General features: G+C 52.8%; 14 protein-coding genes and 1 pseudogene across 42 annotated transcripts; 7 read left to right on the top strand and 8 right to left on the bottom strand.

Annotated features, from left to right (window-relative positions):
* The first annotated feature begins 8,129 nt into the window (after positions 1–8,129).
* PLD2 (phospholipase D2) lies at positions 8,130–24,791 on the top strand. Its single transcript, XM_010364225.2, has 25 exons — positions 8,130–8,223; positions 8,758–8,867; positions 8,969–9,099; positions 9,260–9,402; positions 10,085–10,190; positions 10,282–10,347; positions 10,479–10,537; positions 10,677–10,769; positions 10,863–11,015; positions 11,796–11,945; positions 15,897–15,980; positions 16,124–16,202; positions 16,961–17,071; positions 17,248–17,418; positions 18,401–18,527; positions 18,718–18,836; positions 18,928–19,041; positions 19,501–19,605; positions 19,808–19,896; positions 20,005–20,118; positions 20,271–20,320; positions 20,597–20,731; positions 20,943–21,096; positions 23,023–23,137; positions 23,997–24,791. The coding sequence occupies exons 2-25, from the start codon at positions 8,759–8,761 to the stop codon at positions 24,219–24,221; spliced, it is 2,802 nt and encodes a 933-aa protein (XP_010362527.1). The 5' UTR covers positions 8,130–8,223; position 8,758; the 3' UTR covers positions 24,222–24,791.
* A 7,975-nt stretch (positions 24,792–32,766) lies between these two features.
* MINK1 (misshapen like kinase 1) lies at positions 32,767–101,753 on the top strand. Of its 8 annotated transcripts, none has more exons than XM_030923364.1 (33): positions 32,767–33,067; positions 81,753–81,818; positions 84,826–84,882; positions 84,974–85,099; positions 87,904–88,014; positions 88,456–88,546; positions 89,027–89,157; positions 89,456–89,510; positions 89,663–89,741; positions 89,994–90,169; positions 90,657–90,726; positions 91,127–91,337; positions 93,367–93,483; positions 93,948–94,034; positions 94,243–94,461; positions 94,677–94,850; positions 95,218–95,418; positions 95,832–95,917; positions 96,085–96,195; positions 96,338–96,450; positions 96,685–96,773; positions 97,128–97,291; positions 97,682–97,787; positions 97,867–98,004; positions 98,217–98,325; positions 98,758–98,925; positions 99,028–99,171; positions 99,384–99,518; positions 99,714–99,814; positions 99,896–100,045; positions 100,132–100,291; positions 100,380–100,519; positions 100,893–101,753. In XM_030923364.1, exons 1-33 carry the CDS (start codon positions 33,011–33,013, stop codon positions 100,974–100,976), a joined length of 4,026 nt encoding a protein of 1,341 aa, XP_030779224.1. In that variant the 5' UTR covers positions 32,767–33,010; the 3' UTR covers positions 100,977–101,753. The 8 variants fall into 8 exon arrangements, with proteins under 8 accessions (XP_030779224.1, XP_030779223.1, XP_030779222.1 ...); XM_030923363.1 differs by having other exon boundaries at positions 95,158–95,418; positions 97,685–97,787; XM_030923362.1 differs by having other exon boundaries at positions 95,158–95,418.
* LOC104663097 lies at positions 34,249–61,541 on the bottom strand (annotated as a pseudogene).
* On the bottom strand, positions 101,459–106,777 carry CHRNE (cholinergic receptor nicotinic epsilon subunit). Its single transcript, XM_010364224.2, has 12 exons — positions 106,697–106,777; positions 106,300–106,442; positions 106,129–106,173; positions 105,896–106,005; positions 105,609–105,764; positions 105,226–105,326; positions 104,717–104,917; positions 104,505–104,619; positions 103,138–103,252; positions 102,868–103,054; positions 102,675–102,781; positions 101,459–102,564 (listed from the first exon to the last, which is right to left on the bottom strand). Exons 1-12 carry the CDS (start codon positions 106,740–106,742, stop codon positions 102,409–102,411), a joined length of 1,482 nt encoding a protein of 493 aa, XP_010362526.1. The 5' UTR covers positions 106,743–106,777; the 3' UTR covers positions 101,459–102,408.
* On the top strand, positions 103,087–106,606 carry C19H17orf107 (chromosome 19 C17orf107 homolog). 4 transcript variants are annotated; one of them, XM_030923370.1, is made up of 4 exons: positions 103,087–103,502; positions 103,609–103,818; positions 103,910–104,179; positions 105,286–106,606. In XM_030923370.1, the coding sequence occupies exons 1-4, from the start codon at positions 103,359–103,361 to the stop codon at positions 105,292–105,294; spliced, it is 633 nt and encodes a 210-aa protein (XP_030779230.1). In that variant the 5' UTR covers positions 103,087–103,358; the 3' UTR covers positions 105,295–106,606. The 4 variants fall into 4 exon arrangements, 3 of the variants coding, with proteins under 3 accessions (XP_030779230.1, XP_010362524.1, XP_010362523.1); XM_010364222.2 differs by having other exon boundaries at positions 104,260–106,606; XR_004055014.1 differs by having other exon boundaries at positions 103,609–104,634.
* Positions 106,778–139,401: 32,624 nt separating the features above from the next.
* Positions 139,402–142,293, top strand: GP1BA (glycoprotein Ib platelet subunit alpha). The gene is made up of 2 exons (XM_010364214.2): positions 139,402–139,499; positions 139,719–142,293. Exons 1-2 carry the CDS (start codon positions 139,419–139,421, stop codon positions 141,825–141,827), a joined length of 2,190 nt encoding a protein of 729 aa, XP_010362516.2. The 5' UTR covers positions 139,402–139,418; the 3' UTR covers positions 141,828–142,293.
* A 2,292-nt stretch (positions 142,294–144,585) lies between these two features.
* SLC25A11 (solute carrier family 25 member 11) lies at positions 144,586–147,363 on the bottom strand. The gene is made up of 8 exons (XM_010364207.2): positions 147,105–147,363; positions 146,348–146,500; positions 146,057–146,263; positions 145,790–145,880; positions 145,617–145,707; positions 145,432–145,531; positions 145,301–145,352; positions 144,586–145,173 (listed from the first exon to the last, which is right to left on the bottom strand). The coding sequence occupies exons 1-8, from the start codon at positions 147,197–147,199 to the stop codon at positions 145,018–145,020; spliced, it is 945 nt and encodes a 314-aa protein (XP_010362509.1). The 5' UTR covers positions 147,200–147,363; the 3' UTR covers positions 144,586–145,017.
* Positions 147,364–147,379: 16 nt separating this feature from the next.
* Positions 147,380–152,484, top strand: RNF167 (ring finger protein 167). Of its 8 annotated transcripts, none has more exons than XM_010364212.2 (11): positions 147,380–147,520; positions 147,781–148,020; positions 148,217–148,287; positions 148,371–148,451; positions 149,605–149,730; positions 149,840–149,927; positions 150,113–150,203; positions 150,440–150,545; positions 150,687–150,780; positions 151,816–151,896; positions 151,973–152,484. In XM_010364212.2, exons 4-11 carry the CDS (start codon positions 148,392–148,394, stop codon positions 152,275–152,277), a joined length of 951 nt encoding a protein of 316 aa, XP_010362514.2. In that variant the 5' UTR covers positions 147,380–147,520; positions 147,781–148,020; positions 148,217–148,287; positions 148,371–148,391; the 3' UTR covers positions 152,278–152,484. The 8 variants fall into 8 exon arrangements, with proteins under 8 accessions (XP_010362514.2, XP_010362512.2, XP_010362515.2 ...); XM_010364210.2 differs by having other exon boundaries at positions 147,385–147,520; positions 148,167–148,287; XM_010364213.2 differs by having other exon boundaries at positions 147,514–147,654.
* Positions 152,485–152,907: 423 nt separating this feature from the next.
* Positions 152,908–156,332, bottom strand: PFN1 (profilin 1). The gene is made up of 3 exons (XM_010364205.2): positions 155,503–156,332; positions 153,911–154,103; positions 152,908–153,271 (listed from the first exon to the last, which is right to left on the bottom strand). The coding sequence occupies exons 1-3, from the start codon at positions 155,632–155,634 to the stop codon at positions 153,174–153,176; spliced, it is 423 nt and encodes a 140-aa protein (XP_010362507.1). The 5' UTR covers positions 155,635–156,332; the 3' UTR covers positions 152,908–153,173.
* A 1,967-nt stretch (positions 156,333–158,299) lies between these two features.
* ENO3 (enolase 3) lies at positions 158,300–164,282 on the top strand. 3 transcript variants are annotated; one of them, XM_030922702.1, is made up of 12 exons: positions 158,300–158,443; positions 159,090–159,176; positions 159,769–159,864; positions 160,025–160,083; positions 160,242–160,311; positions 160,682–160,815; positions 162,362–162,584; positions 162,694–162,891; positions 163,098–163,299; positions 163,727–163,835; positions 163,985–164,043; positions 164,131–164,282. In XM_030922702.1, the coding sequence occupies exons 2-12, from the start codon at positions 159,092–159,094 to the stop codon at positions 164,198–164,200; spliced, it is 1,305 nt and encodes a 434-aa protein (XP_030778562.1). In that variant the 5' UTR covers positions 158,300–158,443; positions 159,090–159,091; the 3' UTR covers positions 164,201–164,282. The 3 variants fall into 3 exon arrangements, with proteins under 3 accessions (XP_030778562.1, XP_030778563.1, XP_030778564.1); XM_030922703.1 differs by having other exon boundaries at positions 158,311–158,438; XM_030922704.1 differs by having other exon boundaries at positions 158,323–158,443; positions 158,987–159,176.
* Positions 164,283–166,375: 2,093 nt separating this feature from the next.
* On the bottom strand, positions 166,376–174,977 carry SPAG7 (sperm associated antigen 7). The gene is made up of 7 exons (XM_030922701.1): positions 174,704–174,977; positions 167,934–168,001; positions 167,607–167,695; positions 167,382–167,466; positions 167,170–167,259; positions 166,908–167,064; positions 166,376–166,791 (listed from the first exon to the last, which is right to left on the bottom strand). The coding sequence occupies exons 1-7, from the start codon at positions 174,786–174,788 to the stop codon at positions 166,682–166,684; spliced, it is 684 nt and encodes a 227-aa protein (XP_030778561.1). The 5' UTR covers positions 174,789–174,977; the 3' UTR covers positions 166,376–166,681.
* A 3-nt stretch (positions 174,978–174,980) lies between these two features.
* On the bottom strand, positions 174,981–196,502 carry CAMTA2 (calmodulin binding transcription activator 2). Of its 8 annotated transcripts, none has more exons than XM_010368004.2 (22): positions 196,396–196,502; positions 195,003–195,097; positions 194,697–194,800; positions 191,024–191,091; positions 190,805–190,940; positions 190,137–190,223; positions 189,734–189,887; positions 189,282–189,416; positions 187,746–188,683; positions 186,552–186,678; positions 185,104–185,238; positions 181,697–181,812; positions 180,884–181,068; positions 180,463–180,541; positions 180,067–180,289; positions 179,533–179,837; positions 177,634–177,830; positions 177,202–177,385; positions 176,928–176,999; positions 176,454–176,641; positions 175,890–175,964; positions 174,981–175,803 (listed from the first exon to the last, which is right to left on the bottom strand). In XM_010368004.2, the coding sequence occupies exons 2-22, from the start codon at positions 195,031–195,033 to the stop codon at positions 175,740–175,742; spliced, it is 3,603 nt and encodes a 1,200-aa protein (XP_010366306.1). In that variant the 5' UTR covers positions 195,034–195,097; positions 196,396–196,502; the 3' UTR covers positions 174,981–175,739. The 8 variants fall into 8 exon arrangements, with proteins under 8 accessions (XP_010366306.1, XP_010366312.1, XP_030778556.1 ...); XM_010368010.2 differs by having other exon boundaries at positions 190,137–190,208; XM_030922696.1 differs by having other exon boundaries at positions 195,003–195,092; positions 196,396–196,449.
* INCA1 (inhibitor of CDK, cyclin A1 interacting protein 1) lies at positions 196,492–204,715 on the bottom strand. The gene is made up of 7 exons (XM_030922700.1): positions 204,407–204,715; positions 200,649–200,730; positions 198,952–199,065; positions 198,690–198,729; positions 198,239–198,435; positions 197,590–197,755; positions 196,492–197,360 (listed from the first exon to the last, which is right to left on the bottom strand). Exons 2-7 carry the CDS (start codon positions 200,690–200,692, stop codon positions 197,211–197,213), a joined length of 711 nt encoding a protein of 236 aa, XP_030778560.1. The 5' UTR covers positions 200,693–200,730; positions 204,407–204,715; the 3' UTR covers positions 196,492–197,210.
* A 148-nt stretch (positions 204,716–204,863) lies between these two features.
* Positions 204,864–231,621, top strand: KIF1C (kinesin family member 1C). The gene is made up of 23 exons (XM_030922699.1): positions 204,864–205,067; positions 206,761–206,881; positions 207,133–207,265; positions 207,683–207,759; positions 208,132–208,311; positions 208,969–209,034; positions 209,370–209,548; positions 209,638–209,749; positions 210,513–210,590; positions 210,748–210,813; positions 210,897–210,972; positions 211,473–211,551; positions 211,763–211,908; positions 213,346–213,515; positions 213,695–213,774; positions 213,899–213,974; positions 220,567–220,646; positions 221,485–221,579; positions 226,871–226,954; positions 227,397–227,583; positions 227,712–227,784; positions 228,987–229,604; positions 230,387–231,621. The coding sequence occupies exons 3-23, from the start codon at positions 207,160–207,162 to the stop codon at positions 231,068–231,070; spliced, it is 3,312 nt and encodes a 1,103-aa protein (XP_030778559.1). The 5' UTR covers positions 204,864–205,067; positions 206,761–206,881; positions 207,133–207,159; the 3' UTR covers positions 231,071–231,621.
* A 9,678-nt stretch (positions 231,622–241,299) lies between these two features.
* On the bottom strand, positions 241,300–244,119 carry SLC52A1 (solute carrier family 52 member 1). Of its 3 annotated transcripts, XM_010363586.2 has the most exons (5): positions 243,567–244,119; positions 243,184–243,419; positions 242,189–243,065; positions 241,973–242,096; positions 241,400–241,882 (listed from the first exon to the last, which is right to left on the bottom strand). In XM_010363586.2, the coding sequence occupies exons 2-5, from the start codon at positions 243,311–243,313 to the stop codon at positions 241,670–241,672; spliced, it is 1,344 nt and encodes a 447-aa protein (XP_010361888.1). In that variant the 5' UTR covers positions 243,314–243,419; positions 243,567–244,119; the 3' UTR covers positions 241,400–241,669. The 3 variants fall into 3 exon arrangements, with proteins under 3 accessions (XP_030778554.1, XP_010361888.1, XP_030778555.1); XM_030922694.1 differs by lacking the exon at positions 243,567–244,119 and having other exon boundaries at positions 241,300–241,882; positions 243,184–243,453; XM_030922695.1 differs by lacking the exon at positions 243,567–244,119 and having other exon boundaries at positions 242,189–242,573; positions 243,184–243,313.
* Between the last annotated feature and the right edge of the window lie 7,242 nt (positions 244,120–251,361).

The following is a 251,361-nucleotide window of genomic DNA, read 5'->3' as shown; positions in this document are numbered from 1 at the left end:
GTGATCTTCAACCCCAACTACCAACTAGGCCAACGTTCCTCTTCCTTGCAGTGATCCCAGCATCTGACTCTGAACCCAGCTTTCTCCTTTTATCCACAGCTCTCGCTTTGGCCATGGAGCGGGATGGCTCCAGTGGAGGAGTGATCCGCCTGGCAGCCATTGCAGAGTCAGGGGTAGAGCGGCAAGTACTTTTGGGAGACCAGATACCCAAATTCGCCATTGCCACTTTACCGCCCCCCTGAATCCTGGGATTCTAGTATGCAATAAGAGATACCCCGTACTGATGCAAAATTTAATAAAGTTTGTCACAGAGAATCTTTATACTTTGGGGTTCTTTTTTTTTGACTTCAAGCTTGAATTTGGCCCATTCCTATTTGTATAAACCATTGCACTGAACTCAGAGCGAGTTGGAGAGGAAATGAAAGGAGTTTATGAATGCTTGATTCCCCAATAAGCTTTTACATGGGTGGTTTTCAAACCTCTTCTCCAAACCACCTTCCCCCAAACTTTATTTCTCCCACCATATCCAGGTCCTTGAACCACTGGATTGTGGTTGGTGTTGGGGGTACCAGCAACACCCGTTCCCTGTTCAACCCCAAGGTGGAACTCGGAATTCTGACTAAAACTGGAGTCACCTTCCTCAGCCTGCTTCCTGCCAGTCACCATGGGTGACTACTGCTCCTAAGTCCACAAAGAGCAGCTTCCTCCAGCCCAGCCTCATGGTCCCCTCTCTCCACACTGAACCTCTATCACCTCACCTTGTGATCAGCGGGAGCACTGTGACTTCCTTGGCTTTTGGGAGAAAGGTGGGCCTTGTTTGCAAATGGAATTCAGGATGACTGTTGAGTGGGAGAACACAGCCACCAGGAGTGCTTTTGGCCAGCTCTGGAAGCCACCATTCCCATGGTGGGGGGTGTGATCAGCCCCTTGGATGAGAGGCTAAAAATGAACTCTGGCCCCTCCGAAGCTGGTCCCATTCAAGCCAGGGACATAAAGGAGCCTGATAGCTGGGACTACGGGTATGTGCCACCTCACCTCAGGCCTAATTTTATTATGTATTTTTTAGAGACAGAGTCTCACTCTGTCACCCAGGCAGCAGTGTCACTGTCATAGCTCACTGTAACCTCAAACTCCTGGGCTTAAGTGATTCTCCTGCCTCAGCCTACCAATGTGCTGGGATTACAGGCGTGAGCCACTGTGTCTAGCCTTTTTTTTTTTTTTTTTTTTGAGACGGAGTTTTGCTCTGTTGCCCAGGCTGGAGTGCAGTGGCCTGGTCTCAGTTCACTACAACCTCCGCCACCTGGTTTCCAGCGATTCTCCTGTCTCGGCCTCCCAAGTAGGTGGGATTACAGGCGCGTGCCACCGTACCCAGCTAGTTTTTGTATTTTTAGTAGAGATGGGATTTCACCATATTGCCCAGGCTGGTCTGGAACTTCTGACCTTGTGATCTACCTGCCTCGGCCTCCCAAAGTGCTGGGATTACAGGCGTGAGCCACCACAGCTGGCCTTTTATTTTTTTTTTTTTTTTGAGACAGGGTTTCATTCTTATTGCCCAGACTGGAATGCAATGGCGTGATCTCAGCTCACCACAACCTGCACATCCCGGGTTCAAGTGATTCTCCTGTCTCAGCCTCCTAAGTAGCTGGGATTACAGGCATGCACCACCATGCCCAGCTAATTTTGTATTTTTAGTAGAGACAGAGTTTCTCCACGTTGGTCAGGCTGGTCTCAAACTCCCAACCTCAGGTGATCCACCCTCCTCAGCCTTGCAATTTTTTTTTTTTAAGACGGAGTCTGGGCCGGGCGCAGTGGCTTAAGCCTGTAATCCCAGCGCTTTGGGAGGCCGAGACGGGCGGATCACGAGGTCAGGAGATCGAGACCACCTGCTAACCCGGTGAAACCCCGTCTCTACTAAAAAATCAAAACCAGCCGGGCGAGGTGGCGTGCGCCTGTAGTCCCAGCTACTGGGGAGGCTGAGGCAGGAGAATGGCGTAAACCCGGGAGGCGGAGCTTGCAGTGAGCCAAGATCGGCCACTATACTCCAGCCTGGGCGACAGAGCGAGACTCCATCTCAAAAAAAAAATTAAAAAAAGACGGAGTCTGACTCTGTCCCCCAGGCTGGATCAATGGTGCGATCTCACTCTCCTGCAACCTCTACCTCCTGGGTTCAAGCGATTCTCCTGCCTCAGCCTCCTGAGTAGCTGGGATTACAGGCGTCCACCACCACGCCTGGCTAATTTTTTTGTATTTTTAATAGAGACCGGGTTTCACCATGTTGGCCAGGCTGGTCTCGATCTCCTGCCTGGGCCTCCCAAAGTGTTGGGATTATGGGTGTGAGCCACCGCACCCGGCCTAAAATTCATTTTTTAGAGCAGTTTTAGGTTCACAGCAAAATGGAGTAGAAAATACAGATATTTCCCATGTGCTCCTCTCCCCACGTGGGCAGCCTCCCTCACTGTCAACATTCTGCACCAGAGATGGCCATTTGTTGGAACTAGTAAACCTACGCTGACACATGACTCCCCAATTTCCACGTGGCTGCTACTCATTCAGCTCTCAGCTCAAATGTCACCTCATCAGAAAGGCCTTTCCCGACCACCTGAAACTGAAGAACCACCACCCCCAGTCCCACTCTCACATGACCCTGTTTCATTTTCTTCACAGCAGCACACATCACTGTCTTGGGTTCTTAGTTGTTTACCTGTGTATGATTGTCTCCCTCCCTCTACTAGAAAGTCAGCTCAGTGAGAAGAGAGAATTCTTTCTTCCTGGTTTATTGATATCTCCTCCATGCCTGGCAGGGGTAGATACTCGGCATTTACCGAATGAATATGCTTTCTCATCCCATCTGCCATCCTGCCCAGCCCCCAGCCACCCCAGACTGTCTTCAGCACACTCAACTCTGAAGCTTGATGTCAGCCAATTCTTACTTTCCCACTTGTCACACCTGGGCTCTGCATGAGATGAGCTGCCTCATATTCATCATTCCTGTGTCTCACTCCCACCATAGGTAACACTTCCCATCTCAGCCCCATAACCCAGCCCTGCAGCCTTGGCCCCATCTACTTCCCCTGCACACACGCACAGCACTTAGCAACTACGAACATATTTAATGAGAAGGTTAGAAAGGACTTGGGGAGGTGGACATTAGGATCGCTGAGAAGTCTGGGGAAGGAAGCTTGCTAAGCCTTCGTGGAGGTTCAGCTCCTTGTCCCCTTCAAATGGTGGAGTCATTGGCCGATGCTATGTCATGCAGCTGGTGCGGAATGAGAGTCGGGCTTTCCTGCTGAAGTAGACCCCAGGCCCTGGCGAGGGTACCCCTCCCTCAGCCATGATGGGGCTAGCTGGACTAGGATCTGGAGGGGCAGCAGGACTCAGGCCTAAAAGATTGGAAGGGAAGAGGAAGTTTTAGGTCAGGTTCACCTCCTCCCTCACCCCCAACCCAGGGTTGAGGAGGGAAGAAGGGAAGACACCTGGGGCCTGGGGGCCGGTGGAGCATTGGTGACGGCAGCAGGGGAAGAGAGGGACTGTTGCAGAGCAAGCAGAGCTGGCTCACACGCATGTGACCTGTGCAGTTGCATAGGATCCCCAGACTCAAAAGGGCTACCGTGCTTGGCATAGGGTTCTGCTATCACCATCTTGAAATTCTTCTTTTTTTTTTTTTTTTTTTTGAGACAGAGTCTCACTCTGTTGCCCAGGCTGGAGTGCAATGGCACTATCTCGGCTCACTGCAACCTCCGCCTCCCGGGTTCAAGCAATTCTCCTGCCTCAGCCTCCCGAGTAGCTGGACTACAGGCGCCCGCCACCATGCCCGGCTAATTTTTTGTATTTTTAGTAGCAATGGGGTTTCACTGTGTTAGCAAGGATGGTCTCCATCTCCTGACCTCGTGATCCACCAACCTCGGGCTCCCAAAGTGCTGGGATTACAGGCATGAGCCACCGCGCCCAGCCGAAATTCTTAAATTGTTAACGAGGGGCCCCTCTTAGTCATTTCGAACTGGACCCCACAAACTATTTAGCCAGTCCTGTGAGGACTTTGGTGACCCACCTCCCACCCAGGGAGACAAATGTGCCTTTTCCTTTTGCTGGTTTGAGCATTTCTTTCTCCCTGCGATGCAGTTGTCTGTCTGACTGCCCGACAGCCCCGCTTTACCCTCAGTCTACCCCATACCTGCTCCTCTTTCAGTCCCCCGCTGTCTCCGGCACCCGCACCATGGGAAACACCATGCCCCCTTCAGACCCATCTCAACAGTGGAGGCGACTGGAGCTGGGAATGGCGAGGAGGGCCCCCGGGAGAGGGGTGTGGTTTCCAAGCCCCCCCACCATGGGCAAAACTACTACTTAGCTTCAGACCGCCTGGTGATTATAGGCGCCAGGGATGGAATGGGGAGAGGAGGGAGGAAGAAAGGGGTGGGGGTATACTCCCATTCAGACACCTATTTTTATGCCCCATTAATTTGGGGGTCCTTTCTAATCCCCATGGAGAAGCAGGAGGTGGTTGGGAGAGGTGGCATGGCAGGGACAGATGCAGAGGTGCTGTGACAGACAGATACAGTAAAATTTCACTATAGCAATGCCCGACAACTTGGCACCAGGCTGGACACTGCTGGGGATTCGTTTGTATTTTAGAATGAGAATTGGAGTGCCCAAGATGTAGACTTTTAAAGAATACTCTATTTTTTTAGACTAAGAAACTTTATTATACAGGGAAATGTTAGATTCTCATTAAATGATCTGATAGTTCCTGTCCCCTGTTACGAAGATGGTTGTAATTGATTAATTATGCTGTCAGGTAAATGCTAGGAACTTTTACATGTTATCTCATTTCACTTAATCATGTCAAAGATCTTTTTTTTTTTTTTGAGACAGAGTCTCACTCTGTCGCCTAGGCTGGAGTTCAGTGGCGCGATCTCGGTTCACTGCAACTCCGCCTCCCGGGTTGAAGCAATTCTCCTACCTCAGCCTCCGGAATAGCTGGGACTACAGGTGTGCACCCCCATGCCTGGCTAATTTTTTTGTATTTTTAGTAGAGACGGGGTTTCACCACGTTAGCCAGGCTGGTCTCAAACTCCTGACCTCAGGCAATCCGCCTGCCTCGTCCTCCCAAAGTGCTGGGATTACAGGCGTGAGCCACCACACCTAGCCTCAAAGATCTTTTGCGGTAAGTCCCTTGCTGGTAAGTCTATCCTGGTTTTACAGATGAGAAAAAGGAGGCAAGGTAATTTGCCCAAGGTCACACACGCAGTTAGTAGCAGAGTAGGAACCATGCCCACCTCACAACCCTCACCTTGAGTCAGTCTATCCCCCAAAATCTACTTTCTTTTTTTTTCTTTTTGAGATGGAGTCTTGCTCTGTTGTCCAGGCTGGATTACAGTGGTGCAGTCTTGTCTCACTGCAACCTCTGCCTCCAGGGCTCAAGCGATTCTCTTGCCTCAGCCTCCCAATTAGCTGGGATTACAGGCACCCGCCACCATCCCCAGTCATATTTGTATTTTTAGTAGAGATGGGCTTTCACCATGTTGTCTAGACTAGTTTCAGACTCCTGACCTCAAGTGATCCGCCTGGCTCAGCCTCCCAAAGTGCTGGGATTACAGGCATCAGCCACCACACCCAGCCAGAATCTACTCTTTTAACCAGTACACTGAGCTTCTGAAGCATGTCCCCAAGCATCGATGCCCTCAGCCAGTTTAGGGTGGCCAGAGCCGAGGCTCTGGCCCTCTAGTCAGAGACCCTCTAGTCAAGAGCATCCTAGCCAAGGACTCTAAGTGCTCGTAAGTAAAGCTGTACAAGGGCTGTTTCATCATTCCGTGAAGGTACCACAATGTGGGAAACGTTAGGTTGCTGATGACACATACTGCCTGAGTTACACAGTCTTTCTTTTTTTTGAGACGGAGTCTCACTCTGTCACCAGGCTGGAGTGTAGTGGCACTATCCCAGCTCACTGAAACCACCGACTCCCTGGTTCAAGCAATTCTCCTGTCTCAGCCTCCCGAGTAGCACGCGTCACCATGCTCAGCTAATTTTTTGTATTTTTAGTAGAGATGGGGTTTCACCACGTTGGCCAAGATGGTCTCGATCTCCTGACCTTGTGATCCACCCACCTCGGCCTCCCAAAGTATCGGGATTACAGGCATGAGCCACCACGCCGGGCCTTGTTTTTCTTTCAATGAACTTTATTGAAGCAAAAATGTACATACAATTTAATGCACACATCTTAACGTACAGTTCCATGAGTATTAACAAGTGTATGCTCCCATGCAATCACCACTCCTATCAAAATATAGGGCATTCTCATCATCCTGAAATGTTCCCTCCCTTTACAGGCAATCTTTTCCTTACACCCTGCCACAGGCAACTACTGATCTGATTTCCATCACTATAGATTGTTTTTCCCTGTTTTAGAAGTTTTTGACCAGGCACGGTGGCTCACGCCTGTAATCCCAGCACTTTGGGAGGCCAAGGAGGGTGGATCATCTGAGGTCAGGAGTTCCAGACCAGCCTGGCCAACATTGTGAAACCCCATCTCTACTAAAAATACAAAAATTTAGCTAGGCGTGGTGGTCGGTGGCTGTAATTCCAGCTACTCAGGAGGCTGAGGCAGGAGAATTGCTTGAACCCGGGAGGCGGAGGTTGCAGTGAGCCAAGATCCCGCCATTGCACTCCAGACTGGGCAACAAGAGCGAAACTCCGTCTCAAAAAAAAAAGAAAAGAAAAGAAAAAATTAGCAAAAGTCCGGGGATGGTGGCTCACGCCTGTAATCACAGCACTTTAGGAAGCCAAGGAGGGCGGATCACTTGAGGTCTGGAGTTTGAGACCAGCCTGGCCAACATGGTGAAACCCGTCTCTACTAAAAATACAAAAATTAGCCAGAAAGCCCTTGAACCCGGAAGGGGGAGGTTGCAGTGAGCCGAGATCACGCCACTGCTCTACAGCATGGGCAACAAGAGCGAGACTCCATCTCAAAAAATAAATAAATAAATAAATATTAGCAAAAGACTGAATAGGCACTTTATAAAAGAATGCATACAAATGGCCAATCAGCGCGTGAAACATGGTCAATACATTATCTCCAGAGAAATGTAAATCAAATTGCAATGGTGTGCCTATGACATCCATTCAACGGCCAACGCTAAAGATTTAGAATATCAAATGTTGGCCATGCCATAGAATAACTGGAACCACCATACACTGATTTTGGAAATCTAGAATGGAACAACCATTTCAAAAAAAATCGTGTGATAGTTTCTTATAAGTTAAACATACACTTACATGATCGAACAACTCCACTCCCTAGTTACCCAAGATAAAGGAAAACTATCCACACAAAGACAGGAATGTTTACAGGAGCTAAAACAATGGGCAAAACTGGAAACACACATGTCTATCAAAAGAAGAGAAAAATAAATCTGCTTTTTAAAAAAGATTGAAATATCTTGTATTTTAATACCCGAAAAAATTTTATTTCCCCCTAGACTGTCAATTCCAGCTCAGCAGGCTCTGTAACCATCTTATTTACTACCATTCGCTCAGTGTCTAGCAAGGAGTAAGCGCGCAATAAATGTTTGGTGAATGAATGAAAGAATGCCCGCTTTCATACACTAATGGGTTTATAGCCACCACCCCTCGGGCCTTTTACGCCCTCATTCCTTCCAGGTACAAACGCTACCTGGGCTAGGCCGAATGTGGCTCGCAGCGGGTCTGGGAGCGGGGCACCCACCTGCAGCTCCCGCAGCGGAGGCGCGTGCCCCTGGGGGCCGAGGCAGCGCCCGCGGCTGGAGGGGCCCGGGGCGGACGCCGAGCAGAAGAATGCGCGAAGCGCGGGGTGCCCCGGCGGGCGGCGGGCGGAAGCCGGGCACGCTAGGACCGACGGCGCGGGACGCCCCGAAGCCTTGCAGCACTTGCCGGTCTACCGAGAGGCTCACGCCCCGCGCCCTGCAGGGCACAGGGCAGCCCCCCGGACTCCCGGTGGTGCGCGGGCCGGCGGGGCAGCGGGGCAGCGGGGCAGCGGGGCAGGCCGAGGGCGGCCGGGCGGGCCGAGGGCGGCGGGGGCGGGACAGGACAGACGAGAATCCCGCGGAGGTGAGGCCGGGCGCCGTCCCGCCCCCGAAGGCAGGCCCTGAGCCCCAGCCCCGCCCCGGCCTGCTGGGGCGTGGGCTCCGGCTCCGGCTCCGCTCTGCTCGCTTGGCTCGGGAACCCGCGTGGGCGCTGGCTCCGTCTGCCAGGGTGAGGGGGCCGGGAAGGGGCGCGCGGGGGTCCCCGGTCCCGGAAATCGGGCGGGGACGGAAAGGGCTCGGGCTGCAGAGCCTCCAGACTCAGTCGCACGCTCAGATTTCGGGGTTTCTCCCCCCGGCGGGGATCGCGTAACTTCCTCATTCCTGCCTGGACCCCTGTCCCCGGCCCGCCTGGCCTGGCGTAAGCCCCGTAGCCCCGCGCTCTCCCGACCACCCGGGGCCGCTTCCCCGCGCAGCTGCTGTGCCGCCCCAGGTCGGAGCCTTCCGGGCCTGGCTGGGTGTTCCCCGGGTCTCTGGTTACGGGACGGGGCGGGGGTCGGGGAGCGGGACTGGGACTGGGATTGTGGATGAAGGACTAAGGTAGGGGATGGGGGCTCGAAGGGGTCGGTGGGGCGTTGCAAACTGGTCGGGCGTCATCAGCGGGCGGTCAGGAGTCCGTGGGGGAAGAGGAGGACCTGTGGGAGTTAGGATGGTGGGCGGGTCCTGCAGGGCAACTCGCCTCCCTGAGGATTCCCTATATTCCTAGGATGATGGCGACCCCTGAGAGCCTCTTCCCCACTGGGGGCGAGCTGGACTCCAGCCAGCTCCAGATGGAGTCCGATGAGGTGGACACTCTGAGGGAGGGAGAGGACCCAGGTACACAGAGAATATGAATGGCCCTCAGGGAGGAGAGGCGTGGGGAGCCAGGGGGCTGGGGCCTGTGGGGGTCTACACTCCTCGACTTTCTTTCCTCCTAGCCGACCGGATGCACCCGTTTCTGGCCATCTATGAGCTTCAGCCTCTGAAAGTGCACCCCTTGGTGTTCGCAACTGGGGTCCCTGTCACAGCCCGGGTGGTGGGCACCGAAAGATACACCAGCGGATCCAAGGTGGCCAGACTGGCCCCAGGGAGGGGGAAAGGGAGAGCGGCCCGGAATGGATCCAAAGTGGCTGTGCTGGCCCCAGGGAAGAGGGAAAGGGAGGGCTGGCCAGAGTGGGGAGGCGGGGACTCAACACAGGGGTCATCCATTCAGTTCCTCACAACCCTAGGTGGGAACCTGCACTCTGTATTCTGTCCGCTTGACTCACGGCGACTTTACCTGGACAACCAAGAAGAAGTTTCGTCATTTTCAGGAGCTGCATCGGGACCTCCTGAGACACAAAGTCTTGATGAGTCTGCTCCCTCTGGCTCGGTGAGGGGGATCAGACTGATTTCTGTAGAGGGCAGGTTCCCCCCACCCTCCTTTCTGCCTGTCTCACCCCCAGGCCACAATCTTTCCTCCCTGCAACTCTGGCCACTGGGCTCCTCCCCTGACCCCAGTTACCAGGAAACTTTCCCTGCTCAGCTTTCCCTGTCCATGGTTCTGTGCCAGCATCTCAGCTGGGCGGGATGCCCAAAATGCTCTTGGCAGCCTCACCCTTTTCTACTCTCCATTCCCAGGGTAGGGGGCCTTCCTTTTGCCAGACTCTAGGACTTTTGCTTGGTTTTTGTTTTTGTTTTGGACAAGGTCTCCCTCTGTCACCCAGGCTAGAGTGCACTGGTATGATCTTGGCTCACGTCAACCTCCTGGGCTCAAGCAATCCTCCCACCTCAGCCTCCCGAGTAGCTGGGACCACAGCCACCATACCTAACTAATTTTTGTGTATTTTGTAGAGATGGGGTGCTGTTGTGTTGCCCAGGCTGGTCTTAAATTCCTGAGCTCAAGTGATCCGCCTGCTGCAGCCTCCCCAAGTGCTGGGATTCCAGGCATGAGCCACCACACCTGGCCATCTCCAGGCCTCCTCTTTTCCTCCAAGCCCCATCTCCAGTGTTTTCAGGAACCAGAGCACCCAGCCTCCCAGCTCTTACCTGAACCTCATCCATCCTTTCCACAGTTTTGCCGTTGCCTATTCTCCAGCCCAAGATGCAGCCAACAGAGAGATGCCCTCTCTACCCCGGGCAGGTCCTGAGGGCTCCACCAGACATGCAGCCAGCAAACAGGTGGGACCAGATGCCAGGTCCTCTGGGAAGGGATTGGATGTGCAAATGGCTCTGGTCCCATCTGTCTCTCTCTCTCTCATCTCCACTTTAGAAATACCTGGAGAATTACCTCAACCGCCTCTTGACCATGTCTTTCTATCGCAACTACCATGCTTTGGTAAGGTCCAGGAACTGATTTTAGATGTGGAGCAGGATCATCAGACCCTCAGGGGAAGGAGGGCCAGGGGCCCCAGGGTCTGAGGAGCTGAAAGCCAGGTGTCTTCTCTGGCCTTTTGTTTTCCTTTGCAGACAGAATTCCTGGAAGTCAGTCAGCTGTCCTTTATCCCAGACCTGGGCTGCAAAGGACTGTGAGTGTCTGGCCCCCTTCACCCAGGCATCCGTAGACATCACTCTTAATTTCTCCCTGCCTGAGAATGGGGCAAGCAGTGCAAGGTGGGCTGGGGGTCTGGAGTCCTCATCCAGCCTGTCTTCCTGATTGTCCCACAGGGAGGGGACGATCCGGAAGCGCTCAGGTGGCCACCGCGTTCCTGGTCTCACCTGCTGTGGCCGAGACCAAGTTTGTTATCGCTGGTCCAAGAGGTAAGGGCTATGGCCGAGCAGCTGGGCAGTGGGTGGGGGTGAGGAATAAAATTGCGAGGGCAGAGAGGAACACAGGGAGCCTTTCTGCTCTAGGTGGCTGGTGGTGAAGGACTCCTTCCTGCTGTACATGTGCCTCGAGACGGGTGCCATCTCATTTGTTCAGCTCTTTGACCCTGGCTTTGAGGTGCAGGTGGGGAAAAGGAGCACGGAGGCACGGTACGGCGTGCGGATCGACACCTCCCACAGGTGAGGCCTCCCTGGGGTGGGAGACACCAGCTGAGTGGTGAGCCAGCCTACAGCCCTGCTGGGAGTTGAGTAAGAGAGACCACAGTAGAGAGGAAAGCTTTCCCACCTCCCTGGATCCGGACATAGTTTTGAACCAGGGAACTGGTCTAGCCAGATGCTTGGGACTGCTCTTAGAGACTGGGCCCAGAGAAAGGGGATTAGTAGAAGCCCAGGAAAGGAACTGCTGACATAAAGGAAATTCCATTTGTTCGTTTGTTCATTCAACAAACCTGAGTGCCTGGTATAATACTGGTTGCTGATAAAATACTAGGCTCCAACTGTTAGTAAGGTGGATACGGCCAGGCACGGTTTCTCATGCCTGTAATCCCAGCACTTCGGGAGGCCGAGGTGGGCGGATCACCTGAGGTCAGGAGTTCGAGACCAGCCTGGCCAACATGGTAAAACCCTGTCTCTACTAAAAATGCAAAAATTAGCCAGGTGTGGTGGTGCTGGCCTGTAATCTCAGCTATTTGGGAGGCTGAGGCAGGAGAATCGCTTGAAGCCAGGGTGCAGAGGTTGCAGTAAGCAGAGATCGCACCACTGCATTCCAACCTGGGGGACAAGAGCTAAACTCTGTGTCAAAAATAAATAAACAAATAAGGCAGATACATACACACCCTGTCTCTGTGGAGTTGTGATTAGGGACCAAGGGAGGAAGTGAGAAAGAAAGGGGAGGTCTCTGGGCAAGATCATATGTATGGAGGGCGAGGATTTATGGTCCATCTCATCGTTCCCATCCAGGTCCTTGATTCTCAAGTGCAGCAGCTACCGGCAGGCACGGTGGTGGGCCCAAGAGATCACTGAGCTGGCGCGGGGCCCAGGCCGAGACTTCCTACAGCTGCACCAGCATGACAGCTATGCCCCACCCCGGCCTGGGACCATGGCCCGGTGGTGAGACACTGACATCCCTTCTGTGGCCTTCTTGACCCCCTGTGTAGTCTCTGAGTCCTTCACCTTCTCTTTGATCTCCTCTGAATCCTTCTGACCTCAGCGATCCACCCTGTGACTTCCTTAATCTTCTTGACCTTTGATATCTTCAACCACATTGATCTCTCTGATTTCGCTCTGACCTTTCTGACCCTCAGACTTGGTCATCTCTTCTGACCCTTGACGTCTGTAACCTCCTATAACTTTTTAAAGCCCCCTCTACCATACTGACCCTCTCTGTTCTCTATGATCTTTTCAAATCTGATTTAGTCCTTCATTTAATAAACATTTTCCTTTTTTTTTTTTTTTTTTTTTGAGAGTTTTGCTCTATTGATCTCAGCTCACTGCAACCTCTGCCTCCGAGGTTCAAGTGATTCTCCTGCCTCAGCCTCCCAAGTAGCTGGGACTACAGGCACCCACCACCACACCCAGCTAATCTTTGTATTTTTAGTACAGATGGGGTTTTACCATGTTGGCCAGGCTGGTCTCAAACTCCTGACCTCAGGTGATCCGCCCGCCTCGGCCTCCCAAAGTGCTGGGATTATAGGCATGAGCCACCACGCCCGGCCTTAATAAACATTTTCTAAGCACCTAGCAGTGCTGGCAGTATGACACAGGCCTCTCTGGGTTAGGGAAGTAGGTGATCAAATCATAAAACAATGTGAACTTGCCATACTGGTGACAGGTAGAAGGTAACAAGCACAGACAGGGGGTACCTGACCCAGCAGGGATATCAGGAAGGTTTCCAGGAGGTGGTGAGCCTGAAGTAGTTTTGCTTTAAATCACAGACTGACGCAATATTAATTTTGTTATGGTTTTTGTTTGAGACAGTGTCTTGCTCTGTTACCCAGGCTGGAGTACAGTAGTGTGATCGTGGCTCACTGCAGCCTCGACCTCCCAGGCTCAAATAATCCTCCTGCCTCAGCCTCCCAAGTAGCTGAGACTACAGGCACATGCCACCACAACAGGCTAATTTTTTAAATTTTTTGTAAAATAATTTTTTTTTTAATTAGCCAGGTGTGGTCTTGAACTCCTGGGTTCAAGGGATCCTCTTGCCTCGGCCTCCCCAAAGCACTGGAATTGCAGGCATGAGGGACAGTGCCTCGCCTATATAAACTTTTTTTTTTTTTTTAAAGATAGAGTTTCGCTCCTGCTGCCCAGGCTAGAGTGCAGTGGCACAATCTCGGCTCACTGCAACCTCTACCTCCCAGGTGCAAGCGATTCTCCTGCCTCAGCCTCCCAAGTAGCTGGGATCACAGGTGCGTGCCACCACACCCAGCTAATTTTTTTTTGTTTATTTGTTTGTTTTTTGAGACGAAGTCTCTCTTTGTCGCCAGGCTGGAGTGCAGTGGCACGATCCTGGCTCACTGCAACCTCTGACTCCCTGGTTCAAGTGATTCTCCTGCCTCAGCCTCCCGAGTAGCTAGGATTACAGGCATACACCACCACATCCAGCTAATTTTTGTATTTTTAGGAGAGCCAGGGTTTCACCATGTTGGCTAGGCTGGTCTCAATATCCTGACCTCGTGATCCACCTGCCTCGGCCTCCCAAAGTGCTGGGATAACAGGCGTGAACCACAGCGCCCGGCCTAATTTTTGTATTTCTAGTAGAGACGGGGTTTCACTATGTTGGCCAGGCTGGTCTAAAACTCCTGACCTTGTGATCCACCTGCCTCGGCCTCCCAAAGTGCTGGGATTACAGGCGTGAGCCGCCGCGCCCAGCTATAAACTTCTAAAACAGCCAAAACCAATCCACAGTGATGGAAATCAGATCAGCAGTTGCCTGTGGCAGGGTGTGGGGAAAAGATTGTCTGGGCGATCAAACGGGGCACACGAGGGAACATTCCAGGAAGATGAAAATGTCCTGTATTTTGATAGGACTGGTGATTGCATGGGAACAGCGTACACTTGCTGATCCTCCTGGAACTCTACGAGATAGATAAAATGCAGAACAGTCCAGGCAGAGAAGACAGAAATAGCTCCGGGCATTTGGGAACCGCCAGGACATATTGTTACTGAGTGAGGTGGAGCAGTCAGAGGAGAGGCTGGGAGTCAGTGGCAGCTGATTTCACAGGGTCCCGTGTGCTAATATCACAGGCACAGGGCAGTCATGGACAGAGGTTGTTTTTGTTTGGTTGGTTGGTTTTTGTTTTTTTTGTTGTTGTTGTTGTTGAGACAGAGTCTCGCTCTGTCGCCCAGGCTGGAGTGCGGTGGCCGGATCTCAGCTCCCTGCAAGCTCCGCCTCCCGGGCTTACGCCATTCTCCTGCCTCAGCCTCCCGAGTAGCTGGGACTACAGGCGCCCGCCACCTTGCCCGGCTGGTTTTTTGTATTTTTTTAGTAGAGACGGGGTTTCACTGTGTTAGCCAGGATGGTCTCCATCTCCTGACCTCGTGATCCACCCGTCTCGGCCTCCCAAAGTGCTGGGATTACAGGCTTAAGCCACCGCGCCCGGCCTTTTTTTTTTTTCTTGAGATGGAGTCTGGCTCTGTCACCCAGGCTGGAGTGCAGTGGCACGATACCGGCTTACTGCAGTCTCCGCCCCCCTGGTTCAAGGGATTCTCCTGCCTCCAGCCTCCTGAATAGCTGGGATTACAGGCATGCACCACCATGCTCAGTTAATTTTCGTATTTTTAGTACAGATGGGATTTCACCATGTTGGCCAGGCTGGTCACGAACTCCTGACCTCAAGTGATCCACCCGCTTCGGCCTCCCAAAGTGCTGGGATTACAGGCATGAGCCACCTCGCCTGGCCTTCCTACATATTTTCACATGTGCAGGCACGTGTTACTTTTGTTTCAACATACATGAGATCGTGCACTCTCTTCTGTGACTTATTTTTTCACTTAATACATGTGTGAGAGATTAGACTCTTGGATTATTTCCCATTTTTCATTCTTACACACAATGCGATGAACACGATCTTTGCCTAAGCATTGTGTAGGATGTATTCCTAGATGTAAAATTACTGTGCATATTTAATGATGTTAAAGGCTATGTGCATTTAATATTTTGATACTGCTGGCCAGTCGCTGTGGCTCTTGCCTATAATCCCAGCACTTTGGGAGGCCGAGGCGAGTAGATCACTGGGGTCAGGAGTTCAAGACGAGCCTGGCCAACATCGCAAAAACTGTCTCTACTAAAAATACAAAAATTAGCCAGGCATGGTGGCGGGCGCCTGTAATTTCAGTTACTTGGGAGGCTGAGACAGGAAAATTACTTGAACCCAAGAGGTGGAGGTTGCAGTGGGCCAAGATCGTGCCATTGGACTCCAGCCTGGGTGACAGAACGGGACACCATCTCAAAAAAGCTATATATATATATATATATTTTTTTTTTTGGTACTGCCAAATTGTCTCCTAAACGTTATATTCCCATAGTCTATGAGAATACCCACTTCCCCAGCATACTGAATATTCCCCGGCATATTGAATAACATTCTGATATGCTAACATGCTGATATTGAATGTTACCAATGATTTTAATTATTACCCATCTAATGGATTTTTTCAATGTAATTTCATTTTAACTTCTTCGTTTACTAGTGAAACTGAACATCATTTGCCACAACTGGCCATTTTAATTTCTCTGTGAACTGTCAGTTCTTACGATTTGCTCATTTTTCAGTTGGCTCATGTGACTTTTTCTTGTCAACTTATTGGTGTTCTTTATGTATGATGTATTAATCCTCCCATTCTTTAGTTGATTAGGTCATTGTGTCTTTTTGTAATTTTTATTTGTATTTAGTGTATATGGGCAAACACTATTTTGATGTGTCTGATACCACTTGTGCTCTCTGATCATTCCTGATCTTGACCTTGCTGTCACCTCTGACCCATGACTGTCCTCCGGTCTTCACTCTCCAGAGCTTTCTGGCTTCTGACTCCACTGACCTCCTTGGCTTGGCCTCCCCCCAGGTTTGTGAATGGGGCAGGTTACTTTGCTGCTGTGGCAGATGCCATCCTTCGAGCTCAAGAGGAGATTTTCATCACAGACTGGTGGTGAGTGGAAAGAGGCCCCAACAAGACTGGGCAGGATAGAGCCTGGGGCAGGTCAGCATATTCCTCGGAGGAAGGAGGAGAAGGGGGGTGCGGCTGGTGGTCTGGGCCTTTGGTTGCCCCTAATCCACTGCCCTGAATCCCAGGTTGAGTCCTGAGGTTTACCTGAAGCGTCCGGCCCATTCAGATGACTGGAGACTGGACATTATGCTCAAGAGGAAGGCGGTGAGGACAGCCGTCAGGCTGCAGGGGGAGGGGGTTGCCTGTGGGTGGAGGTTGATTAGCAGGGCTGGGAGAAGGTAGGGAGTCTGAGGCTTCAGGGGAGGGAAATGTGCCCATCCTGGCCCAGCGCCTGTCAGACATCAGCTCCGCCCTCTCCCTCTGCCCTAAGGAGAACTGACACCTTCCTCTTCATGCTCCCTCCACCTGGCAGAGACTTCTCTCCCAGTAAACATAATACTTTATTGTGTTATCTGGGGGTGTACATGTCTATCTCTTTCACTGGACTAGTTAATATCATTGTTCCCCTACAAGGCACAGTACCTGCCATGGAGGGGGCATGTGTGGTGTTGATGGACAGGAAGAAGGATGCATGGATGTTGCAGGGTGGGTGGGCGGGTGGATGGATAGAGGACAGAAAGGGTGATGGATGGAAGGATGTGAGTTGGAAAGGTGGAGGGCTAGGAGGGTAGGCGGGTAGATGGATGAATGATAGACGGTAGATAAAGGAATGAGTAAATGCTTGGGAAGATGGATAGATGGATGATGAAGGGTAGGTGGATAGATATGTGGATGGGTGAGTGGGAGAGCACACAGATGACATTTAGTCTAAGTCTGCTGCAAGCAGCAAAGCAGGGCATATGTGGCAGAGCCTCTAGGATCTCCAGACAGGCTGGAGGGACACACGTAGGAAGGGTTTGGGAGTGTGGAAAGGGGCAACTCTGGGAGAGGCACTGGGGTCTAATTCCCCAACTCACCACCAGGAGGAGGGTGTCCGCGTGTCCATTCTGCTGTTTAAGGAAGTGGAATTGGCCTTGGGCATCAACAGTGGCTATAGCAAGAGGGCACTGATGCTGCTGCACCCCAATATAAAGGTGACTCTGGGCCTCAGAGACCCTCCCACATGACAGCCCTCCTCCCCACACTGTCCCTGCCCCCAGTGCTCCCGCTTCCTGACGGTCTCATCTTTCCATCTTTCCTCTCTCCCTCCCAGTACCTCCTGTTTTCCTTCACCTAAACCCAGCTCATGAACCCTCCATGCCTGCTCCAGGTGATGCGTCACCCAGACCAAGTGACACTGTGGGCTCACCATGAGAAGCTCCTGGTGGTGGACCAAGTGGTAGCATTCCTGGGGGGACTGGACCTTGCCTATGGCCGCTGGGATGACCTGCACTACCGACTGACTGACCTTGGAGACTCCTCTGAATCAGCTGTCTCCCAGGTAATCCCCCCGAGGCCTTCCTGAGCACCCCCAAACTCAGATAAGCTCAATCCACACCTTTTCCCAGCTCCAGCCTTACCTCCTCAGTCATTCCAGGCCCTGCCCACCTCAGGGTTCCTCAAACTTTCTGGGACCCCAAGAACCCACTTTGAAAGTGCTGTAACTGGGCCGGGCATGGTGGCTCAAGCCTGTAATCCCAGCACTCTGGGAGGCCGAGATGGGCGGATCACGAGGTCAGGAGATCGAGACCATCCTGGCTAACATAGTGAAACCCCGTCTCTACTAAAAAAAATACAAAAAACTAGCCGGGTGAGGTGGCGGGCGCCTGTAGTCCCAGCTACTCGGGAGGCTGAGGCAGGAGAATGGTGTAAACCCGGGAGGCGGAGCTTGCAGTGAGCTGAGATCCGGCCACTGCACTCCAGCCCGGGCGACAGAGCGAGACTCTGTAAAAAAAAAAAAGTGCTGTAACCGGCCAGGTGCCGTGGCTCATGCCTGTAATCCCAGCACTTTGGGAGGCCGAGGCAGGCAGATCACCTGAGGTCTGGAGTTCGAGACCAGCCTGACCAACATGGTGAAACCCCATGTCTACTAAAAATACAAAAAACTAGCCAGGCATGGTGGCGGGTGCCTGTCATCTGAGCTACTCGGGAGGCTGAGGTAGGAGAATCGCTTGAACCTAGGAGGCGGAGATTGTAGTGAGCCAGCATCATGCCACTACACTCCAGCCTGGGTGACAAGAGCGAGACTCCGTCTGAAAAAAACAAAAGGGCTGTAACCCAGTCCTTTCCCCATTTCACTGACCATCACCCCATTCCTCTAAAAGTGTCAAAGGCGGCTGGAGGGGAGGGCTGGGGAATCAGATGCTCTGTTTCATTCTTCCTCTCCGTCTCTCTCACTCTTTCAGTGCTCCTCTCTTTGGCCCTGGTTCTGTACAGCCCCATGACTTCCCCTTGCCCCTGGCTTGGGTGTGTTCCCCCTACAGCCTCCCACCCCGTGCCCAGACTCGCCGGCCACCCCAGACCTCTCTCACAACCAATTCTTCTGGCTGGGCAAGGACTACAGCAATCTTATCACCAAGGACTGGGTGCAGCTCGACCGGCCTTTCGAAGGTGAAGCCTCCCACCCGCCAAACCCCCAGAGAGCTGAGAGCAGGGTCAGAAGCGGGGACTGGTACTGAGGATGGGATGAGAGGGGTCAAGGGTGGTACAGCCCTCCCTCTGGCAGGCTCCTCCTCCCTGCCCCAAGTGTCCCCAGGAGTCCAGGCCTGACATCTTCCCTGACTCTTCCGGGACCTCGCAGATTTCATTGACAGGGAGACGACCCCTCGGATGCCATGGCGGGATGTTGGGGTGGTCGTCCATGGCCTACCTGCCCGGGACCTCGCCCGGCACTTCATCCAGCGCTGGAACTTCACCAAGGTGCTCGTTCCCTCTGGTGGGGGCTGGAGGTAGGGAGGGAGCCAGGGACAGCTTGGCACCTCCTGCTGACTCTGCCATCCCTCCACTTCAGACCACCAAGGCCAAGTACAAGATTCCCACGTACCCCTACCTGCTTCCCAAGTCTACCAGCACTGCCAACCAGCTCCCCTTCACGCTCCCAGGGGGGCAGTGCACCACTGTGCAGGTGAGGCCCCCCACTTCAGCCAGCCCCCACCTTTGTCTCCTTCAGCCCAACACCCCAACCCACTCTCCCTGGTATGAGAGCCCCCTACACTGTCCTCTCCTGGGGTTAAGAAGCACATCACGGCCGGGCGCAGTGGCTCACACCTGTAATCCCAGCACTTTGGGAGGCTGAGGCAGGCGGATCACGAGGTCAGGAGATCGAGACCATCCTGGCTAACATGGTGAAACCCCATCTTTACTAAAAATACAAAAAATTAGCTGGGCCTGGTAGTGTGTGCCTGTAGTCCCAGCTACTAGAGAGGCTGAGGCAGGAGAATCGCTTGAACCCAGGAGGCGGATGTTGTAGTGAGCTGAGATCACACCACTGCACTCCAGTCTGGGCAAGGGAGCGAGACTCTGAAAAAAAAAAAACATAAAATAAAAAAATGAAAAGAAGCACATCGCATTCACCATTCCCTAGGTCTTGCGGTCAGTGGACCGCTGGTCAGCAGGGACTCTGGAGAACTCCATCCTCAATGCCTACCTCCACACCATCAAGGAGAGCCGGCACTTCCTCTACATTGAGGTCTGACTGGGAGGAGGTGGGGGAGAGCATGGAAGGGATGTTGCAGGAGAGACACCTGGGGAATGAGTGGAGTCAGTCATCGAGGGTTGGTGGAGCTAGGCCCGGAGCAGAAGCAGACGCCTGGAGCCTGGGACCAGGGCTGGAGGCCAAGGACAGCGCCAGGGGCCAGGCTGCTGATGTCTGTCTCTGGTTCTTGCCCCAGAATCAGTTCTTCATTAGCTGCTCAGATGGGCGGACGGTTCTGAACAAGGTGGGCGATGAGATTGTGGACAGAATCCTGAAGGCCCACAAGTAAGGTGGACTGTCAGGAAGGTGGGGACTGTGGGTGTGGTTTGAGCCCAGTTGAAGGGGGTGGGGTTTGAGGGACCAGTCGCACCTCTGACTCCACCCTCTCCCCAGACAGGGGCAGTGTTTCCGAGTCTACGTGCTTTTGCCCTTACTCCCTGGCTTCGAGGGCGACATCTCCACGGGTGGTGGCAACTCCATTCAGGCTATTCTGCATTTTACTTACAGGTGACCCCCCAGAGCTCTCAATGGCCCCACCCGTGTCCCCCTCCTGATTCTGTCCCGATCCCTTCTTCCGGGGCCTTAAAGGAGGGCCACCTCTCCCGACCTCCCCTCCCCTCTGCCAGCCTCCACTTCTCTCCCTCTGTCTTTTCTCTCAGGACCCTGTGTCGTGGGGAGTATTCAATCCTGCATCGCCTCAAAGCAGCCAGTGAGTGCTGGGGGCTGGGGGCTCAAGCCCTGGACCCCTGGGAGAGGGAGATTGGGGCGCTGGAGGCCTGGGGGTAGGGGAAGGAGGCTGTCATTCCTGTGAGCCTCTGAGGCTACGCAGACCATAGCTGGCCTTTCACTGCAGGGAGAAGCAGAGAGACAAGACTCTTTGTAGGAAGAGCTTCTGGAGTGAGAGGAGGTGGGACAGGGCCCTGTCTGCACACAGAGCCACCTCTCCCCTCACTTCCCCTCCTGTCACCCCGTCTCTTGTGTGCAGTGGGGACAGCATGGCGGGACTATATTTCCATCTGTGGGCTTCGTACACATGGAGAGCTGGGCGGGCACCCCGTCACGGAGCTCATCTACATCCACAGCAAGATGCTCATCGCAGATGACCGGACGGTCATCATCGGTCAGTGCCGGATCTGGGCCCCTGGCAGGGAGAGGGTGTGGCGACAGGCAAAGAGATGAGAGGCCGGGATGACAGAGACTGCAGCTCAGGCTCATGTAGGGGTGGAGGGTCCAAGAAGGAGTGTTGCAGGCCAGTGCTTTGGTAGAGGGGATGGGGTAGTGGGGGGAGTGCCCTGGCCCCAAGCAGACAGCGTGCCCCATATCCACCCCAGGTTCTGCAAACATCAATGACCGGAGCTTGCTGGGGAAGCGGGACAGTGAGCTGGCCGTGCTGATCGAGGACACAGAGACGGAACCATCCCTCATGAATGGGGTGGAGTATCAGGCAGGCAGCTTTGCCTTGAGTCTGAGGAAGCACTGCTTCAGGTAGAGCTGGGGCGGGGTGCCACAGGGTGGGAGCGAGACGGGGGCGTCTGCCTTTTGAGCAGGACAAGAGGTAGCACCGCATAGGTATTCCCGGAGCCAGAGGTAGAGGTAGTGCTAGATTCTCAATAGGCAAGGCTGGGCGCGGCAGCTCACGCCTCTAATCCCAGCACTTCCCAGCACTTTGGCGAGGCCAAGGCAGGTGGATTGCCTGAGGTCAGGAGTTCAAGACCAGCCTGGCCAACATAATGAAACCTGTCTCTACTAAAAATACAAAAAATCAGCTGGGCGTGGTGGCGGACGCCTGTGATCCCAGCTACTTGGGAGGCTGAGGCAGGAGAATTGCTTGAACCCAGGAGGCAGAGGATGCAGTGAGCCAAGATCACACCACTGCACTCCAGCCTGGGTGACAGAGCGAGACTCTGCCTCCAGAAAAAACAAACAAACAAAAAAATCAATAGACAGACTGATCAGTTTAGAGTATCAGTGAAGCAGGAACACCAAAAAAAAAAATGAGAAAAAATCTTTTTTTTTTTTTTTTTTTGAGACGGAGTTTCGCTCTTGTTGCCCAGGCTGGAGTGCAATGGCGAGATCTCAGCTCACCACAACCTCTGCCTCCCAGGTTCAAGCGATTCTCCTGCCTCAGCCTCCTGAGTAGCTGGGATTACAGGCATGTGCCTTCACGCCTGGCTAATTTTGTATTTTTAGTAGAGACGAGGTTTCGCCATGTTGGTCAGGCTGGTCTTGAACTCCTCGACCTCAGGTGATCTGCCCACTTCAGCCTCCCAAAGTGCTAGAATTACAGGTGTGAGCCACTGCACCTGGCCATGAAAAAAATCTTTTTGTTGTTGTTGTGGTTGTTGTTGTCATTAAGACGTAGTTTCACTCTTGTCACCCAGGCTGAAGTGCAATGGCTCGATCTTGGCTCACCGCAACCTCTGCCTCCTGGGTTCAAGTGATTCTCCTGCCTCAGCCTCCCGAATAGCTGGGATTACAGCTGTGAACCACCGCATCCCACCAAAAAAAAAAAAAAAAATCTTTTAAAAGTAATTTTTGGCCGGGCGCAGTGGCTCACGCCTGTAATCCCAGCACTTTGGGAGGCTGAGGCAGGTGGATCACTGAATTCAGGAGATCGAGACCATCCTGGCTAACACAGTGAAACCCCGTCTCTGCTAAAAATACAAAAAATTAGATGGGCATGGTGGTGGGTGCCTGTAGTCCCAGCTACTCGGGAGGCTGAGGCAGGAGAATGGCGTGAACCCGGGAGACGGAGTTTACAATGAGTGGAGATGGCGCCACTGCACTCCAGCCTGGGAGACAAAGCTAGACTTCGTCTCAAAAAAAAAAAAAAGTAATTATTTTCACAGGTTCTGAGGACTGGGGAAAGAACAGAAAAATAAGAAAATTTTAAATAAAAATAATTTTTAAAACACCAATGTAGTCATCAAAGTCAAGACAAATCAGAACTCTGTTGGCTTCTTTTATACTTATTTTACTATTTTATATTGCATTTGTTTTGTTTTGTTTTTGTTTGTTTGTTATTTGTTTTGAGATCAGATCTTGCTCTGTCATCCAGCTGGAGTTTAGTGGCGTGACCACAGCTCACTGCAGCCTCGACTTCTCTGGCTCAAGTGATCCTCCCACTTCAGCCTCCCAAGTAGCTGGGACTACAGGCACATGCCACCACGCCTGGCTAATTTTTGTATTTTTTTGTAGAGATGGGGTTTTGCCATATTGCCCAGGCTGGTCTTGAATTCCTGAGCTCAAGCAATCCATCGGCTTCGTCCTCCCAAAGTGCTGGGAATACAGGCATGAGCCGCTGCACCCAGCCTATTTTGAATTACCTGAGTAGGGACGATGTAACTTTTCTGGCATTCAGGTTCTCTAAGGATCTTAATCTGGCTCTGCTGGGACCCCTTTCTCCCATAGTGTCATTCTTGGAGCAAATACCCGGCCAGACTTGGACCTCCGAGACCCCGTCTGTGATGACTTCTTCCAGCTGTGGCAAGACACAGCTGAGAGCAACGCTAATATCTATGAGCAGGTGGGAACTTGGGAGAGGAGGGGGACAGTGGCCTGGGGAAATGTGTGCATTATCCTGCTCAGGGTAGGCTGGAGAGAAGCCCCACCACACAGTCATTCTCGGAAGGGGGATGAGGGCCTGGGGGCATTTGCTATCAAGAGATTTAGTGGCCCAGGCTGGGTGCAGTGGCTTATGCCTGTAATCCCAGCACTCTGGGAGGTCGAGGCGGGCGGATCACCTGAGGTCAGGAGTTCGAGATCAACCTGACCAACATGGCGAAACTCCATCTCTACTAAAAGTACAAAAATTGGCCGGGCGCAGTGGCTCACGCCTGTAATCCCAGCACTTTGGGAGGCCAAGGCGGGCGGATCACCTGAGGTCAGGAGTTCGAGATCGGCCTGACCAACATGGAGAAACCCCTTCTCTACTAAAAATACAAAAAAATTAGCTGGGTGTGACTGGGAGCCTGAGGCAGGAGAATCTCTTGAACTCAGGAGGCGGACGTTGCAGTGAGCCGAGATCATGCCATTGCACTCCAGCCTGGGCAATAAGAGCGAAACTCTGTCTGAAAAAAAAAAAAAGTACAAAAGTTAGCCGGGCATGAAGGTGGGTGCCTGTCATCCCAGCTATTCAGGAGGCTGAGGCAGGAGCATCACTTGCACCCAGGAGGTGGAGCTTGTAGTGAGCTGAGATCGCACCATTGCATTCCAGCCTGGGCGACAAGAGTGAAACTCCGTCTCAAAAAAAAAAAAAGAGAGAGAGGCCCAGGGTCAGTGGGGGTATGGAGAGATGGTATGGGGGAAGGGGTCGAGCCTAGTCGGACTTAGATTGTTGGGAGAGTCTCCCCAAGCCTTATTGGCATCCGTGCCCCCGCCCACAGATCTTCCGCTGCCTACCGACCAATGCCACGCGTTCCCTGCGGACACTCCGGGAGTATGTGGCCGTGGAGCCCTTGGCCACAGTCAGTCCTCCCTTGGCTCGGTCTGAGCTCACCCAGGTCCAGGGCCACCTGGTCCACTTCCCCCTCAAGTTCCTAGAGGATGAGTCTTTACTGCCCCCGCTGGGTAGCAAGGAGGGCATGGTCCCCCTAGAAGTGTGGACATAGTTGAGGCCCCTGTCGGGGAGAGGTCACCAGCTGCTGTGCCCCACCAGGTCTGGCTCCCTGCCCCTTAAGCCCAGGGACTGAGGGCAGTGCCCTGTGAGATCTGGGAAGGCAGGCATCCCTGAACGGGATTAGAGGTGTCACAGAGGACCCTTACATGAGAAATAGCCGAAGAGGACACTCGCAACCTTGGGCTGGGGAGGCAGGAGAGAGTCCCAGAGAAGCTCACACCCCTGCTGCCCAGTGCAAACCACTTCTCCATGCTGCAGAGGAGAAGCACAGCTCCTGCCAGGGTGAGCAGGGTCAAGCCTCTTATTCCAGGAGAAGGGGGCTCTGCCCCAGGCCCTAGTACTCATTGTTCCCTTCCTCCTCCTGCCCTTGAACCCTCTCCCTGTCCCAGGACCTCTCCCAGCCCATTGCTGCCAAGGTGGAGGGAAGGATAAAGCCACTTCTGGCTTCAGCCCCCACCAGGGGAAGGATGGAGTGCATATTAAGTCCCTCCACCAGCCTGCTGACACTAACTTTGTATCTGTTCAATAAGCATTTCATAAATAAAAGTGTAGAAAAGGTTAATGCGTCTTCCTTGGAGGAACTAAGCGCTCGGTCCAGCCTCCCGTCCCTGCCCACATGGGGCACCAGTCCCCTTCATCTTATCTCCACCCTCCACCTTTCTTCTTTCTCTCTACCTCTGTTCTACCTATCCATGGCTTCGGGAGTTCGGTCACCTGGCTCCTTAGAGGAGAAGGTGTTGACACAGTGATGCCTGGGTAAAAGGATGGGCAGGGCCCAGCCAGGGCACGTGGAGAACTGTGGAGCTGCTGTCACAACCACAGGTGAGGGAGATGCTCCGAGAAGGACCTGGAGAGGCTGCTTCTTGTTCAAGAAATACAGAAACAAAATTATCCTGGCATGGTGGCGGGTGCCTGTAGTCCCAGCTACTCGGGAGGCTGAGGCAGGAGAATGGCGTGAACCTGGGAGGCGGAGGTTGCAGTGAGCTGAGATCACGCCACTGCACTCCAGCCTGGGCGACAGAGCAAGACTCCGTCTCAAAAAATAAAAATAAAAACTTAGTCCCTTACACTAATTGCATTTCAAGTGCTTAGTAGCCATTTGCTGCTAGTAACTAACATATTGGACAGTGCAAGTATATACCATTTCCATCACTGTACAGGATTCTACTGGACAGCCCTGCCCCAGAGGGAAGAGGCAGAAAATATGGCAAGGTCTATGGAAGCATATTGCACATACCAAACTGGGAATGGTTACCTTCCAGGAGAGGTATATAGACAGAATGTCACTGGTAACAATGGTAACTTTTTTTTTTTGACGGGGAGGGACAGACAGAGTCTTGTTCTGTCCCTCAGGCTGGAGTGTAATGGCACAATCATAGCTCATTGCAGTGTTGAACTCCTGGACTCGAGATCCTCCTGCCTCAGCCTCCTGAATAGATGCACTACAAGCATGTGCCACCACACCTGCTAATGTTTTTATTTTTTGTAGAGATGGGGTCTTGCTATGTTGCCCAGATTGGTCTTAAGCTCCTGGCTTAAGTGATTTTCCCACCTCAGCCTCCTGAAGTGCTGAGATTACAGGCATAAGCTGTAGCACCTGGCCTCTTTTATTTCTTTTCTTTTTTTTTTTTTTTTTTTTTTTTTTTTTGCTCTGTTGCCCAGGCTGGAGTACAGAGGTGCAATCTCAGCTCACTGCAACCTCCGCCTCCCAGGTTCAAGCAATTCTCCTGTCTCAGCTTCCTGAGTAGCTGGGACTACAGGCATCCACCACCACATCTGGCTATTTTTTTTGTATTTTTAGTAGAATGGAGTTTCACCATGTTGGCCAGGCTGGTCTTGAACTCCTGACCTCAGGTAATCATTACCACCCGCCTCGGCCTCCCAAAGTGCTGGGATTACAGGCGCAAGCCACAGCACCTGGCCCCTTTTATTTCTTAAACTGAGTGTATATAAAAGCTGGGCATGGTGGCTAAAGCCTGTAATCCCAGCTATTTAGGAGGCTGAGGCAGGAGGGCCAAGAGTTCAAGCTCAGCCTGGGCAACATAGCAAGACCCCCATCTCTAAAAATTTCTTAATTAAAAAAATATAAACACACGTATATATTCATAACTTTTTGTATGTCTGAAATATTTTATTTTTGTTTCTTTTTATTTTTTAGAGACAGGGTCTTGCTTTGTGGCCCAGGCTGGACCGCAGTGGTACGATCACAGCTCACTGCAGCTTCAACTTCCTGGGCTCAAGCAATCCACTTCAGCCTCTAGAGTAGCTGGGACTACAGGTGCGTGCCATGGTGCCCGGCTTATTTATTTTTTCATTTTTGAGATAGTCTCTCACTCTGTTGCTGAGGCTGGAGTGCAGTGCAGTGGTGTAATCATGGCTCACTGCAGCCTGGACCTCCTGGGCTCAATTGATCTTTCCACCTCAGCCTCCTGAGTAGCTGGGATTACAGGCAGGTGCCACCGTGCCTGGCTAATTTTTGTATTTTTTTGTAGAGACGGGGTTTCACCATGTTGGCCAAGCTGGTCTCAAACTCCTGACCTCATGATCCACCCACCTCGGCCTCTCAAAGTGCTAGGATTAGAGGCGTAAGCCACCATGCCTGGTCCAAAATATTTTCAATATTAAAAAATGTAGGTTGGGCACGGTGGCTCATGCCTGTAATCCCAGCACTTTGGGAGGCCAAGGTGGGTGGATCACAAGATCAGGAGATCGAGACCATCCTGGCTAACACGGTGAAACCCTGTCTCTACTGAAAATACAAAAAGAGCCGGGCGTAGTGGCACGCACCTGTAGTCCCAGCTACTCTGGAGGCTGAGGCAGGAGAATCACTTGAACCCGGGAGGTGAAGGTTGCAGTGAGCTGAGATCGCACCACTGCACTCCAGCCTGGGTGACAGAGCGAGACTGCGTCTCAAAAAAAAAAAAAAAAAGAAAAGAAAAAAGCGTAGCACAAGTCCTGGCCCTCGCCCTTTGTTCCTACAGCCTCACGCTCCAGTCTCAGAACTGACCGCAGATGCAGGAGGAAACCGAGCGGAGTGAAGTATGGAGATTAGGAAGCCTTCCTGGAAGAGAGATTTTCTGGGGAGGCATGAAGAGGGGATGGTATTGCTCTGCCTCAACCTCTCCTTCGAGTTCAGCCCTCAGTCCTCACAAGAAGCTACTTCTGTGCCAGAATTCCCCCCTCCTACATATAGGGGTCTCCTAGTACTAATTGGCATCTTGTTAATTAGCCTCATTGTCAGCACTAACTGCCTCTTTCCCCAGGGGGACCATTACCTCATTCACTGTGGAGTGAGATAGAGGCAGCAGTTGCCCCAGGCTGGGCCAGGGGTGCCGAGGGATTCTGCTTTAAAGTCTCTGCCTTCCCCTCCTTAGTCCTGGAGGCTTTTGTTTGTTTGTTTTGGTATTTTTTTTTGAGATGGAGTCTTTTTTTTTTTTTTTTTTTTTTCCCTTTTTGTGGAGAACGGGGTCTCGCTGTATTACCCAGGCAGGTCTCGAACTCCTGGGCTCAAGCTATCCTCCCGCCTCTGCCTCCCTGAGAGCTGGGATTACAGGCGTGAGGCACCACGCCCGGCCTCAGTCTTGCTCTGTCACCCAGGTTGGACTGCAGTGGCACCATCTTGGCTCACTGCAACCTCCCCCTCTCTGGTTCAAGCAATTCTCCTGCCTCAGCCTCCTGAGTAGCTGGGATTACAGGTGCCCCCCACTGTGCCTGGCTAATTTTTGTATTTTTAGTAGACACAGGGTTTCACCATGTTGGCCAGGCTGGTCTGGAACTCCTGACCTTGTGATCCACCCGCCTTGGCCTCCCAAAGTGCTGGGATTGCAGGCATGAGACACTGTGCCCGGGCTAGTCCTGGAGTTTTTTAAATGGAGACCAACCGTAGTGAGGGGGGTGGGCGGTGGAAGCAGAGGGCTTAGAATCAGAAGAGTTGGCTCTAAACCCAGAATGGAAAGAGTAGCCTCTATGACTGAGGCATTAGTAAATTTAGAGGACCTAGTATATGCTAAGTGCTTTACATGTATTATTTTATCCTAACCTCCCTATTATTATCATCTCCATTTTACAGATGACAGAGTTGAGCCTCAGAGAGGTTAGTGATTTGCCTAAAGCACTACCTACACTTTCTATGCTTTTTCTTGCTATCCATGGTCTTGACCTTGAACTGCTGCAGTGCCCGCCCAGACAACAGATGCCTTCATTACTTTTATTTTATTTTATTTTATTTTATTTTATTTTATTTATTTTTTTTTGAGGCGGAGTCTTGCTCTGTCGCCCAGGCTGGAGTGCAGTGGCCGGATCTCAGCTCACTGCAAGCTCCGCCTCCCGGGTTCCCGCCATTCTCCTGCCTCAGCCTCCCAAGTAGCTGGGACTACAGGCGCCCGCCTCGTCACCCGGCTAGTTTTTTGTATTTTTAGTAGAGACGGGGTTTCACTGTGTTCGCCAGGATGGTCTCGATCTCCTGACCTTGTGATCCGCCCGTCTCGGCCTCCCAAAGTGCTGGGATTACAGGCTTGAGCCACCGCGCCCGGCTTATTTTATTTTATTTTTTTTGAGACAGCGTCTCGCTCTGTCGCCCAGGCTGGAGTGCAGTGGCCAGATCTCAGCTCACTGCAAGCTCCGCCTCCCAGGTTCAAGCGATTCTCCTGCCTCAGCCTCCCAAGTAGCTGGGATTACAGGTGCACACCACCACGCCCGGATAATTTTTGTATTTTTCGTAGAGATGGGGTTTCACGATATTGGTCAGGGTGGTCTCAAACTTCTGACCTCAGGTGATCCGCCCGCCTCAGCCTCCCAAAGTGCTGGGATTACAGGCGTGAGCCACGGCGCCTGGCCACTTTCATTGCTTAAGTGTTAGTGATTTTCTTTCTTTTGTTTTTTTTTTTTTTTTAAGCGTTACTGATTTTCTAGTGGGTGCCAGGCCATGTGCTGAACAAGACTAATATTATTCCTGCCTTTAAGGAGATTCAAAAGACATTTACAATTCAAATCATTAAATGTTACCATGAACTAAAGCCAGGCAGCTGAAACAGAAGAACCAAACTTAGTCTTGGTGAGTCAAGGAAGGCTTCATGGAGGAGGTGATTTAGACATGTAGGACAAAGCAAAACACGGTGAGAGTGGGCATGGTCAAGAGGCTAGGGAATATTCCAAGGAGAAAAAAGAGTACATGCAAAGGTTGGGTTCTGGGAAGTAGAGTGTTTCAGTATGGCTGGAAAATGTGAGGTGTAATAGTTGAGTACTGAAAAATAAGGCAGGCACCAAGCAGGGTGGCTCATGCCTATAATCCCAGCAACTCAGGAGCCTGAGGCAGGATTATCACTTGAGCCCAGGAGTTGGAGGCTGCCATAAGCCATGATCATGCCACTGCACTCTAGCCTGGGTGACAGAGCAGGACCCCAACTCCTAAAGAAACAAACCGTTAAAAAAGAAAAGGCAAGAAAAGCCAGCAGAATCTTGAAGGGTCTTTGATGCCACACTTTATCTGCTTTTTTTTTTTTTTTTTTTTGAGACAGAGTCTCACGCTGTTGCCCAGGCTGGAGTACAGTGGTGCAATCTCAGCTCACTGCAACCTCCGCCTGCTGGGTTCAAGCAATCCTTTTGCCTCAGCCTCCCAAGTAGCTGGGATTACAGGCACATACCACCACATCTGGCTAATTTTTTGTATTTTTAGTAGAGATGGCATTTCACCATGTTGGCCAGGCTGGTCTCGAAATCCCGACGTCAGGTGATCCACCTGCTTCAGCCTCCCAAAGTGTGGGGATTACAGGTGTGAGCCACCACGCCCAGCCAATCTTATTTTTTGTTTTGTTTTGTTTTGTTCTGAGACGAAGTTTCACTCTTGTTGCCCAGGCTGGAGTACAATGGCATGATCTCGGCTCACCACAACCTCTCCTCCCAAGTTCAAGTGATTCTCCTGGCCCAGCTTCCCAAGTAGCTAGGATTACAGGCATGCGCCACCACACCCGGCCAGTTTTGTATTTTTAGTAGAGACAGGGTTTCTCCATGTTTGTCAGGATGGTCTCGATCTCTTGACCTTGTGATCCACCCACCTTGGCCTCCCAAAGTGCTGGGATTACAGGCATGAGCCACCGTGTTTGGCCTTTTTTTTTTTTTTTTTTTTTTTTTTTTGAGACAGAATCTCATTCTGTTGCCCAGGCTGGAGTGCAGTCACCCGCCTTGGCCTCCCCAAGTGCTGGGACTGCAGGCATGAGCCACCACACTCAGCCAATTTTTTTTTTTTTTTTTTTTTGAGACAGAGTCTTGCTCTGTCACCCAGGCTAGAGTGCAGTGGCATGTTCTTGGTTCACTGCAACCTCTGCCTCCTGGGTTCAAGCGATTCTCCTACTTCGGCATCCCAAGTAGCTGGGATTACAGGCGCCTGCCACCACACCTGGCTAATTTTTGTATTTTTAGTAGAGACGTGGTTTCACCATGTTGTCTGGGCTGGTCTCAAACTCCTGACCTCAGGTGATCCACCCGTCTCGGCCTCCCAAAAAGTGCTGGGATTACAGGTGTGAGCCACCGTGCCCGGCCAATTTTTTGTATTTTTAATAGAGATGGAGTTTCACCATGTTTGCCAGGCTTGGCCGGTTGTGGTGGTTCATGCCTGTAATCCCTGCACTTTGGGAGGCCCAGGCAGGTGGATCACCTGAGGTCAGGAGTTCGAGACCACCTGGCCAACACGATGAAACCCCCGTCTCAACTGAAAATACAAAAAATTAGCTGGGCATGGTGGCGTGCACCTGTAATCCCAGCTACTCAGGAGGCTGAGATAGGAGAATTGCTTGAACCTGGGAGGCGGAGGTTGCAGTGAGCCAAGATCGTGCCACTGCACTCCAGCCTGGGCAACAAGAGCAAAACTCTGTCTCCACCAAGATGACATTTTCCACCCTGTGTCCTGTTCCCCAATAAAAACAAATTCACAATAAAACAAAACAAAAACCGTCTCAAAAAACAAAAATCCACCATGTTGCCCAGGCTGGCCTCCAACTCCTGGCCTCAAGGGATCCTATAATCTCAGCAATTTGGGAGGCCGAGGCGGGCAGATCACTTGAGGCCAGGAGTTTGAAACCAGATTGGGCAACATGGCAAAGCCCCATCTCTACAAAACATACAAAAATTAGCCAGGCGTAGTGGCATATGCTGCCTGTAGTCCCGGCTACTTGGGAGGCTGAGGCTGGAGGATCGCTTGAACCCAGGAGCTTGAGGTTGCAGTAAGCAGAGATCACGCCATTGTACTCCAGCCTGGGCGACAGAGCAAGACTTTGTCTTTAAAAAAAAAAAATAGAATTGACTTGAAGGAGTCAGGCAGGAAGGCCAAATAGGAGATGAATGGGGATAGTGGCTTGAATAAGGGCAGTGGCAAGGAGAATGGGCTAGGGTTTAGGGAAGGGGGCCGACTGGCCATGCATCCAAATGATAAGAAGAAGGGTCCAGAAAGGAATGTGTTCAGCTATTTTCCAAGGACTTCTAATTTAAACTCTCTTAAATGATTTATATTAAGGCTGGTGGTGGAGTCTTTCAGAAACAGTGTTGGTGCTAGAAGAGCTCCTGAGGATCATACAGCCTACCCCCTCAATTTCACAGTGAAAGGAAACCTCAGAGAAGCAAAGCAACTTGCTCAAGGTCACACAGCATGTCAGTGGTAGAACATGACTCTTGGTTCTTAGATAGCATTACCCAGCCTCCACTGAGGCTAATGGCTGTAGGCGCTGTGCCAACATGACTAGATCTAAGGTGACCCAAGCAATATGTGAAGGGATTGAACGCAGATTCCCTCTCTTCCCCTTCGCCACCCCTTCCTCCACGCGCGACTCCAGTGATCAGTCAATGAATAATTGTCGAAACAGTTCCTTTGTGCAGAACACTTTGTTAAAAGAGGTGCAGAGATACACGTCTGCGATAGGATTCCTTATCCTGAGATCTGAGAGCTCCTCGATGCTTCCCCAACCTGCTAGGTGAGGGTGGAAAGGGCATTCCTGAGGCAGCCGGTGCCCCTCCTCTGCCCCCCAACTCCCACGTGGTTTCTCCAGCCAAGTTCTCACGGAGTGGCCCCTCCTTCAGCGGCTCCACTGTTGCCATAGCAATTGGGTGGGTGGACAGCCCGTCCTATCTAGAGGCCACCCAGCCCTCGCGTGGGGAGTTACCATAACAACCCCCTAGTAATAGAGGGGGGTTGGGTACCGCCCCCTTCCCCCGCAAATGGAGAGGTGGGTGGCTTGATTGGCAGCTGCGCACACGAAAGGAGGGAAAGGGAAGGAAAGGCGTCAAAGGAGATCTGAGAAGGAAATAAGGGAGAGAAAGGGCAAAAAAATAGGGAGAGAAAAGGAAACGCGTGTGCGCACGCGCGCCAGCTGGTGGGCGCGCTCCGCGGCCGCCTCGGCCGCCGCCCACTTCTTTCACGCCAGGCTCGCGCGGTCGCTCCGTCCTCGCGCGCGCCTTTCGCCTGCTCGCCTGCGCCTGCGCGCAGGTGTCGGCGCCTAGGGGGAGGGGGCCCCGGCGCGCTCGCGTCACGCTCCCGCTTCCACCCTCCCAGTGCGCGGCCGCTCGGCGCCTGCGCAGGAGAGGCGGGAGGCTCGGGTGGCTGGCTCCGGGGAGATAGCGCCTGTCAGTCCGTGGGTCGGTCCTCGCGCCGGCCCTCCCCCTCCCCGGTCTCCGGGGGAGGCGCGGTGGAGTCCGCCCCCGGGGTCCTCCGATGGGGGAGAAGCGGCGACGGCGGCAGTGGAGTAACCGAGCCGGAGCGTGAGCGGCCCCAGTGCCCCGTTCCCCGCGGAGGCCATGGGCGACCCAGCCCCCGCCCGCAGCCTGGACGACATCGACCTGTCCGCCCTGCGGGTGAGCGCGCCGTCCCCCAGCCTCGCCCTGATTCCTGTCCCCGCCGCAGGGGAGGGAGCGGGGTGGCTGCACGCCTCACGTGCTCCCGGGCGCCCCCTCCATCAGCCTGGGTCCTCTTGGCGACCTGTGCCCCTTTCCCGGGCTCCCGCCGCGGCTGGGCCCCCGCCCTCTGCTCCCTTCTCTCTACACTGGCTGCAGATGCTGGGAGCCAGTTCGGTCCCCACCCTGTGGTGCCCCGCCCCCACACTTCCCTGCCACCCTACCTTTACTCTGGGGTTCGGGACCCACTGGTTCCCCTAAACTTGGCCTCACCCATCACCTGGAGAATCTTTATTGTGGCTCCTCACCTCCTCTCGGCCCTCTTTCCACCTTTGCCCTAACTTCTATCTTCTTCCCCTGCTCTTCCTTGGCTCCTCGAATTTTGACTTTGCAACTGTCTCGACAGCCTCTCTCTCATCCCTCTTTCTCTGCCTTGCCCACCCTTGAATTGCATCCTTTCCCTGGTCAGAATTTCAGCCACCGCACCCCTCCTACCGTCACCCTCAATCCCATGTTCGGTTTTCCCTATCCCTTCTCTCCCGTTTCAAGTGCAGCAGTTCAGAACCAGGCATTTCCGGTCTCAGGGTCCCTGAATATTACATGACCAACTCTGCAGCAGCGTGGGGCTGGGAGCCCTCGGGGAGGAGGGGAGGCATTTCTTCTCTTTGGAAACTGTAGCACGGGCTGGGAAGAGGATGTTTACACACACACACACGCACACACGACACATGCTACATGTGGTCAGGCAGAAGGTTTGGAAAGGCAGTGGGTATTTATGTTAGCTGAAGGCTGGAAGCAATGGAGACCTCTCAAGGTAGGGGCTCATAAGGAAAGGGGTTGAGAGGAAGCAAATGCTGCAGGAATTTCTTGGAAATACCCGTTCATTGTCCCTTGTGGGGCACTTACACACTCTGGTGGAGGAGCTTTCTATAGCATTTATGTTTTTCTTCAGCAGGGAGCTTTGGCTTAAGGGGCAACTTAGTGATTTCAAGGTGAACGCTCCAGACTATCAGCCAGGTGGTGTTTTGATCCTGTGCCCTTCCAGCGCTCTCACCAGGCCGAGGTGTGGGGAGAGCAGGACTTCCCATCTCTAGGTTCGCTTCTCTGGAGGCCCCCGCTCAGACTGTCTTCTGGCTTTTGAGTCAGCCGGGGAACATGGCCAGTAGTGGGAAAAGGCGGTCAGCCACGCAGGTGCCCCGGATATGGCTGGAGGGGAGAGGGGAATTGAAGAGAGCAGAGTCATGTTGTTAATTGGGTTTCTCTAGGTGACACAGTTTTTTTCTTGCCATTTTCAGGTCATAATTTGTGTGGTGCAATGTTGGGCTATGAGACCTGACTTGCTGGAGATAAGGTGATACATCTCTGGGGAGAGGGGCTGAACGTTGAATTTCTCTGTGTGCGCAGGCGCGTGTGTGTGTTGATGGGGAGAGGGTCTGAAGGCTTTAGGAGGGAGATTCTTAAGGTCAGGTAAGCCAGGGTTTAAACTGGGGTGCCCGAGTCAGTTGGGATATAAGGTGGAAATCCCGATTCTAAGTAAAAGTCTCTTAATGTGCTCCATTCTGGGATGAACTTCCACCTATCCTTCCTACCTTGGTTATTGATTAACTGGCCACAGGTTCCTGTGGCTGGGGTGACTGAAATACAATAAAAAATGGGTGGGTCAGGCCGGGCGAGGTGCTCACACCTGTAATCCCAGCACTTTGGGAGGCCGAGGCAGGGGCATCATCTGAGGTCAGGAGTTCGAGACCAGTCTGGCCAACACTGTGAAACCCGGTCTCTACTAAAAATACAAAAATTAGCCGTGCGTGGTGGCACACTCCTGTGATCCCAGCTACTCAGGAGGCTGAGGCAGGAGAATCGCTTGAACCGGGGAGGGGGAGGTTGCAGTGAGCCAAGATTGCGCGCCACTGCACTCCAGCCTGGGTGACAAAGCAAGACCTTATCTTTAAAAAAAAAAAAAAAAAAGGGTGGATCCAAACCACGACCTTTGCTTTGAACCTTGTGGGACTCTGCTTGGGTTTCTCTTGTAGCCTCTTAGCTGGTAGTTTGGCTTGGACCCTCAACCTGGGATTTCCAGCAATTCCACAAACACCCTCTGACCTTAGATGTGGTATTTCGCTTCTGGACTTCTCGGCTTGAAGCAATGTTAGCCTTCCTCAGTTGCCTCCAGCCTTATTCTCCTCTCCCTCCCCTCAGGAGACCTGGTGACCTGCTACCAGTGCTTCTGTCTGGCCTGCCTTACGCTGTTTAAGAAAGCATTCTGCTTCCCCCTTTCCACCCCAGAATGCGAGGGCTTGAGGAGGAGCTGTACCTCCTTTGAAATGGGACTAGCGAGGGCCTACCTTCTCCTTGCTGCTGACCTTTTCTCATTGCCTGTCCCCCTGACTCCACCTCAGAGAGCTGTGGCACTGTCAAGCAGCTAGCGTGGTCATCTCTTGCGCTATTCCTGTCTGTTTTCCAGTGAGAAATGGTGTCTCCCTTTACTACACCATCTTGTGTTGGGGGCTGGGGAGAGGGATGGGAGAGGAACATATTCAGTATTTATTCGCTGGCCTTAAAGAGCCCAAGGTGTATTTCTCCTCTTGTTTCAAGATAAGGCTTGGTTTTCAGCTGGTGATGAGAGTAATCGCCTGATATTAGGGAAGATTGAATTGCGTTAATCTCTTAGCCATGTGTGGGGAGGCCAGATGGACCTGCTACTTTGTAGCCACAGCCACACTTGACCTCTTTGAGGCTCCTTTTCTCCACCCGCCTGGCTGCATTGTGTGGTGAGGAAAAGCATGGGGTTTGGAGTTACAGTCCTGAGTTCAAGTCCTAGCTTCCTCGCTTACTATGTAACCCTGGCCCTGCTCCCCTTACTGCAGATTCTGCCAAGAGCCTTACCCTCTGTAAGCTCCGTTCAGTCCTGTATCGTGGACATGGTGATAGTACTGAATGCAGAGTTGCTTAGGATTAAATGCACATGAAGTACTCAGTACAGTTCCCAGCACATAGTGATCATACGTGATAGCCCTTTTTGTAGTTATTTTTATCAAATGGCAATCAGAGAAGCCTTCCAGGACAACTTTATCTAAAATAGCACTCCCTCCTCTGCTTTATTTTTGTATAAAATTTTATATAGCATTCCCTTAGTCTGCTTTATCCTTCCTCATAGTATTTATCACCAGCTGACATATGTATTTCTGTCAGCTCCACTAAAATGTCAGTTCAGTGGCCGGGTGTGGTGGCTCACGACTGTAATCCCAGCACTTTGGGAGGCCAAGGCAGATGGATCACCTGAGGTCAGAAGTTCGAGACCAGGGCCGGGCGCGGCAGCTCACGCCTGTAATTCCAGCACTTTGGGAGGCCAAGGTGAGTGGATCACGAGGTCAGGAGATCGAGACCATCCTGGCCAACACGGTGAAACCCCGTCTGTACTAAAAATACAAAAAATTAGCCGGGCGTGGTGGCGGGTGCCTGTAGTCCCAGCTGCTCAGGAGGCTGAGGCAGGAGAATGGTGTGAACCCGGGAGGTGGAGCTTGCAGTGAATAGAGATGGCACCACTGCACTCCAGCCTGGGTGACAGAGCGAGACTCTGTCTCAAAAAAAAAAAAAAAAGAAGTTCTAGACCAACCTGGCCAACATGGTAAAACCCCATCTCTACTAAAAAAAAAAAAAAAAAAATATTAGCCAGGTGTGGTGGTGCACGCCTGTAATCCCAGCTCCCGGTTACTCAGGAGCCTGAGGCAGGAGAATCACTTGAACCTGGGAGGTGGAGGTTGCAGTAAGCTGAGACTGCACCACTGCACTCCAACATGGGCAACAAAGCCAGACTCTGTCTCAAAAAAAAAAAAAAACAGTTCAGTGAAAGCTAAGATTTTGACTATTTTGTTCATTTTTGTATCCCCAGTGGCTGTAACAGTGTTTTGCACATAATAGGGGCTCAAATGTTTATTGAAGAAGTGCCTGTTATAACAAGTGAAAGCGCAGCACAGTGCTTGCTTAGAGAAAGTATTCAATAAACCTCAGGCTTCTTAGGCTTCCTTTTGCCCCTCTTTTATTTATGCACAATTAAGAATATATTTTTTCTGGGATGTTTTTAGAATCAGACCTTGTCTGGGGTAAACAGTTCTGGAAGCCTCCAGCTGAGCGATGCCCTTGAAGTAAAGTTAGGATCATCCAACAGAAAATGTGGGCCTCTGTGTCTAAGCTTGGTTATATTCCAGGAGAACCTTCTGACTTGGAACTCTTGGCTTCTCACAAAGGATAAATATCAGCGGAAGTAGATGGGACAAGGAGGGGGCAGACCCCGGCCTGACCTCTTTCCTTTTGCATTGCTCCTTTTGGTTGACCCACTTCATAAATCAAACAGCTTCTTTTTACCGTCCAGCTCGAAGTTTTCGACTGCAGTGTCCTTGAAACTGTGGAGCTATGCTTAGCATGGCTGGATTGAAATCATAGCATGGAACATATTCAAGAAGGACTTGTTGCTCGGTGGTAGCTGCTGACAGAGATGTTCTTTTTCAGATGATTCTGTGGTGTTGTGTCTGTTCTTTGGAGAAGTGTCTTCGCCTTCCTCCTCTCTTCGTGCGGCTGTGGAGCCAGCACCACTCGGAAAGCTGGCAGTTCTGGGCATGTATTTCTAGGCTGCTGAGCAACGTGGGACTGCCACTGTGTTCTGATGTGCTAGCTGTCCAAATGTTGATGACTGATGCCTTAGGCAGGAGAGGAGGAAGAGTGACCTCCTGCTGCAGAAGTAAGGACATTCAATAGTGACTTTTTTCCCCTAGAAAATTGCAAAAGGAGGATGGGGCTGTTTGGAGAACTCGAGGCATTTAGAGTGAAGTGAAATGCCGCTTTGGCAAAATGACAGAAGGAAGATTCCTGAGAACTTGGACGAAACTAGGTGACCAGTCATTCCCCAAACAGAGACAGAGACATCACCACCCTTTATGCTATGGGACAGGACAGACTGCCACAGTCCTTAGGGATATACATAGCGGGAGGTTTTGACGGGTAAGATAACGGTAAGGTCAGCAAGGGAGCCAGCTGGCCCAGCCCCTCACTCTTGCCTCAGGTGCTCAATTAAAACTGTGCCGTACAGAATCCTGACTTCAAATCTGGCCTCCATTCCTTTCCGCATTGAACTGTGTGCCTCAGACAGGGTCACACACACGACTTGCACATGTAAACCACCTTTGTTTGTCATGTAGGGGACACGATGGCAGGAAGTGTGCAACCGCTCTTGCCAAGCTTGTGTTTTGGCGTAGGTCTGTAGAGAAGGCATGCAGTAACCTCTCAACCCAGAAACACAGAGCAATTCTGGACTGAAGAGCATCTCCAGAACCTGTGAGGGTCTGCCTGTCAAATCTGTCTCCAGACAAAGTTGAATCAGAGAAAGTTATCAATAATCTCCTTTACTGCACCAGTCGCCAAGCATTGGCAATCTACTGTGTTGAGAAGCAGGTTCCAAATTCTATGGGAAGGATGTAATATAGTACTCAGTCCTCTACTAAGCTATTTAACCAGATCTCTGGGGACATCCACCCAAGCAATGCCTTTCCAAGCCTACACTCTTTTTTTTTGTTTTTTTTTTGAGGTGGAGTCTCGCTCTGTCGCCCGGACTGGAGTGCAGTGGCCGGATCTCAGCTCACTGCAAGCTCCGCTTCCCGGGTTCCCGCCATTCTCCTGCCTCAGCCTCCGGAGGAGCTGGGACTACAGGCACCCGCCACCTCGCCCAGCTAGTTTTTGTATTTTCTTTTTTTAGTAGAGACGGGGTTTCACTGTGTTAGCCAGGATGGTCTCGATCTCCTGACCTCGTGATCCACCCGTCTTGGCCTCCCAAAGTGCTGGGATTACAGGCGTGAGCCACCGCGCCCGGCCAATTTTTTTTTTGAGATGAAGTCTCTCACTGTCGCCCAGGCTGGAGTGCAGTGTCCGGATCTCCGCTCACTACAAGCTCCGCCTCCCAGGTTCAGGCCGTTCTCCCGTCTCAGCCTCCCGAGTAGCTGGGATCACAGGCACCCGCCACCACGCCTGGCTAATTTTTTGTATTTTTAGTAGAGACGGGGTTTCACCGTGTTAGCCAGGATGGTCTCAATCTCCTGACCTCGTGATCCACCCACCTCGGCCTCCCAAAGTGTTGGGATTACAGGCGTGAGCCTCCGTGCCCGGCCTAGACTCTTTTTTGTGACTGTTACTGTTTTCCTCAATATCCTACAACCTTCAAGATTGAGACGTTTTTGTTAAACCTTATTCCATGAATTACACTCATTTTCTGTGGTCAGTGGGAAGTCATCGTGAAACCTGGTCTTCAGCCCCACTCCCCTCAACACCTACTTTTTACTACTGTGTGTCACAATGTTCTCTTTCCTGGATTGAAGACAGAACAAAAGTGATCAGGTTAATAAGTCAACTCTTAAAGCATTTCTTGAGTGCACACAGAGTATAGTAAGATACAAAAACATGACTTGGTAGAAGAGTTGGATCCTGTCCACAGCTCACGGCCATTCTCTTCTCTCTCCAGTTCTTTTGCCATTCTCCTCCCAACCAGCCAGTCCTTGACTTGAGTCTGGGCCTCTCATAGTTATAGGAAGCTCTTCTAGGGGGTAATGGAAAAAGGGTTTTGAGGCGCTTTGTTCTTACTAAGGGCGGGAATAGTAGAGGGAGGAGAGAAAAGAGGGATGGAATTGTAGTGACCCAAGAGAGCCCCTGGAGATTTTGTCCAGTGGCTAGACAGCCTGAGGTTGTACGTGCTATGTGTGGGTAGGATTTCATGTTCTGTTTGAGGAAAGATCTAGAACTAGGCACAGAGGACACAGTGGTGAACAAGACCGATATGGTTCTCCTACAGTCTAGTAGTAGGGAGAGACATTAATCAAGTAATTATTAATGTGTGTGTGTGTGTGTGTGTGTGTGTGTGTGTGTGTGTGTGTGATTGCAAGCCATGGTAAGGCCTGTAGCAGAAAACTTTAACATGCCATGGGCACATATAACAAGAATGATTTTGATTATATATTCTCAGGATCTCCTGAGGGCTGTGTCGTGGAAAAAAAATTGCTTTTACAAGACGAAACTTTTATAAGACAAAAATATCTAGTTGATTGAGAGAGACGTAAATCACATCAGAAAGCTAAACTGGCATTGCTGCAGAAAGATTAGATAGAGTTGAACCAGCAGGTAGAGTTTGGTGATGGCAAGAATTGGGAGACTCTGGAATGGGGCCATTCTTATGGTGAAGCATTTGGTCAACAATCGAGGGCAAGAAGCCTGAGGAGGGGGTGGAAACTCCAGGCTTCGTTCCAAAAGGATTTCTTCTGAATCTTCCTGTGGGAGGGGAAGAAATGGTTTATTTGTTTGTCTCAAAAGTTAAGAGCATGTATATGGAAAGAGCTTATGACTCATATAATCCTCATTTTTACTTACTGGGGGAGGGACTCTGGGTCCTGGATCTGTGGACTTAGATGTGGCTCCTCAAAGTAGGGTGTATGAGAGAGGAGGGTATATCCCTAGATGTTATTAGCCTAAGGGGTGCCTGGGGTGTGGAAGGTAGGTAAGTCTCACAGAAATAAGAACAAGTAGGCCCAGCCCTCAGCTTAGCTCCTGTGGTCTGTGGGAAGTGGGATTCTTTCTAACATTAGATAGATAGTGTATATAAATAGACAAGACTCTCGATTTACATTGTATACAAGTAAAGGATGAGTGGGGTGTGGAGGGGGAGTGTTACTGGTTTTACATGTTTGAAAGGAAACAGGGTTGGGGAAGCCACGAGTTTTGGGCTTCCTGGAGGAGCCAGACTCTGGGACCAGCTTGAATGTCAGGAGGATGGCAGTGGAGAAGACGGTGGGATGGGCTGTGAGGATCCTGAGTTTGGTGGCACAGCCTGTGGGAGGAGCCTGGGTGACTAGAGAGAGATGAATGGAGGAAATGGGGATGAGCTGCCTAAGAAAAATGGTGATGGTTGGCGAGTGAGGCGGCAAGAAGACCTTTGACAGAGGAGATAGCTGAGACCTCAGGTTCATCCACAGCAGGAGAATTCCAGGGCCACAGGGGACAGGCAATGTGGGGAGTATCTGTGGTTACAACTGGGAGCCCCACCACTTGGAGCCCATGACTCCGTATGTACACAGAGCACCAAATGCTTTTTGCTTCTGTCTTGGGCACCTCCACCATTGGCACTTCCGCCAGTGGTTTCTTCCATTGCCTTTGGGATGAGCAGGCCTCCTAAAAGCAGGCCTGATATTTGCTGGTCTTCTGACAAAGAATGGGAAATTCCTCACACCCTCTTGTTCCAGGAGCCACCTGGGGATTTGAAGGGCTTGGGTTGCCGCGTTGCTCCTAGAGTCACAGGCTTAGAGGAGTTTTCCATGAACAGCGGTCCTGGCGGGGACAGGCTGAGGATCAGTAGGGCTGAATGAAGACAAGCCCACCTCCTTCAAAAGCCACCTCAACTTATGATTTTTCCCAGAAAGCCTCCCCGAATTTTGCCCGCCTTTACTAATCACGTCATCCACTTTCTCACAGACCTTACGATTTAGCATTGGCTTATATATTGCCTTATATTGAATAATGTGTTATGGTCTTGTTTTTCCTACCACTTCCTTATGTGTAGAGACTGTGATCCATATCTCCTCTTGATCCATATAAAGATGCTGAGCACACAGTAGGGGTTCAGAAATTACTTGGTAAGAGACATGGATCTAAGTATGTCTGTGACTGCTCCTTTCCTACTAGATTCAATCCACAAGCAGTACAGGGTGCCCAGTATGTGCTGGGCACCGTGGGATTCAAAGCAATACAGGTGCTGACTCAGTGGTTCTCAGCCAGGGCACCGCTGGCCTCCAGGGAGTGTTTGGAAATGTTGAGGAGGGAGGATTAACTGTCTTGGGAGCGCCGGGTGTGGTGGCTCACATCTGTAATCCCAGCACTTTGGGAGGCCGAGGCGGGCAGATCATGAGGTCAGGAGATTGAGACCCTCCTGGCTAACATGGTGAAACCCCGTCTCTACTAAAAATTAAAAAAAAACTAGCCAGGCATGGTGGCGGGCGCCTGTAGTCCCAGCTACTCGGGAGGCTGAGGCAGGAGAATGGTGTGAACCCAGGAGGTGGAGCTTGCAGTGAGCCGAGATTGGGCCACTGCACTCCAGCCTGGGCGACAGAGCCAGACTCTGTCTTTAAAAAGAAAAAAAAAAAAAAAAAAGTCTTGGGAGCACTAATGGCATTTGATGTCTTGGGAGCACTAACGGCATTTAGCACATGGGGATTGGGGATATTAACCATCTGGCAGAGTCTGGGACAGTGCATCGAAGAACTGTTTTTCCACCCAGATTGCCACTGGTACCTCTCATGAACTTGTTATGGACACGGGAGAGACCCAGGGAAGGACTGGATAGGTTTCTTCCATGAAGTAGAAAGTTCCTAAGTCCCCTGTGTACTTCTTTCCAGGTAGAGAGAGGAATGCGGGCTCTAAATTACCCCTGTGCATGGCACATATCTAGCAGCTTTTGTCTGCCAGCATACCTCTGGAGGTAAAATGGGTAGGCTCCCAGCCAGACTGTAAGGAAGATTTTCATGTTCTCTTTTCACCACCCACCCACTCTTTCTTTCAAGGCACATTTTTAAGAAAGTGGCTGAAGCTTGCAATAGTTAGTCTTTAATTCTAAGTGACTGAGGAAAGAGTCTTCAAGAAAACAGTTGGACAGAGTGCCCCAAAGCCTAAGCAGTGTGAGGCAAAGACAGGCAGGTGCATGCAGCATCTGAGAGAGGGGCCAGCACATCGTCTCTTCTCTGGGATCTTTTCATCCTATACTTGTCTTTTTGAAGACAGAGGTGTGGTGAATGAATGTCATTACTCACATCTCAGGGAGTGACCAGAGAGAGTAGAAGACACCTTGCCCTTGGGCCGAGCGCGGTGGCTCACGCCTGTAATCCCAGCACTTTGGGAGGCCGAGGTGGGCAGATCACGAGGTCAGGAGATCGAGACCATCCTGGCTAACATGGTGAAACCCCGTCTGTACGAAAAATACAAAAAATTAGCCGGGCGAGGTGGCGGGCGCCTGTAGTCCCAGCTACTCGGGAGGCTGAGGCAGGAGAATTGCTTGAACCTGGGAGGCGGAGCTTGCAGTGAGCTGAGATCATGCCACTGCACTCCAGCCTGGGTAACAGTGCGAGCCTTCGTCTCAAAAAAAAAAAAAAAAGAAGAAGAAGACCCCTTGCCGTAGTGTATCCTTTCAGGGTGGGCGAGTGGCTAGGAAGCAGCACAGCTGAGCAGGAGGAGCTGGAGCTGTGCCGCAGAGCTGCCTTCCACAACTCGCTGCTTCCCACCCCCAGTCAGGAGAGCAGAACTTGACAGGCTCCTGGCCTTGGGTAGCCAAGGTTTGTAGGAGCTGGAGAGAGTCCGCCTAACCTTAACAAGGTCATTCCTCACAGTGGAAACTACCTGAACCCCACGTGTTGAAGCACGGTAGGGGGACAGGCAGGATGTGAATCAGAAGTTGGTTGGGGCCGGGCACGGTGGCTCACGCCTGTAATCCCAGCACTTTGGGAGGCCGAGGCAGGCAGATCACTTGAGGTCAGGAGTTCAACACCAGCCTGGCCAACATAGTGAAACCCCGTCTCTACTAAAAATACAAAAAATTAGCTAGGCATGGTGGCAGGCACCTGGAATCCCAACTATTGGGGAGGCTGAGCCGGAGAATCCCTTGAACCCGGGAAGTGGAGGTTGCAGTGAGCCAAGATTGCATCACTGCACTCCAGCCTGGGCGACAGAACGAGACCCCGTCACACACACACACAAAAAAAGAAGTTGGTTGGTTCTAGTAGGTCCCTTTTCTGTCTGTCTTCTGTTTGGAATGAAGGTTGCTCTGATAGAAGTTATTTATATTACAATGTGGATTCATTTCAGAAGGGGGTGTTTGGGGTTGAAATAAGAACGGTAAGGAACACTTACTGTGCAGTAGCTTCTTTCCTTCTGTAATCTCATTGTCCCTCACAATAACCCTTTGAGGTGGAGGATTTATCCTCGTTTGCAAGATGAAGAAACCAAAGCTTACAGAAATTAACCTGGAAGTTAAGTAACTTGCCTGAGGTTGGACAGCCAGGAAGCAGCAGAGCCCACATTCAGACTCAAGTCTGTCTCCAAAACCTGGGCTGCCATGCTGTTGGAGGGAGGTCTGCTCCCACGTGGTGGGGTATATTTGGGGGTGGGCACTGAGGGGAGGACAGGAGGGCAGTGTATAGCTGGCACTCTAGACTACATGCAACTAGTATTGTCTTCTGCCTGTTTTTGGTTTGTTTTCGCTTTTTTTGAGCTGAAATCTTGCTCTTTTGCCTAAGCTGGAGTGCAGTGGCGCGATCTAGGCTCACTGCAACCTCCACCTCCCAGGTTCAAGCGATCCTTATGTCTCAGTCTCCCAGGTAGCTGGGATTACAGGTGCACACCACCACACCTGGCTAATTTTTGTATTTTTAGTAGAGACGGGATTTCACCATGTTGATCAGGCTGGTCTCGAACTCCTGACCTCAGGTGATCCACCCACCTCGGCCTTCCAAAGTGCTGGGATTACGAGTGTGAGCCACCGTGCCCGGCCGCCTGTTTTAATTGTAAATGTGTGATATTCCTGTGACCTGTGGTAAATAGGCTTTGTGGGCTTACTGAGGACTATAACATTATTCATAATGTTTCTCAGTAAAGTTTTTGGAGACTTTTGGAATATGGCCAGTTTCGTGGGCTGGAGACAGCCAGTATGAAAGATAGTTACCGCCCTCCAGGAGCGCGTGGCCTCTAGATCTGTGTCTTAATGGAGGACACCTTTTATTCGTATACCTGGGTCTTTCTGAGGTGGGGAGAGTAAGTGACCTGAGCCTGAGCTGAACTGCTGGTGGGTTGGCACTGGGGAGCACATGTTGGGAATACAGAGCTACATGGGGCTCGTACCCAGAACCGATAGAGATTTCTAAATGTAGAGCTGCTGGGCAGATCACTGTGATGACAAGAAGGACATGCAGAAGAATTCAGAATATTTGGTCTGGAGGAAAGACAGTCGAATCATTCAAAAGAAAGCCTCTTCAGAGGGAGGAGAGGAAGGCTGTCTCATTTCCCCCCACCCTTTAAAAATGTGTTTTGTTTTGTTTTGTTTAATGTGATTAAGTATATATAAGACTTATCATTATAACCATTTTTAAGTGTACAGTTCTGTGGCATTAAGTACATTCACACTGTTGTGCAACTGTAACCACCATCCATCTCCAGAACTACTCCATCCTCCCCAGATGAAACTCTGTACCCGGTAAACACTGACTCTGTGACCCGCCACCTTCCAGCCCCTGGCAGCCGCCATTCCGCACCTCATCGTCTTTTGCATGTGCAGAGTTGAGCAGAGGGTCTGACCGACCAGATGCTTAATATTTGTTGAGTCAGCCTAGGTGCATGTCTCAGAAGTCCATGTATCATCAGCCAACCCGGAACACAACCCCTCTCCCAGCCTCCCAGTTCTCATGCAAGATGACAGACTTCTGAAAGGGATTTTAAATGAAATGGCTGCCTGGAATCACAAGAGGATTGGGCAGTAGCAAGAAAAGTTAAGGGTTTCTGTTCCGTATTCAGTTCCTTTCGCCATCCCCCAGCTATGACGTGCGTTCTGGTTTCTGCTATGCTCATGTTCGTCATCGTGCTTGTTTTCAGCCTCTTACTTCATCTCATCCTGGGGGTCTGATGGTTAGGTGCTAGAGGAAGTTGGAAATAAGGTCGTTTAGGGGATGAAGATGATAGAATATAACAGCATTTCTGTATTAGTATGTGAGGGGTACATGTGTTAAAGGGGGGTCAACCCTCCTGGACTTCCAGGCCTGGGCATTTGAGAACCAGGTCAGGCTCTGTATTCCTCTGGTGTTTATACCCCTGGACAGACCCAAAGCGTGACCTGGAATTGCATTTTTTTTTCTTTTTTTTTTGAGACAGAGTCTCTCGCTCTGTCACCCAGGCTGGAGTGCAGTGACACGATCTTGGCTCACTGCAGCCTCTATCCCCGGGTTCAAGCTATTCTCCTGCCTCAGCCTCCCAAGCACAATAGCTGGGACTACAGGCGCGCGCCACCACGCCCAGCTAATTTTTGTATGTTTAGTAGAAATGGGGGTTTTACCCTGGTGGTCAGGCTGGTCTCAAACTCCCGACCTCGAGTGATCCGCCTGCCTCAGCCTTCCAAAGTGCTGGGATTGCAGGCGTGAGCCACCGCGCATGGCTGAGTTGGATATTTTAGAACAGAGATGAATGCAGTGGCCTCCCTGGCCTCCTCACTTTCCCTCATTCTTGCTATTTACAGTTTCTCACTGACCTTCATGGGGAAGGAGGAAAAAGGGAGGGAGAGACATACTTATTCTTCAGGTGACCCAGGAAGAGAAGAGGGTAGGAGAGCCCCCTGTCTTAGAGGTCACAATACAGGCCTCTAGCTGGTAGGCTGGGGTGGTATGTTAGGGTACACTATTGTGGGCTGTGCCCTTACATTACCAGGGAGAAGCCTGCAGTGCAAAAGACCTCTGCCTTTCCTCACAATAGTGTCAGATTGCAAGGATCAAGGGAAGACTCAAGGACTTATGAGGTCTTTTTTTCTCTGCCTCCATGTACAACCTTAGAGGAGGCTACACGTATTTGATGACACCTGCCAGGAAATGCCCAATACTGAATGGCCTTTCTCACCACAATTCCTCTTGCTGCAGTCTGAAGCCTACTTTTTTCTTAGACTAAGCCAGGTCTGAATGGCAGTCAGTTGTTTTCCTTGGACTGAGTCTCAGTCTACCCCACCCTAATGTTCAAAGTTTGAATGAAGGAATGTTCCAGTTGATGACTCCTAGAGACACTAACATCCTTAGGTGTTATCTTGCAGTCTGCCTGGATGTTGTTCCCATCACCATCGCCAATAAAAGTAATAAGTGATTGAAGTGTTTGTGTTGATAGCAGAGCATCTATGGGCCATCTTATCATTACTGATTTTGAGACAGGGTCATGCTCTGTTGCCCAGACTGGAATGCAGTGGCATGGTCATAACTCGCTGCAGCCCTGAACTCCTGGCCTCCAGTGATCCTCCCACCTCTGCCCCCCAAGGTACTAGGATGACAAGTGTGAGCCACCATGCTCGGCCCCATCTTACATTTCAAAAGGTGCCAGCAGTCAGTCAAGGTCTCGGAGCTAGTGAGAGCTGACTTCCCATGCTCATGTCTCATGACTCTGCCGCATTGCCCAGTCCTCACAGAAACAAAGATCTCATGTGAGATTGGTCAGTGTGGGGTCCAAAGTGTAGTCTTTGCAGATTAGGTGTGTTTCACAAGTTAACAATGAACATACCTGCTACTGCCCAGATCTCCTGTCCTGGCCTCATAACCTCCTCAGGTGGCCCAAATTGCCCATCTCTAAAGAACTGTCAGTGGAAGGCCTGCTAACACAATGGGCTGTTTGCCTTTGCCTTTGAGGCAGTATGATCCATGGAGGGTACATGGCACGAGGAGCTGGGCAACCTGGTTCTAGTTTCGGTTCCATTTCATTCATTCATTCATGCATTCATTCATTCATTTAGATGGAGTCTCGCTCAGGCTGGAGTGCAGTGGCGCAGTCTCAGCTCACTGCATCCTCTGCCTCCCGGGTTCAAGTGATTCTCCTGCCTCAGCCTCTAGCGTAGCTGAGATTACAGGCTCCCACCACCATGCCTGACTAGGTGAGCTGAAGCTGGTTTGAATCCACATCTGTCTCCAAGCCTACACAGTTGCAGGGAGTGTTTCCCGAGGGCTGTAGGATGATAGGATCCCTAATATCCCTTCAGGGCCAGGAGTCCTTCTTTCTTCCTAAAAATTTTTGAGTGCCTACTATGAGACAGAGCCAGCCCCCTGTCATAGAGGTCAAAATATGCTTTATTTGTTCTCACACGGACTTAAACATATGAATATATCAAATGTGTAAATTGCAGTGTTCTCTATATAAGGAAAAGTGCATGTATGAGGTGGTGACTGTGTGTTAAGCTGGGAGGAGCTGATAGAAACGGGGGGTGCCAGTGACCAGGGCGGGTGGTGTCTCACAGCTGGTCTGGGAAACACCAGTTCCTACTGTGTGGAGAGATCTCAGGTTGAGCGCAGTGTCAGAGTGTGGGCATGGAAGGACACAAAAAAATAAAGGGAAGTTTCAGAAAAAGCTCTGGGCCCAGTACAGTGGCTCATGCCTGTATTCCCAGCACTTTGGGAGGCAGAGGTGGGTACAGTGCTTGAGCTCAGGAGCTTGAGACCAACCTGGGCAACGTATAGACCTCGTCTCTGTTGAAAAGGAGAGAGAGGGAGGAGAGAGAAGGGAAGGAGCGAGGGAGGACAGGAGGGAGTCTGAAGGACTGTTTGATTTGAAATATGACCTTCAGGATACGTACACTCCAAAGATGGTTTCCTGAGTGTGTTAGTGCTGAGGAGGAAAAGCAGTCAGAACCAAGTGGGGATTGACTTGTGAAGACAGGGAACTGTTCCTTAGGGACAGAGAGGGACCTGAAATGGGGGGCCTTCCCCATCATCCCTCCCTGTGACTGCACAGGCCTTGGAGACAGGCTTGATTCAAACCCCAGTTCTGTCACTTACTATGTGTTCTTTGGTGAGTAACTCATACCCCTATGCCTCAGTTTTTGGGTTTTTTTTTTTTTTTTTTTGAGACGGAGTCTCGCTCTGTCACCCAGGCTGGAGTGCAGTGGTGCGATCTCAGCTCACTGCAAGCTTCGCCTCTCGGGTTCACGCCATTCTCCTGCCTCAGCCTCCCGAGTAGCTGGGACTATAGGCACCTGCTACCACGCCCAGCTAATTTTTTGTATTTTTAGTAGAGACAGGGTTTCACTGTGTTAGCCAGCATGGTCTCGATCTCCTGACCTCGTGATCCGCCCGCCTCGGCCTCTCAAAGTGCTGGGATCACATGTGTGAGCCACTGCGCCCGGCCTCATTTTTGTATTTTTTAGTAGAGACGGGGTTTTGCCATGTTGGCTAGGCTTGTCTTGAACTCCTGACCTCAGGTGATCCATCCGCCTCATCCTCCCGAAGTGCTGGGATTACAGGCCTGAGCCACTGTGTACCGGGCCCCTGGTGCCTCAGTTTTGTCCTTTATAAAATGAAGGTAACAAGACTCACCTAATAGGGATGTTGAGAGTATTAAATAAAAGGGATGTAAAGTACTTAGTCTGGTAAATGCCCATTAGACAGGTGGTAGCTGCCCAACTTTTCTTACTGTACAAAGTTCCCACAAAGCATGTCTCCTGAGGTTCTTTAACGTTCCTCTCCCCCGACTTAGTATTTTGTTTAAAAAAAGAGAAAACCGGCCGGGCGCGGTGGCTCACTCCTGTAATCCCAGCACTTTGGGAGGCCAAGGTGGACAGATCACGAGGTCAGGAGATCGAGACCATCCTGGCTAACATGGTGAAACCCCGTCTCTACTAAAAATACAAAAAATTAGCCAGGCGAGGTGGCGGCCGCCTGTAGTCCCAGATACTCGGGAGGCTGAGACAGGAGAATGGCGTGGACCCGGGAGGTGGAACTTGGAGTGAGCCGAGATCGCGCCACTGCACTCCAGCCTGGGCAATGAGCAAGACTCCATCTCAAAAAAAAAAAAAAAAAGAAAGAGAAAACCACCCAGTCTATTGATTTTAATGTAAATGGCTGCGAGTGAGTCAGTGAGCCCCAGGTGTAGACCTGGAATTCTGTGGGCTTGGCTCCCCTTTCCCAGACCTAGAGCCTCCTGCCATATCCTGAAAGTCTTCCAGCGTCACTGCAAGAAAGAGTGTAACTTCAGTCTGAACACGAAAGTCCTGTTTGTCCTGACTCAGGAATTCCGGCAATCACTGGGCAGTCACTCTGGCCCTGCGTGCTGTTTTCTGTAAAAGCTCTGGACCCACCCAGAGAAAGCATTCAGCCTGAGGGGAAAACCTGTGCCTCACCCTTGGGGATACACAGCTTTGTTGGGATGTGGGAGACAAGACGTTCGCACAAAAATGTATAAAAAGCTTTATTGAAAGGCACAGATTCAGGGCTGGGCGGCTCAGGATGCTGGGCTCCTTACTCTGCCTTGCCTGGAGATTGAGATTCCTGCCTTGAGCCTTTGTGTACTCCCCATCCCTGTTCCTCCCTTGGTTAACTCTTGCTTGTCCCTGTGGTCTCAGCTTTTTTTTTTTTTTTTTTTTTTTTTAGTTGGAGTTTTGCTCTTGTTGCCCAGGCCAGAGTGCAGTGGTGCCATCTTGGCTCATTGCAACCTCTATCTCCTGGTTTAAGCAATTCTCCTGCCTCAGCCTTCTGAGTAGCTAGGATGACAAGTGCCCGCCACCATGCCCGGCTAATTTTTTGCATTTTTAGTAGAGACGGGGTTTCTCCATGTTGGTCTGGCTAGTCTCGAACTCTCGGCCTCAGGTGATCTGCCCATCTCGGCCTCCCAGTGTTGGGATTACAGGTGTGAGCCACTGCACCGGGCTGGTCTCAGCTTAAATATCACTTCCTTAGCAGGCATTTCCTGGCTCCCTTCCCCATCACGACCTCCGTTTAGTCTTTCTTTTCTTCTTCTTCATCTTTTTTTTGAGATACTGTCTCCCTCTGTCATCCGGGCTGGAGCGCAGTGACGCAAGCATGGCTCGCTGCAGCCTCCTTGAGTCGTTCTGATAGCACTCTCTACTTTCGCATCAGTCTTTCACAGGTGTTATGTAATTATGTCTCTAATGTCTGCTTCGTTGACTAGACTGTAAGCTTCATGAAGGAAGAAGGGACCATTTCTGTTTTGTTCAGTGCCACATTCTAGTATCTAGCAAGGTCTGTTTATAGCTGACACTCAGTGTTTGTTGAATGAATACATGAGCTGGTTCACCAGACCATAGAGTTGGCATGAAAAGTGTCTGGGAAGGTTTCTTAGGATAAACAGGAGAGACAGGCCTGGTGAAAAGTTGAGTGAACATGTTTGCTCCATCCTGCTGGTCAGGAAGTTCCCCTTCTGTCTCACCTGCGTCTCTTCAGCTGTAATTTATCCTGGGTTGGTCCTTGGTGGGGCCAGAGAATATCTGGTCTCCACCCTTTGGAGAGTAACCCTGTTCTTTCTCAGAGTGTGATTCAGACAGTCCTTCCTCCCCTTCCTGCTGGCCCCACCCTCTACCTGTTCTTCCTCCAGCTGACTCAGCTTCGCACCCTCTCCCACTCCTTCCAGGGTCTCTTTTCCTGTCCCCTTGCCCTTCAGAGCTTTCAGTCCTAAGTTTTCCCTCGTGGCCTCTCATTGGTCTTCTGGAATTCGGAATCATATGGGTGCAGGTCACAAGTTTTCTTGGTCATGAAGCTTCCCTAGTCTCTTCCCTTGGATTTGTGGACACCTGACTCCCACAGGAGGAGGCTGGCAATAAGGTATAATGATCTGTTTGTGCTGCAATTGAAAACCAGCAGCAAGAAGCCTTATTATTATCCAACCCCTGATGACTGGTGTTGTCCTCCTCCGTTAGCTTGGCATCTGCCAGCCTGAACGGACCTGGCATCTCCTTTCTGCCCCCTCCCACTGCCATGCTGTGCCCTTCCTTGCTCTCTCTGGTGTCCGCTCCCCAGGGACTGCCCCTCCTCCCTGCCCGTCAGCCTCAGGCCACAGACCTGTTTTTCCTCCCTTCTCCCTCACCTGCCCTCCTCTCAGTTCTGCTCTTTCTCTCATTTATTCTCTCCTGAACTGCCGCACTTCACCCTAAATCCCAGCAACGCCAACAGTTTCAGTAAATCACTTTTTGCCACAGTTTTGCCTTGCTCAGTGGGAGCCAGTTTCTTCCTAATGACTCTATGCAAATTTGTAGCACTTTGTGGATTTTAAAATGTTTTTATGTCGGTGAATTCTTATGAAATGGGCCTGGGTAGGTAAGGAAAAGAGCCTCCAAGAGGTTAAGCGATTTTTATACAGAAGAGTCAGAACCAGTGCCCAGGCCTTCTGATTCTTAGTACAGTAAACACTAAGCATTCCCTATCATTCCATTTCACCACGCTCCTGTCTTGCTGTTGGCCTCAGCTAAGAAAGCCTACCCCTGAGTTACCCTCTTCCATCTTAGAGCCTTCCTGCTCACTGTCTGCCCGCCTGCGATGGAGACTTCTTTGGCCCTGCTCATCCAGCCCAGCCTCTGCCCATTTCCTTCTCCTTTCCACTGTGCTGACTCTTCTCTCCTCCAGGAAGCCTTCCCTTCATCTCTCCTGGCCCTGTTGTCTCCCGACCTCTTTGGGCCATTATTAGTGTTCCCGTTTGGTTTTTGCCAACCATATAGCAATTCCCTGCCTTGAGAAAGACCACTCTCGGGCCAGGCGCACTGGCTCACACCTGGAATCCCAGCACTTTAGGAGGCCAAGGTGGGTGGATCACCTGAGGTCAGGAGTTCAAGACCAGCCTGACCAACAAGGTGAAACCCTGTCTCTACTAAAAATACAAAAATTAGCTGGGCATGGTGGCTTGTGCCTGTAATCCCAGCTACTTGGGAGGCTGAGGCAGGAGAATCACTTGAACCTGGCAGGCGGAGGCTGCGGTGAGCCGAGATCGTGTCGTTGCACTCCAGCCTGGGCAACACAGTGAGACTCTGCCTCAAAGAAAAAGAACTAAGAAAGTCCACTCTGGGGCCGGGCACGGTGGCTCAAGCCTGTAATCCCAGCACTTTGGGAGGCCGAGACGGGCGGATCACGAGGTCAGGAGATCGAGACCATCCTGGCTAACATGGTGAAACCCCGTCTCTACTAAAAATACAAAATCTAGCCGGGCGAGGTGGCGGACGCCTGTAGTCCCAGCTACTCGGGAGGCTGAGGCAGGAGAATGGCGTGAACCCGGGAAGCGGAGCTTGCAGTGAGCCGAGATTGCGCCACTGCACTCCAGTCTGGGCGACAGAGCGAGACTCCGCCTCAAAAAAAAAAAAAAAAAAAGAAAGTCCACTCTGGTAAAACATTGACCGAGCATATAAATTATAAGGTGCTGATTCATGTGACAAAAAGAAGATTCACTTTTAGTAGCTGCTCTAATGCATTCCACTTAAGTGAATATTCAAGGATTATTTTGGAAGGATGGAAATAATCCAAAACTAGTGTTAGAAACTGCTGCATTAAGGAAGGAGGGAGATTTTTCTAGATAACACCAGCTTTCTTTTATTTCTGTATTCATTCATTCCACAGGCAGGTATTGAGGGCAGCCCTGACCTCCAAGAACTTAGTCTAGCAGAGGAGACAGATAAGAAAATCAATCATGAAAATGTAATTGGTGTCATGAAAGGGTCAGTACAGGGTATTGTGGGAGGAGAGGATCATCAGGGGCACTTCCTGGAGGTGACATTGTCTCAGTGGAGGTTGGGACCATGGGCACGAGGCATCCAGGTAAAGAGGAGGAGAGTGATGAACTCGCAAGAGTGAACAGCATGTGGAGACCCAGGAGTGAGAAGGAACGGAGCGAAAGCCACTAGTTAGTGCAGTGCTCCTGCCCCTCTGCCTCATCCCCATGCCAGCAAGAACCAAAAGGCACACCATGAGAATTGGCAAGGCTCCCGGTAAACCATAGCTGGGATATTCAGCTGTACAGCAGTCATATGTGAGCCTGAGGAAGAACCTGTTTGGCCCACAGAGGGAAATGGAATCTACCCAGTGGGGGCAGTGTGATTGGTGGGTGCAGTGTGGTTGGTGGGGGGAGTATGGTTGGTGGGGGGAGTGTGGTTGGTGGGGGGAGTGTGGTTGAGAGGGAGTATGGTTGGTCCAGGAGTGTGGTTGAGGGGGAGTGTGGTTGGTGGGGGAGTGTGGTTGGTGAGGGAGTGTGGTTGGGGGAGGAGTATGGTTGGTGGGGGGAGTGTGGTTGGTGGGGGGAGTGTGGTTGGTGGGGGGGAGTGTGGTTGGTGGGGGAGTGTGATTGGTGGGTGTAGTGTGGTCGGTGGGGGGAGTGTGGTCGGTGGGGGGAGTGTGGTTGGGAGGGAGTATGGTTGGTCCAGGAGTGTGGTTGAGGGGGAGTGTGGTTGGGAGTGTGGTTGGGGGAGTGTGGTTGGTGAGGGCAGTGTGGTTGGGGGAGGAGCGTGGTTGGTGAGGGAGTATGGTTGGTGGGGGGAGTGTGGTTGGTGGGGGAGTGTAGTTGATCGGGGAGTGTGGTTGAGGGGGAGTGTGATTGGTGGGGGGGAGTGTGGTTGGGGGAGGAGTGTGGTTGGTCCAGGAGTGCGGTTGAGGGGGAGTGTGGTTGAGGGGGAGCGTGGTTAGTGGGGAGGAGTGTGGTTGGTGGGGGAGTGTGGTTGGTGGGAGAGTGTGGTTGGGGGAGTGTGGTTGGTGGGGGAGTGTGGTTGGTGGGGGAGTGTGGTTGGAGGGGGAGTGTGGTTGGTGGGGGAGTGTGGTTGGTGGGGAGAGTGTGGTTGGTGGGGGAGTGTGGTTGGTAGGGGGAGTGTGGTTGGTGGGGGGAGTGATTGGTGGGTGTAGTGTGGTCGGTGGGGGGAGTGTGGTCGGTGGGGGAGTGTGGTTGGTGGGGGAGTGTAGTTGATCAGGGAGTGTGGTTGAGGGGGAGTGATTGGTGCGGGGGAGTGTGGTTGGGGGAGGAGTGTGATTGAGGAGGAGTGTGGTTGAGGGGGAGTGTGGTTGAGGGGGAGTGTGGTTGAGGGGGAGTGTGGTTGAGGGGGAGCATGGTTGTGGAGGAGTGTGGTTGGTGGGGGGAGTGTGGTTGGGGGAGGAATGTGGTTGGTGGGGAGAGTGTGGTTGAGGGGGATTGTGGTTGGTGGGGGGAGTGTGGTTGGTGGGGGGAGTGGTTGAGGGGGAGCGTGGTTGAGGGGGAGCGTGGTTGGTGGAAGAGTGTGGTTGGTGGGGGGAGTGTGGTTGGTAGGGGGAGTGTGGTTGGGGGAGGAGTGTGGTTGGTGGGGAGAGTGTGGTTGGTTTGGGGAGTGTGGTTGGTAGGGGGAGTGTGGTTGGTTGGGGAGTGTGGTTGGTGGGGGGAGTGTGGTTGAGAGGGAGTATGGTTGGTCCAGGAGTGTGGTTGAGGGGGAGTGTGGTTGGTGGGGGAGTGTGGTTGGTGAGGGCAGTGTGGTTGGGGGAGGAGCGTGGTTGGTGAGGGCAGTGTGGTTGGGGGAGGAGCGTGGTTGGTGAGGGAGTATGGTTGGTGGGGGGAGTGTGGTTGGTGGGGGGAGTGTGGTTGGTGGAGGGAGTGTGGTTGGTGGGGGGAGTGTGGTTGGTGGGGGAGTGTGGTTGGTGGGGGGAGTGTGTTTGGTGGAGGGAGTGTGGTTAGTGGGGGGGGAGTGTGTTTGGTGGAGGGAGTGTGGTTGGTGGGGGGGGAGTGTGGTTGGTCGGGGGAGTGTGTTTGGTGGAGGGAGTGTGTTTGGTGGGAGGACTGTGGTTGGTGGGGGGAGTGTGGTTGGTGGGGGGAGTATGTTTGGTTCAGGAGTGTGGCTGGTCCAGGAGTGTGGTTGGGGGAAGTGTGATTGGTGGGGGGAGTGTGGTTGGGAGGGGAGTGTGATTGGTTGGGGGAGTGTGGTTGGTGGGGGAGTGTGGTTGGTGGGGGCAGTGTGGTTGCTGTGTGCCATCGGAAGGCCATGCAAACTTGAGCTCTTGCTTCACCTTGACAAACATTTCACTTGTTAGAGCCCTGGCTTTCTCATCTGTTCTCTGTGGTAGTCATTCCTGCCCAGCTTCCCTGCGGGATTTTTTTTTTTTTTTTTTGAGACGGGGTCTCGCTCTGTCGCCCAGGCTGGAGTGCAGTGGCCGGATCTCAGCTCACTGCAAGCTCCGCTTCCCGGGTTTACGCCATTCTCCTGCCTCAGCCTCCTGAGTAGCTGGGACTACAGGCGCCCGCCACCTCGCCCGGCTAGTTTTTTGTATTTTTTAGTAGAGACGGGGTTTCACTGTATTAGCCAGGATGGTCTTGATCTCCTGACCTCGTGATCCGCCCTTGTCAGCCTCCCAAAGTGCTGGGATTACAGGCTCGAGCCATCGCGCCCGGCCCCCCTGCGGGTTTAAGTGCAGATGCAGTCATGGCTGTGAAAGTGCCCTGTGAACTGTAAAGTCTGGGCAGTTGGGTGGTGGCAGGAGGGGCAGCAACTGTGAGAGGATGAACTTGATTCTACTGATGTTGGACAGAAACTGACTCTTGGGAAGGAGACAGAATCAAACAGCTCTGACATTTGAAAAGCCATGGCCTTGCTTACCTACAGTGAGACTTGGGAAGAAGTGCTGGGGAGGTAAAGGCGAGATACCACCTCCGCTGCCCGGAAGACTTTGCAAGATACTCCAACTGGGGACAGGGGATGGCTAGAATGACCTCCAGCCATCTTCACACCCGAGGCTGGGGCTGCTCTCCCAGGCCTGCAGTTCTGTATTTTCCCTTAGAAGGTTCTGGAGGCAGACGGAACCTCAGAAGCAAGCTGTTTATTTTTTAGGTTTTTCAGTTTATTTTTAAATTTTTGACTGTGATGGTGTTTATTTTTTCCTTTTCCCTTTCCCCACTTCCCCAGCTCAGCATCAGAAAGGGACCATCTGTCCGTTGCCTTGCTGTGGCCATTTTAGAACCAGCGCAAGGCTGCTTGAATCTGGTCCCTTCTTCTCCCTCCCTCCCTCCCCCACCACCTGGCTTTCTCTACTCCACACTGCCTGCTTTCATCCAGCTCCCTCCAGGTGTCAGCTGCCACCTCCTGTAGGCCTCCATCTGTGAAGACCTCCAGGCTGGGTCCAGCCACCAGCCCAGGGCCCCTGTCTGAGGCAACCAGATCTGTGGGGAACCTAGACGTGGAGGCAGCAAAATCAGCCTGTGAGAGGAGGAGGAGGGGAATTAGTTCCAGTGTCCTTGCTCCAGGCAGGGCCCCTCTGCTCTGACTGGTTTCTGATGAGAATGGTATCTGTATTCACGTATGTGTCATGTCCTGACTTGTTGCTGCCTCTGCATGTACCTGCAAGTCAGTGCGTATGTGCATGCGTGTGTCTCACACGTCCCTCTGGCATAGAGATCCATGAGTGATTTATAAACTGCCCTTCCTCCCGTCACATAAATATTTTTCCTGGTTTCTTTGCCTTCCTTCTACTTATAGAACTGGCCTGATTTCCTCCCCTCCTGTGCTTCATTCCCATAAAAACACTTCACAACACGGGTAGCCATCAATAAACAGAGGACAAGTACTTCACATTGTGGAATCAGAATGAAAAGATGCGGTTGAGTTCCACAGCGTGAGAGGCACAGTTAGCAGTGGAGAGTCTGTTTCAGAGAGTAAGGAAAGCTGAGAAAAGGAGTTTTTCTTTGAAGGCTTCATTAAAAAGTCCAGGCTGGGCAGCAGTGGCTCCCTCCTATAGTTCCAGCACTTTGGGAGTCCCAGGCGGGCAGATCGCTTGAGGTCAGCAATTTGAGACCAGCCTGGCCAACATGGTGAAACCCCATCTCTACTAAAAATACAAAAAATTAGCTGGGCATGGTGGCGAGCACCTATAGTCCCAGCTCTTACTATACTTAGGAAGCTGAGGTAGGAGAATCACTTGAACCTAGAAGGGGAGGTGGCAGTGAGCTGAGATTGTGCCACCACACTCCTGTCTTAAAAAAAAAAAAAAAGTCCAGGCACAGTGGCTCACACCTGTAATCCCAGCACTTTGGGAGGCCAAGGCGGGTGGATCACCTGAGGTCAGGAGTTCAAGACCAGCCTGGCCAAGACGGTGAAACCCCGTCTTGGCCAGGCACGGTGGCTCACGCCTGTAATCCCAGCACTTTGGGAGGCCAAGGCAGGTGGATCATGAGGTCAGGAGATCAAGACCATCCTGGATAACACAGTGAACACAGTGAAACCCAGTCTCTACTGAAAATACAAAAAATCAGCCGGGCATGGTGGCAGGCGCCTGTAGTCCCAGCTACTCAGGCGGCTGAGGCAGAATAATGGCGTGAACCTGGGAGGCCGAGGTTGCTGTGAGCCAAGATTGCACCACTGCACTCCAGCCTGGGCGACAGAGCAAGACTCCGTCTCAAAAAAAAAAAAAAAAAAAAAAGAAACTCCGTCTCTACTAAAAATACAAAAAAATCAGCCAGACATGGTAGCAGTCACCTGTAATCCCAGCTACTCAGGAGGTTGAGGCAGGAGGATCACTTGAACCTGGTAGACAGAGGTTGCAGTGAGCCAAGATCACACCGTTGCACTCCAGCCTGGGCAACAAAAGCGAGACTCTGTCTCCAAAAAAAAAAAGTCCAGTTGATGATGGTATGTCATGGACAGTAGGAAATTGATGAGGGTACCAGTCTATCTTCTCTCTTCCTTTCATTTGCTCAGTGACGAGATGCTGGTGACCCCTGCTCCTCCTCTTGCCATAGGAACATTTAATCTATCTCATGGTTTGGCTTTGGGCCTGCCGTTCATCCCAGGCACCTGGGTGCTTGGGGATGGTGCTACCTACCTGCTTCCTAGCTGGCTCTGGGGTAAATGGAGACTTCTTCAGGCCTGCGAGGGCCACCTCCCATTGAGAAAGGCAGGCATCTGGCTCTCTACTTACCCTTTGGGTCCTTGGGGGGCTGTGTCCGGTATCTCTGCTTAGGTAGGAAGGAGGAGGTGATCTTATCAGACTTTTCCAGCCACTTCCCTATCTCCAGCTCGCACAGCCACTCCATTTTCTCTCTTTCGTACACACAATCTCTCTTTTTTTTTTCCTCCCCCGACATCTGAGAACTTTATCACACACAGCCTCCGCACTGGGCCTGTTAGCCTGGGCTGGAGAGGATGGTCCTGTCCCAGGAGGCTCAGCAATGGGAACCTCCGTGAGGTGACACTCTACCTGAAGGTTACGAGAGAATTGGGAGACAAGGGCTGCTCCGCAGGGTCATGGACAGGCCAAAGCTTTATAAATGTCCAGTGAAGAGAGAATGACTAATTCATTCTAATTCATCCTTATACATAGAGCACTCAAGGGAGACAGGTGGGGCATCCAGGGGCCTGAGTCCTCACTGGTCGGAGACCTGGATGGGTGATGAATAGGCTCAGGTGTCCACAGCATAGGGCAGGAGGGGGCAAGGCCTAGCCAACAGACGACGAGCTCTAGGACACCGTACACTTAGAAGACCAACTCCTGAGGGCCAGCTGCCCGGCACAGGCATGTCAGGCTGTTTGTTCCGGAACGAGGAGGGGTGCTCTTTACATCGTCTTCTGTGACTGGTGGGTTTTGAGAGGGGCTGCTTTGTGGAGAGGATGAGCACCTTGGCAAAGATGAGGATCAGTGTCATGCCCACACATAGTTAGGGCTGCTGGGTAGTGCCCCACTTGCTAGTGTCTCCCACGACGATGATGGCAAAGCCAGCTGCCAGGCCACTCAGGCCAGCGCTCAGCTGGAGGAAACTGCTGTAGAGGCTGATGTCATCATTCAGGGAGCTGGCAGTGGGGACAGCCGCCACTAGGCCATAGATGGTGATGATACCAGTCATGACCACTGGGATGATGGACTTCATGATCAGCTCTGGCCACATGTCAGACATGGCCACGATGCTGGTGCCATTGTTGGCCATGCCATAGGCAGCACCCAGGCTACTGGAGACCATGGTGGCCATAGCACCCAAGATGGTGAAAACCCACAAAGCATACTCGGCGCTGTTGTTGGAGGTGTCTGTGAGTGGGGAGGGGGACAAGGATGGGCATGGCAGAGGGTGAGTGTAAAGATAGTAGACTGGTGGCAGCAAAGATGCTTTTCTTTTTTCTTTCTTTTTTTTTTGAGAGAAAGTCTCACTCTGTAGCCCAAGCTGGAGTGTAATGGTACGGTCTCTGCTCACTTCAACCTCTGCCTCCGAGGCTCAAGCCATTCTCATGTCTCAGCCTCCCGAGTAGCTGGAACTACAGGTACACACCACCATGCCCAGCTAATTTTTTGTATTTTTAGTAGAGATAGGGTTTCACCATGTTGCCCAGGGTGGTCTCGAACTCCTGAGCTCAGGCAAATCCGCCAGCCTTGGCCTCCCAAAGTGCTGGGATTACAGGCGTGAGCCACCACGCCCGGCCAAGATGCTCTTTCTCTTACACACATACCCTCCTATTTCTTTTCTTATGCACACACACACACACACACAGCCTTTAGCTACTCCTATCTAATTGAAGGATGCCTAAGACACCACCCTTCTGTCAGAATACTTGCCCCTCCTTCCATATCTCCACCAGTACTGTATCCTTGTGGAACTTAAATTGTTGGGGAAACCCCATCTGCCCCTTGTCTCTCAGGCCCTTATCCCCTCCCCTGCGGTGGCTTCAGAATATCTCCTACAGATGGGGTTTAGGGTTAGTAATCTGGTGGTACTGGGGCTAAGGGATAGGTTGTAAAGCTTCATTTGCATAGCAGTCACTTGATTTGTTTTCCGAGAGCCCAACCGGGGGGCTCTGTCGGCCTTCTTTGCCGGAGGCCGACAGACCTCTTCCCCACACCTTAGGTGACCAAAATAAACTTGCAGTTTTGCTCCTACACTTGCCTACTCGCTGGTTCTTTTGTACCCGCTCTGGTGGTCTTAGAAAAACAAATCATCACTATGTTAACACTTAGATTGTTGGTGTTTTGGGGTGTCTTTAAGGGAGCTAATGAATTTATGGGAGGCTAAATACCCCCTCCCCCACTGGGTATAGCCACTGCCTTTGCCCCCTCTTCCTCTGTGTGGGCCTTCTGGATTACAGGAAGAGCTCAGGAAAACAGGCCTATTGTTCTCCTCTGGGAGGGAGGGAGGGCCTCCCGGGCCAGCTCAGGCTCACTGACCTCTGAACTGGTACCCGATAAACAGAGGCTCCAAGACCCTGGCAGCCTTGCTCTTCCAAGGCGAGGGAGTTATTTGGCTTGAGACTTTATTCTGTTCTGCCAGCTCTTGTTGATTCCCTCTTTTTTTTTTAATTTAAATTTAATTTTTTTTTTTTCTTTTGAGATAAGATCTTGCTCTGTCACCCAGGCTGGAGTGCAATGGCGCAGTCTCGGCTCACTGCAACCTCTGTCTTCCAGTCTCAAGTGATTCTCATGCCTCACCCTCCTGAATCGCTGGGATTACAGGCGTACACTACCATGCCTGGTTAGTTTTTGTATTTGTAATAGAGACAGGGTTTCACCATGTTGGCCAGACTTGGTTCCCTCTTTAGACCACAAGTTCCCATTCTCTTTCCCTAGTGTCCTCTGACATTCTCTTCTCTCCCTTCCCCCTTCTGTTTTTCTCTGTCACAGGTTTCTCTGAGTCTTTCTGGCTCCTGTGTAGTCAGTCCTGGTATGGTTAGTAACAGGAGGAAGCCTGCCTTTTTGGAAGTACAAGGAGCTAGGAAAGGAGGGGTCTCTCCCAGACTAGAGAAGTCTTCTCCTCCCCCAGCCTCACAGCTAGCTGACTCTGTCTTGTCCTCGCAACACCCAGGATTCCCCCCCGGCCCGTCCCAACACCAGGCACCAGGGCAGCCCCACCTCCTGCCCTGTTTCCTGTCGGGGTAGGATGGCACCTTGCCTGGGTCTGGGAACAGCACTGGCTCCAGCAGCAAGACCTGCCGGGGCATATCTGAGTGAAGAATCATTGCTGGGCTCGAAGCACAAGAGAGACCAATCCTTCCTTGTCTCCACTGGGCTGTTTAGTGCTTCTTTCCCAAGGACTTCCATCCCTTCCCCAGGCTTTATGGTTCCAGTTCTTCTACCATTCTGGAAGCTCCCTAGAATCTCCTGGAATGTTTAATGGACCTTTCCAGCACTGAAATTCAAGAATTATAAGACTCATCGGTCAGCAGAAAAGTGAGGATACCTTTTCCTAACCTACCTGCTTCCCCTGCAGTTTCCTCACAATCTTACTCTTTATATTTTAGCATATGTGACTCCTCAGGATGTTAATTCTCTTCTCTCCATGTTGGTGTCTGATCACCCAGAAGGTAGAGCCGGGGGCGCTTATAAATCAGGAGCATTATTTGACAGGCACTTAATAAAGACCTTGGCTATGTAATCCCAGCATTGTGGGAGGCTGAGGCGGGTGGATCACGTGAGGTCAGGAGTTCGAGACCAGCCTGGCCAACATGGCGAAATCCTGTCTCTACTAAAAATACAAAAATTAGCCAGGTATGGTTGCGCACGCCTGTAATCCCAGCTACTCAGGAGGCTGAGGCAGGAGAATCGCTTGAACCTGGGAGGCGGAGGTTGCCGTGAGCCGAGAGTTTGCCATTGCACTCTAGCCTGGGTGACAAGAGCGAAACTCCATCTCCAAAAAATAAATAAATAAAATAAAGATGCTGGCTAATATTGATAATAACAGTTTGCATTTGCTAAAGTACTTAAATAAACCTTTACTCCTCAGAGGGTTTCATCTATGTGCAAAGCCAACACCGCAGGAATTACTTTCCCCATTTGGAGCGGGTACAAAGGGAAGGGGCATGTCATTAGAGGAGCTATTGTTAGTGGAATGAGGACTGGCAGCCAGAGTTCTCATCCGCCAGCTCCAGGCCACTTCCAAGAAATGTGACCCCAAGCCTCCGGTGCTTGCCTCCTTTTGCTCATTCTGTCATCCACCCCTTTCATCCTGGATTCTACTATGACTCCAGGCCTCTCCTGCATTTCTGGATTTCCACATGCTGATTGTGAGGGACTGATGGGGTTTCTCCTTCTCTCCTTTTCCTTGCCCCACAGCCTTGGCTTACGCTTCCTAGGCTCTGAGCTTCAGTTCGTGTCCCAGCCTCCCAACCGGACAGCATTCTGGAAACAGTTTATGCATAAACGCTTGCATTTTCTCTTGGGAAATAATCAAACCTTTTGTTTCTAATCTAATCTCTGTCCTACTACTACACTGAAAGGACTTTTTAGTTTTGAGGAAAGGAGAGGAAAATGTCCGTTGATACTGGGCCCCAGGCTGCACCGTGAGAGCAGGAGTGGGTTCACTTTTGCCCCTAGTTTTTTCTCCAGGTAGGAGCTGTGGGAGGAGTCCAGGGAGCCCCTTGAGGGTCAGCAGAGCAAAGAAGCAACGGCTTAAGGCTGGTGTGTGCCTGGTTCTCCCCTGGTCAGTTCTAGGGAGCAGAGTCCGTGGTGCAGGTAGAAGGACCACGGCACTGTATCCCATAACTGTTCAGCACCAGTGCATGCCATGTGCTAGGGAGATGCTGAAGCGTTAGGCAGCACCTTCGGAAAGCTTTTGAAGCTGGGGAAACTAATACATTTGAAATAGTTAAAGGGGGATTTAAGGCAGGAGCAGAGTCTGAGGGGACAGCTCGTGCCCTCCCCTTGCCTGCCTCAGGCCACCAGCTGTGCGCCTCTTCTCTCCCTCCAGCCCTTGTTCCTCAGCTTCTTCTGAAAAGCTTTCCTTGAGCCAACCCAGCTCTGCCTTGCTCCGTCTGGCGTTTTATCATTAAATCAGCGAGGATTTGGTGACCTCGTATATACTCAGAAACATACCTGGAGCTTTGAGGGGAAAGGAGCAAACAACAGGCAGCTCCCTAGTGAGGCGAGTGCAGCATCAGGAGGATGTGCTGCTCGGGGCCAGCCTGGTATGTGACCACTGCCTTGCATTGTATGCGGAGCTATGAGAGAGGAGACATCTACCAAGAGTTTCAGCCTTAACATCACTGTTGGCTCTTCACATCTGAACAAAGCAATATGTATAATTATACATTGTAAACAACGAACGCAGGGCACAGTGCCAGGCGACATCTGTTTCCACACACACAAGAGGCTCTGTCTGTTATCCCAGAGCCCCACCCTTCAATAATGGAGTCCAACACTTTTATGGTATCTTCCAGAGCCTCTCCATCAACCAAAGATTTTTATTTATTTATTTTGAGTTGGAGTCTCACTCTGTTGCCCAAGCTGGAGTGCAGTGGCACGATCTCAGCTCACTGTAACCTCTGCCTCCTGGGTTCAAGTGATTCTCCTGCCCCAGCCTCCCTAGTAGCTGGAACTACAGGCACGCGCCACCACACCCGGATAATTTCTGTATTTTTAGTAGAGACAGTTTCACCACGTGGGCCAGGCTGGTCTCGAACTCCTGACCTCAGGATATCCACTCGCCTCAGCCTCCCAAAGTCCTGGGATTACAGGCATGAGCCACCGTGCCTGGCCCAACCAAAGATTTTACACAATTTTAGTATACGTAAAACGTGAGGAGATAAGACAACGCTTAGTAATAGAAGCGCTAGTGAATGAGACAAAGCAGCCGCAGACTGTTACCCCACATGCTCACGATGCAACAACAGTCGTTTTGTGTGTGTGATAGATTCAGAGCTGCACAGATAAAATACTGCTGCTTTCATTCAGGCACCCGTCTCAGTGCGAGGCTGCCTCACTCTCATTCTATGTGTACCCAAGTACCACGTAGAAATGGCTCCTGCCCTTAATGAGCTTCTGTTCTACTTGTGGAGATGAGGCTCAGCCCTGTGAAAGGTTTAATAGAGATGTTGTGGTCTGGCTTGTTGGGTTGGAAGGAATCTGCTCCAGCTAAATCAAATAAAGGGGTAGATGCAGCAGAGACTCAAGAACCGGCTACATGCATTCAAACCCTGGCTCTGCCACTGAAATAACTGTTTGACCTTAGCAAGTTATTTACCTTCCCTGAGCCTGTTTCCTCCTCTGTAAAGTGACAGTAATAATAATATCTACCTCATGGAGTTAGGTGAGGATTAAATTAGTTGGTGTGTGGGCCGGGCATGGTGGCTCCAACCTGTAATCCCAGCACTTTGGGAATCCAAGGCAGGCGGATCACCTGAGGTCAGGAGTTCAAGAACAGCCAGGCCAACATGGCAGAACTCCGTCTCTACTAAAAATACAAAAATTAGCCTGGCATGGTAGCTGGCACCTGTAATCCTAGCTACTGGGAGGCTGAGGCAGGAGAATTGCTTGAATCCAGGAGGTAGAGGTTGCAGTGAGCCAAGATCACACCATTGCACTCCAGCCTGGGCGACCATGAGACTCCGTTTCAAAAAAAAAAATTGGTTGGTACGTGTAAAACACTTAGAACAGTGCCAGACTGTCCATATTTTTTACTGAAAGTCAAGACCCTTCTTCAAAGGGTGTGGTGACTCACACCTGTAATTCTAGCACTTTGGGTGTCCAAGGCAGCCGGATTGCTTGAGCCCAGGAATTCAATACCAGCCTGGGCAACATATTGAGACCCCTGTCTCTACAAAAAAGTTTTTAAAAAGTAGCTGGGCATGATGGTGAGTGCTTGTGGTTCCAGCTACTCAGGAAGCTGAGGTGGGAGAACTGCCTGAACCTAAGAGGTTGAGGCTGCAGTGAGCTATGATTGGACCACTGCACTCCAGCCTGGGCAACATTGCAAGACCCTGCCTCACAAAACAAAAACCAAAAAAAATCCTTCTCACTTCACATGCCAAGGGAAAAAAAAGAGAAAAGAAAAAGAATCTTGTTGGAACCTAGGCACCTGAATGGCAGCATAGACAGTTCCTTGGAATTGGAACCATAGGGTGGTTCTGGGTTAATGGTAACACCAGGGGATAGCTAGAGTCAGTTGGTCACTGTCCCGCTTCTGTCTCCCCCTGCAGCTCCCATGCCCTCTCCTTCCATGTCTACTCTCTGTGCTCTCTGTGTACAGTCTGGCCGCTCTGCCCACTCGTGGCCTCTGCTTTCCTTTACCTGAGATAATAATGGGCTCTCCAGCCTTGACTCTCCATGCACTGTCTGGCATCTCCCCTTTTATTTGAAGTGGCTGAAGAGGAAGTTTGCCTTAGGTTACCTTTTTTCCTTCAGTTTTGGACTGGCTCCCTGGGGTCAGGAACTCATTTCTTAAACTTTTGCTGGGGCTAGAAAGGGGAAGAAATGGTTGAAAACACGGTCCTTTGGGCAACAGGAGGTATGAACCAGGCAAAGCACACTGCAGGCCTTGAGGTCAAATTTTCAGGTCAAATCTCGGCTCCACCACTTCCTAGCTGTGTGTAATCCTGGGCAAGTCATTAAATTGTTGTAAACTTTTTCACCTGTGAAATGAGTCTAACAATAGTACCCACTTCAAAGTTTGTCATGTGAGATTATAATTCTAAAGCGCCCCGCAGTACCAGGAACAAATAAAATGCTCAAAAATTGCTAACTGTCTCATTATTATTGTTTTATTATTTTTGAGGCGGAGTCTCACTGTGTCACCCAGGGTGGAGTGCAGTGGCGCAATCTCGGCTCACTGCAACCTCCACCTCTCGGGTTCAAGAGATTCTCCTACCTCAGCCTCCCAAGTAGTGGGGATTACACGTGTGTGCCACCACACCAGCTAATTTTTCTATTTTTAGTAGAGATAGGGTTTCAGGCTGCTCTCGAACTCCTGACCTCAAAAGATCCTCGGCCTAGCTGTGTCATTATTAAAGGGCTATGGAGGCCGGGCGTGGTGGCTCACTCCTATAATCCCAGAACTTTGGGAGGCTGAGGTGGGCAGATCACCTGAGGTCGGGTGTTCGAGATCAGCCTGACCAAAATGGAGAAACCCCGTCTCTACTAAAAATACAAAATTAGCCGGGCGTGGTGGCACATGCCTGTAATCCTAGCTACTCGGGAGGCTGGGGCCGGAGAATCGCTTGAACCTGGGAGGCGGAAGTTGCGGTGAGCCGAGATCTCACCCTTGCACTCCAGCCTGGGCGACTAAGAACGAAACTCCGTCTTAAAAAAAATAATAATTAGGCCGGGCACGGTGGCTCAAGCCTGTAATCCCAGCACTTTGGGAGGCCGAGACAGGCGGATCACGAGGTCAGGAGATCGAGACCATCCTGGCTAATACGGTGAAACCCCGTCTCTACTAAAAAATGCAAAAAACTAGCCAGTCGAGGTGGCGGGCACCTATGGTCCCAGCTACTCGGGAGGCTGAGGCAGGAGAATGCGTAAATCCGGGAGGCGGAGCTTGCAGTTAGCTGAGATCCGGGCACTGCACTCCAGCCTGGGCAACAGAGTGAGACTCCTTCTCAAAAAAATAATAATAATAATAATAATTAAATTAATTAATTAAATAAAGGACTATGGGGGCCAGGTCTGGTGGCTCATGCCTATAATCCCTGTACTTTGGGAAGCCAAGGCGGGTGGATCACCTGAGGTCAGGAGTTCAAGACCAGCCTGGCCAACATGGTGAAACCCCCATCTCTACTAAAAATACAAAAGTTAGTCGGGCATGGTGGTAGGTGCCTGTAATCCTGGCTACTTGGGAGGCTGAGGCAGGAGAATCGCTTGAACCCGGGAGGTGGAGGTTGCAGTGAGCTGAGATCGTGCCATTGGACTCCAGCCTGGGCGACAAGAGTGAGACTCCGTCTCAAAAAAAAAAAAGAAGTCTATGGGGAGAGTGGACAACGAGGGTGATCTCTGAGATGGCCGATATGGGCAAGCTCCTGAAGTAGTAAAGATCAAGGCCGGAAGGATGGGGCAGATTGCAGCACTCATTGTTCAGAGGAGGGTACTGGAAAGGCGGGTAGACCACCACAGCTTGAATACATCTTCTTCAAAAGAACCTTTTCCTGGCTCCCCAGGCTCAGTCAGGTGTGCTCTCTTGGCACGCTGCACTTCACAGCACATAAGACAGACCAGAGCTCTTTCCGTGACCAAAACCTTCCTTCCTCCTTTTCGGTCCAAGAGACACACTTGGCAGCAGCAGGAGGAGTGTCACTCCATACTTTTTTATTTTTATCTTTACTTTTTTATCTTTTCTGTTTTACATGAGATGTGTATTTAAATAACCAGACGCTGGACTAGAGGGGGAAAGTTTCAAGGATTTTTTTTTCTCCCCTTTTTCTCAGAAGGACAAATTTCACTATGTGGAACAGCTATGTAGAAAAAAATGATGAAATTGTGATCTATGGAAAAAACATTAAAATAGGCTAGGCATGGTGGCTGACACCTGTAATCTCAGCACTTTGGAAGACGGAGGCAGGAGGATCGCTTGAGCCCAGAAGTTCAAGACCAGCCTGATCAACACAGGGAGACCCGTCTCTACCAAAAAAAATAGCCAGTAACCAGGCAGAGTGGTGTTTGCGCTTATAGTCCCAGTTACCTGGTAGGCTGGGGCAGGAGGATCGCTTGAGTCCAGGAGTTCGAGGCTACAGTGAGCTATGGTTGTGTCACTGCACTCCAGCCTATGGGACAGAGCGAGACCCTGTCTCAAAAAAGAAACAATACATTGGTTTGTGGCATCTGAGATGCAACGAAAGAAAGAAAGAAAACGAAGACACGCCACAGCTGTAATTACACAATTAATTGTAGAGGTTGTTAACATGTGCCTCTCTCCTCAGAACGTAAACACCAGTAAGGTAGGGACTGCTTCAGTTACTCACTATTCTATTCCCCAGCTTAGCCCAGTTTCTGGCACACAATAGGAAGGAATAAATAGTCATTGGGTTGACAGCCTCATGGAGTGTGGACCTGAGCATTTGGAATGATAGAGTTAGAAAGTTTTCAGGCCAGGCGCGGTGGCTCACACCTGTAATCCCAGCACTTTGGGAGGCCGAGACGGGCAGATCACAAGGTCAGGAGATCAAGACCATCCTGGCCAACATGGTGTAACACTGTCTCTACTAAAAATACAAAAAATTAGCTGGGCGTGGTGGGGTGTGCCTGTAGTCCCAGTTACTTGGGAGGCTGAGGCAGGAGAATCGCTTGAACCAGGAAGTCGGAGGTTGCAGTGAGCTGAGATCACACCACTGAACTCCAGACTGGTGACACAGTGAGACTCCGTCTCAAAACAAAACAAAACAAAACAAAACAAAACAAAAAGCTATCTTACTGAAAGGGAACTTAGAGAAGTTAAGTGACTGGTCCTTAAACACACAACCTATTAGCAGCAGAGCCAAGAATAAGAAACCAAATTGTGAGCAACATAGTGAGACCCTGATTCTACACACACAAAAAAGTAGCCAGGCATGATGGCTCATGCCTGTAGTCCCAGCTGCTTGGGAGGCTGAAGTAGGATTGCTTCAGCACAGCAGTCTGAGACTGCAGTGAGCCATGATTCTGGCACTGCACTCCAGCCTGGGTGACAGAGCAACACTGCATCTCAATTAAAATACAAAAAACTAGATCAGGTGCGGTGGCTCATGCCTATAATCCCAGCATTTTGGGAGGCCAAGGTGGGCAGATCACCTAAGGTCAGGAGTTCAAGACCAGCCTGGTCAACATGGTGAAACCCCGTCTCTACTAAAAATACAAAAATTAGCTGGGCATGGTGGCACGCACCTGTAATCCCAGCTACTCGGGAGGCTGAGGCAAGAGAATAGTTTGAACTGGGAGACAGAGGTTGCAGTGAGCTGAGATCGCACCATTGCACTCCAGCCTGGGTGACAAGAGCAAGACTCTCTCAAAAAAAAAAAAAAATTGCCTAACTTTTAATCATATGAATTATATTTTATTGTCTACTGTGTTTGTCTTGGAATTTATTTATTTTTTTTTTTTGAGATGAAGTTTTGCTGGAGTGCAGTGGCAGGATCTCGGCTCACGGCAAGCTCCACCTCCCGGGTTCACGCCATTCTCCTGCCTCAGCCTCCCAAGTAGCTGGGACTACAGGTGCCTGTCACCACGCCTGTCTAATTTTTTGTATTTCTTTTTTAGTAGAGACGGGGTTTCGCCGTGTTAGCCAGGGTGGTCTCAGTCTTCTGACCTCATGATCCACCCGCCTCGGCCTCCCAAAGTGCTGGGATTACAGCGGTGAGCCATCACGCCCAGCCTGTCTTGGAATTTTTAAATATGTTATTAGATGAGAAGCACTTTATAGATTCCTTTCCATATTAGTAGGGTAGCTTGCTTTTTTTTTTTTTTTTTTTTTTTTTTGGGTTTAGACAGAGTCTCACTGTGTCGCCCAGGCTTAAGTGCAGTGATACAATCTTGGTTCACTGCAACCTCCACCTCCCCAGTTTAAGCAGTTCTCCTGCCTCAGCCTCCCAAGTAGCTGGAGTTACAGGCATGCACCACCACACCTAATTTTTGTATTTTTAGTAGAGATGGGGTTTCACCATGTTGGTGAGGCTGGTTTTGAACTCTTGACCTCAGGTGATCTGCCCACCTCCCAAAGTGCTGGGATTACAGGTGTGAGCCACTACACCAAGCTGATATTAGTAGGGTAGCTTTCTTAGAATAGAATCTGTCATTAATAATAACTTACTGTCCAGGCACGGTGGTGCACGTATGTAATCCCAGCCCTTTGGGAAGCCGAGGCAGGTGGATCATTTGAGCCCTGGAGTTTGAGACCAACCTGGTCCACATAATGAGACTGCATATCTACAAAAAAATTTAAAAATTAGCTGAGTATTGTGGTCCGTACCTGTGATCACAACTGCTCAGGAGGCTGCGGTGGGAGGATCATTTGAGCCCAGGAGGTCAAGGCTGCAGTGAATTGTGATCATGCCACTGCACTCTAGCCTAGGCAGCAGAGTGAGACTCTGTTTCAAGATGATGATAATAATAATAAACTCGGCGCGGTGGCTCACGCCTGTAATCCCAGCACTTTGGGCGGCTAGAGGCGGGCGGATCACGAGGTCAGGAGATCGAGACCATCCTGGCCAACGTAGTGAAACCCCATCTCTACTAAAAATACAGAAAATTAGCCAGGCGTGGTGGCGGGCGCCTGTAGTCCCAGCTGCTTGGGAGGCTGAGGCGGAAGAATGGCATGAACCTGAGAGGCGGAGCTTGCAGTGAACCCAGATCGCGCCACTGCACTCCAGCCTGGGCAACAGAGCGAACTCTGTCTCAAAATAGATAGATAGATAGATAGATAGATAGATAGATAGATAGATAGATAGATAATAAACTAAACACTACAGTAGGTGCTCTTAGGATTTTTTTTTTTTTTTTTTTTTTTGCCAGGGTCTTGCTCTGTCATCCAGGCTGGAGTGCAGTGGCATGACCACAACTCACCGGAGGTTCAACCTCCTCCTCGCCTCAAGTGATCCTCCTATCTCAGTCTCCTGAGTGGCTCATACCTGTAATCTCGGGGTTACAGGTATGAGCCACCATGTCCTGCATCTTAGGATTTTTTAAAATGCGTTAAAAAAATAGATACACGGTCAGGTACAATGGCTCACGCTTGTAATCCCAACACTTTGAGAGGCTGAGGCAGGAGGATCACTTCAGCCCAGGAGTTTGAGACCAGCCTGGGCAACACAGTGAGACCCAGCTCTAAAAAAGAATAATAATTAAATTTCTTTTTTTTTTTTTTTTTTTTTTTTTTTTTGAGACGGAGTCTCACTCTGCCGCCCAGCCTGGAGTGCAGTGGCCGGATCTCGGCTCACTGCAAGCTCCGCCTCCCGGTTTACGCCATTCTCCTGCCTCAGTCTCCCGAGTAGCTGGGACTACAGGCGCCTGCCACCTCGCCCGGCTAGTTTTTTTTTTTGTATTTTTAAAAATTGGGCCAGGTGCAGTGGCTCACGCCTATGATCCCAGCACTTTGGGGGGCTAAGGTGGGTGGATCACCTGAGGTTAGGAGTTTGAGGCCAGCCTGGCTAACATGGCAAAACCCCATCTCTACTAAAATTACAAAAATTAGCCAGGTATGGTGGTCACAGCTAGTTGCGAGGCTGGTAATCACAGCTACTCTTGAGGCTGAGGCAGGAGAATCGCTTTAATCTGGAAGGCGGAGGTGGCGGTGAGCCGAGATGGCACCATTGCACTCCAGCCTGGGTGACAGAGTGAGACTCTGTCTCCAAAAAAGAAAAAAAAGTAATTGATACATAATTATACATATTGATGGAATATGTGATCTTTTGATACATGCATACTATGTATAATGATTAAGTCAACATAATTTGGATATCCGTTACCTCAAACACTTATTTGATTTTGTTGAGAACATTCCATATCTTCTAGCTCTTTGTTTTAATTTTTTATTTTTATTTTATCTTTAGACAGAGTCTCGCTCTGTTGCTCAGGCTGGAGTGCAATGGCATGATCTCGGCTCACTGCAACCTCCATCTTCCAGGTTCAGGTGATTCTTCTGCCTCAGCCTCCCGAGTAGCTGGAGCTACAGGCATGCGCCACCATGCCCAGCTAATTTTTGTATTTTTAGTAGAGATAGGGTTTCACCCAACTGGCCAGGCTGGTCTCCAACTCCTGACCTCAGGTGATCCACCCTTGACCTCCCAAAGTGCTGGGATTACAGGCGTGAGCCACCGCACCCGACCCTCTTCTAGCTCTTTTTAAATTTACAATAAAGTATTCATAACTGTGGTTACCCTACTGTGCTGTCAGACACTAGAACCTTCTAGTGTTTCTTCTATCCACCTGTATTTCTGAATCCATTAACCAGCCTGTCTTCATCCCCCTGCCCTTCTCAGCTTCTGGCAACCCCAGTTTGACTCTCCACCTCCTTGAGACCAGCTCTTTCTAGTCCCCACATATGAGAGAGTGCATGTAATGTTTGTGTTTCTATGCCTGGTGTATTTCACTTAACAGAATATCCTCTAGGCTGATCCATGTTGCTGCAGGTGAACCGATTTCATTACTTTTTATGGCCGAATAACATTCCATCTATATTCCATATAACATTCCACATAGATATGCAATATTTTATGTATGCATTTATTTAATTTAACTCTATATCTTGGCTGTTATGACTAGTGCTATAATAAATATAGGAGTATAGATGTCTCCCCATGTGCTGATTTCTTGTTTTTTTTTTTTCTTTTTTTGTGAGACAGGGTCTCACCCTGTTGCCCAGGTTGGAGTGCAGTGGCATGATCATGACTGACTGCATGCAGCCTCAAACTCCTGGGCTCAAGCAGTCCTCCCACCTCAGCCTCCTAAGTAGCTGGTAGCACAGGTGCACACTGCCACACCTGGCTATTTATTTATTTATTTATTTTTGAGATGGAGTCGCGCTCTGTCGCCCAGGCTGGAGTGCAGTGGCGCGATCTCTGCTCCCTGCAACTCCTGGGGTTCACGCCATTCTCCTGCCTCAGCCTTCCGAGTAGCTGGGACTACAGGAGCCCGCCACCACACCTGGCTAATTTTTTTGTATTTTTATTAGAGACGGGGTTTCACCATGTTAACCAGGATGGTCCCAATCTCCTGACCACGTGATCTGCCTGCCTTGGCCTCCCGAAGTGTTGGGATTACAAGTGTGAGCCACTGGGCCCAGCCTAATGTTTTAATTTTTTAATTATTATTTAATTATTTTTGAGACAGAGTTTCACTCCTATCGCCCAGGCTGGAGTGCAATGGCACGATCTCGGCTCACTGTAACTTCCACCTCCAGGGTCAAGCAATTCTGCCTCAGCCTCCCAAGTAACTGGGACTACAGGTGCATACCACCACGTCCAGCTAATTTTTTGTACCTTTTGTAGAGACAGGGTCTCGCCGTGTTGCTCAGGGTGGCCTCTAACTCCTAGACTCAGTGATCCTCCTGCCTCTTTCTCCCACAGTGCTCACATTACAGGTGTGGGCCACTGTACCTGACAATTTTTTCTCTTTTGGATGTATACCCAGCAGTGACATTGCCTGATCTTGTGATAGTTCTATTTTCAGTTTTTTGAGGAACCTGCATGCTGTTGTCCATAGAGGCTGTACTAATTTAGATTCCCACCAACAGTGTAAGAGTTCCCCTTTCTCTATATCCTTGGCAGCATCTCTTTTTTTTTTTTTTTTTTGTCTTTTAAACATTATTTTATTTGTATTTATTCATTTTTATTTTATATTTGTGTATGTATGTATTTATTTATTTTATTTTTTATTTATTTATTTTTTTTGAGACAGAGTCTCGCTCTGTCTCCCAGGCTGGAGTGCAGTGGCTCACTGCAAGCTCCCCCTCCAGGGTTCACACCATTCTCCTGCCTCAGCCTCCTGAGTAGCTGGGACTACAGGCGCCCGCCACCACGCCTGGCTAATTTTTTGTATTTTTAGTAGAGATGGGGTTTCACCATGTTAGCCAGGATGGTCTCGATCTCCTGACCTCATGATCCGCCTGCCTCGGCCTCCCAAAGTGTTGGGATTGCAGGCGTGAGCCACCGGGCCCCGCCAATTTTTTTTTTTTTTTGAGACTATTTTATTTTTTGTAGAGGAGTGGTTTCACTATGTTGCCCAGGCATGTCTTGAACTCCTGGGCTCAAGTAATCCTCCCACCCCAGCCTCCCAAAGTGTTGAGATTACAGTTACAGGTGTGAGCCACTATGCCCAGCCTTTTTGTCTTTTGATAATAACCCTTTAACTGGGGTGAGATGCTATCTCTTTGGGTTTTGATTTGCATTTCTCCTATTATTAGTGATACTGAAGGATTATTTTAATAACAGGTTTATTGAAATATAATTTACATACCATAAAGTTTACCCTTTAAAAATATTTTAGGCCGGGGTGGTGGCTCATGCTTGTAATGCCAGCACTTTGGGAGGCCAAGGCAGGCGGATCACTTGAACTCAGGAGTTCAAGACCAGTTTGGGCAATATAGTGAAACCCCATCTCTACAAAAAATATAAAAATTAGCCAGGTGTGGTGGTGTGCACCTGTAGTCCCAGCTACTTGGGAGTTTGAGGCAGGAGGATTGCTTGAGCTCAGGAGGCAGAGGTTGCAGTGAGCTGAGATCACACTACTACACTCCAACCTCAGCAACAAAGTGAGACCCTGTCTCAAAAAACAAACTAACAAAAATTAAAATATTTTAAAGTGGTTTTTGTTATACTCACAGACTTATGCAACCATCTTCACTATCTAATTTCAGAACCTTTTCATTTTCCCCAAATGAAACCCAGTATGCATTAGCAGTCATTACCCATTTTCCCCTTCCTCCCAGCCCCTGGCAACCACTAATCTACTTTTCATCTCTTTGGATTTACCTATTCTGAACATTACACATAAATGTGGCCTTTTGTGACTAGCTTCTTTCATTAAGCATAATGTTTTCAAGGTTCATCCATGTTGCAACATCTAGCAGTAGTTTATTCCCTTTTTTTTTTTTTTTTTTTTTTTTTTTTTTTTTTTTTTTTGAGACGGAGTCTCGCTCTGTCGCCCAGGCTGGAGTGCAGTGGCCGGATCTCAGCTCACTGCAAGCTCCGCCTCCCGGGTTTACGCCATTCTCCTGCCTCAGCCTCCCAAGTAGCTGGGACTACAGGCACCCGCCAACTCGCCCGGCTAGTTTTTTGTATTTTTTAGTAGAGACGGGGTTTCGCCGTGTTAGCCAGGATGGTCTCGATCTCCTGACCTCGCGATCCACCCGTCTCGGCCTCCCAAAGTGCTGGGATTACAGGCTTGAGCCACCGCGCCCGGCCTTTTTTTTTTTTTTTTTAAGAGGCAAGGTCTCACTCACTCTGTCACCCAGGCTGGGGTGCTGTGGTGCTATCATAGGTCACTACTGCCTTCAGCTCCTGGGCCCGAGGGATCCTTCCACCATGCCTCACTAATTTTTAAAATTTTTTTTATAGAGATGGGGTCTTATTATCTTGCCAAGGTTGGTCTCAAACCTGCCAAGCAGGCTCAAGCCATTTGACCTCAAGTGATCCTCCCACTTCAGCCTCCCAAAGCACTGGGATTATAGGCGTGAGCCACCACACCTGGTCTTCATTTCTTTTTATTGCCAATATCATTCTATTATATAGATATATCACATGTATCTATTCGTCAGTTGATGGATATTTGGGTTGTTTCTACTTTTTGGTTATTAATAATCCTGCTGTGGGCATCCATCTACATATTTTTGTGTGGATATATGTTTTCACTTTTCTTGAGTATCTACCTAGAAGTGAAATGGCTGGGTGATACGATAACTCATTGTTTAACATTTGAGGAACTGTCAAACTGTTTTCCAAAGTGGCTGTACCATTCTACATTCCCAGCAGCAGCGTATGACAGTGTCAGCTTCCCCAAATGCCCTCCTCAACGCCTTTGACTGTCCATCCTTTTCTAGATGGGGTAGGGAGGCAATCTCACTGTTGCTCAGACTGGAGTACAGTGGCATGGTCATAGCTCACTGCAGCCTCGAATTCTGGACTTACAGGATCCTCCTGCCTCAGCCTCCCGGGGAAATACAATTCAAAACCACAATGAGATACCACTTCATACCTACTAGGATGGCTCCAATCAAAAGAATGGACAGGCTGGGTGCGGTGGCTCACTCCTGTAATCCCAGCACTTTGGGAGGCCGAGGTGGGCGGATCACTTGAGGTCAGGAGTTCAAGACTGGCCTGGACAACATGGTGAAATCCTGTCTCTACTAAAATACAAAAAAATTAGCCAAGTGTGGTGGCGGGCACCTGTAATTCCAGCTATTCAGGAGACTGAGGCAAGAGAATCACTTGAACCCAGGAGGTGGAGATTGCAGTGAGCTGAGATCGCACCACTGCACTCTAGCCTGGGCAACAGAATGAGACTAAGTCTAAAAAAAAAAAAAAAAAAAAAAAAAGGATGGACAGAGTCAGGCATGGTGCCTCACCCCTGTAATCCCAGCAGTTTGGGAGTCCAAGGCAGGTGGATCTGTTTAGCTGAGGATCCGAGACCAGCCTGGGCGACATGGTGAAACCCTGTCTCCATAAAAAATACAAAAATTGGGCGCAGTGGCTCACGCCTGTAATCCCAGCACTTCACGAGGCCGAGGCGGGTGGATCACGAGGTCAGGACTTTGAGACCAGTTTGACCAACATGGTGAAACCCCGTCTCTACTAAAAATACAAAAATTAGCCAGGAGTGGTGGTGCGTGTCTGTAATCACAGCTACTCAGAAGGCTGAAGCAGGAGAATCGCTTGCATCCGGGGAGGTGGAGGTTGCAGTGAGCCAAGATCATGCCTCTGCACTCCAGCCTGGGTGACAGAGAGAGAATCTGTCTCAAAATCAAAAGAAAAATCAACTCCTCAAACATCCACCCTTTTTGGCTTCTTCCCTCCATAATCATGAACAATCTTCCCTATTTTGAAAACTCTATTGTCTGACTTTGCTGCCAGCTCTGTCATCTGATTTTCCCCCTTCCTCTCAAGGTTAGACTTCTCCAGAAAGGGTGCTGCCCTCATTTCCTCAGCACACCCGTCTCCTCCAGCCCCCGCTGTCTGCCCTCTGCTCACACAACGGCAGTTCCCAGTGGTTTCCTAGCTGCTGAGGTCAGTGGGATTTTTTTCAGTGCCCTCTGGCTGCTCTGCCACATTGGAGGCCATCACTCTCCCCTTATCCCCCCTGCAGCCTCCATGACCATCTCCTCTTCTGGTGTCTCTTCTGCTGCTCTCATGTGTTGCCTGTGGCCATCCACACTCTCCCTGGACATCTTGTTTGTATCTCCAACTCTCACACTCACAAATGTCTGTAAATTGTATTTACAGATCCTTGTTTCTAACTGCCCAATAGAATGTACCTGTGTATCCTTTAACATCCCCAATTCAACATTCAAACCCAGACTGCTCTCCCACTGTGTCCAGAATGGTGGGTTCTTGGTCTCACTGACTTTAAGAATGAAGCCGTGGACCCTCGCAGTTGAGTGTTACAGTTTTTAAAGATAGTGTGTTTGGAGTTTGTTCCTTTAGATGTTCAGATGTGTCCGGAGTTTCTTCCTTCTGGTGGGTTCGTGGTCTTGCTGGCTTCAGGAGTGAAGCTGCAGACCTTTGCAGTGAGTGTTACAGCTCATAAAGGCAATGCGGACCCAAAGAGTGAGCCGCAGCAAGACTTATTGCGAGGAGCAAAAAAACAAAGCTTCCACAGTGTGGAAGGGGACCTGAGCAGGTTGCCACTGCTGGCTTCGTCAGCCTGCTTTTATTCTCTTATCTGACCCCATCCACATCCTGCTGATTGGTCCATTTTACAGTGAGCTGATTGATCCGTTTTACAGAGAGCTGATTGGTCCATTTTGACAGAGTGCTGATTGGCGCGTTTATAATCACTGAGCTAGACAGAGTGCTGATTGGCACATTTACAATCCTTTAGCTAAACACAAAAGTTTTCCAAGTCCCCACTAGATTAGCTAGACACAGAGCACTGATTGGTGTGTTTACAAACCTTGAGCTAGACACAGGGTGCTGATTGGTGCGTTTATAATCCCTGAGCTAGACACAGAGTGCTGATTGGTGCATACACAAACCTCGAGCTAGACACAGTGTGCTGATTGGTGCATACACAATCCTCCAGCTAGACATAAAAGTTCTCCAAGTCCCCACCCAAGTCAGGAGCCCAGCTGGCTTTGCCTAGTGGTAGCCCAGCCGCAGGTGGAGCTGCCCATCAGTCCCGCGCTGCCACCCACACTCCTCAGCCCTTGGGCAGCCAATGGTACTGGGCACCGCATCGGTGGAGGCCCAGGCTGTGTGGGAGCCCGCGGTGTTGTGGGGGTGGGACTCGGGCATGGCGGGCTGCAGTGCTGGGGGACCTGGCACACCCTCCTCAGCTGCTCGTCCAGGTGCTAAGCCCCTCGCTGCCCAGGGCCGGCGTTGCCGGCCGGCTGCTCCAAGTGCAGGGCCCACCCAGCCCATGCCCACCCGGAACTCGCGCTGGCTCAGGAGCGCTGTGTGCAGCCTCAGTTCCCACCCACGACTCTCCCTCCGCACCTCCCTGCAAGCAGAGGGAGCCTGCTCGGGCGTCAGTCAGCCCAGAGAGGGGCTCCCACAGTGTAGTGGCGAGCTGAAGGGCTCCTCAAGTGCTGCCAGAGTGGACGCCGAAGCCGAGGAGATGCTGAGAGCGAGGTAGGGCTGCTAGCACGTTGTCACCACTCTCCCATAGCAACATCCCCAATTCAACATTCAGACCCAGACTGCTCTCCCACAGCACAGCATGGTCTTTGCTGCTCTTTTTCGTTTTCTTTTCTTTTTTTCGATAAGGAGTCTCACTCTTTCACCCAGGCTAGAGTGCAACAGCGCGATCTCAGCTCACTGCAACCTCCGCCTCCTGAATTCAAGTAATTCTCCTACCTCAGCCTCCCGAGTAGCTGGGTTTACAGGTGCCCACCACCATACCCAGCTGATTTTTGTATTTTTTAGTAGAGATGAGGTTTCACAATGTTGGCCAGGCTGGTCTCGAACTCCTGACCTCAGGTAATCCACCCTCCTCAGCTTCCCAAAGTGCAGGGATTGCAGGCATGAGCCACCACGCCCAACCTTAAAGTGGACTTTTTACACAGTCCAACCCCCTCTTAGCTTGTGGGAGGGGAACAAGGCGTCAAACAGTTAAATACTTGCACAGAGACACATGACTAATGCCAGAGTTGAAAACCCTTCTCCCATGCTCTTTCTGCCACACCAAGCAGCATCTCAGCAACTTTCGTGCTTTCAGCTGCTGTTGTGATACATAATTGTAGACTGCCACATCTTCATATTTGAGTACTTGGCTAATCTATACAATTACAAGGTTTTATATTTCTCATATATCGGTGAGCTCCCTTTTGTGTCTAATTTGGGAGTTATTACATAGTTTGTGCTCAAGAAATATGTAATCGATGAATGAAATGAGATACGATTACGTTACAGGTTTTCTCTGCTTAGAGCTTCGCCCAGTGCAGGGCAAATGGAGGCGCTCACTCAGAAGATACTTAGTGGTTGAATAATAACGGGGCATCGTTAAATATCAGGCTGAGGTGTTGGGACTCTCTAAGTATTGGGGAGCCCCACTACCAGTTCTGGGCAGAAGAGTAAAATCAGGAAAGCGCCATTTTGGAAGAGTTGAATCAGTGGCAGCAGAAGGAAGACATGGGGAGGCAAGAGCTCCAGGAGGGAGGACATGAGGGATTGGTCTGAGGTGGCAGACAAGCCAGGCACATTTTGAAGGGAGAAGGGACAGGGTGGCTATGATACAGGAAAGGGAGGAGGAAGAGGATTAGGCAGAGACTAGACCGTGGTGGGAAAGGGGTGCTGCTATTGAAACATGGAGCATCTGGGTGGGGAGAGGGTAAGAGATCACAACGAGAGTGCCACGTGCGGGACCCCATCTTGCTTCTCTGAATCACCCTTTCCAGTAAGAGTTTTCAGGAAACCAACTTGAAACCCATTAAATGTCGATATCTGAACCCAGGGTGTCTGACCTCAAATATTCCTTCATCCCTCAGTGCCGCCCAAACATAGGGGAAGGAGACAGATTGGGAGTCAAGGTTACAAAATTAAAATGTACTTATAGTAATTTGAGTTGATGGTGACAGATCATTACAGCTCTAACAGGCCCACGGTATTTTCCCTTTTAGATTAGGAGTGTTCAGAAAATTATGACCATAGGTCCTTTTTCCTGTCTCCCTCCATCTCAGAAAGCACTACAGTTTGATTCAAGGACTTTGCAGCAGTCAGTTTAGAGGCCTCAGAATGGATGAGTTCTTCTGTTGGGCAGCTCTGTGGGGAACTCTGTGGTCTTTGAGCTTCTAATCTAGAACTGAAGACGGATGAGATGACTTTTTTCAGGTTATTTCCAGCTCTCAGGGTCAGAAAGACCTCTCGTTAGCCCTCCGCACTGCAGTGACAGCACCTCTCTTTCTTGTGGATCCTACTGTGTTTTACACCTATTAAGTATTTTTTTAGCTGTGCATGCTGGGTTATGCCTATAATATTAATGTTTTGGGAGGCTGAGGTGGGAGGACTGCTTGAGCCCAGGAGACTGAGGCTGCAGTGAGCTATGATTGTACCACTGCATCCAGCCTGGGTGACAGAGTTAGAACCAGTCTCAAAAGAAAAAAAAAAAAGAGCCATCATTCTGCAGGAGGTGCAGGAGTATGGACAGTACTGGCCTATATGTCTCTTCAGCTTGCAGCTCCACCTCCCAACTTCTTTCTCTCAAAAAAAAAAAAAAAAGTTCTGCCAGGAGGGTGTGGGTGGCCTCCGACAGCAGCTGTGTTACTGAGGCCAGGCCTGCCTGCTCTTGGCCCAGGGGCAGAATGAGCCTCTTTAGAGGCTTTGTTCGAGCCCTTCGGGCCCTCTCCTCCTGGTACTGCTTGGCTCAGAAAAGTAGGAACGGAAAGTTCTCCCCTCTCAGAGGCCCTTTCTCACCATCACCTCACTCCCTTCCTCCAGGTCCCTCTGCTCCCAATTGCCCTCAAACCCTGGCCTGGAAGCCCTCAGTGTCAGGGGGACTGGGAAGAGGGAAGGACAAAAGGATGGTGGCCCTCAAATTCCTGCTCCCTGCTAGCTTTCCTCATCCCTGCTTTTAAGAAGTAAGATGATAATAATGGTCATTAACTTTTATTGGGCACACGCTCTGGTGCCAGGAACCATCTGAAGCATTCGATGGGCATTTCTCCACTAAAATGTGAGTACCAACCCCAGAGGCAGGTTCTCGGGCACCCTCATTTTGCAGATGAGGATACAGACGCAGTTTCTCAGTGAATTTGAAATTGGGAACATGTCTTTGAAAAGCTCTCTGGGCTCTGACGTCCACGTTCTCTCGCTTCTTTTTTTTTTTCCCAGAGATGGAGTCTTGCTCTGTCACCCAGGCTGGAGGGCAGTGGCACAGTCTCAGCTCACTGCAACCTCCGCCTCCCGGGTTCACGTCATTCTCCTGCCTTAGCCTCCCGAGTAGCTGGGACTACAGGCACCCGCCACCACGCCCAGCTAATTTTTTGTATTTTTAGTAGAGACGGGGTTTCACCGTGTTAGCCAGGATGGTCTCGATCTCCTGACCTTGTGATGTGCCCGCCTCGGCCTCCCAAAGTGCTGGGATTACAGGCGTGAGCCACTGCGCCCGGCCACTCACTTCTTCTAACTTTTCCCGTAGAACGTTCACTCTGAACCAATCCAGGAAAAGGGCAGCCAGCCACCAGGGTTCCCGCTGCGTGCCCTCCTGATATACTGGTGTTCGCTCTCATATCTTGACTGGATACCACTTTCCTCTTCTCTAGCTCTGTAATCCTTTTCTAAAGTCCTGACGCAGTATTCTTCTGTCTCCCTCCTGTCCCCTGCCCCTAGGACCCTGCTGGGATCTTTGAGCTTGTGGAGGTGGTCGGCAATGGAACCTACGGACAGGTGTACAAGGTGAGACGAATGGTGCGGAAGTGTGACCTCCACATCTGCAGGGCACTCTTGGGAGGAGTGGAAGGAAGTAGGTTCCTGGTCTGCAGGTCTGAGGGGGGCTACAGGAGATGCCAGAGGCCCTGGAAAGGTAGAGAGGGGGAGAGGAAAGAGCACCCAGGAGGAGGCACTGTTGATGCCTCTCTCTGCCTGAGTGCAGAGCCAGTCCCGGACGTGGTGGGAACAGGCCGGCAGCCAGGAAGGGTGGCTTGCAGCAGTGAGAGCAGGCAAAAGGGCATACGGCCTTGTGTGTCAGAACTCTCCTGGGATTCAGAGAGAGCTAAGGCCAGAGGTGTGGGTTTGGCCTCTCCCCGGACCACAAAGAGACCCAGGACTTTGAGGTAGTGGCACCTAATGGGTGGCCTTCTGCGGAGGGGAAGTGGTCTCTGTTCCCACAGCTGGCATGCTGGAGCCAGAGCTGGAACCAGAACTCAGGCTTTCTGCTTTTGAGCTGCCTCTGTGCCTGACAGAAGTGGCATGTTCTCAGCCACCAATGGTAGCTTTTAGGTTGGCCAGCCCAGCCCTCCCGTGTGGCCTGACCACTGCTCACATTCGCATGGGGGGAGCTGCTGCAGTGGGGAGTGAGGTGGCCTGACCACTGCTCACATTCGCATGGGGGGAGCTGCTGCAGTGGGGAGTGAGGTGGCCTGACCACTGCTCACATTTGCATGAGTGGAGCCGCTGCAGCGGGGAGTGAGGTGGCCTGACCACTGCTCACATTCGCATGGGGGGAGCCGCTCCAGCGGGGAGTGAGGTGGCCTGACCACTGCTCACATTCACATGGGGGGAGCCGCTCCAGTGGGGAGTGAGGTGGCCTGACCACTGCTCACATTCACATGGGGGGAGCCGCTGCAGCGGGGAGTGAGGTGGCCTGACCACTGCTCACATTCGCATGGGGGGAGCCGCTCCAGCGGGGAGTGAGGTGGCCTGACCACTGCTCACATTCACATGGGGGGAGCCGCTCCAGTGGGGAGTGAGGTGGCCTGACCACTGCTCACATTTGCATGAGTGGAGCCGCTGCAGCGGGGAGTGAGGTGGCCTGACCACTGCTCACATTCACATGGGGGGAGCCGCTCCAGTGGGGAGTGATGGGTGGCCCTCTGACCACTGCTCCACATTCGCATGGGGGGAGCCCACTCCAGTGGGGAGTGATGGTTGGCAGGACCACTGCTCACATTTGACACTGGGGGGAGACGTTGCAGGTGGGGAGGTGAGTGAGGTGGCCTGACCACTGCTCACATTCGCATGCGGGGAGCCGCTCCAGTGGGGAGTGAGGTGGCCTGACCACTGCTCACATTTGCATGGGTGGAGCCGTTGCGGTGGGGAGTGAGGTGGCCTGACCACTGCTCACATTTGCATGGGTGGAGCCGTTGCGGTGGGGAGTGAGGTGGCCTGACCACTGCTCACATTTGCATGGGGGGAGCCGTTGCGGTGGGGAGTGAGGTGGCCTGACCACTGCTCACAATTGCATGGGTGGAGCCGTTGCGGTGGGGAGTGAGGTGGCCTGACCACTGCTCACATTTGCATGGGTGGAGCCGTTGCGGTGGGGAGTGAGGATGCTCAGGGTGAATGCTGCCTCTTACTGGAGCCCCCTGGGACCCGTGGCTTTTTCATCTCCAGACAGAGTGCTGGATACTGTCACAAGTCTCTTCTGCATCTCTAGCCCCGTGTTTCCTGTGTCGCTGAGACCACCTGCCTTTCTCTTACGCTCCTTCTCTTGCAAACTTTGGGGAAACAGGCACCCCACCCGCAATCTCTTGCCTTGTTGTTGCCATGGGAATAGTGGTGCCATGTGCTTCTGCATCTCTGGGCTTGGGGTCTTGAATGGCTAAGGATAGAAATAACCCATGGGCTGGCAAAGCCCACCCATCCCCACGAGGGGCCACCTTCCTCCACTCTGCTCCTCCCCAGGAAGCCTTTGGGCTTTCCTCTCCAAGCCTTAGATGCTCCCACTAGGAATTTCAGAAGGATGTTGGGGGAGGAGGTCAATGACTGGGACACACTCAAGAAGGGGAAGTTTTTTCCCGCTCGGACTGGTGACGGTGGCGGGAGCATTAGCCAAGCAGTCGGCTAGCCCCTCTGTGTTTCTCTAAGTTCCCTAAAATCTCAGCTCTGTCTCTGCTCTTTCCCTATCGACAAGAATAAAAAGCTGTGTGGGTGAAGTTGATTCTGGGAGAGGCCTCCTGTCCAGAGTTGGTGAGTCAGGAAAGCACCCCAGCATTTTGTCTTGCTTAGGAGAAGAGGGTGAGGCAAAGCCCCTCCCTCCTCAGCCTCCTCCTCCTCCTGCCTCCATCCTCCATCAGGATGAAGAAGTATCTTTCCCGCCCTGCTCTAACTTTCAGACTGTAAAGTCCAAGCCAGAGAGGCTGGAACAGAACATAAGTGTTTCTTACTCATCTGTCTTGAGTTTTTCTGGGAGGAGACCCTTCGCCTTTATTGAGCCCGTAACTTGGAAGTCCACTGTAGGTGGTTTTTCTGTTGACCATGATGGCTCAGGAGTGCTCTGCCTCTGTCCACTCCCATGAGCAGCACGTTCACTGAGGTGTGTAGCCACAAGGAGGGGTACTTTATTTTATTTATTTATTTATTTTTTGAGACAGAGTCTCGCTTTGTCCCCCAGGCTGGAGTGCAGTGGCCTGGTCTTGGCTTGCCTCCCAGGTTTAAGCAATTCTCCTGCCTCAGCCTCCTGAGTAGCTGGGATTACAGGCGCCCGCCACCACACCCAGATAATTTTTGTATTTTTAGTAGAGACGGGGTTTCTCCATGTTGGCCAGGCTGGTCTCGAACTCCTGGTCTCAAGTGATCCACCTGCTTCGGCCTCCCAAAGTGTTGGGTTTACAGGCATGAGCCACAGTGCCCAGCCAAGGGCCATTTTGTAAGACAGAAAACAGTCAACAGCTGTGTCTCCCAGAGTCAAGCCCTCAGAACGTTCCGCTCTCTGAGCATAGACTCAGATCCCTCTGTCCTGCAGGGTCGGCATGTCAAGACTGGGCAGCTGGCTGCCATCAAGGTCATGGATGTCACCGAGGTAGGGAGTGGAGCTGGGCAGTGGGAGGGTTGGACCACCGAGAAGGGAGTGTGGGGGGAGTCTCAGGGCTCAGCTCCTCCCATTTGCCTAGGACGAGGAGGAAGAGATCAAACAGGAGATCAACATGCTGAAAAAATACTCTCACCACCGCAATATTGCCACCTACTATGGAGCCTTCATCAAGAAGAGCCCCCCAGGAAACGATGACCAGCTCTGGGTGAGAAACGCCCCCCTGCCTGCCCTCCCCGCACCCCCTGTCTCTGGGCCGTTCACTAGGACTCGGTATCAGTGCCCAGCATCTCTCCTCGCCAGCTACCCTCCCTCCGGTCTACCCAGCCTCCCCTGTCCCTGGGCCCAGAGGAGCCTCCTGCCTCATGGATGGCCCCGCACTCCAGCCCCCATGAATTGCAGCCTCTCATTCTTTGAGTGTTTTGTGGGGAGGGGTCCTGGCGTTTGCCCCAACCCTTCCTCTAACCAGTATCTCACACTCTGTGATCGGCTCTTAATAAGCAAATATAATCCTGGCAAAGGCTAGAGAGACCATGGGGAGGCCGTCCATCAGTTTTCCTGCCTTTGAGCACAGCTCCTGGGAAAGCAACAGAACCAAAATATTTGTGGGAGATAACAGAGCCCAGATTCCTCCCAGCACCCCACACACTACAGTGCACCCAGCCCTTCTGGGTCACCATTCAAACCAGAGCCTGCTGCGGAGCTTGGGGCCTCCCCCAAATTCCTCCTGCCTGGCCCAGAACATTCCTAAGAGTCATTCCCCTCCCTAGCCTGGGCACTGGTGCTGACATGTTCCCCCAGCCTCACCCTTTGTGGTACTGAGCCCAGTCCCTGAGGATGGAGCAGCAGGGAGTATGGCAATGGCTGTCGGGAATTTTGGCGCTGATGCCAGGTCTCCCCTCCCAGCAGCCATTCAGATGACAAGCACTTACTAAGCACTTCTGTATACTCTGTATAGACGAGCATGAGCCATGGTCCTGGCCTCCAAGGCCCTTTGGCTTTTTGGGAACACACACACTCATGCACACAAAGAAAGGGAGAAAGGTGACAGGGAGGTGTACCTGCCAGGTGTGTGTGGTGATCGTGTCTGGCTAGAGGCATTAGTGGCGGGGCGCCCCCTTCTGGACCTGTTGGGCACAGGTCCTCCCCTCCTCTCACTGTGCTCTGCTCTCCCAAGGAGTAGGCACATGCAAATTACTTTTATTGCATATGCAAATTACTTGTATTGCATATGCAAATGTGCGTCCATCCAACCTTTTCCTGCATTGGATCTGGCTTTTAGTGAAAACTTGGACAAGCATGCTGATTCCCAGGAAGCCTGGTTGGACCCATCTTCTCTGCCTCCGGGGCTCAGCTGCTCTCCCTGGGAGGTGCAGACCCAGAGCCCTCCTCATCTCCTGGCCTTGTTACTCTTTTTTCTGGAGGAGTTTCTCCCACGGTCTTCCCAGGTTCCCTGCTGCAGCTGTCTAGATAGACCCTACGTACTCTTTCTGTCTCTAGCAGACCTGGAGAATCACTGATTCTTAGTCCCTTTTCTGCTTCTAAGTCAGGGACTGGCAAACTTTTTCTGTGAAGGGCCAGACAGTAAATATTTTAGGCTTTGCAGGTCATATTTGCTGTCCCAGCTGCTCAATTCTGTTGTTGTACCACGAAAGCAGCAATAGACAGTACATAAACGAATGAGCGTGGCTATACCCCAACACCTTCACTGAGGTCACTCACATTTGAATGTTTTTTCACTTTCACATGTCATAAAATATGATTCTTTTTTTTGTATTTTCCCGCAACCATTTAACAATGTAAAAACTAGGCCAGGCGTGGTGGCTCAAGCCTGTAATCCCAGCACTTTGGGAGGCTGAGGTGGGTGGATCATGCGAGGTCAGGAGTTCAAGACCAGCCTGGTCAACACAGTGAAACCATCTCTACTAAAAATACAAAAATTAACCGGGGTGTGGTGGCAGGCGCCTGTGGTCCCAGCTACTTGGGAGGCTGAGGCAGGAGAATCACTTGAACCTGGGAGGCGGAGGCTGCAGTGAGCCGACATTGCGCCACTGCACTCCACTCTGGGCGACAGAGTAAGACTCTGTCTCAAAAAAAAAAAAGGTAAAAACCATTCTTGACTTGCTGACCATACAGAAGCAGGCCTTGGTCCAGCCCCTGATCCAAAGCAGTAGTTCTTTTTTTTTTTTTTTTGAGACACAGTCTCGCTCTGTCGCCCAGGCTGGAGTGCAGTGGCGCAGTCTCGGCTCACTGCAACCTCTGCCTCCCAGGTTTAAGCGATTCTCCTGCCTCAGCCTCCCGAGTAGCTGGGATTACAGGCACCCACCACCATGCGTGGCTAATTTTTTGTATTTTTAGTAGAGATGGGGTTTCACCGTGTTAGCCAGGCTGGTCTTGAACTCCTGATCTCATGATCCACCTGCCTCAGCCTCCCAAAGTGCTGGGACAGGCGTGAGCCACCACACCCGGCTGTAAAGCAGTAGTTCTTAACCACTTTAGGGTTTGGAATCCCATTGAGAATCTGATGAAACTACTAGACCCTTCCTCAAGGAAAACGCATATACCTACATCATTTTGTCTAAAGTTTCAGGGATTCATTGGACTCCTACTCTGATCCCAGCCCCACCTGCCAGTTCTGTATTCTCTCTCTCTCTCTCTCTCTCTCTCTCTCTCTCTCTCTCTCTCTTTTTCTTTTTTTGAGACGGAGTCTTGCTCACCATGTTGGCCAGGCTGGTCTTGAACTCCTGACCTCAGGTGATCTGCCTGCCTCAGCCTCCCAAAGTGCTGGGATGACAGGCGTGAGCCACCACCCCCAGCCTTTTTCCCTCTCTCTCGACTTCAGGAAGTCCTGTGGCCTTTGTGAGGCTTCTGTGGCCCTTGCTTTCCAGCTCATACCAGTTCTAGCCCCAAGGTCTCTGGTCCTTCTCCAGGAGTCTAGCAGGGGATTGGGGCGGGGGTTGGGGGGCTTGTCTGACTGATACTTTTCCTTTCCGGACCTTCCTGGGATCCTAGCTGGTGATGGAGTTCTGTGGTGCTGGTTCAGTGACTGACCTGGTAAAGAACACGAAAGGAAACGCCCTGAAGGAGGACTGTATCGCCTACATCTGCAGGGAGATCCTCAGGGTGAGCTCCAGGCCCCTCCCCTTGTCCTCTCCTCCTCTGCTACCCTGGCTGGAGCTTCTCCATGAGCAAAGATCCTCCCTGCACTGGGAAGAGACATAACTGCCCCCTTTCGGGAGCAGCAGGCCTGATGCGGGTGGGATGTGGAAGCAGGGTCCCAGCCTTGGGAAGTCTCAGGCTGCTGAAGGAGACAGGCTCCTCTGTTTCCAAGCTCTGCCACTTCTCCACCTGTAACTCTGCAACTTTGGGAATTCACCTGGAGCCACCACTCTGAGGAAGCTCTCCAGGACAGCTCAGCTTGCTTGGGCTCCTGGTGGAGAGGGTCTGCTCCTTCATCCCAGCCCTGTCCAGACTGATTGCTCCTTGTCCCCTCAACTCACTCCCCACTTACTCTTTCCCACCCCATCCAACACCATGGCTAATTTCCCTGCTCTCCCGTCCCAGGGTCTGGCCCATCTCCATGCCCACAAGGTCATCCATCGAGACATCAAAGGGCAGAATGTGCTGCTGACAGAGAATGCTGAGGTCAAGCTAGGTGCGCCGGCTCCTTCTGAGGCTGACGGGGCCCTTTCACCCCCAGAACAAAGAATGAGGCACCCCTTTTTCCCTCCGGTGGCTCAGGCCCAACTTCCTCCCTGTTGGGGAGGCTCACTCCCTCCCCGTTCCCCTCTCCCCCTGGAATGCCCTGCCTCCTGCTGAAAATCCCTCAGGAAGCTCTACACCTGTCACCTGTTATGGGCCAGGTGCTCTGCAGGTTGCTCTGGAGAGCTGGGATCTGATGACCCTCCTGCCTGGGATGCTGTCCGTGATCCTTTCACCGGGGTTTTTCTCTAAGATGCAGGAAGGTGGAATCGGGTGCTTCAGGATGTTGGTGGGGTAAAGGAGGGTGCTGGGGTGTCTGGGTAGGGCCAGGACCTCAGCTGCCTCAGGCAGGTCCTGTGTGTGCATGCAGGGATGTGAGGCAAGGGAGCAGGGGTGACTCTCCACGCTGACCCCTCCCTCTGTGTCTTCACAGTGGATTTTGGGGTGAGTGCTCAGCTGGACCGCACCGTGGGCAGACGGAACACTTTCATTGGGACTCCCTACTGGATGGCTCCAGAGGTCATCGCCTGTGATGAGAACCCTGATGCCACATATGATTACAGGGTATGGAGTGGAAAGTTGGGAGCACGGGGGCTGCCAAGGGCAGGAAGCAGTATGGGGACCATGGGACCTGAGCAGGCTGGGGAACAAAGGAAGGTTGGATGATGTTAGCAGTGAGGGGCTGGGGAACATCTTATGGCAAGGCAAGTGTAGGTGGGAAGATGGGAGGGGTTGGAGAGCACTGCTGCAGGAAGGAGTGTGGCCCAGGAAGGCTCCTGAAGAGACCAGGATGGTGGGTGAAGAGAGGTTGCAAGGCAGAGTTGTCGGGAATATTCACTTGTTCCTTCTCTCCCGTCTGTAGAGTGACATTTGGTCTCTAGGAATCACAGCCATCGAGATGGCGGAGGGAGCCCCCCGTAAGTTCTGAGTCTGCCAGGGGTGGGAGCGGAGGGAAAGCAAGGGTCCAGAGAGGGCTGCAGGGAGGAGCTGGGTCCTGGGACCCTGCTGAGGAAGGGTCCTGTAGCTCCAGTGCAGTGAAAGGGACTGAGGGCGTCTCTTCTGTGTCCAGCTCTGTGTGACATGCACCCCATGCGAGCCCTCTTCCTCATTCCTCGGAACCCTCCGCCCAGACTCAAGTCCAAGAAGTGGTAGGTCTCTGAGAGTGTGGGCTCTGGGAAGGAAGGTCCCTGGACAAGGCCGTCCCCACCTTCATGCTGTCTGTGCTCAGGCTTGGATCTCACCAGAGAAGAGATTTTGGGGGGCAGAGGGTGGTGACTGGTGTTGGGATATGAAGACAGGAGGGATGTCAAGGTGGCTTGTGGATGAGTGATCCACCCTCTTCCTCCTGCACCCATCCCTTCTGAGGGGACCCTCCTAGTGTGAGCCACCACTGTTTCCAGGTCTAAGAAGTTCATTGACTTCATTGACACATGTCTCATCAAGACTTACCTGAGCCGCCCACCCACGGAGCAGCTGCTGAAGTTTCCCTTCATCCGGGACCAGCCCACGGAGCGGCAGGTCCGCATCCAGCTTAAGGACCACATTGACCGATCCCGGAAGAAGCGGGGTGAGAAAGGTCAGTCGGCAGGCTGGAGGGGGCAGGTACTAGGGGACACTCCAGCCTGGCTCCTCTCTGCCAGCCCTGCTCGCTCCTGGCTCCCCTTCCTGCTCCCCTCCTTGGCCCCAGCTCTCCCTGTCCAAGGAGATCCTTCTCAAACTTGCAACCCCCAAGGGGTTTTCCCTCCTTTCCCTCCCAATCTGAGTCAGCCCTCCAGAGGAGGACTGGCCTTTCACATCCTTATGAAAACTCCATGCTAAGCACATACGTGTGCGAGCCCAGGCACGGGCTCTGCCACACCTCAGCTGCCCAGGGACCCAGTCCTGGTCCCTGTCCGGGCCCACACCTGAGACCCACTGTCCTCCCATTGCTCCCAGGAAGTGGGTGGGGCCCCTCATGCTTGCCCACCCAGACAGACCTTCTGGTTATCCCCACCCGAGGTTTCCCTAGCCCACGGCGGGGTCTGGGGCACTGGGTGAGTTAAAAGCAGTGGTCTCCCCTGCAGAGGAGACAGAATATGAGTACAGCGGCAGCGAAGAGGAAGACGACAGCCATGGAGAGGAAGGAGAGCCAAGGTAGGCCTGGCAGGCGGAGCGGGGGTTGGGCAGGTCATCACTGAGTGGGGGGACTACAGTGGTGCTTGGCTTTGGGGACTCTCGGCCTGGGGGTGGTGGGCACAGAAAGGTAGAGACTCCTAGAAACCAAATTCCCGAGTGCTAAGAAGTGGAACAAATGAGTAAGCAAGAGCTGGGGAGAGAGCAATTCAGGGTGAAGCTGGGGTGCAGCAGTAATAGGAAAGGAGGACAGGGCTGAAGACCGGGCAGAAGGGGACAGTGAGTCTCCTGGCCACCTGGAAGTGGCCAGAGGCAGAGGCTTTGATCCAGTTAAAGCACCCACTCAGGCGGGCCCATGGGGTTGAGAGTGGGAACCAACAGGGTTCTGACCCCAACGCTTCTTTGTGCCACCCCTGCCCAGCTCCATCATGAACGTGCCTGGAGAGTCGACTCTACGCCGGGAATTTCTCCGCCTCCAGCAGGAAAATAAGAGCAACTCAGAGGCTTTAAAACAGCAGCAGCAGCTGCAGCAGCAGCAGCAGCGAGACCCCGAGGCACACATCAAACACCTGCTGCACCAGCGGCAGAGGCGCATAGAGGAGCAGAAGGAGGAGCGGCGCCGCGTGGAGGAGGTGGGCTGTCTCCCAAGGGCCCAGGCCTGGCGCGGCCTCCTGCTGACCTGCCCCAGGGTCCATTAGGGCCTCAGGGAGAACAGGTTTTAAAATGCCTTAAATGGGGCTGGGCGCGGTGGCTCACGCCTGTAATCCCAGCACTTTGGGAGGCCAAGGTGGGCGGATCATGAGGTCAGGAGATGGAGACCATCCTGGCTAACACGGTGAAACCCCGTCTCTACTAAAAATACAAAAAATTAGCCGGGCGAGGTGGCAGGCGCCTGTAGTCCCAGCTACTGGGGAGCCTGAGGCAGGAGAATGGCGTGAACCCGGGAGGCGGAGCTTGCAGTGAGCCAAGATCGTGCCACTGCATTCCAGCCTGGGAGATAGAGCGAGACTCCGCCTCAGAATAAAAATAAAATAAAATGCCTTAAATCAATGGCATTTCTGTTGAAACAGTTACATGATTTCAAATTTCATGATTAGCTGCACTTAACAAAAAATGTGTCTAAATAATAGGCAATAGACCAGACGCGGTGGCTCACGTCTGTTATCCCATCACTTTTGGAGGCTGAGGTGGGTGGATCACCTGAGGTCAGGAGTTTCTGAGACCAGTCTGGCCAACATGGTGAAACCCCATCTCTACTAGTAATACAAAAATCAGCCGGGTGTGGTGGCGTGTGCCTCTAATCCCAGCTACTTGGGAGGCTGAGACAGGAGATTCACTTGAACCCGGGAGGTGGAGGTGAGCAGAGATCAAACTACTGCACTCCAGCCTGGGTGACAGAGTGAGACTCCGTCTCCAATACTACTACTACTAATAATAATCCGCAGCATCCACACTGTCCACCTGCTACCCCCAAAGCAAGCCCTCTCATTGTTAAACAAAAAATAATTCGCAAGAAAACCTGCTACAGAAGAGCCTTGTGCAGTTTTGAAAATATACGCCGGGCGCAATGGCTCACGCCTATAATCCCAGCACTTTGGGAGGCCGAGGCAGATGGATCATGAGATCAGGAGTTCAAGACCAGCCTGTCTAATATGGTGAAACCCCATCTCTACTAAAAATACAAAAAATTAGCCGGGTGTGGGTGGCGCAGACACCTGTAGTCCCAGCTACTCGGGAGGCTGAGGCAGGAGAATCACTTGAACCCTGGAGGTGGAGGTTGTAGTGAGCCGAGATCGCACCACTGCTCTCCAGCCTGGGCAACAGAGCAAGACGCCGTCTCAAAAAATAATAAATAAATAAATAAATAAATAAATAAATAAATAAATAAATAAAATATAGCGTTCAGATAGCATAGTAACAAAGTCCTATCTAACACGTTACTGGGGAAGGCGTGCCAGCAACTTCATTGCAGGAATAGGCACAAGTTCCCTCAAGTGTGAGGGCCCCTTAGGGCTTGTGCTTTTGGTGGTGGTGGTGGTGGTGGTGGTGGTGGTGGTGGTGGTGGTGGTGGTGGTGGTGGTGGTGGTGGTGGTGGTGGTGGTGGTGGTGGTGGTGGTGGTGGTGGTGGTGGTGGTGGTGGTGGTGGTGGTGGTGGTGGCGGCGGCGGCAGACTTTGTGATCGGAAATACCGTGAAAGTCAAGTACCACCTGGGCATCGGGACTTGCCAAGGAATGGGCCAGGTCCCTCGTTTCTGTGCTTTCTGTGCACGGGCACCTGGCGCCCTCTTGTGGCCAAAGTCTCTCGCCACGACCCGCTCTGTATGGACTTCAGGCAAAGGTGGGTTTTAGGCTAGGAGTGCTGGGGAGGCTTGTTTTGAGTTCGGGTTTTGTTTGTTGTTTGGTGGGGTGTGGGTAGTGGAAGGTGTTGTCTAGCTAAGCACACCCCACAGGCAGCGGTCAGTCTCACAGCCTCTCCCATCACAGCTACTGGCTGTTTCCCCGAGCCCAGCCCTGCGGGCCCTTGGGTGGGGATGGGTATAGTTACAGAAACAAACGGAAGCCTCCGCGGTGAGCAAGGAGAGCTCCCCTCCCTGTCCATGGAGGGACAGTGCTGCCGCGGTGTCCGGTATGGTCCTTAAGACCACCTGGCTCTCCCCATAGCAACAGCGGCGGGAGCGGGAGCAGCGGAAGCTGCAGGAGAAGGAGCAGCAGCGGCGGCTGGAGGACATGCAGGCTCTGCGGCGGGAGGAGGAGCGGCGGCAGGCGGAACGCGAGCAGGTAGAGCGCCGCACCCACATCCCTGCCCTCCCGCCCTCCCGCTCCTGCTGCCTGCCGCCCCTGCTCCCCGTGCCCTTCCCCCTTCTCTCCCCCCCACCCAGATTCCTCCTATCTTTTCTAGCTTCACTCTTTCTCTCTGTTTTCTCCCACCCTTCAACCCCAACCCTGGCCCCCTCCCTCCTCCTTCCCTGCCTCATTCCCATCTCTTTACCCCCTCCCTGACTCTCCCTGGCCCCTTCCTCATCCCCCCTCATTCCCTGTGCCCTCTTCTTCCCCATCTGTGCTGCATGGCCCCCCTGGGGCTCATGCCATCCCCTCCCCTACCTCTCTCTTACTCTTCCCCTGCACCCTCTCATCCTCCTCCTGCGGGTCCCTTCCTCCTTCTCCAACTCGCTGCTGCTGCCCTCCTCTGCCTCTTCCTCCTTCCCTGCCCTCTGCCCCCCACCCTACACCCCGCCCCCCAGGAATATATTCGTCACAGGCTAGAGGAGGAGCAGCGACAGCTCGAGATCCTTCAGCAACAGCTGCTCCAGGAACAGGCCCTGCTGCTGGTAACGGGCCCCTCAGCGTCCTCCGGGAAGATGCTTTTCAGAGCCTCTTTGCTGGAACGGGATGGGAACACTTCAAGGGAAGGGATTCACCCAAGACATCAAGGGAATACATCTCCTCTCTAGGCAGTTGGAGAAAAGAGAGCGCATGCCTGCTCTAACTCCCAGGGCCACACTCTGCTGAGCCCTCTCTCCCTACCCTTGGGCCCAGGAATACAAGCGGAAGCAGCTGGAGGAGCAGCGGCAGTCAGAGCGTCTCCAGAGGCAGCTGCAGCAGGAGCATGCCTACCTCAAGTCCCTGCAGCAGCAGCAACAGCAGCAGCAGCTTCAGAAACAGCAGCAGCAGCAGCTCCTGCCCGGGGACAGGAAGCCCCTATACCATTATGGTCGGGGCATGAATCCCGCTGACAAACCAGCCTGGGCCCGAGAGGTACTCACTGTCTCCTTTGCCTCCTGAGACTGCAGTCCCACTGCCTGAGGCCTGGAGAGCCACAAGAAGTGGCTGTTCACAGTAGCAGGCACCGAGCAGGGGAAAGGAACACACAGCACACAGCACAGGACAGGAGTGGTCAGGGCAGGTGGGACCCTCAGTTTTGAGAACAGGGAGGCAAGAGCTGGCCTGCTTGACATCCCTTCACATCACAGGTAGAAGAGAGAACAAGGATGAACAAGCAGCAGAACTCTCCCTTGGCCAAGAGCAAGCCAAGCAGCACGGGGCCTGAGCCCTCCGTCGCCCAGGCCTCCCCCGGACCTGCAGGACCCCTTTCCCAGACTCCTCCTATGCAGAGGCCGGTGGAGCCCCAGGAGGGACCGCACAAGGTGAGTCTCTCCCCACTCCTGTCTTAATGCAGACACGGAGCTTTGCTCAGAGCGAAGGTGCACACACACACACACACCTGCTCAGCCCTGAGCCAGGATTACAGAGCACAGGCTATGTGGACAGAGACACTCACCTGCTTCTTGCTGCCTGTGTCTGTCCTGACCTGGCTGTCCTCAGGCTCAAGGAACCCCTTGTCCTTCCATGGAGGAAGGGGCAACTAGAGTCCCTTCCCACCTCAGACCCCGATTTGCAGGTGGGGACCTGCCATGGAGCAGGCAGCCCACCCTCCCTGGTCTCTCCCTGCAGAGCCTGGTGGCACACCGGGTCCCACTGAAGCCATATGCAGCACCTGTACCCCGATCCCAGTCCCTGCAGGACCAGCCCACCCGAAACCTGGCTGCCTTCCCAGCCTCCCATGACCCCGACCCTGCCATCCCTGCACCCACTGCCACGCCCAGTGCCCGAGGAGCTGTCATCCGCCAGAATTCAGACCCCACCTCTGAAGGACCTGGCCCCAGCCCGAATCCCCCAGCCTGGGTCCGCCCAGATAACGAGGCCCCACCCAAGGTAAGGACAGCCTGCGGGCCCAGGGAAAAGCAAGGAACTAGTCATAAGGAGAAGGAGGGCAGTGAAGGGGCCGCATGGGGAAGAGTGCAGGGCGGAAAGCCAGAGAAAGCTGGGGCGCTGTCCAGCAGGGCTCAGCCGTCCAGCTGAGGAGGCAATGTGGAGGTGTGGCATTGATCCCCCTGGGGAGCGTGGGAACGGAGAAACGCCCAGGGTGTTTTGGGGGCGCTAAGGGGCAGACTTTGCCAGTTAGAACCGCAGCTCCAGCCATCTCCCAGCTTCATAACCTTGGACGTATTCACTAACTTCCCTGAACCTCAGTTTTCTCATCCATCAAAGTGAGGAGCTCACCTCTCAGAGGTGAGGCTTAAACATCTCTGAAGTGCCTGTCGCAGTGCATGGACTTCTCTCCACAGGTGCCTCAGAGGACCTCATCTATCGCCACTGCCCTTAACACCAGTGGGGCCGGAGGATCCCGACCAGCCCAGGCAGTCCGTGCCAGGTAATGCCTGGGTAGGGCAATGCCTGGGTGAGGTCTGAGGGCAGCCTAGGGAGTAGGGGGGCACGGGGACTTTACCAGCCTACCCACCTAGGGGTGGGCAAGCCCCAGCCCCATCACCTCAGCGCCCCCCCCCCCGCCCCCTCGGCACCCCTGTGCTCCCTTCACAGACCTCGCAGCAACTCCGCCTGGCAAATCTATCTGCAAAGGCGGGCAGAGCGGGGCACCCCAAAGCCTCCAGGGCCCCCTGCTCAGCCCCCTGGCCCGCCCAACGCCTCTAGGTAATGGAGTCGTCCCCCGACTCACTCCCACCTCTCACTTCCGCCACCTGCTTCCCTGGTGATGGCTCCCTCTGCAGTGCAGCTCAGCACCCCAGAGAGGGGAGCACCCTGCCTCCCTGACCCTGACTCTGCCCCCCAACAGTAACCCCGACCTCAGGAGGAGCGACCCTGGCTGGGAACGCTCGGACAGTGTCCTCCCAGCCTCTCACGGGCACCTCCCCCAGGCTGGCTCACTGGAGCGGAACCGCGTGGGAGGTACGTGAGCCAGGGCTGGGCAGCCTGCTCTGGGCCTGGAGTCTTATCAGGATGGACCCTGCCTTTGGTGGCTTTGGACTGGGACACCCACAGGGACAGGGAGGACCTGCGTGGGTATGGAACTTGGGGCTGAGTTCTGGGGCTCAGGGGCAAGGGGTCAGCCCAGGTGTGGGCTTGAGGCCATCCCTTGTCCAGGCATCAGTGACCTTTCTTCTTCCACCCGGCCGTGTCCAGCCTCCTCCAAACTGGACAGCTCCCCAGTGCTGTCTCCTGGGAATAAAGCCAAGCCCGATGACCACCGCTCACGGCCAGGCCGGCCCGCAGTGAGTCGCCTGGTGGCCGCCACCGCCTGCCTCATCTTGGTTTGGGGCTTAGCCCCAGGGAGCTGGGTGTCAGGGGTGGGGTCTCCGCGGATCTACTGGGAAGGGCTGTGGGGATGGAGGGACTGGTGCTTCTCATGCTACTAACCTTTTCTAACCTCTCTCCTAACCTCTCTCCTGGCTCTTTCTTCCCCTGCGGCCCCTCCCAGAGCTATAAGCGAGCAATTGGTGAGGTTAGTGAGATGGGCCTGCTTGTGGGGGCCCCTCCTGTCACCCTGCTGGGGTGTCCCAGCACCCTTTGTCTGCCTCCACCCAGGCCCACCTTCTCCCTGCCCCTCACGTGGCTCCTCCCTGCAGGACTTCGTGTTGCTGAAAGAGCGGACCCTGGACGAGGCCCCTCGGCCTCCCAAGAAGGCCATGGACTACTCATCGTCCAGCGAGGAGGTGGAGAGCAGTGAGGATGACGAGGAGGAAGGCGAAGGCGGGCCATCAGAGGGGAGCAGAGACACCCCTGGGGGCCGGTACGGCATCGGGAGTGGGGCCCTCCCACTCCAAGGCACAGGGAGGGAGGGGAAGTGGCAGTGGGGGAGAGGTAGGGCTTTGGGGCAAGTCTGAGGGAGAACAGCAGCCTTCTCTAGGGCGTGGGGTGAGGGCGCAGGCTCCTGTCTCTCTCCCGCTGCCCTGTGTGTTGTGGGGTGGCCTCTTCAAGTGCCTGTCTGCTCCTGTGCCAGCCTGCCCTGTGTGCCATGCAGGGAAGCACCTCACGGTGGAACAGGGACTACCCCGTGAGGGTGGAGCAGGTTGTGTTTTGAATAGAGACAAAAGCCTGGGCTCTGGCTGCCATCTGCTGCCTTTGGCACTTCTGTGCCCACGGGCAGGACCTGGAGAGGCCCCACCTTCCTCTCTCACAGCAGCGATGGGGATACAGACAGCGTCAGCACCATGGTGGTCCACGACGTCGAGGAGATCACCGGGACCCAGCCCCCATACGGGGGTGGCACCATGGTGGTCCAGCGTGTGAGTGAGCCTCCGCTGCCTCCCCTGTACCTGTGTTGCCCTCCTCAGCCCCGTGCCGACCCTGCCCTCTGTCCTGTAGACCCCTGAAGAGGAGCGGAACCTGCTGCACGCTGACAGCAATGGGTATACAAACCTGCCTGACGTGGTCCAGCCCAGCCACTCACCCACCGAGAACAGCAAAGGCCAAAGCCCGCCCTCGAAAGATGGGAGCAGTGATGTAAGTGGGCCGGGGGCAGGTCCGCTGGGAAAGAATAGCTGTGGCGGTGGGCAGGAGGTCTGGGTGCTGGGTCACGGCGGAGGATGGGGCGGAGCACTGGGAGCTGGACAATGGGGGTGCCAGTTGGGGAGCTGGAGCCTGGGGACAGCAGCAGGGGCAGGGCCGCAGCTGGACTTGCACTTCTTTGCCTGACTGCTGCCCCCCCACCACAGTACCAGTCTCGTGGGCTGGTAAAGGCCCCTGGCAAGAGCTCGTTCACGATGTTTGTGGATCTAGGGATCTACCAGCCTGGAGGCAGTGGGGACACCATCCCCATCACAGGTGAGGACGGGAGGACAGACCTGCCATGAGGCTGGGGTCCAGGGGCAGCCTGGAGGGGAGCATAGTGGTCTTGAGACGCAGCCTCACAAAGCATAGCCACAGGATCTCTCTCTTGGGCCCTAGCACCTGCCTGGGCAGAGACAAGGAAGGGCTTCTGCGACCCCTCCACAGGAGAGGAAATGCTCAGAGTAGCCAGGGGACCTGGGCAAAGACTCAAAGCTAGCAAGTGACAGAAATGGGACTTGAGCCAGGCCTTCTGACTCAAAAGGGGGGTCCAGCACTCTATCCCCCTCTCCCATGCACCCCTTCTCCTCCCGTCTTTCTCCTTTCTGTGTATTATGAGGCGCCAAGACCTGATATAGGGGATGGAGGTAGACAGAGATGGGGTGAGAAGCTGCAGCCCCTCCTCCCGCCTCCTCCTCCTTCTGGCAGCCCTAGTGGGTGGAGAGGGCACTCGGCTCGACCAGCTGCAGTACGACGTGAGGAAGGGCTCTGTGGTCAACGTGAATCCCACCAACACCCGGGCCCACAGTGAGACCCCTGAGATCCGGAAGTACAAGAAGCGATTCAACTCTGAGATCCTGTGTGCAGCCCTTTGGGGTAAGCCAGGGCAGGGATAGCTGAGGGGGCTCTGGCGTGGCTTCCGTGCTCCTGGCGAGGGCCTGGCTGAGCCTCTGACCTGCCCAAGGGCTCCTGTTGCAGGGGTCAACCTGCTGGTGGGCACGGAGAACGGGCTGATGTTGCTGGACCGAAGTGGGCAGGGCAAGGTGTACGGACTCATTGGGCGGCGACGCTTCCAGCAGATGGACGTGCTGGAGGGGCTCAACCTGCTCATCACCATCTCAGGTACAGGTGTGGCGAGTGGGGAAGGGAGGAGGGGCTCAGCTCCCTGGCGCTGTCACTGTCTTCTGCCGGGGAGGAGGGCAGCCTTGGTCCAGGCACTGGAAGGTGGAGCCGCACTTTCTCACCCCTTGTGGCATGCCGACAGAGGAGGCCGGGGCGGTGGTAGCCGGGCCACAGGTGAGAACAGGGGGTGTGTCTGTCTGTCCGTCCCTCAGGGAAAAGGAACAAACTGCGGGTGTATTACCTGTCTTGGCTCCGGAACAAGATTCTGCACAACGACCCAGAAGTGGAGAAGAAGCAGGGCTGGACCACCGTCGGGGACATGGAGGGCTGCGGGCACTACCGTGTCGGTGAGGATGTCCCAGCTGAGTGGCCAGCACATACTTGTTCATGAAGAGAGAGAAATGGGCCTGGGTCTAATGGCTGAGAAAGCTTGGGAGCCAGGGACTTGGGGCCTGGGTAGGGCGGTGTAGTGACAGACCACGGGGAGACGCCCGTGGCCCAAGAAGGGAAGCCTCAGCATCCCTCTTCTCTCCGGCCCCCAGTGAAATACGAGCGGATTAAGTTCCTGGTCATCGCCCTCAAGAGCTCCGTGGAGGTGTATGCCTGGGCCCCCAAACCCTACCACAAATTCATGGCCTTCAAGGTAACCCCAGCCTCGGCCCCTAGCACCATCTGGAGTCCCAGCGCCTCTCCCCGTGCCCCTGAGCCCTCCTCTCCTCCGCAGTCCTTTGCCGACCTCCCTCACCGCCCTCTGCTGGTCGACCTGACAGTAGAGGAGGGGCAGCGGCTCAAGGTCATCTATGGCTCCAGTGCTGGCTTCCATGCTGTGGATGTCGACTCGGGGAACAGCTATGACATCTACATCCCTGTGCACGTGAGCTTGGCGGGGCTGCTGGAGGAGTGGGTTCGCCCAGTCTGGGCACCAGACACGGAGACTCCAGCCCACCTCCTTCTCCCCAGATCCAGAGCCAGATCACGCCCCATGCCATCATTTTCCTCCCCAACACTGACGGCATGGAGATGCTGCTGTGCTACGAGGACGAGGGTGTCTACGTCAACACGTACGGGCGGATCATTAAAGATGTGGTGCTGCAGTGGGGAGAGATGCCCACCTCTGTGGGTGAGTGAGCTGCCGCCCTCCCGGCCACATGCCCCTGAGGTGGCCCCGGGGTGCAGCCTGCTCAGCCCCTCACCTGTTTTCCCCACAGCCTACATCTGCTCCAACCAGATAATGGGCTGGGGTGAGAAAGCCATTGAGATCCGCTCTGTGGAGACGGGCCACCTGGACGGGGTCTTCATGCACAAACGAGCCCAGAGGCTCAAGTTCCTGTGTGAGCGGAACGACAAGGTGGGAGTCTCCTTCCCTCTGAAAGCCCTGCCGTCCCGGCTGCCATGACCCCAGGCCCCGGGCAGAGGTCTGGGGAGAGGATGGTCGTGGTGTCTCCCTGAAAGCGGGCCCCTCTGGGAGTTCGGAAGGCAGTCAGCCACTACCACTGCCCTGCGCTCCCTTCAGTTCTGAGGACTTGCCAGGTGGCGCCCAGGGGGCTGGCAGTGCACCCTTTCCCCTAACATGCTGGCCTTTCCTCCGGGTGAGGGGCACTGTGAGTCTCCTGCAGTCTCTTTTTCCCCCCCTTCTTCCCTTCCCCCCGCTTCTTCCCCTCTCCCAGTTAATTGAGACCCCCGACCCAGCCCTTGGTGATGTCTTCTCTTGCCCCACCCAGGTGTTTTTTGCCTCAGTCCGCTCTGGGGGCAGCAGCCAAGTTTACTTCATGACTCTGAACCGTAACTGCATCATGAACTGGTGACGGGGCCCTGGGCTGGGGCTGTCCCACACTGGACCCAGCTCTCCCCCTGCAGCCAGGCTTCCTGGGCCGCCCCTCTTTCCCCTCCCTGGGCTTTTGCTTTTACTGGTTTGATTCACTGGAGCCTGCTGGGAACGTGACCTCTGACCCCTGATGCTTTCGTGATCACGTGACCATCCTCTTCCCCAACATGTCCTCTTCCCAAAACTGTGCCTGTCCCCAGCTTCCGGGGAGGGACACAGCTTCCCCTTCCCAGGAATTGAGTGGGTGTAGCCCCTCCCCCCTTTTCTCCATTTAAGAGGAGAGTGCTTGGGGCTTGAACCCCTTACCCCACTGCTGCTGACTGGGCAGGGCCCTGGACCCCTTTATTTGCACGTCAGGGGAGCCGGCTCCCCCCTTGAATGTACCAGACCCTGGGGGGGGTCACTGGGCCCTAGATTTTTGGGGGGTCACCAGCCACTCCAGGGGCAGGGACCATTTCTTCATTTTCTGAAAGCACTTTAATGATTCCCCTTCCCCCAAACTCCAGGGAATGGAGGGGGGACCCCGCCAGCCAAAACATTCCCCCCTTTCCCAACCCCCATCTCCTCCTCTTCTAGCCCATGCCCTTCCCCGGTGGAGGGAGGGAGCAGGGAGCCCTCACTCTCCATGCCCCTTGCTTGCATCTGTATATAGTGTGAGCAGCAAGTAACCCTCCTCCTCCCTCCCCCCACCCCTCCTCAATGTAGTGGCCTTGGATATCCTGTTTGTTAATAAAGACAATTCAACCAGCTCCCACCATGCAGGCCCCATGTTGCTTTCTCTCAGTCCTGTATACTAGGCAGAGAGAGCCTCCAGGGTGCAGAAGAAAGGGGCAGGGTGGGCTGGGATCTGCAATGAGTGAGCCTCATGGGGGTGGGATGGGCAGCGCTGGGCCAAGAAAACCTAGAAGAAATGACTGCAGGAGGACCTCAGCCCTAAACCTGTGGGCCAGAGGGCCACCGGCACTGAAGGGGTTTGGTTCCCACCAGCTCCAGCTAGAGCCAGGCCAGGGAAGAAGAGGGTTTCCTGGCTCCAGCCTCCCTATGTGCAAGTCCTGCAAAGGGGTCTCCTGTTTGGCTATGAGATGAACAAAGGTAGCTGGCAGCCTCCAGAGTCCCGTGGGGCTGGGCCTGAGAAAGGCTGGGAGGTCAGCAAGGCTGAATGAAGGGCAGTCCTTGCTTTCTGGAACACTGGCACCTGAGAGCCTGTGTGAATCGTTTCCTCCTGCTGACCCCTGGACTGGGGCTAGGCCTACACACACCAAGGGGTGGACACACACCATTCTTCTTGTAAAGTTCACAAAATACAGATTGATCAGCAGTGGGAAGGGATCCTAATGCCGTGGTGGCGGCAGCCTACTTTTTCAAAATCAGTTTCCTACTGGAGATGGGTGGGAAGTTGAAGTCGGTGCGCGCTAAGGCTGGATACACGGCGGGTACGGGAGATCAGGCACTCGGTTGAAGTAGGCCCCGAGGAAGATGAGGCTGGAGCCCACGCTGAAGAGCACCAGAGCGGCCCAGAAGCAGACGTTGTCAAGGGCATTCCCCATGCGCACCCAGTCGGACACCTCCTGAGGGAAGGGTTGGCACAGTCAGTAAAGAGGCAGCTGCTGGAGCCAGCTGCATGGGAGACAGTGGGGGGCCTCTGCCGCGCCCCACCCGCCTCTGGCTCCCGTCCCACCTCGCCGGTGGCCTCCTGATCTCTCGTGCTCTCGGCCACGAAGTTCACGGCATCCACACAGCAGCGGACCTCGGGGGCGGCGGCGCCCAGGCTCTGGCAGAAGGCAGCTGGCGCGGGAAAACACCGGGGTGGGCCGTTAGGAGCCTCCCCCGTGGCAGGCACCCCCTGCAGCCCGCCGGGCCACTGTGCTCACCCGTCCAGGTCCCGTGCCGGTGCCTCTGCCCCTCAAACACGAGCTCGCTCCGCGGCTTTTTTAGTATCAGCTCCTCCGCGCGGAGCAATAAGCCCACCGACGACGCCCGCCTTGGAGGCGAGGCCGCTCGGGGAGCCTCAGGGGGAGGCGGGGAGCCCAGCAGGCGCGGCAGCAACTCCAGGAGAACCTGGGTGGAGGCGGGGCTTAGGGGGCGGGGTTAGTAGTAAGCTCCACCCCCACCCGGGCCCGCACCGCCCCCTCCGCGCTTACGTGGCGCAGCCGCGGGGACACGGCGTGGGTGGTGGGCGTCCGCAGGGACACGTTGAGCACGATGACGCAATTCATGACAATGAGCGTGGCGACCACCATGACGAAAATAAGGAACCTGAGGAGCCCGGAATGCGTGACATCACCGCTCCCCCTCCCAGCTACGGAAGGCACCTCGCGCTCTCTGACCTCACAAACACGGCTTCTCCTGGCACGGGTTGGTTATGCCCTCCAGCTGCGCCCCCTGCGCGACGACAGACGCGTCCCCCAGCTCTTCTCCCGTCCTACCACTTGTGGCAGCCATGAAGGGAACCCCCAGCTCCCTGGACACCCTGATGTGGATCTACCACTTCCACAGCTCCACCGAGGTGAGGCTACGCCCGCCGAGGGCGGCACCTCGAGACCTTCTGGGTAGGTCTCCTGCGCGCCCTGTGACCCTTGCCCTGCTACTCTACTGCTCTGCTCCTTCTCCAGGTGGCCCTCCAGCCCCCGCTTCTGTCTTCCCTGGAACTCTCCGTGGCCGCAGCCCATGAATATCTGGAGCAGAGGTTCAGAGAGCTGAAGTCCCTGGAGCCACCTGAGTTGAAGATGCAGGAGATGCTGCCTGCCCCGAAGCCCACCCTGGGGCTGGTGTTAAAAGAAGCCGCAGCCAGCCTCGTGAGCTTCGGCGCCACCTTGTTAGAGGTGGGGTACTGGGGGGCTCAGGATACGCGACGATCGGGCAGCGGGAACAGGGACCTCTGCCTCCCCGCTAACCCCTGTGCTCCCAATGCAGATCTCAGCCCTGTGGCTGCAGCAGGAGGCGCGGCGACTAGACCGCAGCGCGGGCCCAGCCCCAGACGGCGGGGATCCGGGTGCAGCTCTGAGCCGGGTAGCCCAGGCCGCGGGGCAGGGGACTCGGCAAGCTGGGGCTGCGGTGCGCGCCGGCGCCCGGCTTCTAGTCCAGGGAGCGTGGCTATGCCTGTGTGGACGGGGTCTGCAGGGGTCTGCCTCATTCCTGCGACAGTGGCAACAGCAGCTAGGCCTCGGAATCCCCGGAGAACCGGTGAGCTCGGGATGCGGGGTGAGTTGGGGGCCAGAGGCGGCGGGGCTAGGGAGGCACTGAGCCGGACCGTCCCTCAACAGAGCTACTCAGGAGACCTCCAGGTGACGTCCAGCAGCAGTGAGGAGGACGGCGGACCAGGGACTCCATCCCCATCCCAAACCCACCCGGCGTCCGAATAAAGCCCAGGGCGGGGCGAGACAGCCAGAACTTCTCCCGGGGTCTCTGGGTTTTGGCCACGCCCCCACCTGACAACCCCCCCCGGCCCCGCCCTTCGCACTGGCCACGCCCCCGCGGGGGTCACCGCCCAGACATGCTCCGCCCTCACCTGCCCAGGAGCGGCACGCTCAGAGACGTCTCTGGGATTTTCTGGGCAATGAGGAACAAGAAGACGGTCTGGGCGAGCAGGACGTTGATGGAGACCGTGCATTTCTGGCCGCCGGCTGGAGGGAGAGCCAGTGAGAGTGGGCCCCGCCACCCGGGAGCGAGCCCGGGTTTGGGTCTGGGGGGTTTGGGTGTGGGTTCCGGGCCACTGCTTACCCTGCGCCGGCAGGAAGTAGGCGAGAAGCACCAGGCCCGAGATGAGCACACAGGGCACGATGATGTTAATGACGTAGAAGAGCGGCTTCCGGCGGATGATGAGCGAGTAGATGACGTCAGTCTCCCCTGGGCCGTCGGTGGCACCACTGTTGTGGTGGCGGATCACCCCCGGGCAGAAATCGATGGCCCACTCGCCGTTCTCTGCGGGAGGCGGGCAGGGTCAGCTGGCTGACAGCGGGCTGAAGAGGAGACTGCGGCTGTCTGCACCAGGGTCATGGGCCGTCAGGATAGGGGCAATTCGGGCAGAAAAGGGCATTCTTGTTGAGGGTATGGAAAGCCAGAAGGCAGGACTAGAGTAACAATCGAGAATGATTTCAGGACGGGGGTAAGCTAAACCCGCTTGCAGAAGTCATCCTCTAGTGGCGTTGGTCTGGGGCAAGCCCACCCTGGAAGTCCCCTCTCTGGACCTCGTCTAGAAGCGGGTTTTTCTGGGCAGGCGGGGGCTTCACCAGTATAGGCCTCAGTGTCGATGTCGATCTTGTTGATGGTCTCGCCGTTGTCGTCCACAGCAAAGGTGAACTCCACTTCTTCGGCACTGTACGTCTGAGAGCTGCGAAGCCAGGGCCGGGAGCCCACCCCACAAGCTCTGACCCGGGCCCCAGCCTCAGACCCAGCCCTGGAAGCTGGGATCTAGCCGGGCCGGGAGGCCCCACCCCTTCACCCAGGCCCAGGCGCTAGCCTCTGTTCCCGCCTCTACCTCGGCCCGCTCCAGGCCTACAACTTGCTCCGCCTCCAGCGTGAAGCCCAGCCCCGAGGGCGGTGCTTCCATTTGGCCCCGCCCCCACACAGGCCCCTCCCATAACCCTCCGGGCCTCGGAGTAACTCTCCCCACCGGAAAATAAGCGAACAGTTCTGCCAGTCGAAGGGGAAGTAGGTGACCTCCACGGCGCAGACGCTGCGGTAGATGGCCGGAGGCAACCACGTCACGGAGCCGTCCTCGTAGATCAGCACGTTGGCGTCGTAGGCCACGCCGAACTGGCCATCAATACTGTGGGCTCGGGGAAACCGAGCTTTTTGCACAGATCTGCACCCTCTCGGAGTATCCCCCCTTTCCCAACCAAGTCCAGCCCGCACCCCAGGCCGGCTTCCCTCCAGCCTGGCGTCCGGCCCGGTTCTCACTTGTTTTCCAGCACAATCTCTGGCAGCCACACGAGTTCTGAAGGGACTCGCAGAATTTCTATGCCCCCAAAGTCGTCCTTGCTGTAGTTGAGTCGGTAATCCTGCCAATCCTAAGGGGTGGGGGACGGAAGGACGCGTACCCTGCATCTCCCACCTGGCGTTGCCTGGGAGGGGTTTGGGGGAAAAGGAGTCCCTTGGACAAGACCTAACACTGTTCCCCAGATTTGACTCACGATTCCAATCCAGACGCTAGTGGTGAGAGTCTCCTCTTTTTCATTCTGCACATGGGAGATGGGGATGATTGAAGTGAGATTTCAGGGCCAGAAGTGAGCTTTAGGACCAAGCTCAGCGGCTGGGGCCAGAAGTGGGATTTTTGGCTTGTGATGAGGGTGGGGATATCTTACCAGTGAGATGAGATTCGTCAGGGTGACCTTGAGGCTGATGGTGACAGTATCCTCAGGCTCCCGCACTGGCCGGCTTCCTGAGTCATAGTTGTCGAAGAGATGGTGATAAAGACGCAGTTCCTCATTCTTCCCCACACTGCTGCCTGCGATGGGGTCAAGCAGGAAGGGTCACCGGCAATAATGAAGAGGCTGAATTTCCTCTCTCCTTCCCCTGGGTCCTCACAGGCCTCTGAGGCTGTGTATTATCCGTATCTGTCTCCTAAACCAATTATACTGTGCCTGGAAACCAAATACTGTGTCTCAGTCTTCATCTTGGTCTCTGTCTTTGCCTTCCCAGTCCCTTTATGTCAGTATCTGTGTGTGACCAATTGCTTCCCACCCCAGCCCCTGTCCATACCGAGGAGCCCCAAGAGGAGCAGGACCCCAAGAGGAGCCCCTGCCATCCTGCTGCCTGGTTCTCAGGATTATTCTGAGCTCTGGAAGGCTTGGAGGGGGCAGGCCAGGGTGCATGTGTGAGGGGGAGGAGGGTGTTAGTTCCGGGCTGTTAGGGGACTGTCACCTAATCCTCTACTCACTCCTGCTGCAGCTGGGGACATTTTGGCTGCTTCCAGAGGCAGCTGCCCCATCCTGTGTTTCCTGCCCCTGCCCCGCCCCAGTCCAGCGTCCTTTGCCTGGTCTTTGGCCAGCTCCCCAGCCACAGATGTGAGCCTCTCCTGAGAGGCACCTGCAACCACAATCCTAGTAGCAGAGGCGGGGGAGACACTGCTTTCAACAGGCACTGATGTCCTTTGAGTAAGCTGCCCTGTGGAGGTGACCCTGCCCGCTGAACACATCTGGGGATGTGACACACCCCTTGCCTCCCATTCTCCCCCATGTGGAACACACACTATCACTACCCAAGCCCACAATGCCTTTCCTGCCAGCAGAGTGGCAAAAAATGGCCTCCATAAAGACTGATGAAGAGACAGGTGGTCACAGGGGATTGGCCCTGCGGTAACAGGGATTCCACCCAGCAAATGAGATCATGTAAAGGGCCCACCTCCTTCCACAACCTGATCTCCAGGTTTGCCCATCCCCAGCCCCACTGGATGTGAGCACCAACCAGAGACTTCTGTTTCTCCTTGTCTATCCCTGCTGCCACCTTGTGGTCAAAGATGATAGTACCGTCTTCCCCATCCTACTCTCCTAAACACACACACACACACACACACACACACACACACCTGATGACACCTTAATTGATCCTTTCTATTTTTTTTTTTTTTTTTTTGAGGCCGAGTCTCGCTCTGTCGAGATTCACTCTTGTTGCCCAGGCTGGAGTGCAGTGGCGCAATCTCGGCTCACTGCAACCTCTGCCTCCCGGGTTCAAGAGATTCTCCTGCCTCAGCCTCCCAAGTAGCTGGGACTACAGGCACATGCCACCACACCCAGCTAATTTTTGTATTTTTTAGTAGAGATGGGGTTTCACCATGTTGGCCAGGATGGTCTCGATCTCCTGACCTCGTGATCCGCCTGCCTCGGCCTCCCAAAGTGCTGGGATTATAGGTGTGAGCCACCGCGCCCAGCCTCGATGTTCCTTTTTTTTTTTTTTTTTGCAGGGGGTGGGGGGAAAGGATCTCACTCTGTCACCCAGACTGGAGTACAGTGCCACCATCATAGTTGACTGTAGCCTCTGAAACTCCTGGGCTGAAGCGATCCTCCTGCCCCAGCTTCCCAAAGGGTTAGGATTACAGGCATGAGCCACCACGCCCGGCCTCAGTGTTTCTTAATGCCTTCTTGAACCATTTTAATCACCTGGAGGGGGCCTTATTTTAAACGCAGATTCCTAAGCTCCATTCCCAGAGAATTCTGATTTCGGGACTAGGGTGCCGGGAATCTGTATTTTTAGGAAACTGTCCAGGTGTTCCTTGTGAGGTAGGAGGGGCTGGCCTAAGCATATTTTCTGCTTACACCTCACTTCCTCACAGCAGTCCAGCAAAGCAATGATCACTGTCCTGAATGAAAGGGGATGCTGTTTATTTTATCCTGCACAAAACACTTTCAGGGCCATCACTTTTGATCTCCTTCCCCCACCTATGCGGTAGGTCATAATCACCTCCATGTTACAAGCGAGGACACACCAACGAACAGAGTGTCCATGGGGCTCCTTGTCCATTTCCCACACATGTGTAAAGCCTCTGTGTCCACTCCCACGATTTCCATTTCAGACTCCCTTTCTGGGTCTCTTTAACCCAGCTCATCTCCTTGCATGTGGCTGGTACGTGGACTAACTCTCGAGTCTGTGCTGCTGCTTATTCCATAGCCTCCAGGTCAAGGCTTGGAACAATAATTGTGATAAATGCAAGTATTTATTCAAACATTAATGGACACCTACAAAGTTCCCCCTTACAGGGCTGGGTGCTGTGGTTATTGAGATGGATAAAACAAGCCTCAAGGAATTATCATCTAATGACAGAGACCTGTCAACAGCCAGTGACACCACACTATGAGAAGCATAAAAAAAAAGCAGGTGCTATGGAAGCCGTAGCTAGGGTAAACCAGATCTGTCAGAAAAGCAAGGTTTCCGCCAGGCACAGAGGCTCATGCCTGTAATCCTAACTATTTGGGAGGCCAAGGCTGGAGGATCATTGAGCCCAGGAGTTCGAGACCAGCCTGGGCAACACAGTGAGACCCCCCCATCTCTACAAAAATAAATTAACAACAAAAAAATTAGCCAGGCATCAAGGTACATGCCTGTAGTCCCAGCTACTTAGGAGGCTGAGGTGGGAGGATTGCTTGACCCTAAGAGATCTAGGACGCAGTGAGCTATGATCACACCACTGCACTCCAGCCTGGGTGACAAGCAAGGCCCTACCTCAAAAAAATGAAGTTTCCGGCCAGGTGCGGTGTCTCACGCCTGTAATCCCAGCACTTTGGGAGACCAAGGCAGGTGGACCACCTGAAGTCAAGAGTTCGAGACCAGTCTGGCCAACATGGTGAAACCCCATCTCTACTAAAAACACAAAAATTAGCTGGGTGTGGTGGCCGGCGCCTGTAATCCCAGCTACTTGGGAGGCCAAGGCAGGAGAATCACTTGAACCCAGAAGGCGGAGGTTGCAGTGAGCTGAGATCGTGCCACTGCACTCCAGCCTGCGTGACAGAGCAAGACTCCATCTCAAAAAACAAAAAAATGAAGTTTCTCCTTGGTTTCCGGTAGTCTCACACATGGACTGGAACCCACTGGACCAGTGTCAGAGACCAAGGCAGCTCTAGGGCCTGTTCCCCGATCTCTCTGTCTCCACTGCTCTGTCCGCTCTCTGCTCCTCTCACTTCGTCAACACTGCCCATTCCCCCTACTCTGCCCATGTCCCCTTCCTACAGTGTAGTTTCTGCTTTCTCTTCGCCTGTGCATCATTTCACCATGGTCTTGGCCCCAGACCAACTTCTTGGCTTCCCTCTGCAGAGGCAGTTTTGTTCCTGTTGCTACTGCCTGATGCTATGAGACCTTGCAGTGCAGACACGGAAGGAGGGTCATGGGGTTGGCCTAAGACTCTCGTTTAGGATGGATGGTGGATGTGGCAGGCCCTATGACACCATAAGTCCGGTGCCTTTCACCCTCTCCCAACCCAGCCCACTTCTCCTGTATGTTTAGCTCCCAACACGGCCTGTCATGGTACCATTCTCACTGCTAGAGCTGAAATATATACAAATATATTAAATATAGATAAATCAATAGAGTTAATATAAATTCACTTTATCCTCCCCAGCAGGATTCAAACTTGAAATCTTGCTTCCAAAAGTTATTATGAGGAAAAAAATCTAATAATCTGATCAAAAAGAAGGCAGAAGATTTGAATAGACACTTCTCAAAATAAGACATACAAATGCCAAACAGGTATAAGAAAAGGTGCTCAGCATCATTGGTGATCAGAGAAATGCAAATCAAAACTACAATGAGATAGATATCATCGCATCCAAGTTAAAATGGCTTACATCCAAAAGACAGGCAATAAATTATGGCGACAGTGTGGAGAAAAGGGAAGCCTCGTACACTGTTGGGAATGTAAATTAGTACAAGCACTATGGAGAACGGGTTGGAGGTTCCTCAAAAAACTAAAAATTGAGCTCCATATGATCCAGCAATCCTACTGCTGAGTATATGCCTCCCAAAAAGGGAAATCAGGCCGGGTATGATGGCTCATGCCTATAATCCCAGCACTTTGGGAGGCCGAGGCGGGTGGATCACCTGAGGTCAGGAGTTCAAGACTGGCCTGGCCAACATGGCAAAATCCCATCTCTATTAAAAATACAAAATTAGCTGGGCGTGGTGGCAAGCGCCTGTAATCCCAGCTACTTGGGAGGCTGAAGCAGGAGAATTGCTTGAACCTGGGAGGCGGAGGTTGCAGTGAGCCAAGATCTCTCCATTGCACTCCAGCCTGGGCAGCAAGAATGAAACTCCATCTCAAAAAAAAAAAAAAAAAGGGGCATCAGGATATCGAAGAGATATCTGCACTCCTCTGTTTGTTGCAGCACTAGAACTAGCTGAGAATGAGCAGCACTACAATGGCTAAGATTTAGAAGAACCTAAGTGTTCATCAACAGATGAGTGGATAGGCCAGGTGCAGCGGCTCAGGCCTATAATACCAGCACTTTGGGAGGCCGAGGTAGGAGGATTACTTGAGCCTGAGAGTTCAAGACCAGCCTGGGCAATATAGTGAGACCCTATCTGTAAATAAATAAATAAAAATTAAAAAAACAGATGAATGGGGAGCCAAGATCATGCCACTGCACCCTAGCCTGGGAAACAAGAGTGAAAAACTCTGTTTAAAAAAAAGAAAGAAAGAAAAAAACGCAGATGAATGGATAAAGAAAATGTGGTACATATACACAATGGAGCATTATTCAGCCATAACAAAGGATGAGATCCTGTCATTTGCAACAACATGAATGGAACTGGAGATCGTTATGTTAGGTGAAATAAGCCAGGCACAGAAAGACAATCATCGCATGCTCTCACTTATTTGTGGGAGCTAAAAATCAAAACAATTGACCTCATGGACATACAGAGTAGAAGGATGGTTACCAGAGGCTGGCAAGGGTAGTGGGCGGGTAGGCGGATGGTGGGGATGGTTAATGGGTACAAAAAAAATAGAATAAGACCTACTATTTGATAGCACAACAGAGTGACTACTGTCAATAATAACTTCATTGTATATGTTAGAATCACTTAGAGTGTAATTGCATTGTTTGTAACTCAAAGGATAAATGATTGAGGGAATTTTTTAAAAAGTGATTATGGCAAGGATCCTTCAAAAAAACACTCTTGGCCAGGCACGGTGGCCCACACCTGTAATCCCAGAACTTTGGGAGGCTGAGACAGGCAGATCATGAGGTCAAGAGATCAAGACCATCCTGGCCAACATGGTGAAACCCCATCTCTACTAAAACTACAAAAATTAGTTGGGCATGGTGGCATGTGCCTGTAATCCCAGCTACTTAGGAGGCCGAGGCAGGAGAATCGCTTGAACCTGGGAGGTGGTGGTTGCAGTGAGCCAAGTTGCACCACTGCACTCCAGCCTGGCGACAGAGCAAGACTCCATCTCAAAACAAAACAAAACAAAACAAACAAAATACACTCTCAGCCCAGAGTCCAGTGTCCCCTGCTCTAAGTAGTTTCACTCAGGTATGATTTCCATCCATTCTCCAAATGATGGGCTAAATCCTCAAGCACCACGACTACATCATGTATAAACAATACATCACACACACACCCCCACCCCACAACACAGAAAATGCAACAGTGAGCCAGGCGCGGTGGTTCAGGCCTGTAATCCCAGCACTTTGGGCAGCCGAGGCAGGTGGATCACTTGAGATCAGGAGTTCGAGACCAGCCTGACCAACATAGTGAAACCCCATCTCTACTAAAAATAGACAATTTAGCTGGGCACAGTGGCTCACACCTGTAATCGCAGCACTCTGGGAGGCAGAGGCGGGTGGATCACGAGGTCAGTAGTTCAAGACCAGCCTGATCAACATGGTGAAACCCCGTCTCTACTAAAGATACAAAAGATTAGCCGGGCGTGGTGGTGCACACCTGTAATCCCAGCTATTCGGGAGGCCGAGGCAGGAGAATCACTTGAACCCGGGAAGTGGAGGTTGCAGTGAGCCAAGATTGCGCCACTTTACTCCAGCAGTCTGGGTGACACAGTGAGACTCGTTCTCAAAAAAAAAAAAAAAAAAAGAAAGAAAAGAAAAGAAAGAAAGAAAAGAAAAAAGAAAAAGAAAATTTAGCTGGGAGCGGTGGTGTGTGCCTGCAGTCCCAGCTATTTGGGAGGCTGAGGCAGGAGAATCGCTTGAACCCAGGAGGCGGAGGTTGCAGTGAGCTGAGATAGTGACACTGCATTCCAGCCTGGGCCACAGAGCAAGACTCCGTCTCAAAATAATAATTTAAAAAAATAAGCTGGAGCAGTGGCTCACGCCTGTAATCCCAGCACTTTGGGAGGCTGAGGTGGGCGGATCACGAGGTCAGACGATCAAGACCATCCTGGTCAACATGGTGAAACCCCATTTCTACTAAAAATACAAAAATTAGCTGGGCGTGGTGGCGCATGCCTGTAATCCCAGCTACTTGGGAGGCTAAGATAGGAGAATTGCCTTGAACCAGGCAGTCAGAGGTTGCGGTGAGCTGAGGTCATGCCATTGCACTCCAGCCTGGTGACAGAGCGAGGCTCTGTCTCAAAATAATAATAACAATAATAATAACAACAATAAAATGCAATAGTGAACAAAACTACATTTGAGCCAACAACCTGCACAGGAGAGGTGCTCGTGGGTGGGGGTTACAATGAGTAGAAATCCTCATCCCTGGATGGCTAAGCCCATAGATGGATGCATGGCCATGGGCCCCACGCATAGACCGCATACACCCGAGAGCGCCAGGGGCTGGAGCTGCAACTTGTGAGTGACCGGTGCATCCCAGGGGCTTGCACCTGCTGTCTTGCTCCTCATGCTAGAGGAGTTTCTGGAAGGGGCTCTTGCCACTTCCCAAGTCACAGCAGTGAGTTCCTGCCAGTTCCAGTTCCAACGCTCAGCCACCGTCTTTGTCTAGGTTTGGTCTGCGCACAATGAGGACTGCCTAAGGGGGTGAGACTTTCTGCCGAGTTAGTGGAGTCAGGCACAGGCCTGCTAGCCAGGGCTGATGGTTCGTACTGTCATAATAAAACTTCCCCAGAACCTGAGTGGGCTGCCTGACAATTCCCCGTACACACACACACACAGACACACACACACAGACACAGAGACACACACACAGACATACACAGACACACACACAGACACCCCGGGATGCTTTGACTTCCACGTTAGACCCAAAGAACTCAGCTCAACAGGAAGTCACTCCCGTCGCCTGCCGGCTTCTGGCCAGCCTCGAGGAACAGCTGCAGCTGCCGCTGCCCCCAGCGACCAGGCGGCGGCCTCTCAGGCTTCATGGCCCTCACAGCGCAAATATCCCCAGGCTGGCCAGAGGAGGGCCCCCTCTCCATTCCACACAAAGACCTGCTCTTGATCTGTGAACAGAAGTAGGTTCAGCTGAACCTGAACAAGGAGGTGTAGTAGACCTGGATTTCCTTTTTCTTTTTTTTTCTTTTTTTTTTGAGACGGAGTCTCCCTCTCTCACCAGTCTGGAGTGCAGTGGGGTGATCTCGGCTCACTGCAATCTCCCGGGTTCAAGCGATTCCCCTGCCTCAGCCTCCTGAGTAGCTGGGACTACAGGCAGCACCACCACAACCAGCTAATTTTTGTATATTTAGTAGAGACGGGGTTTCACCATGTTGGCCAGGCCGGTCTCGAACTCCTGACCTCAGGTGACCCACCCGCCTCAGCCTCCCAAAGTGCTGAAATTACAAGTGCGAGCCTGTATGAAGGAAATACATGAAGTCATGTGTGCTTTATCTTCCAGCACCCTCCCTTCTTCTGAGAACTATCCGTCTCCAATCCTGTGGGCCCAGAGGATCTGCCTGGAGCAGAGAGAACCCACCCCTGGCCAGAGTGGACTGATCTCAGCAGGACACCTGACCCAAGCCAGGCCAAAGAAAGTCCCTTCCCTGGGAATGTTCTCAAACAGGAACTCAGGAAGGCAGTCTGTCTCTGCTGCCACAAGCTATGAAACCTGGACTCATGGGCCGCCACATTCATTCCTCGTCTTTTACGTAGAATGAGAGAGAATGCAGCTGAGACGCAGACAAGCAGAGACAAGAATGGGCCTCGGCATTCCCACCCCGTCCCAGGAATACCTGAGGCCCAGCAGAGCGGCTACAGGCTGGCTTCTCACACTTCCTTTGATTGAATGAGGTACCTCAGCCTCTTTCCAATAAATCCCCCTTTTCTTGGCTTAATATATGAGGATTTTCAGAGAGGGCAGGGTGGCTCATGCCTGTAATCCCAGCACTCTGGGAGGCTAAGGCGGGCGCTTGAGCCCAAGGGTTCAAGACCAGCCTGGGCAACATGGTGAAACCCCACCTCTGCTTAAAAAAAAAAAAAAAATTAGTCCGGTTGGTGGCATGCACCTGTAGTCCCAGCTACTCGGGAGGCTGAAGTGAAAAGATGGGAGGATCAATTGAACCTGGGAGGCAGAGGTTGCAGTGAGTGGTGATCCCACCACTGCACTCCAGCCTGGGTGATAGAGCGAGACTCTGTCTCAAAAAAAAAAAAAAAAAAAAAGAATTTTCAGGTCAGGTGTGGTGACTCCCACCTGTAATCCCAGTACTTTAGGAGGCTGAGCTAGGCGAATCACCTGAGGTAAGGAGTTCAAGACCAGCCTCACCAACATGGTGAAACCCCCGTCTCTTCTAAAAATACAGAATTAGGCCAGGCGCGGTGGCTCACAGCCTGTAATGCCAGCACTCTGGGAGGCCAAGGCAGGCGGATCACGAGGTCAGGAGATCGAAACCATCCTGGCGAACATGGTGAAACCCCGTCTCTACTAAAAATACAAAAAAATTAGCCGGGCATGGTGGCGGGCACCTGTAGTCCCAGCTACTCAGGAGGCTGAGGCAGGAGAGTGGCGTGAACCCGGGAAGCAGACCTTGCAGTGAGTGGAAATGGCACCACTGCACTCCAGCCTGGGTGACAGAGCGAGACTCCTTCTCAAGATAAATAAATAAATAAATAAATAATTAGCTGGGTATTGTGGCATGTGCCTGTAATCCCAGCTACTCAGGAGGCTGAGGCAGGAGAATCACTTGAACCCAGGAGGCGGAGGTTGCAGTGAGCCGAGATTGCACCATTGCACTCCAGGCTGGGCAACAGAGTGAGACTCCATCTCAAAAAAAAAAAAAAAAAAAAAAATTAGCAGGGCATGGTGGCACGCATCTGTAATCACAGCTACTCAGGAGGCCGAGGCAGGAGAATTGCTTGAACCCAGGAGGCGAAGGTTGCAGTGAGCTGAGATCGTGCTACTGCACTCCAGCTGGGCAATAAGGCAAGATTCTGACAAAGAAAGAAGAAAGAAAGAAAGAGAGAGAGAGAGAGAGAGAGAGAGAGAGAGAGAGGGAAGAAGAGGGAGGAGGGGAGAGAGAGGAGAGGGAAGAGTAGAGGAGAGGGAGGGAGAGAGAGGGAGGGAGGGCAGGGAGAGAGAGAGAGAGAGAGGGAGGGGAGAGAATGGAGGGAGAGGGAGGGAGGGGGAGGGAGGGAGAGGGAGAGAGAGGGAGTGGAGAGGGGGGAGAGGGAGAGGGGAGGGAGAGGGAGGGAGAGGGGAGGGAGAGGGAGAGAGGGAGGGAGAGGGAGGGAGGAGGAAGGGAGGGAGGGAGAGAGGGAGGAAGGAGGAGGAGAGAGGGAGGAAGGGAGGGAGAGGGAGGAAGGGAGGGAGAGGAGGAAGGGAGGGAGAGGGGGAGGAAGGAGGGAGGAAGGGAGGGAGAGAGGGAGGGAGAGAGGGGCAGGGAGAGAGGGGAGGAAGGGAAGGAAAGGGAGGGAGAGAGGGAGGAAGGGAGGGAGAAAGGGAGGAAGGGAGGGAGAGAGGGAGGGGGAGGGAGGGAGGGGGAGGGAGGGAGGGAGGGGGAGGGGGGCGGGAGGGAGGGAGGGGGGGAGGGAGGGAGGGGGAGGGGGGGAGGGAGGGAGGGGGAGGGGGGGAGGGAGGGAGGAGGGGGAGGGGGGAGGGAGGGAGGGGGAGGGAGGGAGGAGGGAGGGGGAGGGAGGGAGGGGGAGGGAGGGAGGGAGGGAGGGGGAGGGAGGGAGGAGGGAGGGAGAGGGAGGGCGGGAGGGAGAGAGGGAGGGAGGGAGGGAGGGAGAGGGAGGGAGGGAGGAAGGAGAAAAAAAAGGAAAAAAAAAATGAAGCCAAGAAAGTCGTAGAGCAAAACAAGAATCAATGAACTAATTAGTATTTCAGAGGAAAGGTCTTTCTTCCTTTCGCTAGAACCCAAATCAGAGACCACAAAGAAAAAGAAAAAATACATCAACTTCTGTAGGGCAAAAACTATAAAGCGAAAGGCAAGCGAATAACAAACTGGGAGAAAATGTCTGCAACCAGCTACTTATCTGCTGTATTTATGAAGCCCTCAGAGAAAGCCATAAAGAGCTGACAAAACCTGGGCTGCCGGCAAATGTAAAAGCACCACAGGGAAATGGTGAGGAACTCCAGGAGAGAGGAAGTCCTGGATTTGGAGAACAGCACACCAGAGCAGAAGGGGGGCTGGTGCCTGGGAAAGAGAGGAACAAAAATGGTAAAAATTCCAAAGTGATTTCAAAGACGGATAAAAATGTGGAGGGTGGGGGAGGGGGAGATGGAGAGATAGAGGAGAGGGAGGCCACCAGGGTGGCCCCAGGCCCAGGGCTAAGCGCTCACCCTCCCCAGGAGGCAATCTCTTTACCAGCTTGGGTAAAGAAGAGAAAACAAAAGTCCTTGCGACTTACCAGTACAGGAAGAAGAGTCCATACTGGTCATCTTGTTAGAAAAGATCTCGGCCAGGCGCAGTGGCTCACGCCTGTAATGCCAGCACTTTGGGAGGCCAAGGCGGGCGAGTCACCTGAGGTAAGGAATTCAAGACCAGCCTAGCCAACATGGAGAAACTCTGTCTCTACTAAAAATACAAAATTAACTGGCTATGGTGGCAGGTGCCTGTAATCCCAGCTACTCAGGAGGCTGAGGCAGGAGAATTGCTTGAACCTGGGAGGTGGAGCGTGCAGTGATCTGAGATCGCGCCACTGCACTCCAGCCCAGGTGACAGTGAGCCTCTACTGAAATAAAAAAATAAATTAATTAAAAATAAAAAAAAGAAAAGTAAAGATCTCGAATCCGCTTCTCACTTCAGCACAGAGGCAGAAGACGAGAATCAATCGATAAGGAGAGTCTCCATATCAGCAAAGGATGGACACTGCATTCACGGGCAGTTTTCACCACATCGTGGGCTTTGCCTTCAGGAAGTGAGAAGGTGGTGGTAGAGATGATGCCGCTGCAGAAGCCAGATGAGGGTCCAGCTGATCTTGAAAGTTCAGGAGGAAAGGATTCAAAATCAGAGAAAAACTGCTAAGAACTCCTGGTTCCTAAACAGTTTGATGAGGTGGGAATCCCAAACAGAAAGGAGGCAAGAAGTAATGATAGCTGGGCACGGTAGCTCACGCCTGTAATCCCAGCACTTTGGGAGGCCAAGGTGGGCGGATCACCTGAGGTCTGGAGTTCGAGACCAGCCTGGCCAACATGGTGAAACCCCATCTCTACTAAAAATACAAAAATTAACTGGGTGTGATGGCACATTGCTGTAATCCCAGCTACTCAGAAGGCTGAAGCAGGAGAATATCTTGAACCCGAAGACAGAGGTTGCAGTGAGCCGAGATCGTACCACTACACTCCATCCTGGTGACAGTGCAAGACTCCGTCTCAAAAAAAAAAAAGGAAGTATACCTGTTACCCAGATTGGAGCACAGTGGTGCAGTCTTGGCTTATTGAGCCTGCTGGGCTCAATTATCCTCCTGCCTCAGCCTCCTGAATAGCTGGAATTACAGGCACACACCACCACACTTGGCTAATTTTTTAACATTTTCATCAAGACAGGGTCTCCCTATGCTATGTTGTCCAGGCTGATCCCAAACTCCTGAGGTCAAATGATCCTCCTGCCTTGGCCTCCTGGGTAGCATCAACTGCAGCCTCACTTGACCATGGCTGGCCTGACTTTTAATGCTCTTACTACCAATACTTATTTATACTATTAATACTAAAAGTAAATAGAAGTCCATTTTTATTTAATTTTTATTTATTTTTTTTTTTGAGACAGATTCTCACTCTGTTGTCCAGGCTGGAGTGCAGTGACGTGATCTCAGCTCACTGAACCTCCGCCTCCCAGGTTCAAGCAATTCCCCTGCTTCAGCCTCCCAAGTAGCTGGGACTACAGGTGTGCGCTACCACGCCCTGCTAATTTTTTGTATTTTAGTAGAGACGGAGTTTCACCATGTTGGCCAGAATGGTCTTGATCTTCTTACCTCATGATCCACCGGCCTCGGCCTCCCAAAGTGCTGGGATTACAGGCATGAATAACTGCACCCAGCCAGAAGTCTATTTTTATTTTTATTTATTATTATTATTTTTATTTTTACTTTTTTGAGACAGAGTCTCTGTCACGCAGGCTGGAGTGCAGTGGCACGATCTTGGCTCACTGCAAGCTCCACCTCCCAGGTTCACACCATTCTCCTGCCTCAGACTCCCGAGTAGCTGGAACCACAGGAGCCTGCCACCATGCCCAACTAATTTTTTGCATTTTTAGTAGAGACGGGGTTTCACCGTGTTAGCCAGGATGGTTTCGATCTCCCGACCTCGTGATCTGCCCGCCTCAGCTTCCCAAAGTGCTGGAATTACAGGCGTGAGCCACCGCGCCAGGCTTATTATTTTTGAGACAGAGTTTTGCTCTTATTGCCCAGGCTGGAGTGCAATGGTGCAATCTCGGCTCACTGCAACCTCTGCCTCCTGGGTTCAAGCGATTCTCCTGCCTCAGCCTCCCAAGTAGCTGGGATTACAGGCATATGCCACCATGCCCGGCTAATTTTGTACTTTTAGTAGAGACAGGGTTTCTCCATGTTGGTCAGGCTGATCTCAAACTCCTGACCTCAGCTGATCCGCCCGCCTCAGCCTCCTAAAGTGCTGGGATTACAAGCATGAGCCACCACACCAAGTCTATTTTTAAAAAGAAAGTGGTATCTGAGTTAGGTGGCTCTCATCTGTAATCCCAGCATTTTGGGAGGCCAAGGCTGAAGGATAGCTTGAGCTCAGGAGTTCTAGACCAGCCTGGAACATAGTGAGAACCGCCCCCCCATCTCTACCAAAAAAAAAAAAAAAAAACAACTTAATTTTAATGTTCATACATTGTTTTAGGCTGGGCTCAGTGGCCTGTAATCCCAACACTTTGGGAGGCTGAGGCAGGCGTATCACTTGAGGTCAGGAGTTCAAGACCAGCCTGGCCAACATGGTGAAACCCCGTCTCTACTAAAAAAATACAAAAATCAGCTGGGCATGGTGGCAGGTGTCTGTAATCGCAGCTGCTCAGGAGGCTGAGGCAGGAGAATCGCTTGAACCTGGGAGGCGGAAGTTGCCATGAGCCGAGATCATGCCACTGAACTTTAGCCTGGGCGACAAAACAAGACTCTCTCTCAAAAAAAACAAAACAAAAAAAAAGACATCAGAGGAAGCTTATAAAAGTGAGACATGAGACAGAGAGAGAAGCCCAAGGAGTTCCGTATTTAATGTTTTCAATCCTCTCCCAATCCACGGAAAAGCTCCTCTTAGAACATGGGCTGTGCTTCCGCGTGCCTGCTGTTCCAAAGTCTGCCATCCAGAGGACAGACACATTAAAACAAAGTAGCAGAACAGCTTTGGCAAGGTGCCCTAGGAATTTATAACACAGTAGCTAATCCAGTCTAGAAAGCTCAAAATACACTTTCTCTCCTGGAACTGACCCAGAGCTAGAGCCACCAATTGATCAAATGCCTACTAACAGTGCTCATGTTTAAAGTCCAACATCCCCCAGGTGACAGATTAATTAGTGACTTTCTCATGCAAACTTTGGATAGAAACATTCTACTTCGGCCGGGCGCGGTGGCTCAAGCCTGTAATCCCAGCACTTTGGGAGGCCGAGACGGGCGGATCACGAGGTCAGGAGATCAAGACCATCCTGGCTAACATGGGGAAACCCCGTCTCTACTAAAAATACAAAAAACTAGCCGGGCGAGGTGGCAGGCGCCTGTAGTCCCAGCTACTCGGGAGGCTGAGGCAGGAGAATGGCGTAAACCCAGGAGGCGGAGCTTGCAGTGAGCTGAGATCCGGCCACTGCACTCCAGCCCGGGCGACAGAGCAAGACTCCGTCTCAAAAAAAAAAAAAAAAGAAAGAAACATTCTACTTCAACTGTCCAGGCACCTTATCGGACTCAGGATCAGTTCCACGGAACCCCACTTTTGATTCTAACTTTTGTTTTAGGTGGACTCTTGGTTACAAAGAAAAAGGAATACACTTAAATCACTTATTTATTTATGTGTGTGTGTGTGTATATATATATATATACACTATATATATATATATATATATTTTTTTTTTTTTTGAAACGAGGTCTCACAGAGTTGCCAAGGCTACAGTGCCACCATTACAGCTCACCGCAGCCTTGACATCCCAGGCTGAAGCAATCCTCCCATCTCAGCCTCCTGAATAGCTGGGACTACAGGTCCACACCATCACACCCAGTTAATTTTTAAATTTTTTTGTAGAGCCAGGGTCTTACTGTGTTGCCCAGGCTGGTCTTAAACTCCTGGACCCAAGCAATCCTTCTACCTCAGCCTCCCAAAGTGCTCAAATTACAGGCATGAGCCATCGCTTCTGGTTTTTAAATCACTTTTTATTTTTTGTATTTATTTATTTTTCTTTTTTTGAGATGGGATCTCGCTCTGTCACCCAGACTGGAGTGCAGTTGTGCAATCTCGGCTCACTGCAATCTCTGCCTCCTGGGTTCAAGCAATTCTCCTGCTTCAGCCTCCAGAGTAGGTGGGACTACAGCGCCTGCCACCACGCCTGGCTAATTTTTACATTTTTAGTAGAGACAGGGTTTCACCATGTTGGCCAGGTTGGTCTCGAACTCCTGACCTCAGGTGATCCACCCACCTGGGCCTCCCAAAGTCCTAGGATAACAGGCATAAGCCACCACGCCAGGCCTAATTTTTGTATTTTTATTTATTTCTTTAGACAGAGTCTCACTCCGTCACCCAGCCTGGAGTGCAAGTGGCGAGATCTCTGCTCACTGCAACCCTCGCCTCCCAGGTTCAAGGGATTCTTATGCCTCAGCCTCCTGAGTAGCTGGGATTACAGGCACACACCACCACACTAGGCTAATTTTAAAAAATAGTTTTCAATACAGAAGGGATTTCACCGTGTTGCCCAGACTTGTCTTGAACTCCTGGCCTCAAGTGATCCACCCACCTCAGCTTCCCAAAGTGCTGGGATTACGGGCGTGAGCCACTGCGCCTGGCCTATTTTTTTTCTTTTTTTAAATTTTATTTGTTGCTGCTTCTCGAAGAACAGAACTAACCCATAGACAATGTGCCCAGAGTCAGCTAAATCACTTTTTTTTTTTTAAGGAAAATTTTTCAGTCATCATGACAGTAATATTCTGGCAAGAATTATCAGTGGATAGCCAGGTGCAGTGGCTCACACCTGTAATCCCAGCACTTTGGGAGGCCGAGGTGGGCGGATCACAAGGTCAGGGGTTCGAGACCAGCCTGGCCAACATGGTGAAACCCCATCTCTACTAAAAATACAAAAATTAGCTGGGTGTGGTGGCGCATGCCTGTAATTCCAGCTACTCGAGAGGCTGTGGCAAGAGAACTGCTTGAACCGAGAACCAGGAAGCAGAGGTTGTGGTGAGCTGAGATCACGCCATTGTACTCCAGCCTGGGCAACAAGAGTGAAACTCTGTCTTTAAAAAAAAAAAAAAAAAAAAAATTATCAGTGGATACTGCAGGATATAGGCCAGAGTTTGAGAAGGAACAAGATATTTACATAGTAGCAAAGTATCTCTCCACAAAAGTGCTCCTTGGTTACAAAGTAAAAAACAGAATCTCCACAGTGGAGAAACATGGTGGATGCCACCTTAACCAAGGGGTCAAAGTTAACATCCCCATTAAGGGTGAAGTTGATATAATGTGTTTCCTGATACAATGTACCAAGAAAGATCGCTGGTGTAATATTCCTGCCAGAAAAACATAACCCAAATACAATCTTGTGGAAACATCTGACAAATTGAGGGAAGCTCTGCATAACTACTGGACTATAATTTTCAAAAAATGTCAAACTTATGAAAAATAAAGACAGGTTAAGGAACTAAAGCAAATTAAAGTGATATGGTCCTGGATTGGATTCTGGACAGGAAAAAAAAAAGCCAAAAAAAAAAAAAAAAAAAAAACTACCAAAACTATCAAGGACATTTTAGGACAATTGGCGAAATGGGATTATGGACTGTGGATTGGATATTAGTATTAGTATTGTATCAATATGACATTTCCTAAAATTAATAACTGCCCTGTAGTATATAAGGAAATGTCTTTGTTTTAGGAAACACACACTGAAATATTTAGTGGTAAAGAAACATAATGTCTTCAGCTTGTTCTCAAATGGTTCCAGAAAAAAACACTTAAGAGGGAGAAAGACAGGATGATCAAGCAAATGACACAAAATGTTAACACATGGTGAATCTGGGAAAAGGGCATGTAGTTCTTTGTACTATTCTGGTATTTTTTCTGTAAGTTTTAAATTATATAAAAATAAAATCTTAGCAAAAATGCTAATGTCTGGGACTCACCCCACCCCCCCCCCCCCGTTTCTTATTTTAATTTATTAATTCAATATTTTTATTTTATTATTTATTTATTTATTTTGAGATCATGTCTTGCTCTGTCACCCAGGCTGGACTGCAGTGGTGCAATCTCAGCTCACTGCAACCTCCACCTCAGGGTTCAAGTGATCCTCGCACCTCAGCCTCCCAGCAGCTGGGATTACAGGCATGCACCACCCCACCTGGCTAATTTTTGCATTTTTAGTAGAGATGGGTTTTTGCCATGTTGGCCAGTCTGGTCTTGAACTCCGGGCCTGAAGTGATCTGCCTGCCTCGGCCTGCCAAAGTGCTGGGATTATAGGCGTAAGCCACTGTACCTGGCTTGTCACACTCAATTTGTGATTTAACTGTCTGGGGGCAAGGGGTGGGCATGGGCTTGTCCTAAAGAAATTCTTGCACATACGCCCTAACATAATGTAGAAGACTTTTCATAACACTATTTTTTTTTTTTACCTTTTTATTTTTTTAATTAGCTGGGTGTGGTGGTGGGCACCTGTAGTCCCAGATACTTAGAAGGCTGAGTTGGGAGGATTGCTTGATCCCAGGAGTTGGAGGTTGCAGTGAGCTATGATCGCACCACTATACTCCAGCCTGAGTGACAGAAGGAGACCCTGTCTCAAAAAATAAATAAATAAGTAAACAAATACATAAAATGCAGTATAAGTAGTAATCTATAATTTAAATTCTCGGTGATATTTCATGGAAGATGAAGGGGTAGGGATAGAAAACGAAACACATTCTAAGAACCTCATCTTGTTTTGGGGGCAATCAATAGTTATTAATTCTAGATTTTGATAGAAAGTTACATTTAAATGTTATGTTAAAAATCAATGAATGGTAGTGGGCGTGGTGCTCACGCTTGTAATCCTAGCACTTTAAGAGGCCGAGGAGGGTGGATCACCTGAGGTCAGGAGTTCAAGAACAGCTTGGCCAACATGGTGAAACCCCATCTCTACTAAAAATACAAAAATTACCTAGGCGTGTTGGCACATGCCTGTAGTCCCAGCTACTCGGGAGGCTGAGGCAGGAGAATTGCTTGAACCTGGAAGGAGGAGGTTGCAGTGAGCTGAGATTGCACCACTGCACACCAGCCTGGGCAAAGAGCGAGACTCCATCTCAAAAACAGATAAACAAACAAATAAATAAAATAATTCTGCTACATGCTGTTTGCAAGAGACAACAAAAACAAATTGGTAAAAAGCTAGAAAATGTCGGGCATGGTGGCTCGTGCCTGTAATCCCAGCACTTTGGGAGGCCCAGGCAGGTGGATCACCTGAGGTCAGGAATTCATGATCATCCTGGCCACCACGGTGAAACCCCATCTCTACTAAAAATACCAAAAAATTAGCTGGGCACCTGTAATCCCAGCTACTCGGAGGCTGAAGCAGGAGAATCACTTGAACCCGGGAGGCAGAGGTTGCGGTGACCCGAGATCGCGCCACTGCACTCCAGCCTGGGCAATAAGAGTGAAACTCCGTCTCAAAAAAAAAAAAAAAAAAAAAAAAAAAAAAAAAAAAAAAAGCTGGAAAATAAGAAAATAAGTTATGGCATAAAAATACTAATACAGGCCGGGCGCGGTGGCTCAAGCCTGTAATCCCAGCACTTTGGGAGGCCGAGACGGGCGGATCACGAGGTCAGGAGATCGAGACCATCCTGGCTAACACGGTGAAACCCCGTCTCTACTAAAAAAATACAAAAATCTAGCCGGGCGAGGTGGCGGGCGCCTGTAGTCCCAGCTACTGCAGAGGCTGAGGCAGGAGAATGGCGTAAACGCGGGAGGCGGAGCTTGCAGTGAGCTGAGATCCGGCCACTGCACTCCAGCCTGGGCAACAGAGCGAGACTCCGTCTCAAAAAAAAAAAAAAATACTAATACAGGCTGGGCGCAGTGGCTCAAGCCTGTAATCCCAGCACTTTGGGAGTCTGAGGCGGGCGGATCATGAGGTCAGGAGATGGAGACCATTCTGGCTAACACTGTGAAACCCCGTCTCTACTAAAAAATACAAAAAACTAGCCGGGCGAGGTGGCGGGCGCCTGTAGTCCCAGCTACTTGGGAGGCTGAGGCAGGAGAATGGCGTGAACCCGGGAGGCGGAGCTTGCAGTGAGCTGAGATCCGGCCACCGCACTCCAGCCTGGGCGACAGAGCGAGACTCCGTCTCCAAAAAAAAAAAAAAAAAAAAAAAAAGATTTCAAAACAGAAAGCGTTAAAAGGCACTAAGGGGGATATTTCATCTTTATAAAAGGTGTAATATACCAAGAAGGTATAATAGTTGTAGTGGGCTGAAGGATGGCTCCCCTCAAAAAATATATCCATATCCCAATCCCTGACATCTGGGAATGTGATCTTATTCGGAAATAGGATCTTTGAGATGTTAATGAGGTAAGGGCCTGAGATAAGGAGATCATTCTAGATGATCCAAGAGGACCCTAAAACCAATGACGTGTGTCCTTATAAGAGACAGGAGAGGAGAAGACACAGACACGCAGACCCGAAAGTGATACGAACACAGTAGCAGAGATTAGAATGATAAAGCTCCAAGCGGGGAAAGCGTTGGAATGCTGGCAGCTGCCAGACACTGGGAGAGGCAGGGGCGCACTGTCTGCTAGAGCCTCCGGGGGAAGTGTGGCCGTGGGGCTTCTGGCCTCCAGAACTGTGAGAGGATACCTTTTTATTTCTGCAAGCCGCTGGATTTGTGGTAATATGTTACAGCAGCCAGCAAGTCAACTAGCTAATAGTCATAGGCATCTGTCTATCTAAAAACATAGCTTTAAAATAAAGTAAAATTGGCCAAGCGCGGTGGCTCAAGCCTGTAATCCCAGCACTTTGGGAGGCCGAGGAGGGCGGATCACGAGGTCAGGAGATCGAGACCATCCTGGCTAACATGGTGAAACCCCGTCTCTACTAAAAAATACAAAAAACTAGCCGGGCGCGGTGGCAGGCACCTGTAGTCCCAGCTACTCGGGAGGCTGAGGCAGGAGAATGGTGTAAACCCGGGAGGCGGAGCTTGCAGTGAGCTGAGATCTGGCCACTGCACTCCAGCCCGGGCGACAGAGCGAGACTCCGTCTCAAAATAAATAAATAAATAAATAAATAAATAAAAATAAAAAATAAAATAAAATAAAATAAAGTAAAATTGTATAGAAATAAAGAATAAAGTGAACAATCCACAATTGGGGTGCTTGATTTTAACATACCTCGCTCAGAAATGGACAGATCAAGTACACAAAAAAATAAGAAAAACTGGCCGGGCGCGGTGGCTCAAGCCTGTAATCCCAGCACTTTGGGAGGCCGAGACGGGCGGATCACGAGGTCAGGAGATCGAGACCATCCTGGCTAACACGGTGAAACCCCGTCTCTACTAAAAATACAAAAAAACTAGCCGGGCGAAGTGGCGGGCGCCTGTAGTCCCAGCTACTCGGGAGGCTGAGGCAGGAGAATGGCGTAAACTCGGGAGGCGGAGCTTGCAGTGAGCTGAGATCTGGCCACTGCACTCCAGTCCGGGCGACAGAGCGAGACTCCGCCTCAAAAAAAAAAAAAAAAGTATGACCTAACTTATATTACTTATATGAAATTAACTTCAAATAAAACAGTACAGGTAGGTTGAGAGTTTAAAAAATGGAAAGAAACTGGGCTCAGTGGCTCATGCCTGTAATCCCAGCACTTTGGGAGGCCGAGGCGGGCAGATCACCTGAGGTCGGGAGTTGGAGACCAGCCTGACCAACATGGAGAAACCCTGTCTCTACTAAAAATACAAAATTAGCTGGGCGTGGTGTCACATGCCTGTAATCCCATGTACTAGGGAGGCTGAGGCACGAGAATTGCTTGAACCTGGTAGGCGGAGGTTGCAGTGAGCCAAGATCGCGCCACTACACTCCAGCCTGGTAACAGAGCAAGACTCTACCTCAAAAAAAAAAAAAAAGAAAACAGTGTCTGGCGGCTGGGTGCAGTGGCTCATGCCTATAATCCTAGCACTCTGGGAGGCTGAGGCCAGCGGATTGCCTGAGCTTAGGAGTTCAAAACTAGTCTGGGCAACACCGTGAAACCCTGTCTCTACTAAAAAACACACACACACACACTAAAATAGTCAGATGTGGTGGCATGGGCATGTAGTCCCAGCTACTTGGGAGGCTCAGAGAGAAGAATCGCTTGAACCCAGGAGTCGAAGGTTGCAGTGAGCTGAAATCGCACCACTGCACTCCAGCCTGGACAACAAGTGAGGCTCCATCTTAAAACCAAAAAAAAAAAAAAAAAGGTCTAACTCTGTTGCCCAGGCTGGAGTACAGTGTTGAGATCACAGCTCATTGCACCCTCGATCTCACAGGCTCAGGTGATCCTCCCACTTCTGTGTCCTGAGTAGCTGGGACCACAGGCAGGCCACCATGCCCACGCCCGGCTAATTTTTTATATTTTTTTGTAGAGACCAAGTTTTGCCATGTAGCCCAGGCTGGTCTCAAGCTCTTGGGCTCAAGCAATCCGTCAGCCTCGGCCTCCTAACTTTTTTTTTTTTGAGACAGGGAGATAGGGTCTGGCTCTGTCATCCAGACTGGAGTGCAGTGACACAATCACGTTTCACTGCAGCCCTGACCTCCTGGGCTAAAGGGATCCTCCTGCCTCAGTAACTGAGACTACAAGAGTACACCACCAAGTCCTGCTAATCTTTTTGTTTTTGTTTTTGGTAGAGATGAGATCTCACTGTGTTACCCAAGCCGGTCTCAAACTCCTAAACTTAAGCAATCCTCCAGCTTTGCTCTCCCAAAGTGCCGGGGTTACAGGCATGAGCCACCATCCCCAGGCTCTTTTATTTTATTTTATTTTATTTTATTTTATTTTATTTTATTTTATTTTATTTTAATTTATATTTTGAGACGGAGTCTCTCTCTGTCGCCCAGGCTGGAGTGCAGTGGTGCGATCTCGGTTCACTGCAAGCTCCGTCTCCCGGGTTCATGCCAATCTCCTGCCTCAGCCTCCCGAGTAGCTGGGACTACAGGTGCCCACTACCACGTCTGTCTAATTTCTTGTATTTTTAGTAGAGACGGGGTTTCACCGTGTTAACCAGGATGGTCTCAATCTCCTGACCTCGTGATCCACCCACCTCCGCCTCCCAAAGTGCTCGGATTACAGGCATGAGCCACTGCACCCGGCCCCGACCTCACAATTTTCTTTATCCAGTCAACTGTTGATGAACACATACCTTTTCTGACAATAGCTTCATCCTAAGGCTAGACCCCATCATAATCACGAGAATAATGCCAACAGCTGGCCAGGCGCGGTGGCTCATGCCTGTAATCCCAGCACTTTGGGAGGCTGAGGCGGTGGATCACGAGGTCAGGAGATCGAGACCATCCTGGCTAACACGGTGAAACCCTGTCTCTACTAAAATACAAAATAACCTAGCCGGGTGTGGTGGCGGCGCCTGTAGTCCCAGCTACTCGGGAGGCTGAGGCAGGAGAATGGCGTAAACCCGGGAGGCAGAGCTTGCAGTGAGCCGAGATAGCGCCACTGCACTCCAGCCTGGGCGACAGAGCTCGACTCCGTCTCAAAAAAAAAAAAAAAAAAAAATGTCAACAGCTGACAGCTCACCTGGAGTTACATATTTCCTCATCCACATTCAGAGAAGGTTTGTATAACTTAACCATCAAACAACAGTCTTGGGTTTCATTATGAAAGCACCAACTTACGTCCTATTTCTATCCCTGGGCCAATCACCCTGACCATGAACACCCTAATCAGCTTATGTCAGGGTACTGGCCGGTCCATAAACTCTGTTAAAGAGGAAGGAGTCTATTGAGTGGCTTAGATCCACTCTCGCAGCTGAGAGAGAGTCAATGTCATCAAAAATTCTAGGGATGAGATAGGAGTAGTTTCTCAAAAGAAAGAAAGGAGCAAAAGTTGAATGGATTTTAGATAGACCTCCAACTAATGTCTTCTACACAAATTCTTTAGAAATGAACTACACTGGCGGGGCGCATGGGCTCAGGCCTGTAATCCCAGCATTTTGGGAGGCTGAGGCAGGTGGATCACTTGAGTCCAGGAGTTCAAGACTAGCCTGTGCAACATGGCAAATTCCATCTCTCCAAAAAAAAAAAAAAAAAAAACTAAACTAAAAATTAGCCGGACGTGGTGGCACACGCCTGCTGTCCCAGCTACTAGGCAGGCCAAGGTGGGAGGATCGCTTGAGCCTGGGAGGTGGAGGTTGCAGCAAGCCACAATCACGCCACTCCACTGCACTCCCGTCTGGGTAACAGAGTGAGACCCTATCTCAAAAAAAAAAAAAGAAAAGAAAAGAAGGAAGGAAGGAAGGAAGGAAGGAAGGAAGGAAGGAAGGAAGGAAGGAAGGAAGGAAGGGAAAGAAAGGAAAGAAAAACGAAAGAAAGGAAAAGAAGGAAAGAAAGGAAAGAAAGAAAGGAAGGAATTACACTAGAGAACTGGAGAACTGGATTAGGGGCCAGGCGTGGTGACTCCCACCTGTAATCCCAGCACTTTGGGAGGCCAAGGTGGGTGGATCACCTTAGGTCAGGAGTTCAAGACCAGCCTGGCCAACATGGTGAAACCCCATCTCTACGAAAATACAAAAATTAGCGAGGTGTGGTGGCGTGTGCCTGTAATCCCAGCTACTCGGGAGGCTAAGGCAGGAGAATCACTTGAACCCAGGAGGCGGAGGTTGCAGTGAGCAGGAGGTTTCAGTGAGCCGAGATTGTGCCACTGCACTCCAGCCTGACACAGTGAGACTCTGTCTCAACAACAACAACAACAAAAACAAGAACTGGATTAGGTTTCTTCGAATGCATGTAACAGAAATCTACTCTAGCTAACTTAATCCAACAGAAATTTCTTGGAAAGAGATACAGGAGCTCACTGGATGCAAGAGAACATTGACAACACAGGACAGCTCAGGAATCAGGTAACTTTGGGGACCTTAGTAGCAGGAACGTCTCTACAGCTTTTCCTGCACACTGCTGAAATGAATGAAGACCAGTTCTGCATCCTCTTCCCTTATCACCTCATTCACCATGTGGAATCCTAGGAGGAGTACAGTTGTCCACGATTAGATCACACCCCTGGGCTAGGCTCAGATAATAAGGTAACCGTCCAATGGGTTCACCTTGCCCACTGCCTAGACAGAGCCGATTTATCAAGATAGGGGAACTACAATAGAGAAAGAGTAATTCACGCACAGCCGACTGTGTGGGAGACCAGAGTTTTACTGTTACTCAAATCAGTCTCCCTGAGCATTCGGGGATGAGAGTTTTTAAGAACAACTTGGTGGGTGGGGGAAAGCCAGTGAGCCGGGAGTGCTGACTGATCAGGTCAGAGATGAAAATATGGGAAGCTGAAGCTGTTCTCTTGTGCTGAGTCAGTTCCCGGGTGGGGGCCACAAGATCAGATGAGCCAGTTGATTGATCTGGGTGGGGCCAGCTGATCCATCAAGGGCAGGGTCTGCAAAATACCTCAAGCACTGGTCTTACGGGCAGTCCAGGGAGGGTCAGAATCCTGTGGCCTCCAGCTAGCTAGCTAGCTTGCTTTTTCTTTCTTTCTTTCCTTCTTTCTTTCTTTCTTTCCTTCCTTCCGTCCGTCCGTCCGTCCTCCCTCCCTCGCTCCCTCCCTCCCTCCCTCTCTCTCTCTCTTTCTTTCTTTCCTCTCTCTTTCTCTCTTTCCTTTCCTTCCTTTTCTTTCTCTCTCTCTCTCTCTCTATTAAGACAGAGTCTTGCTCTGTCAGCCAGGCTGGAGTGCAGTTGGCGCCGTCTCGGCTCACTGCAACCTCCGCCTCTGGGGTTCAAGCAATTCTCCCATCTCAGCCTCCCGAGTAGCTGGAATTGCAGGTGCCCACCACCACGCCCAGCTAATTTTTATATTTTTAGTAAAGACAGGGTTTCACCATGTTGGTCATGCTGGTCTCAAACTCCTGACCTCAGGTGATCCGCCCACCTCAGCCTCCCAAAGTGCTGGGATTACAGGCGTGAGCCACTGGCGCCCAGCCTCCTAAACCACAATTGCTAATCTCGTGGTACTTTGTTAGTCCTACAAAGGCAGTCTAGTCCCCAGGCAAGAAGTAGGTCTGTTTTGGGAAAGGGCTGTTACCGTCTTTGTTTTAAACTATAAACTATAGGCTGGGTGTGATGGCTCACGCCTGTTAACTATGAACAATAAACTCAGTTCCTCTCAAAGTTAGCTCAGCCTATGCCCAGGAAGGAAGAAGCACAGCTTAAAGTTTAGAAGCAACATGGAGCTGGTTAGATCTCTTTCACTGTCTCAGTCATCATTTTGCAAAGGTGGCTTCAACAACAGGAAGAATATTAGGGAAGGAATTATTTTATTTTATTTTATTTTAATTTATTTTATTTTATTTTATTTTATTTTATTTATTTTTGAGACAGGGTCTCACTGTGTCACCCAGGCCAGAGTGCAGTGGTGCAATCATGGCTTACTGCAGCCTCGACCTCCTGGGCTCAAGCAATCCTCCTACCTCAGCCTTTCGAGTGGCTGGGAGGTGGAGACAGGAGGACTGCTTGAGCCCAGGAGTTCGAGTCCAGCTTGGGTAACATAGTGAGACTCTGTCTCTACAAAAAATTTTTTAAAATAGCTGGGCATAGTGGCACATGCCTGAGGTCCCAGCTACTTAGGAGACTGAGGTGGGAAGATCGCTTGAGCCTGGGAGGTTGAGGCTGCAGTGAGCCATGATGGCACCACTACACTCTACCCTGGGTGACAAAGTGAGACCCTGTCTCAAATCAAACCAAACCAAGCAAACAAAAAACACAGAAAGCTATCTCCAAAATGGCACCACATCCAGATGGGTTTATAGGTGAACTCCACCAATCTATATAGAACAGAAAATCCCTATCTATAACTGTTCCAGAGAATATAGTTTTCCAATTTACAAGGCTGGCATAATTCTGATCATAAAACCAAACAACCAAACAAACAAAAACAGACAAAGATCCCCAAAAGAGATCTATAAGCCACTCCTATTTTCTAACTTAGATGCAGAAGTCCTAAATAAAATGTGAGCAGGCCAGACACGGTGGCTCACGCCTGTAATCCCAGCACTTTGGCAGGCCGAGTGGATCACGAGGTCAAGAGATCCAGACTAGCCAGGTGCAGTGGCTCACCCCTATAATCCTAGCACTTTGGGAGGCTGAAGCAGGCTGATCACCTGAGGTCGGAAGATCAAGACCAGCCTGACCAACAATGGAGAAACCCTGTCTCCATTAAAAATACAAAATTAGTCAGGTGTGGTGGTGCATGCCTTTAATCCCAGCTACTTGGGAGACTGAGGCAGGAGAATCGCATGAACCCAGGGGTGGAGGTTGCAGTGAGCCGAGATCACGCCATTGAACTCCAGCCTGGGCAACAAGAGCGAAAAAAGAGATTGAGACCATCCTGGCCAACATGGTGAAGCACCCTCTCTACTAAAAATACAAAACATTAGCCAGGTGTGGTGGTGTGCCTGTAATCCCAGCTACCCGGGAGGCTGAGGCAGGAGAATTGCTTGAACCTGGGAGGCAGAGGCTGTAGTGAGCCGAGATCGTGCCACTACACTCCAGCCTGGCAACAGAGTAAGACTGTCTCAAAAAAAAAAAAAAAAAAAAAAAAGTGAGCAAATCAACTCAGAATTATATTGACCAAGTAAGGTTAATTCCATGGACTCAAAGATGCAAAATTTGAAAATGTGTTAATACAATTCAGGGCGTGACACAATGGCTCACACCTGTAATCTCAACACTTTGGGAGGCTGAGGCAGGCAGATCCCTTGAACTCAAAGTTCACAACCAGCCATAGCAAAACCCATCTCTACAAAAAATACAAAAACTACAGACATGGTGGCATGTGCCTGTAGTCCCAGCTTCTTGGGAGGCTGAGGTAGGAGGACTGCTTGAATCCAGGAGGCAGAGGTTGCAGTGAGCTGAGGTCGTGCCACTGCACTACAGCCTGGGCAACAGAGCCAGAAGACTAAATAAATAAATAAATAAATAAATAAATAAATAAATAATCAGGACATTGATATCTGAAGAAAGTAAAACATAGGAGCACTTTAGTAGGTGCCAAAGCATGTGAGTCTATGTTTGTAAAATCCTTCAACTTCAGAATCTTTGGAGAAGTGGAGCATGCTTCAGCTTTCCTAGCTGGAAATGCCAGACACCTGCTTTCCCAGACTCTCTTGCAGCTGGGTCACAGACACATGCCCAATCAGACTCACCCAGACTTTGTTTCGTTTTGTTTTTTCGAGATGGAGTCTCACTCTGTCACCCAGGCTGGAGTGCAATGGCGCGATCTTGGCTCACTGCAACCTCCACCTCCCGGGTTCACGTGATTCTCCTGCCTCAGCCCCCTGAGTAGCTGGGATTATGGGCGTGCACCACCACGCCCGGCTAATTTTTATTTTTAGTAGAGACGGGGTTTCACTATGTTGGCCAGGCTGGTCTCGAACTCTGACCTCAGGTGATCCACCTCCCTCGGCCTCCCAGAGTGCTGGGATTACAGGTGTGAGCCCCCATGCCTGGCCCAGACTTGGAATTGGGAGCTAGTATCACAAAGGAATAGGGATGGTGTAGGATTTTGTCTGCAGCAGGTGCTGTTGTGATAACACTGTTTCTGGCTCAGTAGCTCGAGTTCTACACGATTCCATAACCTGGTCTTGCAGCAGGAGCAGAATTTTGCTCACCAGACTGGTTCTGCAGCCTGGTTCTGGGCACTGTTCCTGGCTGCATAGCTCCATGTCTGCTTCTCCAGGCCTCCCTGGGAAGTCTTTGAAGTGGCCAGGGTTTTTTTGTTGTTGTTGTTTTGTTTTGTTTTGTTTCTTTTTTTGTTTTTTCACCCATGACACTGTCCCAGGAGGTCCTGAGAAAATGTGCCCCACAGGCCGGGCACAGTGGCTCATGCCTGTAATCCCAGCACTTTGGGAGACCAAGACGGGCGGATCATGAGGTCAGGAGATGGAGACCATCCTGGCTAACACGGTGAAACCCCGTCTCTACTAAAATACAAAAAAAACTAGCCGGGCGTGGTGGCGGGCGCCTGTAGTCCCAGCTACTCGGGAGGCTGAGGCAGGAGAATGGCGTGAACCCGGGGGGCGGGGCTTGCAGTGAGCTGAGATCCGGCCACTGCACTCCAGCCTGGGTAACAGAGAGAGACTCCATCTCAAAAAAGAAAAAAGAAAAAAAAAAGGAAATGTGCCCCACCAATGTATTTTTAATGAATTCCTTTGCAGCCTAAATTAGGCAGACCATTTTCCGTTGCTTACAACTAAACATTCTGATACAGTAAAATGCCCTCAAAAATCAACAGCAGACTGGGCGCAGTGGCTCAGACCTGTCATCCCAGAACTTTGGGAGGCCGAGGTGGGCAGATCACTTGAGAGCAGGAGTTCAAGACCAGACTGGCCAACATGGTGAAACCCCATCTCTACTAAAAATACAAAAATTAGCCCAGCATGGTGGTGTGCACCTATAATCCCAGCTATCTGGGAGGCTGAGGCAGGAGAATTGCTTGAACAGGTTGCAGTAAGCTGAGATCATGCCACTGCACTCCAGCCTGGGTGAGTGTCAAAAAAAAAAAAAAAAAAAAAACCAACAGCCTTGGGGCTTAGGGTCCTTATTTAATTTCCTGGCTTCTCTCTAGACAATCTTCTACCTCACTTTCTATACTACCTTGTTTTCTCCACATTTTGCAATACCTTTGCAGCTGGCAAATTATATAAATAGCAAATCTATGGATTAACTGCATCTGGCTTAAAGGTCTGTCCCTTGTCCAGTCACCAGCTGGAAGCAGATAGGGGCAGGCTCAGGCAGCTGTCTGGAGCTCCTACTGGGGAACAGTGCAGGGCACATTCTCATCACAGAAGGGGCAATGGGCCAACAGGCGGGGCATGGTGTCTGACTTTCTGTAATAGACATTTAACCTCGTCTTGAGAAGTCAGAAAAGGCTTTCCAGAGGAAGGAGTTCTGAGCTGGAACTTGCCAAATAAGTAAAAGTTAGGCAGAAGGGGATAAGTTTGAAGAAAAAGTTCAGGCACAGGAGAGAATGAACAAGAGTAAGGGTAGAGTGGTAACTGATGGGGCTGGACACGCAGGCAAAGGTGAAGGTGAGATCTTGCAGGATCCCACAGGCCACGTTGGGAGCTTTCGACTTCCTCCTGAGATGTATAAGGAGGCATTGGTGACTTTATTTATTTATTTAGAGACAGAATTTCGCTCTTTCACCCAGGCTGGAGTGAGGTGGCGTGATCTCAGCTCACTGCAACCTATGCCCCCAGGGTTTAAGCGATTCTCCTGCCTCTGCCTCCCTAGTAGGTGGGACTACAGGCACCCGCCACCACGCCTGGCTAATTTTTTGTATTTTTAGTGGAGACGGGTTTTTGCCATGTTGGCCAGGCTGGTCTCAAACTCCTGACCTCAGGTGATCCACCTGCCCTAGCCTCCCAAACTGCTAGGATTACAGGTGTGAGCCCATTGGTGAATTTCTTTCTTCCCTTTTTTTTTTTTTTTTTTTTTGAGATGGAGCCTTACTCTGTCACCCAGGCTGGAGTGCAGTGGCCGGATCTCAGCTCACTGCAAGCTCCGCCCCCCGGGTTTACGCCATTCTCCGGCCTCAGCCTCCCGAGTAGCTGGGACTACAGGCGCCCACCACCTTGCCCGGCTCGTTTTTTGTATTTTTTAGTAGAGACGGGGTTTCACCGTGTTAGCCAGGATGGTCTCGATCTCCTGACCTTGTGATCCACCCTCCCGGGTTCACGCCATTCTCCTGCCTCAGCCTCTGGAGTAACTGGGACTACAGGCGCCCGCCACCTCGCCTGGCTATTTTTTTGTATTTTTTGTAGAGACAGGGTTTCACCATGTTAGCCAGGATGGTTTCCATCTCCTGACCTCATGATCTGCCCGCCTCAGACTCCCAAAGTGCTGGGATTACAGGCGTGAGCCACGGCGCCCGGCCTCATTGGTGAATTTCAAGCAATGGAAGGATATGAGCAAATGTGAAGATCTGAAAGACCACTCCAGTGGAGAATAAAGAGAAGAAAGGGAATTGGGAAGTGGGGAGACCAGCAAGGAGGCTGTTGCAGGGAAGCAGTAGCGAGAAGATGGTGCCCTGGGCGGAGCATGGTGGCTCACGTCTGTACTTCCAGCACTTTGGGAGGCCGAGGTGGGAGGATTGCTTGAGCCCAGGAGTTTGAGACCAGCCTAGGCAACAAAGGGAGACCCTGTCTCTAGAAAAAAAAATTAGACAGGTGTGGTGGTGCGCGCCTGTAGTCCCAACTTCTTGGGAGGCTGAAGCGGAAGGATCCCTCGGGTCTAGGAGTTTGTTGTTGAGTGAGCCATGATTGCGCCACTCCATTCCAGCCTGGGAGACAGAGCAAGGGAGACCAGCCTGGACAACATGGTGAAACCCTGTCTCTACTAAAGATACGAAAAATTAGCCAGGCATGGTGGTACGCACCTGTAATTCCAGCTACTCAGGAGGCTGAGGCAGAAGAATCGCTTGAACCAGGGAGGCAGAGGTTGCAGTGAGCCGAGATGGCACCATTGCACTCCAGCCTGGGTGACAGGGCAAGACTCCATCTCAAAAAAGGGAAAAAAAAAAAAAAGAGAGAACATGAAGAAGAAGAAGAATAAGAAGAAGGAGGAGGAGGAGGAGGAGGAGGAGGAGGAGGAGGAGGAGGAGGAGAAGAGAAAGAAAGAAGAAGAACAAGAAAGAAGAAAGGAGGAAAAGGAGGAAGAAGAAGAGGAGGAGGAGGAGGAAGAAACAATAACAACCTTGGACTAGGAATGCTGGGAGGATGGTGTGGATGGAGAGTAGATTTGAGAGAGACGGGAGATAAAATCAGCAGGACTTGGTGATGGGGATGAAAGACAGGAGACATTAGAGATGGCTACTAGGGATTGTGTCTGTGTTGATTGATTGGTTAGGTAAATGAGTGAATGATGGTGCCATTCACCAGGTTAAGCAACACAGGAGGAGAAGCCATCTGGAGAGAAATGATGACTTCAGCTTTGAACATACTGTTTTGGTGTCTGTGGGACATCCAAGTAGAGATGTCCAGAAGGCAACTGTACATATGTGCTTGTGTCTCAGGAGAAGGGTCTGGACTAGAGACATAGATTTGAGAATCATTAGGTTGTAGGTGGTGGTTGAAGGCAAGGGAATGGATGAGGATAATCTCAGGTGGTTGCATAGCATAAGGAAAGAAGAGAAGGCCGGGCACGGTGGCTCCTGCCTCTAATCCCACCACTTCGGGAGGCCAATGTGGGTGGATCACTGGAGGTCAGGAGTTCGAGACCAGGCTGACCAATATGGTGAAACCCCATCTTTACTAAAAATACAAAAATTATCTGGGCATTGTGGTGCGTGACTGTAATCCCGGGTACTTGGGAGGCTGAGGCAGGAGAATTGCTTGAACCCGAGAGGCGGAGGTTGCAGTGAGCCGAGATCATGCCACTGCACTCCAGCCTGGGAAACAGAGCAAGACTCTGTCTCAAAAAAAAGGGAAAGAAGAGAGCCTAAGCACAGACTCTGGGGGCAGGTTAATTGTTCAGGAAAGGCACAGGAAGGGGAATCTGTGAAGGAGACTGAGAAGGCCCAACCAAACAGGTAAGAAGAAAACTAAGAAAATTACAGGGTCATGTGTCACAGAGGCCAAAAGGAGAATCCCAAGGGGTGAGTGGCCATGGGTATGTGGGCTGCTGAAATAAAGTAAGATCACCGTGGAGAAGTGTCCCATGGACGTAGAGAAGGGAGGGCATTAAAGACCTTGGTAAGAACCGAGTCAATGGAGTAGCGGGGGAAAGAAATCAGCATAGACTGGGATGAGAAGGCAGAGAGAAAGGTGGGAGAGAATTAAAAGTAGGCAACTGAGGTCGAGGCGGGCGGATCACGAGGTCAGGAGATGAAGACCATCCTGGCTAACATGGTGAAACCCCATCTCTACTAAAAAAAATACAAAAAATTAGCCGGGCATGGTGGCGGGCGCCGGTAGTCCCAGCTACTCGGGAGGCTGAGGCAGGAGAATGGCGTGAACCCGGGAGGTGGAGGTTGCAGTGAGCCGAGATGGTGCCACTGCACTTCAGCCTGGGCGACAGAGTGAGACTCCGTCTCAAAAAAAAAAAAAAAAGTAGGCCGGGCGCGGTGGCTCAAGCCTGTAATCCCAGCACTTTGGGAGGCCGAGGCGGGCGGATCACGAGGTCAGGAGATTGAGACCATCCTGGCTAACACGGTGAAACCCCGTCTCTACTAAAAAAATACAAAAAACTAGCCGGGCGAGGTGGCGGGCGCCTGTAGTCCCAGCTACTCGGGAGGCTGAGGCAGGAGAATGGCGTAAACCCGGGAGGCGGAGTTTGCAGTGAGCTGAGATCTGGCCACTGCACTCCAGCCTGGGTGACAGAGCGAGACTCCTTCTCAAAAAAAAAAAAAAAAGGCCGGGCGCGGTGGCTCAAGCCTGTAATCCCAGCACTTTGGGAGGCCGAGACGGGCGGATCATGAGGTCAGGAGATCGAGACCATCCTGGCTAATACGGTGAAACCCCGTCTCTACTAAAAAATACAAAAAACTAGCCGAGCGACGAGGCGGGCGCCTGTAGTCCCAGCTACTCGGGAGGCTGAGACAGGAGAATGGCGTGAACCCGGGAGGCGGAGCTTGCAGTGAGCTGAGAGCCGGCCACTGCACTCCAGCCTGAGCGGCAGAGCAAGACTCCGTCTCAAAAAAAAAAAAAAAAAAAAGTAGGCAATTCTCAGAATGCAGCTGTGAAGAGGAAGAGAAGGTGGCATCTGGAGAGGCTTTTTTGGTTTTAAGATGGAGTTTCGCCCTTGTCACCCAGGCTGGAGTACAATGGCACGATCTCGGCTCACTGCAACCTCCTTCCACTTCCCGGGTTCAAGTGATTCTCCTGCCTCAGCCTCCCGAGGAGCTGGAATTACAGGCATGCGCCACCATGCCTGGCTAATGTATTTTTAGTAGAGACAGGGTTTCCCCATGTTGGTCAGGCTGGTCTCGAACTCCCAACCTCAGGTGATCCACCCACCTCAGCCTCCCAAAGCTATGGGATTACAGGCGTGAGCCACTGTGCCCAGCCCTGGAGAGGTTTTTAAAAGATGGCGGAAGGCTGTTTGGAGGAGTCCACCCCCATCTCCCTTGTGTAAAAGGAAAGCGGAAGAGAGAACCACAAAGAAGGCTTGGGGGAAAGCTGTGGAGTGAGGCGATAAGGGCTTGTGTCCAAGGGATTCCTGGTCACTGGAATCCCTATCAGGCCTGCATTTCCTCCTCACCCCCATCCCCTTCCTTGCCACTGGCTTAGTCCTCCATGGGGCTAGAAGAGAGAAGGACTGAGTCGAGTGGCACCTTAGAAGACGTTGTGTGCCTTCGGAGGTCTTTCCGCCTGCCTGTAAGCCGGGGTTGGTGCTGGAGCAGGAGAGGGGTCGGAGGGAGGGGAAAGAGGGACTGGAGCTAAGCTCTGCAGGCAAGGGTGGGAGAGGGGAGTAGGGAGGACAGGAGGTGTGAACGCTGTTTCTGGAAGCGAAGCTGCAGGGGGAAGGGGGCTGGGACCTGGGGGAATGCTGCCAGGGGCTGCAGGGGGGTCCACTCAAGGCCCCCTTGCCCACAGGTCCTCATGCCTCTCCTCCTCTTGCTGCTCCTGCTGCCAAGCCCCTTACATCCCCACCCCATCTGTGAGGTCTCCAAAGTGGCCAGCCACCTAGAAGTGAACTGTGACAAGAGGAATCTGATAGCGCTGCCTCCAGACCTGCCAAAAGACACGACAATCCTCCACTTGGGTGAGAACCTCCTGTACACCTTCTCCCTGGCATCCCTGCTGCCTTTCACTCGCCTCACTCAGCTGTACCTAGATAAGTGCGAGCTCACCAAGCTCCAGGTCGATGGGACACTGCCAGTGCTGGGGACCCTGGATCTATCCCACAATAAGCTGCAAAGCCTGCCCTTGCTAGGGCAGACACTGCCTGCTCTCACCATCCTGGACGTCTCCTTCAACCAGCTGACTTCGCTGCCTCTTGGTGCCCTGCATGGTCTTGGCAAACTCCAAGAGCTCTACCTGAAAGGCAATGAGCTGAAGACCCTGCCCCCAGGGCTCCTGACGCCCACACCCAGACTGGAGAAGCTCAGTCTGGCTAACAACCACTTGACCGAGCTCCCCGCCGGGCTCCTGGATGGGCTGGGGAATCTCGACACCCTCCTCCTCCAAGAGAACTCGCTGTATACGATACCAAAGGGCTTTTTTGGGTTCCACCTCCTGCCTTTTGCTTTTCTCCATGGGAACCCCTGGTTATGCAACTGTGAGATCCTCTATTTTCGTCGCTGGCTGCAGGACAATGCCGAAAATGTCTACGTGTGGAAGGAAGGTGTGGACGTCAAGGCCATGACCTCTAACGTGGCCAGTGTGCAGTGTGACAATTCAAACAAGATTCCTGTCTACAAATACCCGGGAAAGGGATGCCCCACCCTTGGTGATGAAGATGACCCAGGCCTATATGATTACTACACAGACGAGGACACTGAGGGTGGTGAGGTGCGTGCCACAAGGACTGTGGTCAAGTTCTCCACCAAAGCCCATACAACTCCCTGGGGTCTATTCCACTCATGGTCTACTGCTTCTGTAGACAGCCAAATGCCCTCCTCCTTGCATCCAACACAAGAATCCACTAAGGAGCAGACCACCTTCCCAACCAGATGGACCCCAGATTTCACACTTCACACGGGATCCGCCACATTCTCCAAAACTCCAAAATCCACTACTGAACTGACCGCAAGCCCGACCACCTCAGAGCCCACCCCAAGCCCAACTACCCCGGAGCCCGCCCCAGAGCCCGCCCCAAGCCCGACCACCCCAGAGCCCACTCCAACTCAGACCACCCCAGAGCTGGCCTCAAGCCGGACCATCCCAGAGCCGGAGCCCACCCCAAGCCCAACCACCCCAGAGCCCACCCCAAGCCCAACCACCCCGGAGCCCACCCCAAGCCCGACCACCCCGGAGCCCACCCCAAGTCAGACCACCCCGGAGCCCACCCCAAGCCCGACCACCCCGGAGCCCACCCCAAGCCCGACCACCCCGGAGCCCACTCCAAGTCAGACCACCCCAGAGCTGGCCTCAAGTCGGACAATCCCAGAGTCCACCACAAGCCTGACCATTCCGGAGTCTGCCACAAGCCTGATCACTCCAAAAAGCGTCATATTTTTGACTACCACAAAACCCGTATCACTCTTAGAATCCACCAAAAAAACCATCCCTGAATTTGATCAGCAACCAAAGCTCCGTGGGGTGCTCCAAGGGCATTTCGAGAGCTACAGAAATGACCCTTTCCTCCACCCCGACTTTTGCTGCCTCCTCCCCCTGGGCTTCTATGTCTTGGGTCTCCTCTGGCTGCTCTTTGCCTCTGTGGTCCTCATCCTGCTGCTGACCTGGGTCAGGCATGTGAAACCACAGGCCCTGGACTCTGGCCAAGGTGCTCCTCTGGCCACAGCCACACAAACCACACATCTGGAGCTGCAGAGGGGACGGCAAGTGACGGTGCCCCGGGCCTGGCTTCTCTTCCTTCAAGGCTCACTCCCCACTTTCCGCTCCAGCCTCTTCCTGTGGGTACGGCCTAATGGCCGTGTGGGGCCTCTAGTGGCAGGAAGGAGGCCCTCAGCTCTGAGTCAGGGTCGTGGTCAGGACCTGCTGGGCACAGTGAGCATTGGGTACTCTGGCCACAGCCTCTGAGGGTGGGAGGCTTGTGGACCTTGAGAGAGGAGCCTATTGGCTCTTCTATCGAATCTAGTTGGGGGTTGGGGGGATGAGGAACACAGAGTCATGGGGGAGGGGTCTTAATTCCTTTTTCTGTATCAGAAGCCCTCTCTTCACACCACAGGCACACAACTTCAGTCCCAGCAAAGCAGAAGGGGTAATGACATGGAGTTGGGTGGGTCACAGGACAAAGCTCCCGATGCTGCATGGGGCGCTGCCAGACCTCGCCGTGAATCATTTTGGCAGAATACAGCATGGTTCCCACGTGCATCTATGCACAGAAGAAAATCTGGAAAATGATTTATCAGGACGTGAGCACTCATTGTGTCTGGATGTTACAAATATGGGTGGTTTTATTTTCTTTTCCCCTGTTTAGCATTTTCTAGTTTTCCACTATTATTGTACATTATCTGTATAATAAAAAATAATTTTAGGTTTGGGAGTGATGGCTCATGCCTGTAATCCCAGCACTTTGGGAGGCCAAGGTGGGTGGTTTGCCAGAGGTCAGGAGTTCGAGACCAGCCTGGCAAACATGGTGAAACCCTGTCTCTACTAAAAATACAAAAATTAGCCGGGCATGGTGGTGCACACCTTTAATCCCAGCTACTCGGGAGGCTGGGGCAGGAGAATCACTTGAACCTGGGAGGTGGAAGTTGCAGAGAGCCAAGATTGTGCCACTTAACTCTAGCCTGGGTAACAGAGTAAGGCTCCATCTAAAAAAAAAAAAAAAAAAAAAAAAATGCCTTCTGGCCAGGTGCAGGGGCTCACACCTGTAATTCCACACTCTGGAAGGCTGAGGCGGGTGGGTTGCTTGGGCCCAGGAGTTTGACACCAGGCTTGGCAACATGGCAAAATCTGATCTCCACAAAAAATACAAAATGTCAGCCAGGTGTGGTGGTGTGTGCCTGTGGTCCCAGGTACCTGGGTGGCTGAGGAGGGAGGATCACCTAAGCCTGGGAGATGGAGGCTGCAGTGAGCCCTGACTGTGCCACTGTACTCCAGCCTGGGTGACAGAGTGAGAGCCTGTTTCAAAACAACTCGGTTTCTTTTGGTGAAGAGTGCCTGGGGCACCTGTCATGAGAATTCACAAGGCTCCAACTGCCCCTACACTGGTCACAACTTATCCAATAGACCTTCAGTTATAGCCTGCACTTCCCCTGCCTGGGGTGCCTCCTTCTCTCCTCCAGGGCTGGCCACCCACCAGGCCACCTTAGGCATCAGATCCAGCTCAAAAATTGTCGTCTTCCTGGAGTTTAACGACAACTGCTGACACCCACCTGGCAGCAGCCTGTAGTACTAGGGGCAAAGGTGGGTGCCTGCTTTGCACCTGCAGTCTCAGAAGTGCAGCTCTCACTGCCCAGGTCAGCAGGACAGCAAGGGGTGGGCCTTGCAGCATGCACCATTTGGTGAGTGTGACTGAAGAGTCTTGGGTTTCCTGCTCTCAGGCTGGGACACAGGCAAACGGAACCCCATTTTTCTCATCAATCCTGCCATTCCCTAAACACACTGGTGTGGCTTCCTCTCCTGCCTTGTCTCCAGCCCAATCCAGGGCTTGGGACCCACAGAATGGGACCATGGAGACCCCCATCCCCCTCCAGATGGTCCCGGAAAATCTCCCAAACCTGAAAGTCTGACTGCATCTCTCCCCAGGTGGAGGACCAACTCCTGAGCTTGGCAGTCAGGGAGTGCCGTGCACTGTCCCCATCTGACAGTCCAGCTTCATCTCAAGGCAGATCACAGCCTGTGCTCCAACTACCACAAGCCTATAGATCACCTGCTCCCCGACAGTGTTTTACTCTAGGCCTTTGCCCTCAGTCCAGCCAGGTGTGCTGTCCTTGCCCCCTCCCCAGCCAGTATAACCACTCAGTGTGCAAGTCACTTCTCCCAGGTGAGGTCAGGTGCTTTCCAGGTTACCCTGCAACACTATTGCTACACTCAGTTTCCCAACTGCTCCTGTATAATCTTGCCTTCCGGACTAGAAACTCCTTAAGGACAAGGTCTAGGCTTCAAGTGTCTCACAATAGCCACTAAGGCCCAGGACAGAGTGTACACGGAGGAAGCAGCAGGGGTGCCACGATGCTGAGCTCCACCTCTTCTGCTGATGAGGCTCTGCCAAAGGGACAGCTCCCACCTGCTGCCTGCCTGTCCCCTAGCCTGGCCAGCACTCCTCAGTTTGACCTTCCCAAGCTCTTTTATGCCCCCAAGAGGTTTTAAGGCTCCTTGAGGGCTGGCCTGGGAACCACACATCTTCTAAAGAAACGGATAAGGTTCTCACTCTCCCCAGCCAAGGACCCAGATCAGGTCTCTGGCCAGCATCCCCCTTTCCTCAAGCTTCCAGTGCCCACCCACTTAAGCCCTGGCCCTGCACGCGCACTACCTCCAGCCACAATGGTCTGACTTCCTCTCTGAGTCTCTTTATTTCCTCCCTCTTTAGGCTGCAGAAACAGTCATCAGACTGAGGGGCTTTTCCTGGGGATTATGTGAAATGATCTGTGCGTCTGTGGCATTCTTGGGCAAGTGGCTGGAGGAAACACGCCGGGCCTGGGATTTGAGTTTTTCTAGCCCTGTCAGCTGCTGTGGCATGACAGATTTACAGCATTTGCATAAAACCAGTGGCTGCTTTTTCTTTAACCATTTTTCTTAAAAACTCCAGTTCCTATTCTCCAGGGGCACCAGCTTCTTTGTCCAGTCTCCTCCCCTCTCCTAACCACCCCCCAGACTCTCCAGATTTGGGGCTGGTGTCATCAATCCGATTTATTAAGTCCTCAGTGAGGGGGAGGAAGGGCCACATCTCCCTCTGGAGGTCCTTTGACCATCTTGATGGCTTCTGCTCCTCCCTGTCCCCTCAGTTCTGCCTTGGTTTCCCCACTGAGAAAGGGGATCTTCTGCTGTCCTGTGTGCCCTGAAACTAAAACCCAGGGGGAGGCCAGAAATCCTCAGGAAGTTTTCCAGCTCCCTGCAAGAATAGCCAGGGACAGAGAAATCACAGGATCAGGACGAGCAGGGCAAGCTGGAGCACGGGGTAGAACAGACCAAGTCCTTTACCGCAGAGGAAGAAACCACACTGTGGAAGGGAAATAAATAGAGGGGTCCAGGGCAGCAGAGTCCAGGCCCCCAGGGCACAGTGGCCATAGATGCAGCAGGCAAGTGGGAGCCTCTGGCCGCTTCAGCCACTGAGGAAGAGACGCTTGTAGGCCTTGTTCATCTGCTCCAAGAAGATGAAGGTGAGGACGGTGTGGGGGCCCAGGCGGGCATAGTACGGTGTGAAGCCTTTCCACAGGCTGAAGAAGCCCTCGTAGCGGACAACCTTGAACAGGACATCCTAGACACAGACAAGCAGGGCGCTGGGGCTAGGACTCTAGGGCCCCATCCCCCTTACCCAGCTGCCTTCACACCTTTCACAGGGGAGATCCGACACCCCACCCAGGCTCCCAGAATGGCTTCCTCACCAGTCCGTTCTTGTATTCCGGCTTCCCATCAATCATCCGCATGTTCTGGATTCTGAAGGGGAGGAGGCAGGGGCATGAGAGACCAAAAGGACACCTTCCCACCCACCTCCAGGACCAGACTGCACACTCACCGGGTCTTAGCAATATCCACAGGCATGGAGGCAGCAGTGGTGACAAGACCGCTTATCATGCTGGCGCAGAAGTGGCACAAGATGTTGTCAGAGAAGTAGCCTGGGGGAGGTGAGGCGGGGGTGGCAGTCAGCTCAGAGGTGGCTCAGGCCAGGCTGGGAGCTAAGGGCCCAGCTCTGGGTCTCACCTGAGTCCAGCAAGAACTGCTTGGATTGGGAGTAGGAGGCCAGCTGGGCAGCATTGACGACGACGGCCCGAGCCATGGTAGGGATGCAGCCCTGGAGGGAGGGGAGCGGGCAGGAGTCAGAAACCCCTAAAACCGGACTTCACAGCCCCCAAGTCTCCAGCCCCTCCACTCACCCGCCACAGTGTGAGGACTCCCTCTTCCCGGGTAATCCGAATCAGGGCATTAAACACATTTTTGTAGCCACGGCGCTGGTCAGGTGGAAGCCTGATGGGAAGGCAGGAAGAGGTCAAGATCAGAATAGCCCACAGGGGCCCACAGATGCAAAGAAAGGAAGGCCAGAACAGATAAAGGCTCTGCTCTAGATCTGGGATAGAAAAGTGGTCCTTTCATTCTAGATTCCAGGGAATGGGGCTGGGGTTAGGCTCAGACTTGGAACTCACCGGCCATCCGCAGTCATGCGGATAAGAGCCACTTCGGCTGGTGTTCCCACAAAGGCACCAGTGGCACCTGCGGTCATGCCAATCACAGCCTTCAGCAGAAAGCCAGGGGGAGTACCATCAGCCCCAGTCAGGCGCTCAAACAGCACGGTATAGATGCCAAGGCGGGTAGTGGTGTAGGTGGCCTGGCGCAGCAGGCCAGCTGACAGCCTGAGGAGCAGAGGGGTCAGCATATCAGGCCAAGGTCTGGAGCTACCAACCCACAGCCTACCCTCCATCCTGAGGCCCCAATACCCGGTGTAAATGCCCCTCAGGCCTTCTGCCTTCAGGATACTGGTGAGGGCATGGAAGCTGGTTTTGTACTCTCGAGTCTTGGCCCCTTCCCCGCTCAGCTGCATCCGGTTCTTCACAAGGTCCAGGGGCTGGACAAAAACCGTAGCTCCCATCCTGGGGGAAGACAGAGGTGGAGTGAAGGGCCAGGCATTCCAGATCTACCAGTGCCCACTGGAGCCTGGCAGCAAGAGGTTACAAAGGTCAGGGCCTGCCATGCGATTCAAGAATCAGGATGCTGGTGAGCACGTGTGTAACAGTCTATATGTACACCGAGTGCAACGGGTCTGAAAAGTCTAGTTGTCCAGTGGGGGCCATGCAATGAAAGTGCTCCAAGTAGCTTCATGACAGTCAAGCAGTGACCTGGGGCTGCACGCAGTCCGACACAGGGAGGGGACGAAGGGGCGTCCAAGATTTAGGACTCCAGGTAGTCCTCTAGGAGCCATTTAATGGCCTGGAACCCCCTGTAGCCCGGCCAAGCTTAGCAATGCGCTGGGAAACTCAGGTGGCCCGGCGGGGGTTGTGCAACGACCCCGCATACAGTCCAGAACGAGCCTTGCAATGGGGCCCTAGCAGCCCACTGGGGAACTCGCAATACGCTGGAGATCACGCTGACCCCGTGCCGGCACAGTTCATTGCAACAGACCCAGAGATGAACCGGGCCCGGTTCCTTGCACCCGTCCCTTCCTCCTCTTTTCCCATCCCTGGGGCCTGAGCTTACCCGGCCAGGCCCCCAAACAGGAACTTGACGGACTTAGGGGAGGTACGGGGCTTCCCGTCCATCCCGCCGGCCCCGGCACTCGCCGTCGCCGCCATCGCCACTCAATGGCCCTCGGCTCCGGGTCCCGTGCGCACGCGGCCCCGCTCGCGCCCAAGGTGACACCGCGCGCGCAACAGGGCGAGGGCGCGCGCACGCCCCTCCGGCTCTCGGGTCCGGCACCCGCTGGAAGCCAGCGCGGGCGCAGGCGCGCAGCGCAAAGGCGGCCGGGAGTAAGGCGGAGCTGAAGGAGGAGCTTGAGGGAAGCGTGCGAGAAGGGGTGTAACTGATTTAGGAAACCAGAGGAAAGGCGCAGTTTTCACCGAATTGGAATCGCGGGAAAATAGAGAAAAGTTTGTCTCAAGGTCTCGCGAGATCGAGTGAGTACGGCTCACCAGAGTAGGAGAGCTCTCGCGATAGACACACCAAGCGTTCAGCAGCGAGGGGACGGGGGAGGTGGTGAGCACTCTCGCGAGATTTGAAGGAGCGGTGGCGGCGGCCAGCGGGAGGAGAGGTTTGTAAACTAGGCGGCTCCAGGTTTCCGGGCACCTTTATTAGGTCGTCTTCTGGGCCACCAGTGCTCCTTCCATTTCCACAGGCACTCTCTCCATCGCTGACCCTTTTTTAACCGGCCTTTTAGGACCGGAAGTTCTTCATCTCAAGCATCAAATGCTGAAAGCGGCCTGACTTTCTCTACCGGAAGCCCTTTTCCAGAGGCTGGGAACACGGCCCACCTGGCAGGAAGTCCCTCCTCCTTGAGCTCCGCCACCCTTCCCGAAGTTTTTCTGTCATCTGTGTTAGGCTCCGTCCCCTTTCCCCGTTTTATTCCCGTACCAGAAAAGGATACATTTAGTGCCTCTCACCCAGCTCAACTAAACGGGTTGGATATCTCATTCTTTGAGTCGGGGTTCCTTCCCCGGCGCCCCCATGTAGCTGGGAAGTGGGACCTGGGGGTGGTTGGACCCCTGGGATCCTAAAGGAGGGGCAGGGAGGGCGCAGAACTCCGCTTCTGCTCCTTGCTACCAGGACGAGCGGCCTCCTCAGCCTCTTTCCTCCCGCTGCCATGCACCCTGCAGCCTTCCCGCTTCCTGTGGTTGTGGCCGCTGTGCTGTGGGGAGCGACCCCCATCCGGGGGCTCATTCGAGCGGTGAGTCCGAGGGACGGAGGGGGAAAGGGCGCTGAAAGGAAGGGTTACAGGCTGAAGGGGAACATTGCCTTTTTTGTCCGCAGACCTCGGACCACAATGCCAGCATGGACTTTGCAGACCTCCCAGCTCTGTTTGGGGCTACCTTGAGCCAAGAGGGACTCCAGGTGATTTTCCTTCTTTCTTTTCTTTCTTCCTCTCCTTCCCCCCAGTTTCCTTCCTTTTCTGTCTTTTTTCTTTTTTTAATATTTAGCAAGATCTTCCATCCTGGGCTGGGGTTGGGGAGGTTTGTCCTGGGTGAAACTGGAGGTAGGAAAATCAGGTTAGGAACTGAGCACGTCTAGTGTAGAATCCAGAATCCAGAGGGAGAAGACAAAGTGTCCACCCCTGGAACTCTGAGGTTATCAGAGAGACTGAAAGTGGACAGAGACAGAAGGCAGGATCAACGGTGCTTATCAAGAGGGTCTCAGGAGCTAGTTATTGCTTGTATGACCTTGGGCAAGTTCATTTCTCTTTGAGCCTTAGTTTGTTTTACTGTAAAATGGGATATTAGAAGTTTTCCTGGGGTTATTGTGAAGATTAAATTAGATACGCAATTTTTGTAGTACTTCATCCCAAAGACTGCCACATAGCAAGAACTCAGTTGGGCCGTAGTAGCAGTCGAGTTGTTTGTGAGATGGGTAATTAGAAAATTGAAGAGGCCGGGCGCGGTGATTCATATCTGTAATCCCAGTTCAAGACCAGCCTGGCCAACATGGTGAAACCCTATCTCTACTAAAATTACAAAAATTAGCTGGGCATGATGGTGCATGACTGTAGTCCCAACTACTTGGGAGACTGAGGCAGGAGAATCACCTGAACCCGGGAGGTGGAGGTTGCAGTGAGTCAAGATCGCACCACTGCACTCCAGCCTGGGTGACAGAACGAGACTCCATCTCAAAAAAAAAAAGAAAAAGAAAATTGAAGGAAGGGGAGTGTGTTCTCTATGAGTATGTGTTGGAGAGGGGACTGTGAAACAGAACTTGAGAGTCAGAACATTAGAAGACAGAATAATTGCATTAGCTTGCAGTTTAGGGTACAGATTAGCCCATCTGGGACAGCGAGAGGGATGATGGGAGAGTTTGGTGAAGGGATGTTTTATGTCATTGCCTTTTCAAGAGGCTAAGAGAAAGTTGTGAGGTTGGGATGCTCAGACCCCAGGAAGGAGAAGGAAGTGAGGATAGAGGATGTGCAGCATGTGGGCTGGTGTGTTTGGTGGCCCTTGTAGAGAGTGAAACCTAGGGAGGAGAAATCTCACTGTTGTTTGCTTCTATCCTTCAGGGGTTCCTTGTGGAGGCTCACCCAGACAATGCCTGCAGCCCCATTGCCCCACCACCCCCAGCCCCGGTCAATGGGTCAGTCTTTATTGCGCTGCTTCGAAGATTCGACTGCAACTTTGACCTCAAGGTTGCTGAATGTGGAGTGGGAGCTGGGCAGCTGAGGGTAAAAAAAGGCACCAGGAATGAAGACAAGTCAGGCCTATGATGGCTCCTTGTCCTCTGCCTTGTCTCCCTAGGTCCTAAATGCCCAGAAGGCTGGATATGGTGCCGCTGTAGTACATAATGTGAATTCCAATGAACTTCTGAACATGGTGTGGAACAGTGGTAAGGCTGGGGGAATCTATACAGCTGGGCTTTCAGTAGGATCCAGAGATGGTGGGAAGGCTGAAGGCTTCAGGAAAGAAGCCAATCCTTTAGGTGGGTTGGGGCGAAAGTGCCAGATGCCAGGGTTCCCAAAGGATTTGAGTAGAAGATTGTGAGTTTCCAGAGTAACACCTTGATCCCTGCAGAGGAAATCCAGCAGCAGATCTGGATCCCATCTGTATTTATTGGGGAGAGAAGCTCTGAGTACCTGCGTGCCCTCTTTGTCTACGAAAAGGGGTAGGACATATGCCTCCTTCCCATTCTTCCTTTAGCAAGCAGTTCCATGCCAACCTGGAGCCCAGGTCTCCTCATTACCTGAACCATTCAGCCTCCTGTCCTTCCTTCCCTGCCTCTTTCTTCCCATTCCCGTCCCCATCTATGGGCTTTGTCCAGAGCCAGTTGCTTTGTCCCTCATTTTTTCTCCCTTTGCCTTTCTCGCCCTGCTGAGACTGATCGTCCTTTCCCCTCCCCAGGGCTCGGGTGCTTCTGGTTCCAGATAATACCTTCCCCTTGGGCTATTACCTCATCCCTTTCACAGGGATTGTGGGACTGCTGGTTTTGGCCATGGGAGCAGTAATGGTGAGTAGCTGAGGGAACATGATGGGAAGCACTGAGGCCTGTAAGGCCAGACTGGATCTGGAGTTGGGAGATGGGAGTGGCTTGTCTTAGATTGTCTAGTTTTATTCCTAAGCCTTGTCCATCCACCCCCTCTTCCACCAGATAGTTCGTTGTATCCAGCACCGGAAACGGCTCCAGCGGAATCGACTTACCAAAGAGCAACTGAAACAGATTCCTACACATGACTATCAGAAGGGTGAGGGGGTTAGGGGAGGAGAGGGCTTTTCCCACGGTTTACCTGGTTCTGAAGGACTTTGAGTCCAGAAGATAGGGTATACAAAGATGGCAGTGGCTGGGCACAGTGGCTCATGTAATCCCAAGTGCCTGTAATCCCAGCACTTTGGAAGGCCGAGGTGGGTAGGTCACTTGAGCCCAGGAGTTTGAGACCAGCCTGGGCAACATGATGAAACAAAAAAATCCCACCACTTTGGGAGGCTGAGGCAAGTGGATCCCTTGACCCCAGGAGTTCCAGGTCAGCCTGGGCAACGTGGTGAGACCCCATCTCTATAAAAAATAACAAAAATTAGCTGGGCATGGTGTTGTGCGCTTGTAGTCCCAGCTACCTGGGAGACTGAGAAAGGAGAATCACTTGAACCAGGAAGGCGGAGGTTGTAGCGTGCTGAGATTGCACCACTGTGCTCCAGCCTGGGAGACAGAGGGAGTCCCTTTCTCAAAAAAATAAAAGTAATAAAAATAAAGATGGCAGTAAGAAGTTTTCAGCTTGAGATGCTGTCTTGTCTTGTTTTTACCCATAAATACAGTGAAGATGGGCGAGATGCAAAGATGATTTAAGTGAAATAATTGTGGGAAACAATAGAGGGACAGACTTTGCTTATGGGGGATGTGGAGAGGGCAGAAAAATGGGAGGAATGGGGAGGATTCAGTTAGAGAAGGAAGAAACCGGTACTGTGGGGCTGGGGCTTTAGGCCCTGGGGCCTCCAGTGCCCGTATAAGGCTATGGCAGAAGCCCTGCCCATTTCCGTCCCTTCCACTCCCTATCTCCACCCTCACACCTCCCCAAAAACCACTTCCCTTCTTACCTCTGCTTCTCTTTGCTTGTCCCTTTTAGCCCTAAATTCTTCCATGTTCTGCCCTGACCTTATCCTGCCTTCCTGTCTTAGCTCTTCCACTGGCTTTGTAGGTGAGGGAAAATTTTCGCAAGGCTTTAAAAGCCTTAGCCCTGGGTCATGGTGGCTCAGTGAAGGACTAGATTATTTTCTTTCTGTCCCAGGAGACCAGTATGATGTCTGTGCCATCTGCCTGGATGAATATGAGGATGGGGACGAGCTGCGGGTACTCCCCTGTGCTCATGGTGAGGCCCTCACTGCCTGCCCATGCTCCTCTGCCACTGGCAGCCACCAGGTGCTTCACCTTGTTCCTCTCTGCAGCCTACCACAGCCGCTGTGTGGACCCCTGGCTCACTCAGACCCGGAAGACCTGCCCCATTTGCAAGCAGCCCGTTCATCGTGGTCCTGGGGACGAAGAGCAAGAGGAAGCAGCCCAGGGGCAAGAGGAGGGTGATGAAGAAGGGGAGCCAAGGGACCACCCTGCCTCAGAAAGGACCCCACTTTTGGGTTCTAGCCCCACTCTTCCCACCTCATTTGGTTCCCTAGCCCCAGCTCCCCTTGTTTTTCCTGGGCCTTCAACAGATCCCCCACCCTCTCCTCCCTCTTCCCCTGTTATCCTGGTCTAATAACCCTCTACACGTACACTTCTGGTGACATATTTGCACAGACCGTCGTCTTCCCTCCAGTCTTCTAAGTTGAGGGATAGGGGACATTCCATCATAAGCTGCTCCCTTACCCACACCTATCCTTTTGAGGGGCATTGGGGTGGGGCTGGGGCAAGCAAAGGGACTGGGTCTTCACTTCTTGGGCTAATAAAATTGTTTTTTGTGGACGAAGGAAGGGTGAGATCATTTTCAGGTGAACTTGACCCTTTGGGGGAATCACCCCTTTAGCCATAAGGAGCAAGAGAATGCTGAGACACTAACCTATAGTCGTGGGGACAGCCCCAGCAGGCATTTGCTATGACTCAGGGGGAGCCCCACCCACAAGGATGACTCAACTAGCCCTGCCTTGCCTGCAGGCCTGCACCCATTCTCTGGTCCAGATGGCTCTATTCCATTATCCACCAATTTAACCAGCACACTGAGGACTTAGGCCTGGAAATGCCACTGTGGAGGGGCAGGGCCACCTGGCCAGAAGCTCAAATTCCTACACCTTGTAGTGCCTCAACCTTCCTGCTCCCAAGCCATGATAAAGGAGGCAAGTCACAGTGCCTGTCCCCCATTCTGACACCCAAGCTCAAATCACACAGCACCTTGTTAGAATCTTTTTTATTCAGAAAAAAAAAAAAAAAAAAAAAAAACAAAACCCAAAAAACAAAAAAGTTTTCCAACCACACACAGGAGGGGTATGGGTAGGGGGAGGTGTCTGTCCATCCAGCCCTGGTCCCCAGCCCATGTGGTTTTGGCAGCAATAAGGGGTATGGGGTAATGGCCCAAAAAATAAAATGGTATATGTGTGTATGGGGGAGGAAAGGGGTGCAAAGCTGTGGGGAGCGGTGAAGGGGAAGGGACAGACGAGGTCAGTACTGGGAACGCCGAAGGTGGGAAGCCATTTCATAACATTTCTTGTTGATCAAACCACCATGGACACCTTCTTTGCCCATCAGCAGGACTAGCGCTGGAGGAGGAGGAAAGAGAAAGGAGGCTAGGACCCAGGTGTCACAATTCCACCCCCTGCCAGCTGTTCAGCAGCTGTCCAGCCCTGGGGGCTGTAACCCAACCTCATCTCTCCCAACCCCCCCCAACACACACACACAGGCAGGCTGTCAGTCACCCTGAAACAATAAAGCTTTTCAAAAGAGGAAAATCAAGCTTAAATGCTGGAGAGGGAGAGACTAAAAAATAAAAACTTAGGGGTCAAAGGCTCATAGACCGTTGACTCGTGTTCAGGCTAGAAAGGGCTGTGGATGAGCATGCCACCTCCAGGTTCTAACAAAAAACTCAAACGATTAACTAAATGATGATTCAGGACCCCAACAATCTACCTATACTCCTAGAAAACAGCTGCTAATCTGAGCTCAAGGCAGGAAGTAACTTAAGAGGTAATGCAGTTCAACAACTTCAAATTACAAGATGAGGAACTGAGACAAATGGAGGGACTATCCCATGTTCCATCCAGCATCCAGCAACCAAGGGGCAGAATACTGGTCTGACTCCCTTCATGCTGGGGAATCACACAAAAAAGCACCCTCAAGATTACCAGAGGGCGGTACATGAGATCTTGGCGCTAGAGGAAGGGTAAGACTCAGGAACTCACTCTTGTCAGTCTTGGTGACAGTGACATTGAAGGTGGGGGCCCCACCGGTGCTCTTGGTACGAAGATCCATGCTAAACTCCCCATCCTGCAGCAGTGAGTCCCGGATCACCGAACATTTCTGGCCCCCAAGTGTCAGCCCATTGACGTAAAAACTTGACCGGTCTTTGCCAACCAGGACACCCACCTCAGCTGGCTGGAAGAGGAACCAAGCGCCCATCAAGTTAGTCAGTGCACCAAGATTCCCACCTTGTTCTCCAATGACCCACCCCGCGAAGTTACATACTCAGTACCCATCAATGAACTGTGAGAAACTCTGAGGACTGTGGAACGTCAGTGCAGAAAACCATCATGATTCTCAAACCTAGAACATGGGACCAGGGAGGAAGGGATGACATACTTCTCTAGAGATTTAGATCTCAGTGTTAACGGGGAAAGTAAACCCAGGAAATAAAGGGAATCAGTGAGAAAAGTGAGGAGCCTTTGGATGCTCAGAACTCTCCTTCAGGAAAAGCAGAAGCGGAGAGGGGAAGGGAGGGGGGCGGGCGAGGCAAGAGAAGCAACTTTGCCCTTATTTGGTCAAAGGTTCTGCAGGAGCTCTTAGGGCCCGGACGCCTGGGTCTCCAAGTAACCTAGTTTAGCTCCAGGTATGTCTGCCCTGACATGAGGAAGCAGACCCCTGGGGGCTTTCCGGGAAAGTTGGAAAACTTTTGAAGGTGGACGGGGGCTAGACCCGGCAGCCCAGCTCTCGGGTCTAGGTACCCCGGGAACCTTTTCCCCCCTCCCCCTTTCACCCCAAGCCCCCACATCCGGTCCCCTCCCGCCCGGAAACCCCCTTCCCCCCTTTCGAACTTCCGCTCCCCCTCCCCACTTCCGGGCAGTGTGGACAGGGAGATGGTGGTGGGAGCAGCGGTAGTCAACCCATATTCTTTCGCTTATGCTGTCTCAGAACTTCTCACAAAGTTCCCCTGCTCCAGGCCCCGCCGGATGGCGGGAAGGGAGGGCGAGGGGACTTCCGGGATTGGCCTCGCAGGAATGTTGAGTCCAACGTGCTGAGCTGGGGGGGCGTGTGGTGGCCTCGCCCTCTCTAACGGAGTTGGGAGGGGCCGGGAGTCCACAGAGGGTGGGCAAGGGACCAATACCACGCGCCTGGGGCTCCCTCCCGCACCAGGGGAAACAATGGTAGAGGGGCGCGAGCTGGCGGCCGGACGGGGAGCTGGGGGTTTGAGGGTCCCCGGGTCCCCTCTCAATCCCAATCCCCAATTAAAATTGAGGCGCGTCCCCGCCCCGCCCTGGGAGAGGCGGAAGTGGACCGCCGCACCGGGCGCCGCGCCCCTCCCCGCCCTGTGCCCCGGATGTAACGCCCCGTCGCGGAAAGCGGGGTAGCGGGCGGGATGGGCGCCGCCGCCTGGGGCATAGGACTTAGGGGCAACCGAGGGACCCGCTCACGTGCAGCCGCCATTCGCGCCGCTTCCTAGGGCAAGCACCCAGTCAAGGCCTCTCGCTGCGCGCTCTAGACTGCGCCCGCCCCCACCCAATTCCCTCCCTCAGGGTCCAAGCCCGACCAGTGCCCGGGACCACAGGCCTCGCAGTACCGTGATGTTGACGAAGGTTTTCCCGGGGACGGCGGCCCAGACGGATGGCGAGTCCTTGTAACCCACGATGGCCGCGTCCTGACAGGTCCCGTCCGCCATGAGGTTGTCGATGTAGGCGTTCCACCCGGCCATGGCGCTGCTACTGGGGCTGCTCTCGGCGCTGCTGCTGGGGCCGCGGGCTGGGCTCGAGCTGCCTCGGCTGGCGGGCGGGGGGAGGCGGAGAGCTCGAGACACGCGCTGCCGTCCGGACCGCGGCTCTGCTCGCTGTGCAGCAGCCCTCGCACCGCCACTTCCTGCTCCTCCCCCCCGCCCCGCTAGATTTTTATTTGCAAAGGACGGTAGGGGCGGGGCCTACTCCCCATTCCCTCCCTCCCCCACTCGCCAGCCCAGACACCGAACTTTGCAAATGCAATTTTAAAAATCCCTCCCCCTATTGCAAAATTTGCAGAGTTCGATGGAAAGCAATGTAGAAAGATGGGGGGTGGCGGGAGAGAGGTGAAGGGTAGGGTTTGCTCCAATTTGCATTGAATATAAACCAGACTTTGGTATCGGGGCAGGGAGTGAGCCAGAAGGAAGGAATGGAAGAGAAAGGAGGAAGAATTAGCAAGCTGCAAATTTAGCAAATTAAGGAGAGTTCGGGGAGTCCAGGGTTAAATGGGATGACTCCTCCTTCCCCCACCTCCGCCGAAGGGAAGGACCGGCGGGCGGCGGCGCGTGTGCCCGCGCCTGCGCCTGCGCCAAGGCCGGGAGGGAGAGCGCATGGGGCGGTCGGGGCCGGAGCCGGCTACACGGGAGCGCGCCCGGCCCGACCCATGTGGACCCTCCGGGAAAGGAAGGCGGTCTGGGGACGTGTCTCCCGCCTGGCGGAAAGGGCGGGGGCTAAGCCGTGCACGCTGCCGCCTCACCACCCTTGATTTTACTTATTCAATAGGAAAGCAAAGGGGAGTTTGGCCAAATACCCTAGTCGCTCTCATAGCTGAAGGCACCCACCGGGGCCACTTCTGTCCCCAGCGTCTTCCCGGGTAGTGCAGGTTAGGTTCACCAGGGCCCATTCTCAGTCCAGAGGATTGTCCCTTCTCTGGATCGGCTCTAGCCCAGGGCCTTATCCCATATCCCAGCCATGCCCGCCCCGGGCAGGCAATGTCTGGATCACCGGCCGTGCCCCTTGGCCTGAGTCTGCAGAGGTCACTGAGCGCGGACACCCGCGGGGCTTAACAGGCGGGGCTATTTTTCGAAGCGGAAGAATACTCAAGTTGCAAGAGTGACAACTTTTTCAAGAAGGGGAAAGTCCCACTTCGGGCCCTTTGGGTTTCTTCTCAGTCAGATGTGCGCTCGCCGCCACCTGGGGAGGGCGGGGCGGCCACGGTGAAGCCGTCTTCTCCGACCCGCCGCCGAGGGCTGGGCCGCTTCCGGAGCCTGGGTTAGGGGCGCGAGGTCACGGAGCGCGGCCCGGGCGGAAAGGGGCTTGGTTTTCTCTCGCCTCCTCCCGAGCGCGGCGCGCATCCCTGGCGTCCACGCCGAACCCCACAGTCCCCGACGCCCCTCGAGCCCGTGTTCCTCGACAGCCGCGCGGCTGAGTCACTGGCGGGCTCGGGCGGGGCCGCACCCGGGCACGTGGCGGCGCTCCCCCCCCCGCCCCGCCATCTCCTGACCTCTGACCCGCCGCACCCCCACCCCAGGGTGGAAAAATCCCGGGAGGAGCGGCCTGAGATGAGAGGGCGGGGCGAGATGGGAGACGGGACGGGTGGTGGGGCAGGTGGCCTGAGGTGGGGGCTGGGAGGCCGCGCTGGCCGGCGGGGCGGGGAGCAGGGGTGGGGAGAAGGCGGCGGGGGTGAGTCACCGGGCGCGGGCTGCCCCGGCGCCGGCGGGAAGGGCCTCCGAGTCGAGCCCCGTGACTCCAGCCGTTCGGCTGGCATGGCCGCAGAGGAGCTCGGGGCAGACCCCGCACTGGCCCTAGAGCCGGCAAAGTGGAGATCTCTACCAAAAGCAGAGACCCACCTCCCCGCAGTGCTACGGCAGGGCGCCGGAGGAGCCCCAGGCGTGCAGAAGCTCACAAAGGGCCACCCGTCCTCGGTCCATTCATTTTCGTTCACTGTTGATTCAACCCCATTCATTGATGGGCTGGGGCCGTGCGCTGAGCGCCCACAGTCGGTGGGGAGAAGGGCTCTGACCAACAGTCCCCACGCTGGGCGACAAGTGCTGTCCCAGCGTTATCAATCGGGCGCCGCTCCAGCCTAGAGGGCTGGTCTAAATTCGTCTCCTGGCCCCTAACTCATCCCCACGCTGGCTGGCCTGGAGAGGGTAGGATGGGGCTGCGCCGATAATGGCCGTTATGAGGACCCTAAGAGGTGAGAACCTCTCGCCTTCTGAGGTGGGGGGTTCAATTTTAGACGTCAGAGCTTGCCCAACAGTCCCTTCCCTTCCCCCACTGAGGGCAGAGGCCCGCCCAGCGATCTGAGCATGTGTGGACGTCAATCCTGCAGCCCCTCTTCCAGGCCCCCTCCCCAGCCTTGCAGGGCTCAGGTTACCCCTGGCCTTTCCTAAAGGTCACACATTCCTCTTGACGTTTGCAAAAGGGGAATGTAATCCTGGGGTGGGGGAGACCCCTCATCTGAAGCCCCTCCCCTGCTCCTCCCAAAGGGTGGAATTAAAACAGGGACTGTTCCTCGGGGACAGAAAGAAAGTGGGGGGATAGTAGTTGACCTTTGGTAAGGGGGCAGGTGCCCAGGGCCAGAGGCTTCTGCTTTAGGCTGTAGTGGGCACTTGGCTGCCAGCCCAGTGTGAAGGGGGGAGGATGGAGAGAGAGAGAGGCGGGGCTGGCTGGGGACCCAGTGGCTCAGGGATAAATGCGCAGCCTGAGAGGGGGTGAGCTGACACTGTCCCAGCTGCCACCTAGACTCGGAGTTCCATCCAAACCTCCAACGAAGACATCCCAGGTCAGGTAAATCTTCCAGCCCGGGGGGTGGACGTAGTAAAGGGTGCGCATGGTGTTGACTTGGAGGAAGAGGGGAACGTTTCTGCTTTTTTTCCTCCTGGGACTGGAGGTGCTTGAAAAAGCTGGGGGAAGGGGCGGCTGGAGCAAGCAGATGGGACCAACTCCAGGAGCGCCTAAGGATCTAGGGAAGGGAGGCTGTGAGGAGGGGCAGCAGGGATGGATAGAGAAGGGCAGCTAGAGTTGGAACCAGTTGGAACCCTGGTAGGGAATTGGGGGCCCAAGAGGATTTCTGAGCAGGAAAATGAGAACCAGAAAGGATTGGAAGGCCACCAGCCATGGAGAACAGACTGCTTGACCAGAGGGTGGAAGGAGAAGGCCTAAGTGCAGCCTTGGGGAGGTGGGGGCTTGGGGAGTGATGGCATCCTAGGAGCCATAGATGAGAGGCCCCTGGATTCTTAGGATGGGAGGGTGGAATAAGAGCTGTTCTGAGTGGGGGAGGGGGCTGCGCCTGCCTCTTTGGTCTGTGACCTTTTTGTAGGGTATTTTTAGCTCCAGCACCTGCCTTCTTGGAGTGGGGAAGACTCTTAAAGGGCAAGGGATTTCTGGTTCCTTAAGAGATCAACTGTCTACACTTACACCTCCTGTCCTGCAGCCATGGCCATGCAGAAAATCTTTGCCCGGGAAATCCTGGACTCCAGGGGCAACCCCACAGTGGAGGTGGACCTGCACACAGCCAAGGGTAACAGGAGGCCCATTGGATAGGCTCGCCTCAGAAGACCCCAACCCTTTGGCCGTCGCCCCCCAATTCTGTGCCATATCCTCTCCTTTCTCTCGGGTTCCCTTTCCCAGACTTCTTCCCAAGCCCTCTTCCAACATAGAACCAGAGCTGGAAGCTGGGAGAAGGGGAGAAGCAGGAGTCTCTCTCTGCACTGCCTCCTGTCCCTGAGCTCAGAGAGGATACCTCAGCCCTTTGAGGGGTAGAGGGGACTCCCTGTGAGCTTTTTTTTTTTTTTTTTTTGAGACAGAGTCTCGCTCTGTCACCCAGGCTGGAATGCAGTGATGCAATCTCGGCTCACTGCAACCTCCGCCTCCCGGGTTCAAGCGATTCTCATGCCTCAGCCTCCCAAGTAGCTGGGATTACAGGCCTGTGCCATCACTCCCAGCTAATTTTTGTATTTTTAGTAGAGACGGTTTCACCATGTTGGTCAGGCTGGTCTTGAACTCTTGACCTCAAGTGATCCACCTGCCTAGGCCTCCCAAAGTGCTGGGATTACAGGCATGAGCCACTTGGCCTAGCCATCCCTGTGATCTTCCAATTTCTCCTGCCCCAGGCCGATTCCGAGCAGCTGTGCCCAGTGGGGCTTCCACGGGTATCTATGAAGCTCTGGAACTAAGAGATGGCGACAAAGGCCGCTACCTGGGGAAAGGTGAGGAGACACCAGTGCAGAAGGAGTCTGTGTGGGTGGCTTTAGGACATGGGTGCACAATGGGTAGAGGACTGGAACCCCCAAAGCTCTTGAGGAGCTGGAGTCCACAGAAAGAGGCCCAATTGATTGAGATCCAAACCTCGTCCTCTGGCCTGTCTAGGAGTCCTGAAGGCTGTGGAGCACATCAACAAGACTCTAGGCCCTGCTCTGCTGGAAAAGGCAAGTGGGGAAGCCTGCTCCCTGCAGTCTCCTCTCCATGCCCCTGCTCCCTCACCCCGGACACGCCTCTCCCCATTTTCACTTATCCTCCCCCTGTGCGTGCCCTGACTTCTGAGAAATCTGACCTCTGCTCTCCCCTCTCAAACCCACCCTTCCAGAAACTAAGTGTTGTGGATCAAGAAAAAGTTGACAAATTTATGATTGAGCTGGATGGGACCGAGAATAAGTGTGAGTGAAGGGCAGTGGTGGGGAAGGGTTGAGGTATGGGAGAGATGGTGAGAAGCCACAGGGGTGAGGCCTGATGGGTTATTTCTGGGTCCCCCATTTTGGGTCACACCGCAGCTGGATGGATTTGTGTTCATTCCACAGGCATTTCCTATGCCTGCCCTCTGCCAGGCCTGGGCTGGGCCGTGGACACAGACATGCAGCTGACACATTCCCCCGGGGTGGGGGCTCCCAGAGCTACTCAGGCGGTGGGAGAGAGATCTGTTAACCAATTCTTCATGCTCAGTGGTTTGGAGCTCTGGCGTCTTCCTGGAGTAGCCACCCCAAACCCGAAAGAAGCTCTCATCCTTTCCTCCCGCTTGCCTCCTTCCAGCCAAGTTTGGGGCCAATGCCATCCTGGGCGTGTCCTTGGCCGTGTGTAAGGCGGGAGCAGCTGAGAAGGGGGTCCCCCTGTACCGCCACATCGCAGATCTCGCTGGGAACCCTGACCTCATACTCCCAGTGCCAGTAAGTGCAGCTACCCGCCCCCACTAGATCTCGCCTTGACAGAGCCACCCCCACCCAGCCAGGGATGCCCCCATGGAAAATCCACCTTTCAGACCAGCTCCTAAGAAGCAGTTTCCTGAAACTGAATCTCTCCTGCTGTGGTCCAGCCCCTCCCTCTTTCCCACAATCCAAACCTTCCCTGAAGCCTCTATGTGCTTCCTTCCCTGCCATATAACCCAGTTCCTTCCCATTCCAGTCCCAGGCTCGGTAACTCCAGCCTCATTCCAACCCCGCACCCTACACCCCACACCCCAAATCATATTCAGAGTTTCTTTGAGGCAAAGATCTTGGCATTTCTTTGTATCTTCTTGAGTCCTTCTTACACCAGTGCCCTCTTAATGAATGGAAACTCTTTGAATTTAATCTCAATAATAATGTTACCATTTCTTGTTACTTACTAGGAAGATTGCAAAAGAGCAGGGACTCTAGAGATAGATTGCTGGTTTTGAATCCTGGCTCTGCCTGTTATGAGTTGTATGATTTTAGGCAAGTTCTTTAACTGCTCCGTCTCGGTTTCCCCATCTGTAAAATGGGGGGTAATAATGATACCAATGAATAGAGGTGTTTTGAGAATGAAATGGGCTTATATATGTAAAGTACTTAGTGCCTGGCGTGTAGTAAATGCCATATAAAAGTGTTAGCTATGGCCGGGCGCGGTGGCTCACGCCTGTAATCCCAGCACTTTGGGAGGCCGAGGTGGGTGGATCACAAGGTCAGTGGTTCGAGACCAGCCTGACCAACATGGTGAAACCCCATCTCTACTAAAAATACAAAAAATTAGCTGGGTGTGGTGGCGGGCGCCTGTAATTCCAGCTACTCAGGAGGCTGAGGCAGGAGAATGGCGTGAACCTGGGAGGCGGAGCTTGCAGTGAGCCGAGATCGCGCCACTGCACTCCAGCCTGGGCGACAGAGCCAGACTCTGTCTCAAAAAAAAAAAAAAAAAAAAAAAAAGTGTTAGCTGTTATATACTAGGCACATGCTAAGAACTTTACATTCAATTTCTCTAATTTTCAGCAAAAGATCTTACAGGGAAGTAGAAATTTTATAGAAATGAGGAAAGAGAGGCTGGACATGATGGCTCACGCCTGTAATCCCAGCACTTTGGGAGGCCGAGGCGGGCAGATCATGAGGTCAGGAGTTCGACACCAGCCTGACCAACACGGTGAAACCCTGTCTCTACTAAAAATACAAAAATTAGCCGGGAATGGTGGCGCCCGCCTATAGTCCCAGCTACTTAGGAGGCTAAGGCAGGAGAATCACTTGAACCCGGGAGGCAGAGGTTGCGGTAAGCTGAGATTGCACCATTGCCCTCCAGCCTGGTGACAAAGCGAGACTCTGTCTCAAGAAAAAAAAAAAAAAGAAATGAGGAAAGAGGCTCTTGAGCAAAATTACTCATCCTAGATCACTGAGCTAGTAAGCCAGGTTTCCACCCCAACACCCCCTGCCCCTGTCCCTTCTTGAGCCCTCATGGCCCAGCCCAGGTCCAGACACCGTCTCCCCATCTCAGGCCTTCAATGTGATCAACGGGGGCTCCCACGCTGGAAACAAGCTGGCCATGCAGGAGTTCATGATTCTGCCTGTGGGAGCCAGCTCCTTCAAGGAAGCCATGCGCATTGGTGCTGAGGTCTACCACCACCTTAAGGGGGTCATCAAGGCCAAATATGGGAAGGATGCCACCAATGTGGGTGATGAAGGTGGCTTTGCACCCAACATCCTGGAGAACAATGAGGGTCAGTGCTGAGCACCCTGGGGGGCAGACCCTCTGGATCTCCACATGGGCAGGGGAGGCTGTAGACAAGGAGTGCTGGAGTCTCAGGTCCTTTCTTGGTCCTCCCCCAGCCCTGGAGCTGCTGAAGACAGCCATCCAGGCAGCTGGTTACCCAGACAAGGTGGTGATCGGCATGGATGTGGCAGCATCTGAGTTCTATCGCAATGGGAAGTACGATCTTGACTTCAAGTCGCCTGATGATCCCGCACGGCACATCACTGGGGAGAAGCTCGGAGAGCTCTATAAGAGTTTTATCAAGAACTATCCTGGTGAGGCGCTCAGGTGTCCCAGTGTTCCTGCCCAAATCCCCTGCAGCTGCCTAATATCCTGATTTCAGCGACCTGCTTTACCATGGGCTTGGATCCTTCCAATCCTTAGCCCCATTGAAATCCCCATTTAAGCTCTTCTGCCCTGTCACCCCTCCATGAGGCGCCTTCTGACCTCTAGCCCTGTCTCTGCTCCCAAACCCCACCAGTGGTCTCCATCGAGGACCCCTTTGACCAGGATGACTGGGCCACTTGGACCTCTTTCCTCTCGGGGGTGAACATCCAGATTGTGGGGGATGACCTGACAGTCACCAACCCCAAGAGGATTGCCCAGGCCGTTGAGAAGAAGGCCTGCAACTGTCTGCTGCTAAAGGTCAACCAGATTGGCTCGGTGACTGAATCAATCCAGGCGTGAGTGTCTCCTGACCCTGAGGCTCACCATCGCCTCCCTCTGCCCCAGCTCTGCCCACTCCAGCTACAGTCTCACCCACTAACTCCAAGCTTACCTTTCCCTGGCACTTGACCTACCCACACGTTGATCTCAATGCTTTGACTAATCCTTGGCCTGACTCCAAGAGCTTTGCCACTGTGGCCCTGTCATGACTCCCCACCCGCAGCCCACACCATTCCTGTCTCAGATTCTGCTGTTCTCACCAGCATCTCAAGAGCCCAAAATCAAGATGAGAATTCTTTTCCTCTCCTGCTTCCCAAAGAACTTAGTCACTGCCCTCCCTGCAGAGTGCTTGCTACCCAAAACAGCAGGGACAGTCCCCACCCAACCTCTGCTTTCCCACTGAGGAGCCTCTAGAAGGCCACATCAAATGTCCTTTCCACTCAGGTGCAAACTGGCTCAGTCTAATGGCTGGGGGGTGATGGTGAGCCACCGCTCTGGGGAGACTGAGGACACATTCATTGCTGACCTTGTGGTGGGGCTCTGCACAGGACAGGTACTTGCAGCTTCTGTCTACTGAGTGTCTCACCAAGTTTTCTTGGGGTCCCTGGCCTCCTGCCTCTGAGGTGAATGTTCCCTTGGGGCCAGGTCCAACCCCTCCTCTCCAGCCTCACCCAACCCTCCAAATCCTTCTTCCCTCATCAGATCAAGACTGGCGCCCCCTGCCGCTCAGAGCGTCTGGCCAAATACAACCAACTCATGAGGTACAGCGGGAACAGTGGGCCTGGGCATTGGGGTGCTGGAGGCCGTTAGGTTGGAAGGCAGCAGCCCTGACCTTGCCTGCATTCTAGGATCGAGGAGGCTCTTGGGGACAAGGGAGTCTTTGCTGGACGCAAGTTCCGTAACCCGAAGGCCAAGTGAGAAGCTAGAGGCTCTAGGACTCCACTGGACAGACCCAGGTCTTCCAGACCTGCTTCCTGAAATAAACACTAGTGCCAACCAAGACAGCTGTGTGCTTCTTTGTGGGCGCGAGAGGAGGGATACTGGTTTCCGGGCTGAGCTGGGAAAGACAGGAGGTGGAGAGATGGGAGCAGGGAGGGGAGGCAAATAGATGTGTAACCCACTAGGACAAAGAGGAGGTGAGGGACGCAGAGAAGAAGCTGGGTGGATCTAGAACAACAGAGGTGTTCACATTTCCAAAGGAGGTAGGGGGAAGCAGATGTTATATGGTAAAATGAGGCAGAGTTGCCAGTGGAGCCAGGCATGGTAGCGCATGCCTGTAGCCCCGGCTACCTGGGAGGCTGAGTTGAGAGGATTGCTTGAGCCCAGGAGGTCGAGGCTGCAGTACACTCTGTTCGTACCACTGCACTCCAGCCTGGGCTGCAGAGCAAGACCCTGTATCAAAGCAACAACAACAACAAAAACGAAAACAAACAAAAAACTAAATTAATAAAGAGTTTCAGGGGAATAAGAAACCAGCTCCAGGAGAGGGGAGCAGGGTGGGGCTGAGGGTCCTGCCACCACCATGAGGGGAAGCTGGCTGTGAAGTAAATGGTCTGCACAGGACACTAGAGTGAGGCTGCAGTCCTAGTGAGGGCTTTGTGAGGATGAGAGTGATGATGACAGTGGCTGCCTCTCCTACGGAACTTACAGGATCTGAAACTGTTCTCAATATTTGACATGTATTGTCCTGTGCAATTGTTCCAACAGGTCTGTCAGCTGCCATAATTATCCTTATTTTACAGGTGAGGAAACTGAGGCACAAAAGGTTAAATGCCTTACCCAAAGTAATGGTTGGCAGCTGGCAGGATTAGGATCCAAAGCCAAGGTATTTGACTCCAGCGATTATACTCTTGTATCTTTATTTTGAGCCAGCTTCTTGATCCGACACCCAAGCAGGAGTGCAGTGATGCGATCACAGTTCACTGTAGCCTCAAACTCCTGGGCTCAAGCAATCCTCTTGCCTCAGCCTGCAAAGTAGCTGGGACTACAGGTGCACACCACCAGGCATGGCTAATTTTAAAATTTTGTATATTTTATTTTCTTTTTGTAGAGAAGGTTTGTGGCCTAGACTGATCTCAAACTCCTAGAGTCAAGCGATTCTCCTGCCTCGGCCTCCCAAAGTGCTGGGATTGCAGGTGTGAGTCACTGCACCCTGCCAATTTTTTAATTTAATTTAATTTAATTTTTATTTATTTATTTTTTGAGACAGAGTCTTGCTCTGTCCCCCAGGCTGGAGTGCAGTGGCATGATCTCGGCTCACTGTAAGCTCTGCCTCCTGGGTTCACGCCATTCTCCTGCCTCAGCCTCCCAAGTAGCTGGGACTACAGGTGCCTGCCACCACACCCGGCTAATTTTTTTGTATTTTTAGTAGAGATGGGGTTTCACTGTGTTAGCCAGGATGGTCTCGATTTCCTGACCTCATGATCCGCCCGCCTTGGCCTCCCAAAGTGCTGGGATTGCAGGTGTGAGCCACTGCACCCAGCCAATTTTTTAATTTTGTAGACAGAAAGTCTCACTATGTTGCCCAGGCTGATCTTGACCTCCTGGCCTCAAGTGATCCTCCAGCCTTGGCCTCTTAAAATGCTGGGATTACAGGTGTGAGCCACTGTGCCCAGCCTCTGATTGCACTCTTAAAATACTGCATCTTATAAAACCCTCTGGGTTGAGCACAGTGGCTCACACTTGTAATCCCAGCACTTTGGGAGGCTGAGGTGGGCAGATCACCTGAGGTTGGGAGTTAGAGACCAGCTTGGCCAATATGGTGAAACCCTGTCTCTACTAAACATACAAAACATTACCCGGGTGTGGTGACACATGCCTGTAATCCCAGCTACTCAGGAGGCTAAGGCAGGAGAATTGCTTGAACCCGGGAGGCAGAGGTTGCAGTGAACCGACATCACACTACTGCACTCTAGCCTGGGCAACAAAGACTCTGTCTCAAAACAAACAAACAAAAAACCTCTGATAGTGTCAACTGGCCATGTTTAACCTACACAAACAGCAATTTTATGCTGTTCAACTGAAACTTATTCCCCTTCTTCTCTACCAGTGGCTCCGGGACCCACCTTTCTGCGTACAAACCAACCAGGACACTGGGTGAAACAGCATTTATTGAATGTAAAGTACCCCAGCCCCCTGGGGAAGAAAATTCCAAGAACGGGGAATCATACAGATTAAATACCCACTGTGCATTCACACTCTCACACACACGCACACATACCACGCATATATCCACGCTCCAACAGTGACAAATCAAACACCTGTTTTCCCCCAGCCCGCGGGACAGCTGGTAGGAGGCGGTTCAGAGGTGGGGCTCCAGGATGGGTTCTAATAGCAGCAGCCTTGTCCCTCCCTGCCCCCTGCCCTACCCCAGGGGTCAAAGGGAGCTGGGCGGGGCACCTAGGAGGTTGGTGGCAACTCTTCCCCACTCTGCCGCAGACGCTTCTTGGCTCTGATCTCATTCATAGCCTCTTCAATGGAGCGTGTGTCCCTCTTATTGGCCACGGGCACTAGGGGCAGAGAGGAGGGTAGGGAGGACCTAGAAACCCGTCCCTCAGCCTCCACTGCCCTCCCACCACATCCTATGCTCCTCTCCCAGCCACCCCCGGCCGCACTGTGGCCTCACCACAGCCGTAGGTTTTATTGGCCTGCAGCATGTGGGCTGCGTCTTTCGCTGCTCCCTTGCCAATGAGGTGGCTGTACTTGTCCTTGTAGTCGCTAGCAGGGCTCACCACCACGGGCCCCTGCTGGGCGGCCTCCTCCTCCTGCCTCTGAGCCAGCTCCTAGGGGTGACAGTGGGGGCACTGGTGCTCAGGGCCCCAGCCCAAATCCCCACCCCTCCCAGGTGGTGGGCTTCTGGGCCCCAAGGGCTGCCAAGCATAGCTCACCTTCAGCTTCCGCTTCTCCTCAGCCTTCTGGGGATCCCATTCCTCTCCACGACGGTAGGAGTCTAGCTCTTCATCTGAGGGTGCAAACTCCTGGAGAAGAGCACAATGATAGGGTCAGAGTCCATACAAATGTTTCATTTCATTCCTTCGTCGGGGAGCGGGGAGAAGGCCACAAAGGGGAGGGGAGAGAAAGAGGAACTCAGGCCTTTTACCTTTTTGAAGATCATGACATAGCGACAGTCATCATCTTCCCCAAAGGAGAAGGATGTCAGGCCAGCCACTTCCACTACATCATGTCTGGGATGGGACGGCAGAGGGGAAAGAGTATCATGAACCAGGAGCGGGGCTAGTGCCCTCCTCTGGAGGAGCCCTGTGCTGGCCCTTTCATGCCCTGCTAGCCACCCATTTCCTCCTTCCCCCAGCCCAGAGACACTCACAGTATGCTCCTCTCGATCTTGTTCATCGGCTGAAACTTTTTCTTGATCTGCCCACTGTCTTGAATGAAATCTGACACCTCCTTCTCCATCTTGGGAGAGGGGAAAGGAAGAAGATATGAAACAATGGCTCCACCCAAGTACCCCCTCCCCAGCTGAGTCGGCGGCCCTTCTACGCCTCCCCAGCACCCTCCCCAGCCTCCATGCCACTGGCTTCCAGGCATCACCTCTCTCAAGACATTTTCAGCAAAACTGAGTCCTCAACCTTCCAATTTTAACTTATTGGAAGTCCTTCCTGAGTCTGTCTTTGATCACTCCAGTTGTTCTCACCCTTTTACGAAACTCCACTTTCTGTTGTTTCTCTTGCTCTTGTAGTTTCTTCAGGCGGGCAGCCTGTTCTGGGGGTGAGAAATGGCAGCATGAAGCCAGGGCTGGAAGCATGGATGGGGAAGCTTTCTAAGGCTTCAAGTGAAGTGTGGTGCCCCTGGGAAGTGTCAGGCTGGGAAGGCAGGATTAGCGTTTATTCCTCAAGCATTTATTGATGTTTATTCTACCTAATAGTCCCCTTTATCCATGGGGGTTCATTCCAGGACCCTCAGTGGAGGCTTGAAATTGTGGATAGTACTGACCCCTATATATACTATGTCTTTTTCTACACATACATGGCTATGATAAAGTTTAATTTATAAATTAGGCACAGTAAGAGATTAAGAATGACAAGTCAGGCACGGTGGCTCAAGCCTATATCCCAGCACTTCGGGAGGCCGAGGCGGGTGGATCACCTGAGGTCAGGAGTTCGAGAGCAGCCTAGTCAACATGGTGAAACCCCATCTCTACTAAAAATACAAAAATTAGCCAGGTGTGGTGGTGGGCACCTATAATTTCAGCTACTGGGGAGGCTGAGTCAGGAGACTCGCTTGAACCTGGGAGGCAGAGGTTGCAGTGAGCTGAGATCGCACCATGGCACTCCAGCCTGGGTAACAAGAGTGAAATTCTGTCTCGGCCGGGCGCGGTGGCTCAAGCCTGTAATCCCAGCGCTTTGGGAGGCCGAGACGGGCGGATCACGAGGTCAGAAGATCGAGACCATCCTGGCTAACATGGTGAAACCCCGTCTCTACTAAAAAATACAAAAAACTAGCCGGGTGAGGTGGCGGGCGCCTGTAGTCCCAGCTACTCGGGAGGCTGAGGCAGGAGAATGGCGTAAACCCGGGAGGCGGAGCTTGCAGTGAGCTGAGATCCGGCCACTGAACTCCAGCCCGGGCGACAGAGCGAGACTCCGTCTCAAAAAAAAAAAAAAAAAAAAAAAAAAAAAGAAATTCTGTCTCAAAAAAAAAAAAGAGAGAGATGACCGGGCGTGATGGCTCACACCTGTAATCCCAGCACTTTGGGAGGCCGAGACGGGCGGATCATGAGGTCAGGAGATTGAGACCATCCTGGCTAACACGGTGAAACCTCGTCTCTAGTAAAAAAAAATACAAAAAACTAGCCGGGCGTGGCGGCGGGCACCTGTAGTCCCGGCTACTTGGGAGGCTGAGGCGGGAGAATGGCGTAAACCTGGGAGGCGGAGCGTGCAGTGAGCTGAGATCAGGCCACTGCACTCCAGCCTGGGCGACAGAGCGAGACTCCGTCTCAAAAAAAAAAAAAAAAAATACATATATATATATATACACAAAAAATTAGCCAGGCGTGGTGGCAGGTGCGTGTAGTCCCAGCTACTTGGGAGGCTGAGGCAGGAGAATGGCATGAACCTGGGAGGCCAAGCTTACAGTGAGCCGAGATGGCGCCACTATACTCCAGCCTGGGCGACAGAGCTAGACTCCACCTCAGAGAAAAAAAAAAGAGAGAGAGAGATTAAGAATAACAATAATACAACAGAACAATTATAACAATGTACTGAAATAAAAGTTTGTGGCTGTGCTCTCTCTCTCTCTCTCAAAATATCTTATTGTATATAATAGTTCTGGGCTGCAGGTAACTAAAACCTTGGAAAGCAAAACCTTGGATAAGGGAGAAGCAGGGACTACGGTATCTGGCATCAGGTGAGACCCTGAAGTACTGAGATGATTAAGACACGATGTGGCCCTTCAAGAGTTCCCAGTTTAGTGGGAGTGACAGAGATCAGAATAACGCTTAACCCCCTTTTCCAACTCCACTGGGGAAACTAATTAACAAACATTGATTGATTGATTGATTTTTGAGATGGAGTCTCGCTCTGTCACCCAGGCTGGAGTGCAGTGGCATAATCTCAGCTCGCTGCAACCTCCGCCTCCCGGGTTCAAGCAATTCTCCTGCCTCAGCCTCCCAAGTAGCTGGGATTACAGGCACACACCACCACACCCGGCTAATTTTTGTATTTTTAGTAGAGACGGGGTTTCACCATGTTGGCCAGGCTGGTCTCAAACTCCTGAGCTCAGGTGATCCACCCACCTCGGCCTCCCAAAGTGCTAGGATTACAGGCGTGAGCCACTGCACCCGGCCTATATATTTATTTATTTTTGGGACAGGATCTCACTTTATTGCCCAGGCTGGCGTGCAGTGGCACAATCACAGCTCACTGTAGCCTTGACCTCCTTGGCTCAAGGGATCCTCCTACCTTAGCTTCTCAAGTAGCTGGGGCCACAGGCGTGTGCCTCCATGCTCATCTACTTTTTAAAAAATAATTAAACAAAAATATTTGTGAGATGAGGTCTCACTACGTTGCCCAGGATGGTATTTTTGTTGTTGTTGTTGAGACGGAGTCTCACCCTGTCACCCAGGCTAGAGTGCAATGGCACAGTCTTGGCTGACTGCAACCTCTGCCTCCCAGGTTCAAGAGATTCTCCCGCCTCAGCCTCCTGAGTAGCTGGGACTACAGGCGTGTGGCACCACACCTGGCTAATTTTTGTATTTTAGTAGAGATGGGGTTTCACCATATTGGCCAGGCTGGTCTCGAACTCCTGACCTTGTGATCCACCTGCCTTGGCCTCCCAAAGTGCCAGGATTACAGGCTTGAGCCACTGCGCCCGGCCAGAAAGGGGAAATTATTTAACTTCCTATATTTTGTAAAATCCCCCACTTCCCACTTCTACAGACAGGATAAAGCCGAAATGGATAATCTGACACCCTTCTCCTTTGGGAGTCCAAGGTTAGCTGTGAAGGATCTTTTTTTTTTGAACTCTTGGGCTCAAGAGATCTGCCTGCCTCTTGCCTAAAGATGCCCGAGACCCCATCTTTACAGAAAACTTAAAAAAAAAAAAAAAAAAAAAAAAACAGCCAGCTCTGGGTGCAGAGACTCAAGCTTCTCAAGAAATTTGAGAGGCCAAGGTGGGAGGATCACTTGAGGCTGGGAGTTCAAGACCAGCCTCCCAAAGTGCTGGGATTACAGCAGTGAGTCCCCTCGCCTGGCTAAGGGTCTTATTTAACTTTCTTCTTCTTCCTTAGATCCTGCCTCTGCACCAGATCTCCTCTGCCTCTGGAGGAGGAGGAGGAATTTCTAACCCGGGCCCTCCATGCTTGCCTGTCTTCCCCACGATGTGATTTTACTACCTCTTGAGATTTGGGTGGACGCTTTTTCCTATTCCTGCTCCTCAGCCTGAAATTTTTCTCTCTTTTGCCATTTCAAATCCTTTACATCCTTAAGGCCTCCTTCTTCCACAGGATCTGAATCCTCTCCAGCTGCACTGAACCTCTCCCCATCATTTATTTATTTATTTATTTCAAGACAGAGTCTCGCTCTGTGCCCAGGCTGGAGTGCAGTGGCGCGATCTCGGCTCTCTGCAACCTCTGCCTCCCAGGTTCCAGCGATTCTCATGCCTCAGCCTCCTAAGTAGCTGGGATTACAGGTGTGAACCACCATATCTGGCTACTTTCTTTTTCTTTTTCTTTTTCTGAGATGGAGTTTCGCTCTCTTTGCCCATGCTGCAGTGCAGTGGCACAATCTTGGCTCACTGCAACCTCTGCCTCCCGGGTTCAAGTGATTCTCCTGCCTCAGCCTCCCAAGTAGCTGGGATAACAGTCATGCGCCACCACACCTGACTAATTTTTGTATTTTTAGTAGAGATGGGGTTTCTCCATTTTGGTCAGGCTGGTCTCGAACTCCCAACCTCAGGTCGGAGTTCATCTATCCGCCTCAGCCTCCCAAAGTGCTGGGACTATAGGCGTGAGCCACCACGCCTGGCCATTTTTTTGTGTGTTTTTCGTAGAGACGATGTTTCACCATGTTGGCCAGGCTAGTCTTGAACTTCTGACTTCAAGTGATCTGCCTGCCTCAGCCTCCCAAAGTGCTGGGATTATAGGCATGAGCCACGGTGCCCAGCCCTCTCCCCATTTTTTTAAATAACTCCATGCCTTTGCGCATGTTCCTCTGCTTTAATGCTTTTCCTCCTCTTGCAAACATTGAGATCTACCATGAGTCAGAGTTACTGCTTCCCCTGGGCTCCAGGCTCCGTTGCCTCAGACACCCAGCATAACATAGAGAACTAACATATCATAACTTTTTGTCTCCTTTAGCATAGTATGAGCTCCTGGAGGGCAGGGATCCTGTTCATCTACTGTTCAGTTATCCTCTGGAGCCCCAGGGCCTGACAGCCTCGGAGCTGTCATCCCTCTGCCCTCACTGACCATCAGGGCATTTCATTTTTTGTTGTTGGAAACAGTCTCAATTTCACGGCCCAGACTGGAGTGCAGTGACGCAATCACCTCTCACTGCAGCCTCAACCTCCCAGACTGAAGTGATAAGTGATTCTCCCCGCTTTTGGAATTCTCCCAAGATTCTCCAGAGAATTGGGACCACAGGAGTGCGCCACTGAGCCCGGTTATTATTTATTTATTTATGAGACGGAGTCTCGCTCTGTTGCCTGGCTTTTATTTATTTATTTATTTATTTATTTTTTTGAGATGGAGTCTCGCTCTGTCACCCAGGCTGGAGTGCAGTGGCCTGATCTCAGCTCACTGCAAGCTCCGCCTCCCGGGTTTACGCCATTCTCCTGGCTCAGCCTCCGGAGTAGCTGGGACTACAGGCGCCCGCCACCTCGCCCGGCTAGTTTTTTTGTATTTTTAGTAGAGACGGGGTTTCACCGTGTTAGCCAGGATGGTCTCGATCTCCTGACCTCGTGATCCGCCGGTCTCGGCCTCCCAAAGTGCTGGGATTACAGGCTTGAGCCACCGCGCCCGGCCAATTTATTTATTTATTTATGAGATGGAGTCTCGCTCTGTTGCCCGGCTAATATTTATTTATTATTTATTTATTTATTTATTTATGAGACGGAGTCTCGCTCTGCCGCCAGGCTGGAGTGCAGTGGGGCAATCTTGGCTCACTGCAACCTCTGCCTCCCGGGTTCAACCGATTCTCCTGCCTCAGCCTCCTGAGTAGCTGGGATTACAGGCACGCGCCACCATGTCCAGCTAATTTTTGTATTTTTAGTAGAGACGGGGTTTCACCATGTTGGCCAGGATGGTCTTGATCTCTTGGTCTCATGATCGCCCGCCTCGGCCTCCCAAAGTTTTGGGATTACAGGCGTGAGCCACAGCGCCCGGCCAATTTTTGTATTTTTTTGTAGAGACGGGGTTTCTCCATGTTGCCTACACTGGTCTTGAACTTCTGGGCTCAAGCGATCCGTCCGCCGCAGCCTCCCAAAGTGGTGGGATTACAGGTGTGAGCTACAAGGCCGGACCCCACTGACTGTTCTTTAACTGGTTTTCGAGTCTTCTCTGCATCTAGAGAAGTGGCATAAGATTATGGTCAAGAACATAGGCTTCAAGCCCAGTCATACCTGGGTTTGAAACTCTGCCACTTACCAAACTAACCATGTGACCTCAGGCGAGTGACTAACTTAAGCTTCCTAGTCTGTCAATGCCGCCGGTGATCACCCACTTAGACAGTCAGTCATCAGAGAATTAAAGAATTCCAGTTCCCCATTCCCATCATGCTTCCTCCTTCCTCAGAGATTTCAAATAGACTCTTCTGCCTGTAACGCTTTGCTTTTCTCTCTCATTTACAGAATTATCTGTTCTGATCTCGGCTCACTGCGGCCTGGGGGAGAATCTCAGGTGGCCGCTCTCACACTTATTTTTCTCTCAGAGCACTTATCAAGTTGGTTATTAAACTTCCGTGTGATCACTGCATCAATGAGTGCCCCAGCCCCGGACTGTGGCCTCCCTGAGGGGTACCCCTGGCCCCTAACAGTTGTTCAGGAAATAACGAGACGAAGTGTAGGCATCCAGCACCCCTTAAATACTTGGAAGGCGTCCTGCCTGCCCCGGCCCCCCTGGGGCACGTGGGGAGCCGGGACAGGGCTCGTCCGCGGTCAAGGTCCGCAGGTTTGGGAGTTGGGGTCCTGCATTCCGCCAGGATCATCCCAAGCCCCAACACGAGCAACCCCGGGGAGGCTCCCACCGCCCCGCCGGGCCGCGCCCTACGCCGGCCGCCGAACTCCAGCCAGCCCGCAGGGAAGCTACTCAGAGAACGCAGGCGGAGACAGTGGCCAATCGGACCCGGCGGGCATTCTCATCCCTCCAATCAACACTACGATCCGCCCGGGCAGCTCGGGAATTTAAGGATACAGATGGGAAAAAGGCTGTAGAAAGGAGGCAGAAGGGACTGGGTTAAATCAAGCAGGAGGGGCAAGAAGACGCACAGGACCCAACAACCAATGGGAGTTCTGAGGCTGGGGTGGGTCCGAAGGAAGGTCGAACAGGCCTAGGAGGCAGAGCTTTAAGTTGAGATAGCCAATGGAGATGAAGGCAGAGTAGATGGGCGTGTCCTAAATCCAATGGAAATAGAGCTAGAGGCGGGCGGGGCAGGAATGCGGCAGGTTGGAGACACCCTACCAATCAGACCAGGTCAGCAGCGGACAGGCGGGCCGGTTGGCTAATGGGAAACAAGGACTGCGGAAGGCCAGGGTCGGGAAAAGAGGCAGGAGGCTGGCGCTATCTCTCAGGTAGCCAATCACTGTCCGCTAAGAACAGCGGGCGTGTCAGCAGCCCTTTTAGGGACTCTGAGGGTCTTGGAAGGGGCCTGTGAGGGGTCTTTCAAGGTTGAGGAGGCGGCATCGTCCAAAGAGGGAAAAGTGCGGTCCTGAAAACCGGGCGAAGGAAGGCGGTTGTGAATTTGGGATCCTCACCTCGCGCCTTGCGCCGAGTCTCCTGGTCACCGAGGCTGGGTGGCTTCTCCATGGAGCTCAGGATGGAGCCCAGTAGGTCCGCCATCTTGGGAGTGACTGAGAGGGGGCGGTGCGTCTTAAAGGGAAGGGCGGAATGCCTTTAAGGCCGGAAACACGTCGGAGGCGGAAAATCCCGAGCCCGCCTGGCCCGGGCGCAGATCCGAGGCCAGCGGCGCGTGGCGACCTCCAGCTGGCCGAGGCCCCGCCCCGCCCCCGTAGACAGAGGCCGCAGGCTGGCTGGTGCAGCGATGTTTAATGGCAATTCGTATAAACCAAGCCCATGCACAAGTAGAAAGTGCCCGTGGAGCCGGCAGGAGGCCCCCGCCGCGCTAGAGAACCACAAGCCCGGCCGTGCAGCCCTCCCCGCGGCGCCTTAAATAGATTCTTCACTATACTCTGTATGTTACAGTATGTACAAGACCCCTCCCCTCGGGGGACGGGGCGGACTCCGCAACGCGTTCCTATGTACACCACCTCCCCTTAGGCCCTGAAGTCGGTGGCCAGAGTCGGGTGATGGGGTAAGACAGGGCCAGAAAGGGAGGAAACAGACGCAAACATGCGGAGTCGGGTGGGGGCATGGTCAGCCCTGAAACACGAGGGGCGTGCGCAGCGAAGGCAGAGGTGGGAACCGAGGCGGATACATTCAGAGACGCGTCGAACAAATAAATAAGGCAAGTCAGGAGGGGGCCGAGTCGGGTGCAGGCAGGAGGAGCTGGGGAGCAGGGGCAGGCAGGGCTCTGGAGGTCACAGCGGAAGATGCAGGTATGTGGGGCGCGGCTCTTCTGGAGCCAGGACCAAAAGAGATGGGGCACGACCAGGAGGGACGAGGAGAGGGGTGTGGGAGCAAGGCGTGGGGAGGAGGGAGGAGGCCTACGAAGGGCTCCAACAAAGGTGAACGGGAAAGCTGCCGACAGGGGCTCCCCCTGCCCCAGAAAGCCCTCTCCCTGTTAAGACTGCAAGAGGCGTCCCCAGGGTGGTGAGAAAGGCGGTGGCCAGGTCAGGTGGCCAGTCCCGGCTGGGAAAGCCCTTCCAGCTCCCGGTTCTGCTTCAGTTCCCTCATCCTGCAGAGAGAGAGATAGGAGTCAGAGAAGACTGGAGATCAGGACAGGTGGCAGAGCAAAAGCCCAGGGGGAGAAGGGATGAGTACCTGTGTCGGCAGCGCCGCAGGAATCTCATGATCTTCCGGGCTGCCTGGTCCTGCTTCTTGGTGAGAAAGGAGCCTCTGGTGAAAGAAATAAAAGATGGACCTCACAGAACCCCCCAGGCATTGCATGCCTTCGTCCCCCTGGAACCCTAGGCAGGGAATGGCAGTAAGGCAAGATGATCAAGAAGTTGAGGGCCGGGCGCGGTGGCTCAAGCCTGTGATCCCAGCACTTTGGGAGGCCGAGACGGGCGGATCATGAGGTCAGGAGATCGAGACCATCCTGGCTAACACTGTGAAACCCCGTCTCTACTAAAAAATACAAAAAACTAGCCGGGCGACGTGGCGGGCGCCTGTAGTCCCAGCTACTCGGGAAGCTGAGGCAGGAGAATGGCGTAAACCCGGGAAGCAGAGCTTGCAGTGAGCTGAGATCCGGCCACTGCACTCCAGCCCGGGCGGCAGAGCGAGACTCCGTCTCAAAAAAAAAAAAAAAAAAAAAAAAAGAAGTTGAATAAGGGGGAATGGCGTGGATGCAGTGGGTGGGCACAGAGGGCTGGGGCTGAGCCCTACTTGTTGCGGGCAGGCAGGGTGGCCGAAGGCCGGTGGGGAGGGCCGGGCCTGCGGCGGTAGGAGCGGTAGTGCTGCTGGATGAGCACAGCCGCTCGCCGGCTCTGCTGAAATCGCTTCTGTTCATAGTAGCTTCGGAACTTGCTCTGGATCAGGATGGCCGCCTGGGTCATCTTCTTATAGAGTGCAAACTGCAGGGGTGGGGAGGAGGGACGGGGGCTGAAATCAAGGGACAGAGACCCAAAGCCCTGGGGCTCACCCAAGATAGGCTGATGCAAGGCTCTTTCTGTAACCCACACACTCAAGGAAAGTCTGAATCATCACAGACCTCACACTCAGATCTCATGCCTAATACCTTAAGTGCAATCCAGGTCAGCTTGTGGAGAGAGAAGGGGAGTTAGGACTCTGGCAACGTTCTGGAATGGTTAGGCGTGGGTGTGGGTTGGTGGGTATGGTTTTGAGGGAGAAGGGTCTCACCTGCTTGTACTTCCGGTAACAGCGCTGGATTACAGCTGCTGCTACCTCCTGCTGCTCCTTCAGCCGCCGGCCCTGAGGGGAGAGAAGTCGCAGCACCTCATGACCCACATAGTGGGATATCTGACTTGTCCCTCCAACTTTTCTGGGGTTCCCCTGACCCTTTACCCCATCCAAGGCCTGTCTGCATGACTGCTCCTCCTCCAAACGCCCTGGGGGCCCGGTCTCCCCTGACTGGAGACAGTATAATTCATCCTGAGCCCCCTGTCCCTCTGACCTTGTACTTTCGGAAGGCCGTCTGGATGACTCGGGCCGCCTCATACAGTTCCCGCTGCTCATGATCGGATAGTGTCAGCAGGGCAAAATCACTTTCCATCTTGCCACTGGTAGATGCAGAGAGAAACTCTGCCCAGGAGGGTGCTGGAGGGACAGCCAGGCGACCTCGCTCAAAGGGCAGTTCGCTGTAGGGGGCAGGGAAAGAGGGTGTCATGAAGCATCTGAGTCTCTCCTCTGCTACCTATGGATGGCTATGAAGGAAGACCACCAGCAACTGAGTCTGGAGAGTGAGTTCCGAGTTCATCAGCCAGTTCAGTTTGCTTCTCCAAGGCCCTGGGGCCTCAGCCAGAATGGAGCTTTGGCTGTGGAAAGCCACCTTTCTCCCTTCCTCCCATCTTTGAAGAATCTGGAGGCTTTGTCCTGAGCTAGTCACCTGGGAGGGGTTGAGCTGGGGAAGTGGTCCACATTCTCCAGGTAGCTGGCCAGCCAGGACATGGTCTCACTGAGTCCCACAGCCCCTGGCCGCTCCCGCATTGAGGCTCCAGCCTCAGGCAGCCCCACAAAGTCCTCTCGTTTAATCCGCTCTGGTGTGGCTTCGATGATCTGCTTGGCCAGCGAGATCATGTCCACCTGGATGAAGGGAGAAGCTGCGTGAACCCTTAGGGGCCCCAACTGCCAGCTGTAACCTCTGTCCATTCCTGGCTCGTTCCTTTTCTCCCTGCCAGGCGCTGCTAACCCTGTCTTTCTGGGCCACTGTTCCAGACTCATTCATTGATACTGGTGGGGCTCCCACTTGGGGGTCCCTCCGTGCTGAGATGCTATGGCGAATACAGGATAAAAAGGAGATACTCCCAAGTGGGGATTCAGAAGCTGAACAAATGGAGGACTTGACACCCTTTCAGGCCAACCATCCACTGTCCTACCTGAGCCTGCCCCATGCCAGCTGACCAGCACATGCTCCCCATAGGCTTGGCTGTGCCCACCCCCAACTCCCTTTCAACTCTCCAAGAACCGTCCCAACACTTGCCAACTACTGCCCTGATGAATGGCTCCAGTCTGGCCTCTGCTCCAGCCCTGAAGCCTATGCTCCAGTACTTCCTGCCGGACACACTCAACACGGCCTACTTGTGGAGTTCTCTTATTAAGCTTTTTGTACGTAAAGTTGCCACCCACTTACTCCCATTAGTCTCTCTAAACCAGGTATGTTCCCAGTCTCTAGCAGAGAAGTACAAGGCTATACTTGAAGATTTACTTCCATTCCACAGACTTTCTTAGCTTTATCATGTGCAAGCCTCCTTCCTGCATCAGATCATTGCCAAATACCCCCATCTTGCCAACCTTACTTCTCCACACAACTCCCAGCTGCCCTCTGTCATCTTGGTTCTCCTAGAACCTTGTCCCTACATGGATCAACAGGTAACTCTTACAAACCAGCTCTAACTGAAGATATTCCCCAGAATTTTCGTGCATTATAGAGACAGGGTTTCTTGCCCAGGCTGGAATGCAATGGTAGTTAGCTCACTGCAGCTTCATACTCCCGGGCTCAAGGGGTTCTCCTACTTCAGCCTCCCAAGTAGCTACAACTACAGGTGTGTGCCACCATGCCTACTTTTTAAAAATTACTTTTTGTAGAGATGGGGTCTTGTTACGTTGGCCAGACTGGTCTCAAACCCCTGGCCTCAAGTGATCCTCCCACCTCGTTCTCTAAAGTGCTGGGATTACAGGGGTGAGGCACCGCACCCAGCCAGAATATTTTTTAATGCTTTTTATATTTTAAATCTTACTATTTTGTCTTTCTTTTTTTTTTTGAGACAGAGTCTCACTCTGTCACCCAGGCTGGAGTGCAGTGGTGCAATCTCAGCTCACTGCAGCCTATGCCTCCCAGGTTCAAGCGATTCTCATGTCTCAGCCTCGCAAGCAGCTGGGATTACAGGCACGTACCACCATGCCCAGTTTTTGTGTCTCTTGTAGAGGTGGGGTTTCGCCATGTTGCCCAGGCTGGTCTCAAACTCCGGGCCTGAAGTGAACCACCCGCCTCGGCCACCCAAAGTGCTGGGATTACAGGTGTGAGCCACCCAGCCCGGCCAAAAAAATTTTTTTTTCCAACATCTGAATTGTGGGATCAGCCAGAATTTTTAACCTCCACTGCCTCATGACTTCCAAGTCACATGGTCTGAAAGGAGCTAAGCAAAAGGCTACCTTGCCTGTCCCAAAATGAAGTAAATGGGTCCTTCCTAAACTGAAGCCAGACTTTGATTCTGCTTCATGGAAGTTGGCCTCACCCTACCTACTCCACTTCTAGCCCCCATAACTCCGTCGACAGAAGCAGTACCGGGATCACATCCACAGCCTGTGGGCTGTCAGCATCCTCTGGAGCGGCCCCATCATCGGAGGCTGGTGGGAGAGCAGGAGGGGAGGACAAGGGCCCCTTGGAGTTGGTAGCCTCATAGTCCATGAGGAGTAGGGGGGCCTCTGGGACACCAGAAGAAAGCTGGCCTGGGGCCATATCCTCCATAGTCATCTCAGAGGCTGGCAGAGGTGCAGGGGGGGGACTGCCATCTGGGGCACTAGAATAGGCTGATGTGACGGAGAAGGTGCCATCCGACAGCTCCGAAGGTGAGGAGACGCTGCTCAGACCTGTGTGGGGAGGGAAGAGAGTCAGGGCAGCAGGAGCCGTGGCCATCCCTTGATCGAGTGTCCTGCCTCCGCCATCCTGTTATCGGTCCCCCGTCTGTTCTTGCTTCTATTATCTCATCCCTGCCTCTGTGGTTTGTCTCCTCTTTTACTCCTTTCCCACCCTTTGGCTTTGCCCTGGCCTAGCCTCCTGCCCACATCCCTCTCTCCAAAAGATTAGGGCCACCCTCACCAGTGTCTGGGCTGGAGGAGGGTGGTGACAGGGCAAGTGGGGGCTCCACCGAAGCCTCTTGTCTCTGTAGTTCCTCAAGGCAGCGGGCAAGGCGCACATGACCCCGGGAATGAGCCACAGACAATGGCAGACGGCCCAGAGAGTCGGGAATGCTCAGTGCCTGTCGGTTCCAACGGAAAAGGAGCACGGCAGCTTCCAGGTGTCCCAGGGCACAAGCCCACATCTGAGGAAGGGGGCGGGACAGGAGGTGGAGGTTGAGGCCTGAGGCTTTTCCTCCAGTAGTCAGGTCTTCAGACCCCAGCCCACCCCACTCCCTACATTCCTCAGGATCTTCCTTTTCAAGGGCGGTTCCCGTCGCCCAGTGCCCCATGTGCACGCAGGAATTGTCATCCTCACCAGAGGGGTGCAAGAGAAATGATCCACGTTGAGCGGGTCAACCTCTTGCTCTAAGTCCAAGCTTCCAGTCTCCACACTCCTGGAGGGTTTGGGAGAGAGACAGCGGAGCCCAATGAGGGAAAAAGTGGGCAAAGTAAGAACATCAGAAGTAAAGGCACTAGGAGGCAAGCTGTACAGGGCCGGTGGGAAGAGGTAGTCAAGGACACTAGTTTAAGGAGGTCAAGAAGTCAAAGTGTCTTAAGTCAGGAAATGAAAGTTCCCCAAAACGTAAGTCCTCTCCCAGCCCCCTCCCTTCCCACAATGACCCCAGCTCCCACTTGGTAGGGCCCCAGGTCCTCCAGTTCCTCTTCAGTCCCTCTTCAGTCCCCTGACACTTCTGTCCCAGAGGCTGCCCAGCCCTCACCCAGCTGCCCTTGCTCACCGCCACTGGCTCAGGGTCTCGATGAGGCGGGCATAGCCCTGGGCAGCAGCCAGGTGCAGAAGGCTCATGCCCCGGAAGGGGCTTCCATGGGCCAGACGTTCAGGACCCTTCCAGGTGGAGCGTGGGATCATGCTTTCTACCAAGACCACTACCCGTGCCTCGAACCCAGGCCCCTGGCCTTCATCCTGCGATATACACACTCTTAGGCAGAGACCCAGGTATCTGCTCCCCTGGCTTGGGATGGCCTTGGCCACCTCACATCTGTCCCCCCAGCTTCGAATCTTACCCCCTCCCCACGCGTCCCACTCTAGGATCCCATCAGTTAAAGTTCCTGTGTGGCCTCAGTGTCTCCTGCTCCCATAGCCACTTCCTCTAGCGCATTCAGCAGCCAGAGCTCACACCATCTTGCCCATGTGCCTTCCCATCAGCTGAGTGCCATATTCGCACATGGCTTCTTCCCCTCAGAAGCCAGAGCCTTCTCTGAGCCGCTCCTCAGCCCTCTTCTTTCAGAAACTTGGGGCCCACCGTGATCCAAGCCCCAAAACGCTCCTGGCCCCTCCCCCGCCCTCTCCTTCACCTCCACCCTTCTTCAGACCAGAAATAGTCTGAAGCCCGTCATGCCAAGAGGATGCCCAGAATAGCCACTCTATCCACGAGGTGGGGATGGGAACGGGGTGACGTCAGGGAGAGGGAAGACAGGCTGAGGAGGCTGGGGAGAGGGGAGGGAGGAGAGCCACGGGCACTAGACGTTTTCTTCAGCTGCGTCCTCCCCCTGCTTCCCACCAGAGCCCACCTCCCTCCTCACAGAAGTACCTGAACTGGAGGAGCGTCAGGACCCCGGCAAGGTGCCTGCCCAGCTGCTGCGATCTCTGCCATCCGCTTCTCCATCTGCTCCAGTCGCTCTAGTATGGACATCCGGAACTGGTTGTCTGAGGGGGAACGGGTGTGGGAGGCTGAGTGGGCAGAGTCTAGGTGATGCCCTGAACACCAAAAGCAGACCTGTCCCAAGATCTGGGGATGAGGACACAGAACCATATTCTTTTATCTTCCCCAAAACAGCAGCTCCTTTACCCCAATAAAGCCCACCAGGACTCAGTCCTTAAGCTAGGGCTGTGAATACTGCCCACTGACCTAGAACCCGGATCTGGAACCAAAACTGTTTCCTTCAAGGTACAGAGGTAGTAGGAATTCCCAAATGGCCATCTAGCCTTCTGCAGTCCCAAATCCTATGCATACACACTCTTCCCCCCAGCCTTTTCCTAGGTAAAATGTTCCATCAGTTTTTGCAGCAGACACTACCTTTGTCCCCCATGGTGAAGGTGAAGGATTCCAGGGTCCCTCCTCTTTAATAACCACTGCCCCAAAGAGCTCAGGGACTGTGATTTGAAAAGCGCCTCTCCCTCCTCCCAGCCCCCTGCAGCTGTCCACAAAGATGATGGTGGGGGAGGGAAGGTGACAGAGATGGATAGCCATGTCCATTTCTCCTCCTCCTCCTTCTGCCCCCCATACACAAATACACAAACACACGCACACACATATGCACAGACACACACATCCCCCAAGCTATATGTGTCCCGTCTTGAGATCAAACAAGGACAAGAAGGGGAGGCGGGAGGGGATCAGAGCCGTAGGAAAACAGACACAGAGAAACGGGGAAGGTTGGAGATGTTCTGAAATGCCAGGATAGAAGGGGATAAAGGTACACAGGTGATAGTAAGGGAGGAGGACAGAGAATGATTAACAGAAACCCAAGTAAAACAAACGGAGGAGAGAGAGCAAAAAAGACCAAGTGAAGGAGAACAGAGAAAGGACAGAGGAGGGCTGGGGGAAAGTGCCAAACAAGCAGTAAGAAAAGGATGATCAAAGAGACGCAAGTTAAGATATTGGTTCAAGAAGAAATGGAAAGAAGAGGGATGGAAGAGACTCATAGGAGAGATGGTAAAATGCAGATTAGACAGGGACAGAGAAATAAGGTAACGAACAGTCACAGGGCAGGACGGAGACAGCACAGGACTGAGAGACCTGGCCAGATCCCAAGGTAGGCAGACTCAAGTCAGAGACAAGCAACCCAGCACACAACGCAGGCTTCATGTGGGGGCCAGCTCCAAGGCTGAGGCAAAACTAGGGACCAGAGCTCCGGAGAGAGAAGTAAGGACAGAGAGAGACTAAGATAACACAGACGGCCGCAGAACTGAGAGGAACCAAGAGGCACCAACAAAGACACCAAGAGGAAGAGAGGGAGAAAAGCAAAGCTTGAGAAAGCAGCAGGTGCAGACAGAAACAGCGCTCAAGGCCACAAGAGAGAGAACCAGTAACAGGAACAAAAACAATCCCAGATTTAAATAAATACACACACATATATATACATGTATGCGTGTGCCTCCGTGTTTGTGTTAGTACACCATGTTATTAGCAATGGATATCACTCAGAAGTAGTAGTATAGGAAATTTTTCTTTTCTTTTTTTTTTTTTTTTGAGATGGAGTCTCGCTCTGTTGCCCAGGCTGCAGTGCAGTGGCACAATCTCAGCTCACTGCAACCTCCTGCCTCCCGGGTTCGAGCAGTTATCCTGTCTTGAGCTCCCCTGTAGCTGGGATTACAGGCATGTGCCACCACGCCCGGCTAATTTTTGTATTTTTAGTGGAGACGGGGTTTCACCATATTGGTCAGGCTTGTCTCAAACTCCTGACCTCAGGTGATCCATCCACTCTGGCCCCACAGAGTGCTGGGATTACAAGTGTGAGCCACTGGGCCCAGTCAGAATTTTTATTTTCTATTTTGTGCTTTTGTGTAATTTCTGAATTTCCATTAATGAACACATCTTTATAATCAGAAGAGAAAAAACAATAGAAATTTAAATATGTAACTACAGCTGGGTGTGGTGGCGCACGCCTGTAATCCCAGCACTTTGGGAGGCTGAGCGGGGCGGATCGCTTGAGGTCAGGAGTTCGAGACCAGCCTGACCAACATGGAGAACCCTGTCTCTACTAAAAATACAAAAAATTAAAGAGACTTAGACTCCAACACAATATTAATGGGAGCCTTTAAAAAAAAAAAAAAAAAAAAAAAAAATACAAAAAATTAGCCAGGTGTGGTGGTGGGTGCCTGTAATCCCAGCTACTTGGGAGGCTGAGGCAGGAGGATCACTTGAACCCCGGAGGTGGAGGTTGCAGTGAGCTGAGATCGTGTCACTGCAATCCAGCCTGGGAGACAGAGCGAGACTCTGTCTCAAAAAAGAAGAGAAAAATAAATAATAAATATATAAACTTGTGCATAACACCTATATATTGCTCTAGACACTGTCCCTGCCCTGCCTGTTGACCTTCCTTGTCTAGATTCCACCCTTTGGGATGAAGGGCAGGTCAAGAACTGATATAAAGGCCGGGCGCGGTGGCTCACGCCTGTAATCCTAGCACTTTGGGAGGATGAGGCGGGCGGATCATGAGGTCAGGAGATCGAGACCATCCTGGCTAACATGGTGAAACCCCGTCTCTACTAAAAATACAAAAAGAAAAAGAAATTAGCTGGGCGTGGTGGCGGGCACCTGTAGTCCCAGCTACTCCGGAGGCTGAGGCGGGAGAATGGCGTGAACCCAGGAGGCGGAGCTTGCAGTGAGCCGAGATCACGCGGCTGTACTCCAGCCTGGGCGACAGAGCGAGACTCTGTCTCAAAAAAACAAAAAAGAACTGGTATAAAAATGACCCCAAGATTTATGGGGAAGAGGAGGTGAGGGAAGTTTGCTGTCAAACTTAGAAATCACTAATGAAGGGCTGGGCACGGTGGCTTCATGCCTGTAATCCCAGCACTTTGGGAGGCCGAGGCGGGCGGATCATCTGAGGTCGGGAGTTTGAGACCAGCCTGACCAACATGGAGAAACCCCGTCTCTACTAAAAATACAAAAAAATTAGCTGGGCATGGTGGCACATGCCTGTAATCTCAGCTACTCTGGAGGCTGAGGCAGGAGAATCGCTTGAACCCGGGAGGCGGAGGTTGCAGTGAGCCAAGATTGCGCCATTGCACTCCAGCCTGGGCAACAAGAGTGAAACTCAGTCTCAAAAAAAAAAAAAGAGAGAAATCACTAATGAAACAGGAATTGAAAAAAAAAAAAGAATGGTAAAGTTGGGGCTCAGTGGTGGTCACCTGAACCCTGAGGAGTCTAGGAGCATGTCATGCTCAAAGGCTATGGGCCCGATACTTGGGGTCAGAGGGCTAGGTACTCACCGTCCAGTGACAGCCAGTCAAGTTGAGTACTAGGCAGAGACAGGAATCGGCGGGCTCGATACTCAAAGAGCACAGAAGCAGAAAGGGGCCCCTCCCGCCCTGCCACCTGCAAAGACACCAGCCCTACTTCATGGGCTGGAGAGGGCAGGATCAGTGAGAAGGGCTCTCTTTGCCTGGCTCCTTCTCTGGCTACCTGGGTCAGCCATAGACAATTATTCCATAGCTATTTCCCCTACTGCCCTGCTGTGGGCCAAGAGGCCCCTGGCTTCAGCGGCCTTGGCACTAACTGGGAAGGGAGTCCATTTGTTTGAGAACTTAATACATACTATGGGCCAGAGAGCCCTTCGATTCTAGACCCTGTAGTTGAAGATATTTGTTATTCAGCAAGAAGGTTTGGAAACAGAGCGTCAAGAGACTAATTATGAACAATTTGATGTTGGAAAATCCTCTTGATCCCTGGATCAGAGTCCAGAAGTTATGACCTTGTTACTGAGATGGAGGAAAGGGGAGCTCGCTGCTCATAAACAGTGTCCAGTGGCCATAAGGATGGAACCAGCAGGCCCTGATCCTAAGAGCAGGTGCTGAGACTTTTTCTCCCAGTCCCCAGATTCTCTGGTCTCATCCCCTTTCCATCCACACATGCTGGATGCCGCTGTAGAGGCTGGGGGCAAACACACTCACAGACAGCAAAGCTGCCAACCTGTCACTTTGGTGGTCCTTGAGGTCCCCTAGTAAGGCTGATTTTTGAGTGTAGGGTAAGGGCAAGGCTGGTGGCAAAAGGGCAGAGATGAACCTTGGCAATGAAGTCTAGACCAGTGCTGTCCAAAAGAACATTTCTGCACTGACAAAAATGTTCTATGTCGTCACTATCCAACAGGGTTAACACCAGCCACGTGTGGCTACTGAGCACTTGGAATGTGGTCAGTGAGACTGGGGAAGTCAATTTTAAGTATTCTTTAGCTTTAATTAAATAGGCTCATGTGGCTAATGGCTACCATACTGGACACCACAGTTCTAAAACCCAATGTCCTTCAGTCCCAAGACTGGTTAGAGGACACCCACATGTCTTCTTTCTCCTTCCCCCGGGGGGTGGAGTGGGAGACTCTGGCTCTAACTAGGCCAGAAAGCCTGGACGGACATTAGAAATCCCTTTGGTCAATGCCTAACCCTACAGGAGGGGAGGCCAAGGACCTCAGGAAGGATCAGAGTTATCTAACGTCACTGGTTAGCTAAGGAGTAGATTTCTTGGACCAGAACCTAGATGTGACACCTAAGTCCAGGCTCTTCTGCCTGCTGGGAGAGCATGGGGCTCAACCTCAGGACTGCATGAAGTCCTTGTGCTCTCAAAACAATCCATTCGTTCCCAGTGCTTTCTGGAAGCCTGGAGGTCCTGATCGATCCTAACTGCCCACGTCAGTCCCTCCCCCTACAGTTCCCAATCCTCATACCGGGACAGTAGCAGCGTAAGACACCAGGCTGGACAAGTGAGGCTGGTACTGCGATGTGATCAAAGACACAGGAGTAATGCTCGGCGGCCTCGGTCCAAGGACCTGTGATGAGCACCTTGACCCCACCCTGCAGACAGAAGTCAGAGACCATGTGACTGGAGGTGGGCATTCATCCACTCCCTCATTCATGTATTCAGACCCTTATAGGGTATGGCAGGTCCTGTGCTAGAGCCTGGGGGTACAGGGATAGACAGGACCCAGTGGGGTGAGGTCAGTTAGTCTATCCCTCCCCAACATTCCTGCTAAGTGGTTGCCTGGTCTCTACCTGAATCTGCCAGCAACTGGGAATTCAGGGCCTCCCCCAAAGCTACCACAGAGCTGTCACCAGAAGGAAGTTCTGTTCTTGGTCTAAAACACCCCCACTGCAGTTCCTCCTTTCCCTCTCAAAGGCAGCACAAAACAGAACTTCTGCACTGCTGAAGACAGTCTTTCAGCTACTCAAAGTCTACAATCACATCCCTGATCTTTCCTTTCTTCTCCAGGCTGCACAGCCCCAGCTCCCTACCCCTGAAAACAGTCAGGAAGGGAATGAGGTCCCAGGAGACTCCAGAAACCATGCTAACACGTGGAAGGGAGAGGAACAGAAAAAAGGTTAAGTTGCTGAGGACTCTGGAAACAGGAAAGCAGCTTCACTCTACGTAAAAAAAAGAGATTGGCGCCCGGGCGCGGTGGCTCACGCCTGTGATCCCAGCACTTTGGGAGGCCAAGACAGGCGATCACCTGAGGTCAGGAGTTCGAGACCAGCCTGGCCAACATGGTGAAACCCCGTCTCTACTAAAAATACAAAAATTAGCCAGGCGGGGTGGTGGACACCTATAATCCCAGCTACTCAGGAGGCTGAGGCAGGAGAATCATTTGAACCCAGGTGGTGGGGGTTGCAGTAAGCCAAGATCATGCCATTGCACTCCAGCCTGGGCGACAGGGTGAGACTCAAAAAGAAAAACACAAAAAGATCTCAAAAAGAAAAAAAAAACACACAAGACAGGGATTGGGTAGAGAACTAAGAAGCCTCAGAAGCCATGAAAACTGAGGGAAACTAGGTCACAGACCACGGGGTAAGCATTAATACAATTTTTTTTGGGCAGTCAGAAAACAAATGGGAGGGAGAAGGGAGGAGATAAGCCTGAGCCTCACCTCCGGGTAGGACCACTCTGGGGAGAAGTCTGTGATGGTGCTAAGAGCAGGAGAGAGCTGGGGGGCTGGAGCAGGGATGCTTGCAGCTTCCTCACTGATGAGTTCTCCCATAAGGTCTGGGAATGATGAAAGACTGAAGGGCTCCAGTTCGCTGGCCCCAACAGGTCCTCCAAACAAGGCCTCTCCTCTTCCTACCCTGCTTGATGGCTCCAAGGGGGCAGGTGAGGGTGGGGGTGAGGGAGGGGGTGAAGGTATGGGTGGGGCAGCCCCCTGACCCTTGAGCTCCTCCCCACTGTCATCATCTTGGATGAAGAAGCAGTTTCCTCTTCTCCCACCTGCTCCCGACTGTGGGGGGGCACCCCGAGCAGCTGCCTGGGGCTCCAGGGCAGCAGCAGGCTCTAGGGCAGAACAGGGGGTATGAGCGGCCTCTGCCTCGGGGAAGTCTGGGCTTACTCCCTGCCCCCCTCCATATGTCTGGCCCCTCTGGGGGCTGTTGAGAAAACGATCAGGGTCAAAGGCAGGACTGGGAGGAGCCGGTGGGGCAGAAGGCTCAGTGCCTACAACCACTGCCAAACTCATGGAAGGCCTAGGATCAGCCTGAGGAGCCAAGTGCCTGGTGGGCGTCAAGCCCCCAGCCCGCTGCTCCAGTCCTGTCAGGAGGAGGATAGCTGTGCCTCCTCTTGAAGAACCCCCTCGAGAAGTGGGTGGGCTAGGTCTGATTTCCAGGGGCTCTGCAAAACCCGATGAGGAGGAAGAAGAGGAAGAAGATGGGGAGGTGTGTGCCTTAGGGAGCTCTGGGGGAAGTGGGGCTATCAGTGGAGGAGGCTCTGGGGGGTGAGTGTGGGGGATAGAGGTCAGGGTTAAAGCTCGGGGCTCCACTTTGGGAGAGATGATGCGGTGTTTCGTGCTGCTGCATTTGTGGGTAAGGCTCCCAGAACCTGGAGTGGAGAGGAGTAGGAAGGAGAGAAGGTAAGACACATCATTCCGTACCCTTCTCTACCTTGAAGCCCTCAGAAGTATTTCCTGGGACGTCCCTATAAACCAGAGGTGTAATACTGACTGTAGCCACTGGGAGGCATCAGAAATGTCTGTTCTCTACCCCTACCCTTTATTGCCCCCCCCCATTTCCCCCCAAAACAAGCAGAACCAGAGGAACACTGCAGAGGAGAACTGAGGGCTTGGGAGAGTAGCTAAAAGCCAACGGTAAAGGCATAGGAAAAGGACAAAAGAACAGACCCAAGGGGGTGCCAACTAGGAGGAAGGCTAAGGCTGAGTGTCCTTGGTGGTGCTGAGGGGACAGGGATTGCTGAAGCTAGAAGACAGGAAGGGCAGAGGCTGCCAGGACAGCTGAGTGCAAGGCTGCGGCCAGTGTGCACCCAGATGGGAACATCTCTGTTCATCTGGCCCATCTTTCTGGGACATGCAAAAGACTTGCAAATCAGCATGCAAATCCCATCAAGACAGATATCCCCCTGGCTTGCGTAAGAGCAGGGTGGCTAGGTGGGAAGACAGCCAAAAGGTCAGGGAGTAACTTACCAAGTCCCCCACTGCAGAGGCAGGCGTGGGTTCGGGGCGCAGGCTTGGCTGGGTGGGTGTCCAAAATCTGCTGCACCAGCTGTTCTACAGAGAACTCCTCTGTTCCATTCCCACAGCTCCACTTGATGCCATGAACTAGAGAAGTTAGGGGGAAGTGCTGTGGGACCCCCACAAAACAGGCCCCAGAGCACCTTGATGGCTCCTCCAAGCACCTAACACGCTTCAAGACTTCTGGCCAGGTGAACAGAAGCCAGCAGCCTCAAGACTGCTCAGACATGTCGCTTTAGTCCTTTCTCCGTATTCTAATACCTGAGAACACGCCAGGAATCCTAGCACCCTCCCAGCTTGGAGGGAGACGATCAGCCCTCAGGCTTTGGGTCCAGAACCATGGCCCCTCTGGGAGCCCTGTTGCTACTCTCCCCTTGGAGCTCTATCCCCACCCTGCTGCTTACACATGGGCTTCAGCTGTCCCAACAACTCCTCCCGGGACCACTTCAGCCACTCTCGACGGTCGCTGCTGATGGAACAAAAGATGGGGCTGCAGCCCTTTCCACAGTCCTCCAGGGCTGGGACGTTCAGGTAGTGCACAAGGACGATGTCAGGGTTCTGAGAGCATAAGGGAACACACAGAGCCATGGGGTCCTGAGGTCCAGGGGCTCAGCTTCCTAATCCTCACTTCTTCCTGGGCACCCTCCTAACCTCACCCCCAATTTCTGACTCTCTCCATCCCCAAGCCCCTTTCTCTTCTTCCCAGGCTCCTTTCCTCACTCAGAACTTAGTTATCCTTTCACTTCCTTCTTTCAGACCCTCAAAAAACCAGGAAGAGTGTGGCTCCCTGGGCTCTTCCGTCCTTACCTGGAGCAGCCAGTAGCAGCGCCGATGGAATGTGGGGACGATGGAAGAGTGAACGTAGCAGCCATAGAGACACTGCCAGGAGACAGGCTGGGGTGGGGGGAGGGCTAGTCTGCTCCCCAACTCTTCCTCTGTTCAGTCCCTTTGCAGGAATCCCAATCTTTCCACCAATTCCTCTTCAACCCTTCCCCCACCCTCGCCCCCACCTAGTCCCCATCCCTTTTGAAAACCAGCAGCCCTGAGTCATAGATGAGCAGTGGGGCTGGGGCCTTACAGTGAGGACCAGATTTGAGATATGGGACTATCTAGGAACCAGAGGGCAGAGCAAGAAGGCATCTGAGATGAGGGGCAATGATCTGGGGAAGAGAAACCTGTGCTGAGAGCATCACTGCTGGGATCCCTGAGGGAAACACAAGAGCAGTGAGCGGCCTGGGCATCAGTGTTCTGGAAGGGAGGCATGGCCTACGGCCTGGAGAGTTGAGTCGTGGAGGGAAATGGGAAGTGGAGAGTGGCCAAAGCCATGTCAGCCGACCCAAAGTGAGTGAGAAGGGAAGAGTAACTGGGAGGGGGCTGAGGTGGACAATGCCACCAAGCCCTGGTAGGGCGCGAGTTCAGCTAAGGGTGGAGGAGGGCAGGCTCGGGAAGATGAGCTGAAGGTCTGACTCTCTTACCTCCATGCCCTGGACCTTCAGCTTCATGTGGTCCTCTCGGGTGGTCTTCCCATCCTTCCGCTTCTTCCAGAGGTAACCGTCCTTCCGGTATTTCACCTTCTTGCGATTGTAGAGGATGATGGAGCCATTCTGAGGCCTGTGAAGGGAAGGGCTGCCCTGGAATTCTATGAACAGAACCCAGAACCCCTGCCATTCCCCCACGTTCTCACACTTTCTCACCTTGTCTTTGGGGCACAAGACAGCCACTCGTCATGCTTCTCGAAGGTGATCAGGTAGGATGCAATCTCCTGTAGAAGAGTAGGCACTCAGGTGGGTGTCTCCTTCATAGTCTCAGCCTGGCCTCTTGATCATCCGGTCAGTGTCTCACTCTCTGCTGAATTGTGGCAGCTAGTGGAGGATGCTTCTAGGTAGCTGGACCCAGCAAGACCCACTGCCCTCCTAAGAACCCCTCTTTTGTCCTAAGACAAAAGTCTAACATTTTATCCTTCCCTTACTCCCACCTGGGGCCTTTATCTTAGGGGCAGGCCCACATTCTTCATTGTCCATTCATCATACTTTGAATTATTTTACTCTCCAAAAATCTAATTTCTGTGCCCCTTGCTTTTTTTTTTTTCTTTTCTTTTCTTTTCTTTTGAGATGGAGTTTCACTCTTGTTGCCCAGGCTGGAGTGCAATGGCGCGATCTCAGCTCACTGCAACCTCTGCCTCCCAGGTTCAAGCAGTTCTCCTGCCTCAGCCTCCCAAGTAGCTGGGATTACATATAGGCATGTGCCACCATACCCGGGTAATTTCGTTGTTTTGTTTTGTTTTGTTTTTAGTAGAGATGGGGTTTCTCCACATTGCTCAGGCTGATCTCGAACTTCCGACCTCAGGTGATCCACCTGCCTTGGCCTCCCAAAGTGCTGGGATTACAGATGTGAGCCACCACGCCCAGCCTTTTCTTTTTTTTTTTTTTGAGACGGAGTCTCCCTCTGTCGCCCGGGCTAGAGTGCAGTGGCGGGATCTCAGCTCACTGCAAGCTCCACCTCCTGGGTTTACGCCATTCCCCTGCCTCAGCCTCCCGAGCAGCTGGGACTACAGGCGCCCGCCACCTCGCCCGGCTAGTTTTTTGTATTTTTTTTTTATTAGAGACGGGGTTTCACCATGTTAGCCAGGATGGTCTCGATCTCCTGACCTCGTGATCCGCCCGCCTCGGCCTCCCAAAGTGCTGGGATTACAGGCTTGAGCCACCATGCCCGGCCCTCTTTTTTTTTTTTTTTGAGGCAGAGTCTCACTCTGTCATCCAGGCTGGAGTGATCTCGGCTCACTGAAACCTCTACCCCCCAGGTTCAAGTGATTCTCCCACCTCAGCCTCCCGAGTAGCTGAGATTACAGGCACTTGCCACCATGTCTGGCTAATTTTTGTTTTTTTAGTAGAAACAGGGGTTTCACCATGTTGGCCAGGCTGATCTCGAACTTGTGACCTCAGGTGATCCGCCTACCTCAGCCTCCCAAAGTGCTGGGATTACAGGCATGAGCCACCATGCTTGGCCTCTGTGCCCCTTCCTAGCAAAAAATTTCAGTAGTTTGACACTACCAGGAATTTCAGATTCTTTTATTGATTGATTGATTGATTGATTGAGACAGAGTCTCACTCTGTCGCCCAGGCTGGAGTACAGTGGCGTGATCTCAGCTCACTACAAGCTCCGCCTCCTGGGTTCACATCATTCTCCTGCCTCAGCCTCCCGAGTAGCTGGGACTACAGGCGCCCGCCACCACGCCTGGCTAATTTTTTGTATTTTTAGTAGAGACGGGGTTTCACCGTGTTAGCCAGGCTGGTCTCGATCGCCTGACCTCATGATCCGCCTGCCTCAGCCTCCCAAAGTGCTGGGATTACAGGCGTGAGCCACTGTGCCTGGCAGGAATTTCAGATTCTTTAGCCTGACTCCAAGGTTCTCCCCAACAAGGGATCAAACTTTCACTGTGCCCACTATTTACCCATATTGCTCCTACAATTCCTGCCAGATGGGTCCATTGATTCCTTCCTGAACATGCTTTAACAGTTACCTCCTGCATGTTAGTGCCCTACAAGGCAGGTACCATGTGCACACCTCTCCGTGTCTGGAAATCCTAGCCATTCTATAAACCAAACCCCTTTTCAGATGCTCCATGAAGCCCTGCTGACCACACTGGCCCTTCCTAAAAGCTCTATAGCACTTACAACAATCACACATACACACATATGCACACCCTTTTACTGACAGTTCTCTTCTGACATCAAATTGATAAATATTAACAACCAACTACATACAAGGCACTAAGTATGCAGAATACAGAAGGTGTGTACACAAGGACTGTGCCCCCTCCAGAAGGAGCCAGTATCAGTGGTGGTTAAAAACAAAGGTTCCGGCTGGGCAGGGTGGCTCATGCCTGTAATCCCAGCACTGTAGGAGGCTGAGGCGGGCGGATCACTAGGTCCAGTGTTCGAGACCAGCCTGGCCAACCTAGTGAAACCCTGTCTCTACTGAAAATACAAAAATTAGCCGGGTGTGGTGGTGGGCCTGTAGTCCCAGCTACTTGGGAGGCTGAGGCAGAAGAATCACTTGAACCTGGGAGGTGGAGGTTGCAGTGAGCCAAGACCGCACCACTGCACTCTAGCCTGGGCGACAGAGTGAGACTCCATCTCAAAAAAAAAAAAAAAAGCCGAACTCAGTGGCTCACACCTGTAATCCCAGCACTTGGGGAGGCCGAAACAGAACGATCACCTGAGGTCAGGAGTTTGAGACCAGCCTGACCAACATGGTGGCACACGCCTGTAATCCCAGCTACTTGGGAGGCTGAGGCAGGGGTTGCAGTGAGCTGAGATCTCCGCGCCATTGCACTCCAGCGTGGGCAACAAGAGTGAGACTCCATCTCAAAAAAAAAAAAAAAAAAAGGGCTCTGGACTAAGTTAGATAAACTATGAGGTAAATCAGTTTCCTCATCAATAACATAGGAGCAATAACAGGGCTTGCTCTGTAGCATCCTTAGAGGATTAAACAAGACAAGGCAGGCCAAGTGTTCAGCACAGTGCCCAGTATGTAAGGAATATTTTATTGGCAGTAGCTTTTGTTTTTACTCAGGGGGCTATGCCATGGAAAAGAGGGCTCCTACAAGATCCATGTCTTTTTTTTTTTTGAGACGGAGTCTTGCTCTGCACCCAGGCTGGAGTGCCGTGGCCGGATCTCAGCTCACTGCAAGCTCCGCCTCCCGGGTTTACGCCATTCTCCTGCCTCAGCCTCCCGAGTAGCTGGGACTACAGGCGCCCGCCACCTCGCCCAGCTAGTTTTTTGTATTTTTAAGTAGAGACGGGGTTTCACCGTATTAGCCAGGATGGTCTCGATCTCCTGACCTCGTGATCCGCCCGTCTCGGCCTCCCAAAGTGCTGGGATTACAGGCCTGAGCCACCGCGCCCGGCCTTTTTTTTTTTTTTTTGAGACAGAGTCTCGCTCTGTTGCCCAGGCCGGAGTGCAGTGGCGCGATCTCGGCTCACCGCAGCCTCCGCCTCCCTGGCTCAAGTGATTGTCCCCGCCTCAGCCTCCCGAGTAGCTGGGAATACAGGCGCACATCACCACCCCGGCTGATTTTTTGTAATTATAGTAGAGACGCGTTCCACCATGTTGGCCAGGCTGGTCTTGAACTCCTGACCTCAGGTGATCCACCCGCCTCAGCCTCCCAAAGTGCCGGGATTACAGGCGTGAGCCACTGCGCCCGGCCAAGATCCATGTTCTTTATACCTCTCCTATGATCCCCAAAGAGCTCAGAATGGTGCTCTGCAGTTAAGAGTGTGGAGAGGACACAGAAAGACCCCCCACTCACCCTCCTCCAGCCTACTAGGTCTTGCTGGGCCCCAACCCCCAGCCTCCCTAGAAAACCTCATTTGTATTCCACCGTAGCCTCTCTGGAGGCAGCAGCGGGCAGCGAGGAAGACACTCCAGCAGCTTCTTGGGGAGAAAGATCTTCAGGTGGTGGCTGTTTTCTAAAGGGAATTAGAAGGGAGGGTTTAGTGTGTTACCCCGGGGCATCCCTGTCCAAGGGGAAAGGGCTGAAGGCAATACAGAGCACTGGGGAGAACTGAAACCTCACTAAGGAGAACAAGGAATCCAAGAATTACAGGGCTACTAAGGCATGTGGAGAACGAAAGGCTGTGGCCACATTGGGAACCCGCTTTGTGAACTTACCAGCAACCTCGGTGGTGTCCTTGGTATTCATGGTGAGGGTTCCAGGGCGCAAGGTCACCCCCGGCCTGAGGGGCCGGGGGGAGGGGGAGTCTGTGCTGGGAAGGGAGAGAACAAGGTCATGGCAGAAGCCCCCACATTAATCCAGGATGAGACGTATGAGGTGGGGAGTGAGTATAGAACTGGGTCATAGTATCTGGGAAGGATGAGGAAAGGGAGGGGCTGACTGTGATGTGACAGTAGAAGGGAGAACCAGACACGGTGCCGGAGTCAATATGAAGTGAGGAGACTGGACAGAAAGAGTGAGCAGGAAGAAATGGGTTGGGGTGGGGGAGGGGAGAAGACAGGCAGGTCTGGGGCCTCAGAGGCCCTAAAGCTTGAGCTTTTGCACAGACTGGGGCTATGGCTGGGTCAGGTCCTGGGGGTTGGGACTCAGGCCATCCGGTCCTTGGAGGATGGTTTGGCGAGACAGCCAGGATCCTGGGGGCAGGGCAGGAGATTCTACCTCCGGTAGAGAGCTAGGCCTTTAGAAGACACGCCCTGAGTTCCTTCTCTATTTGATTTTTCCAAGGGGGAAGGGCAGATCTGATAACTGAGCCTATCCTATTCTCTCCTCCAGGTTGGTTAGGACCTGATAGAATCTGGGCCAGACACCCAGATTCCCACCCTCAGGACCACCCGCCCTCCAGCTGACAGCCCTCTCTACCTCCCTCTCCCCAAACGCCTCTGCCTCCCCTGGCCTCCAGGCCTAGCCTACCCCATCTACCGCTCGGGCTCCAGCCTGAGCCCCCCGCCCTTCTGGGGGAACAGATGGGAGCTGGAGGAGGCTCTCAGCACGGGCTCCGCCAGGTGTCCAGGATGGAGATGGGAGGAGGCCCGTCGGGCTCGACTGTGTGCAGTGAAGCTGGGGTTGGGGTAAGGACTCCGCCCCAGGGCGCAGGTGCGCAGTCCCGGCTAGGCAGCCTGCCAGGGTGCGGAGCGGGAGCGGGTCCTTGGGCTGCACTTGGGCGGCGCCGGATCGGACGCTTGGCACTCTGGGCGGCCCCCCGGCGGAGTGGTGGTCCCAGGAGAACCTTCGAGGTGGGAGGGTCCCGCCCGCATAGAGGGATGTTCTGGAGAAGCCGGGAGCAGAGTCCACGGGCACGCGGTGGGAGAGGGACAGTGCGGGTGCCGGGTGCGGGGGTCTCCGGGACAGTCCCCGGCACGCGCTGGTCTGCCGTGGGGCCCTGCGGTGAGCGGCGCCCCCTGGCGCGGGGGAGGAGGACGGAAGCGGGAGGTGAGGGCGAACCGGGAGGAGGGACGGTGGTCCCCGGCGCGGCGCTCCGCGTCAGGACCTGGAGGAGCTGCGCCCCCTGGCGCGGGGGCGGAGAGGCGGGCGAGAGGCCTTGGCTCTTACCTCCCGGGGTCCCGCGGGTGACGGCGGCAGCGGCCATTCTACCCCACACCGACCCCCCCTCAGCGCCGGCTGACAGCGGCGTTCGACGTCACTGCGCAAGGGGCGGGGCTTCCCAATTAAGGAGATGGGGGTCAGGAAGGGAACCTGGGGTCAGCACACGTGGGGTTCTGGGTGGGGCGCTTGGCAGAGGGACTCGGCTTCTGAGGCTCTGAGCCAGGCCGAGGGACATACTACTAGGAAGTCCCCAAAAGGGCAGTAGCGCTGAGGGGCAGGATTCCAGGGTCCTGGAGGCGGAAGCTCGGCCGGCTGACTCCCAGTCGGAGAGAACGGGGCAGGGGCGGCCGACCAGTGCTGGAACCCGAGGGGCCGGGCGAGGAACACAGGACTGGGAGCAGGACCCTTCTCGCCCCGGACAAGACTCCTTGAATTTGGGGACCCAGCCCGACTTCATTGTAGCTGAGTCCTCGAGAAAGCGAAAGGAGCCCTCCTTCCCCATTGGCCTCTCCATCGCTGCATCCCAAGAAGAAAGACAACTCGGGCTCCACTTGCTTGCTTTTTAATAACAGAGCAGAGAGAACACAAGGCCAGGGGCGGGGCCTGGAGGAAAACAGGACTTGGGGTGCTCCTGTGAGAGCGGTGGGTTGATTTGGGAGCCCAGGGGGGCTGTTAATGCCTAGTTCAGAGGATGGGAAAGGCAGTTGGAGAGGCTAAGGAAGGGGAAACGCCTTCATGTCAGCAATGGGGGTGACTCTAGTGACGGAACTAGTCTTGGGTCCCTGGGGCACCACCAGTATCTCGGCATCGGTGGTTTCTCTTTACTCTTCAGACGCTGCCAACTCCATCCCCCAGGGATTGTGAAGGGGGTTCCTCCTGGCTGTGACAGTGCTGAAGGAGGCCAGAGAGTGCAGCTGAGTAGAGGCACAAGCCACCTCCTGACCCAGGGGACTCCATGGAGACCAAAGCAGCTGTAAAGATGAGAGAAATTGAAAAAGAGAATGGAAAAGTAGATCTTTTTTCCAGATTTCCTAGTACCCAAGCTTAGGTACCTCAAAGTCTCTGGCTCTCAGCTACGTTATTTTTGTTCCTCTCAAATCCAGCTCTCCAACCTGGCTCTCAGCTTCTACTGCATCTCCATGCAAGACCAGAAACCCATGTCACTCCCTCTCACTCCACCCAGTTCCACTCCAACAATACCTGGGCCCTGCCAGGAGTGAGAAAACTGTTCTCTTCTTGTGGATAGGTTGCCCTCTCCTCTTCCAGATCAGGGTATTCATTGGTGCTAGGAAATCCACAGCCCTCTTCGCCAACCACCACTGGCTCAGATGCAGCCCCAGAGCTGCCCCACTGGGCCTTCTTCAGTCTGTGGAGACTTTAGGCTGAGGAGAGAAGTACCTGGAGGCCAGGCTTCCTGTCTCTCCATTCTTCACCTTTCTGTTCTGAAATACTTCCTGCTGGGACTCCAGGGAGTTGTCATTTGACCTCTAACTCTCCACTCCCAATTTTCTGCTCCCCTCAGACTGAAGCATGTTGTCTAGGAACCCAGAGGTGACCCCAGCCTCCCCACTGTCCTCCAGTTCTATGGTTTGCTTTTATGTCTTCAGTGATCCAGTTTCTACTCCTTCCAGCTCATGTGGCTCATCCTCCTTACCGCAATTCCCTCCTTCTTTTCATATTACAGAAACCTGTTTCAATCACACCAAAGCCCACAGCTTCCTCGCAAGCAGTCTCCCCTCAAAGCTCCCCTCAAACCTCCCCTCAAAGCTCTCAACCCCTTCCTTAGCTCAAACTGTTCTGCCCCCAAATCCTGCATGACTGCCAGAACCTAGATGTCTCCCTTCCTTACTCATTGATGATGCTCTGACGCCTTCTTAGGTCCTCCAGGTGGTAAGTGACAGCCCTCACCCGGGCGGGGACCCCCCCAAGCCCCTGCTGCTGCATTCTTTCCAAACATGGCCTCCTCTTCTTTCTTCTCCAAAGCATTTCAGGGGGTGGGAGCTGCTCAGGAGGATACAGACCAAGCTGGGAGCAACCAGTGGCTCTCTGCGAAAGAATGGGGAAAAAGAGCTAGAAAAAAGAACTGGCTCTCTCAAGGGAGCTTGGATTGAACTAGGTAGGGAGTCCGGGGTCTTGGGAAGACCTCTGTGATATCTCGAAAACATGATGACTGATTCATAGAAAGGGAGTGCACTGGTTGGGGAATACCATAGGGAAGCGGTAATGAGGAGAGCTTGGGACAGGATAGCAGTGGGTGCAATTTTAACAGAGAAGTGTTGAAGGCAGAGGGTCTGTCTTACCAGCATGGGTGGAATGTGCTGCTCCTCCAGCCAAGTGAGGCTGTGAAGAACAAAAAGGGGGCTATAAGTGCAGAGGGGACACATCCATCCATACTGCTTCTTTAATAATCTCTCCCAACCTCCTTTCTATCATTAGGAGCTACAATGTCCACCAGCCAGTGGGAAATTAACCCCGGACTAGGGCCTATTTCTATATGGGTTTATGGTAGTTTAATCCAGTTAAGACCACATCCAGTTGGTATCCATTTTCTCCTCTACTCACCTGGGCCTTTGACTAAGGTTCTTCCAGAAGACATCTCCATAACGCTGGGGCATGAGTCTGAGGCTCTGGGAAGGCAACCTTGGTGGTGGAGATCGGCTGACCACCCTGGAACACCTGAGGGGAGGACAAGGTAGGCTCAGGTCTGGCTCTTCCCTTACAGCAATCTACTCACCCGAAGGATTCAAGGGCCATCTTTCCATGGGACTATAAAGCTGCCCAGGTTCCCTCAGGCCGTGTCCTCTCAACCACTTTAGCTGAAGAAGGTGGTAAGGCCTCTGCCTTGAAAGGAAATTGAAGCTGGGTTGAGGGTGGAGATTGGCTATAGTTTGACCCTCAGATCTCACTGACTCTAAGCTCTATACGGGGGATATCCAATCTTTTGGCTTCCTGGGCCACATTGGAAGAAGAAAAATTGTCTTGGGCCACATATAAAGTACACTAACACTGGCCAGGCGTGATGGCTCACGCCTGTAATCCCAGCACTTTAGGAGGCCAGTGTGAGTGGATCACTTGAGGTCTGAAGTCCAAGATCAGCTTGGCCAACATGTTGAAACCCCGTCTCTACTAAAATTACAAAAGATTAGCCAGCCGTGGTGGCAGGCACCTGTAATCTCAGCTACTTGGGAGGCTGAGGCAGGAGAATCCTGCCAGAGGGTGGAGGTTGCAGTGAGCCGAGATCACGCCATTGTACTCCAGCCTGGGTGACAAGAGAGAGAAACTCCGTCTCAAAAAAGAATAAAAGGCCAGGCACGATGGCTCACGCCTGTAATCCCAGCACTTTGGGAGGCCGAGGCGGGCGGATCACAAGGTCAGGAGATCGAGACGACAGTGAAACCCTGTCTCTATTAAAAACACAAAAAATTAGCTGGGTGCGGTGGCGGGTGCCTGTAGTCCCAGCTACTCAGGAGGCTGAGGCAGGAGAATGGCGGGAACCTGGGAGGCGGAGCTTGCAGTGGGCCGAGATGGTACCACTGCACTCCAGCCTGGGGGACAGAGCGAGACTCCGTCTCACAAAAAAAAAAAAAAAAAGAAAAAGAAAAGAAAAAAAGTCACATCAAATCTCATAATTTTATTTATTTATTTATTGAGATGGTGTTTCGCTCTTGTCGCCCAGGCTGGAGTGCAATAGCGCAATCTTGGCTCACTGCAACCTCCGCCTCCCAGGTTCAAGCGATTCTCATGCCTCAGCCTCCCGAGTAGCTGGGATTACAGGTGAGCACCACTGTGCCTGGCTAATTTTTGTATTTCTAGTAGAGATTGGGTTTTGCCATAGTTGGCCAGGCTGGTCTCGAACTCCTGATCTCAGGTGATCCGCCCGCCTCGGCCTCCCAAAGTGCTGGGATTATAGGAGTGAGCTACCACACCCAGCCCTGTGTTTTATGTTTTAAATAGTACCCATCATTAGCTGAAATTTTATTTGTTTACACATTCTAGAATGTGTTCCCCTCTCTAGAATGTAAGCTCTACAAGAGCAGGACCTCTATCATGCTAATTGCTGAATCCTCAGTGCCTAATACAGTCCCTGGAACACTGTAGTGTTCAAACTATTTGTTGAATAAATTAATGAATCAACAATCTCCTGAGACCAGGCATTACATTTCCTTTTCTTTATTTCCTAATCCTCTTAGGGAAGGACCCAGGCATGCAATATACCCTCCATCCCCTCCCCATGCTCCCCACCCAGTGGGAGGACTCACTTGGCAAAGGGGATGAGGTTGCCTCCATCATCCTGCACCTGCATGACTGGACTGGGCTGGGTAGCTAGTTTCCTTTTTGGTGCTGGGAGGATAATGGAAAAGAAGTCATTCCAGCTGGGCGTGGTGGCTCACGCCTGTAATCCCAGCACTTTGGGAGGCCAAGGCAGGCGGATCATGAGGTCGGGAGTTTGAGACCAGCCCGGCCAATATGGTGAAACCCTATCTCTACTAAAAATACAAAAATTAGTAGGGCGTGGTGGCGTGCGTCTGTAGTCCCAGCTGCCCACAAGGCTGAGGCAGAAGAATTGCTTGAATCCGGGAGGCGGAGGTTGCAGTGAGCTGAGATCATGCCGCTGCACTCCAGCCTGGGGGACAGAGCAAGACTCCATCTCAAAAAAAAAAAAGTCATTCATTCATATAATGTCTGTAGGGATGAGACCAGTAGCAGATGTAGAGACTGGAAAAAGAACATATGGATGCTGAAAAAAAGAGAGAGCTTAAAAGGTATTTGTAGCAGCTGGGCACGGTGGCTTACGCCTGTAATCCCAGCCCTTTGGGAGGCCGAGGCAGGTGGATCACCTGAGGTTGGGAGTTTGAGACCAGTCTGATCAACATGGAGAAACCCCATCTCTACTAAAAATACAAAATTAGGTGGGCATGGTGGTGCATGCCTCTAATTCCAGCTACTCGGGAGGTTGAGGCAGAAGAATCGTTTGAACCAGGGAGTAGGAAGTTGCAGTGAGCTAAAATTGCACCAGTGCACTCCAGCCTGGCAACAGAGCAAGACTCTGTCTCAAAAAAAAAAAAAAAAGAAAAAGATACTTGTAGTGCTGGACTATTAATTGAACATTAGGTTGAAGACAGTGAGCACAGGAAAAGTGGATATGGTAAAAAGATAAAGGAGAAAGCAAATTTTCTGAAGCTAAATGTGCAAAATAAGTGAAATTTACAGATGGCAGTTAAGTGACAACTGGCAATACGGAACAATGAAATTGAAAAATAATGACAGTGGAGATTGGATGGGGTGGAGGCATTTGGGGGTAAGAGAAGTGACAGAATTGAGGCTTCTCAATGAATCAACTATGAGTGGTTAGTGAAAGTTGTGTGTGGACTGGGTGCTGTGGCTCACACCTGTAATCCCAGCACTTTGAGGGGCCGGGGCGTGAGAATTGCCTGAACTTAGGAGTTGGAGACCAGCCTGGGCAACACAGAGAGACATCATCTCTATTTTAAAAAAAAGTTGGGCCGGGCGCGGTGGCTCAAGCCTGTAATCCCAGCACTTTGGGAGGCCGAGACGGGCGGATCACGAGGTCAGGAGATCGAGATCATCCTGGCTAACATGGTGAAACCCCGTCTCTACTAAAAAATACAAAAAACTAGCCGGGCGAGGTGGTGGGCGCCTGTAGTCCCAGCTACTCGGGAGGCTGAGGCAGGAGAATGGCATAAACCCGGGAGGCGGAGCTTGCGATGAGCTGAGATGCGGCCACTGCACTCTAGCCCGGGCAACAGAGCGAGACTCCGTCTCTAAAAAATAAAAAATAAAAAAAAAATTAAAAAAAGTTGGCCGGGTGTGGTGGCTCATGCCTGTAATCCCAGCACTCTGGGAGGCCGAGGCGGGTGGATCACCTGAGGTCGGGAGTTCGAGACCAGTCTGACCAACATGGAGAAACCCTGTCTCTACTAAAAAATACAAAAATTAGCTGGGTGGTGGCGGGTGCCTGTAATTCCAGTTACTCAGGAGGCTGAGGCAGTAGAATTGCTTGAACCGGGGAGGCAGAGGTTGCGGTGAGTTGAGATCATGCCATTGCACTCCAGCCTGGGCAACAAGAGTGAAACTCTGTCTCAAAAATAAATAAATTTTAAAAAGTTAAGTGTGGCCGGGCGCGGTGGCTCAAGCCTGTAATCCTAGCACTTTGGGAGGCCGAGATGGGCGGATCACAAGGTCAGGAGATCGAGACCATCCTGGCTAACACGGTGAAACCCCGTCTCTACTAAAAAATACAAAAAACTAGCCGGGCGAGGTGGCGGGCGCCTGTAGTCCCAGCTACTCCGGAGGCTGAGGCAGGAGAATGGCGTAAACCCGGGAGGCGGAGCTTGCAGCGAGCTGAGATCCGGCCACTGCACTCCAGCCTGGGTGACAGAGCAAGACTCCGTCTCAAAAAAAAAAAAAAAGAAAAAAAAGTTAAGTGTGGACATAATGGTCAACTGGTGACAGGGAAGGAGGGGGCAGTTGGGAATGCCTGTGGATAGGAAGGTGAGCAGGGAGGTCAGTTGCATATAGCTAAAATTAGGGACAGCCAAAGATGACCTGAAGGCCAGTTGGGGTGGGGAGAAAGGGCAGTTAAGGCTGGGGACAGTGGCTCACACCTGTAATCCCAGCAATTTGGGAGGTGGAAGTGGGTGGATCACTTGAGCCCAGGAGTTTGAGACCAGCCTGGGCAACATGGCAAAACCCCCTCTCTACAAAAATACAAAAAAATTTAGCCAAGTGTGGTGGTGTGCACTTGTACCTGGGAGGCTGAGGTGGGAGTACCATCTGAGCCCTGGGAGGTCAAGGCTGCAGTGAGGTGAGATCGCACCACTGCACTCCAGCCTGGGCTTCAGAGTGAGACCCTGTCTCTAAGAAGAAAAAAAAAAAAAAAAAAAAGCCAGGCGCGGTGGCTCAAGACTGTAATCCCAGCACTTTGGGAGGCCAAGGTGGGCGGATCACTTGAGGTCAGAAGTTCGAGACCAGCCTGACTTAACACAGTGAAACCCTGTCTCTACTAAAATTACAAAAATTAGCTGGGTGTGGTGGTGTGCACCTGTAATCCCAGCTATTCAGGAGGCTGAGGCAGGAGAATTGCTTGAACCCAGGAGGCGGAGGTTGCCACGAGCCGAGGTCGCACCACTGAACTCCAGCCTGGGCGACAAAGCAAGACTCTGTCTCAACAAACAAACAAACAAACAAAAAAACTAGATAAGTTAGGAGAGAGTGCCTGCAGGCTCCTGAAGGACAGAAGCAGCCAGCTAGAACTGTAGAGGTGAACTAGCATTTATCCAAGGGAACTAGGGATGGGCTGAGAAAGCAGGTGAGGTCAAAGGCGGAGAGAGGTCAAAGGTTGGAGTTGAGCTGAAAGGGCCTAAAGTGGGGTCTAAAGGGGATGTCCTGACTCGGAGGGAGGTCAGCAGAACGCGGGGGGTCGCGTGGGGGGGGGGGGAAGCGGGAGCTGCGGGGCATTCCGGCCTCAGATAAGTGGGGCCCAAGCGGGTGACCTAGATCCAAGGGCAGGACAGAGCTGAAGGAAGCCAGGAAGGATCCTCCACAGTTGACTTCGGGGTAGCCACGGCCCGGGCCTGCAAGGGTGGATGAGGACCCGAGAGTCAGGCTGGGGCTGAGGGGCTGCCCGGAGCCTGGAGCCCCGCTGGAGGTAAGCGCCGGGCCGAAGGGCGCGGCGGGCGCCTGAAAGGGCGACCGGGACCCTCGACAGGTGGACCGGGCGTGGCCGGACCTTCCGGGCAGCCCAGCCTGGGGGCTGCGACGACTGGGGGCTGCGTCCCCCGAGAGGGGCCCGAGGTGGTGGGCCCAGGATGAGCGGCAGGCTGGGGCCTGAGGGGAGTCCCAGGTCTGAGGGGGCAGCTCCGGCCTTAGGTGGCACCCGGGCCTGAAGGGATTGTTTGGGCCTGAGGCGGCGTCCGGGGCGGCCGAACTTGAGGGCTTGGCGGGGACAGAGCGCCCGAGTAGCCGCGCCACGGCCGGCCGCACTTGGCCCCAGCACCTGAAGCAGCTGCGCGGCGAATTCTAGAACTCGGCGGGGCGGGGAGGAGAGAGACGGCGATTCGAGCCGCGGGAGGAGCCGACGGGCGGTGCTCGCCTGAGGGCGGGGCCTGAGCGGAGCCGCCTTCTGGGCGGGCCTCGGCAGGAGGCTCCGCCCCCTGGACGCGCCTCCAACCGCGGCGACATGTGCTGGGCCGGGGCCTTGGTGCCCCCGCGGGTCAGCACCCGACGTTTCCCTGCTCCTCAGGCGTCTGCAGCCCTCCTGGGTTGCGGCGTCTGCTCGCCCTTCTGCGTCCGCAGCTCGGTCCCCGCGTCCCTGCTCGCTGGGCCCCACAGGCCGGGACCGTTGCCCCTTTAATAAGAGTAGCCCGGGTGGCTCCCGGCTCCTTCCCAGGACGGCGCGCGCCCGCCCCTCCGCGCGCTCCCGCGCGTCCCCCGCCCCTCGCTCCCGCCCCAGCTCGCGCTGCCCGGGCGGGCGCCGGCCGCTGGCGCCGCTACTGCTGCCGCCCCCGGGGCGCGAGTCCGCCGCCCGCCGCCCGGGGACCCGGCGAGGGGCGGGGGCAGCTTCGAACCGGCCCCAGATCCTTCCCGCTGCCGCCTCACGCTTCCCGGAAAGCTTGTCCCTCTCCGCCGAGCCGCTCCGGGAGCCCCGCCGCGCCGAGGTGAGGGCTGGGGAAGGGGGAGGGAAGGGACGCCCGCGGAGGAATGTGCCGGGTTGGGGGGCGGGGAGCCGGGGTCCGGCGGCGCGATCTAGGCTCGAGAGCCGGGATCATGTGCTGTTTGTTCCGCGGAGGCGCAGCGAGGTGCCAGGCCCGGGCGGCCGCCGGCTGGCTAGACAGGAGGACCGGTCCGCATGGCCGCCCAGAGAGGCCGGGCGGTGACCTGTGTGAGAACTGCCGGGTGGGCAAGGTGCAGGTGGCCCAAGACTCCCTTTCGGGCCGGTCGGCCCCACCCCAGCCGCCCAGTATCCTCCTTGTACCCCACGGCTCCTTCACAGCTGCACCGGCTGACCCCTGTCCCTGCCTCTGTTCCCTTACCCTGCTGGCCCCCAGCCATGCCACCCCATTCCTTGTCCCATTAGCTGCAGCAACGGCGTCACCATCGCTTGTCCCCACCAGTGTCCTTCCCTCCCCTGGTCAGGGTCTGGGGGGTCAGGGCTGTTCTTCCTGAGCCAGCTTCTGTGATTCCAGCTACTCCCTTCCTGTCCTGGGACAGACCAGTCCCTCACCCTCCCATGCTCTGCCCAGGAAGGCTGGTGAGGGGAGGCCCAGTGTGACAGGAGTTTGGGGCCCACTGGGATCACAGGAGGGGGCTCAGCATCCCTTATTTCTCTTCTTGGTTCTCCTCCCTGTTGTCCGTGGGCGTGGGCTGCTCAGCCTCTCCTCCCAGGGTGTGGGCACCCGATCACCCACATTCCTGGGCTCCAGCCTGGCACCTTCCCCAGGGCAGTGGACGCCATAGCACTAGCCCCAGGCTGGGGCTGGCACTGGCCAGCCGGCTTCTTTTTCCTTTTCTTTCTCCCTTTCAGGGAGGCCCCAGGGATCCTCTACCCTCAAACACAGGTATTTCTGGGCACCCCAAGGGTGGAGCCCTGAGGATTGGTCTGATGGCTACAGGATGACCCCACCCTCCCCTGCCCATTGTCCTGGATCCTGAGGAGGAAGTGCTGGGGGCTGGGCAAGGGGCTTAAAGCCCACACAGCTGGCCCTGTGGATCCCAGTCCTGGGCCCTACCTACAGTCCTTGGACTTTGCCCATCCGCACTACCGGCTTGGGGTTTGGAGGTTGTGGGCCTTAGGTGGGAACTGGATTCTCCCTTGCCGACCCTGTGGGGAATTTTAGGACAGGTTTTGCATTTGCAGTTTCCTTTCTGATCTCTCTTGTGGGCCCCCAGTTTGTGCTTTGGCCTCGGAGTTCCTGCCTCTTTAACAGCTTGTGTTTGCTGTGCTGTATCTCTTTCTCCTTTCCTCTCCCATTCTTTCCTTATAGCATGACCTCAGGCTTGCCTTTTGTCTTATTTCTCTCATTTTCTTGGTGTCTGTGACTCTCTACCCCTCCTCTCCCTCTTCCCGCCACCCTCACGTCTCTGCCCGTGTGCCCTTCTCTCTGAATTGCCCTCTGTCCAGCCTCTTTCTCTCTCTCTCCTCTATCTGAACGTTCAGTACACTTGCGAGTGATGAGGAATAAAAATATCACCGTCCTTGCCCTTGGATTCACATTGCATTCCGCCACTCCAGAGGGGCAGCTGTCCATACTTTTCCTACTCTTCCCCCCAACCTTGGCCCTCCAACCTGGGAACCCCAGACAGGTCTCTGGAGCCACAGGTGCCTCCTAACAACTCTTCCCCCACAACCAGGGTGTCTCCCAGAGCCCCAGCTGGTGTGGCCAGGTCCCAGTAGTAGGATGGGGCTCCCCCTACGAGGGCCAGTGGCAGCGAGAACTGATACAGCCCCCCTGGTCTGGGGCCAGGACGCCAGGTAACTCTGGGGGAGACCGCCCAGGTTCCTGCAAGGTGGAATATGGCTGGGGAGAGAGGCAGAAATACCTTTGGGAGTCTCTCAAGACAGTGACATTTGGGAGGAAAGTCAGGGGAATCAGAGCTGGGTCCTTGAGAGCCTGGGTGGCTCTGGGGGAGATGTGAAGAGACTGGTTCTGGGAAGAAGCTGGGAGGCAATGTCTGGGTCCCCCCAGTGGCTCTGACCCCACCACTCCTTTCTCTGTCCTCCAGCTGAGGAGGGCAGGAGTGTCTGAAGCCATGGCTGGTGCCTCGGTGAAAGTGGCAGTGAGGGTTCGACCCTTTAACGCCCGTGAGACCAGCCAGGATGCCAAGTGTGTGGTCAGCATGCAGGGCAACACCACCTGTGAGTGAGTCCCCGGGGCCTGGCTGGGCAGACAGGGAAGGCCGGGCCCACCACACAGGCCAGTCCCGCTGGGCCAAACTAAGAGGAGGTCTGTGCTGGGCACAGAGCAGGTGCTAATCGTAAGGGCGGGGGCTGGGGCAGGCTGGCCTTTCCCGTGTTCCCAGTCTCTGGGAGGGGGAATGTTGGCCTGGAGCCCTCCATTGCCCAATCCAGGGAGGCAGCTCAGTGGGGGCGGGTCCTAGGAAGCCAAAATTAGCTTTGGTGGCTGGAGGGGGTGGGGAATATTAAAGGGGAGAGATGAGTCAGGGCAGTGGTGAGGAGTGGGATGCTTGGATTCCAGGGGCTGGTGGGGGTAAGGGCAGGGGCTGGGAGTACCTGACCTTGACTTTCCTTCCTTTACCCTCTCCTGCCCCTCAGCCATCATCAATCCTAAACAGAGCAAGGATGCCCCCAAAAGCTTCACCTTTGACTACTCCTACTGGTCACACACTTCGGTGGGTTGTTGGGCTGGGGGAAGAGCAGGGCAGTGAGAGATAGTGGATTTAGGTCCTGGGGAGGGGACATGTTGAGAAATAGGACCCCCAGGGGATTATTCAGGCTGAATTGGGAGGATGATCCTGGATGGGGGTGGTAGGACCCTTAGGCTGTGATTGAGGCCATGACAGGAAGGCAGAATCCCTTGGGGTAATTAGGACTAGCAGGGGCTGGATAGGATCCTCGGGGTGATTAGGACAATGATGAGGGTGGGAGGGCACACAGGACCTTTGGAGAATCATCAGTGATGGAAGCAAGACGCTTGGGACAGACACAAAAGATAAAGACATCCAGGGTTCCTTCTGTTTTTCTCTGTCCCCGCTTTGTCCTAGGCGGAGGACCCCCAGTTTGCATCTCAGCAGCAGGTGTATCGGGACATTGGAGAAGAGATGCTGCTCCACGCCTTTGAAGGCTACAACGTGTGCATCTTTGCCTATGGGCAGACCGGGGCTGGGAAATCCTATACCATGATGGGGCGGCAGGAGCCAGGACAGCAGGGCATCGTGCCCCAGGTACACCTAGGACCTGGTGGGGCAGCCAGGGCAGGAACATCTTTAGCTGCCCCTTGAAGAAGGAAGGACTGGGGTCTGAGGATTGTGGAACAGAGACCTGGCTCTGAGGCCGCTGGTGATGGGAGATAGAGGTTGACTGCAAGCTGGACAGCCCTTTGGGGTGGGAGGGTCTTTGCCCCTATCGGAGGCAACGAGCCTCATTGAGAAGAGCAAGGTTTTGGCATCAGTGAGTCTTGGGTTCGAGCGCCAGTGTTACCACTTATTACTGTTTTACTTAGTTTCATAATAATTTGTGAGGATGGTTCTCCTGCAGGCTTGTGTACCATCGCAGAGTGTTAACTGTGGAAACGCCAGTTGCGATAACAGAGTTGAGCATAATTGTCCCTGGCTGTCCAGCATAGCAACCTGGCACACAGGCTTGGGAGTCAGGACGCCTGGGGTTTGCACCCTGGCTGGCTGAACGCTAGCCTGTGTTCTTGGGCAAGTGGGAACCTCTCTGAGGTTGTTTTCCCATCTGTGAAATGGGAATAACCCCTCCCTCAGGGCTGTGGCAAGGGTTAAATGGGGTCACTTGGGACTGGGCCTGGCCTGTGGCTGGATACTTCAGGTGTGCCCTAAACTAGGAGCTTCTCTGTATTTCCCTGTGTCCCCCTCCAGCTCTGTGAGGACCTCTTCTCTCGCATTAGTGAGAACCAGAGTGCTCAGCTATCCTACTCTGTGGAGGTAAGCCCGGGTCCTGGTGGCGGAGCTGAGAGCGGTCCAGACTGCTGAGGGCCATCACTGAAATCAGACATCCTGGGATCTAATCCTGGCTCTGCTGGTTATAAACTGTGACTTTGGGGCAGTGATTCTGTCCTTCAGCTTCGTATGTTCGTCTGGGAGATGCTAATGATCGGACCTCCTGGCTTGTTGGACAGGTCGCTGAGCTAGCATCTGCAGAATGCTTCGCACTGTGTATTAGCTGCAGTCACCTGGATCATGTCCAGTAGAGTCAGATTAGGTTTCGTTGTCATTGTTGTTGCTAGTTTTGTTACTTCTCATTTGCTTCTCCCACTCAGGTGAGCTATATGGAGATCTACTGTGAGCGGGTACGAGACCTCTTGAACCCCAAGAGTCGGGGTTCTCTGCGGGTCCGGGAGCATCCCATCCTGGGCCCCTACGTGCAGGACCTGTCCAAGTTGGCTGTGACCTCCTACGCAGACATTGCTGACCTCATGGACTGTGGAAATAAAGCACGGTGAGGCAGGCTGATGGAGCAGAGGGCAAGGGGGCCAGGGTTGGAAAGGTGAGAGGCAAGATCCAGTGACTGCTTCCTTTGCCCCCAAGGACTGTGGCTGCCACCAATATGAATGAGACCAGCAGCCGATCCCATGCCGTCTTTACCATCGTCTTCACACAGCGCTGCCATGACCAGCTCACTGGGCTGGACTCGGAGAAGGTGAGACTGCCTCCCGGCCCTGCACTGGACGCAACCTCCCCTGGCAACAGGGACAGTGACATGGTAGAAGGTCTTGGGCCCTCCTTGCCCATGCTGGGTTGAGTGCCTCCTCAGGCCTTCCATGACCCTGCCCCACCCCCACCCCGTTTTCCCATCAGATCAATCTGTCCCCCTCTACTGTTTGCTTGTCTTTTTTTTTTTTTTTTTTTTAAGGGTCTTGCTCTGTCGCCCAGGTTGGAGTGCAGTGGTGCTGTGGTGCGATCTCGGCTCACTGCACCCTCCACCTCCCGGGTTCAAGCGATTCTCCTGCCTCAGCCTCCCGAGTACCTGGGATTACAGGCATGTGCCACCAGGCCTGGCTAATTTTTTTGTATTTTTAGTAGAGACGAGGTTTCGCCGTGTTGGCCAGGCTGGTCTTGAACTCCTGACCTCAGGTGATCCACCTGCCTCAACCTCCCAAAGTGCTGGGATTACAGATGTGAGCCACCACACCCGGCTGTTCTTACAAGACCCAGGACAGGGCTTGGATCCCCTGTGTGTCCCTTGTCCGTGCCTGCGGTGGGCCTGTAGCTATTTGTAATTGAGTGAGTAACCACCGTCTCACTGTTGTCATGTATTCTGTTTCCCCCGGCCTCCTCCCTCGCCTCCTCCTGGCTCTCTCTAGCCCTTGCCAGCTGCCCACATTCCTGCTGGGTGCTTCCCTGATTTGCCTGCCCCATCCCCCACCTGCACCTTATCTCCTGCCTGTTTCCTCTGACCCCAGGTCAGTAAGATCAGTTTGGTGGACCTTGCTGGGAGCGAGCGAGCCGACTCCTCAGGGGCCCGGGGCATGCGCCTGAAGGTGAGGGGCTTCAGAGGGTGGTTTGTGGGGCAGTGTTTTGGGCTGTGTGTGGAGGTCTTCATTCGGAACATGAGACTCTCACCGGGGAGGTGGGAAGGGGAAATGGATCGGATTGGGAGAGGAGGGTCTCATCCCCACATTCCTTATCCTTTTCCAGGAGGGCGCCAACATTAATAAGTCGCTGACTACTCTAGGGAAGGTGATCTCGGCCCTTGCAGATATGGTGAGACCTGGGTGTTGGAAAGAGAAGGGGCTTGGGAAAGGGGGGTGACCCACCCTAATCTCCTTCACCTTTTTATTCCCCAGCAATCAAAGAAGCGGAAGTCGGATTTTATCCCCTACAGGGACTCTGTGCTCACCTGGCTGCTCAAGGAAAATTTGGGTAAGGGCCTCTTCCTCTCTCTCTGCTGACCCTGACACATCCCACAAACTCCTCTGATACGTCTGACAAATCCCCTTGCTATGCCAAGAATCCCAAATCCCATTGTCTCACTTCTCCCCCTGACCCTTCAAAGGGAACATCCTTCGAAGATTTCCCGATGCTGAGAACAAGGCCATACCCTCCCGCCAAGCCAAGGGCCTCACTGACCTGGCTACTCATGACCCCTCCCTGATCCCCAATCCCTGATCTCATACCCACTGCTGCACTGCTGACTTCATCCCCCTTCCATGGTTCTGTGACTGTCCTGCAGATGTATCTCCCTGACCTCATTCCCTCCCACAACCACATGTCATGGTTAGTTCCACCCCACTAGATTCCCCTACCTCAGACCGTAACCCTATAAGACCCCCGCCTGGGCAGTGGGCCCCAGCCCCGTGACCCGGTCTGACTTTTCTTAGCCCCTACCTCAGCTAAAGCTTTTCCCTGCACTCCATTCACAGGTGGGAACTCACGCACAGCAATGATTGCAGCCCTGAGCCCTGCTGACATCAATTACGAAGAGACTCTCAGCACCCTCAGGTGTGGCTTCTGGCTCTAGCAGGGATGGGGCAGCATAGGAAAAGTGCCAGGAGTTCAGCAAGCTGCTCAGGACCCTGCTCGTGAGACGAGACGGGGGAGATGCCCGAGCCCTGCCACAGTATCTTGAGACCTGGGAGAGAGGGAAGGAGAAACAGCAGACCAAGGGTCCCATGCACCCAGGCCTCACCGACCCTTCTCTTCTGTCACCCAGGTATGCTGACCGCACCAAGCAAATCCGCTGCAATGCCATCATCAACGAGGACCCTAATGCCCGGCTGATCAGAGAGCTGCAGGAGGAAGTAGCCCGGCTGCGGGAACTACTGATGGCTCAGGGACTGTCAGCCTCTGCTCTGGAAGGTCGAGTTTCCAGGGAGGGGCAGCTCAGGGATGCCCCTTGGCCCACCCCATCCCTCCTCCCTTGCCTTTGCCCAGTCCTGGAGCCAGGGAGGGACCACGCACGATGAAACCCTCCATGTGCTCAGTGACGTGGACACAGATGTGGAGCGGGGACGTATGTCTTCAGATGTTACAGGGAGGGACTAATGCTCTTGGGGAGAGTCAGGATCCAGAGGGACCTGGCAGGCTCCTAGAACTAATGACCGTTATAGGAAAACATGGCAATCGGGACTTACAGGTCATTGTTGAGAAGAGGCTAGGCTACTGTAACTTTCTTGACAGAAGTTCTTGTAAAACACCAGAGTCCAGGTGGACCATAGCTTCACAGTTCGCAGTGGAGTGCTTTCTGGCATGTCATTCTCAGCCTCCGTGATGGAAACAGTGTCCAAGTCAGAGGATGTGTAATCCATGTTGACTGGGTCAGGAATGGGCCCTGCATTCAGTCTGGAGATCATTGCATTGAAGATGGTTAGGGTGCTGAGGGCACAGTGCCGAGAATATGAGTGTTCTTGGGAAGAGAAGGAGAAGGTAACTAGGATGTTTGCCTTCCAACATTTGAAGGATTGTCTTGCAGAAGAGAAAGCAGTAAGACCTTTTTATCCCAGAGGGCAGAACTAGAAACACCAGCACACATGACGTGGGGCCAGTTTCAGCTCAACACAGCTAAGAATTTCTTTTTAATTAATTAATTAATTTTTTGAGACGGAGTCTTGCTCTGTCGCCAGGCTGGAATGCAGGGGCTCGATCTTGGCTCACTTCAACCTCCGCCTCCTGGGTTCAAGTGATTCTCCTGCCTCAGCCTCCTGAATAGCTGGGATTACAGGCGCCCGCCACCACACCTGGCTAATTTTTGTGTTTTTAGTAGAGATGGGGGTTTTGGCCTGGCATGGTGGCTCATGACTGTAATCCCAGCATTTGGGGAGGCCAGATCAGGCAGATCACCTGAGGTCAGGAGTTCGTGACCAGTCTGACCAAATGTGAAACCCCGTCTGTAATGCAATGGTGTGGTCTCGGCTCACTGCAACCTCCGCTTCCTGGGTTTAAGTGATTCTCCTCCCTCAGCCTTCCAAATAACAGGTGCCCGTCACCACACCAGACTAATTTTTGTATTTTAGTAGAGATGGGGTTTCACCATGTTGGCCAGGCTGGTCTCGAACTCCTGACCTCAGGTGATCCACCCACCTCGGCCTCCCAAAGTGCTGGGATTACAAGTGTGAGCCACCACACCTGGCCCCACCTAAAAATTTTCTGATGGTGCAAGTTATGTAATAGTGGAAAGGACTGGCTGCCTTCTTCAGTAACAAGCTCTCCACTCTGTGAAGCTCTTGGTCTCCTGGATGTCTCTCATCAGCTCCTTCTTTCCTTAGCCTCATTCTTTTTCCCCTGTCTCCCTCCCAGGCCTGAAGGCGGAGGAAGGGAGTGTCGGAAGCGCCCTGCCAGCTGTGTCATCTCCCCCGGCTCCAGTTTCACCCTCATCACCCACCACACATAATGGGGAGCTGGAGCCGTCATTCTCCCCCAACTCAGAGCCCCAGATTGGGCCTGAGGAAGCCATGGAGAGGCTACAGGTGGGAAGCTGGAGCTGGCAAGGGCTGGGGGTCTGGGCGTTCTTGGGAGTTTACTTCTCCAAAGTCAAGCTTGAGAAAGAAGGAATTCTAGGAGTAGCATGGCCCCAGGGTAGATTGTCCCTACCCTGGGTCTGCTTGTCCCAGACCATCCTGAAACCTACCCACCCTTATACTCCCAGGAGACAGAGAAGATAATAGCTGAGCTGAACGAGACGTGGGAGGAAAAACTACGCAAGACAGAAGCCTTGAGGATGGAGAGGTGTGAGGGCTGACTGCTGGGGTCCTGGGAGGAGTTGGAGGCCGCGAGGGAGATCAGGTCCCACAGGGAAGGAGGTCACGGGCAGTGAAGGTAAGACTGACATTTGCCTCTCCTCTGCCCACAGAGAAGCATTGCTGGCTGAGATGGGGGTGGCCGTCCGGGAGGATGGGGGAACTGTGGGCGTCTTCTCTCCAAAGAAGGTGAGTGAGGAATCGGGCGAGGAGGCCTGGAGAGCCTCTGGATGCTTAGAAAAGAGGCAGCAGGTGCAGGGTAGTGAATGCTGTCCCTGATCGCTCCCTTTGAGGTCCCTGGCTTGTCCCTCCATCATTTCTGTCCCCACCCTGCCACCTCCTCTCTGTGTTGTCTAGTCATCCCTGCCTTTTCCCTCCAGCCACTTGACAGTCAGCCTCAGGAGAGGGAGAGGACCTGGGAAATCGGAGGTTGGTTGGGATAGAGACTGAGGCACTGTGCATGCTTTTGTATCATTTGAGTTTTGTATTCTGTGCATGCTTAAAAAGATAACTAAAGGAATCTATTTTCAAAAGGATAACTTGGAAAGACTAGACTAAAGGGAATAGAGGAGGTGTAAGCACTGTGCTGTAAAACAGTGGTTGCCCTGCAGTGAGGGGTTGGTTATAGATGGAGGCACCCATGTGGCTTGGAGCTATGCTGCAACTGGTTTCCTGGAGAAGGTGGTTTGGAAAGTGGAACCTGAAAGATGGACAGGACCTGGGGGGTATGGAGGAGTAGGGCCGACATGAGGTTGAACAGCCTGGGGTACGTGTTGGGGTGAGTGGGACATGCCAGTGCCCAACGCGTGCCTGCCGCCAGGTTTTAGGTGCCTAATAAATCTTTGCTGAAAGGAAGGAAGGAGCAGGGCAGGAGAGGTCAGGCTCAGGTGGAGGCAGGAATGATACTCAAAATATTAATAACCATCCGGCAGAGGGACTGACCAGTCAGAAAGGACACTGGTTATAGACAGCCACCCCGCTGTACTGGTGCATACCAATGAAGGGATGGTGCAGAGGCCAGTTTGAGCAGAGCATGAACTTCCAGTTCCACCAGGGAACCAGCCCAGCCCGTTGGACCATGGTGTGAAGCAGCAGAGGATCAGGCCCTAAATCAGATACACTGTGCTCTGGGCCTGATAGGGTCACTGGGGGCTGCCTGGAAGAGGTGATGGGTTATCAGAACAAGGCTCTTCTCTGTTTTGTAAAGTCAGGTCCGTGTGGGGGACTAAGCAAGCAGGGATCACTGAACCCCTGTTCTGAAAAGAGGAGAGGGGTTTTGCCTTGCCTGGCCCAAGCCACAGTGAGGGAGTGAGAGAGCTGTGGGCAGCAGGCCAGGCTGCTTGTCTGGGGTCTTGTCTGGAGCTGGGTACCCTGGGCTTTGGGGTCCTTCTGAAGGAGCCAGACTCTTCTGGGACCCAGCCACATCTAGGTGGAGAGAGGGGCTACAGGCGCTCTCAGCGTGGCTTCCAGCCACCTTAGTATACCTGGAGCTGGGCCACTTCCACCATGGTCGCAAGGATGGAGAAAAAGCAGAAAGGAGTGGGAGACTGGTGGGGTGGAGGTTTGTTCCTTGGAGAGCTTGCAGAGATGCCACCTGCCAAAGCCTGGAGACCAAAGAAGGGGGTTCTTGTTTTGTTTTTAATTGTTCTTATAAAGGTAATACACACCAGAGAGAATTTTTTTTTTTTTTTTTTTTTTGAGGCGGAGTCTCGCTCTGTCGCCCGGACTGGAGTGCAGTGGCCGGATCTCAGCTCACTGCAAGCTCCGCCTTCCGGGTTTACGCCATTCTCCTGCCTCAGCCTCCCGAGGAGCTGGGACTACAGGCGCCCGCCACCTCGCCCGGCTAGTTTTTTTGTATTTTTTTTTAGTAGAGACGGGGTTTCACTGTATTAGCCAGGATGGTCTCGATCTCCTGACCTCGTGATCCGCCCGTCTCGGCCTCCCAAAGTGCTGGGATTACAGGCTTGAGCCACCGCGCCCGGCCTTTTTTTTTTTTTTTTTTTTTTTTGAGACAGAGTCTCGCTCTGTCGCCCAGGCTGGAGTGCAGTGGCCGGATCTCAGCTCACTGCAAGCTCCGCCTCCCGGGTTCACGCCATTCTCCTGCCTCAGCCTCCCGAGCAACTGGGACTACAGGTGCCCACCACCACACCCGGCTAGTTTTTTGTATTTTTTAGTAGAGATGGGGTTTCACCGTGTTAGCCAGGATGGTCTCGATCTCCTGACCTCGTGATCCACCCATCTCGGCCTCCCAAAGTGCTGGGATTACAGGCTTGAGCCACCGCACCCGGCCAGAATATTCTAATAGTTCTAAAGGGTGTGTACAGTGAAAAGTCTCTCCGTTTACAGCATTTTGTTACAGAAAACAAAAAAAGTAACTCTCCATCCTTCCCACCCTTAAGTTCCCCTCTTAAGAGGGGAACTTCATTATGAGTTCAGCCTTCATTATGAGGCAGCCTTCATTATGAGTTCTTTTTTTTGAGACAGAGTCTCACACTGTCACCTGGGCCGGAGTGCAACGGCATGATCTTGGCTCACTGCAAGCTCTGCCTCCCGGGTTCATGCAATTCTCCTGCCTCAGCCTCCTGAGTAGCTGGGATTACAGGTGCACGCCACCACACCCAGCTAAGTTTTTGTATTTTTATTAGAGATGAGGTTTCACTGTGTTGGCCAGAGTGGTCTTGAACTTCTGTCCTCGTGATCCACCCACTTTGGAGTCCCAAAGTCTTGGGATTACAGGTGTAAGCCACTGTGCCCAGCCCATTATGAGTTATTAATATATTCTCTTTGGGCTGGGTGCGGTGGCTCACACTTGTAATCCCAGCTCTTTGGGAGGCTGAGGCAGGCGGACCACGAGGTCAGGAGATTGAGACCATCCTGGCTAATATGATGAAACCCCGTCTCTACTAAAGATAAAAAAAAATTAGCCAGGCATGGTGGTGGGCGCCTGTAGTCCCAGCTACTAGGGAAGCTGAGACAGGAGAATGGCACGAACCCGGGAGGTAGAGGTTGCAGTGAGCAGAGATCACGCCACTGCACTCCAGCCTGGTGACAGAGTGAGACTCCGTCTCAAAAAAAAAAAAAATGTTCTCCTAGAAATGCTGTCTAGGGGATGTTATAATACATGTACAGATATGTGTTATATAGAACTATACACATTTGCACACATTCACGGTCTCTCTTAATAGTTATAGTTGCATAGCTTATTTTATTTTATTTACTTATTTTTGAGATAGAGTCACACCCTGTCACCCAGGCTGGAGTGCAGTGGCACAATCTCGGCTCAGTGCAAACCCTGCCTCCCAGGTTCAAGTGATTCTCATGCCTCAGCCTCCCGAGTAGCTGGGATTACAGGCACCCGCCACCACGCCAGGCTAATTTTTGTATTTTGGTAGAGATGGGGTTTTGCCATGTTGGCCAGGCTATTCTCAAACTCCTGGCCTCAAATGATGTGCCAGCCTTGGCCTCCCAAAGTGCTGGGATTACAGGTGTGAGCTACTGCGCTTGGCCTGTATACCTTATTTTAAAGGTTCCTTTATTTTTCTCCCCGGTGTCAGGGTATTCTGTTGTGTAGGATAACGTATTTAACCAGCTTCCCACTAATGGACATTCAGCATGTTTCCCATTCCTTGATACTATAAAAAAGGCTGCAATGCATTGTCTTGCAAATGTGTTGTCTGTAGAGCAGATTCCTAGAAGTGTAGATTTTGAATCAAATGGTAGCCATGTAAAATTTTAATCTATGTTGCCAAAATGCCCTCTGAAGATTATAACCATACCAATTTATACTCCCAAGGGTAACATACAAGAGAGCCCATTTCCCCTCACCCTTTTCCACATTCTGGCTTAATAAGACTTTTCTCTTTGCCAGTGCAATTGGTGAGAAGTTGTCTTAGGGTAGTTCACTTTTACATTTTTCTCAAGGTGGTGAGAATGAACTATTCTCATGTTTGAAAGCCATGTGGTTGGGCCCGGCATGGTGGCTCACGCCTGTAATCCCAGCACTTTGGGAGGCCGAGATGGGCGGATCACAAGGTCGGGAGATCAAGACCAGCCTGACTAACATGGTGAAACCCCATCTCTACTAAAAATACAAAAAAAAAAAAAATTAGCCAGGCGTGGTGGTGGTGGCGCCTGTAGTCCCAGCTACTGGGGAGGCTGAGGCAGGAGAATGGCGTGAACCCGGGAGGCGGAGCTTGCAGTGAGCCAAGATCATGCCACTGCATTCCAGCCTGGGCGACAGAGTGAGACTCCGTCTCAAAAACAAAAAGAAGAACTATTCTCATGTTTGAAAGCCATGTGGTCTGAAGCCAGAAGAGAGAACTGTTAGACTCATGGGGGAAATGGGTTTGGTGTGGATAGCTCAAACAGGGAATGGTTGGGTCCTAGAGGAAAACGACTGTAGTTTGTCTTGGAGGGAGTCCCCTCTTGCTAAGACCCACCCTCACTGGGGCTAAGGATTGCTTGAATCTGTGGTATTCAAACCTGGTTCTGAGCTTCCTTCTCAGGGGCTGAGGAGAGGGACAGGACCAGACCCCGGGGCTCCCACCCCCACCCTGGGCCTGAGCGGCTTCTTGCTTATCTGCTTGATGTCCTCGGCTTCTAGAGAAGGGTGTCATTTTGAACAAAGAGTTATAGGGCTGAAGAAAAAGTTGAAAAGCACTGCCCCAAATCGTGTTCCCTCTCCCAGGGATGGATTGCTTTCCGCTTCGGGAGCCCATCAGTGTTTGCCAGTCCCAGAGCAGGCCTGACACTGCAGCGCAGGGAAGGACATGGGTGTCCCTCAGGAGAAGTGTCGCAGGAGTGATCCTTGGAGCACTTGGGCAAAGGGCGGATGCACAGGATACACAGACACCCGGGGGGGACACAGCTTTGGGCTCTTGAGTGTTCAGGTGGCTCCCAGAGAAACAGGTTTGACTCCATGCTGTTTCCCTTCTCTACCCTGTGCTTTCTGCCTCCGTGCTTCTGTCCGGCTGCTTTCTCCTGGAGCAAGAGCTCTCCCTTGTGCATGTCCACGCCCTCCTCGTCCTCAAAGGCCGGCTCCCGCGTTGCCCTTCCGTTAAGTCCTGGTCCCCTTGAAATCCCACAGTTCTTCACTTTGTTCCTCTTTGCATGTGAGTCCCTCCCAGAACACAGAGGCACTCAACCCCCTGGGAACAAATGAATGAACAAATGAACTTAAGCAAGAGCATGAGACGATCAGAAACTCCCCCATGAGGCATCCGTGTCCCACTTGTAATGGTGTTTCCACGCCAAGCCTCACCTCCCCTAGCTGACTCTGATTTCCTGACTGACTGGACAGCAGTGCCTGGGCTTGACTCATCTCTGTACCCCGCCTAGTGCTTCACCAGGGTGAGGTGGAAAGGCCACAGTTAGTCCTTCTGCAGCAGAGGCAGGGGTCTTGTGTTCTGATGGAAGGCCCAGGAAAACTTCCTGGAGGAAGGTACATTTCAGACAGACTGGGAGGAATGTGAAGGAAGTGAATGATTTTGGCAGGTGGGGGCAGGGTGGGAGGGGGGCTGTTGTTGGGGACACTGGCGGTCAGGGACACAGGAGGCCTGCTTTGGAGTGAGTGCTCAGGGGTTCGCTGAGTGGAAGTCCAGAGCCTGGGAGAGAAGCCTGGGAGGGGGGCTTGGACAGATGGACTAGAGCCGGGACGTGGAGGAGGCCCAGGGATGTCAGGGGAAAAAGCAGGCTCAAGTCCTGCGGGCCTGGGGTTCCAGCTGGAGAGGTCTCAGCGGAGACGCAAAGGCATGGCCATAGCGAGGTGTGGGCAGGAAGCTGGGAGACCTGAGGGGTGGCAGGAAGGCAGGTGGGCCTGGGACAGGGTGGTGCCCAGGGATGGACAGGTGTGTAAGGGGCAGCAGCTGGCAGGAAGGGAGACTTCCTCAGGTGTGGCAGCAGTGGCATGAACGGGTACAGAGGCAGCAAGGCCTGTATGCCACCCAGAGTATTGCCCAGCAAGGGCAGGGCTGTTGTAACAGATTCAAGTCAGGAGAAGGTGCTTTGGGAGAAGGGAATGGGCTGGGTTTTCAGCACAGAGCAGCATGACAGTCACTCAGGACGGACTTTGCTGGGGGGCTCAGGCAAGGACAGCCCCAGGCAGGCACTGCAGGGACCCGGGCTTGAGGTGAAGCAGTCCAGGGAGAGGTAGTCACTGGGGAAGAGTCAGGGAGTCCGCTTCAAGAAACATGTTTGTTCCATTTGCTTTTAAGTTGAAGCGACACTTTTTATTTTTAAATTGTGAAAGTAATTCATGTGTGTAGGAAATTCAAGGTTGATGAAAGGTGGGGAGCACCGGTCTGCTCACTCAGTCTCCCCCAACTCTCCAGAAGCTGCAAGGTACATTTTGAGGAAAGAAATGATGGGACCTGAGACAGAGGAATATAGGGAAGAAGAAGAAAATGCAGGGGGGTCCGGGACTTCTGGTCAGGGAGCCTGGTGGGTCGAGTGCTCCTGAAGAGACAGGCCTTGGGAAGGGTTGCTGACCAGGACACAGCTGGGTGGGTGGGGCAATTTTTGTAGGCCCCTTGTGTGAGGAGAGGGTGGATCAGGCTGTGCCGAAGGTGGCTGGTGTGAGAGGTGGGAACCAAAGAACCAATATGATCCTCAGGGTGGAAGGATGACCATGGGAGGAGCACAGAGGGCAAGAGAGCTCTCCAGAGTGAGGGGATGCAGCTGGCAGTGCCAGGCCTGGAGGGGTGTCTCCTTCCACCGCTCCGTTTCTTCCTTTCCATAGCAGCCCTGGCTGGCTCCCCCTGACCACCTTTCTCTCCCACCTTAGACTCCCCACCTGGTGAACCTGAACGAAGACCCTCTGATGTCTGAGTGTCTGCTCTACCACATCAAAGATGGCGTCACCAGGTAGCGTGTACCCAGCAACCTAGGGGGCAGCCTCTGCTTTTGGGGTATGGCTGCAGGGGGTTGGCCACATTGGTGTCTCCCTTCCCTGGTGGTCCCTGGAGATACCTCCGATCTCTAAACAGCTGCCTCCGCAGCCCTGCATGCTCTCCCAGCTTCAAGAGAAGTCGCTGAGCTGCCTTCCCAGTGGTTGTCTTGCCGCCACCTGCCAGTTTGGTTGGGGCGAGACATCCTTGTTTGCTGGGGCAGGAGAGTTGGGAAACGTAGACCCCTGCATTCTTAGCCCCTGATGCCGTTGCCTTGGCCTCCCTTGGTAGGGCCTTCCCTGGGGGTGGGAGAAGGGAAACACGGCCTGGTCTGTGTGGTTGAGGGCTGGGCAGCTAAAGGCAGGTGGCTCCTTGGGCTGGTATTACGAAGTCCTGGGGGCTCGGTGCTTGCCCTAAAAGGGTGAGGGTGCCCTTCTCCTCCCACCACAGGCATTTGTGGCTGTCCTTGATGAGCATCGTGGGTAGGGAGTGAGCTCTCAGGATCATCAGCCTAAGGATGGGTGGAGGCCTGTGGCTGAGGGTGCCCCTTTCTCCCAGGTTTGCTTTTCCCCTTTCCTGTATAACTTGGTGACTAAGAGCATGGCTTCAGAGTCAGGCAGACCTGGGCTCAGATCCCAGCATCTCCACTGCCCACCGGAATGACCCTGGGCATACCAGTTCTCCTCCCTGAGCCTCTGCTTCCTCATCTGTGAAATGGGAGTAATTTGCTTGGCTCATTGAGTTGGATAAACTAGTGTTCAGGGCTTGGTTAAAGTCTGGCGTATGCTCACACACGTTGGCCGCTGCTTCCCCAGGGTCGGCCAGGTAGATGTGGACATCAAGCTGACCGGACAGTTCATTCGGGAGCAACACTGTCTCTTCCGGAGCATCCCCCAGCCAGATGGAGAAGGTAATGGCTGAGGGGATGAGAGAGGCCAGACAGGGAGACAGAGAGGCCCCCATGTTCCACCCCAGACACTGAACACAGAGGTCTGGGTCGGGCACCAGGGAGTGCGGCCATATAAAGCGGGGATGTGGTCTTGTCCTCAGAGGGGCTTCAGGCTCATGGTATGAATGGAGGAAGACCCCAGGCCCGGCCCTCTGCACTCACCCTGAGAGGGCAGACTACTGCATGCTTAGGAACTGGTGAGGGTCCCAAGGTAGAAATGGGACACTGGCCGGGCGCGGTGGCTCACGCCTGTAATCCCAGCACTTTGGGAGGCCGAGGCGGGCGGATCACAAGGTCAGGAGATTGAGACCATCCTGGCTAACATGGTGAAACCCCGTCTCTACTAAAACATGCAGAAAATTAGCCGGGCGAGGTGGCAGGCGCCTGTAGTCCCAGCTACTCGGGAGGCTGAGGCAGGAGAATGGCGTAAACCCGGGAGGCAGAGCTTGCGGTGAGCTGAGATCCGGCCACTGCACTCCAGCCTGGGCGACAGAGTGAGACTCCGTCTCAAAAAAAAAAAGAAGAAGAAGAAAAAAGAAATGGAACACTGGTGAGCCAGAGGGTGGGATTTTGCTGAAGAGAAGATCCTGCCCTTCTTGATCTTGTTAATGAAAACTAGCATCGGCCGGGCGCGGTGGCTCAAGCCTGTAATCCCAGCACTTTGGGAGGCCGAGACGGGCGGATCATGAGGTCAGGAGATCGAGACCATCCTGGCTAATACGGTGAAACCCCGTCTCTACTAAAAAATACAAAAAACTAGCCGGGCGACGAGGCGGGCGCCTGTAGTCCCAGCTACTCGGGAGGCTGAGACAGGAGAATGGCGTGAACCCGGGAGGCGGAGCTTGCAGTGAGCTGAGAGCCGGCCACTGCACTCCAGCCTGGGCGGCAAAGCAAGACTCCGTCTCAAAAAAAAAAAAAAAAAAACAAGCATCGTGATCCTTTTTAAATAAAAACCTGTATTTGAATATCGGAACTTATCCCTGTGAAAAACCTGCTTTAATCCAGCTACGATTGCCGAGGTTTCTTTTTCTTTTTGTTTTTGTTTTTTTGAGACGGAGTTTTTGCTCTTGTCATGCAGGCTGGAGTGCAGTGGCGCTATCTGGGCTCACTGCAGCCTCCACCTCCCGAGTTCAAGCGATTCTCCTGCCTCAGCCTCCTGAGTAGCTGGGATTACAAGCATGCACCACCATGCCTGGTTAATTTTGTGTTTTTAGTAGAGACGGGGTTTCTCCATGTTGGTCAGGCTGGTCTCGAACTCCTTACCTCAGATAATCTGCCTGCCTCGGCCTCCCAAAGTGCTGGGATTACAGGCGTGAGCCACTGCGCCCGGCCTTTTTTTTTTGAGATGGAGTCTCGCTGTCTTCCCAAGACTGGAGTGCAGTGGCATGATCTTGGCTCACTGCAGCCCCCACCTCCCAGATTCAAGTGGTTCTCTTGCCTCAACCCCCTGAGTAGCTGGGATTACAGGCATGGGCCACCACGCCAGGCTGTTTTTGTATTTTTGATAGAGACGGGGTTTCACCATGTTGGTCAGGCTGGTCTCAAACTCCTGACCCCAGGTGATCTGCCTGCCTCGGCCTCCCAAAGCCCTGGGATTACAGGCATGAGCCACTGCACCTGCTGAGGTGTATTTTGAGGTCGCCAGTTTGTTTTAGTTCTGACACTTTAAAAAAAATAGAATGATTTGGGTTCACATAAACTCAAGCAAAGTCTCTGTGAAAATGAGTTGGGCAGGGAGGCAGGACATGGTACACATGTGCCGTCTGTCAGCTTGGACCTGGTGTGTGCATTGTGCCTCAGAGACCTAGGAGTGCTTGGCCTAACACGTTCCAGGGAACGAGGGACCTGGGGCCTGTATGGTTAGCTTTTTTTTTTTTTTTTTTTTTTTTTTTTGAGACAGAGTCTTGCTCTATCACCCAGGCTGAAGTGCAGTGGCATGATCTTGACTCACTGCAACCTCTACCTCCCGGGTTCAAGCAGTTCTCCTGCCTAGCCTCCTGAGTAGCTGGGATTACAGGTGTGTGCCACCACACCTGGCTAATTTTGTGTTTTTAGTAGAGACAGGGTTTCTCCATGTTGGTCGGTCTCGAATTCCCAACCTCAGGTGATCTGCCCGCCTTGAACTCCCAAAGTGCTGGGATTACAGGTGTGAGCCACCACACCCAGCCCTAATTGTTATATATGTGTGTGTGTGTGTGTGTGTGTATGTATATATATATATGTATTTTTTTTTTTTTTTTTTGAATTGGAGTTTTGCTGTGTCACCCAGGCTGGAGTGCAGTGGCGCGATCTCGGCTCACTACAAGCTCCACCTCCTGGGTTCAGCCATTCTCCTGGCTCAGCTTCCCGAGTAGCTGGGACTACAGGTGCCCACCACCACGCCTGGCCAATGTTTTGTATTTTTAGTAGAGATAGAGTTTCACCATGTTCGCCAGGATGGTCTCGATCTCGCGACCTCATGATCCTCCCGCCTCGGCCTCCCAAAGTGCTGGGATTACAGACGTGAGCCACCGCGCCCGGCTAATTTTATATTTTTAGTAGAGACAGGGTTTCACCATGTTGGTCAGGCTAGTCTTGAACTCCTGACCTTGTGATCCTCCCGCCTCAGCCTCCCAAAGTGCTGGGATTACAGGCACCGTGCCCGGCCTGGGCCTTGGTTCTTAACAGCAGATTTAAGTCCTGGCCAGAGACAGGCAGAGAAGACGGGGCAGCACAGACAGGTACAGATGTAGAAGAGTGGTTTTTACTAACCATCTACTCTGTGCATCTGCATTTTCTCACACAGCTCACAGGTGAGAGAACTGAGACTCTCGGGGGTTAGGTGATTTGCAAACTAGCACACAAAATGGCAGAACCAGATTCAGACACAGGATGGAAGGCACCAGGGGCTGTGCTGTGAACGCTGCCCTGGACTGTCAGATTATCATGGGTTCAGGGTGAGGCTGCCTGGGCCAAGCTGGAGCAGTCTTCTCACCCAGCCCCACTTACCTGCCATTACACCTATACCCTCTTTTTATTTTCATTTTCATTTTTATTTTTTGAGACAGGGTGTTGCCCTGTTGCCCAGGCTAGAGTGCAGTGGCACGATCATGGTTCATTGCAGCCTCAACCTCCCGGGTTAAAGCGATCCTCCCACTTCAGCCTCCTGAGTAGCTGGAACTACAGACCTGCACCACCACACCTGGCTAATTTTCATACTTTTTGTACAAACAGGGTTTTAATGTGTTGCCCAGGCTGGTCTCAAAGTCCTGAGCTCAAGCAGTCCACCTGCCTCGGCCTCCCAAAGTGCTGGGATTATAGGCATGAGCCACTGCGCCCAACCCAACTCCCTTTTTTAGAGAGGACTTTAGATTATCTACTTTTAAAAATATTAATAGAGGGCCGGGTGCGGTGGCTCAAGCCTGTAATCCCAGCACTTTGGGAGGCCGAGACGGGCGGATCACAAGGTCAGGAGATCGAGACCATCCTGGCCTACACGGTGAAACCCTGTCTCTACTAAAAAAGTACAAAAAACTAGCCAGGCGAGGTGGCGGGCGCCTGTAGTCCCAGCTACTCCGGAGGCTGAGGCAGGAGAATGGCGTAAACCTGGGAGGCGGAGCTTGCAGTGAGCCGAGATCCGGCCAAATGCCTTTTTTTCCCTCTTTTTTTAGTTTTAATAAATGGCATCTGGCCGGGTGCGGTGGCTCCCACCTGTTATCCCAGCACTTTGGGAGGCTGAGGTGGGTGGATCACCTGAGGTCAGGAGTTAGAGACCAGCCTGGGCAACATGGAGAAACCCCATCTCTACTAAAAATACTAAATTAGCTGGGTGTGGTGGCAGGCACCTGTAATCCCAGCTACTCAGGAGGCTGAGGCAGGAGAATTGCTTAAACCCAGGAGGCAGAGGTTGCAGTGAGCCAAGATCGCACCATTGCACTCCAGCCTGGGCAACAAGAGCGAAACTCCATCTCAAAAAAAAAAAAAAAAAAACCATCACGATTAAATGACTTTAGATTATCTTGTTTATTGTCTGTCTTACTACCTAGAAGTAAGGTCTATGAGAGCAGGAATTTTTTGTTTTATATCACCACTGTATTTCTAAGACCTAACAAAATAGTGTTTGGAAGATAGTAGGAGTGTGGTATATTTGGGTTTAAGTCAATAAATGAATTTTGGGGCATGATGGGAAATGAAGAAAAGGTGGGGATAGATGGCACCCCCTCTAGGCACCCGCATCCCGTCCTGCTGTCCATTCCTGCTGCCGCCGTTTCCCTGAGCCACCGTGATACCCTTGGCTGCCTCTCTCCCCATCGTCTTCTGAGTCTCTCTTTGCATTGGCTCATTTCCTGTCCTCTGCCCCTAAGCTGAGTCCTCTGCTCTCCTTGTTCTCCCAGCAGCATCCGTTCTCCCCGTCCCTGCCTGATGTTATAGTTCATCCCAGTTTCTGTGTTTCTCTATTACTTCTAGTATAAGTATTATAATAATAAAACGTTTGCATGTTATTTTATAGTTTACTTATTTGGGCCTTCTAACAACTCTTCATTCAGACTTCATTATCCCATCTTATAGAATATCACAGAAGTTAAATTGACTTGTTCAGCATCCCTGGCTAAGGAGCTGCAGGGCCTGGGCCTTTGGGAAACCAGGGTTCCTCTGTGGCAATGGCCACTGCTCCTTGAGGGCAGGGAGTTGCCTCATGCATCTTCGTGTCCCCAGAAACTGGCAGGCTCAGTGATTTGTACTGAGGAGCAGCTTGATGGATGTTTGGGTTGGGTTGACTTTCTCTTGTCATATGTCAGCTGTGTCTTGAGAAGGTGAGTCAGGCAGCAGTTTGCAAGATGCATGAGGCAGAGAGGTGGGCTACAAGCCTGCTGGAGAAACCCAGGCCCCACCAGGGATAACGTCAGTGGGAAAGGTAGGAATGGACATCTGGAAGGCAGAAATGACAGGGCCTCTGAGCAGTTAAACATGAGGAATGAATCCTTTTGGCAATTATTGGTTTTCGAAGCTGCTGCTGGGGAGGGTAGAGGTGGGTGAGTCAGGAGCCACTGCAGAGGCTTCTGGGAATTGTAGTTGGGGCTCTAACCCTCCTTCTGCTCTTCCTTTCCCGTGCTGCCTGCCACCAGAGGGGCCATGGCACCCCCCACAGGTACTGGGGGTGGGACTGGTGGTGCATGTGTGGTTTTTCAGGGTAAGGCAAGGTGGGAATCTGTGACCATGACCCACCTTCCTCCAGGGTCTAATTTTTCCCCTTCCTCTGCCCTTCCGTTCAGTGGTGGTCACTCTGGAGCCTTGTGAAGGAGCTGAGACATATGTGAATGGGAAGCTTGTGACGGAGCCGCTGGTGCTGAAGTCAGGTATAAAATGTGTCGCAGAGTAAGGGTTCTGGGGCCTGGCTGTGTGGAGGAAGTCTCAAGGGAGGGCCTTCTGGGTGCATCCTAGAGGAGGACCCTGAAATACATCAGAAATAGCACAGGGACCCTGAAATACATCAGAAATAGCACAGGGATATAAAGAAGGAACTGGGAAGCGAAGGTCAAGGAGTCAGGTCTTGGTTTCTCCTGCTGCCCCAGGGAACAGGAAGAGGATGCCAAGCTCTCGCAATTCCCTTTGGCTGACAGGAATGGAGTTGGTCCCTGGGTGTCAGCCAGGGGAGCATAGGCTCCAACTGCCCTCAGACTTGGGGTGATGGAAGAGAGGGTGTCACAGCCCCTGTGCTAGATCCTCTTTGCCTTGGGTGTAGGGATGGGTTTGGTGCTGTTGGGGAGAGAGTTTACTTTTCCCTCCTCCCATCTCTAGGGAATAGGATTGTGATGGGAAAGAACCACGTTTTCCGCTTCAACCACCCGGAGCAGGCGAGGCTGGAACGGGAACGAGGGGTCCCCCCACCCCCAGGACCGCCCTCTGAGCCAGTCGACTGGAACTTTGCCCAGAAGGAACTGCTGGAGCAGCAAGGCATCGATATCAAGCTGGAAATGGAGAAGAGGTGCGAGGGGGATGCCCACGTGCCCCACGGCCCTCTAGGCCAGCCCTCCCAGGCCTCTGGGCCCGTGTCCTCCTCTTGTCAGGTACCTCACCAAGGTTGCTCTTCCTTCCCTCCCCGCCCAATCCCAGGCTGCAGGATCTGGAGAATCAGTACCGGAAAGAAAAGGAAGAAGCCGATCTTCTGCTGGAGCAGCAGCGACTGGTGAGGGGCAGCAGGAGCTGGAGATGGGCTGACGGGCGGATGAGCGGCAAGCCTGAGTCCGAGTGCAGTGCTCACTGCAGAGCCAGAGTGGGAAGGAAGTGGGCATGGGGTAAGGGGAAGGATCCGAGAGGAAAAAGCCAGGAGAGAGATGTGACTATAGGAGGAATCTGTTGTGAGGAAGAAGGAAGATTTCTCCAGTTGACCAGGGTTTCCCATACTCCAGTTGATCGTGCCAAGTTTATGATTTTCACCATATCCAAGTACCACCTGTGTTGCTTTTAAGATTGTTCTTTTTTTTTTTTTTTGAGACGGAGTCTCCCTCTGTCACCCAGGCTGGAATGCAGTGGGGCAGTCTCAGCTCACTGTAGCCTCTGCCTCCTGGTTTCAAGCGATTCTCCTGCCTCAGCCTCCCCAGTAGCTGGGATTACAGGAGTCCGCCACCACGCCCGGCTAATTTTTGTATTTTTAGTAGAGACAGGGTTTCACCATGTTGGCCAGGCTGGTCTTGAACTCCTGACCTCGTGATCCGCCCGCCTTGGCCTTCCAAAGTGCTGGGATTACAGACATGCGCCACCGCGCCTGGCCGTGGACTTTCTGTTTTGTTTTTGAGACAGGATCTTGCTCTGTCACCCTGACTGGAGTACAGTGACTTGATCATAGCTCGCTGCAGCCTCGAACTCCTTGGGTTCAAGCAATCCTCCCAGCTCAACCTCCTGAGTAGCTGGGATTACAGGTGTGCACTTCCGTGCCTGGCTACATTTGTTTTGTTTTGTTTTTTTTTTTTTTTTTGTAGAGATGGTGGTCTCACTACGTTGCCCACGCTGGTCTTCAGCTCCTGGGCTCAAGCGATCTTCCTGCCTTGGCCTTCCAACGTGCTGGGATTGTAGGCATGAGCCACCACCCCTCCGTGGTCTTTTAAGTCTTTCACAAAGTTCCACACTTGATTAGCTACAGCTAATAGTTACGGTAACTTTCTCCGTGCCAGCCATGGTTCTAAGTACTCTAAATAGATCTGGGAGGTAGATACCATCATTATCTCTGTTGTCTAGAGGAGCAGAGGTTAAGCAGTCTGCCCAAGGGTGTGCTGTCGGGATGGAGCAGGACTTGAACCCAGGCTCCCTGATGGGTGCGTTTCCAGTGTCCTTAGTGACACATGGACTCTGGATGTCCTTAGCCCTCTCTTCCTCTTTCTCTGGCCCCAGTATGCGGACTCAGACAGCGGGGATGACTCTGACAAGCGCTCCTGTGAAGAGAGCTGGCGACTCATCTCCTCCTTGCGAGAGCAGCTGCCGCCCACCACAGTCCAGACCATTGTCAAACGCTGTGGCCTGCCCAGCAGTGGCAAGCGCAGGGCCCCTCGCAGGGTTTATCAGATCCCCCAGCGACGGAGGCTGCAGGGCAAAGACCCCCGCTGGGCCACCATGGCTGACCTGAAGATGCAGGCCGTGAAAGAGATCTGCTACGAGGTGGCCCTGGCTGACTTCCGCCACGGGCGGGCTGAGATTGAGGCCCTGGCCGCCCTCAAGATGCGGGAGCTGTGTCGCACCTATGGCAAGCCGGAGGGCCCTGGAGATGCCTGGAGGGCCGTGGCCCGGGATGTCTGGGACACTGTGGGCGAGGAGGAAGGAGGTGGACCTGGCAGTGGTGGTGGCAGTGAGGAGGGAGCCCGAGGGGCAGAGGTGGAGGACCTCCGGGCCCACATCGACAAGCTGACGGGCATTCTGCAGGAGGTGAAGCTGCAGAACAGCAGCAAGGACCGGGAGCTGCAGGCCCTGCGGGACCGCATGCTCCGCATGGAGAGGGTCATCCCCCTGGCCCAGGTAGGTCTGGCCTTCTCCCTCCCTTCTCTCCTCCCTCAGCTCTTCCCTTGAGGAGTCTGAACCTTCCATCTCAGAGCCTAACCTTCCCCGAGTCTGGAAAAAATTTCATTGAAGTATAACGCAGTTTTTTTCAATATCGTTTATGAACCACATGCCTCACTGTCACCAGACTGCTAATTAAAAATGCAGATTCCTGGGTTCCACCCCAGACCTACTGAATCCACATCTTTGGGGACAAATCTGCATTTGTAATAAGCTCTGGGTGTTCCTGAAGTACAGCGAAGTTTAAGACCCACTGATACAAAGTGTGCAGGGTTTTTTTGTTTTGTTTTCTGAGGCAGAGTCTCCCTCTGTTGCCAGTCTGGAGTGCAGTAGCACGATCTCAGATCACTGCAACCTCTGCCTCCCGGGTTCAAGCAATTCTCCTGCCTCAGCCTCCTGAGTAGCTGGGACTACAGGTGTGCACCACCACGCCCGGCCAATTTTTTTTTTTTTTTTTTTTTTTTTTTTTTTTGTAGAGATGGGGTTTCACCATGTTGGCCAGGATGGTCTTGATCTCTTGATCTTGTAATCTGCCTGCCTCAGCCTCCCAAAGTGCTGGGGTTACAGGTGTGAGCCACCGCGCCCGGCCCTAAACCCCTATTTTTCGAGCTTCCTTATCTCCAGGCTTTTCTCCAGACCCTCTGACCTCCAGCCACTCCCGGTCCCTCTTGCATCCACACGTCCTGAGGCTTCACCTCTCCTCACATCCCTTCTCCTTTCCTCTCACTCCTCCCTCCCAGGATCATGAGGATGAGAATGAAGAAGGTGGTGAGGTCCCCTGGGCCCCGCCGGAAGGATCAGAGGCAGCAGAGGAGGCAGCCCCCAGTGACCGCATGCCGTCAGCCCGGCCCCCCTCGCCACCACTGTCAAGCTGGGAGCGGGTGTCACGGCTCATGGAGGAGGACCCTGCCTTCCGTCGTGGTCGTCTTCGCTGGCTTAAGCAGGAGCAGCTACGGCTGCAGGGACTGCAGGGCTCTGGGGGCCGGGGCGGGGGGCTGCGCAGGCCCCCAGCCCGCTTCGTGCCCCCTCACGACTGCAAGCTACGCTTCCCCTTCAAGAGCAACCCCCAGCACCGGGAGTCTTGGCCAGGGATGGGGAGCGGGGAGGCTCCGGCTCCGCCCCAACCCCCTGAGGAGGCCGCTCCCCCTCCAACCACCCCTGCCCGCAGGCCTCCGAGTCCCCGAAGGTCCCACCATCCCCGCAGGAACTCCCTGGACGGAGGGGGCCGATCCCGGGGAGCGGGTTCTGCACAGCCTGAACCCCAGCACTTCCAGCCCAAAAAGCACAACCCTCATCCCCAGGCACCCCAACCCTACCCAGCCCAGCGGCCCCAAGGGCCCCGCTACCCCCCATACACTACTCCCCCACGAATGAGACGGCAGCGCTCTGCCCCTGACCTCAAGGAGAGTGGGGCAGCTGTGTGAATCCCACATCCTGGGCAGAGGGCCTGGTGGGGCCCCTTGCTAGGAGAAGGGAAGACGCCTGAGACGCTGCTTCCCCGGAAGCGCTGGGGCAGGGAGGCCCAGGAGACGAGAGAGAAGGTCCGAGTAGGTGATAGAAGACGCGGGGGAGGCCGAGCTGGAGGCTGAGGAAAGGACGAGGGCACGGAGTTGCCAGGAGCAAACCAAAGTGAAGAGAGAGAGGAAGCTGCCTCGGGGCCACCCCTCGCAAGGGGGTGGATCCCACAAACGCTGCTATGGGTGGGGTGGGGGGCTGGGGTGCTGCGTAGCCAGTGTTTGACTTTCTTTTCAAGTAGGGGAAAGGGGGAGAGGACAGAGTGAGGCAAGTTCTCCCCAGCCCCTGTCCGTCTGTCTGTCTGTCTGTCTGTGGTGGTTTCTGTTTCTAGGGAGGCATGGTAGGATCATAAGTCATTCCCCTCCTCTTCCAGGCCTCCTGCTGTATTTGGGGGACCTGACTGGTATGGCTGGAGTCCCATGAGGATGTGGCCCCTTTAATAAAGGATAGTGAACAGGGAGCTTGTGGCCTGTTTGTTTTGGGTTTTCGTGGAGGTGTAGGTTATATAAGGACATGGCACAGGTCTTAAGCATACTTACCAGTGGAGTTTTACATGTGTGCTCTGTGCAGGCACCACCCAGAGCTGGACATAAGAATGCTTCCATCTTGTCGTCCTGAGCTGCAACCTCCTGTCTCTTCCTTCAGGGTGCGCAGCCCGGTCTTTTCTCCCTGCTTCTTTTTTGGTGGGGGAGGGGTAGAGACAGGGTCTTGCTTTGTCGCCCAGGCTGGAGGTGCAGTCTTGGCTCACTACAGCCTCTGCCTCCCGAGTAGCTGGGATTACAGGCATGCGCCACCACACCCGGCTCATTATTGTATCTTCAGTAGTGACAAGGTTTCACCATGTTGGCCAGGCTGGTGTCGAACTCCTGACCTCAAGTGATCCACCCACTTCGGCCTCCCAAAGTGCTGGGATTACAGGTGTGAGCCACGGCGCCTGGCCTCCCCTGCTTTCATTTTTGCTTATCCAGTGTCTCAATCTGTGCCAACCACACCGCTGTCTGCTATGGACAAAGCACAGAAGGGGGGATGCGAGGGGAGGTAGAGGGACTGCCAGCCTGTCAATGCCTAATTGGCTGTTGCGGACAGATACAGAAGGATTTGTGGGGTACAGAGGAGTTCTGCTTTATTAAGTCACCTCACTTGTTTGAAAGGTCTCCCAAGTAGCTAGTTTCTCCTGATAGCGAATGGGTGGGAATGGGTGGGGCAGGCTTACTGCGCTTTCCTGATTGTTTTCATCCTGGTTGTGTTACCTGCCTTCTGGCAGGGTCCATCTTTGTTCCCAGACTGCTGCCTGCTTGTTTTAATGTTCTGGATCGAGGCAACGAGCCCTTGACTATGCCACATTGCCAGGATTTTGCAGGTTAGATTGTACTGCCGTAGGCTTGCCAGACTCTGGAGTCCCCACATTTTCATCCTGTTCTCAGGAAAACACTTTGACCCACTTGAAGCTCTGAGCTGCTACTACTGCACAGCTTTCTGAGGCCAGTCTCCGGTTGCAAGCAGCCAAACCACGGCATTGGGCGAAGGAAGGATTAGGTTTACTCTTGGTTTCCACAGGGTGTGGTTTCCACACCCTGATGCTCCTACCTTTATTTTGACACCTCTGACTGCCAGGTTTTCACAGACCTGTTGACAGTGACCCAAGACCTGGAATGTAATGGATGGTTTGGCAACAGTGTTTGCTTGAGCAGTTTAAAATCTGGCCGGGGAGACTAAATGTGAGCAAGAAAATGATAGAATACAAAGTTCTCTGGAGGTCAGAGGGAGCTGAGTGTTACAGAGAACACTGTGGGTTTCAAGATGAGAAAAACAGCTCGCTAATTTAAAAGACGTATTATTTTTTCCTAAAGACCTTGCCTTATATAAATGTATATTATCCATAATTTTTAAAATGCACTATGGCCAGGCACGGAGGCTCACACCTGTAATCCCAGCACTTTGGGAGGCTGAGGCAGGAGGATCAGTTGAGTCCAGGAGTTCGAGACCAGCCTGGGCAACATAGCAAAACCCTGTACCTACAAAAAAGACATAAACTAGCTGGGTGTGGTGGTGTGTGCCTGTAGTTCCAGCTACTAGGGAGGTAGGAGGATCACCTGAGCCCATGGAGGTTGAGGCTGCAGTGAGCCATGAAGGCACCACTGGACTCCGGCCTGGGCAAGAATGGAACCCTCCCCAAAAAAAAAAAAAAAGATCAACATATCCAGCCTTGCAAGTCAATCTTTAATAATTGCGTGGGCCAGGCACAGTGACTCACGCCCGTAATCCCAGCACTTTGGGATATTAGGGTGGGAGCATCACTTGAGGCCAGGAATTTGAGACCAGCCTGGGCAACATCGTGAGACCCCCCGATCTCTACAAAAAATAAAAAATAATAATGCAGGCAAACTTGTTAAGATTTTATTCAGAGTAGTGCCTATTTATCTTTTTGTTTTCTTTGAGACGGAGTCTCGCTCTGTCGCCTAAGCTGGAGTGCAGTGGCGTGATCTCGGCTCACTGCAAGCTCCGCCTCCCGGGTTCACGCCATTCTCCTGCCTCAGCCTCCCGAGCAGCTGGGACTACAGGCGCCGGCCACCACGCCCAGCTAGTTTTTGTATTTTTTAGTAGAGACGGGGTTTCACCGTGTTAGCCAGGATGGTCTCGATCTCCTGACCTCGTGATCCACCCACCTCGGCCACCCAAAGTGCTGGGATTACAGGCGTAAACCACTGCGCCTGGCTGCCTACTTATCTTTTATCTGTGCTACATGTGCCGGCATTCCATATCCATTTCATTTAGTCCTTAAAGTACCCCTGTAAAATAGGTCTTTTGTCTGCATTTTTCACATGGGAAGACTGAGGTTTTGTTTATTTTTATTTATGTATTTTTTGAGACGGAGTCTCGTGCCGTCACCCAGGCTGCAGTGCAATGGCACAATCTTGGTCCACTACAACCTCCGCCTGCCGGGTTCAAGCAATTCTCCTGCCTCAGCTTCTTGAGTAGCTGGGATTACAGGCACCCACCACCATGCCCAGCTAATTTTTTGTATTTGTAGTAGAGATGGGGTTTCACTATGTTGGCCAGGCTGGTTTCCAACTCCTGACCTCAGGTGATCCGCCCCCCTCTGGTTCCCAAAATGTTGGGATTACAAGCATGAGCCACCACACCCGGCCTATTTATTTTTTTAGAATCAAGATCTTGCTATGTTGCCCAGCCTGAACTCCAACTCCCAGGCTCAAGCAATCCTGCCTCAGCCTCCCAAACCAAGTAACTGGTACTACAAGCATATGCCACTGTGCCTGGCTCCTAAAGACTGAGATTTGATTAGATTAATGACTTGCCTAAATTCAGACAGTTCTTAATTGGCAAAGTTAGGATTCCAATCCAGGTCAATGTAACTAAAGCCCAAACCCCATCTCATCCCTCTAGGCCATCCAATATTGGCTGGGTGTGGTGGTTTATGTCTGTAATCCCAGCACTTTGGGAGGCAGAGGTGGAGGTGGGAGGACTGTTTGAGCTCAGGAGTTTGAGACCAGCCTGGGCAACACAGCAAGACAAAAAATATATAAATTAGCTGGGTGTAGTGGCTCACACCTGTAGCTACTTGGGAAGCTGAGGTGGGAGGATCGCTTGAGCCTGGGAGGTCACGGCTGCAGTGAGCTGTGATTGTCACTCCAGCCTGAGTGACAGAGGGAGACCCTGTCTCAAAAATATGTATAAAAAATAAAAAGAAGATCAGACATCACCATCACCTCTCCTAGAAACCATGAGGCCTTCTCCTCAACTCAGATCTTCCGAGGCATTTCATGAACTTGGATCTAGTTTCTGTTGTCTCCCAAATTGCCCAGGTTGTCCTGTGAGTGAGAGCAGCAGCTATTTCATGGGCCACCTCTGGAATCATAAGAAGTCACCCAAACAATCTCAGTTTTCTAGCTCACTCAATCTTGACATTTCTACAGTGTCATCCTTGGTTTTCTTGGAAATTAATTTGCTTTTCTTCATTGTCTTTCTTTGGAGCTTCTCTCCTCTTGTTGGTTACTATTTTATTTTTAACTTCCCACACCATACCAGCATATGTTGGTTATTCTTTTAGACATTTTGTTGTTGTTGTTGTCACCTGGAACTTTTGTATCTTGAATAAATTTGGGGATCGAATACATTTTTTCTCCACCAGTCTTATTTATACCTTTCTATATTAAGAGCTTCAAATTTGGTTTGGTTTGAAATTGTTCTCCCCCAAACCCTTTTTTTTTTTTTTTTTTTTTTGAGACAGAGTCTTGCTCTGTCGCCCAGGCTGAAGTGCAGTGGCCGGATCTCAGCTCACTGCAAGCTCCGCCTCCTGGGTTCACGCCATTCTCCTGCCTCAGCCTCCCGAGTAGCTGGGACTACAGGCGCCCGCCACCTCGCCCGGTTAATTTTTTTTTTTTTGTATTTTTTTAGTAGAGACGGGGTTTCATCATGTTAGCCAGGATGGTCTCTATCTCCTGACCTCGTGATCCGCCCGTCTCGGCCTCCCAAAGTGCTGGGATTACAGGCTTGAGCCACCGCGCCCGGCCTTTTTTTAAAATTTGAGATGGAGTTTTACTCTTGTCACCCAGGCTGGAGTGCAGTTGTACGATGTCCGCTTACTGCAACCTCCGCCTCCCAGGTTCAAGCGATTCTCCTGCCTCAGCCTCCCGAGTAGCTGGGATTACAGGTGCCTGCCACCACGACCAACTAATGTTAGAGATGGGGTTTTGGCATATTAGCCAGGCTGGTCTCGAACTCCTGACCTCAAATGATCTACCCACCTCAGCCTCCCAAAGTATTGGGATTACAGCTGTGAGCCACCACACCTGGTTTTTGTTGTTTTTGTTTTATTTTTTAACTTTTATTGATTTATTTTTGAGAAAGAATCTCACTCTGTCACCCAGGCTGGAGTGCAGTGGTGCCATCACAGCTCATTGCAGCTTCAACCTCCCAGGCTCAAGTGATCCTCCCACCTCAGCTTCCTGAGTAGCTGGGACCGCAGGCGCACGCCACCATGCCCAGCTAATTTTTTGTAATTTTCGTAGAGACAGGGTTTTGTCATGTTGCCCAGGGTGATCTGGAACTTTGGAGCTCAAGCAATCCATCCATGTCTGCATCCCAAAATGCTGGGATTACAGGCGTGAGCCAGTAACCTTTTCCCTTTTATTTTATTTTATTTTATTAATTTATTTTTATTTTATTTTTGAGACAGGGCCTCGCTCTGTCGCCAGGCTGGAGTGCAGTGGCACAATCTCGGCTCACTGCAACCTCTGCCTCAACCTCTGGAGTAGCTGGGATTACAGGCGCGCACCACCACGCCCAGCTAACTTTTGTATTTTCAGTGGAGGCGGGGTTTTACCACGTTGGCCAGGATGGTCTTGATCTCTCTTTTTTTTTTTTTTTTTTGAGGCGGAGTCTCGCTCTGTCGCCCGGACTGGAGTGCAGTGGCCAGATCTCAGCTCACTGCAAGCTCCGCCTCCCGGGTTTACGCCATTCTCCTGCCTCAGCCTCCCGAGTAGCTGGGACTACAGGCGCCCGCCACCTCGCCCGGCTAGTTTTTGTATTTTTAGTAGAGACGGGGTTTCACCGTGTTAGCCAGGATGGTCTCGATCTCCTGACCTCGTGACCCGCCCGTCTCGGCCTCCCAAAGTGCTGGGATTACAGGCTTGAGCCACCGCGCCCGGCCGGTCTTGATCTCTTAACCTCGTGATCCGCCCGCCTCAGCCTCCCAAAATGCTAGGATTACAGGCAGAACCACTGCACCTGGCCCTAAAAGTAGCCTTCTTTTCCCTTTGGAAGAGTTTGTGTCCACAGCCACTGGATTTCGTTTTGTTTCAGATGGACCGTGAATAGGTTTCAGTGGTCATGCCCAAAGCTTGCCACTCCTGTTGAGTCACAAACAATGCTTGCACCATCATCTTATTCTTGCAAACAGAGTCTATGGGCCCCTGGTTGTCACTGAGGTTCTGCTTCCTGTACCAGTAGGGTTTTAAACACTACCCAAGGCAGGCTGGCTTTAAATGTCCTACTTAGGCTGGGCGTGGTGGCTCAAGCCTGTAATCCCAGCACTTTGGGAGGCCGAGACGGGCGGATCACGAGGTCAGGAGATCGAGACCATCCTGGCTAACACGGTGAAACCCTGTCCCCTCTACTAAAAAAAAATACAAAAAACTAGCTGGGCGAGGTGGCGGGCACCTGTAGTCCCAGCTACTCGGGAGGCTGAGGCAAGAGAATGGCGTAAACCCGGGAGGCGGAGCTTGCAGTGAGCTGAGATCTGGCCACTGCACTCCAGCCTGGGTGACGGAGCGAGACTATGTCTCAAAAAAAAAAAAAAAAAAAAATCCTACTTAATCTAACCTGGCTCACAGGCTCTCCCTGCACCTCTGGTACTCTGCTGCCTCATGAACTGCCTCCGGCTGTTAAGGTTGGCTTAGTGTCCATCTCTCCAGTTCAAAGGCCAGCAGCCTCTGCCTTGTACAGGATTGTTCTCACTCCTGCTACACACTTCTGTCTCTACTGAAAGGCAGGAGGAGACTGTGGCATCATCGGGATAGTATGTTTCATCTAAAGGCCTGGTCACCAGATGTGAGTTGTAGAAACTACTTCTCTCATCCCTCAACAATTTCACAGTTGTAGGAGCTGACTATTAACCTGCCATGCCCCCAACAGCCAGGCGCGGTGACTCATGCCTGTCATCCCAGAACTTTGGGAGGCTGAGGCAGGTGGATCGCCTGAGGTCAGGAGTTCAAGACCAGCCTGGCCAATATGGAGAAACCCCCGTCTCTACTAAAAATACAAAAATTAGTCAGGCGTAGTGGCTGTTACCCTAATCCCACCTACTCAGGAGGCTGAGGCAGAAGAATAGCTTGAAGCTGGGAGGCAGAGGTTGCAGTGAGCTGTGCTTGCGCCACCGCACTCCAGCCTGGGCGACAGAGCGAGACTCAGACAAAAAAAAAAAAAAAAAAAAAAAAAAAAAAAAAAGCCAGTTGCAGTGACTCATGCCTGTAATCCTAGCACTTTGGGAGGCCGAGGCAGGTGGATCACTTGAGGTCAGGAGTTCAAGACCAGCCTGGCCTACATGGTGAAACCCTGTCACCACTAAAAATACAAAAAAAGAAAAAATAATAAATTAGCTGGGCATAGTGGCAGATGACTGTAATCCCAGTTACTTGAGAGACTGAGGCAGGAGAATTGCTTGAACCCGGGAGGCAGAGGTTGCAGTGAGCAGAGATCGTGCTACTGCACTGCATCCTGGGTGACAGAGCCAGACTCGGTCTCAAACAAAAACCAAACCAAACCAAAACAAAACAAAACCCTGCTGTGTCCCCAACAGCCTCACCAATGAGAATTTCCACCTCAACGCCTCCTATTCCTTCCCCCACCTGCCCCCCCGCACCTTCACCTCTGGAGAAGGAATATGTTTTGAGATACCTGGGAAAGTCTTGCCCTGTGGTACAACCCATTAAAGGTTCCTTACAAACGACCAGGGAAGCTGTTCTGTTTTTTCGTTTTGTTTTGGTTTTTGTTTCTTAAAGACGGGGTCTTGCTCTGTCACCCAGGCTGGAGTGCAGTGGTGGGTCTATAGCTCACTGAGGCCTCAAACTCTTAGGCTCAAGGGATTCTCCTGCCTCACCCTCCCCAGTAGCTGGGACTACAGGTGTGCATCACCATGCCTGGCTCTGACTGTGTTTTGTTTGGTTTTGCTTTTGTAGAGACAGTGATCTTGCTATGCTGCCCAGGCTGGTCTCAACCCTACGGGCTCAAGTGATCCTCCCACCTCAGGCCCCCAAAATGCTAGGATTACAGGCGTGAGCTACAGCGCCCTGCCCATTTTGGGCTTCTCACAGAGCCTCTTCAGCTGCAGAGAAGCGGCTCTCCTTTCTCCAAATCCAGAGTCCCATCCCCAACAGGTGAGGGCTGCAGTCAGAATCTTTGGAGCACACAGACCTGGGCTCCAGTCTTCTCACTAATTAGCTGTGTTACTCTGGGTAAGTCACCTTCTCTGAGCCTCAATTTCCTTTTCTGCAAAATAGGACGAATAATGAAGCTGTTCAGAAGATTTACTTATAATACATGTAAAGGGTCTAGCACATTTTAGGAGCTCAAGGTTGGCGCCTTCCCTTTTTCTTTACTCTGAACTGGATATGAGGCCTTGAGAAAGAAGAGAGGCGCTTGCAAAACGAGATGAAGTCTCAGGCCTGTAATCCCTCACGCCTGGAATCCTAGCACTTTAGGAGGCCGAGGCGGGCGGATCATGAGATCAGGAGTTCGAGACCATCCTGGCCAATATGGTGAAACCGCGTCTCTACTAAAAATACAAAAATTAGACAGGCATGGTGGCGGGTGCCTGTAATCCTGGCTACTCGGGAGGTTAAGGCAGGAGAATCGCTTGCACCCAGGGGGCGGAGGTTGCCGTGAGCCAAGACTGCACCATTGCACTCCAGCCTGGGCGACAGAGCGAGAGTCCGTCTCAGGCAAACAAAATAAAAAACGAGGTCAAGTTTCTTTTTTTTTTTTTTTTTTTTTTTGAGACGGAGTCTTGCTCTGCTGCCCAGGCTGGAGTGCAGTGGCCGGCTCTCAGCTCACTGCAAGCTCCGCCTCCCGGGTTCACGCCATTCTCCTGTCTCAGCCTCCCGAGTAGCTGGGACTACAGGCGCCCGCCTCGTCGCCCGGCTAGTTTTTTGTATTTTTTAGTAGAGACGGGGTTTCACCGTATTAGCCAGGATGGTCTCGATCTCCTGACCTCATGATCCGCCCGTCTCGGCCTCCCAAAGTGCTGGGATAACAGGCTTGAGCCACCGCGCCCGGCCAAGGTCAAGTTTCAAAAGATGTCACTCCCAACCCGGCAAATCTTCTCCTCAAGCCCTGTTGTTCCACTCTTGTCCGCCAGGAGGAGAAAAGGTTCCCTCGAAGGACGTCTTTGCTTGCGCGTTCATGGAGCCTTGAGAACGAGTGGCCGAGCGGGCCGCCGCGGCCGTGCGGGCCCGTGAGTCTCCCCCGGGCGAGGCGGGAGGGCGCACGCGCAGCAGACTGGCTGGGCGTGACGCGGCGCGGGGCTTGGGCTTGTGTATTCCGCGTGGCTGGAGCTGGGGCTGGAGGAAGGTCCGGAGGTGGGCGCGAGCCCTGCGGGGATTTCCTCTTCCCCCAGGACTAGCTGTCATCTTCGTTTTTCAGAAGGGAGGACCTGACTCCTTTCAGAATTAGCATTTCTTCCCCTTCGTGGATGCTCTTGAGTTCCAAAGAAAAGGAAGAGAAGCTGTCATTGAGTAGCTTCTTCTGCCTTAGGGACTTTGGTAGGCGGTAGATCGACCTTAGGGGAAACGATACCCTCTTCTTAGAGGAGGTTTGGATCAGGTTTGTTTTATTTGAAATTTAACAAATACAGAAAAGCAGAAGGAAGAAAATTGAAGTAATCCGTGTTTCCACCGGGCGCTGTGGCTCACTCCTGTAATCCCAGCACTTTGGGAGGCCCAGGCGGGCGAATCACGAGGTCAGGAGTTCGAGACCAGCCTGACCAACATGGTGAAACCCCGTCTCTACTAAAATTACAAAATTAGCCGGTCGTGGTCGCACGCGCCTGTAATCCCGGCTACTCAGGAGGCTGAGGCAGGAGAATCGCTTGAACCTGGGAGGCGGAGCTTGCAGTGAGCCGAGATCGCACTACTGCACTCCAGCCTGGGCGACAGAGTGACACTCCGTCTAAAAAAAAAAAAAAGGCAGGGCGCGGTGGCTCATGCCTGTAATCCCAGCACTTTGGGAGGCCAAGGCGGGTGGATCACCTGAAGTCAGGAGTTCAAGACCAACCTGGCCAACATGGTGAAACCCCGTCTCTACTAAAAATACAAAAATTAGCTGGGTGTTGTGTCACTCACCTCTAATCCCAGCTACTCAGGAGGCTGAGGCAGGAGAATCACTTGAACCTGGGAGGGCAGAGGTTGCAGTGAGCCGATATCAGTGCCACTGCACTCCAGCCTGAGCAAGAGTGAGACTCTATTGTCTTTAAGGGCCAATCCCATAGTATATTACAGAGACTCACCTGACTAAGAAAGGTTTTTGACAAAAAAAAAACCCACAGAAGAAGAGATAAGCTGTGGATATGATAAGAAAGACACTACAATCTATTTAAATCTAATTGCACATTAGATAATATATATATGAAAAATTATTTAACCCAGTTTCCTGATTTCATTATATATTCATTATATATTTCTTACAAGGTTTTCATTAGGGTTTTTTTGTTGTTTGTGTGTTTGTTTGTTTTTATAAGAATACTTTATTGCCCAAATCCCACAAAGGTCTCAGGCCCTGGGGCCAAGCCCACAGCGCCAACCTGTCCCCTGGCTCCAGGCCTGGTCTTTGGTGCCCACCCTGGCCTGATGGGCCAAGGTCTTCTTTGGAGTGTGCAGGTGTCCATGAGCGTTCCTGTGTTGGGGGAAGCCTGCCTCGGCCACAAGTAATCAGGCACTGTGGCAGCCTCAAGATGAAGGCAGGTGGTGTAGAGTTGGGTCCCCCCCTGCCCAGGCTCAGGGGCCACAGGGGTCTACACAGTCCTTTCTGCTTTGAAACACGTGGTAGATGCTGGTGGGAGGGAACATGGCGCCGGCACCAAGCAGGGAGCCCACCTGGATGGCCACACCAGCCGCCAGCAATGCCGGCCGACCCCCACCATGCAGCAGGGAGCTTGCAGCCACCTTCACGTATGAGAACACACAAAGGCACAGCACCCACGACAGTACCTGCAAGGCGGGACACAGCAGCAGGCTGAGTGTGCATGCCCTTGCCCCAGGGAACACCCTCCTCCCCACTTCATGTCCCCACTTGCTCACCACGAGGACCACCCCTGCTGTGGTGCCCACCAGGGGTGGGCAGGGGCTCAGGATTGCCAGTACCATCAGGTAGGCCCCAAAGAGCATGCCCAGCAGAGAAAGACCAACCAGCCCTGCCAGGGACCTGTTGGGGATGAGCAGACTCAGGGCTGATTGTTCCAGGACCTGGGCCCCAACTGTAAGTTCCACCCACCAAGCTTGGGGCCCCTTTTGCACCTGCACAGCACGCCCATGGCCAGGAAGCAGGCAAGGGGGTTGGCGGCATTGCCCAGCACCACAGCCAGGTGGTAGGCCAGGCGCCCATAGGGCAAACAGGAAAAGCTCTGCACAGCAGGCAGCACGCCATTGGTCAGGGCACTGGTGATGGCCAGCAGGCCCAGCAGGAAGGCACCATGGGCTGAGAACAGCTGATGGGCCTCAGGGTCGGGGCCAGGGATGGTGTCTGCTGCCTGGCTTGGTGGCTCCTGCAATGGCAAAGCCTCTTCTTCCTTCTCTTCCTCCTCTGCTCCTGGGGATCCCAATTGAAGTTCAGGCCCTGCGCCCCCTGTGGTTACAGATGGTAGTGATGGCAACAGCAACAGGAGACCCTGGAAGGCGGCCGCTGAAGTGACCAGAAGGGCAGTCAGTGCCCAGAAGAAGGTGCTGGCAGGAAAACGCTCAGGGAAGTTGAGGGGAGGCCCAGAGGTGCCATTGGTGGGTGCTGGCGGGCACTCGAGGCGGCCTACACCCTGCACTAGGGCCAGCACACAGGAGAGCAGGGCACTGAGACCCTGACCCAGGAAGAAAGACCGTAAGAAAGGAGGTGGCAGGTGGCTCAGGAAGGGCAGGAAAGTTACATTAGAGGTACAGCAGGCCAGTGCCAACACTAAGGCCAGTGTTAGGAAGGCCACAGAGTGGAGTTGCCCTGCCACTGGGGCCACGTGGTGCCACAGAGGGGCCAGCAGGGCTGTGCCCACTACACTCAGCACCTGTACCACCTGGATGGGGACCCGCTCGCCCTTGCCCGGGGCCAGCCGCCTCCACAGAGTCACCACCAGCAGACCCAGGTTTCCCAGTGCCACAACCACAGAGAGGTATGAGGGGAGGCTCCAACCTGCAGGGAAGGAATGACGCCATGTCAGGAGCACAGCGGTTAAAGGACAAAGAGCTGCCACAGGCCACCTTTCTGGGCACACCTGCCCCACGCTTCCCTGTACCTCCCTGCCACTCACCCTCTGGAAGGTCTTTTACCACCACAGGCAGCTCCACCCAGATCCCGTTGACAGCAGCCCAGGAGCCCATGCCGAAAAGGGCCACCAGCAGGTGGGTCAGCACCAGACGGCCCAGCGTGGGTGCTGCCATTCAGCCCAAAGCTGGACCCTCCAGGACAGTGCAGAGGTCACAGGCAGGTCCTTCCCACGTAGGTCCAAAGATACTTTGGCTCTTCTGGAAACTGAAGACCTTCTAGCTGGAAGGAAACCAACAGGCTGGCAGGTAATAGGCAGGTGGAACAGACCCGGAGTCAGAAGACAAGTCGGTCAGACTGCTAAGACCAGGGCAACTGGAGGGAGCAGTGGCCAGGCGCCGTCGGGGAAGAGGGGGGCCAGGACTTAACCACGGGGCACTGGCTGCGCGTGTGGGGGCGGCACCCCAGCAGTGCCCGCAGGGAGAGAGGCAGGAAGCTAGCCCGAGGCGCAGCTGCCCCAGAGGAGCAAAGAGGGAGCTGATTTTCCTACCCACAGAGGACTGGAGGTCCCAGTTGTCAAAACATCTCCGCACTGGCGGGGTGTGGTGGCTCACGCCTGTAATCCCAGCATTTTGGGAAGCTGAGGCAGCCCGATCGCCTGAGGTCAGGAATTTGAGACCAGCCTGGCAAACATGGTGAAACCCCCTCTCCACTAAAAATACAATAATCAGCTGGGCGTGGTGGCATGCACCTGCAATCCCAGCTACTCAGGAGGCTGAGGCAGGAGATTCACTTGAACCCGGAAGGCGGAGCTTTCAGTGAGCCAAGATCGCGCCACTGCATTCCAGCCTGGGCGACAGAACGAGACTCGGTCTCAAAAACAAAAAACAAAACAACAGCTCGGCACCAACACCCTCACCTTCAAATGGACCCCGGGACAAGGGGACCTCTCAGGTGCCACGCGCAACCCTAGCGCTTTTGCGACACTCAGGACTTGCCGAGGCAGGTCGGGTTGGAGAGGGGAGTGGCCGGGGCGGGCTCTGCCCGGAGGGGCGTTTCGTTCTGCCCTCCCGCCTGCGTTAGGGAGGCGTCCCGGGAGCCTCCAGGTGCGCAGGGGTCCCCGCGCCTCCGGAGGCAACAGTCCCTGGACCCAGCGGCTGGCGGTCCTCCTAAGAGGGAGCGCCCTCCGCCAGGGAGGTGGCCCAGCCCAGAGCCCGCACGGCTCGGATTTTGTTGTTTGTTATTTTAATTAATTAATTAATTAATTTTGAGACGGGGTCTCGCTCCGTCACCCAGGCTTGAGCGCAGCGGTGGCGATCTCGGCTCACTACAGCCTCAACCTCGGAGGCTCAAGCGATCCCCCCACTTCAGCCTAACCCAGTCCCCCGACAAGTAGCTGGGACCACAGGAGAGCACCACCATGTCCAGCTATTTATTTATTTATCTATCTATTTATTTCTTTATTTAGGTAGAGACTAGGACTCACTATGTTGCTCAGGCTAGCTTCGAACTCCTGGGCTCAAGCGATCTTCCTACCTCAGCCTCCCAAGTAGCTGGGTCTACAAGGCGAACCATTCCCAGCTACTACCACGCTCAGCTGTTATTACACCTTTTTTTTTTATTTTCTTTTGGAGTCTCACTCTGTCGCCCAGGCTGGAGTGCAGTGGTACGATCTCAGCTCACTGCAAGCTCCGCCTGCTGGGTTCACACCATTCCTCTGCCTCAACCTCCTGAGTAGGTGGGACTACAGGCGTCTGCCACCACGCCCAGCTAATTTTTTTGCATTTTTTAGTAGAGACGGGGGTTTCACTGTGTTAGCAAGGATAGTCTCGATCTCCTGATCTCCTGATCTCCTGATCCACCCGCCTCAGCCTCCCAAAGTGCTGGGATTACAGGCTTGAGCCACCGTGCCCGGCCCACTTTTTTTTTTTTTTTAGACAGAGTCTCACTCTGTGGCCCAGACTAGAGTGCAGTGGTGCTATCTCAGCTCCCTGCAACCTCCACCTCCTGGGCTTAAGCGATTCTCCGGCCTCAGCCTCCAGAGTAGCTGTGATTATAGGCGCCTGCCACCTTGCTAGGCTAATTTTTGTATTTTATTTTATTTTAAGATATTATTATTATTATTGAGATGGAGTCCCACTCTGTTGCCCAGGCTGGAGTGCAATGGTGCCTTCTTGGCTCACTGCAACCTCTGCAGCCCGAGTTCAACCAATCCTCCTGCCTCAGCCTCCCAAGTAGCTGGGATTACAGGTGTGCATCACCACGCCCAGCTAATTTTTGTATTTTTAGTAGAGACGGCGTTTCACCTTCTTGGTCAGGCTGGTCTTGAACTCCTGACCCTCAGGTGATCCACCCACCTCAGCCTCCCAAAATGCTGGGATTACAGGCATGAGCCACCGCACCTGGGCCTTCCTTTTCCAAATCTTGACAAACTGTGAAAGAATAGCTCTTCTTAGAGAGGGGCTGAGTTTGAGGGGAGAGGCATAGGCTGTCCTCCTTCAGCAGGCAAGAAGAGGATGAGCCCTCATGCTCACTCATCATAGTCAGTGCACATGGGCAGGAGGGGCAGTGGTAAGGGTTTTCCAAGTCTCCAACCTCCAATTTTGTTGTTTTTGTTGTTATTTTTGAGACAGGGTCTCACTTTGTCACCCAGGCTGGAGTCCAGTGGCAAGATCATAGCTTGCTGTAGCCTTGAACTCCTGAGTTCCAAGTGGTCCTCCAGCTTTGACCTCCCAAGTAGCTGGGACCATAGGCGTGTGCCAGCCACCATGCCTGGCTAATTTTTTACATTTATTTTTATTTATTTATTTATTTTTGAGATGGAGACTCGCCCTGTTGCCCAGGCTGGAGTGTAGTGGTGCACTCTCGGCTCACTGCAACCTCCGCCTCCCGGGTTCAAGTGATTCTCCCATCTCAGCCTCCCAAGTAGCTGGGACTACAGGTGCACACCACCATGCCCAGCTAATTTTGTTTTGTTTTGTTTTGTTTTGTTTTTCTGAGTTGGAGTTTCACTCTTATTGCCCAGGCTGGAGTGCAATGTTGTGATCTCGGCTCACTGCAACCTCCGCCTCCTGGGTTCAAGTGATTCTCCTGCCCCAGGCTCCCGAGTAGCTGGGATTACAGGTGCCTATCACCATGCCCAGCTAATTTTTTGTATTTTTAGTAGAGATGGGATTTTATCATGTTGGTCAGGCTGGTCTCGAACTCCTGACCTCAGGTGATCCGTTCCCCCTTGGCCTCCCAAAGTGCTGGGATTACAGGTGTGAGCCACCACGCCCTGCAGTTTTTTTGTTTTTAGTAGAGATGGGTTTCATTATGTTGGTCAGGATGGTCTTGAACTCCTGACCTCAAGTGATCCACTTGCCTCAGCCTCCCAAAGTGCTGGAATTACAGGTGTGAGCCACCGTGCCCAGCCTTTTTTTTTTTGAGACGGAGTCTCGCTCTGTTGCCCAGGCTGGAGTGCAGTGGCCGGATCTCAGCTCACTGCAAGCTCCACCTCCCAGGTTTACGCCATTCTCCTGTCTCAGCCTCCCCAGTAGCTGGGACTACAGGCGCCCGCCACCTCGCCCGGCTAGTTCTTTTTGTTGTTGTTGTTGTTGTTGTTTTTTTTTTGAGACGGAGTCTCACTCTGCCGCCCGGGCTGGAGTGCAGTGGCCGGATCTCAGCTCACTGCAAGCTCCACCTCCTGGGTTCACGCCATTCTCCTGCCTCAGCCTCCCGAGTAGCTGGGACTACAGGCGCCCGCCACCTCTCCCGGCTAGTTTTTTGTATTTTTTTTTTTAGTAGAGACGGGGTTTCACCGTGTTAGCCAGGATGGTCTCGATCTCCTGACCTCGTGATCCGCCCGTCTCGGCCTCCCAAAGTGCTGCGATTACAGGCTTGAGCCACCGTGCCCCGCATTTTTGTGTTTTTAGTAGAGATGGGTTTCACTATGTTGGTCTGGCTAGTCTTGAACTCCTGACCTCAAGTGATCCACCTGCCTCAGCCTCCCAAATGCTGGGATGACAGGCTTGAGCCACCGCACCCGGCCTTTTTTTTTTTGAGACGGAGTCTTGCTCTGTCGCCCTGGCTGGAGTGCAGTGGCCGGATCTCAGCTCACTGCAAGCTCCACCTCCCGGGTTTACGCCATTCTCCTGCCTCAGCCTCCGGAGTAGCTGGGACTACAGGCGCCCGCCACCTCGCCCGGCTAGTTTTTTGTATTTTTAGTAGAGACGGGGTTTCACCGTGTTAGCCAGGATGGTCTCGATCTCCTGACCTCGTGATCCGCCCGTCTCGGCCTCCCAAAGTGCTGGGATTACAGGCTTGAGCCACCGCGCCCGGCCACCGGCCTATTTTTAAGGCTAGGGTCTCACTGTGTTTCCCAGACCGGTCTCAAACTTCTAGGATCAAGCGGTCCTCCTGCCTCAGCCTCTCGAAGTGCTGGTATTACAGGCGTAAGTCACCATGACCAGCCATCCAACTTCCAATTTTTCACTGCCCCTAATTTCCTTACCCAGAAAGTACCTGGAATCCTCGACAATGGTTAGGGCTCCTATTCTGAAGACCTCACCGCAGCATTTAGCATTCTCATGTTGGGGATGGATAGGGAGAGGGGGCACACAGTCCCCACAGTCTTTTGGGGCACTGGGCTGGCCTTACAGTAAGCACTTGAAGGCCCTTCATTCATGAACTGTGGTGCAGGGGATAAACTCTTCCCACTGACTTCCTATTGAACCCCCTGTCCCACTTCCCGTGTCTGTGTAGAGAAAGGTCATCACAAAGGAATGTGCTGTCTTCCTTTGCCTTCTGCTCAGGCAGCCGCTCTCCACCCTCTTCCTCTATCTCAGGAACACCTGGCCTCAGAGCTCAGAGGACGAGGTAAGCCCAATCAATCTGAATCCTTATCTTACTCCTTCTTTACTCCCTCTGGCTCCTCCCGGATCTTCAACCTTTCCCTGTGGGTTAAAAGGCCATAGTCTTTTTTTTTTTGAGACAGAGTTTCATTTTTGTTTCCCAGGCTGGAGTACAGTGGCGCAATCTCAGCTCACCGCAACCTCCGCCTCCTGGTTTCAAGCGATTCTCCCGCCTCAGCCTCCTGAGTATCTGGGATCTGGTATTACAGGAATGCGCCACCACGCCTGGCTAATTTTGTATTTTTTTGTTTTTCAGTAGAGACGGGGTTTCTCCATGTTGGTCAGGCTCGTCTTGAACTCCCAACCTCAGGTGATCCGCCCCCCTCGGCCTCCCAAAGTGCTGGGATTATAGGTGTGAGCCACCGCGCCCAGCAAAAGGCCATAGTTCTTATCCCTCCAGCATGACTGTCTCTGGGCCTGGCCTGGGTTTGACAACTTGCCTGGCAGCGAGAGAAAACCCAGCCAACTGGTACAACTGAAACCGTTAGGGTGAATTTAACACTGCCTTGTCTCCTGCCTGAACAGATACTTCCACAGAGCAAACACTTTGTGAAATAAGCCCACAGATGACGTTTGATACTCTTCCATTAAAGACTTGGGAATATTTGGAACTCAAATCTCAGGGAGGCCTTGAGCGGCAACACTGGCTTTCGAGGGCTGGAAAGAACTTTAGAGAACATCTAATTCATCATCTCATTGTATTCTTTTATTCTCTTTTTTTTTTTTTTTTTTTGAGACCGAGTTGTGCTGTTGCCCAGGCTGGAGTGCAGTGGCACAATCTCGACTCACTGCAACCTGCTGCCTCCTGGGTTCAGGTGATTCTCCTGCCTCAGCCTCCCAAGTAGCTGGGATTACAGGCGCCACCCACCTTGCCTAGCTAATTTTTGTATTTTTAATAGAGGTGGGGTTTCACCATCTTGGCCGGGCTGGTCTCGAACTCCTGACCTCAGGTGATCCGCCCGCCTCAGCCTCCCAGAGTGTTAGCATTACAGGCGTGAGTCACCGCGCCCAGCCAATCATTGTATTCATTTTAGAAAGTATTTATGGAAGGCCCACTGTATAGAATGCATTTTGTTATGTATTTGGATGACACAAAGACATATACATAAGTAAAATCCTACAAGGCCTGGCCCTGTCCTTCCTCTCCTACCTCCTTTCTAGCACTCTAGGCCTCCCACCAAATTGCTTATGGTTCTCTGCAGACTCCACACTGTGTCCTGCCTTTGTGTCTTTCCTCTTCCTGGAAGATCCTCCACACCTCACAGCCCCCTTCTACTGGCTGACTCCTACTCACTGGTGAGTCTCAGCTTAGCTGCTGTAGCCTCAAGAGGCCTTGACTCTCTCAGACTGGGTTAAGTTCCTTCCTTCCTTCCTTCCTTCCTTCCTTCCTTCCTTCCTTCCTTCCTTCCTTCCTTCCTTCCTTCCTTCCTTCTTTCCTTCCCTCCCTCCTTCCTTCTTTCCTTCCTTCTTTCTTTCCTTTCTTTCCTTTTCTTTATTATTATTATTTTTTTTGAGATGGAGTCTTGCTCTTGTTGCCCAGGCTGGAGTGCAATGGCGCCATCTCGGCTCACCGCAACCTCTGCCTCCCAAGTTCAAGCGATTCTCCTGCCTCAGCCTCCCTAGTAGCTGGGATTACAGGCATGCGCCACCACACCTGGCTAATTTTGAATTTTTAGTAGAGACAGGGTTTCTCCATGTTGGTCAAGCTGGTCTCAAACTCCTGACCTCGGGTGATCTTCCTGCCTATGGCCTCCCAAAGTGCTGGGATTATAGGCACGAGTCACTGTGCCTGGCTACCTTTCCTTTCTTTCTACAGGGTCTTGCTCTGTTGCCCAGGCTGTAGTGCAGTGGTGTGATCACAGCTCACTGCAGCCTTGATCCCCAGGGCTCAAGCAATCCTCCCACCTCAGCCTCTTCAGTAGCTGGGGCTACAGGTACATGCCACTATACCTGGTGAATTTTCTTTTTAATTTTTATTTTTTGGTAGAGACAGGGTCTCACTATGTGGTCCAGGCTGGTCTTAAACTCCTGAGATCAAGCAATATTCCTGCCTTGGCCTCCCAGAGTGCTGGGATTACAGGTGTGAGCCACTGTGCCCAGCCACCTTTTCTTTTTCAGCTTACCTTATCACCACACTTACCATGTGATCATGAAATTCTAGATTTTGTGCTTGTCTTCTCATGCCTTGACCCTGGACTCCTTGCCTTTAGGAATTGAACCTTTATTCATCCTTTTAGTCAGACCCAGATTTTCCTCTAATAGGGATTGTAGCCTAGTAGGAGAGAGAAGGCAGCATGATCTTATAACATGATTCCATCAGAGTGGGTGTGATAGATGCCAGAAGAGCAGTACAAATGAGGAAACTGAGGCTGTTCCTTGCGTGAAGTCACCCTCAGCTTCTTGGCAGGTGGCCAGAGCTGGAAGTCTACCTCCAGTTGGACGCAGGAGCCTGGGAAGGGGTTTGAAAGCAACCCAACCTTTCACCTCAGAGCTGAAGGCCTTGAGCCTCAGGGCAGTTGTGACTGAGATCAGGAACCCACAGCCTAAACAGGGGAATGTTCTGGATGATGAGGCAGTGAGGAGTAGTGAAATGAGCCTGAGACTGGGCACCAGGAGACCTGGGTCTTTTTTCATGCTCTGTTCCACCTGACCTCTTGCCTTCAGTTCACTTCAGTCCATGATGAGAACCCTTTGGCCAAATGGGCCTCCCCAAGATGTCACATCTTTTTCTGAGCATAAGGTAACTTCTGTCCTTCCCCAAGCATCTCCTGGCCAATAAACTGCCCTTCCTTAAGATCCAGCTCAGCTTGTACCTCCTGAGCGAGGCCTCTTCGTCTTCCCCACCAGGTGTAGGCTGAGGGCTTCTCTTCCCTCCTCTGAACTCCCATAGAAAAAATGGACCGGCCGGGCATGGTGGCTCACACCTGTAATCCCAGCACTCTGGGAGGCCGAGGTGGGTGGATCACCTGAGGTCAGGAGTTCGAGACCAGTCTGGCCAACACGGCGAACCCTGTCTCTACTTAAAAAAATACAAAAATTAGCCGGGCATGGTGGCATGCGCCTGTAATCTCAGCTACTCAAGAGGCTGAGGCAGGAGAATCTCTTGAACTCTGGAGGCAGAGGTTGCCGTGAGCCGAGATCGTGCCTCTGCACTCCAGCCTGGGGGACAGAGCAAGATGTTGTCTCAAAAAAAAAAAAAAAAGAAAGAAAGAAAAGAAAAAAGAAAAAAATTATGTTCCCTTCTTAGGAAGCTGAATCTTGTCCTGCTTTACTGTTTACTTATGTGCTTATCTTGCTTTCCCCTAGTAATTTACCCCCATTACATTTCCCCC

Source organism: Rhinopithecus roxellana, chromosome 19 (genome assembly GCF_007565055.1).
Source record: "Rhinopithecus roxellana isolate Shanxi Qingling chromosome 19, ASM756505v1, whole genome shotgun sequence".
Taxonomy (NCBI): Eukaryota; Metazoa; Chordata; class Mammalia; order Primates; family Cercopithecidae; genus Rhinopithecus; species Rhinopithecus roxellana.
Note: the sequence above shows the minus strand (reverse complement) of the source record. Positions and strands in the feature narration are given on the sequence as shown.

Coding starts and splice junctions, on each gene's coding strand:
- PLD2 (XM_010364225.2), top strand. CDS start 8,759: ATGATGGCGACCCCTGAGAGCCTCTTCCCCACTGGGGGCGAGCTGGAC. Junction 16,203..16,960: donor TTATGCTCAAGAGGAAGGCG/GTGAGGACAGCC, acceptor ACTCACCACCAG/GAGGAGGGTGTCCGCGTGTC. Junction 19,606..19,807: donor GGCACTTCCTCTACATTGAG/GTCTGACTGGGA, acceptor TTCTTGCCCCAG/AATCAGTTCTTCATTAGCTG.
- MINK1 (XM_030923362.1), top strand. CDS start 33,011: ATGGGCGACCCAGCCCCCGCCCGCAGCCTGGACGACATCGACCTGTCC. Junction 90,727..91,126: donor GGAGAGGAAGGAGAGCCAAG/GTAGGCCTGGCA, acceptor ACCCCTGCCCAG/CTCCATCATGAACGTGCCTG. Junction 97,788..97,866: donor GCACCATGGTGGTCCAGCGT/GTGAGTGAGCCT, acceptor TCTGTCCTGTAG/ACCCCTGAAGAGGAGCGGAA.
- C19H17orf107 (XM_010364221.2), top strand. CDS start 103,359: ATGCCCTCCAGCTGCGCCCCCTGCGCGACGACAGACGCGTCCCCCAGC. Junction 103,503..103,608: donor ACTTCCACAGCTCCACCGAG/GTGAGGCTACGC, acceptor CTCCTTCTCCAG/GTGGCCCTCCAGCCCCCGCT.
- CHRNE (XM_010364224.2), bottom strand. CDS start 106,742: ATGGCAGGGGCTCCTCTTGGGGTCCTGCTCCTCTTGGGGCTCCTCG. Junction 106,006..106,128: donor CTAGCGTCTGGATTGGAATC/GTGAGTCAAATC, acceptor CCCACCCCTTAG/GATTGGCAGGATTACCGACT. Junction 105,765..105,895: donor GAGATTGTGCTGGAAAACAA/GTGAGAACCGGG, acceptor CCGAGCCCACAG/TATTGATGGCCAGTTCGGCG.
- GP1BA (XM_010364214.2), top strand. CDS start 139,419: ATGGGGCTAGAAGAGAGAAGGACTGAGTCGAGTGGCACCTTAGAAGAC. Junction 139,500..139,718: donor GGAGGTCTTTCCGCCTGCCT/GTAAGCCGGGGT, acceptor CCTTGCCCACAG/GTCCTCATGCCTCTCCTCCT.
- SLC25A11 (XM_010364207.2), bottom strand. CDS start 147,199: ATGGCGGCGACGGCGAGTGCCGGGGCCGGCGGGATGGACGGGAAGCCC. Junction 145,532..145,616: donor GCAGTTCTTGCTGGACTCAG/GTGAGACCCAGA, acceptor CACCTCCCCCAG/GCTACTTCTCTGACAACATC. Junction 145,174..145,300: donor CGGAATACAAGAACGGACTG/GTGAGGAAGCCA, acceptor GTCTGTGTCTAG/GATGTCCTGTTCAAGGTTGT.
- RNF167 (XM_030922708.1), top strand. CDS start 148,204: ATGCACCCTGCAGCCTTCCCGCTTCCTGTGGTTGTGGCCGCTGTGCTG. Junction 148,288..148,370: donor TCCGGGGGCTCATTCGAGCG/GTGAGTCCGAGG, acceptor TTTTGTCCGCAG/ACCTCGGACCACAATGCCAG. Junction 149,928..150,112: donor GAACATGGTGTGGAACAGTG/GTAAGGCTGGGG, acceptor TGATCCCTGCAG/AGGAAATCCAGCAGCAGATC.
- PFN1 (XM_010364205.2), bottom strand. CDS start 155,634: ATGGCCGGGTGGAACGCCTACATCGACAACCTCATGGCGGACGGGACC. Junction 154,104..155,502: donor AAACCTTCGTCAACATCACG/GTACTGCGAGGC, acceptor TTCCTCTTCCAG/CCAGCTGAGGTGGGTGTCCT. Junction 153,272..153,910: donor TGTCACCAAGACTGACAAGA/GTGAGTTCCTGA, acceptor CTCCTCCTCCAG/CGCTAGTCCTGCTGATGGGC.
- ENO3 (XM_030922702.1), top strand. CDS start 159,092: ATGGCCATGCAGAAAATCTTTGCCCGGGAAATCCTGGACTCCAGGGGC. Junction 162,585..162,693: donor CATCCTGGAGAACAATGAGG/GTCAGTGCTGAG, acceptor GTCCTCCCCCAG/CCCTGGAGCTGCTGAAGACA. Junction 163,300..163,726: donor GTGACTGAATCAATCCAGGC/GTGAGTGTCTCC, acceptor CTTTCCACTCAG/GTGCAAACTGGCTCAGTCTA.
- SPAG7 (XM_030922701.1), bottom strand. CDS start 174,788: ATGGCGGACCTACTGGGCTCCATCCTGAGCTCCATGGAGAAGCCACCC. Junction 168,002..174,703: donor GACTCGGCGCAAGGCGCGAG/GTGAGGATCCCA, acceptor TCTCACCCCCAG/AACAGGCTGCCCGCCTGAAG. Junction 166,792..166,907: donor CAATAAAACCTACGGCTGTG/GTGAGGCCACAG, acceptor CTCTGCCCCTAG/TGCCCGTGGCCAATAAGAGG.
- CAMTA2 (XM_030922696.1), bottom strand. CDS start 196,432: ATGGCCGCTGCCGCCGTCACCCGCGGGACCCCGGGAG. Junction 189,417..189,733: donor GGGACAGCTGAAGCCCATGT/GTAAGCAGCAGG, acceptor TAACTTCTCTAG/TTCATGGCATCAAGTGGAGC. Junction 181,069..181,696: donor CTGACGCTCCTCCAGTTCAG/GTACTTCTGTGA, acceptor TGTATATCGCAG/GATGAAGGCCAGGGGCCTGG.
- INCA1 (XM_030922700.1), bottom strand. CDS start 200,692: ATGCAGGTGCAGGATGATGGAGGCAACCTCATCCCCTTTGCCAA. Junction 199,066..200,648: donor AACCTCATCCCCTTTGCCAA/GTGAGTCCTCCC, acceptor TCCTCCCCTCAG/GTGTTCCAGGGTGGTCAGCC. Junction 197,756..198,238: donor CGTCAGAGCATCATCAATGA/GTAAGGAAGGGA, acceptor AAGTCTCCACAG/ACTGAAGAAGGCCCAGTGGG.
- KIF1C (XM_030922699.1), top strand. CDS start 207,160: ATGGCTGGTGCCTCGGTGAAAGTGGCAGTGAGGGTTCGACCCTTTAAC. Junction 211,909..213,345: donor GTCAGCCTCTGCTCTGGAAG/GTCGAGTTTCCA, acceptor TCTCCCTCCCAG/GCCTGAAGGCGGAGGAAGGG. Junction 226,955..227,396: donor GCCGCTGGTGCTGAAGTCAG/GTATAAAATGTG, acceptor TCCCATCTCTAG/GGAATAGGATTGTGATGGGA.
- SLC52A1 (XM_010363586.2), bottom strand. CDS start 243,313: ATGGCAGCACCCACGCTGGGCCGTCTGGTGCTGACCCACCTGCTGGTG. Junction 243,066..243,183: donor GGTAAAAGACCTTCCAGAGG/GTGAGTGGCAGG, acceptor CCTTCCCTGCAG/GTTGGAGCCTCCCCTCATAC. Junction 242,097..242,188: donor GCCATGGGCGTGCTGTGCAG/GTGCAAAAGGGG, acceptor CATCCCCAACAG/GTCCCTGGCAGGGCTGGTTG.